The sequence below is a fragment of the Ambystoma mexicanum genome, chromosome 5q (genome assembly GCF_040938575.1).
Source record: "Ambystoma mexicanum isolate Mex_15411 chromosome 5q, UKY_AmexF1_1, whole genome shotgun sequence".
NCBI classification, from domain to species: Eukaryota; Metazoa; Chordata; class Amphibia; order Caudata; family Ambystomatidae; genus Ambystoma; species Ambystoma mexicanum.
The window spans coordinates 1,048,059,972-1,048,348,329 of NC_090933.1; the positions used below are offsets into that span (position 1 = coordinate 1,048,059,972).

General features: G+C 46.1%; 1 protein-coding gene across 1 annotated transcript; it reads left to right on the forward strand.

The window, feature by feature from the left end:
* The first annotated feature begins 48,488 nt into the window (after positions 1–48,488).
* MAL2 (mal, T cell differentiation protein 2) lies at positions 48,489–201,673 on the forward strand. Its single transcript, XM_069621545.1, has 4 exons — positions 48,489–48,854; positions 130,164–130,334; positions 172,322–172,471; positions 200,295–201,673. Exons 1-4 carry the CDS (start codon positions 48,720–48,722, stop codon positions 200,364–200,366), a joined length of 528 nt encoding a protein of 175 aa, XP_069477646.1. The 5' UTR covers positions 48,489–48,719; the 3' UTR covers positions 200,367–201,673.
* The last annotated feature ends 86,685 nt before the right edge of the window (positions 201,674–288,358 follow it).

Genomic DNA, 288,358 nt, shown 5'->3' on the forward strand with positions numbered 1-288,358 from the left:
ATTGTGGTCCCTCCCCTCTCCAATAGTGGCATTAAATTGTACCCCATTTGTTCCCCCTGTGGTCGCGGGGTGAAATCCGTGTACTCCTCCTCTCCCTCTGTGTCAAGTAAATCTGTTGCCATATCTATATTACCGCTGCTTGTCATATCTTCTCCTCCCTCTCCTATTACTTTCTTGGTTCACTGCAGGTGTGAGTGGCCATTCTTCCTGCCTGCGTCCAGGGAGATCTCTGAGCCTGCCGATGTATGGTGTGTGTTCAGGTGTGGGTGTGGGTGTGGGTGGGCGTGTTGGGCGTGTTGGGCGTGTTACTGCGTGTGTTCTTCCTCCTGCCACTTCTCTTACCTGTTCTTCTTATTAATATTGTTTACTTATTTGTTAACCACTGTGAGTATTATTTAAACGTTTGCCTTTGAAACATATAGCAAGTTCACTACATGGGTGGACATTTTTGAACAGCGACTGATCTTACCTTAGGATTTCCGCAGCACGGAAACCTAACGTTATCTCTAAATAATTTAAAGTGAATTTTGAAAATAAGCATTAGTAAGGGTACATTCTTCTGTTTAGATGATGGAGCAGGGCATCATAGTGATGTCAGAGTCATCATGCAATACTGCAGTTTACCCTATCAAAAAAGGGAGGGAGGGTCTTGGCATTTAATTCAGGATATAAATCCAATAAATGATATTGTTGAGGCCGAGTTCCCTTTAGTACCTAACCCAGCTAAATTTCTCTGTAATATACCTGTATAGGCAAAATATTTCACAGTGATTAACTTGAAAAATACTTTTTTTTTTAATCCCATTGCACCGAGACTCGCAAGATCTGACTCAGAGAGCCATTTGCATGGCACCAGTTTTAGGGATTCCCAATTATGCAGAGGAATTGTACCTGTTTTCACACACGAATTGCAGCATTATGACGGCAGTGCTCACACAGAGAACCACATTGGGGTACAAGCCCCTGGCATATTATAGTGGAAATTTGGACCCAGTGATGAGAAGTCATTTCCCTTGCAAACAAAGTTTAGCTGCTGCAGCGTTCGCCATGGAGAAGGTTACAACCATTATAATGGGATGCTCAATGAAATTGTACGTCGAGCACTCGCTATTTGCTATTCTAGAGAAACCGAATGGCACACAGACATCTCAGAGAGCTTCTGCTTATGAAGTGATCATATTGAATCCATCGATTAAGATAGTCCAATGCAAAATAGTGAACCCAGCTATGTTCATAGCAGAGCCAGTCACTGAAGGAGGGCCAATACATGACTTTACAAATTATGAAGAATTATATGATGAAATTCCCAGGGTACAATAAAATGCATTGGCAGAAGGAGAAATTGTCTTTGTTGACGGTTCTTCGGGAATCGATCAAAGCGATGGACAAAGATATACAGGCGCTGCTGTAATGAAACACACAGCAAATGGAGAATTTTGAGTGCTTCTTAGTGCACGATTACCATCTCATTATTCAGCACAGGCTGCAGAATTATTAGCGTTGATACTCGCGATTGAGAATCACGCAGACCAGTAAGTAACGGTGTACAGTGACTGTCTATGTGACGTGCTGGAAAAGGAGGGGCTACCTCCGAGCGGCTGGCACGCCAGTACAACATGCAGCCCTAATGGATAGGCTGATTAGCGCACTACAGCTCCCAGTGGTCATAGCGGTCATGAAATGCACCGCCCACACGAAGGGGCTAGATTTTATCTCATGTGGAAATCAAGAGGCAGACACAGAAGCTAAGCGTATAGCATCCAAGAGTGAGACGATGATGGATGTGGAAGTCACAAATGTAAATGAAAAAATTATTGTGTCACGGAGTGAACCTGAAAGCTACAATAATATGGGACAAACACAGTTAATGGAACTCCAAGAGGAGGCACCAGAGGAGGAGAAAAATCCCTCCGAAAGTTTCTGGCGACAAGACAGCACTGGTAAACCCGTAATGCCTATAGCCCTGTTAAAAATAGCATTGGAGCAGATACACTATCCAGTACATATGACAAAAGAGAATCTAGCGGCAACACCCGCTGAAGACTGGTTCATACCGAACTTAGCAGAGCACGTTACATTTTTTATGGTGAACTGTATAATTTGCCAACAGTTCACAGCTGGGCACACACTAAAAATAATTAGAGGAGTCATCCCAAGGCCCAATGGACCTTTTCAGCACTTGCATGTCGATTATGTTGATATGATTCAAGTATGTAACGGGTAGAGGTATCTAATTGTTGTGGTGTGTCCATTCTCTATAAGGATAGAAGCAGGTCCATGTACACACCAAGACTATACCTGTGCGGCCACATTTCTAGTGAGAGAGGTATTTCCCAGGTGGGGAGTATGTGGAGTCATGAGATCAGATAATGGGATTCACTTTGTAAATTAAGTTTTTGAACAGATTAGCTTGTTGCTTGGTATAAAGAATAAGTTCTCATTGGCATATCACCCACAAGGTAACGGAAAATGTGAGAAGCTCAACGGCTTGTTAAAGGAAAGGATAGCCAAGTTGAAGCTTACTTTAAGAAAGGGATGGTTACATTGCTTTCCTTTGACACTGTATGCACTCAGAAACCAACCCGGTTCTGACCATCATATTACGCCGCACGAAATAGCCACAGGAAGAAGAATTTGCACTTCCCTAACACCCTGAGACAGAGCTAAATGTGATGCCCAGCCAACAAGAGAAATGTTACGGTCTGAAATGCAAAATTATTTGAATTGCATGACATCTTGTCTTACTGTAATTTCAGGCCAGCTGCAGCAAAGACAAAAAGGGTGCAGGGCAGCACGGAACACAGAAGGAGATGCTACTGCAGACACATCTCAGGGACTACGTATTCCATCAATCTTCCCTGGAGACACTGTCCTGGTGAAGAACCACATGAGGAAAGAGTGGGACGAGCCAAGATTTAACGGTCCCTTTACAGTGGAAGACTGCACTCCCTCTGCAGTGAAGCAGCACGGAAGAAGAGCTTGGATCTTTTTGGGTGACATCAAGCCATACATCAGAGAAGGCCCCCTGCCTGCCTCCACCACAAAGAGACTACGGATGATGGGGAAGAACCACAGCATGTGCAGACGCGATCCATGACGAGGAAGAAGGACGCATGACCAGCAGCAAAGCAAAGACAAAGAACTTTTGTGCAAAGTTGTGGCTTTCTTTGAGACATTCCTCTGAGCAACAAAAAAAAAGAGGATAAGGACATAAAAACAAACACTCTGTGCATGCAAGTTGCAGGGTGAAGAAGAAAATTGCACGTGTAAGCCACAACACAGTCTGTTGAATTTGGATTGAGGCACGCTGAAGCCTTAATTAGAAAAGAATTTGCCAAATTTTGATTGAGGACACATAAATTGGAAGAAAATACAGTATCCAGATTCTTTCCACACAGAGACTTTGTTCAGAATCACTTACGGTGTCCCACAGTAGCGACATCACCAAAGATGTGTTAACATATTTCGATCTAGTGCTACGATCGTACCCGTCACTGGTGGGAAGGCTTACCAGTATCACTGACTTTCTTCAAGATCCTGAAAACGAAAAGACTGTTAGGAGGCTGCTCACTGTAATTGCTGAGCAGTTCCTCCTGCTTCCGGAATACAGCGAGGAAAACCCAAATGTCGCAAGCGGAGGATGAAGCAAATAGACTTATTAATGTAATATTCTTTCACCTAATTAAAGACATATTGACATTTCTTCGATATCCTGCAAATACAGAATGTCTAAGTATAATCCTGAACAGAATTATTATTCAAGTTGCTCTTCACGCACACTGAAATTGCAGAAACTGTTCACAGTGAGTGAGGGCCAAACAGTCCCAAACCTCAGCAGGGCAAGACAAATGTCCCTTTCACCAGAAGACAGCAGGCTGGCGAACAACATTTTCTTTCGCCTAATCGAGGATTTTTCAGAACTTGTGGGGAGACCTGGGGTGTTGACGTCCTCACATTCATCGAGACCAAGCTAATTCTATGCAGATGAGCATGCTCTTGCATGGTATTGTGATGCAAGTCAAACTTTCTAACCATCATCATGACTATCTGAGAAGATTTTAAAACTTTCTGCCGAGGGAGAGATCGAGAGAGTAGTGCAAGAGATTTCACTTTTTGTTATACTGAAAGGACACAGCATGTCTTCGGGAATGAAGCAGATCAGAGGCACCGATTGGGAACTCGTATATTTTGAACATGCACAGTAAAGAGACTTGCTGAACTATTGCCTGATTTTGATACTTCCCATAGCCTAGAAATAGAACTGTATCCAGAGATAACAGACAATCCATTGTTCAGACAACGGGGGACAATTGTTTTAGTACCAGCAACTCACAAACAGAACCAGCAGAATCCAGAGATAATATTGTTTAGAAGTTTTATTAAAAGTTAGCATCTTTCAACGGATGATCGAGATGGGGATCCAAAGCAGCAATTTCGTCCTCCCTCAGGAGGAGAGACGTTCATACTTTTTTGGAAGTAAATGCTGTAGATTGACCTACAGGGGTATTATGTACTTATGCATTATATTCATCATTGTTTTACTGTCACTGACGATTAGAACCACATTTTTTATTGGTGCACAAAGCGTTCCAATCCCAGCACACCCACCTAATGATGCACACATGAAGCCCATGAAGGCACCCAGACCTTACATAGTAATTCCAGTCCCTAGAAGATCTGATGGTAGAATGAATGAACTTGAGATGGATGTGATTAGCAATGACACACACACACACACTTATGGTAACAGGCAAATCGAAAAGCCGGAGACAGGGTCGGCAGAGTATGAATGTAAAAAGGTTACTGACAACCACACACGTGCAAACATTGAATGCACACACATCAGGCCTAGTGTCAATAACTACAGCACCACAGGTCAAAGAAGAGGGGAAGGTTGGGCAACCAACAATGAGAAGCTACCCTATAAGTAAAGTGATAAGACAAGTGGGAAAAGATGAACCCTTGAAGAGACAAGGGGAGCTGGAGAGGAAACTAACAGAAATAACATTAATGAACACCCCTGATACGACACTGATGGAGACAAAGACAAGCTCAAAGAAAATCTCACGAGCACAGCTGATAGCAGAATCAATATGGCTGTCATTAGCCAGAGCCAGGAAGAGGCAAGAGGAAATAGAAAGAGTTGCCAGCCTTTCCTCCACTCGACTGGCACAGATGAAGATATGAAGATACCGGCATCATGGATCAGGATACCTGAGAATCCTCCAGCAAGAAGAAGCCATACGGATGCATTCAGGGATGTAGTTGTAGAAAACTACATGAAACATGAAAACCTTAAGAATCAAGAGAAGCATACATGGAGATGACAGTGAACTAAATGATTACTTGACAGCACAGCACATTTGGGAAACAACGCCTGGTACCAACACTTGAAAGAGGTTGGAAGACGAAGTTCAGAGCGGGGTTGCTTTGTTTTTGCACTCCTACCTTACAGCATGGGGAAATCAAATATCTTTGTAGTTGTAAAAATTGATGTCCAGACAGCACACTGTCTATCACACGTAGCAATGTGCAAGACCAGAGGCCAGTTCATGGGAAGTGATGGCTCACTGAAATGGGCAACTGAAGCGACCGATCCGAATGAAGACGATTATGTCCAGGACATAAAGACAAGAAACAATGGAAAGACAAAACACATTGTGATCAGATATGAGAAGCCTGGAATTAAAGGAGTAGAACTCAGAAGAGAAGCAAACCAGAAGTTAATTGTCCAATGAAAAACTCCAGAAGAGGCTCGAAGTTGGAAGAACAGAGGCCAAATGCAGTTTTGGGAAACAGTGCTTTCACCAGACGAACGGGAGAAATAAGTAGTGATTTGCACAGCATGGATGGTCCTTGGAGCCTGCAAAGAAGCAATTGAAAACGCACAAAGGATATGCAAGCCATTGTGGCCAAGGCTTGCAAAGCTGCTGACATGGGTCAAAGACAGAGGAGGACCCCTGCAGATAGTATCACTGGAGAGCTCAAAATTGTGCTTCAGGAATAATGCCACAAGAAAGATGGGAGAGAATCAGAACTGTGGATGAATCTTTGATGCTCCAGGAATGGAGCATGGAACTGCAGTAATTATGGACCATTACTGGGCATGTGGATCCAAAGCATACATCAGACTGCCAAGAAACTGGGAGGTATATGCACAATAGTGAATGGCCACGTTCCAGCATTGGTGATCCCGAAGAGTGACCTGAATATTGATAGTTTCCCAAAAGCAGATGCTCACCTGAGGAAGAAGAGATCTGTGGAAATGCTGACTTGAATGAAGAGAGAATTACTTTTCTGCCAAATCAGAAGAAGCTTTTCATGCAATCCCATATGAAACACAGACTGTTCAGCCTCACTTCATCAGTGTTTATGAAAATCTTCATGCCAAGATTTCAGGTTGGAGCAAATACTAAATGGTTGTAGATAACCAGATGGGTGTTACTGGAAACCATCAACACAACCATAAATGGATTCAATGCAATCAAAGAGGAGTTGAGGGCAATCCGACTGATAAATCTCCAGAACAGATATGTACTTGACATGATCACAGCTATGGATGGAGGTGTTTGTGCAAAAACAAGAGAATCATGATGCACATTTATACCATCTCACGATGAAGAAAATGGAACTCTAACGGAGGCCATAGGTATGCTGATGAAACTACAGAATCAGATGATTGATGAAACTGGCGAGGTTGACAATGACAGCTGGTTTGGATCACTATTCTCATGGGTTCCACAATGGATGGCAGATGCATTTTAGTTCCTAGGAGCCCTGCCAGTGAAGATATTGCTAGGATTATGTGCTATCAAGATAATAATCTCTCAGTGCCAGAAAACTGTGAAAAAAGCCATAGGGATGAAGATCATGATTGATGTCGAGCCAGGATGAAAGCCCAAAGACCTGACTGACGAAGAAATAAGAGAATTTTTTAAAGCAAGCATTCATGCACCAGAAGGCAAAAAGTTTCTATATCCCAGGAGGCATAGAAATTATGTGGGAAGGTGGGTTTACTCCAGCCCAAATGGAGAGTGTCAACTGATGACGTGGAACAAGGATGAACACGTGAGAACAGCAGGAAATTTAAAAGGAGTAATAAAGATATGGACCCCACAGAGACATTTCTTCAGACCATCATGTGTCGACCCAGAAGATGGCGAAAGAATGGACCCAAACAATGAAGTGAAAGTGAATACAGAGGAACCAAAGAAGATGGATCCAAAGAGAAGGTGAAAGTGGTCGATGAATCGCCCAGAAAGAGGAGTTTACAGGAGGTCCCAAGTACAGCCCGTACTCCAACCGTCCATTTTGAAGTTCCAAGAACATTCACACCGAAATATATGATGTATGATGAGCAAATAAACCAGCAGAGAGCTGCAGTGGGGCTCTGCCCAGTACCCATGAGAAGAACAACACCTATTGAAGTACCAATACCAAGGACATCATGGACAGTAAGGTACCCATTGAGAAAACTATATCAACAAATGAAACGAAATGAAGATCGTCTAAGTACAGTCCCTGAAGATGCCAAAAAGGTCTTTATAGAAGACGAATGGTGATGACATGAGTACCCGGACTGACTCACATATAGAAGAAACGAAGACCAGAGAATGACGTAATGTGACGAAACGCCATGAACAAGGGACATCGTGGACCTAAAGCGAAAAGACAATGTCAAATGTAAGAAGCTTAAGCTGTAAGCATGATGAAGATATTCGACCAGTTCACGCTTGTACATATGCTTGGATCCGCAAGAAAGCTAAGAAAATCGTGCGGCTTGCTTTGCTTAGTAGAAAGATAGTGCGGCAAGTGCCACCTATACATATCTACCTCAACCGAAGCATGTTATATAAGTATAATTCCACTTTGCACAAGAAGCAGAATTAACCAAAGGTTACTAAAGGCCACAAGAGGAGAGCTTCATATTTAGCAAAATTGAGAAAAAGCGTCAGAAACGAAACTCAGCAGAGGCAAATCGTGCCAAGAAAGCCAAGGTCTTATCAGTAGAATAGACGAACAGTAGCTACAATTAATTGGAGCTAAGAACAGAATATCCTGCTTCAGAAAGGTAAAGATAAGAAACTGGAGGCAGGTGATGAGTGAAACGAAAGTCAAATACACAAATTACATGAAGAAGAGGCAAATTCACGGTGTCTGAATCACGTGACCAGTCAAGCGAGAAGAAGCAAGACTTTCATACCTACGCATTGCAGTGGGCCAGGCGAAGATAGCAGAACTTTTCCAGACAGGAGATGCAGTCTCGAGGCCAACCACAGTGAAATAATTGACACAAGGCCACTAAAGTGATGATTGACTGTAACAATAATTGGGGGAAAGCCAGGGAGATAAGGGGCACCCTGCACCTGGCCAACCATTCTGCGTGCTGCTAGGCCAAATGGAAAAGTATGAGTGGGGTTGGTGCCAACCCAATCATAGTGGACCAAGTAATCTAGGGCCCTATAGTTAGTAGAACCAATGGGACTTCGTACTTTTAGTGACGTCTACAATAGCCATTTTACAGGAAGGGCTTAGATGCCCCACCTGACCATGTTTATCAAATCTCCTTTCTCTGTTACCATATTCAGATATAGTACCTATATTAAAGTTACCTTTCCTGAACCAATAGAATTGCATGTCAACGTTTAAGCATTAAAACATCAGTGATGACGAGTTTTCAGTATAAATGTTATTTTTTTTACGAAGTTCATTGGAGTTGTGAAGCGAGATGTGGAGTTGTGATATCTGCTGATATTCTTTAGACTCCCCTTTTTTTATACTTGTCACTAAACGGACTACCTTTGCCAAACCATTGAGTTGTCATTGTTGACTTGGTGTTGGAATATTAATCTGCACCCCCATCCATCTCAAGGGTGCTGCTATCTTATCTTAAAGTACTTCAGGGCAAACCCTGACTCTATGGGCCGGTTGGGGGTCCCGGAGTACAAAAGCAAAAAAGATTTCGATTGTTTGCCAGCCCATGACACAGAGAAAGTTATTTGATATAGATAAGATTGAAACTAGGATAGGACAGAGCCCTTGAAACCAAAGGAAGAAAGAGACGCCAGTAGAAGAGAGTGGTCTAGATTGTCGAACACGGCAGATAAGTCCAAGAGAATAAGAGATGAGAGTTTAGAATACCATACATTAAGGAGTGAGTCCAGAACACAAAGAAGAGAAGTTTCCGTGGAGTGAAGAGGGTGAAAGCTGACTGGAATTGTAGGAGAATAGAAGAGCTAGAAACAAAGGTAGAGACTTGGGAATAGACAGATATTGAAGAAGGAGGTGAGGTAAGACCACAAATGGATGTGAAGTTTGGCTACAAATACCATGTTAACAATTTCATAAAATAAGCAAAAAATGTCTGTCGTCTGACAACTGCCTTACCCTTGCCAGGGCCATCATTGGCAGCAAATTGGATCTTTGCAATGCCATTCTCTTGAGCACTTTCACATAAAATGTATCTAGACTTTAACTGATTCAAAACAATCCCCTTTGGGCCGCCTGGGGCTTAAAGCAAACTGACCACATCTCTCAAGCACGACAGGAATGCCCACTGGCTGCCAGTCAAAGCTTGCATCAACTTCAAGATCTTATTGGTAACTAATTGATGTGTCCACAACGTTGCACCAGCCTTCCTCAACCAGCACATCTCCAAAAGATCTAAACCTTGCTGCCTGCGATCGTCCACCATCCTGGCCTTAGCCACACCAAGATACACCCAGTGGTTGAACTTTATAGAAAGAGGTATTGGAGCTATGTTCCCTGCCGGTCTGCCCCGCTCTCCACAAACCCCATCGCTGCATCCCTCCCACACACAATCCAAACCCCCAACAAACACATCTGTTCCAGAACGGTTTCTTTTCAAAATAAAAGTATAGGAACAGTGAAACTTAAAAATAAAAAGTATAGGAGCACCGCTCCTGACCGCTCCCGCCCACTTTGACCACTGGATACACCACAAGGAGAGCAGGGGGAGCAGGCTTTACTGTTACAGCTGGCACTCTGTGGAATGCCCTTCCCCTCTACATCCAAGAAGAACCTCCTTACTTAACCTTTAGAAAAAGACTAAAAACTTGGTTGTTCAACAAATATGACTAAGACTGCTAGCTGGTGCTATAAATGGATCCTCCTTACCCAGCCTACCTCTTCGCATTGCCTGCTTAATTTTTTGTTTGTTTTCTTTCCTACGCCAGCCCCGTGATTCCTCTGGGTCTGGGTGCTGTCAATAAATAAAATAAATAAATAAATAAATACATTAATTAATATGCTCGATTTGTTCTTCAATACAGCTCCAAAAAGACTGTAACTTAGCACAATAAAAGTGCATATGCATGAGGTCTATGGCCGGTGTCTGGCAGAGGTGGCATGAATGTTGTGAATTGGGATAGATTTGATCTAGGTGGGGAGGAGAATAATAATATTGAAACTAACCCTTATCACATGCTACGACATAAATAGTAGCCAGACTCTTTTGCAATTCCATCAAGTTATCAATAGTGAGAAGCAAAATTCCTCAACATTTGGCTTCTAAACCCAGGCCCTATGAGAATAATGCTTCTATGAATTCTACGTATATATTGATAGTGCGCCCTGTCCAACTATCACCCTTATAATCAACAAGTACAATATAGGTTTTTCTAAAGAAATCACTCACTTGCAGATACTTGATAAACATGTTGTTAGAGTGCCAATACTGCCTAGGCAGCTGTGCAAAACAAAGTAATGCCCCTCCTGGAATGTGAAGTTGGCATATCAATTGCATCTGACTATAGGGTCACAGTTCGACCACCCTATCTGAAAAAGTTCCACGGAGTCCAGGATTATCCCATAACAAGGTACAGTAGTCCAATGGTGGTATATGGCAAACTTGACACACCTGTTGTAAAGTGCAATAGTGTATTCTAAGCCTTCGAAGAGAACCCTCTTGAAGCATTTAGGTTGTCGATGTTTGATGGTCCCATATTTGCACTACATTGCATAATAAAAGAATGGCCTTTGACGTCTGACCCTCAAAAAAGGCCCTTAATTTAGTGACCAACAATACTGTGTGAAAATCATGTAATCTCAAGGTATGTCTGATTTGTTGCTGCCATGCCTCTACATTCTGGAATGTTCATACTTAGCCACTGTCCTACACAAACATGTAATGCATAACCTGAGATAGAGCAGAATTCTTTGGTGGCTAAAGTAAGGCTGAGGACTGCTTATGCACAATTTGAGGTGCACACCACTACACCGTCCACATATATTTTGGTGAAAGGCTCCATGAATCGTAGTATTTTTAAATGTTGTCATGTCAGGAACACCATCTACTAGGATCTGTCAAAACGATCAATATACAATGGTCAATAGCCGAGGCTGTAAGGCGAGCAGAAGAAGGTTTCCTCAAAGAACCAACAGTGATCAGCGAAGTTCATCCTTGCCCCACACCACACGCTCATCCATGACCCCAAAGTATTTCCAAATATAAGCTCTTCAAAGCTTACAAGGAAAAACCTGAATTAGTATCGGATTTGGATCCTTTCAATACACATCACGTGCAGTAGTTTGCTGATTGTGGGCAGCAGCACTGACCTACATCATTATCTAAAGGCATACTCTGGATTTATATGGTAGGTCTCTGGAAGACACTGACCTACACATTCACTGCTTCTTTTTCTGGCATGTAAATCACCCGTCCATCATGCATGTGGATGCCAATGTGAGCGTGTGTGGGTAGGTGGAAGATTAAAAAGCCTGTTGAAAATCAAACAAAATGCTATTTTTCAAGTTAAAAGTTGCCCAAGTGGCCCAACAGCAATGACTGCAGAGAGGAATGTTCAAGCACCCTTTCACCTAGAAAGAGGAGTGGTGGTGGTCGATGAATCTCCACAGTCCTAACATGGAATTTGCTGCCTGAGATACTCTTTCCTTTTTAGTTGCCGGCTCATGTGTGTCACTTTGTGGGGGCAACAAACTAAACTTGGGACCAGGGCATTGCCAGGTTCTATCCCAAATCTGGAGGCGTCCAGTATGAAGTGCTATTTAAATCACCAATACATCCTATAATATTTAATATTCTTAGGAAGGCTGTGCACTGCCTGAAGAACCCAATGAAACAATTAACCTTGCAGCCATTGTATTCCTGCCTCAAAAATCTTCAGGCTGTCCCAATCAAGATATATGTTAATGTTATGATGAGTGTTGCGAAAAAATTATGATAACCAAGGCCCCCACAGAGACATTTCTTCAGACCATCATGTGTCGACCCAGAAGATGGCGAAAGAATGGACCCAAACAATGAAGTGAAAGTGAATACAGAGGAACCAAAGAAGATGGATCCAAAGAGAAGGTGAAAGTGGTCGATGAATCGCCCAGAAAGAGGAGTTTACAGGAGGTCCCAAGTACAGCCCGTACTCCAACCGTCCATTTTGAAGTTCCAAGAACATTCACACCGAAATATATGATGTATGATGAGCAAATAAACCAGCAGAGAGCTGCAGTGGGGCTCTGCCCAGTACCCATGAGAAGAACAACACCTATTGAAGTACCAATACCAAGGACATCATGGACAGTAAGGTACCCATTGAGAAAACTATATCAACAAATGAAACGAAATGAAGATCGTCTAAGTACAGTCCCTGAAGATGCCAAAAAGGTCTTTATAGAAGACGAATGGTGATGACATGAGTACCCGGACTGACTCACATATAGAAGAAACGAAGACCAGAGAATGACGTAATGTGACGAAACGCCATGAACAAGGGACATCGTGGACCTAAAGCGAAAAGACAATGTCAAATGTAAGAAGCTTAAGCTGTAAGCATGATGAAGATATTCGACCAGTTCACGCTTGTACATATGCTTGGATCCGCAAGAAAGCTAAGAAAATCGTGCGGCTTGCTTTGCTTAGTAGAAAGATAGTGCGGCAAGTGCCACCTATACATATCTACCTCAACCGAAGCATGTTATATAAGTATAATTCCACTTTGCACAAGAAGCAGAATTAACCAAAGGTTACTAAAGGCCACAAGAGGAGAGCTTCATATTTAGCAAAATTGAGAAAAAGCGTCAGAAACGAAACTCAGCAGAGGCAAATCATGCCAAGAAAGCCAAGGTCTTATCAGTAGAATAGACGAACAGTAGCTACAATTAATTGGAGCTAAGAACAGAATATCCTGCTTCAGAAAGGTAAAGATAAGAAACTGGAGGCAGGTGATGAGTGAAACGAAAGTCAAATACACAAATTACATGAAGAAGAGGCAAATTCACGGTGTCTGAATCACGTGACCAGTCAAGCGAGAAGAAGCAAGACTTTCATACCTACGCATTGCAGTGGGCCAGGCGAAGATAGCAGAACTTTTCCAGACAGGAGATGCAGTCTCGAGGCCAACCACAGTGAAATAATTGACACAAGGCCACTAAAGTGATGATTGACTGTAACAATAATTGGGGGAAAGCCAGGGAGATAAGGGGCACCCTGCACCTGGCCAACCATTCTGCGTGCTGCTAGGCCAAATGGAAAAGTATGAGTGGGGTTGGTGCCAACCCAATCATAGTGGACCAAGTAATCTGGGGCCCTATAGTTAGTAGAACCAATGGGACTTCGTACTTTTAGTGACGTCTACAATAGCCATTTTACAGGAAGGGCTTAGATGCCCCACCTGACCATGTTTATCAAATCTCCTTTCTCTGTTACCATATTCAGATATAGTACCTATATTAAAGTTACCTTTCCTGAACCAATAGAATTGCATGTCAACGTTTAAGCATTAAAACATCAGTGATGACGAGTTTTCAGTATAAATGTTATTTTTTTTACGAAGTTCATTGGAGTTGTGAAGCGAGATGTGGAGTTGTGATATCTGCTGATATTCTTTAGACTCCCCTTTTTTTATACTTGTCACTAAACGGACTACCTTTGCCAAACCATTGAGTTGTCATTGTTGACTTGGTGTTGGAATATTAATCTGCACCCCCATCCATCTCAAGGGTGCTGCTATCTTATCTTAAAGTACTTCAGGGCAAACCCTGACTCTATGGGCCGGTTGGGGGTCCCGGAGTACAAAAGCAAAAAAGATTTCGATTGTTTGCCAGCCCATGACACAGAGAAAGTTATTTGATATAGATAAGATTGAAACTAGGATAGGACAGAGCCCTTGAAACCAAAGGAAGAAAGAGACGCCAGTAGAAGAGAGTGGTCTAGATTGTCGAACACGGCAGATAAGTCCAAGAGAATAAGAGATGAGAGTTTAGAATACCATACATTAAGGAGTGAGTCCAGAACACAAAGAAGAGCAGTTTCCGTGGAGTGAAGAGGGTGAAAGCTGGCTGGAATTGTAGGAGAATAGAAGAGCTAGAAACAAAGGTAGAGACTTGGGAATAGACAGATATTGAAGAAGGAGGTGAGGTAAGACCACAAATGGATGTGAAGTTTGGCTACAAATACCATGTTAACAATTTCATAAAATAAGCAAAAAATGTCTGTCGTCTGACAACTGCCTTACCCTTGCCAGGGCCATCATTGGCAGCAAATTGGATCTTTGCAATGCCATTCTCTTGAGCACTTTCACATAAAATGTATCTAGACTTTAACTGATTCAAAACAATCCCCTTTGGGCCGCCTGGGGCTTAAAGCAAACTGACCACATCTCTCAAGCACGACAGGAATGCCCACTGGCTGCCAGTCAAAGCTTGCATCAACTTCAAGATCTTATTGGTAACTAATTGATGTGTCCACAACGTTGCACCAGCCTTCCTCAACCAGCACATCTCCAAAAGATCTAAACCTTGCTGCCTGCGATCGTCCACCATCCTGGCCTTAGCCACACCAAGATACACCCAGTGGTTGAACTTTATAGAAAGAGGTATTGGAGCTATGTTCCCTGCCGGTCTGCCCCGCTCTCCACAAACCCCATCGCTGCATCCCTCCCACACACAATCCAAACCCCCAACAAACACATCTGTTCCAGAACGGTTTCTTTTCAAAATAAAAGTATAGGAACAGTGAAACTTTAAAATAAAAAGTATAGGAGCACCGCTCCTGACCGCTCCCGCCCACTTTGACCACTGGATACACCACAAGGAGAGCAGGGGGAGCAGGCTTTACTGTTACAGCTGGCACTCTGTGGAATGCCCTTCCCCTCTACATCCAAGAAGAACCTCCTTACTTAACCTTTAGAAAAAGACTAAAAACTTGGTTGTTCAACAAATATGACTAAGACTGCTAGCTGGTGCTATAAATGGATCCTCCTTACCCAGCCTACCTCTTCGCATTGCCTGCTTAATTTTTTGTTTGTTTTCTTTCCTACGCCAGCCCCGTGATTCCTCTGGGTCTGGGTGCTGTCAATAAATAAAATAAATAAATAAATAAATACATTAATTAATATGCTCGATTTGTTCTTCAATACAGCTCCAAAAAGACTGTAACTTAGCACAATAAAAGTGCATATGCATGAGGTCTATGGCCGGTGTCTGGCAGAGGTGGCATGAATGTTGTGAATTGGGATAGATTTGATCTAGGTGGGGAGGAGAATAATAATATTGAAACTAACCCTTATCACATGCTACGACATAAATAGTAGCCAGACTCTTTTGCAATTCCATCAAGTTATCAATAGTGAGAAGCAAAATTCCTCAACATTTGGCTTCTAAACCCAGGCCCTATGAGAATAATGCTTCTATGAATTCTACGTATATATTGATAGTGCGCCCTGTCCAACTATCACCCTTATAATCAACAAGTACAATATAGGTTTTTCTAAAGAAATCACTCACTTGCAGATACTTGATAAACATGTTGTTAGAGTGCCAATACTGCCTAGGCAGCTGTGCAAAACAAAGTAATGCCCCTCCTGGAATGTGAAGTTGGCATATCAATTGCATCTGACTATAGGGTCACAGTTCGACCACCCTATCTGAAAAAGTTCCACGGAGTCCAGGATTATCCCATAACAAGGTACAGTAGTCCAATGGTGGTATATGGCAAACTTGACACACCTGTTGTAAAGTGCAATAGTGTATTCTAAGCCTTCGAAGAGAACCCTCTTGAAGCATTTAGGTTGTCGATGTTTGATGGTCCCATATTTGCACTACATTGCATAATAAAAGAATGGCCTTTGACGTCTGACCCTCAAAAAAGGCCCTTAATTTAGTGACCAACAATACTGTGTGAAAATCATGTAATCTCAAGGTATGTCTGATTTGTTGCTGCCATGCCTCTACATTCTGGAATGTTCATACTTAGCCACTGTCCTACACAAACATGTAATGCATAACCTGAGATAGAGCAGAATTCTTTGGTGGCTAAAGTAAGGCTGAGGACTGCTTATGCACAATTTGAGGTGCACACCACTACACCGTCCACATATATTTTGGTGAAAGGCTCCATGAATCGTAGTATTTTTAAATGTTGTCATGTCAGGAACACCATCTACTAGGATCTGTCAAAACGATCAATATACAATGGTCAATAGCCGAGGCTGTAAGGCGAGCAGAAGAAGGTTTCCTCAAAGAACCAACAGTGATCAGCGAAGTTCATCCTTGCCCCACACCACACGCTCATCCATGACCCCAAAGTATTTCCAAATATAAGCTCTTCAAAGCTTACAAGGAAAAACCTGAATTAGTATCGGATTTGGATCCTTTCAATACACATCACGTGCAGTAGTTTGCTGATTGTGGGCAGCAGCACTGACCTACATCATTATCTAAAGGCATACTCTGGATTTATATGGTAGGTCTCTGGAAGACACTGACCTACACATTCACTGCTTCTTTTTCTGGCATGTAAATCACCCGTCCATCATGCATGTGGATGCCAATGTGAGCGTGTGTGGGTAGGTGGAAGATTAAAAAGCCTGTTGAAAATCAAACAAAATGCTATTTTTCAAGTTAAAAGTTGCCCAAGTGGCCCAACAGCAATGACTGCAGAGAGGAATGTTCAAGCACCCTTTCACCTAGAAAGAGGAGTGGTGGTGGTCGATGAATCTCCACAGTCCTAACATGGAATTTGCTGCCTGAGATACTCTTTCCTTTTTAGTTGCCGGCTCATGTGTGTCACTTTGTGGGGGCAACAAACTAAACTTGGGACCAGGGCATTGCCAGGTTCTATCCCAAATCTGGAGGCGTCCAGTATGAAGTGCTATTTAAATCACCAATACATCCTATAATATTTAATATTCTTAGGAAGGCTGTGCACTGCCTGAAGAACCCAATGAAACAATTAACCTTGCAGCCATTGTATTCCTGCCTCAAAAATCTTCAGGCTGTCCCAATCAAGATATATGTTAATGTTATGATGAGTGTTGCGAAAAAATTATGATAACCAAGGCCATTGAGCATTATGAATTGTGCATTGCCGATTTCGTGACTCCCTGAAAAAGAAGGACGCTGTTTGCTGTTCCTTCTTCATGGATTTTATTTGCATTTTCCTAATGGTGGGTTATACAACCATGCATTACTTTGCCTCCCCCATCCCTGCCCCCTCTTTTTCCATCTCCCTTTTCCCCACCCCTTTTCTTTCTTTTTCCCTTCTTTTCCTCACATTTACTTACCTTTCCATACTACCCATACATAATTATATTCAAGATGGGATGCTGTCAGAATGAAGTTGTGAAATTTTGATTAGTAATTTTGTTATTGTTTTTCTGACTGGCTGATAACCTTTAAAAATATATGATTTGGTTATTGTAGTTTGTGATAATATGCAACGTTAATATTATGACAATATATAATGAAAGGCATCATTAGAAATGCACATTATAAAATTGTAAATAAAAGGGTCAGTTTACAATGTTAGTAACATTGAATAATGCATTTTTAATAGCGGATTTCGCATTTTACTGGTCTTTGTCTGTCTCTCTGTTTACAACACCTTGTCCCACCTTGTCTGCATCCACAGAAAACACTCTGCACGCTCCACCTTTTCCCTCCCTCCTTGCCCCTCTTTCTCTCAAAGCTAAGAACCCCACGTTCCTTGCACCTCATTACAGCACCGACCTACTGCCGCCGTGAGGCTGCTGTGACGCATTCCATGGCATAGCAAAATACAGATATAGTAGTATCATGAAATGCAGAGTAAATCTGGTTGGTAGGTCAGTTGGTGATTAGGCGATTTGTTTCTGGCTAACAGGAGTAAGTTCTACTATTTTATTTTTAAAAAAAAGATAATTTAGATGTTACTTAAGAAGTGAGTTTCTTCATAGGTTGCAGTGAACATTCCAATCAGGCAAAAATGCACATTTGAATTCCCAAGATTGGGGCACTTGTGTGATCTCACTCAAGGTTTCCTTATTTTAATACACCTGGATGTATGTGTCTATTTCGAAGTTTTATGTGCACGTCATCAGGCGTTTGAGGCTGCACATGTCATATTTTGTATTATCAGTGGCGTCGCTAGGGGGGGGGGGTTCTGGAGGGGGGCAGAGCTCCCCCTTTGAAACCCTGTGCCCCCTCTTGTGCCCCCCCACCAAAGACGAGCAGTGACCATGTTCTCCCCCTACTTTTGTCTGTGCCCCCCTACTTTTGTCTTTGGCCCCCTCTGTGCCCCTCCTAAATTTGATTCCTGGCGACGCCACTGCTTGGTATTGTAAAGTGATTTTCGCCCGCATGTGGCTTCAGAGCGCCGAGTGAATATTAGGCAGTGCATGTGTGCACCTAACTTGGTTTCCGGTAAACCGCACTCTGAAACATAGCATAGATTGCATTCATAATTACAACATTAAGAAATAGTCCGAAGTTTGTCCAGCCATTTTAGCAGAGTCTACAGGCAGAAGCTATAGGTTTGGTTGTGAGACTGTGTGAGGCTATGTGACCAGAGTGGGTGAGTGAGTAGCAGCCGCAAATGGGGTGAATGCCATATACTAAGGTGTCAATGCCACGCATAAGATGTTATAACGGAGCATTTGAAGTTGCACTTCACACATTAAGGCGAAAGTAAGTGTCTTTCAAAATGGTTGTGTTCGTGTATTTTTATTTTGAAAAGTAAGACCACCTATTTTCGGGAATTCGTATTTAAAAATTAGATGTTCTAATAACATTCTGAACACATACAGTTTCCATGTAAAAAGTGTTAACAAAACAATATAGTTCGAATCTTGAATATAGTTACCCTTAAAAAAGCAGCTTGCTTGTGTATACCATTGAATTTATACACCTTTGTTTCGTCATCCCATAGTAGTCAAGAAAATGCGCGTGACTGCGAAGCACTAAAAAGTAACGGCGAACGTTGAATTAATCATAACCACCGGCCACAGTTCTCCGCAACGGTCGATTGGTCGTGTTTCAGCGGAACATTCCAAAACAGAAGGGGGGAAAACAATGGGAATATTAGTATTGGTCCCACCTCAAAGGGGCAGTCCTCCCACATATATAGGTCACTTCCATTTGCACAGGGACATATGCAACACCCAGACATGTTCTCTTCTGAATGGGCATCATTAATGAGGTGTAGCATGACACCATAAGCACGGGTAGCTGGTCATACACATCAGGGCGTCATTAATGAGGTGTAGCATGACACCATAAGCACGGGTAGCTGGTCATACACATCAGGGCATCATTAATGAGGTGTAGCATGACACCATATGCACGGGTAATGAGGTGTAGCATGACACCATAAGCACAGGTAGCTGGTCATACACATCAGGGCATCATTAATGAGGTGTAGCATGACACCATAAGCACGGGTGGCTGGTCATACACATCAGACATCATTAATGAGGTGTAGCATGACACCATAAGCACGGGTGGCTGGTCATACACATCAGAGCACGGGTAGCTGGTCACACACGTCAGGGCATCATTAATGAGGTGTAGCATGACGCCATAAGCGCGGGTAGCTGGTCACACACGTCAGGGCATCATTAATGAGGTGTAGCATGACGCCATAAGCGCGGGTAGCTGGTCACCCACGTCAGGGCATCATTAATGAGGTGTAGCATGACGCCATAAGCGCGGGTGGCTGGTCACCCACGTCAGGGCATCATTAATGAGGTGTAGCATGAGGCCATAAGCGCGGGTGGCTGGTCACCCACGTCAGGGCATCATTAATGAGGTGTAGCATGAGGCCATAAGCGCGGGTGGCTGGTCACCCACGTCAGGGCATCATTAATGAGGTGTAGCATGACGCCATAAGCGCGGGTGGCTGGTCACCCACGTCAGGGCATCATTAATGAGGTGTAGCATGACGCCATAAGCGCGGGTGGCTGGTCACCCACGTCAGGGCATCATTAATGAGGTGTAGCATGACGCCATAAGCGCGGGTGGCTGGTCACACACGTCAGGGCATCATTAATGAGGTGTAGCATGACGCCATAAGCGCGGGTGGCTGGTCACACACGTCAGGGCATCATTAATGAGGTGTAGCATGACGCCATAAGCGCGGGTGGCTGGTCACACACGTCAGGGCATCATTAATGAGGTGTAGCATGACGCCATAAGCGCGGGTGGCTGGTCACACACGTCAGGGCATCATTAATGAGGTGTAGCATGACGCCATAAGCACGGGTGGCTGGTCACACACGTCAGGGCATCATTAATGAGGTGTAGCATGACGCCATAAGCACGGGTATCTGGTCACACACGTCAGGGCATCATTAATGAGGTGTAGCATGACGCCATAAGCACGGGTAGCTGGTCACACACGTCAGGGCATCATTAATGAGGTGTAGCATGACGCCATATGCACGGGTAGCTGGTCACACACGTCAGGGCATCATTAATGAGGTGTAGCATGACGCCATATGCACGGGTAGCTGGTCACACACGTCAGGGCATCATTAATGTGGTGTAGCATGACGCCATAAGCACGGGTAGCTGGTCACACACGTCAGGGCATCATTAATGAGGTGTAGCATGACGCCATAAGCACGGGTAGCTGGTCACACACGTCAGGGCATCATTAATGAGGTGTAGCATGACGCCATATGCACCGGTAGCTGGTCACACACGTCAGGGCATCATTAATGAGGTGTAGCATGACGCCCTAAGCACGGGTAGCTGGTCACACACGTCAGGGCATCATTAATGAGGTGTAGCATGACGCCCTAAGCACGGGTAGCTGGTCACACACGTCAGGGCATCATTAATGAGGTGTAGCATGACGCCCTAAGCACGGGTAGCTGGTCACACACGTCAGGGCATCATTAATGAGGTGTAGCATGACGCCCTAAGCACGGGTAGCTGGTCACACACGTCAGGGCATCATTAATGAGGTGTAGCATGACGCCATAAGCACGGGTAGCTGGTCACCCACGTCAGGGCATCATTAATGAGGTGTAGCATGACGCCATAAGCACGGGTAGCTGGTCACCCACGTCAGGGCATCATTAATGAGGTGTAGCATGACGCCATAAGCACGGGTAGCTGGTCACCCACGTCAGGGCATCATTAATGAGGTGTAGCATGACGCCATAAGCACGGGTAGCTGGTCACCCACGTCAGGGCATCATTAATGAGGTGTAGCATGACGCCATAAGCACGGGTAGCTGGTCACCCACGTCAGGGCATCATTAATGAGGTGTAGCATGACGCCATAAGCACGGGTAGCTGGTCACCCACGTCAGGGCATCATTAATGAGGTGTAGCATGACGCCATAAGCACGGGTAGCTGGTCACCCACGTCAGGGCATCATTAATGAGGTGTAGCATGACGCCATAAGCACGGGTAGCTGGTCACCCACGTCAGGGCATCATTAATGAGGTGTAGCATGACGCCATAAGCACGGGTAGCTGGTCACCCACGTCAGGGCATCATTAATGAGGTGTAGCATGACGCCATAAGCACGGGTAGCTGGTCACCCACGTCAGGGCATCATTAATGAGGTGTAGCATGACGCCATAAGCACGGGTAGCTGGTCACCCACGTCAGGGCATCATTAATGAGGTGTAGCATGACGCCATAAGCACGGGTAGCTGGTCACCCACGTCAGGGCATCATTAATGAGGTGTAGCATGACGCCATAAGCACGGGTAGCTGGTCACCCACGTCAGGGCATCATTAATGAGGTGTAGCATGACGCCATAAGCACGGGTAGCTGGTCACCCACGTCAGGGCATCATTAATGAGGTGTAGCATGACGCCATAAGCACGGGTAGCTGGTCACCCACGTCAGGGCATCATTAATGAGGTGTAGCATGACGCCATAAGCACGGGTAGCTGGTCACCCACGTCAGGGCATCATTAATGAGGTGTAGCATGACGCCATAAGCACGGGTAGCTGGTCACCCACGTCAGGGCATCATTAATGAGGTGTAGCATGACGCCATAAGCACGGGTAGCTGGTCACCCACGTCAGGGCATCATTAATGAGGTGTAGCATGACGCCATAAGCACGGGTAGCTGGTCACCCACGTCAGGGCATCATTAATGAGGTGTAGCATGACGCCATAAGCACGGGTAGCTGGTCACCCACGTCAGGGCATCATTAATGAGGTGTAGCATGACGCCATAAGCACGGGTAGCTGGTCACCCACGTCAGGGCATCATTAATGAGGTGTAGCATGACGCCATAAGCACGGGTAGCTGGTCACCCACGTCAGGGCATCATTAATGAGGTGTAGCATGACGCCATAAGCACGGGTAGCTGGTCACCCACGTCAGGGCATCATTAATGAGGTGTAGCATGACGCCATAAGCACGGGTAGCTGGTCACCCACGTCAGGGCATCATTAATGAGGTGTAGCATGACGCCATAAGCACGGGTAGCTGGTCACACACGTCAGGGCATCATTAATGAGGTGTAGCATGACGCCATAAGCACGGGCAGCTGGTCACACACGTCAGGGCATCATTAATGAGGTGTAGCATGACGCCATAAGCACGGGCAGCTGGTCACACACGTCAGGGCATCATTAATGAGGTGTAGCATGACGCCATAAGCACGGGCAGCTGGTCACACACGTCAGGGCATCATTAATGAGGTGTAGCATGACGCCATAAGCACGGGCAGCTGGTCACACACGTCAGGGCATCATTAATGAGGTGTAGCATGACGCCATAAGCACGGGCAGCTGGTCACACACGTCAGGGCATCATTAATGAGGTGTAGCATGACGCCATAAGCACGGGCAGCTGGTCACACACGTCAGGGCATCATTAATGAGGTGTAGCATGACGCCATAAGCACGGGCAGCTGGTCACACACGTCAGGGCATCATTAATGAGGTGTAGCATGACGCCATAAGCACGGGCAGCTGGTCACACACGTCAGGGCATCATTAATGAGGTGTAGCATGACGCCATAAGCACGGGCAGCTGGTCACACACGTCAGGGCATCATTAATGAGGTGTAGCATGACGCCATAAGCACGGGCAGCTGGTCACACACGTCAGGGCATCATTAATGAGGTGTAGCATGACGCCATAAGCACGGGCAGCTGGTCACACACGTCAGGGCATCATTAATGAGGTGTAGCATGACGCCATAAGCACGGGCAGCTGGTCACACACGTCAGGGCATCATTAATGAGGTGTAGCATGACGCCATAAGCACGGGCAGCTGGTCACACACGTCAGGGCATCATTAATGAGGTGTAGCATGACGCCATAAGCACGGGCAGCTGGTCACACACGTCAGGGCATCATTAATGAGGTGTAGCATGACGCCATAAGCACGGGCAGCTGGTCACACACGTCAGGGCATCATTAATGAGGTGTAGCATGACGCCATAAGCACGGGCAGCTGGTCACACACGTCAGGGCATCATTAATGAGGTGTAGCATGACGCCATAAGCACGGGCAGCTGGTCACACACGTCAGGGCATCATTAATGAGGTGTAGCATGACGCCATAAGCACGGGCAGCTGGTCACACACGTCAGGGCATCATTAATGAGGTGTAGCATGACGCCATAAGCACGGGCAGCTGGTCACACACGTCAGGGCATCATTAATGAGGTGTAGCATGACGCCATAAGCACGGGCAGCTGGTCACACACGTCAGGGCATCATTAATGAGGTGTAGCATGACGCCATAAGCACGGGCAGCTGGTCACACACGTCAGGGCATCATTAATGAGGTGTAGCATGACGCCATAAGCACGGGCAGCTGGTCACACACGTCAGGGCATCATTAATGAGGTGTAGCATGACGCCATAAGCACGGGCAGCTGGTCACACACGTCAGGGCATCATTAATGAGGTGTAGCATGACGCCATAAGCACGGGCAGCTGGTCACACACGTCAGGGCATCATTAATGAGGTGTAGCATGACGCCATAAGCACGGGCTGCTGGTCACACACATCAGGGCATCATTAATGAGGTGTAGCATGACGCCATAAGCACGGGCAGCTGGTCACACACATCAGGGCATCATTAATGAGGTGTAGCATGACGCCATAAGCACGGGCAGCTGGTCACACACATCAGGGCATCATTAATGAGGTGTAGCATGACGCCATAAGCACGGGCAGCTGGTCACACACATCAGGGCATCATTAATGAGGTGTAGCATGACACCATAAGCACGGGCAGCTGGTCACACACATCAGGGCATCATTAATGAGGTGTAGCATGACACCATAAGCACGGGCAGCTGGTCACACACATCAGGGCATCATTAATGAGGTGTAGCATGACACCATAAGCACGGGCAGCTGGTCACACACATCAGGGCATCATTAATGAGGTGTAGCATGACACCATAAGCACGGGCAGCTGGTCACACACATCAGGGCATCATTAATGAGGTGTAGCATGACACCATAAGCACGGGCAGCTGGTCACACACATCAGGGCATCATTAATGTGGTGTAGCATGACACCATAAGCACGGGCAGCTGGTCACACACATCAGGGCATCATTAATGAGGTGTAGCATGACACCATAAGCACGGGCAGCTGGTCACACACATCAGGGCATCATTAATGAGGTGTAGCATGACACCATAAGCACGGGTAGCTGGTCACACACATCAGGGCATCATTAATGAGGTGTAGCATGACACCATAAGCACGGGTAGCTGGTCATTCGCACGGGCATCATTAATGAGGTGTAGCATGACACCATATGCACGGGTAGCTGGTCATACACATCAGGGCGTACTCATATCATTTTGGGTGACTTTGCAACACAAAAATGTGTTTATAAAGCTATGAATTAATCATTAAAACTGGCAATTGCTACAGTCAGCAATTCCATCCACAAATGATCGGCCGGCTGAGCCATTATAGAAAAGGAAAGCACATATAAAAGTAGCTATTGGTTGCATAGTTAGACTCGTGTCAAGGAAATGCTCAGAAGATGGGTATCTAGTCTTTGCTTCGAATACCAAAGCATTGAATGCATTACCATAGAAAAAATGCATTGAATGCATTACCATAGTAAAAATGCATTAAAACAGCATTGAATGCATGCATTACCATAGAAAAAATGCATTAAAAAAGCATTGAATGGATTTTTTTCAGTGGTAAAGGGTTTATTTGAATTATAACGGGTTTTTGAGGTTAAAAAGGGGTGCATCCCCCCATTAAAAAAAATTGTAAAAAAATGCATTTGATTCTTTTTTTTCGATGCTTTTTTTCTATGGTAAGGCATTTGATGCAATGCCTATACACCGCTCAGATATGGGTCCTGAGTCCTGCTTTCCCTGAGGCCCAAACTACAGCTCTTTCATGATGCTGAAATATGTCTGGGGTTGTTTGAGTGGGTGTGACCAAGCTGTTAAGGATGGACTGCCCTATTGGTTGTTATAAGTACTTACTTCCATACGTTTATTTTGTCCTGATGTAGTGGCAGAACAGGCTAAAAATCAATGCAATCAATGCAAGGCTGTTCAGAGGATCTGCCACTTTTCATGATGAGTCAAAGATTTCCTTCCATCACTTTTTAGTGCTTATCAATTGCAACACCTACTTATTAAAGTGCCACGAGTTAACTCTGTTTTTGTGTGCACTGCATGGTCAATGGCATTGCTACAAGGTTTAGTTAGGCGTGCTGCCAGTCAAATGATGTAATGACAACAGCCCTGCAATAATCAATTACAGCTTGCCACATGCCTGTGCACATCAAGGGTGAAATTCGACCGGATGTCATGTCAGATTGTGCTCTTATTCTCTACATGACAAACCTTGGACTGCGCTGAGGTGTGTCGACTTCCGTTTAGATTAATTAGTTGCCACATATTTCAAACAAAGTCCCTCCCTGTCCCCAGCTCACATTCCAACCTTTCATCCTTCTGAGGTCATGCCTTTCAGTTGGTATATAAAGTTTTCTACTGTACTATCATCGAGCTTTGAAACATTGTCCGGCACACAACGCACCTCTGGTTGGATACCAGACCCGTTGTTTCGGCGTGTGGCCTTTTCTTGATTTATTTCTGCTTCTCCGTCGCTGATGGGCTTAAAGAGAAACTAACACCACCTCTCCATTCTCGCCATGTAGCAGTAGACAGAAACTGCGCTGCCAGGGCCGGGTGTATGACATATCGGGGGTGTCACGGTTGATCTACCTACATGCTTCGGGCAGATGGAACTGGATGGTGAAGTGGTTATGTTACAGGCCTGCGAATGAGGAGCAGTCGTGGGAGCTAGGATTGAATCCCACCACTTCCAAAGCCTTATTGAATTGGCCTTGTGGTTTTTATTTGATGTTGTTTCTTTAGTCTACCATTGACAAATGGAACCAAAACATATTCTGTTGGCAAAATTGGTTCAATACGTGTGATGTGTGCTGTGGCTCTAATACGCAAGGCTTAGTCTCTCATGCAATCAAAACTCTGTGGGTTAGGCCCCCTCACAACCAAGGCCGCTTTTCAGTCCCCTCCCCTCACAGTTACTACAGAAGTAAAAGGACCAGGCTGCTTGGTTTTCTTACTGTCAGAAGCACCAGCCTAACATGTGAGGTCAAGACTCTCAAGATGAGCCCCACGGCATGCATTATGGGTCAGTGTGTGCTGTGACACGCATGGTGTCACACGAGGGTGTGTTACCATTCATCTATGACAGGGATCAATAATCAGGCCAAGATAGAAATAACAGGGAAGCCGAGTTCTTTATTTTTGGGTATACACATGGTGGAACATAATCAAACAGGAACATAAATGAGAAAACACAAAATTAATTTTCTTCTGACCTGGGGAAACATAAAACTGTATTTAAAGGGGCTCACACAATCTTCTTTCCCCTTCTCCTAAATGGCTTATATCTGTTTGTTCACAAGGTTTACTCACACTTGGATTCAGTTTCAGTTTAAGAGTTCAACACACCGTTCTTCTCTGGTGTTTGTAATAATAATAATGTTTTTCAGGGGTGAGTGCTTAGCTATAGCTTGTGCTATCTTTGCTTTGGATCCTAAAAATAGGTTGGATGGAGTTCCCAATCCCTACTTTTCTAGTCTTCTCAAGGTCCCTCCTCCAGTCTAAATCTGCTTCCTGCTGAGGCAACAGAGTATTCTTCTCACAAGTTCTCACAGGACTGTATTTTAGGAGGGTCTTCATCACCTCCCTGCTTTAGGGTCCTTATTCTTACACTCCTAACCAACGGTCTATGCTTGCTCTTGTAATTCTCATCCTCAGCACCAGGCTATGAACACATTCTTCCTCCCATCACGGGCTTAACTCCTTCAGTTTGAGGTCTTAACCCTAACCCCTGATTTGTGCCAAGGCTGCCCTTTCAAACCTTCCTAATTTGACTAGTTGGTTCTCCCTCGTATCCTCCTGATGTTCCTCAACCTTTTCCGGTTGCATTCTCCTACCAGTTCCTCTCAATGTTCACCTCGTTCTACCTTTTGATAGTCCTCAACCACCACCTCTTCATGTCTTGAAGGAACCTCCTACTGGCTTACCTTCCCATCTAACTGCCACCCTCATCCTCTCTTCAAGCTCCATCCTTCTTTAGGTTCTACCTCTCTCTCAATCCTTCTTAAATACCAATCACCCACACAGCCTGACTTGCTCATTTGGTTTTTATAGGCTTGTAGCCCATCCCTCTAAAGTGGGCTTCTTGTGAGAGTCATCTTTTGAGAGTGATTTGGCTCGGGAGGATAGCTCAGGGGCAACGTGCTCACCTTAGAAGCAAGACGACACGGAGCAACCCAGGTTCGATCCCCGGGTCCACGCTTAGAAACCTCTGGGTATTAAGCGTGTTGCAAATAACCCTCATATCACATCATACCTTTAATGTCACTGTGGGTACGATTTTTAAATGGAAATTATTTTAATCTGATGTTTTATATTATGAGATTTTCTGAGGTCATATTTGATTTACTGAACGAGTTTTAAGTTAGGTGATATAATTGGTTTGTTTTTTTTTAAATTGTGCATTTCTTTGTTTTTTTAGTTGACTTTGGTTAAATGGCTGACGTGTGTATAGGGTCTTTATAAGATTATATGTACGCAATAAAAACATGTAATAAAAAAGTAAATGGATAAGGGGCTGTGATTTGTCAGTTCTATTTAGGTCACTTGTGTTTAATTAAGGCTCCCCAGGGTAGGCCATGCCTTTTGAAGGCTCGTCTGCCATTTTACATTACGCTTTTCTCCTCTGAACGCATTGGTACAGGGGTTCATCCTTCACAGTGGGATTTGTGGAAGGTGGGTATAGGAAAGACTCTGGTTGTTCCTCTACAACTGCAAGATAAATGGCTCTCCAGAGGAGGGTCTGTGGTGTTATGGTGTTCACCGGACTAGCAGATCAAAGCCTTCAGAAAAGTACAAGCTGGTTCTGGTGTCTGCTTGGACTCACAATGCCAGTATGTTAATGCAGCATTACTTGCTCCAGCAGACGTACGGGGCGGCCCGACTGTGGAGTACACCTTGGTTTCAGTGACTGGGCAGATTTGTGGTGCAGTCCTTGTAGGAGAATTCAGAGTGTTTCTGAAATTGATGCACACTTGGGTTGTAGGTTTTGTGACAATTCACAATCTACTTCATATGCCTAATCAGGTACTCTGTAGCAACATGAGAGATAAATGGGGGATATGCTGCATATTTATTTGGCCCACACTACTTTGCTCCTTTAGAGAGGCACTCAGGTTTAGCATTCGCTAAACATGAGAGTGGTCTCTGCTGGAGGACAGGGTAAATGTTGCATCACCGTTATCGTTTATGTTCTGAGGGCAAGAGCTGCATCTCTTCAATGGACACCATTACTTACTGGGCAATGAGTTTCAAAAGGGCCAGAACCTTCATATGTATGCCCCAGTCACTTGTGGCAGGGGTCTTAAGGAGAATAAGGCACAGGTTTGGCTGAGGGACAACCTATTTCGACTTGGGGGGGCGGGGGCTGCATGATATTGTCGCCTGTCCAATGACGTGGACTAAGGGTTGGTGACCAGAATTCCCAGCCCACATCACCCGGGGCCCATTATCCCGCAGCTTGGGGAGGCATTCAGCCTCAATGGTAACCCACCTTGATGTCAGGTTGTGGACTTCAACCCAGCTTGTATGGACTTCATGCAACCAGGGCTGTTTGCAAGTGTTTAGCACTCTGGCCTCTGACTGCGGAAAAGTCATTAGAGCTGTGTCTGAATGCAACCTGCTCCAAATCCTTTTTGAATTAGCCATAATGTTTTATTTTCATTTAAGTATGTTGCATTTGTTTAACTGTTGATGCATGGAACAAAAACATAAACACTGCAACAATCAATCAAAACTCTTTGGGTTCACACCTCACATCCAATGTACCTTTTAAGTTCCCTCACCAAATTCCACTCTCTATTTTGCAGTTTTTGTTGATTTTCTTTTGACATGCGCAAACAGCAAAAAACCCAACTAGGAATAAGTGCAGTGCAATTAGAGCAGAAATCTTCGTGGCTTGGTTCTGTCTTCTAATTTGGGAGCATGAGTTCGTCCTTCCATCTATGAAGTTACCCAGGATGGGAACACATCCAGGAATCAATTAGAGTTCTGAACTCCTTGACATCTAACACCATTTTTCTTTTTACAAAATACTAGTACTAATACGAATGTAAAAAGGCTGAACTGAGACCCAAGGGACTGACCAATCACTGTCCACAAACAGGTTGGGCCACCTCTTTTTTCAACATGCTTAGTACATTATAATGAAGGCTCCCCATCTTCCATTTTTACACATGAGTATAGATGGAAATCAATCTGTTTTATGTCTGTATTTATCTATAAACTTGGAGAAAAGCAGGACCTTTTGATTGGTTCCCTATGCTGCCAATCATACATTGCAGGCCAATGACATTGCATACTGGCAGCATGGAGAGTTTCAAGGGCGTGTGAAAATTAGGATTACATTTTCTCAAATGAAATTGGTAATTGTTGTAATGAAAATGTTGGAATTGGTGTTACAACCAGTGCATAGATAGGAGGAAATGAAGTTAGTATTAAAGATGGACTGTTGTGATAGATGAAGAGTGACTATGGAAGGAATGTTTATGTTGTAATGTTAAAGTTTTTTTTACATTGTTTTTACTTGCAATATACTTTGTTTGTTTGACTTTGAAACCAATAAAACATTTTAAAACAATAAAAATAAATAAGGTTTCTCAAATTGTTGACAACATATATCTTAGGTCAGCAGCAATCCCAGGAGCAACCGTTTTTTGTTATTATAAAAAAAAGGAGCCAGCATTGATGGGGAATTACCCAGCTCTATTTCTCTCCTGTATGGGTGTAGGTGCAGGGTTGTGTGTGGGTGCGGGGGTTGGGTGGGGGTCGAATAATCATTTTATATGCCAAATAAAAAATGTGGACAAATTCTGAAAACATGACCAATAAATAAATATGGATGAATTGTGATGAATCAAATGGAGTCATCCCTGATCTCCCAGCGATGACCTCCCCCCATATGGTCAATGGACGGCAGCCGCTACCTGATCCTCACCCTGGGGGCAGCTATATGAGTGGGGATCACATGGGAGGAGACAACCTCCGGTGAGATGTCATGGTTTCATGGAATGAGACATGCTATCTCTCATTTGCCCTTTAAGAAAATATTTTTTCCATACATCTACACCTCTCCCTGGGGAGAATAGAGAAAACCTTTCCCCAAAGGGTATTAACTAAACTTCCAACTGTGGTCTAAAATGTGGAAACTGCAAGATCACCTTTTCCAGTTCTAATTATTCATCATACAGAACTGATTTACCATTCAGAGTTATTGAAAGTGATTTTCCAAGCCGTTTACATCGACCATCAACAATGGACTCCTTTTACCAGAATCACTCGAATACTGGGACGAGGAAGAGGGAAAGATCAGTGCAGAGCGGAAGACGCCACAAGTCCAACGAGCGCTAAAGACATTTGCTGGAGTTCTGAATTCTACAGTCAAGTCTGGCAGGATAGTGCACCAGACTTGACACTACAGTTTTAAGTTGGAGGTGGAAACTAGGGGAAAGGACTACCCCTTCTAATACTGGTACGAGGGAAACAGCAATGCAAAGCGGAAGATTCCACAAGCCCAATGAGCCCTCTGGACATTTGCCGGAGTTCTGAATTCTACAGTTAGGTTTGGCAGGATAGTGCACAAGACTTGATACTACAGTTTTAAGTTGGAGGAGGAAACAAGGGGAGGGGACTCCTCCCCTTTTTCTGATACTTGGGAACTGTGTCACGTATTGTGTTGTCACATGGTGAATTGAACTTTATAGGGCCATGTCCAGAGAGTGGGAGAAGCCTCCCCCTGGACTAAGACGACATACCAGTTTTTCCTTAGTTAGTTTATGTACATTTGTTCTTTGTAAAACGCTTAAGCGTAAGTGCTATATAATAACACATCATTGTCATTTGGCCTTGGACGTCTGCTTGCATTCACAGTAATTTGATATTATGGGCCTATACACACTGATATTAATGATACATATGGTGATCCATTTTTGTATGAAATGTATATCGCATTAAAGTGATATTGTAACAATATTTTGTGTAGGAACACAATGCTATGTGATGCCACTTCCTGTTTTGTCAAGGAGTAAAAGGTTGTGTTCCATCACTTCCCATGATGTCACTTTGGGGTGGGGTCAAATGACATCACTTCCTGTGATGTCATCAGAGGTCAAGGGTTATGTGGTGTCAGTTCCACTACCCCTGGTAATTTGGTGAAATGACATCTCTGGTGTCATCACTGCTTTATATGGGGAAGCCTTTTCCCAGGAGCGAGGTTGGGGAGGCTGCTACCTGATAGTCCCGCTGGTGGTGGTACTCAGCGAGGGGATCTCATGGGGAGGGAGGACCCCATTGAGAGCGGTGACCACGTAGGAGAATGCAGCATCCCTTTGACCCTTCCACCTTCCCTAAAACCCTTCTCTTACCCCTCCACCAAGTGCCACAATCTATTATTGTGAAACATTTCTAGTAGAGACTACTGAGGAGGAAGACACTCACATGACATCCTATAGCAGTACTGGGACGAGGAAGAGGCAGAGAGTAATGAGGAACAGTGCCAAGAAGCAAGGCATGCAGTCTAGTTTTTCACGTCAGCTGATTTGACAGCTGTAATTTAAAACAGCAGAGGAAATGTAGAGATGGCATTCACTACCTCTCAGCACATACCGGGAGTTTGGCAGGCTACGCAAGGGAGATCCATCCAGAAAAGCAGATGGAGACATAGAAAGAAGCATGTCCGTAAGGGACCCAGAAAGCAGGAGGCCACCCACAGATGAAGACGCTCTCTCTGCGAGAGTGGGAATCACCGGAGCGAAGGAAACACACCGTCAGGCTGCTGGGGTGGTTCACAAGAGACTGGAGAAGGTGCCGGGTAGCTGAGGAAGCCGGAGAAGTTCCGGGGAGAACAAGACGCAACCCGAGAGCAGTCACCAACACCCTGCAGGTACTAGGGTGGTTGAGACTGGGTTGGGGAGGCAATGAGAGCACAAGAGACATTAGGTAAAATAAAGACCAATACACATGAATACTTGCATGGCAGCAATGTGAAGGGTTCTGGGACCAGTTTGGGGAAAACATACCCCAATTTGTGAAAGAATGAAATACAAACATTTCATTTACAATTTGTCTGCAAAGACCTTGGCATGGGAGAAACCAAGGCTGTGGGAGGAAGTGAAATCAGATATAAAGAACTGTGGAGTTGACCAACTAAATGGGGTCTGGAATCCACACAAGGGAAGTGAACCCCGAACACTAGTGGAGAGGAGTACAAAGTTGGTGTACACAACTGACACCCAGAGACCTTAGCAGGAGAGTAAATCAAGGCTGTGGGTGGGAGTGAAGTCAAATGGTGAGAACGAGATTGTGGAGTACCCTACTTGGCAGGAGAGTGGACCAAGGAGGGGGTACTGAGAAAAGGGGTCAAGGACATTCAGCACGGCTTTGGAAAAGGAAGCAAGCCACTCTTCCTCGTATCAGTGCCTGGGAGCTGGGCCTGCTCACATTGGTACTGGGTCCATTAGCAGGGCTTGGGGAAATGTATCCAGCTCGTTCTTCCTTGGCATGGGGCACGTGGGAGTCAGGCAGACCAACTAAAGATAAGGATACATCCTTGACCATTGAAGATACAGAAATCACTTTGTCTGAGCCTGGAAAGGCTCTAGGGAAAGGGAATCGACCTCTAAGTCTTGTGGAACTTTTGTTTGCTTTTCTAAATCTTTTTGGAACTTTTATTTTGAACTGCAAAACTGGGCTGCAGGACATCAGCCAAGAGACATTTCTCTTTTAACCTTTTTTTAAGTGTAGTCTCTGAGGGACAGGTTAGGATTTGGACACAGGACGGCAAACTTTATTTTGGGCATTCTGACACAGACCATTTCATTAGCTTGTTGAGGCCTGTAAGCCTCTCTTAGAGGGAGGGTTAGTTGGTATTACCTCCAACCCACCCATGTTTGTTGTTAATAAATGTTTTTGACAATCAAAATGCTATCCTTGTGTCTGCTTCTGAATCCTAGACCCTCACACTGCTTACAGAAACAAGATAATAATTGTGCCACTTCATCCTGAGGGAAGTGAGATTTATGCTGAAAGAAGCCTGTCATGAAAGAGTTTTGCAGCCACATTTCCAAAGGTAAGAAGTGGTTAGCTTACATGAAATACTGAGTTTCAAGCCACTGAAATAAAGTGTGCAGGAGTGTACTTTAAACTGTGAAGTAATTCTATAACATTTTCTATAGATTTCATGACAGAAGAAAAAGGAATGGAATACATATGCTCACGGAAAGGAAGCAAGCACCCCCTGAACCTCTGCTATCGTCATCTAGATTCCTCCCCCACCACCCTTTGGCCATGATATTCTTTTTTAAACAGAATATAGATTGATATTATATGCAACTATTATTAAATTCCTTGCTTTTTTTGTCTCTGTTTCTGTGAACAACATTGTGGGGAATTATTATATCACTGGCTACAGTGATGAATCGTGGGTTTCTGTCACTTCTCCCCTGGGGGGAGCCTTTCCCTGTGAGGCTAGGGAGGTGAGCCTGCTCCGCACTACCCTCCCTCTGGGCAGAGAGAAGCCGGACCTCAGTGGGAGAGACTCCACCTCTGGGGACAAGGACTCCTGTTCTCATGAGGAACACATTAAGACACATATCATTAACCAACCTTCAAAAACAACCTGTGAAGAAAGACCAGAAGAACAAACTAAAATATGTTGTCATCCAAAAACTCTAATTGTGCCTATGAACGAAAAATGTGTTACTTAGACTAAGTAAACCTCTGAAGAATACCAAGTATGAATCAAACAGAGAAGAAGGACTTTGAGATTGTGCCGGGGAAGTCCAAAGGCAACTTAATAAAAGTTAGAGGTGGACTCATGAAGTAGGAGAGAACCAGCGAGTTTTGAATTGCTTGCAGAGGTACGGTGAAGGAAACCTGGACGCACAGGGTCCAACACTAAAGAGAAGCCCAAGTGCAGCTTCCGACCTGTGGCAATGGAAAAGAGAGAAGATGCGAGAAGCCGAGGGGGATGCAATGCCTCCTGATCTGGAGTGAGAGATAAGTGGTGGCATGCCTTCTAGCACGTCATGGTGGACTGGTGGGCCCATGAACAACGTTAATACCACTTTCTTTGAGGACAACGTGAAGTGAACCGATGGAAGAAAGAACGGGAAAGCTGTATGTGCCACCGCCGAAGTTACAAGAAGCCACCCTGACAAGAGAACAATAAGGGCTTAGACTAGACTAGAATAATCCAGGTAACGAAGAAAGTGAGATACCCAGGAGGGGGACCAAATATTATTATTGGAATGCTCACACTCATCTCACTCGTGGCAAAGTATCAAAAGTAAATGAAGAGAGTGAGAATTGTTATTGGAATGCTCATACTCGAATGTGTTGAGACAAATTATCAAGAGTACATAAAGAGAGTGAGAATCATTATTCGAACACTCATGCTCGTCTCAGTTGACAAAGTATCATGAGTAAATGAAGAGTGAGAATCATTATTTAAACGCTCATACTATTAAGAGTGAATGTAGGACAAGAGAATCAATACTGGAACACTAAACCTTGTCCCAGTGAAGATAAAAAGTGGACATTCAATAAGGGAAGAACCTTGAAATTAAGTAAAGGGAAAGGAATAAACTTGTCCCAAAAAAGAAGAATGGAAAACAGTATTAGAATAAGTCAAAATGTGAACAAGAAGGGGAGAAAGAGTAATCAAGTGAAAGAGACAATTGAAACTTTGAAGAACCCAGTATCAGAACTGTGTGATTTAATAAGAATAGTTACCTAGAACTACCTAAGGATACATTATTGAACTGAACTTGGCGAAGAGCCGACTCAGGGAGAGAAGGGAGTCATTCTCCTGCACATTAGTTGTTATAGCAGTGGTAGGGTCAGGATAGGTTCGTTTGGACAGTGGACTGATCATGTTTCGGACTCTAACTGACATCTGATGAGAACCTAAGTTAGTTTTGTTAGAGCGGGAACACTCAGTATAGGGAAAGCTAGGAGTGTTCACCTTTCCTTTAATAAACATCAACAGTGAGATGAAAGATCGCAGTCAGTGTTCTTCTTCTGACCGGCCACACTACCCTCTTCACAATGTAAATTGCCAGTATTAGTCTATATACAGCAACCTTGAAATGTGTTAACCCATGTATGTGCAGTACTCTCTCAATTAGTTACTGAATACCTATATTAATAACTTCAAGCAATAAACTGTTTTTGACAGATAAAGAAACAAAAAACTATTGTCATCTAAACGGATTTGTCCAGGACCCAATACGTTTGTCAAGTGTAAGAGCCGAGATTTTAGTCCATCATTCCCAGTTCTATAACTTGCAATTCTGGAAGTTTACCATAGTGGTCAATATGAGAATGGTTATGCAGTAAAACTCTAAATCTGACCCTCTACATCAGAAAACTGAGTAAACCTTGAATGGATGTCACACCCAACACCCAACCCCAAAGAATGTACGCCCAAGCTCACGAAATGTAGTGTCTGCAGCCTCGTGAACCCCATAAACATGAATTGCAGCTTTGCAGCTACCCTAGGGGACCTTAGTAGAGAATGTCTTGCACACATGGACATTCCCTTCTCATTCCAGAATCCTACCTTGCTTGACTTGAAAAAGGAAAATAGTTTATTATTAATATTCTTGCAAGGAAGAAGAGAGCCAGTGGACTGTTAAGTGTTCTAAAATTGCTATTGTATAACCTTATATTGTGTGGGGCCCCATATTTTTTTTAGGATTGTGCTACTAAAATACTTTAAATGGACGAGTTCACATGGCAGTAATATGGAGTACAGCATTGGTCAACAATGTGTTAAGTGAACGTTTGGGAATAGTTTACAGGATACTTGTGTAATTGTTTTCTGCAAACGGCAGAAATCAAGATGTTTTAGTCAACAATTTCCTACATACCTCAACATTCACTATGCTGCATAGGGCTGATGGGAGTTGTAGTATTAAACACATAGAGAACCAAAGGTTGCAGGCCCCTGGTGTGCAAAGCAGGGCATGGCCAAAGGCAACTTCAATATCAGGATACTTTTGAATGCAAGTATCTAAAGTTTAAATAGCAAAATACATTGCTGTTTTGGCCGTACAAAACATAGTAAGAAATGTAAAAGAAACAGGGAGATTTCAATGAAATATTGTGAGAACGGACTTGCACACCTGGTATGACCTTGGACGATCAACACAAGGGAATTATTATAGAAAGACCAAGTACCGGCCAATAGATTTTTGATAAAGCCCGTAAAATGTAACAAATTGTTCATAGCCAAAAGATGTTCTTAATTAAAAACTGCAATATAGTAAGTCCAGAGACTTTATTTAGTTTCATTGCTGGAAATAAAGACGAAGAGCGTGGAGTCTATCGGCAGACAATGATACAATAGAAGTGGCCAATGTTGTGGAAATATCAGCTTTATCGGCCACACATGAAAACTATATATGACCAGGGGCCTTTCCGATTTACGATTCAATATTTGAATATGTTTAATTAAATTATGCAGGCGGGAAAGTTGCCATTTTATACGCGCAACTCCTTGATCCGGTCATGATGTTCTGTATTTCATGTGGGAACTCATACTCTTGTTATTCAATGAAATGATGCACTTTAAACAACAAAAATGTTTGTTTGCATAAAAATGACATGACTTTCTGAGCTAGTGATTATTAAAACCTGGTACACTGACTGTAGGGTGGGGCAGACACATTTAACACGAGGAAGATGCGTTGAATTCTATCTTGTTGTTTCTCCATCTACAGGTACCCATCTCAAACGTGCCAGTGCCATGGTCCCACTATCCCTCCTATCGGGACCTATAATAACCACTTGACTGCCTGCCTTCCAAAGGATCCAGCAGTGGTCCTCATATGTCAAGATCCAAGAACAGAGAAAACATCGCACCATCACTTCAGTGTTGCAGATGCAATGAATTTAAAGAGGTTCTCTTCAGTCCGCTTTGTGGAATACAGGCTTTGGTTCTCCACTTTACATGGCACTGGCAGTTCTATGGTTAAAAGCAGAGTGGCCGTAGCTTCACGAAATATAACCGATTAGAATACTTTGACGTTATAACCTCGAAAATGTTTTAAAATGTTAATTCTTTTTATGGATCTGCATGGTTTCGAAATCTAAAACATGGAAAAAGAAGAAAGTTATGTATGCTTTTTGTGATGCATAGACAGCTTTTTGATATCATGTATGTATTCGAACAATGAAAGGTTAATGCAAACCCTTAAGTAATATTATTGTGTTGAGTCCTTCATTATTATACAAATATTATTGAAAATTCCGATTTTCCAGACTACTGTGCAGGAAAGTCATAATTCTATTAAAGACAACGAGGTGAAGTATTATGCTTTGCTCTCTGTATTACCACTCGAGCAGGAGGTCAAACCAACCAGTTTTAAACAGAACAGTTGCTGATAAACACTTCCTGAAAGGACAGACTCTTTACATACAACTTGAATGTCCACACGTGATACTGCCCTCCAATCCGGGCGTGCCTCCTCACATAACTGTCCCTGCATATCCTGTCTCCTCCTCTTTCTGCCGTTGCTTCAAGCTCCGGAAGTGAAGCTTGCCAAGTGCAAACCATTTAACTGTCGCCGCCCAACGTGGCACAACTTTCGAACTGCTTATGTTTCCAACAGGCTCTTCCTCTCACGAACCTGCTGCCTTGATGTCCGTTCCTAAACAAGAAAATACATATTATAGACACTGATATTTCACCTGCGGTGGGCAATTGCATGCATTCTCACTACTCCCTCCCCTATCCATTGGCCTTGTTATTTGCACTTCACGCGCATCGCTCGCCGTGCACATATTGCCCGCTCTAACTGCACAGTGATTGCATGGGCGGGATAATACTTTGCCTCTGTGCCTCTTATTATAACTTTCCTGCGTGTTACCTTTGGAAAATCTGAATTCTTTGTCAAGACACTGTAAGGAACTCGTGGTGGCAACAGTAAAGACAGATGCAAGTGATCACAGATCAGGGGTGTTTATTTAACTTTATAATGGGTGAGATAAAACCAGAATCTAAACCTAAATCTGAAATGGGAGCAAGCTATGACCATCAAATAATAATAAGGCAGTCCTAGTTGCTTATTGTCAAATAAAAAGGGCCCATACTAAAAAATCCTATTGCCAATTCCTTACTGCTAAATTACAAAAAGAGTGTGGGATAAGTTCACCACAAAATAAAGAAGTGTTCCCAAAAATAATAAGTCAGGATGGTATGGCTGGGTCTCCCTTCCCCACGTTTGAAGCACGGGACAAGGAGGGACTCTCGGCACAGCACACACCTTGGCCTCATCAGCACAAGGTTCACAGTTCAAGTTCAATGATGCCAGCACCTTCAGGGGCTAAGTCTGTTTCCTGGAGGTCTCTTGCCTTAGAAGGCCTGCTAGTTCAAAGTAACAAATAAACAAACAAAAGTTCCTTAGGTACTCCTGTACCATGGCGATTGCTCTTTGCCCCTTCGATCTCCCTCCGCAGGGCTCGGATCCTCCTTGCAACTTGGGCCTCCCTCCATCGGGTTAACTACAGCTTTCTTTAACACAGTTCATGTGTTTTTAACACAGTTCATGTATTTCTCATGTTCATCAGAAAGCAGGGTTTTCCTTCTCCTAGCTTTCCCTCGGCATCCATCCGTCGGGTTCACACTTGCCTTATTTCACAGTTCACAATCTTAATGGAAAGCGGGGTTCCCTTCACCTAGCTCTCCTCTGTCCATGGGTCAGAGACTTTAGATTGTATAAAGGATTTGACATAACCCGTATAGGACAACTCTGACGCCTCATGCCACCCTTTTCCTAGGGCTACTGGTTCTTGTAGTTTCAAAGAATAGGTCCCCTTCACAGTCGTTCGAATGAGCGCCCACGTGGCGCCGGACCCCTCTGCACCTGGACCTCAACTGGGCTTTTCGATACAGTTCAACTACATACATAAATTCTTTGTCTTTCGGATTCCTTGCATTAAAAAATATTGTCACTTTCAACCTTGGCTCAACACAATTCGGTTTACTATCAGTTTCCTCCGACTCGGCAGTGCTGAACCCATTGGCTTCTTTGGTCTGTGGAGTCAAGGACAGGACCATGGTAGCCAGCTTGCCTCTCCGCCTGCGTTATCAAAGCGGGAGGCCCTTGTGTGCCAGTGACGCCTGCTGCTTAGCAAGCCAGATGTGGCTCCCAGTCTTATGTTTTTCCTTTTGGAGGCTTTGCAGGTCTGAGGTGAAAAGGGCAAGGGCAATTGGTCCTTGTTTGAAGTGTGCTTTCATGCTCCACCTTTTATCCCTGTGGGGAAGGCAAAGGGCGTCAGGTGTTTGTGATTCTTGTCAATTGCCTGACTCTGTCTGACTAGTGTTTTGCGACATGTCAGCTAAACGGCTCTGGTGTTAGTCCATTGTCTGTTATAGTGTAAGAAAGTGTTTGCGTGGGAAAAGGGGGGTAAAGCTTCTAAATATCCTTCATGGTAGGATGGAGAAAAGGTGTTACAAGGAACGGGATACTGTGTCTCCACCCTTGGTGTCCCACTTCCACTCCCACGAAGACCCCTTGACTAGTTGATCTTCCCCCACTGGTACACCCGCAGGGACTGAATCCAATAGCGATGGCCGTGTCCTGGCCACATGGATGACAGATCTCCAGGAACTAGCAGGCGAGACACCTTTGGGTTTCTCACAACACACAGGCTTGGATTATGCTTGTTCAAAGATTGCTTACCACCAATGAGGCCAACCGATCCACAGGCTTGAAATACATTTTTTGAAGGTCGATTCCTTGGACCGATCTGCAGCCTTCAATATGTCTTGGAGACACGCTCCACTTACAAAGGCTTTTGAGGTTATCGCACTTCGCACTGAATGGGCCCTGAAACTCTCTATGTCAATCCCTGCTTGGAGGATGATCCATTTGATCCACTGGGCCAAGGTGGCCATTGACATCGCTTAGAAAGGCTTTCACAATGTGATAAACAGGACGCTCAATCCCGCTGGCCTAAGCGGATTAGTCCTGGTCTCATACTCTTGAGAATCCTAACAGGGCATAACTTGGGCTGTCTCGTGAAACTCAGGAATGACACTGAAGTAATAGCTGCCTTGGTCCTCTTCCTCATGTGAAACATCACTCCCTCCAGGGAGAAGGACTTGCTGTCCACTTCTAGCACCCCTATGTCTGACACTCTCCTACATGCCACTAAACATTGAACCATGGCTAACTTGGCAGAGAGCTCTTTCCTGGACAGCTCGTGATTGTCTGGACATCTCAGCAAGAATTTCAACATGATATCCACTTCCCACAAACGTGTATACTTCAGCTTGGGAGGTCGAAATGGCCTTTACTCCCTTGAGCAGTCTAGTGACCAGGGCGTGCTCACCTATAGGGATGCCTGCTATCTGCTCTTGCCCCTGCTGAGATAGCTGACCGGAAGGCACTGACAGCCCTGAATGTCTTCCCTTGTGCAGCTACGGCTGCCAAGAAATTAACCACATGAATCACATCCGACGAAGCGGGATGGACGTCTCTAGCCAGACACCAATCGCGCCATCTTGCCCAGGCTGCTCTATCGCACTCGGTCGTTCCAGGCGCCCATGATTCTACGATGAGGCAGTCAGCCTGTCCCGATAGGCCTGGCTTTCTCCATAAACCCCTCAAATCACCTAGGTCACCAATTGAAGGGTCCAATGGGTGGGGAAGCCCCTCTGGATCCTGAAGAATCCCCGGCCAACTGGGTAACAACACTGGATCTTTGCACACAGATCCAGCAGATCAGGGAACCAAGCTCCAAGCTGGTGTTATGAGCACCAGCCTCGCGTGCTGCCTCCTTGTCTGTGCTAGAGTCCTTGCTATCATTGTAAACTGCAGCAAAGTGTAAACTGGCTTCGAGCACAATTCCTGCAGGAACATGTCCATGGTGGCTGCCTTCAGGTCCAACCTCCAACTGAAAATGCGTGTCAGTTGTCGGTTGAGACTGGATGCGAACAGGTCCATCCCACATGGGCCTTTCCAGCTCATCAGACTGCAAAGCCTTCCTTGTCCAACTGCCCGTCGCTGGAATCCCTCAGGTACTGGGAATTCCAATCCGCTACCTGGTTCACCAGCCCGGGCAAGTACTCTGCTGTCACGCTGATCTTCCTGGCTAGACAGAGGTGCCAGAATTCTGTGGCTATTTCTGCTAGCATCATGGACTTTGTTCCGCCCAGCCGATTGATGTACCTTACCGCTGAGATGTTGGCCATCTTCAACAAGATGCAGAAGTGTCCTGCATCAGGCTCTGGATCGTAAAGGACTCTAATAGCAGTTCCAGGCAATTGATATCCGGCGTGGTTTCCGAGGGAGGAACAGCATCCCCGTTGGGATCACCCTGCAGCAGGCTCCCCAGCCCCTGCGGATGGCATCTAAGTCTATCACTAGATCTGGCCAGGAGCCAAAAATGGTCTTCCCATTCCAGGCATCTATGTGCTGCATCCACCAATGCAGCTCTGTTCATGCCTCCTGGCTCAGCGGGACCTTGTGCTCGTAGAAGCGGCCCTGGCGCAGATGCTGGATCTTTAGCCGCTGTAGTGCTCGGTAATGCAGAGGGCTGGGGGAGATTCCCTGGAGGGAGGGCACGAGCCTCCCAATTATTCTGGCCAACTCCCTCAATGACACTTGTCCTTCAGAGAGCATCCCCTTGATTTCCTTCCTGAAGTCCGTGATTTTCTGTAACAGCAGACTCAAGATCGTCTGCACTGAGTCTGCGATGTACCCCAGGAACTCTAGATCCTCTGGGTGGGGGGGTCACATGAGACTTCTCGCAGTTCACCACAAACCCCAGCCGCTCCAGCAGTTGTCACCTCTGCCAACTTTTTGCACAGCAGCTCGGCATCCTGTGGCTTGAGAACTTTGATAAAGCACCATGGCGCTGAGGACAGCCCAAAGGGGAGGCAGGTGAACTGTGATGTCGGACATTCCCATAGGAACTGAAGTAAACGCTGGTACGGCTGGAAAAGATTAAGTGCTCTGAGATTTATGATGGGCCTTATTTTTTCCTTCCTCTGCACCAGGAAGAGATTGCTCATGAAGCCTTCTGCTCCATGGCTGACTTCCCTGATAGCCCCTTTCCTTAAAAGCTTTGCGACTTCCTCTGACACCAGCCTCCTCTCCTGTTCGGAGAAAACCAGTGGTCTGGGCAGTTCCGTCGGCATGGGCTCTGTGTGAAACTCTAGCTGGAAAGCCTGGTCTGTGCCCAGCCCTCAGGCATCTCTGGTGATCACCTGCCATGCCTGCAGGAGAGTGGCTAACCTGACACCACTCTCTGCTGTGGTTTGTGCTCTCACTTGGGTTATTCCTGTGCCCGCTGTTGGCACCTCTCCACCTCTTCCACTGGTGGGAAAGATAGGGTTCAGTCTCCTTGTGTCCTGTGCTCGCCAGGAACCCCTGTAGGAGGACCTTCCTCCTGTGCGGCCGGCGGGGCGCCCTCATCCTCTGCCAGCCCAGATGAAAACCTTAGGGGCAAACACTTTCAGTGACACCGTGCTTTGTCCAGTGCTGCGAAGGTCTGCACAAACTTTGTGACATCCTTGATTAATGCATCTCCAAAGAGGCACCCCTTTGCCGACAGGACCACTTCTGACGCTGCCATGTGCCCTAATTTGAGGTTGATTTTTACTATGCTGCAGCGCCGTCTCTCAGCCACCAAAGCACAGTTTGCATTTCCTATCATGCAGGGCACACTCTGCGCCCATCCTGCCAACACTTGGGGGGTCGATATCGCTAGAGCCATTTGGCCTCCTCGGCCATCTCCATGATTTTAGTCAGTGGCCCAAGGACGTTGTCATGGTCAAGAAGTCAGGGGCACAGTCATGCAGGGATTGCATGCACAGGAGACCTGGCTGGACACTGTACTGGCGCCTATGGCGCCAGGCTCATGGACAAAAGTAAACAAGAACATCCATTTAACAGCAAAAAGCTTTTATTATGGACATAGCACTTCAGATGCATTAACCTTGAACATTCCATCCATTAAGCAGGATGCATTAACCTTGAACATTCCATCCATCAAGCACCCCCATGTGTATTCTTGGGTGTGGCTGCTAATAATGGATTGCCTTTGCACGTGCTCACTCTCTAGAAGTGGCAGGGTGTGGCTGGTAAGCCGAGCCCTAATGGGCGTGTTCACGATCTCCGCTATATAAGCTGCCCCGATCCTAAAGACAGATGCTTCGAGTTATTCTGCACTTGCAAGCAGCTCACCGTCACATAAGGTCAGACTTACCTTTGAAGATCCTGCTTCCTGGACATCCTGCTTCCTGCCAGCATACTTACCAACTGGGGGAAGCTGTTCTTACCTGTACATCTCAAGTATTCATCTTTACACTTTCCGGAACGCCGACATCTTCATCTTGGCACTGCAGCACGACACGCTCCATCGTCGACAGGAGCGCCTGCAAGGAAAAACAGAAGACAATGTTAGACATCGAAAAAAACAGTCAGTTTAATGTTGCGCTTCGCCATACTTCACGCTTTTCCTTAAACCATCACTTAGCTGCTGTCGAACATTGCGGTAGCTTCCATCTTCCATCCGGCAACGTCTCGCATCTCATAGCTACATTGAGGCCGCATTTCCATCTAAGGGAAGAAAACAGAAGAGAGACATTATTGCGGGCATAAATAGGAGCAACATATAAAGACATTAAACAGAATGAACAGCAACGCAAGAGCTCAAGAAAGACTTACCAATCATAAGGAGAAGCATAGTCACAGCTGGACTGGACTAATCCTTATCAGGGATCAGTGAAGGAACTAGATCCCATTCGACGTGCCCCTGCCAGAAGTAGCAGGACAGAGAGCTTATCTTCCATAATTCACAGGTGAGCTTTAGGGGCCGGCGTATGCTCATAGAAACCGTACTTTGGGGTGAAGGATTCGAGAGGTACAACAATCACAGATTGGCGCACACACACACTCTTATCTCCACGCAGGAGCAGTATCACCACTTACCACCGCTCACAGCTTTTCTACTGAGGGAGAGGCCTGAAGGGGGTGATTCAAGTTCAGGGAGGGCTGCAACCGTGCCCCAACGCCTCCGCAGAGACCAGGTGAGCGTAACAGATGTCCAGCAACTTGTCCTGGCATGAGAACCAGAATCTATTGATGCCCTTCTTTATGTCTCTGCGTATTTGGCCATAAAAGCCTGCATGTTAGGGTCAATCACAGGCATATCTGCTCCCCTGTCCAGTAGCTGGGTTCTGGGGCACTGTCCAGAGCTTGCTGCGGGTTTCCTTTGACAATGGCATCTTGAGATGCTTGCTCAGGTAAGTCGCCACCTTTCTGGGCAGCTCCCACTCTGCTGACCTCGGATGTACCAGAAGGTCGGGGTCAAATCCGCTTCCGAGTGTTCTGACTGGCTATCATGCCTTTTACGCTTGCTTTTCACTTTCCTGGGCTCTGAGTTGGACTTTGAAGACATTTCTGCAATGTCCGACTCCTGAACCCCGGAATAGCCAGGAGTGCTGCTGAAATATCACCCATTTGGTCCTCCTCCGGGTCAGTGGGTACGTCCATGTGCGCAGCTCGGTCCCTGGACTCAGGCAGTCTCTTCTTAGAACTGCCATGTTTGCCTTGGCATTTGGGTAGTGGACCCGGCGGGGTCAAGGCACTCTCTGCCCTACGGGTCTTGCACTTCTTGGCACGGTCTTCCCCCGGCTTTCCTTTGATTTTTACTGACTTCTGTGAAGGTGAAAAGCCTTGGAGCCCTACGAAAAGTAGAACCAGTCTTTCAGCAGGGCAGTTTGCCGGTAATAGGCCCAAATTCTGCGCAGAGCGCTGTTTGCAGCATCCTCTGCTGGTCTGCATACAGCCCGTGTGAGCTTGATGGTCCCTCCCATGGGGACTATGATCCAGAAGTGGAGCCTTCGCCATACTCCATCATCTCGCTGCCTGCTTTAAACACTGTAGGCTGCTGCCAGTTGATAAATGTTCAGGTTTCCTGGGCCTGCCCCAGAAACTGGCTGCACACAAAGCTTGTAGCATGTGGCTGTACTTATGAGCTGTGCAGTGCACTTGCTGTAAAGCACTTCTCTGTTATTGCAAGAGTACTGGCTGTAGGTGGGGCCGTGTCTCTGCACAATTCACGGAATACATTGTAACATTCACCTCACGAGCACCAATCGCAGAACGAAGATGCAGGCGACTAGAATTTCGTAATCTCGTTCTGGTGCCGGCCTCCTCGTTCCACGTTGGCGCACAGCTATACGCTGTCAAAGGTAGCACGTGTGCCTTGTAGGACAAAGCCAGTGAGGACTGCTCCTCCGGTTGGATGTTCGCGCTCTTGCTTTCGCTCTCCATGGGAGAGCTGCAACAATGCTGAACTAATGCTCGAGCGTTCGTAAAACAGCAATAAAATAGTAATGAAACACGAAAAGTCACTTATTTTCACAGTTGCTGGAGCAGCAAAGAAAGAGGAGACAGGCTATGCAGGGACAGTTATGTGAGGAGACATGCCCGAATTGGAGGGCAGTATTGCGCAATGACATTCAAGTTATGTGTAAAGACTGTCCTTTCAGGAAGTGTTTATCTACAAACGTTATGTTTAAAATTCGTTGGTTTGATCTCCTGCTCGAGTGTTAATAAAGAGAGAAAAGCCCGATACAAGCCTCTGTGTCTTGACATAGAATTGCGTCTGTGTGGATGTTTGGAGAACGTCTGTCTTGATAAACAGTACTGGAGGGAGTATCTTCCGCTTTTGTGTGAGATACATGGTTACGTAAATCTGTCTGGTTTACGTGTTGGTCCTACAACCGCATGCATCGCAGGCTGGGGCGCACAGTCGTGTTAACATTGCCAGAGCATTCAAAACTTAGCAAGCTCGCATCTCTGATAATTATCACAAGATGCCTGGGGGAACACATGCAGTCCGCATGGAGAAGTGTTATGTTATATTGATTTATACTGTGCACCTCTACCTTTTGCATGGTCTCCAGGCACTCACGTGGCTCTGTAAGAAGAGTGGATGGTGTAGGATAGGGAGGGAAGGGGGATAAGATAGAGGATGTGCTCCTCTATTGAGATTTCCAGAACCAGGAGAAAGTGGAGTCTGTGTGTGTGAGATTTCCGGGTGTGCTTTGATTGTGTGCACTGGGCTTGTGGTGTCCAGGGGGCTAACGTCCAGTGTCTGAGATGTTTCCGGCTGTTTGTTCTTGTGGTGGATGTGTGGTTTGTGTATAGTATGGCTAGCCCTTTGGGGGGGGGGGGGCAAGGGGGAGTTGTGTGGTACATGGAGAGGAGTGGGATTAGGAGGTGGTTAGTAGGTTGAGTGCGGTAGGGATTTAAAGCAGTGGCAAACTTCACAAGGCACAAGTGCATTGAAATGCAAGTGGAACTCCATGGAAAAAAATGTAATAGATCGTGGTGTGGTGCGGGACGGGTGTTATGACAATTGGTGCAACAACAAAAAAAATATATATATTTTAAGCCAGCACAAAATCACTTGTGGATTTTCCTCTAAGGTGGAAGAGCCAGGGTGAGGGGCTACGGGTGAATGGGCTAGAGTTAAATAGCTAGGAGCAAAAGGTAATGAAGGGTAGCGGGTGCAGGATGGTAATTAAAGGACTGGGGGGAAGAGATCGAGGTGAGGTATTTGGGGGGACAGTTTTGGGGTACAATGGGTTGGAGTCAATGACAATCCCTCCCACACTGGTTCTTTTCTTTTTTAATCAACTTGCGGGAAAATAAGTCATAAAAGCTAAACCAACTTCAGTGAGAACCTTTAATAACGTCAACATATCTCAGGGGGGAGTGAACCGAACTCCTTTATAATGGTGCTCGAGGTACAAGTTAGAAAGGAGCATTACTCTTTAAATTAGTTGAGAGCATAACCCGCGCAGATCCTCCTTTTATCACTGCCCCTCCCTCGCGTGCGCTCGCCGAAGCATTAGGAGCGTCTATCGCCTCGCATGGGTTTGCTGGGAGCTTAGACACGCAGTAAGAAAACCTGCACACATGTTAACCCCGATTGCCCTTCTAGAAGCCCAACCTGCCTATCAAGTTCTTCCTGCTAAGCAAACCCAGCCAGCCGTACACGTTTCTGCTCTTACTGGAGGCAGTGGCCTTCGGCAGGCGTGTCCCTTTAGTGATTGTGACTACATCTGCCTAGAAGCGGATAAAACACTACACACGTCTGTTCCATTCCATGAACGGCCCAAACACACAGAGACGGTCCGCGGTTTAAGCTCATAACACACTCGGTACAGCAGCGGTTTGGTTTGGCTTGGCTGCAAACCTGTTGTCTGGTTACCAGGCCACCCCACCCTTGCGCTGGCAACCAACCACCAGCCTTGCCGTTCCAGGTGTGCACAGTTTGCACCACGTGACCCCACTGCTAAATATACGCGCCGCCCTCACCTGGGTGAGTCTTGCGCCAAAGGTGATAGGAGGCACGGCATTCTTTTGGAAATAGGGAGGCCATATTACAAAGAGGCAACAGCGCACTAAAGATCATATCATAGATATAGCCGTAGGAAGGTGTGCTTTCACATGAGTGAAATGCATTATTGCATTTTGAACATGTGAAAGCAATTATTAAAAAAAAAAAATACTTTTCATAGTGAATATGGCACTTTTTTAGGAGCTATCTTTTATAAATAATTGTTCAGAAACGTAGTTAAGTATAAAATAAATAAAAAGAGGACTGTTATTTATGAAGTGCATTGCATCCTTGGAATGCATTCAGAGCCGTATGCTGTGATGGGGAAAGGCTGGGCTTGAAGATGGCTATGCTAGTGTCGAGATGCAGTGACTGTCCGTCCTCTGTGTCGGCAGCCGTGGGCGAAGCGCTGCCGCTTCGCGCTGAACCCGCCCCCGCTCACCTGTTGCTGCCGCTGCTGCAATCTGAGCAAGTGGCAGGCAGGCAGAGCGCAGATAACCGCAGGCAGCACTCATGATGGCTGAATTGGGCGCCCCTCCAGCCCCCATCCCCGCGGCTGCGCTTAATTATGGCACCGTTCCGGTCACCCTGCCGTACGGACCCGATGTGCTCCGGACATACTCGGGAGCCTTCATCTGCCTGGAGCTGGTGAGTCTCTTGGGCAGTCCCGGCACAGGTGCGCCCCGCACGGTGTAGCGCCGTCCCACTGCACAGCAAATGAATGGCCTTCAGCGCCCTGTATAATGGGCCAGGGCTGGTGCGTGTTTCTGTGGCTTTCTCGTAACGGAGCTCAAAAGCTCATCGTCCGTATTCACTATGTTTTGGCGTTTAATTTGAACGTCGCTGCAACAGTAATTGGCGAATGTTATGTTCTCTTATGTAAGGCGTACATAAAAGGGAAGACTGAGTATGCATTATCGTTCTCTATGTTTAGTTCACCCAGTAAAATGGTGGTGTTATTTTGGTGCCTTAACTAAACAGACGTCGCCTGCCTAGTTATCTGGCACGTTTGATGCTCCATTGAGATACTTGTTAAACCAGATGGGCACTCATATGAGGCATGTTGTGAGAGCCGTACTTCTGCACCCCCCCACCCCCCACGATTATTGTGAACAGGGGTTCGTCTTCACTCTCCAAATACGGTTTTGTTGATCCGCTGGGGATAAGGCTATTTTTTTTATTATCGGGCATAGAATCTGTGCATCAATGTCTTTAAGAATGGCATCTTCGCGTTTTTGTTTCCGAACGTGTGTGGCTGGCCAATCGGAGCCTCGCCGTGGACTCCTCTCGGGAGCTGTAGCGGTGCGCGTGTTGTGGCAGCATTCTGTAGGTTTCCTTCTAAGCCCTCTTCCATGCGCGTGTGAAAGTGCAGATCGTGGCACGAGGGGAAACTGTTCTTTTCACGAGAGGAAGCGTGTGCGTGCCAAGTGTGATCTTGCGACAGGTACGCGCCCCTGCACCTGCCTAGACGTGCTTCCCTCGCCTATTTGCGTTGTCGCGCTTTATTGCCTTCACATTTTTGTGCTCGATGAATAGGAGTTGCGCGGCGTTCCTCTCCCTTAAGTCCAACACGCCCTACAGTTGGTCTTATCCACACCCCTGGTGCACAACTACTTCACACATTAGCAGTTGGAATGTGTCCTAACAGTAAGGACTCGCGATGAGGTCAACACCCTGGCCACGTTACCAGTGGGCTTCTCTGGTGCTCAAGTACAGGCAAATGCCTCCGGGCAACCGACCTGCCACGGTTTAAGGTGATCATGACAGACCTTCTCCCCCAACCGTTTTGATGCGCGTCGCATGTACGCCTTTAAGTCTTGGACGTTGTTTGTGTATCGCGTCGTGTTTTGTGCCTTTTTATGTATGCATTGAATGGGTAACGACCCGAAAAGGCTTGTTTAGTAACATCACAACTTGCAATAATTTTGTCGAATTCCTGCGTTCATACCCGAACCAGATGTTTCTTTGAGTTTCCAAACGCACTTACAACTAAGTGTTTTTGAATGCATACGTTTATCTGGAACTAGTGGTGCACTATGCGGGGAAGTACACTGGTTTCCTGACCCGAGCAGACTTCAAGCAGTGTCTCGCCCAGCAATCGCGGATGGGTTCTATGCCAATTTCCTAGGCTGCGGGCATATTTAGTTCTCAAGGTGTTTTGAAAAGTTCTGCTTGCGTTTCCTAATACTGTTCTTCGTTTCATTTGAAAGGCGTGGAGCTCTTCCTGCGCCCACGCCCTGGATTTCAAAATCTTCTCTGCTGAAGTCCTCCGTCAGGTGTTCACTATGTATTTTTCGTAAGGGTTGTGTCGGGGCATGCTAGCATTTCTCACTTGTATACCAGGTAGGGCCGACGGTGTCCGCGTTTTTCTTTTCCGCCATTTGGTAATGGATCTTGTTCTGCTTGGAGCCATGTTTGTCTGGTTTAACCATTAACTAAATGTGCTCGCACAGTTTGACGGTCAATCCTCGGCGTGTGTACACACAGGTAAAATACCTGGCGTGCACTTGCTAGAGGCCTTAAGAGTTGTGGTGCCTGACGGATCGCTGTTGGATGGTCGATTATCAGGAGAGCCAGTTGGCCCCCAGGACTGGTGTGAATGGATGGGAACTTGGCCTTGCCATACAGTAGGGGCCAGGGTTTCATGAGTTGATGACTCTCTTGTAATTGGTGTTTTGGCCCGAGGATTTTGTCATCTGTCCCATGTTCCCCAAACTGTACAAACAAAATTCTCCTCGAAGGGCAACAGTTAAGCAGTGTAAGTCACAGCAGTCGTGGCATTGCTCCGAGATGTCGCTTCTATTTATTTTGACACTTGTATAGCGCACAAAAAACCCATAGGTATCTAGGTGCTTTTAACGTAAGAACACGGTTACAGTAAGTGCTTCAGGTTACAGAGAAGGAAGCGTAAGTGGTGGATTACATCATGGAACGTGCAAAAGGTAAATACAACATACACCAAGTGCAAGAAGTACATGGTGAACACATCCATTGGGCCGGACCCTTGTGTTTCCAGGTGGCAGCAACACCCAAATGCAAAAGTCAATCCATGGGCAAATACATGGTGCCTACCCCATGTTAAGCGCTTCGATGCCTGTGGGCTGTAGTGCGCTCTACAAATCCATAAAATAAATGTTGCAGGGTGGCAGCAGCACACGGATGCAAAGGTTCAGCACTGTGCAAATACATTGTGCCTACCCCATGTTGCACGTCGGGAGTAGCATGCAAATGCAAGAAATTAATTAGGGGGCACTTATTGTCTTGGCAGAGTGGGATGAGGGGAGGGGGGACATCAAAGGGAAGAAAGGGGCAGGGGGGGGCACACACCATGACAGGCGACCTGGGGGGGGCAAGCGTGCATAAAGCGGACAGGGGCCTTTGTTGTGGGCCGGCTCCCGCCTCCTGGTTGCACTGATTGGCCGATAAAGGCCAGGCAGCCAATGGGAGAGGGAGTTGGGGCCAGACCGCGAACAATGCAACAGCAGGATATTTCAGGTCTGCCGTATTGGAAAGGCAGTAAAAATGCTTGCAACTAATGTAGAGAGACGGTGAAGAATGAGAACCCAGGAAATAGGTTGTAATCCAAAATAAATGTTCCTCTGCAATCGTCATGATGCCCAAGTCAAACGCAATTGCATTAATTTGCAATAAAAGGCACAGCGGGTGCGTTGTTTGACACAAAATAGCCATCCTTACCCTGCATGAGATGGTGGGAGCCTGTGCAGGCAGGGTGATGGCCGAGGAAGCGAGAGATCAAGCACAGCAGTGGTGAGAGAGAGAGAAGCAGGCGTGAAGTGTGATTCCTGTGACCACACTACACAATTGCACACCCAACAATCATCTGTAACACTTCGGGAGGGCTGAGGAAAGGGCCACCCCCGCATTGTTTCCCACATCTTGTGCTGTGGAAGCAACTACACAGAAACTTCAACGCAGGGGTAAACTTAACGCTTCAAATGTGGCTCGTCTTTTACCCCTTTTTGGTCCATGTCCATCTGCCCTTCACCGTAATGCCATGTAAGACTGAGTGAGTCGCAGTGTAGTCGAGGTGTCGGGCGGGGGCGGGCAGTAGGAAGGGAGGCCCTGGACAACTGAATGGAATCTATGGGTTTTGAATTTGTGCCACAGCATAGCATCACCTGAAGGAACACCATAATAAAAAGGCATAACAGTTTTAGAATGAATGTTTTTCATGGATCTAAACAATTGTGACCAACCGTGATTTTCAAAGTTAATAATTTGCCCACATGTATTGGGGAAGACATGGTACCAATAGTCACATCATCAAAATCATTCTACCTCTCACCTTAACATGTAACGCATCCCGTCCTAGAACTCCAGCACCAAAACACAGCTTGTACAATTGAATGTACCCCTCCAACCGAAACACATTTCTTCACTACGGTCCTCTATACATCACACCAATTGCAACTAATACCGTGCATCGTCTGGGAGAGATTTTGTCTCCCACTACAGTCCTTGTTTTTCACGCCGAGCTGTGCATTCTTTCAAGTTTACAGAGAAGTCTGATTGAGAAACATGCATCCCTACTACCACAACCATATCTGCTCCCCCGCATCCCAACGGTGTTTACTCTTACTGAATGACTTCATCTGTTGTCTAATCCCGCCTTATTTTTTTTTTTTGTTAAAAAAATAAGTATTCCTACCACAACATTCTTCCTGACTACCCTTAGACGAAGGTCTGGCAACACCTAGACAGGGTCACAATAATCCATCTCGGCCCTGTGGTAAGGGGCGCAGTTAAATAACCATGGACAGACCAACACATCTCTGTGCACTCAACTCGGACACGAAAGACAACTACAGAAACAATTTACGTTAGCGGCTTGTAGTGTAGTTTAATCACTGCTCCACACAACTTCCTAAAAATCTAAAACCTTCAACTCCATAGACTGCCTATCTTTTCAGACCTTCAGGTACCAACATTGCAAATTGGCCCAGCCCCCCTGGATTCTTATGTTCGTCCCCTGACCACCCACCCACCATGCGGACCCGGAAACTCCAAGAACCTGTGAAAACAGCAGAAGTTTTGATGCAAGATTAAGTAACATGTCAGGATGTATAAAGGTTTCTCATTCGCCAGTGGGGCAGTACTCTGGATGGCTTAAGCCACTTCAGTGATTGGCAGCAATGAGGGAGGGAAGGAATGTTGGTTCTCCCACAGGCAGTCAACAGTTCTAGAAGCTCTGCTGCACTGACTGGCTGGTGAGAATATGCATCTGCCTGTCAAATGCAGTGTTGTAGGTCAGAGAGGGCCAGTGCAAGATAGGAAATGGGTGACTGTCAAGGGCCACAATGAGGAGCACAAGGATATTGTCCCTAAAATCATTAAGCTTTTGATCTGGGGAAATTGATAAAATGTCACTTTGAATGAACTGCAGTCCTTAGACACGAGTGGGGATAGTCCCTTACAGTAGTACTACTGTAAGGGACTATTCCCCCTCTTTTTTTTATTTTTTTTTATATTGTCTAAAGCTGCAGTTCATTCACAGTGACATTTAATCAATTTCCCCAGATCAAAAGCTTAATCCAAAGCATTTGACCACATGCTTACCAACGTTTACTTGGTTCAAGTATTTAACTTTTGGTGTTCATGGACAGCAAAAATACTTTCTTATAGTGCAAAATACCAATAAAAAACCCCCAGAAAATACACACACACAACTTATTTATATCAAGCCAAAAGCTACCAACTACCTAATTGCATATTTTATGCGGATTGTGCCGCAATTGCAGTTGTAGACGCTGTGCTAGTTGTGATGGCCATTACTGCTGCTGATCTTTAGTTCCACTCTGCTGATCCCTCGGGTGCGTAGTATTCTCCATTGCACACCACGAGGTTGTCGGGGCAAAGATGGGCGCCACAAAACACTGAGCCACATCTTCATCTCCGGCTGAACGTCCCCTCTATCTGATCCTGGATTGGCTGGTCGGAACCTTTATTAGCTCCGATGCTGGTAGGCATAAGCCAAGGACCACGCTCAAAGGATACTACCTGTCCGCTGCCGCACGCACTGTCAGCCGGAAACTCTGGTTCTGTGACCTCGCCTCACCCTGTGAGTACCAATCCACAGTGCCTGAGCCCCTACTCTTTGTCCCCTCCTCACCTGCCCACTATTGCCTGATCAGAGTCTCTATAAGAAGTATGACTCTTTGCCAGTTCTCTAAATAGTGTACCCACTGTACCTTGTTGCACCCTCCACATCGGAACTGCCTCAGTTCTTGTTTTAACACCAGGCCACTGTGATTGTTTGCCTCAGTTCATGTTAGCACTAGGCCACTGTCATTGATTATCACTGCTGCAGCCTATCCTAGCATTAGCCCATTGTAACTGATTAGCATTAACTCAGCCTCATCACAGTAGCACTAATACCGCAATATGTCGCCTAAACTGCCATGCTCTCATGCCACGCCACCCACACCCTTCCTCCCTGCACTTCTTACAGGTATACCAAACCCACATACTGCGATTGCCATATCAGCTCCCATCTCCGCACCTAGCCGCGCCTGCTTACCCCACTCCCCTCTACCGGAGAATATATAGGCTAGGTACCCGTTCGGCTCACATTTCAGCTACTCGAAAGCAACCTCATCTCTCGCCCTCACCTGCCACCACCTCTATACCAAAACCCCTAGGCACTACCGCCAATAAAAACGTCCCCACTAAAACAAAACTAGGGAACCACTCACCACCCAAATCCAATGCGCACTCATCAATGCACTATTCATGACCTCATCATGGACTTGGATCTAGATGTTTTAGCCATCACAGAGACCTAGTTACATGAAGCTTCCGGACCAGCCATCTGCCAAACCCTACCACCAGGATACATAATCTTCCGCCAAGATGGAATTTCAAACAAAGGAGGAGGTGTCGCCCTTATGCTCAAGGAAACCCTCAATTCCAGACAAATAAAATTAGCTAATGCAGACCATTTTGATGCTTTATCAGTGAAAATGTCCCTCTCACCAAATGACACTATAACACTACATGTAATCTACCACCCTCCAGGCCCCCTTCTCGATTTCCACGCCAACATCACACACCTATACAAGATCCATCTTCCTAGGAGACCTAAATCTCGACTTCAAAGATCCTAAAGGCAAATCCCTCACCAAAGCCCTCCTTGAACTATGCTTTATTCGACTCATACCAAAGGTTGTATATTGGATTGGATAGCTGATCACAATTGTGCTGCTGACATCTGCTCTAACACTCCACTTCCCTGGACAGAGCACCATCTACTACACTTAGTCATACCCTCCCAAATTAGAGGTAAATTGAGCTCCTCTGTTCCTGTTGCTACAGCCAGGTCAAAAAACTATTCTCCAAAGACAGAATTCTGCCTCTCCTTGCAGCCTCAGCTCTAGCACATCCAACCTCAAAAAACCCTACAGAACTAGTAGAGCTCTACAATTCCACCCTACAGAACTAGTAGAGCTCTACAATGCCACTCTTAAAGAGGCAGTAGACGCTGTGACCCCACTTGAGGAAATAAAAGAACGAAGCAATCACCCAAGAACTTCGAGATATGAGCCGCCAAATGGGTAGCACTGACCGTATGGCAATTAAGTCCTTCTGTGTCTCTAAGAGACACTTACCTGGCAATTGCTAAACAATACAAAAAGGCTATTTTTACAGCCAAAGCATCTGCCTACAACATTAGAATTGAGACAGCTCACTCCCAGTCAAATGAGTTGTTTGCTATTTTTAATCACTGGTCATCCACCCCCCCCCCCCCAGCCACCTGTCTACACAAGAGAAAGATGAAAGTGGTGTAATAACATTCAACATGCCGTGTTAGACAAAATCATAACACTCAGAAAACAATCAAGACACAATTCAATAACCTGCCCAAGGACGCGTTACCTAAATCAAAGCCCTCGGCCACCAAGCCACTCTCAGTTGGCTCACATGGCACAAACAAACCTAAACCCTTTGTCTTCAGGGATATAACCATATCTGAAGTCCTAGTGATTATGGAGCACATTATCGCTCTGTAAGGGTGACGTCTGCCCAGCCAGCTCACTTAAAGACTTTGCGGCAGCAGTGGCCTCTTTCATAACCACCTTTTATTAATGCCTCCTTTGCTTCGGGTTTCATCCCACCTTCCCTCAAGGAAGCCTGAGTTCGACCATTGCTTAAAAAAAAAAAGTACCCTTGACCCAGACTCCCCAACAACTACCGACCAATCACTATCATTCCATTCTTGAAAATTCTGGACAAGGGGGCATATCTGTAGGTCCAGTCTTAACTGGAAGAACACAATATTCTCAGTAATGGACAAATCTGGCTTTCGTCCTCATCACGGCACAGTCAGCTCTGCTTGATTTTAAGAATCAGGTACTTGAATCCATGGACAAGGACAAGTCCTCGCTCCTTCTACTCCTCGACCTCTTGGCTGCCTTCAATTTGGTCGACCACAAGATCCTGTTCAAACACCTTGCGGACACCGCACATTTCTACCAAGAAGCCACTACCTGGATTACATACTTCTTGGAGGGCCGAGCCATGAGGATCTTCTCTGATCAGGCATCAGCCACTCCATCCCCATCAGGTTCGGAATCCCACAAGGACCCTGCACATTCCCCCTACTCTCTATAATCTTTCCAATTGACCCCTGTTTAATGACCTCAGAGTTCATCAAAGCTTTTACCAACTATGCTGACGATACACACATTTTTCTCCCGCTATCAGGTGACTATGAGCAAGACCTCAACACTCTCCAGAAGACACATACCCTTGTCCAGGCCTGGATGGCAACTAATGGCCTATGTCTCAACAGAGAAAACAGAAATTCTACTGGTAGGCCGCAAAGAGTCCTTGAATATACTAGACAACAAATACAGTTCCCTCGGCATTGAGAACACAGTATCAGTCTCTGCTGCTGTGAAAACCCTGGGTGTATACTTGGACTCTAAAGTCAACACCATCTCATCTGCTGCTCTCACGACAAAAATCATGAACGCAGTGAAACCTCATCTATCGCCAAAAAACGGCCTCAACATAGCGAGAGCCACCATTGGCGCAAAGCTAGATTACTGCAAGGTTCTACTCCTAGGTACTTCTACCAATAACATTAACAAACTGCAAATCATGCAAAATAATGCTTGTAGAGCGACGGTTAGTATCCTAGTAGAGAACATATCTCCCAGGCTAGAAAAGATGCCCGCTGTCTCCCGGTCAGAGAGCGCATATTGTTCAAGGCCCTCACCATCACTCACAGATGCCTCTGTCTGCCCCCTTTAATACATCAGTTGCCCTCCCGCAGACGAGACCAATACTCTCACCTACTCTAAAGCCGGCGGTACCAGCTTCGAAGTGTTGGCTCCAAAAGCATGGAACGCCCTTCCACTCATACTTGGAAAGGAAAATTCTCTCATGGCGTCATCTAGTCAACTAGACTGAACATGAATGTTGTTCCCCTGTAACCTTGGAACACTCCTACCGTATTGTTGAACTCCCTCAATATTGTTCCTACGAATCTGTTAAGTTGTATCTAAGTGAATGTACTGTAACAATGCCGCAATGCCCCAGGGCCGTTGTGCGCTTTATAAATGGAAATGAATAAAAGAACGCACTTATGCTTTTGTTTTCACATCCTGAATGGGAAAACCCCAAAAAGCTAAATCTCAAACATCTAAAAAAATGTCCTGTTTTTACACAATGTGCCTTTGCCCTTTAAGACCGAAGCAAAATAAGATTGTGTACATGATGCATAGCTTTGTCAAATGACGACCAGAAGCATATTGATTCATCATAAAGGCTCTTCTGTAGGTGCCTAGTCTTAAACCTATTGCGACGTGTTAAATAGTTTAAGGAGATGGCAAGTATTTATATTTTGTATAATACAGCCATGAACCCTCCTTTTTACGTTTTATTTATTATACAAACCGATTTCATTCTAGCAATAAAAGTGAAACCAAATAATTCCCTTCATAAGTAGAAAAGCAATCCCGCTGAATGTTTAAAAGAAGCTTATACCTATCTGCTATGAGAGTTTATCCTTCAGAGCCTTATACCTAGCCGCTGTGAGAGTTCATCCTTCAGAGCCTTATACCTAGCTGCTAAGAGCCTTATACCTAGCTGCTATGAGTTGATCCTTCAGAGCCTCCAGAAATGTCTCGTACCATGCATTTCCTTCCACAAAATGTCTCCAGCGAGAATCTGTCACTCAAGCAGTTATCTAATTTGCTATGTGTTACCGCCACTCATGTTGGATGTTTTACACTTTCTGGACTCTCAGAGCAACATAATTGGCATGCCCTGGTCATTTTTAGCGCATTTTCTTCAGAATCCCCAGATCTCCTGTGTTTCAACAATGTTAATCTTCTCATATAATCACGCCAAATGCTGCTGTTTGGAAACTCTGCAACATTTCTAGATGTCTTTTTTTTCACCATTGGCATGTAGGTAAATAATCCAGCGAATGGCCCTTGGTGGTTAAGTCAGTCATGATTTGTTCCCCACCGAGCTCTAAGGTGTGGGTTGTTTTTATTTTTTAATTTTGTAAAAAAAAGAAAATAATTTCTAATAACCTTAATGGATCACCTTTTTAAAGCAGTTGCACCATGGCAAGCCATCTAGCATAAGTTGTGTATAGGCCAATGGTTCAGTTTGGGGGCACTGCCGAGTGACATAATACAGGACTGGGGTCAGTGTTGGCATATATTGACCGACTGCAGGATTTGATTTCGGCACTAGCAGCCTGAAAGGTGGCAGTGCCAGCATATATTGTTAATATGTCCTATTGTTGGGCACTAGCAGCATGGCAATGTGTTTTACAGGGCAATGCTGACATGTATTATGGAGGCCAGCCTCAATACTTTCTACAGACACAAGGCATGAAAGGAGGACAAACCTGGTTTGGGGATAGCCTGCTTGAAAGTCAGGTAATGTTGGCATATAGTGGGGACAGTGCTGATTTTATTGTGGGGACAGACTGCATCAACACGCATTGCAAAATGTTCCTTTGTACGGTGGGTGTCCTGCCATCTATAAGTGTTTTGTGTGTCCTCTGGAGAGCAGAGTGTAAATTATACATTTGTTACCCATTTTATTTTGGCTGTGAAACGCACAATTTCAACCCATTATTATAAATTTTGTATGGGGAAAACACTTGCCACAAGCTACTGGTTTAGTGCAAGTTCTCTCAGTTGAATTATGGAAAATCAATACCCCTCTATTTTAAAAGCAACTACTGTAGACGAGTGGTTTTGTTGGAGCGGGCGTGGACGCCCATTAAGATCGATAGTTGGATCTTGCTACCTTACCACAAATTGGGAGTACTCCATTTCCCAAATTAAAAAAAATGGGTACTATGGCGAGGCTAACGCCTATTACCATATGCATTTTTTAATGCAAAATAAATTAAATCGATGCCTTGAGTGCCATAACTGCATCTTCTAAATCGGGGTATTATAGTTGTGTATTTTAACCCTCCAGTTTTACTGCAATTTTGGCTTCTGCAGCATGATGCTCTCCAGATGTTTTGGAGTACTGCTTTTAGGATCCCTCACCATGGAGTTGTAATATCCCTACAAAATCCTGGAGATTGCTTTTTTTTGCACAAGAGCAAAGGCACCTTGCCCGGTGCCCCTTGGAGAAAAGGCCATTTATTATTAATGGAGGGACCCAAAACTGAAACGCCACCTAGCGGGGGAATTGCAGAGAAATCCGCTACTCCAGGAGCAGCGGTAGAGCATCTCCAGTTAAAAGTTGCCATTTAATTTTAGTGAAAGGGGAAACAAGATACTTGTATGTTCATATAACCTCTGAAACCAAGAGAAAAACGTATAAGATGATCTAATCAAAGTATCACCAGTTGAATAAATTGACCATTATGCTGACGGGAGGGTATTCACTCATTCTAATACCTCAAAGTTAAACTACTATATCGAATTTTCATGAAGACGCACAGTTTACCGAATGTTGAAGAAAAAAGTTTTGAGGACTGTAATTTTATAACTATTAGTGTGGCAATAAGAAATTGTGAGGATCACTTTAATACTGCAAAAAAGAGGGTGAGAATGAACATGTACACGTTTAATTTAATAAGCTTGGAGAAAATGAGGCAAGCATTTAACAATATTTTATGCATATAGTAACTGCTGAACCCATATGCATGCATTAGTAATGGCCGAACCCCAAACCCTCACCCATAATGATGGGCTCACAACTTGATTCAAGTGTTGGCAATAAAAAGGCCGTAGGATTTTATTGTACAGATATGGGTTATGACAATATCACATATCGTGATGGTATCGTACTTTTGGGCACCAGGTCCTGAGGTTACCCCCTCGGATCCGTGCCGCCGCCTTGTGTCCCACGACTTGTTGTGGGCACCGTATAGTGCCTTGTACTTCTTTTTGTTCTTCTCCCCTTTTGTAGGGTGGGTGGGTTCTGTGGTAAAGAAGCAAGAAGATTTGGAAGACACTGAGTAAACCGTGAACCTGCTGTTTGCTGTGTTTGCTGGGGTCCCCGTTCAGGATCCACAAACAGATTGTGTTTACTCTGAGCATGCTGCTCTCACTTATAGAACCCAGGGAGGCCCTGGGTCTTTGTTGTGTATGTGGTGGGGGCTGCTGTTGTTGCAGCTCCCGGCCGGATAGCCGACTGTCTGACCCCCTGGTGGGGGCAGATCTTTGAACCTGGGCCCTGCCTGATGGTTGTTTCCTTGTGGCGCTTAGCACCTTGCTGTTTGGAGGAAGGGTGCGATGACTGTTCGCACCTTACCCTTCCATGGCTTTTGTGCTGCCGAGACTGTGTGTCTCCGTAGCTGGGAGGAAGGAGAGGAGCAGGCGTGGGGGGTTGGGGCTGCCCCTCTCCAAGCTGCGGATGGTAACAGCAGTTACCCTGCCTCGCTTGTGTGATGCCCATGCAGCATTGCCCATAACTGTTAAAGTTGTTGGCAGGTTAGCGCTTCACCTATGTATCAGGATATATAACCAGTGATGGCATTTTGTAGTCCTTAACATCTGGAGAGCTGAATGTGACATTCACGTTTAAAATTTCCTTTTTGTTTTTTAACGTAAGAAAAAGAAGCCTAGCTGTTGAACGCACAGCTTTGTGCGTCATGCCTTGTTTTTATTTCCGCCTGTGGGATTGGTTGGAAACCTCCTTTGGCAGAAGTGCCAGCACTTCCTGCTCTCTTTCAGTGTCAATTCACAATACTTTGAGTGGCAGAAGTGACATAGCACAATCATTGACTTCCCTCCAGCCTTACATTACAGAGCGTAACTTTTGTCTTTGAACACCCATGAATTTTATTTAATAATCGCCCAAATGAGTCTGTGATGTGTGTCAGCCGATGAGGTTGATTAATCCCTTCTCTGCGTTTATAGAACTATCACGGTCAAATGTCTGATGGTTTTACTAGCTGTAGGACATTATAATCGGAAGACCTCTAATTCGGGGTAATTTTCTATCCACTCTATCAGCAATGCACAATATTTATTTAACAAGGCTCTTTTGAACCTGAGATGTGCCAGTTCCCCAGTAATGAATCCTTGCTGCATCCCACCATTTCGATCAAACACGCAGGGTTGCACAGATGGTCTATTTATGAATGCTTTCACCACCAGCAAACCAATTTTTAATTAAAAATGAATTGTACATCTTTCTATGAAATGTTAGTGAATGTTTCATAAACCAGTTACTGAATTGTCATTGCTACATGTGACTTGAACACTTTTTTTTTTTTTATACCACACATCAAGAAATATGCATGTTTGGTAGATTCCCTTCAATGGGGTTACGATTGTATTACTGTTAAAAGTGTACATTTGTCGTTTTTCAATGCGTAATTTAAAGTAGCCAAATGGGTGACAGTTAAAAATCCTTACTTTGTTTTTTTTCTTTTAGTAGTACAGGGACAATAAACGGGCCCTGCTTTGGTTGACTTCAGTTACATTATTTTTCTAGGCATGTGCAAAGTGAGCTAATATGTGGCTCCCGTTCTGTAGTTGGCTATTGCACAGAAAGGGAATCCAGGATCGGGTATATTTCATTAAATAAAGTTTCCAAAAGCAATTACACTTCTGACATATTTACTAATTTGCCCGGATGAATAGTCAATTGATTCACCCACGCCCCAGTACTTGCAGGCCTTTTTTATTTTTATTTATTTAACTTTATTTACTGTTGCACACAGGTACGTCATACATGGTGTATATACTATTTACACAAGGTATACATTACTTTCAGGTGTCATAGAATATCATTGCATGTCTTTGTCTTCAGTTTTGTCAGCTAGGTATTGTTTGTATCTGGCCCATATATTTCTAGGTCTAGTAGCTGCTTGCAGTAGGTCTATGTATATTTCTTCATTACCGTTTGTCCATATCATGTCTGTCCCAATCCCCCTTTGTAGGGGGGCTTTTGCTTTTCCATTTCAGCAGTATCGCCCTCTTTGCTAGTAATAGACTTGCATTCAGTAATTTCCGCCATGTTCGGTTCATCTTCCCAATAGCCCCCAGTAGACACAGCATCGGAGTCCATTCAATAGGGTGTTCTGCCATATCTTCTAATGCTTTGCAAATTTCTGCCCAGTAGTCTTTCAATTGTATACATGACCAAAACATATGAAAAGTATCACCCTCCTCGCAGCGAGATCTAGGGCATACACTTTCTGATGTGGGATATATGCATTTCAGTTTGGCTGGAGTATAGTGTGTCCTATGAACCTCGCGTTACATGATATGTTTAGTTAAGGCACATACTTGTGTCCCTTAGTTATCACTGATCGGGTGTCCTAGATCTTGCTCCCACTTGACTTTGGTATGTGTCACTGGCGGGCGGGTCTGACTAATGGTTTTATATATTGTGGATGCTGAAATCTTCCCCTTACCTGCTGTGAACATATAACCCAGCCCCAGGTTTATCGCTGGCTCTGCTAGAAATTCAGCCCATATCTTAGCATGGCGGATCTCATACGCATGTATTGCATTTTCTGCTTTGGCATGTCTCCCACTACATCTTTAAGGGTTTCCCATGTCACAAAGCGTTTGTCTTGAAATAATTGCCCCCATTGTACAATTCCCCTAGTGCCCCATTGTGTGGCAATTATTTTTATCCAGGGTGGGAGGCATGTAGTGGGCGCCCCAGATTGGCCTGCTTGGATGATACAGCATGTCTGTGCCGTGTATATCAGCGATTCAGACCCATGCTGTGGTTGTGACCAGTGTAGGATCGATGTTGTTGTATCGTTTGGGGCGAGAGGTCAGGCCATGGAGTAGAATGGTCGATTTCGATATGGGGGGTTCATTTGATGTTCCCTTGGGGTTGAGGAAATCTGTCGCCCATTGGGTGGCGTAGTGTGCTTGTGCTGCCAGAGTTCAAAGTCTGGTGCGGCCAAGCCTCCCTGTGGATATTGGTCGGTGAGTACCCTCATCTCAGTCTAGAGTGTCCGCTCCACGTGAATGCGGTGCATGTGCTTTCTATTTTTGCAAATGCCTTGCCCGGCCAGACCGGAACAGTGCTGAATAAATAGAAAAGTTTTGGGAGGATTATCATTTTTAGGGCAATTCTCGCCATCATTGATATTGGTAGAGTGCTCCAGCATGCCATTTTGGTGCATAGAGCATCAGCGAGGGCGTCGTAATTCAGTCTGCGACCCAGCTGCACCGTTCTGGCGACATTTACCCCCAGATATTTGATATGTACCAGACTCCATATAAGGCCATGAAGGTTGGTTGGTTTAACCGTCGCCTCCGTGAGTGAAAATTTCGGATTTTTTAGCATTTAGCTTCAGGCAGGGGTAGTCCCCAAAAGTTTTGACCGCTGATAAGACTTGCCTAGCGTATGTTCAGGATTTTTTAAATATAGTAAATATTTGTTGATGTACAGTGTGATAATCTCTAGTTAGCCCTGCAGCCGCAATCCATGTGTGCTACATCGGGCCCTGCATATGTCCGCAGGGTGTTCTATCACCAGTGCAAATGGAAGGGGAGACAGTGGGCAGCCTTGACGGGTGCCCCCTAATTGCTCCAGTTGCTCAGATAGTGTGGCGTTGATGCTTATCCTAGCATAGGGGTATGTATAGAGAATCTTGACCGATTTTAATAGTTGGGGCCAAACCCATAGTTTTGTAAGACCCTGAATAGAGACGGCCTGTATACCGTGTCGAATGCCTTTTGCATATCTACTGAGACTGCCACCCCTTGTAATTCTTCTGGTATCGCCGTTCGACTCTTGTGGCAGCGCCTGATATTGGCTGTGGTGGATCTGCCCATTATAAATCCTGCTTGGTCCTCATGGACCATGTAGTGCATTAGTGGGGTTAGCCGGGTAGCCAGGATCTTCGCAAAGATCTTGGCATCAGGGTTTATTAATGATAGCGGCCTGTAAAAACCAGTCTTCGGGGGTTTCCCTGGCTTAAGCAGCAGACTAATGACCGCTTCTCTAGTGGTTTCTGCTAGCTCCCCTTTTTCTAAAGCTTCTGTCCATACGGCATGTAGCTTGGGAACGAGGAGGTGGGTGTATTCTTTGTAGAACTCGGCACTGAGGCCATCGGTACCTAGTGCTTTTCCATTGGGTAGCGCTTTAATGGCTTCAGATATCTCTGCTTCAGTGATCGGAGTCTCAAAGGTCTCCTTAGTGGCGTCTGATGTGTTGTAGGTATTTGGTCTATTTCTGCATCAGTGGCACTACTCTCTGGGGAGTATAGATGTTTGTAGAAGTCGTAAAATGCCCCCTCAATCTCATGTCTGTCCATGGTCACAGTTCCATCGTTACGTGTTATGCATGGAATACTTGTTGGCCCGCGTTGCCCTTGTACCATCCTAGCCAACAGTCTTCCCGAGTGCTCACGCTCCCCATATCGCCGAGCTGCTGCGGGCCTGTCGAAGTAGCGGATCTCTCGATCAGCTGCCTCTGAATTCGTCCAACTTGGTCTGAATGTCTAGCCCCAGGTGTGCAGATGGTGTCTGTGCGTACTGAATCTGTTTGTTGGCAATGTCTGTTTCCCTTCAGGCTAGATCCCTGCGGATGGCCTTCTGAACACTGAATTCAGTTGACATCAAGGTACCTCTGATGCACACTTTGAATGCCTGCCATAATACTGCTTGGCTAATCACTGAGCCTTCATTGATATAAAGTATTCCTGAATGTGTTTGGCCTGCAATGTCTTGTAGACCTGCTCTTGCAGTGCCGCTGGTTTGAACCTCCAGGGGGGTCTGTTCATTTTAATCTCAGGGATTCGCAATGTTATCTGAATAGGTGAGTGGTCTAAATATGTCCTGTGATGAATGAGTGTTGGTAATCCAGCGTAGTGCCTCATGAGAAACAGCCATACGTCTATTCTGGAGTGAATATCATGAACCGTGAATAGAACGTGTACGCCCATTTGGTGTTTAAGGAGCACCATTAGGTCAACCATGTAGGTGATAATCATCTGGGCGGCTTTGGTCAATGCCCGTGGCTGATTGGATGTGCGGTCCAGATGTATGTAAAGGAATGGTGGTTATATCACCTCCACATATCAGATGAGCCATGGGATATTACGCTAGTTTTCCGAACAGTGTTGAGTAGAAACCAGGGTCATCTACATTTGGGCCATATATGTTGAGCAATAACACCTCTGTCTTGGAGGGTGCCGTGCACCATGACATACCTGCCCTCAGGGACACATTCCGTGTCGAGACATGCAAATGGTATGGTTTTATGTATTATGGTTACCACTCCCCTAGCGCAGCTAGAGTACGATGTATAGTAGTGATGTGGTCCCTAATTAGGGGCAAGCTTCTCGGCCTGGTGCTGTAAGAAGTGTTTTCTGCAGAAATACTATCTTACGGCCTAGCCTTGTGATATGCCATAATTTTCCTTCTCTTTATCTGGGATCCCAGCTTAACATTTTATCGTCTTCGCTTGTCTTAACAATCATCTCGTTGTTTGATATGGTGATGCTTAACGTGTTCTCTCAGCTGTTTATGTCTGTTTCGTATCGGTACCGGTGTGCTTTTTGTTATAACTCCCCCTTTCCCCAACAATTTCCCCTGCAAACTTGTCCCGTTGCACTCCCCTCACCCCCATCCCCTTTCCCACTGATAACTTGATATGCACCAGCAACAGGGGGTTCTGCTGCGACATTCCATGGCGCGGTGCGGTGCTTAATTTACTTATCTGTCCCGGCCAGTTCTGCTTAGTTGTTGCTCAAACCAATGTTGAATAGTGGGAGTACACTCATTGCTAATACCAATAATTCAACTTTGAAATGTTGCTACCTATTGATTACCCACGTGGGGGAACCCTTGCCCCCTCATTGTACTCGTCTCGCATTTCAGTCGTGAGCGCTTGACATTTCAGTGTTCTTACTCGTTCATTGGTTGATGAACTGGGAGTGGGATATTGGCTTCAATGAAGCTTGCCGCCTCCTCAGGGAACGTGAAGAAATGGGTCTTGCTTTGTACTGTAGCCATAGCCTGGCCGGGTATAGCATTGGGTAGGGGATGTGGTGTTCTCTCAGTAGCTTCTTAACCCCAGTGAATGAGCGTCGTTCCTGCTGTACTGCCAGCGTGTAATCGGGGAATATGCGGATCGTTTTGGCCTCCCATCTCAGTTCTTGCTTCTCCCTAGCTGCTTTCAGTACCAGGTCTGTCTCGATAGTTCATGTGTGCTATGATGGAACTCGGGTAGGCTCCAGGCTTGGGTCGTGGTGCCAATGATCTGTGTGCACGCTCCACAATGAACTTGGGTGACCAGCTGGGGTCCCCTAATAGGTCTTGTAGTCGTTTCTCAGCCACTTCCATGGGTCCCTTCAAGGCTTCCTCCGGCAGACCAATTATGCGGATGGTATTCAGTCGGGATCTGGCTTCCAAATCTCCACACTTTATTTTGACCATTCCCAGTTCTTTGGCCATTGTTGTCAGTGTTTTTTAATGCTTCCAGTGTGTCCTCTGTGGTGCTGATTCGGTTCTCGTCTTCCGTAATGCGACTTGTGGTTTTGTCTAGTTGTGTCCCTATCAAGCAACATTGGCCGTTATCCCATCCAATTTCTCATTGAGAGAGGTAAACCCTTGTTGCACAGCCGCGAAGACTGCCTGTGGGTCCATTGCGGATATACCTGTGGCTGGTTGTGTTTGCGATGTTGATTCTGTAGACAGTGGTCTCAACTCCCTTCTTTGTCGCTGTTGTATATTTGTCTGTGGCTCCCTTCCTTTTCTTTGGCCCTAGGTTCTTGGGCATCGTCTCTTGGCTGTTCCGTTTCCGGTGTTAGCATGGATTTTTCTGGGCCCAGTGGTACTAGGATGTTATTAAATGTTCCTTGATGTTGTCCTCAGCTCCCTTGTCTGTGATCTGTCCTTGTCTGTGATCTGTCCTTAGGATGTAACTAAGTTATCGGGGAGGGAGTTTGGGGGGGGGCTATGATTGCCCCGGCCAATGAGGTGGGTATGCCTGTTTAGCTCCTGCGGTTGCTGGATCAATTCTGTGGAGGTTGTCTCCTGCGCCTCTGCATGCAGGCCAGTCCCTATGGTATGTCCTACTTGGGAGGCGATGGTTTATGCGTGGAGGGTCTCCCTGCCATAATCATTTGAATCCTTATGACATGTTGCGTGGTGGCAGTTGTGGTATACTTTCGGCCTCTATAGTGCCAGTGTTGATGGCCAGCTGCTGCACACTCTGCCTGGATCGTGGTACCTCTATGTCCGCTGTATCGAGGCGAAGTGAAACACATATTTTCTGTGTCCTCTTTCTTTTCCCCTCCCAGGCTTTGGCAGTGGTCTGTGTCCGGGTGGTGACGGTTGAGGATATCGGGGTTGTGCGCTTTTTATGCTCGCCTCGCACTTTGCCAGCGTGTCACGGCCGTATTGTAGCCCAGTTAATGCTGCGGTTATGTCCAAGCTCTCCACCACAGGCCGGCATGTCCGCAGTCGCTTCCCGGTCCTGCCAGGCTGAGTAAGGAGGGAGCAGTCAACGGGACACCGTGGAAGGACCCAGGGCCGGGCCGGGATAATTGCACCCACTGCCCCTCACCCATACTGTTATCCCAGACACTCCAGGCTGTACAGGCACTGAGGACCGTGTCTTGTCGATGTAGGCTGATGCAGTGGATCTGCAGGCGCTCAACGTTATTCGAAGTGCCCGCTACCATTCCTTATGTTGAGGCAGGCCTCACTGCCCTGCACGCCCTGTTGCCGTTGAGTAGCTTGGTTGGCAGTAGCGCTGTGGATTTTGTCAGAGCGTAGTGTAGGTGTGGTGCCCGGTACACTTATTCTGTGCTATCTGGGCTGTTGCAGTGATCACCACATGCGGTTGTGAAGCATTCAAGTTGTTGGACTATGCTCTTAAAAGTTCTCATGGTGGGTTTATTTTGTTAGCCAGGAGTCTTAGTTATTACTCACGTTGCGCCCCTCCAATGCTACGCGTGTTGCATCATCTGCAACATTGGTCTGTGTGCCTGGGCCAGTGTTCAATCCTAATGAGCTGAGGCAAAAGGGTGGGCGGAGAGCAGTCCCCCGCGTAGCGTGGGATGTTTTGGGGCTGGGCAGTGCCTTCCGACCGCCTCCCCCTCTCCCAACCATTGTACGGATCGCCCGCAGCACAGGAGAGCCGTGGTCCTCTTCTCCACATGGCGGATGATCACAATGGGTCTGCAGGTGCTCTACGTGGGACGCAGCGCCTGCCCCTTGTGTTATGGCCCTGGGTGCAGAGTTCAGTACGCCTCACTGGCGGCTCGCCTGCAGCTGGGCTCCTCCTCCCGTGCCGCAGCGAGAAAGGGCGGGCTGGTCTGGCTGGTTTTACGCAGATGTTTGAGGTGACACAACTTCCAAAATAATAAGCCTCGTACAAAGTCGAAACTTGCACAGTGTATGCATGAATTCTTGATGAGTGCCTCTAGCAGTTTGCGGGCAGAACCGGCCCGTTTTGTCAAATATTTTTTGTCAAATATTTTTAATTCAGTCTAGAATGTCACAGGAGCTCACACAGGAGCAGCCATCTTGCCTTGTGCGCAACAGCGCCCCCACAGGACTGGGGTTTAATATAATTATCTACCCATGGAATTGTATTTCTCCTCACATTTCTTTTGGCTGTCTTGGACATGCAGGCATGCTTGCAGAGACTGGTTAAGTCTCACCTTTTGGTAACGCCTGGGTATCGGTCAGCAAAATGGGTTCGCTTCGCTCCACAACCTGGTTTCTCTCCTCCTGCATTGGGCCTGTTTGCTTACTCTTCCACTGAGGAAGGCCTGAGGTTAAATTTCCTGTATGCCAATTTAACAGTGTTCTGTTAGAAATCCAAAATGGGTTTCAAAAGGACAGCAAGCTTTTCTACTATCCTTCCTATTGTCAATTTCTTTTCTCCATCAATGCCTCAATCAGTGTTTGAGCGAGTCCCCTTCAATCTCTGGGTTTGGACTTTCCCTTTCGAGGTGTGCATCACTTCTCTATTATGATAGGTTAGGCCATGTGATTGAACAGTGTTCCGAAAGTGAAATCCGACTATCCATCCCCTTCATACTCGTTGGGCATATTAATGAAGAGGGAAGTCTCATGGGAGTAACTTCTAAAATGAGTGCCCCCCCCCCCCTCCCATTTGATGTGATGTCCTCTTGGGTATTTCTTCATTAAGCAATTGTGATTTTCTAAAACATTATGTGACTTGCATGTTAAGTTATTAATTACTTTGTCAGGTTGCTCTCACTCTGGTGAGGTAAGTTATGCAATTCTCATCTCTGCATGATGTATGATGTGCGTGTGTGAGAAAGCCTTTTGCTTTTCGTTCTGATATTACATCTCAAAATATCTACCTAACTAACATGAATGCTAGTATATGATTAATGAGCAACATTTCTGCGCAAAAAGATACACATTTGTTTGCATAATTAAACAAATTAAATATTCAACTGAATATTTTTCACCATGAGCTATAACGTTGCTACAACGTTTCTATCAAAAGGTATAAAAGAAAACTTTATGTAAGACCTTTTCTTTCACCTTATTAAACAAAATATTAAGTGGCATCCTGCTTTCCTGGCAGGGACCATATGGTCTCGGCCCAGCTCCGAGCATCAAAGGGGCTATTTATGATCCCTGAAAGGCAGTCATGGCACCAATGTCTGAAGGATCTTTGAAATTAGGCTGCTCAGAGACATTTGGCACAGGTCCCTGCCCCTTGAGTGATTCAGCAACTTGTGGTCACAAATGCCAGATTTCAGGTCTGTGTAAGCATACATTGCATCCTGCTTGCAAGACCTAGTTGATGAGCACTTCTGGTCAAGTTGGGGGGAAGAGCACGGCAGCCCCTCCTATATTCCTTGTATTTTTTGAGAAGTTGATAAGCCCAGTGGCCAATGGAGGTTAACACTTAACTGCCTAGGCCTGTTCTAGAACAAAGCAAACATTTGGTCCTTTGGTGCTCCAGGAAGTGTCCTAAAGTTTTATTCTCAAGCTTCAAAGCCTGAGTTTACTTTTCCATTTGAAAGCCATTCGCTAGCCCTGTTGGAGAAATTACAATTTTCTTTCTAGCGATGTTGCCGTTTCATTCACAGATGTAACGTGCAAATCTATTTTTGTTTTCCACCTTTCCACACTCTAATTGTCAGTTTAAACCAGGGCAACATAATACTTTACACATTTTTTTTAATTAAATCTTTGACTAGACTTTTGATGTAGATGAGCTGCTGACATTTCCTTGCATGTATTACTTTGAAATGCTGTGCACAGATTGCAGTTCATATATTTAATGAAGTTGTCATTTGTTTGCTTTCCATCTTGTATATATGTCCATACTTGTACAGATTCTGGCTACAGCGGAAATTAGTTTTACTAACTGCCAGAATGGTCAGATCCCCTAGTTTTTACTTCTAAAGAGGGTCAGTTTCCATTGTTGACATAAGCCAATTTCAACGTTCCTGGCCTGGATTAGGTCCATATGAAGTATGACAGCAAGGTGTGGGTACCAGTGTTTAAGAATAACCTTTAATGCTGTAGGTTTCACTGGCAATCACATACAAAGTTGGAGGAACACATTGTCGTGGTCGGCAAGGGCCATAAGCTAGATCCGGTTTAGATGCATCTTGGACTGGGTCAATGGACTGATGGTGTTTTATCTGTATCCCAGTGCAGCTTTCATGAAGGCCTGTATGGAACACACCTTGAACCGCCTATTGACACTAGCTGGGTATGCATACGTTTATGCAAGCAGGATGTATCTGGGGGTTCCTGGTTATGTCTGCTACCTTTTGATGTTAATTGAACATATTTCTGGGCTGTCTTACTAGCAATTCATTTTGAGATGCATAGAGAGTACTCTGCCTGGGTCCACTGCATCCAACTAGCTGATCACTCTGCAGCTTTCCCTATAGCTCAGGGAATCTGGCATGGGTGTGCACTGCCTTACCCTCGTTAATGTATACATTAACTCTCTACCCATGGTCCCTGGGATACCCCAAGGATAAGGAGGCGGTACAGTCCTGCATGCCTGTACACAATCCCTGTAGGCCTCAGTAAAAGTATATGTAGAAATTATGGCCACCGGGGACCTGAAGCTAGATGTCAGTGCATTGCTACCATGCCTGAACCATGTAAGTTATTGCAAGTAACAGCGCCTCAATGCCCCTGGGCTGCTTGCGCGCTATATAAATGTAAATAAATAAATATGTAAATAAATTGCATGTCCTCGGCATTGGAAATTCAGGCGGAAGTCTCCCTCTAAGAATGGCAGTGTGTGTATATTGGAATGGGTTAAGAAGTTCGCAAAATAGTCTTTTTCAAGGTAGGTTAACTTTCTTGAATGAGGTCCAATGCAATTTGAAACTGCTGTGCTAGTATTGTGTAATTTCTTTTTACTTGAAGTGAGTTGCACATATTGAAACTCCAACCTGTGAAGATTCCATTGACAAATGTTGCACTGAGTAGATTGCACCCTGTGTATATATTGTATAAAATCTATTGTCGCCCATGGTGCTGAAGTTTGGGGACTTGTTCATGCTAACAGTTTGCATCTCCTTTTGAGAATGATTTGGTTTGTCCAACTATCCCCCTTTGCTCCCATCCACTTGAAATGTGGTATGATTGTTTTCTGAGACCTCATTTCTTTATTTGAGACCATTAACCCTCTGGATGATTTTGCCGGAATGTGATAACTGGTCGTGTGCACATTGTCCATTATTTGATCAAGTATTTCATCACGCTAGGCTTTATATGCATTCAAACTTCAGAATGTAAAACATACAAGCCCTGACAGTGTTTCCTTTCCTGTTTTAATGAGGAAAGAAAGAGTAGAGTTGGTTTTTAACTGAGTTTAATAATCTTCCACTCAAGCCAGTCAAACCTGGTCTGAAGCCTCGTTAGCTGAGATCTGTTTAGTTTAAGATAAATCTTGTTGCATTTAGCTGGCATAACCTACCACCAAATGATGTACCTACTACATTATAATCATGTGCGATGGCATGATTAAGGAAGAGCTGTTTCTCTTTGCTGTTGTGTTCATTTTATACGACATGGAAGCAGGGATGTCATTTCACCAAAATGCCTGGGGTAGCGGAAGTAACATCACATGACCCTTGACATCCCCTATGACATCACATGACGTGATACACCACCCCCAAATGTACATCACCGTAAGTGGCATCTCATAGCATTGACCCTCCAGACACTAAGAAAAATATGGTTACGATATCACTGTAATGTGACTTAAATTCCATACAAGAATGGATCATTGTGTGTCAAGCCCCATGTTGGCACGGGAAGTGTATGAACCCAAATCCCCTCTTTGTGGATCTGCCTTGTTATTTCGACATGACTACAGAGCGAGATCAGATTCTGTGGGGGCGCGGACAGATAGACTGGTATAGGGATCGGGGAAAAGCGAGGGTAGAAGCGGAGAGTGAGAATATTTCACCACGGAACTGATAGTCGATGGCATCCATCGTCATATATACATTCGTCGTTATATAACCCAGACATTTCGCCACACATCAAATATGGAGCACAAATGACTTCGCAAACCAGCATCGTTAAGATCTAAAATGGTGGTCTCATTTTTCCAAAGAGACATCTGTGACAAAGCAGTGGCTGACAGGACCCATAATGGGATTCTTCAAATGCAGTACACGTAAAGCATGCAGATATGGCTTAAATGTAAAACCGTACGTGAACCAAAGAACAAAGGAAACAATATCAATTAAACACCAAACATGTGAGATCCAGTTTTGCAATGTACATTATCCAATGCGGTTGTGAGAGATATTTAGGTGATAGTAAACACATGGCTAAAACATGCATTTTACAACGCATCCATCCGAGCGATAAACACAGATTATATGTACACTTTGGCCAAAGCACTTTCAAAAGACCCTTCGGGGAGACATATCAACACTGCAATACAGTTGGGAACCATCCACGAGGAGGGGACCGAGAATGGAAGTTAAGCCAACGAGAGCCACAGTACATTCTCAACCTTAACACAAAATCTCCAAAAGGACATAACTTGGATGAAGAGATGTACAAGTTTCTAGGGGATTAACAATTCACAATGCCATTGACTTCAGGATTTAGTCATATAGGACATTGTCACAAGAAACAGTTGCATTGTATCAGACTTCCACAGCTGCATGTAGCAACGGCCCCTGATCTCGTCATTTTATGACCTGATTTAGAAACAGTAGCTTGCCGAACATTTTCTAATTTGCTCTACACACAAGGAAAGTCGAGCAACATTCAGAAGACCTCAGTCCAAAAAAGTATGTTTAATGGTGGTGGGTGTTATTTATCACAGGATTTATGAATACATCACACACTTTATAATTTAACTTAACCTCACGTTACCTTTATGTATTCCCCCCCCTTTAAATGATGTGGGAGATAATGAAGTGGATCTTTTATAATGACTGTGCACCCGTGAGGCAGACATCACCACTCAAGGCAACAATACGGCCATATTGCCCAGAACGAAATATGACTGCTGCTAATGCATACTTGCACGTTATTTAATGCGGCCAGTACATATTGCACTGATTTATAAACTGTGATGCGGTGGACAACATTTTGAGGGTAGTGATACCACAACATTGCTGCTGTAGCACAATGGCACCTTATGAAGTATACAAGCACGACAGCACGTTAAAACTATCAAGGCCACTAGAGCGTACACACTTATACAATGCTATTTCCTGCTGGCACCTCATATCCTATACAAGCACGACAGCACGAGTTATGGTTGCTTGGCACCATAACTGGCCAATTTCTGGGATTTTTCGGTTTTACTTGTAACCAAAAGGCCCCTTAACATTTTTTTTTTTCCAGTGAATTTCAGTGCACAGTAATTTCCTACATATTTCTGATATCGTACCTACCCCAGTAGAGCAACCTTTTTGTTCAATCTGCAAGTTTAACCTTAAAACTCTATAAATTCTAGCATCATTTTGAACACTTCTATACACTTTTTGCAAATGTTTAGTTTCCACTGTGTCTGACGTCGTCATTCGGGCAGTGTCACGTACACATGGACTGGCACGCAGCATGATGTGTCTGCGAATGCATCTACAATTCGCGAACTGGTCTGTGCTTCGCAAACAGTGCGTTTTTGACTGATCTAGGAACTTTGAAGCTCAAAATGTACCCTTGCTCATCTCCTCCACCTATTCTTACTCATTATTCACTAACAATCTAGCACGAAGCAGAAATCTGGAAGAATATTAGCAAAACTGCTATTTATCTTAAAAATGGCATCAGCTATTGTCATCCCTCGTCTCCAGGAGCCGCAACCACCGCCACAAGGACCTACAAAGCGCAGTGCTTCTAAAGAGTGAAGATGAGTTACAGGAAGTGCCTCTAGCGCCCAGAGAATCATGGGTGTTGTAGTTTACCACTGTTGGGAGTATATCAAAGGCTAAAGCTACCAAGTGAAATGCAGAGAATGCAACGTTGTATGCAGTTGCAGACTACCTTAAGAGTAGTCCTATGGTGACCACCTCCATGTGCAGCAACACCAATCCAACCACTTCAATGCTCTCAGAAAGGGTGTTCGTTTCTTAGCAAGTAGTAGGCTGTCTTCCTCCTCTTCCTCAACCAATACTGTAACCAGACAGCCTACCCCTGTGGGCTTCAATCCCACCAGCTACCTTGCAAGCGATGAGGCTGTTGATCCATATCTTTAGAAGACAACAGTACTCTGTATATACTGCAACACACCACTCTGCAGGGGGGAGCAATTTTGAAGTGCTCTTGAAGCTGTAAACAAGGAGCATGAGAAGCTCTTCCTACCTTAGATGTAACAAACAAACATCATCTGCCCCTGTCCACCTGCCCCTCTGTTAGTAGTTTTGGCCCTCTTCCCTCATTTCCCTCCCCACCTTACTTTCTGATCTCTACTGCGAAAATTCAAAACACCAAAAGATTCTTTTAGGAACCACTTTTCACAGTTAAACAAAACATAATCTTAGAATCCATCTACTTTACATTTCTCAGCAAAGTAGGTAGACTCAATAAGATTCTCCAACATTGCCATTAGCATGTTGTGTTCTGCTAATGGGCGTAATGGATCATTGTATACTAGAGAAAAAAATAAAACAATTTTCTGTGCCAAATGCTTTTCTGTAGCATACAATAAGGACCATAATCGCTGTACCTTTCCGTGCGATCCACAGTCCCCTTTAAGGCCATGGATTATTAAAAGACCGGATGGTATGTACACATCGCACAGGGGCAGCCCTTCTACCCTTTTGAATGTTATATTTGTAACACTCCCTCAATGCATGCTTTCAAACAGTCCCACATCCATCCAACAATCATGCCCAAAAAACTGTACATATCCTAAAACTTAGCGTCCACACATCAACTGCCACATAACATCTTCTAAAAATCTTTTGCATCTGCATTTCCCTTACTTGTACACTTCTTTTACACAGTAGTCCTATAAATGCACATCTGCATTGTGAGGTGAGAGAAGTGCATAAATAGATGGGGGGCAGTACCGACGGGCAAGTGCTCATGAGAACCCAGGAGGGAAATGACAAGGTGGGATGCAACTGGCTAAATACTGGAGCAGAGGCGTCCCAAGGGTAGGGATGCATCTTAACAGTTACATCCCTCCAACAAAGTTATTTTTTGTCAATAGGTTTTTATAAGTGAAAATGTTTCATGTTTTTACATAACTGTTGTTAATTCCTCTTTTCGTATGTATGAAAGAACTATAAACCTCTAAGAAACATGTTTTTTTGCAACATATACATATGTCTGATATCAGCAGTGCATGCTGGGGATGCAAATCATTTGTTCAATTGCCTATGGCATAAGGCTCAACCATGACTCCAGCCCAGACCAACGAAACCTCCCTTATTCACTGCACCTCCCCTCCCATCCTAGCTCAGTGTCCACTATACCCTAATAATAATGTAACCAATGGCCAGTGCACGTGGCTTGCAGCCATGGCCAGACTCCAAATCCATGTGGTTCGGACATGCCACATTCCCCAAAAAGCAAATCGGAGTACACATTCGCATTTGCTGAGGGCCAGGCCCACTACCCAAACACCAAATATTACTAGTTTTTCTACTTGCCTTCTTTGCTTTGGAAAAATAAACCACAAAACCCATTTCCAAAACATGCTTTCAGGTCCTTGGTAATGCTTGTCGCGCAGGTTTATCTAGTCCACCACTTCAGGCTGTAACCACAAGCAGAATATTTTTTCACATCAAACCTAACGGTTCGGCCATGCCGCATGCTCCAATAAGCAAATTACAGTACACATTGCTCCCTGATGGCGGCCAATGTTATATCACTGTGTTGTGTTCTTAAATTTTCAGACAAAAAATAACCCACGGGTCATATTTGCAAAACCATGCTTTTGAAGTTCTTGCTGACCCTCCTTGTGCATATTTTCTGTAATTAACCTGTACCCACAAACAGATTTTATTTAATTTCCCTTCAAACCTATCCCAATTTTAAAACACTTTAACCCTATTGCTGGCCCCTTAGGCCATGACCCGGACAATCTGGCCATGGCCACAGGCTATACCTCAAGTCACCAAAGGTAGATCACAATGTTTTTTTTTTTATTAGTTTTTTTTTTGTACCTACATTATGACACTTTTTCCAAAAAAATAAAACATGCACACATTTGCAAAACCGTGCTTTCTGGTCCTTGCCAATGCTGCTGCAAATCCACCATATTTAATATTTACTTGTAACCATAATGGCTTTTTTAATTTATTATTTACTGAATTTCTTAGGTTTTTAGGAGTGAACATGTTTCATGTTCACTGTGTAACTTATTAATTCCACTTTTAATATGTGAAAGAACTCTAGACCTCCTTTACAAACATATTATTTGCAACGCATACTGAGGGGATGCAAGTCATGGTTGAATTGCCTAGGGCATGATGCTCGACCCTGACCCAGCCCCACCAAACCACCCTTGTCATCCAGTGCACCTATCCTGCATCCTAGTTCAGTGTCCATGATACCCTCATAATCTGGCTCATTGCCTGCAGCCATGGCCAGTCTCCACAATTCATGGGGCATGGGTTTGGGCCATGCTGCATTCCCCAATAGGCAAATCAGCGTAGACATTTGTCCTTGCCGAGGGACAGGCCCACCGCCCAGGCAGCAAAGTTATATCACAATTATTTGTACTTTTTAAAAAAAAAAATCTTAAAAGAAAACGCAGGTTAGATTTGCAAAACCATGCTTTCAGGTCCTCGCTGATGCTCCTCGCACCAGTTTGCTGTAGTCCCGTCCATCACTTCAGGCTGTAGCAGCAAGTAGAATATTTTTTTCCCCCTTTCAAACCTAGGGCTTTGGCCATGCCGCACGCCCCCTAAAAGCAAATCAGAGTACACATTTGTCCTGGCGCAGGGCCCAGCCCATTGCCCAGGCACCAATGTTATATCGCCATTTTTTTTACTTGTATTTTGACACTTTCAAAAAAAATAAAACACTCCAGATTTGCAAAACCATGCTTTGAGGTCCTTGCTGATGCTCCTCGCAAATGTTTGTTGAAATCCTGCCTGGCACTTCATCATGACACTTTTCAGAAAAAGACACATTTGCAAAACCATGATTTCGGGTCCTTGTCAATGCTGCTTTCACGTGTTTGCTGCAAATCCGTCCACGTTGTGAAAAAGGTTAAAGCATACATACAAAAAGCCACAACATGGCTGTTTCAAAGGTTTTGATGCACCTCATGTTTTTAATTGACCAGTCAACGGGCACCTTGCTCTCCGATTGGTCCAGACGTCTGTGGACTCCAAATTAGGTAATGAGTCCCCGGACTGGACACTGATATCACTAATTGTTTTGACCTACTTTTTGGCCATTTAAAAAAAAAAAAAAAACTACAGGACGTATTTACACCATAATTTGAAAAAGCACACTTTTGGGACCAAGCTGCCACTCCTTGCTCAAGTTTGGTGGAAATTCCATCAAGCGATTTGGGCTGCAGGCGCAATTTCTTTTCATTTGTGTCTGAGGATTTCAAAAATGTTGGGGACCCCCTATAATTTTGCCCCCAACCCCCTGTATTAAACCGCTCCAGTTCCTGAGGTGGCATATACTTTGTGTATATTATTCGTCAAACGGCGCTAAAGTTATAAGCCGCCCAAAAAGTGCTCTTTATTATAAGTTAAGCAACTACAGGGCTGCTATTGCAGGCCCTGTAATCTAATTTATGCATGCAGCTTGGGTATGTTTCCATACTCTGATGCAATTTATCAGTGTTCGGTTGCCCTCTGCTGCCCAAATGGCAAAGTGCACCTCTTGTGTGCCCTTCCACTTCAACAATAGCTATCATATGAACAAACAGAATGAGCACAGTTCTACGCGGACACAATACTCTATCGCAAATATTGGGCATAGTTTCAAGTTACTTCTCACCCTCACTTCTCTTCAAAGGGGCAAGGCGATTCCAGTATCCATTACTGGCTCAATGTTGCGAAACGCTGTAAGAGGGATTGCCTCCTCACGAGCTAAAACAAAGTAGGTGCTGCAATTATGCTACTATGCAATCTTATGCCATCACAGGGACTCTGAGATGGAACAAGTTTGACAATCTACAGCTAAGCACCCTAGAGGCCTGTGTAGTCGGTTGAATTTAGATACTGTTCTTATTCCATGCCAACCTCTCATTCCATCCGATACAAATATGCTTTTCAAAAGAAGACCTTTACCTATAAGTTTACCCTTTTCAATCACCATTAAGAAGTCACAGGGTCCTACGCCTCCTTCCTGGAAGTGATCAGTGTTAATTCCAATATTTAAGAAGGGGGATAGAAGTGACCCTATGAATTACAGCCCCATATTGACCTTTTAAGTTCTGCTAGAACTGCGTATGTTAGGAACGGCCAGTGACTTTGGAATTTAGCTTCAGCATTTTCTTTCTAAATCAAGTTACCTTCAGGGTTACCTCTCCAAGTTGTCATGGAATTCATTAACAGCCAGACGTCCGATAATCATCTCCTTCAGACCCTAGAGCTACATTTTTAAAATGGATTTCATTAGTGCCTTGGGCGAATACTGCTATCTTATCTTCCTGCATCCCTGCAAGTGCTTGCATAACTCGAGAGGAACACACATTTTGTGTTTGAATACCTTACTCCGTTTCAAACTAGTATTTCTTAGTTTCATGTAAACATCCCATTATACAAGGTCTGTAGATTATTTTCAAAACCTGTTATTCCACTTATGAAGAACTTTTGCATTGACATTCTAGTAATGCCTGCTTACCCAAAATCTGAAAAGGAGGGTACCTGCAGTGCCTAGCACACCTTTGAAGGATATGTAGGTACTATAATCGCATCCTCTCTTCTTCCTTGTACTCTTGTGTGGCTTCTGGTGTAAGACTTGATCTTGTGTGACTTTTGGCTGCAAACAGATTTGTTCAAAAAGCAGAGCTGTTGAAGGGCACACGTGTACATAGAAGCACGCCACCATCGACCATCCCTCAGAGTATTACAGACGCGAGCATCGGGCAGTAGAGATCAACCATCTCACAGGACCAAGTCTGCAGAGCTATCTCTCGGCTTTCTCAGATCCCATAAACTGATTCCTGTCACCTCGGACTGTCGCCAGCCCTTAGGTTTTCCAGACCTTGCATGCCTTGTGCAGCAGAGCTGTCCTTCGGCTTACACAGATCTCAAAGACCCAGGCTGAGCACTGCAGAGCCATCTCTTGGGTTACATAGATCGTATGGGTTTAGGTCACAAACTGCAGCGAGTGATCATCCAGTTTCAGATTACCCAGCAGAGCTTTCCCTGAGGTTACAATTCTCAGGTTCTTGCCAGGCAGTGCCATCACTTGGGGTCCCCTTCTTGCCTGACTTGGTGGCAAGAAGTGGAGCCTTCTTGTGGCTCACCAGACCTATGTGGTTCATCAGCACCACTTGCAGGAAAGTCCCAGCAAAAGCTTCAGCCATGCACTTACAAAGGCCACACCATATTTGAACATTCTGTGCTAAGTCCATTTCTCAGGCCATGCCCAGCACTGTTAAGGCCACCCATAGTACTTTGTTGGCCTCTTGGCACAAATGAGTGTGTCACTGTGCTGCTCCTGGTGAACACTGGTGCATACTGTTTAGCCTGCAACCCGCGTTACAGAAATAAGGCTTCTTTAAATGTCACTGTAGGGCTGAAGGCAGCAGAGTGCAACCACACAGGGGCAGAAGGGAGGGCCCAGGCAAGAGGCCTTAAGGTGCCGCATTTCAATCACGCATTGTCTGATTTTATGCACAGTGGGCCAGGGGCCTAAACAGTCGGAGATGACATTTGCCTTCACACCGACAGACCATCAGGCTTCTCTCATGCAGTCTGCTACAAAAGGAGAAATTCGGGACATGCTGCCTATATACTGTGTGTTCCTATGAGGCACCGCATGTAGGCAGCAGCATTTTTATTGGTAGATATCGTGGGATGACCAGGGGTCACAGCTATGTGCAGTAGCACCTGGAGCAGTCCTAGTGCTGAATGGAATTAAGATCTCTGGCCCAAATATCCAGACCGATCTCAAGGAATGTGGCAAAATACTACTTTATTATCCGATCAATAAAGTAGGGAAACCTGGCGAACAGAACTCACACACTCACCAAATTTCCATTACACAAACAGCTTTATACCTCGATGTACGTCAGCTATGATGTCATCCTATGTGGCAAACAGTGAAACCTATCAGGTGGAGGGATTGGTTAAGGGAACATGTACATCTATAGCTTGTATAAATGTTTGTGTCGTTGGCTGCCCCTTATCTGGTAGGCATGCCTTAAACACCCTCCATGTGATACATAGATAATATGATACCAGCAGCGGATAGGCGTCTGCAACAATGTATAATACATCATCACTTAGGCCCTCATGATTGGTTGGCATTCTCTTCCAAACTTGGAGATTCGTCTCGTTGGAAGAATCTAAGCATGAAACCTAAGTCCCGGCGAACGTCGGGGAAACTGCCTTTCTTAGCTATCAACCATCTCATGATTTAGGCCCTAAGCCAAGGCTTCTCCTTTGTAGTTGACCTTGCTTGCCATTTCCTTCATCAGAACTTTATAGCGAGTGTCGGTACATTGCTAGAGCTTCATGAATAGACCCGGTTTTCTGGCCTTGCAACACATGTGAGGAGACAATGATTTTGTCCATTCTCTGCTTTTTATTTAGTGCTCTTTGATTCGATTATATTGGGTGTTATTACAACTCTTGGCTTCTAGTGACTTGGTTGCTTTGTCTTGCATATGCTTTCTTCGTATTTGTCTTCTTCGTTACATCTTCATTTTTTAGACATCTATTTGTTAGATGCACTGAACCTATGTATCTTCTTCCTTTGTCTGACGTCACGTCGGTCCGACTCTGCTTATATTTCTTGTACATACAAGGGTGTCTGCAAGCTCATGTGTACTGCATCAGTTCGAGGGTACTGTCGATATGGTTGTCTGAGCACATAACGCAGCTCATATCTTCGATGTGGTACTGGGACAATACCTGGTTTCATGCACAGTGCTCTCTTGCTGTTCTTTATTTGACTGTGGTAAGGGACGGGCTCTATAGATGACCAGATGACCTGCACGCCAGTCTCTCTACATCCCTCCCACCTGCCGACCCCCTTTATTGTCGAATCCTCGACCACCACCTCCATTCTCATCAACACTGCTACACACTGGCTGAATTAGTACAGGACCAGTCTGCTTTTCCAATCTGAGTTTTCTTTTCCATCTTTCGCATTTATATGTAGGCATATTCGTATGAGAACCTTTTCTGACCTCCATCTTAGGGTTGACCATCTTCCTTCAATTTGTCCTCTTGTCATACATGGTGCTAGATGGCTAAGAAACTTGTGCTTGTGTTGGGGATAAAAACAGTTGTCTCATTGTTAAACATTAGATTTGTATTATAAAGTATTTGGCAAAATGCTATAAGGAAATAAAAACTGCACATTGTACAAAAGGTAGCCACAGCAAAGCTTACAAAAGTATTCATATGCTTTACTGCGTTTTGTGTAACAATGTCTTCTTGCTATCAATGATTCTTTCACCAATTTGAAAAATTATTTCTCAACGTTTTTCTTTTTTATAACTAATCACTATTTGTATAACCAAATGTAATTATGTCGATAATGGGGGCTGTTTTAGGATTTCCAAAAAAGGTGACCATGTCAATGTGTCTCACTAGAGCTGGATATGATCGAAAGATGGAAGTAAAAACCGCATACAAGAATGTGTGCAACATTCTAGGCAACATACTGTTGTGTGCTCTTTCCTTTTTTTAAATGTGGAATAGTTCTGAAACTGCTGCAATGTTTGTTTCCCTTTTTAGACTTGGCAATTTTCGCAAGTTCGAATTGTCTTTATTTCAATGAGTCTTGTAGGCCGTTGGTAGCCGATCGGGTCTGCATTAGAGTAAATTATTCTCTTGCTTCACCGCCAACCGGTGTCGGAGGGGTCAAGATCTCTCCTTTCTACGTCTTTACTTCATTCACATGCAACTAAGCTGGTCTTCCTTCTACAGTGGGGGTGACATCTACTAGGTATGGTCCTTCAAAGCAGGGTTTATTCAAAGTATTGACAAAACCTTTTACAAGTACTTGATCCCTTGGGTACAAACTAGGTGGCTTCAAAAATTCTAAAGGATTGATCGTCTGGCTGTGTTCACTCCTCTGACCCTTCCCTCTGATTTTTGATCTGTTGAGAAATAAACACTAGCGGACCCATTTCTCATCACCTACTGTTTTTGCTACACTATGGGCATCCGTTTCTATTTGAGTGGGAGAAACAAGGGGCACTCTCATATGGTGTCCAGTCACCAACATATGAGGATTCAGGTGGTGATCTGAGCCCGGCTGGTTTCTCAATGCATATTAGACAAGGGATAGGCAATGTAGCCATCCCTCTTTCAAAGTCCTCTCTATCTTGGCTATCCTTTCTTTAAGGAGTACATTTAAACACATACATATACCGTTTTCTTGTGGCTGGTAAGCAGATAAAAGTGTATGCTTTATGTCTAATAGAAGAGTAATCTGTTCAAACATCTAATTTACAAAATGCAACTCTTTATCAGACCACAGGCCTACACATACACCCCATCTAGGAAACCACTCGCGTACGAGGAACTTGGCAGGACTTGTGGCATAAGGGTGTGCATGGACCTGCCTCAATCCATTGGGGAAAAAGGATGCACACTACGACCATGCATCTATAGCCATTGATTGTTTGCAACATTTCCACATATTTTATATCTAGATGCCGTAAAGGACCATTGGGGCGGGGTATTGCTCCTCTCACTGTTCAAGGTATGCCCTGCTCTGAATTTCTGGTAGACCATGCAATTCACAATACACTGTAACATGTTTTAATACATTTTGTGAAAGCTGATCCAACACAACTCTCAATAGGGCTAGAGGCCCAACTCTCTTTCCAGTGCCATCTTGTATCCATATAGCCCCTGTGGGGGATAAACACCATGTCTCTTCCATAAATCCTGTTCTTCCTATGGAGCTCGATCCTGCAGCTCAATCTACTGTACAATGGAGAACACGTGAAAGCCTTCTTGCATAATGCAACTATCTGACATTTCTTTGACACTTTCTACTCAAAATTAGAAATATTTGGGAAGTATGCTGCTCTCATTGCTTCGATGGCTCCGGCTTCAACGCAAGACATCCTGTGTGCCCTCTTAGTATGGGTTGTGCATTTCACCACAGTGATAGCCAATGGGATCTTTAGTACCGTAATAAGTTTATCCAATAGCGGAGCATGTTGTATTGGTGTGCCAACTGCGAGGAGTGAGCCCCTCCTTTTCTACCGTACAATCTTGTGTGTACGGATGACGTCACATAGGCGAGTCAGACTGTCACTTCCTCATATCTCTGAAATGAAGCAATAAGCGCCACTAATTCTACAGCCTTTGCTGAACAATGTGAAGGCAATCTTGCACTTGTCACTGCTTCAAATTCACTGTACTTTTTTACTTCACTACTTCCGATCCCATGTGCCTTTCTCCTGTTGTAGGATTTCTCCCCCTCTTGGAGTGTTTTCTTTAATGTGGGGAATAAGTATACATTCATGTAAATAATCCTTTCTCTTAGTTCTGCTGTGAAAGCTTCTGGATTCACTACTTTACATCTAACCATTTTGATCACTAGACTTGAAATATCGCCTCTTAATTTGACGCCATTTGTGTAGTCGTGTGCTTTAGGTTTTCCAAAATGGAGAATGCAACAAATGACATCATTGAGCACCCCATAGTAATACACACCTTTTTCTGCTCACTGATGAGGCCCAACAAGGCTGAAACACGTGAATGGGGTTGCTGTTGGTACTCTTGTTCAGAAGAGAATTGCCATAGCATTTCGGTGCTGGACTGCACATGTGGGCAGGACAAAGACTGATGGCTACTTCCCGTCTGTGAAAGGTACAGTGAGCAAAAAGCAGATGGCTGCAAATTCTCAAAGTGGTTAATAACCACTGAACAGGTTATCGTGCCGTGTTCTTTCGAGAGAGGGGCGCCTGCTACCTTTTTTGTATAAAACATACTAGTGTGCCTGAATTCTCATCTCTGAACAACTCTTAATCTGTCAAGTCTGTTAGTCTATACCCTTTGTGAAGAGCAATTACTAATCTCCATGCTCTTCCTTCATCTGTCCCATGAACAATCACCCTTTCCTCTCTCACGATCACTTAGGTATTTGTGGTCTGAACAAAATTTCTTCGGGTATCCTCAACAATTTACCTATCAATGCAGGAAGTCATGCCAAACAAATATTTATTCCATTCAAAAAAACTTGTGGGTCTAAGACACCTCGTAATGCTTTTTGACCTGTAAAAATGGTAATGTAAACTCTTCCATTCATATAATGTATTCCTGGAGTGGAACATATTATCCCCTTGTCAGTGAATTATATAGTCGTGTTTGGTTTTGTCATCAAGTTGCGTCCTAGTATGTTAACTGTTGTCTGTCGAATACAATAGTGCCATAGATGCATCATGTTCTCCTATTGAAATTGGTAGGTCATCAGTAAAGAACTAAACTCATAGCCCCAGAGAATCCCTGCGCATACATGGGTACTTTCTCTCGAACACGGGAACGAGTGTGTGTACAAGAAACAAAATGTCTTGAATCCTATCTTTAGCCTGGCCCTTGGTTGTCTCGGGGTGGGTCTGGTGTCACTGATGCACATCGGAGCGATGTGTGGTTTTGTCTATTGTGGATATGAATTCATCCCTGTACCCATGAAAGGGTTTCCTCCTGCCATGGTCACACTCCCTTTCCTGGGTGTAGTTGTCTGTGGTGCTCGGGTATTTGTGTTCCGTTGTGGCATCACTCCTGTTTAATGGTTTTGTGTTTTGGCTTACATGATTACTTTCACAAAGTAATATGAGAAAGCACATAATGTGTGCATTAACACGATATAAAGATGTCAGCAATTAAAATCAACACTACCTAAAAACCGAACCAATGAAATGATACGCCATTCCCCACATAAAACAAGACCTAAGCTATTCTTTGTAGTGGGTTGTAGAAAAGCTGTCCAATTCCTTCTGGAAAAAAAAGTTGATCTGTTGGAACACATGGTTTTATAATCCAATGTCCAAGGCTTTCAATAGTGGAGGAACATTCACAAAAATGACAACCATAGAGATCTTATTTCCAGATGGCAAAGTCCAATGCTCAGTTCTTTCTCTAATGTGGAATTTGTTCAATTTGAAACGTAGGAATACCTGCTTATACTTGTAACAGGGAAAGCATTTGAGATGGATAGATAGGTCACCCCCTCTTCTGGAGAAATCTGGCATATTCACGAAATGATTAGTATAAGGACAAGGACTCGATGGCCATTCTCCATTGTCTTGGAACAGTTTAGATTTCTCCTTTTCTGGTAAGAGTCGCAGGACCCAATTTGTGCCAGCAGGTGACTCCTGGATGACCTAAAAGGGTTGACTGAGGACACAGTGCCATAATCTTGTGTAAATCAACATGCAAGGAATTAGTCGGGTGGGGGGGGTTTAAGAAACATAGATCATCAGTTGTCTCCACAGGTATAGAGGCAAGATTTAGTTTGTGTGGTAAGACTGCATTCGGAACAGAGGATGCTAATCCCAACACATTCTTCCATGAAGCCCTTTGTATCGAAACCAGACACTGACCCAGTTCAACCAAAGCCAAGTCCAACCCACAAAATAAAACTGGCTCTACCTTCCCCAGATAGTATTTAATTACTGGTAGAAGTTAAAAGCCACACTCTTGATGCACTTCATGTGTGACCTTAAGGGCATCAGTTTAACCTTCAGCGACTATTTCCACATTTTGGCAGATGAGATGTTAGGCAAGTTGTAGCCTAGATAATGACCAGAGGCCACCCATTCGATATTACCTGTCCTCGTTGACCAACGCATGGTTTCCCCTATTGGGGAAATACTACCACTTTTGATTCATCACCATTTGCCACCAAGTAGTTTCTCACAGTGAAATCATAAAACATACTAAGCTTCCTCTGGAGGCCCTGTGGTGTACTATCCAAAAGGATGTTGTCTGTGAATGCCAGCCAATGCATGCTAAGAGAGGCCCAATTTCACTGGTATCAGATCATGGATACGCCAAAAGTCCTCAAGGTCACACGAATACATATTAAGTGAGTGGGAGCTCAAGAGTAATAACCCTGCCAGAGTCCAAACCTCATCAAAATAAGCTGTGAGACGGCTCCATCCCTATTGAGTCAGATCCAAAACGTAGAGTTTTGGTGAAGGAGAGCATACGTTGGACAAGTTTTCTAGGAACCTTAATAGCTTATCCCAAAAACGCTCCCTCACTACACAATCTAATGCAGAGGAAAGATCCAGTGAGGCATATAGCACTCCACCCCCCCCTGTGTAGTTTTCACTTTGTGTAGATGTCTAAGCATTGTAGCATTGCGCGAAGTTCCTAATTCCTGTTGAAAGACTGTTGGACTGCTTAGGAAGGTGTGTATATATAAGTCCCTAAAAGCAAGATGGAAAACACTTTGCTGGTGGAATCTGTAAGAGCAATGGGCCTGTAATTCCCAAAATAAGGATTGACTCTGTCCATGAAAGAGGAACCATATGGGTATGATACATTTAATCAAAATAAGGCTTCATGAAAATGGCCCAAGCATCTGGATCCTTTTTCAAACGGAAAGGTGACAATTGGGTCCAGGTGCTCGATAGACTCTATATCGCCCAAACAATGTCCTCTGTATCCTAATTACTCATCCAATATAGGATTTGTCAATGCATCTGGATAACCTGAAGCCATAGAGGTAAGTATGCCACATTTGCTTGAGGAGACCCATATACGTTCTTGAATGAGCTCACCAGTAGAAGCTTGGCCTGGACCTTTTTATTAATGCATGCACAAAATTCACTTTGGATTTTAGAAGGGTCCTCATCATGGCCTGGTTATCCCTAAGATAACTTTTATACATTAACACCTTAACATTTCTATGTCTTAGGGCCTCATGTTTCTTAGATTTCATCAGTAAGATTCAGTCCCCTCAACTGTCTGATTACACGTCAAGTTTTTTCGAATCTTTAATACATGTATCAAAATGATGGGGATGAATAACCTCTCAGACATAGCCATCCTTAGACCCTCCATAATACAAATATCCAATGGCTGTTAACCCAAAGTCAATGGGAATCCCACCCCCAAATTAATCCTCACCCCTTCACAAGTGGCAGGGATAGATGTCTCACCAGTTTGCTTTAGGCCTCCGTGTCCCTACGACACGAAAGACCATTTCTGCTGGGTTCAATAGGAATCTGAATAGTTACTAGTGCCTGTCTACATGACGCAGGCCTAATCACAAAATGTATTAAAATGTTCACTGTTCCCAGCATCATACATACTTATCACTACACCATGAACTGAGAGATGATGTAACCAAGTAGTCCATACAAGAGGTGCTTCTACCCCTATGCCAGGTATAAAGGAATCTCAAAGGCATCCCCTTGTTAGATTGTTGGTACATCGACAGGGAATGCATGTTTTCATTGTAGAACTGCCCCAGTGGGCATTGAAATCCCCCACCCACAATCATAGCATGCTGGTGTCACTCAGTTAACCACAGATCAAAGAACGCATGGATTCCACATAATCACTCCATTGTCGCCTGGGCTAGGATCGCTTGTTACCAGCTCAGAGTGCCACAAGGTTTTTATTGCAGCCCAATCCAGGTCCAATCTTGATTCGCATTCAAACTAATTCAGGTGTTATTGTAGTATGCACGAGAATCCATGCCCTTGGAAATTACTATTTAGGTACATCTCTCCCTGATCCCACACCAAATCAGATACTGTCTGAAAAATATTGTGACACCTCTGATTATTGGCAGTTAAGGAGAGGGACATGTACTCCATATCCCCCAGAATGAAGGGCTCTCAAAGGCGGAATATGAGTGAACAACTCTAACAAGCTTGATCTGTTCAACCTTTTTAGGACCATGTCCCATCCAATGATCCTATGTGACGTGTGCCAGCTGTCCCCTCCCTGATGTTAAATTACCCTTTGCTGCACACCTTAATGCCTGTTCGGGTGTCAGCAAAAGGGTTTCAGATTAATTGTTAAACCCGAAGGGTAACTCATTTCTGTCATTTCCACATCCGTTCCCAGACCATCACTCTAGGATTAGGCAGCGGGGTAGTTAGGGGCGATTGTTAACATTTTTTCTCATAGTCCAAAACAAGGTTATTTTGGACTGCATACCATTACCCAGGGCTTCAAGCTGGTCAGAGGATAAGACTAATCATCTCTCTCCCAGTATGTTCACTCCCGGACCCGATGTCTCTTACCATCCATAGACAAATGGTTGTTCCTTACAATGCCGTTCGCTGCGCCAGTGGGCTGATCAATAATTGGTGTAGTTTTCACTTTGTTCTCATTTCCCTGTATGCATTTTGTCGTAATCCCTGACTGGGAGTCTCCAGAATCTGCCAAAGACATATACACGCCCATTCAAATCAATGATAGAATCAGTCATTGACAAATGATCTACATGTTTCAAGAAGCATTGGCAGAGCGGTGTTTGCACGACAACTGGTTTTTAGTTTTTTTACCCTTATTAGCATTCGTCTTTTCTTATTGGCATGATTAGAGGCATGTGGTGGAATATGTACTTCAGCAATGGTTGGTATAAGGCTCCCCGAATATCGTCATTAGTATCCAAAACAATATTACCCTGGGGAATGGGTTGACCTGATGTCTCGATACACTCAACCAAGGGTGATGGGGAGTCCAAACATTCAATAGTCTGGTTCATTGCACATGCCAATGTATTGTGTAAAATCCAGACTTGGTGCTTGTGCCTATGGACCCATTAGTAACCACTCTCTTTGCAGAAGATGTAAGGGTATGCAAAAGTAGGACCCCAGACTCTCTTGCAAATAGCCCCTGACAATTTCTCATTTAATATCAGTAGTGTTGCAATGTAAGATCTCACAGCACTTGATATCAGTTCCTGCTGGTCATGGAGTGCTGTAGGCTTTTTATTCAGGTTAATGAGAATCTCCCCAAGTGATTTCATCTCTCCTTAGCTACCTCACCTGGTGGATGTCTAGTCCAGAAGTCTACCAGCGGGGATAATAGTATCTCTGGATGCAGAGCCTCCTTAAACGGACAGACACTCTATTGGCTATTCTGGAGGCTAAAATGCCATTCATATGCCCATAGACAGTAGGTGGCTGTCACTAGCTAAGGTGCCTTTACCAAATGGTTTGGGCACTAAATCGTGCCACAGGGATCTCTGGCAACGAGGACCCTGTGGCATGCTTACTTTATCTATCTGGTACATCCCTATATCCCTCAGCAAACCCTATGTACCCCATTCCATAGGGCACTCAAGGGCTCTGAACCTGCTACACAAAGGCCTCCCAGCCTCACTCCCATACAATTGGTAGAAAAAGGTAAAGTAACATTTTCACAGCCTATCAATTCCATATCAGTGATTGGTGAGTTTCTTAGTCAACAGATTCAGAAAAGTCATCTTGAGGATCACTTGAGCTAGTTCCATGGGAGGCCCCTCTGACCGACTTACTTGGCCCACATATATGCCCCCATTGGTAGGTCCATCATTTAAAGGATCCAGATCCTTAAACCTGAACAGAGGGGGTTGACCAGTCCAGATGTATGAGCCGATGAGTGCCGTGTCCACCCCGAACGAGAGGACTGTGGTCCTCTAAGTTTATCCACTTGTTGATTTGGTCTGGAAGTGGGGAGAACAGCATGGAAACGAACCTGTTTGCACATCATAGAATAACTAGTACCAGCTAGCATGGCCCGCAATATTATGGAGCAATGTTGACTTGGCCAGAAATGTTCGTATTGCACAAATCGTTAATTTCCCATCTGCCGTTGTATCATGTTCATTGCAAGATCCCGCTTCCAACCGGTCTCTTTGTCCCAACCCATTATGTCCCTCATTCACAGGTTCACTCTCCCCACAGTGGTCATAGGGTTGATCCAAATATTTGACTTGTGTCCAAGGGGCAATTCAACAAGAGGGCAGCAATGTGGGAGCCAAATGCATCACCAGCCCTGACCTCAAAATACATTGCACCATGCAACTAATAAATATTACAAAATTGACACACAGGACTCTTCTACAAATATGCCTGCATAAAGGGGTCAGAGCATATACCCAATTGACGTATGGTCCTTTTGATGAAATGTCGTAGGCTCCAATAGCTTGCCTACAGATATAAACCTACATAAGCAGTCACTCACCGGGAAACTGATTCAAAGGCAAAGCCTGCAGTCATCTGTTCCCTTTTTGTCTAGGGTTGGCCTTACTGCGGTGGTGTTATCTTGACATTTCCCAGCTTGGCAGACTTCACTTCAAACACAATTCTATGCTTGCCCTGCATGGAGTGAGGCTTAAGAGTTTAAACGGCAGCAGGGCAACCGAGGAGCCACACCTCTTTCCAGTAGGCATCAAAAAGACTCTGCAGGTAATGCTTTCTTCATAATAGAAAGTCCTTCTTCCAAACACTCTGCTCACTTGTCTCCTGTTGTCTGTACTAGTTTATGCATAGGCGCTGGCTGTGATTGCCCTTGTGGTGCCTGTGCTTGCAGCGGAAACTGTTGTATTTGCGTTGCACACGTCTGATACTGCGTGTGATCTTGCGCATAATAGTCTGGTGTTTCTGTACTATACTGTGAAATAGCCTGCAACCCCCCCCAACAACCGACCCCCATGAAGCATGCTAGTCCTGTTGCATGCCTTCTTTACTTCTGCACACAATTCCAGCATTGCTGCGGTTGTCCTCCATTAAATCCTTCTCGCTCCGAGGGTTTTGAAATACGCTACTTCATCCTCCAGGTCCATTCCCTGGACCACATGACCAAAAATGTTAACCCCCCCGCGCCCCTTTATCTACTGGGTTAACTACATTGATTGGCTGTGTAGACTAACTTTTGTGTAATCGCTCCTTCACCACTTGGCAATACTGCTCCTTCTATGGCTAATTTCAAAATAATATTCAGAACTAACGTTGCTTCCTATTCTCTGCTTTTTTTCTTCTCCTTCTCTTGTAACAATCAACAATGATGTACAGAGTGACTGTATTTCTGGCCATGGCTTTGCTTCCATCCCTACTTTTTCATCTTGTCTTTGCACTGGTTTAGGCAAATGCCACAGTTTTATGCCACAGTTGGTAGGGAGGATAGCTCGGGGGCAACGTCCTCGCCTTGGAAGCAAGACGACACTGAGCAACATGGGTTTGATCCTCGGGTCCGCGCTTGGAAACCTCTGGGTATTAAGTATGTTATAAATGTCATATCCCACGGTACCAATAGCTTAAAACACTAATGTTCTTCTCCTGAAATGAATCAACAGTCTTCATTCTCTCCCATTTTCCTTGTCATAATCGTGCCCATGTCTGACGTACCCAGATACTGTACTCTGTCTGCTCTACAATTGTTAAATGATGCTCTGTCGTGCCGCGCTTTGTGCTCTTACACTCGCATATCCTGCTAGTCTCCAAGTCGTTGGCTCTCTCTCCTAGGATAGCTGCTAATAGCCCTTTTTTGTCACCTACTGCTAATGTCATTCCTGCTGTCATTCTCGCTAGCCCATATATCAATTTACTTGCACCTGGAGTCAAACTAGGTAACTTGTATTTTAAATGATCCTTCATTCTGGGCCACATTTGGTCATCATCCCCCCTTTCTCTAATAACTGGAATTGTGTAAATCCTGTTCTACCATTGTATCCACCTATGCTCCTTGTCTTCCAAATGGGGCTTGTTCTGGCTTCTCGTCTTTGTCCTGGTAATTACCTCAATCTACTTGCTTAAGGCGGGGACACATTCCCCTGTCCTTGTGGTAGTTCTAGATATGATCTCGACTCTGGTGTTTTTACTTTTGGTTCTTCTAAATCCAGCCACTTCTACATCTAGATGTATGAAAAGGCCACACATGCCCTCATCTTGCGCACTCTGATTTTCTTCCCTTTCTGCATCTGACATTAGAGCTCAACTGATATGGCAGTTATCCCTTTCCTCATCAAGATCTAGTCTGCTTAAGGACAATCTTCTCTGCTTGTCCATTTCGTCATTTGATCCATCTTTTGGTGCAAATCCTTCATTGCTCCCTCTGGTCTCATACCATCTTTCCTCGTTTGTCTATACAATTCCCCAATCCTTTTCCCTATGCCTTCTGCCTCATCTGCCCATGTTCAAACTCTCAGTATATCGTATAGCTCCCTATGGGGCTGTTGCGACCCTCTCTTCCTCATCGTTCTCTAACTGGTATTACACATCTGTTAATGACTTGTATTTCGTACTCTACTTATTCTCCTTTCCTTTTGTTCTCATCTCCTGCTTTTCATCTTCCTCTCACCTTCTTTGCAACTTTCGTTCTTTCAATCTGATTCTGTCACCTCGCATTTCTTCTCCCCTTCATTTCTCATCTGTTCATATTTTCTTTTTGCTTCCTCTTTCTTTTTCTTCGTCCTTCCTTTCCTGTTCGTATTCTTATTTTCTTTAGCTTCGTTGATACCCTTTGCAGCTAATTTAGTAATGTCTTCCTATTACTATTAACACTCTAGGAATCTTATTTCACTTATTGTTTATTTCTCAAATGTTATCCTCCATTGACGTCAATCTCTTAAGGTCTGATAACCAGCTAGATGATTACTATTGTTTTATGTTTCTTAGTTTAAACAAATCAGTTTTACACTGTCATATTTATAACCCTAAATAAATGTGCACTCTATTTACTATTGTCTTCACTTTCTCTAGTATCTCGTCTCAAGTTTACCCCTTCTTGGCATGTGACATGCATGCTTCATATCGGCTTTGCCTCAGGAATCGCACCAAAAAAAACCTGCTCTGAGTGTAATGCATGCCCTTCTGTCTGCCTCAGACCTGGAGTCAAGGTATCTCTAAAAAAAAGGAATCCTGTTACTATATATTTTACACTTACAATACCTCCCCTTTATTTGCGACGTTTGACGTTCTACTTGCACCCTTTGCTCAGTTAGAGCCCCTCCCTAGTGACACTTCCTAATTGACCAGTTCGCCATCCGTCCGTGGGGCGCCTGCGGGGAACGGACAGGAATTTCTTCAAACGGGTTCTTGCCGACCGTCTCGTTTTCACACATGTATTTTTCTCCACTATCTATGGGAATCTCTGTGATCCTCTGGTTAAAGATGGAAGGCATCAAAAATCCGACTCTGGATCTGAATCTCTGCACCACTACCAAAATGTGCAGTACCACCTGGAGCGTTCCAAGTGCCAAATGGAATTACCCTGTAAGTGATCCCTGGCCCAAATAACCAGGAAGAATCAACAATAGGAGAAAATACTATATATGACATCCTCCTACGTGGCAAACAGTAACTCCTATTGGGTGCTATAGCTTGTGTAAGTTAGTATCATCAATGGCTGCCCCTTATCTGGTAGGCACACCCTATGGACGTCTGCAACAGTATATAGTTAATCACTTAGGCCCTCATGATTGGTTGGCATTCTCTTCCAACCTTGGACATTCTCCAACCCTTTTTTTGACTAAAAACAAAAGTTTTAATAAAAAAAATAAAAAGGCGGAGACCCCCGCCCTAAAGGGTCAAGATTGACTGATATCCACAATTGGAAACTGTTTCATAGCAGGAAATCGGTTATAATTGTATACCAACACCCAGCCAGTCCCTGCATAAATAATTGTATTGTATCATGTGTATAGTGCCTTTCACCATTGTTATGGTCCTAACACGGTGTAGGTTGAATGCCTTTGGGGACCGAAGTCCCAGGTATGGGAAAATGCAAGAAGTACTAGTATGTGTGTGCATAATGGCCAGTCCAAAAATATGAAGGGGAAGCTAAGTCCCTGTTAGCCGACCATGCTGAGCCGGCTTGTGGATAAAGTGGTGAGAGGCCATCTAGAGGGGGTTTGCAAGAACAGGATAGTTGTGTGCAGCTATATATTGAATTTTTGTTGTGAACAGTAGCTACATTGTATGGCAGAGGTGTTCGAAGTGTTTTTAGTGGTGTATGATGGCAGGGGTGTGCAGGTCTGTGGCTGTGCCTTTGGATTAAGTTCCATAAGCATGGAGTGCAACAGGTATAAAAAGCAATGGCTGACTTAATGAGCGCCCCAGTACTCTAGCTACATTCAATGTTCACCTAGAATCTTTGCACTCGCTATATTCTACCCTCACCTAGATACCGTGCACTGTATACATCGTATATTCATCTAAATACATCGAATTGCAACACAATGCCTGCTCCCAAAATACATCTTCATGCAACAGTCTGCATGCCCCAAAAAACATCACAGGCTAGCCTTCAAATTTCTTCTAAATGCAACAATACAACCGCAAATCCAAGAGCACAGTGCAGGACAACATAATGTCATGAGCAGATGGTAGCAATGTAGGAGTGGTAGGGTTTTACCATAGCACCATAATGGCTGTATTCACTGCCCATACCACCTTATCTGGGTGTAGCTTTAGGGTGTCCTGTCAGGCAAACAGTAGATGGGAGCTGCCCAGAGGTGAGCCGCTCTTTGCCTCTGGGCCTTGGGCAAGGCTGCTCTGGGAGGGCCTCTGAAATGCAGCGGTTCCGGTCACGTGGGGGAGGGCACAGAACACTGAACCGAATGGGCCTGTGGGGGAGTGAGGAGGTAGCTTCCAAGTGAATGATATGAATGGTTGAAGGCAGAGGGAAGCAGCCAGAGAAGGCTGCAAGGACACAAGGAAAGGCACATCTGACTGACTTAGCCAGTTGCTAAGCCACACAGCCAGAAACAAAGGACTACTACACAAAGACAGGGAACTCTAGCTGCAGACCGTGCAAACAGATTGGAAGTCAATGTAAAAACACACATCCCTCCAAAGGTCACCAACCATGCCAAAAAACAGATTGGAAGGATCTGTGTATGTGTTTTACTTTGCTTTCCAAAGAGCACAAAGCAAGCCTTTGAGCTCTTACCAGTTGTTGATGTGCAGGATGGCTACAGATTACAATCCGGAAAGACAAGAAATGGGTTATGAAAACCAAAGACAAAACCTTGGGTGGATGGACACAGAATACTACAAGCTTGGCTAATTAGATGGCCGGAATGAGAACCAGGCAGATGTATGGAATGTTGTATGGAATGTTGCAGCTTTCTTTTCAGCTGGCAAAGAACAAATGCTGGCAAATAAAGTGAAAATGGCATTTAGATTGTGGTGTCCCTGATTTTGCCTTTTCTTTGGCATAGAGAGCTGCAAAGGGCTCTGTAGAAATACATTCTTAATGTTATCCAGCTCCGAACAGGGTATAGTTTGCGTTTTAATGAGCTACGTTGTGCCTGAGTTTAACCCCTTAACTGCTATGGGTTTTCCCCTCCCAGTGCCAAGGCCTTTTTTGGTGATTTCGGTATGTAGTCATGCAATGCATTATAACCTTCTTGTTACATGAGATCTTATCAAATTTGGCCCCTTTTTTGGCCTTCTGTGCCTTTGACATAATGTGCTCATGGGCATTGTTCAAATACAGTCTTAACCACACATCTCCTCCCATGTCCTACATAAGGTTTAGTGTATAGGAGCTCATGGTGAACATAATGCATGTTTTGGGTAGGTGGAAATGGTTTCCTTTTTATTTGGCATGAATGCTCAAATTTGATTTTGCCCCCCCCCCCCAAAACAAAGTATTTCAATAGAGATTCAAAAAGTCCTAGATCGCCCCTGTTTAGTCTAGTTACATCGTAGTCTCTGGTAAGGTGTGTGTATATGTATGTATATATATAGTTATGGTTTCAAGTAAAATCTAATGACATCACTGATATCACATATCTGGGCCACCTGTTTTTGTTTGACATATATAGGCCAGGTGGTTTTGCTCAATGGCAGTCGGATGTATCTAGATGTTTACCTTGTCATATGATGTTTAAGTACTTTCCTTAGGGTTTGGTCTCAGCTCATGGTGCACATACATGGGGAAATGAGCTGGCCTCAAACACAATTCATTTGTATACATGAAGATTAACTTTAATGTCAGTAATTTTTTCTGATGCAGTTTCTTTCTTCTTTTCATTAGTTTCCCTGTATGTGCCTCTGATTTGTATGCATTGTGGTTCTTCATATGTATTGTTTGTACCAGCACAAGTGCTGCGAGTCTTGAATTGTTAGCTGGTTATTACATGTTATTACATTACTTAAAACTCTGATACAGTAGCATTCATTATTGTACTATCCAAAATTACAAGATCATAAATGGTGTATTTCTATGGTGCATGCTGCAGCTATTGCCTATGTATGATTAGGTTTCTGTATTAATGACAACACTCCAATACAATGATATTAGATGAGTACATTCTTTAATAGATTAAGTAGTTCATGATAGGTCTCCCGATCACCCCTGAAATCTTGTTACCAACAATATGAACACAACTCCTTGTAGGGACTTTTCATGAAAATGTATTTCACATCTGATATCAGTGTTTTCAATGACATTTGTGATCGTCATCTTTGTCTTAGCAGTGCACGGTGGTGGTATGAGTTATGATTGTTTAGCTTAACATTACTGGCAAATTTCTGGGGGTTTTCGATTTTACTTGAAACCATAACTTCCCTTTAACATTTTTTTTTCTTTGAATTTCAAAGGTTTTTATTAGTGCATCTTAACCATAACGTCCCCTTAAAGTTTTTTTGAGTGAATTTCATGGGTTTTTACCAGTACATGCTATTTTCTACAACTTACTAATATCATACTTACCCAATATAGCAATGTTTGTGTCCAATTTACAAAGTGTCACCTTAAAACTCTGCCATTTTCCAACCTTCTGGAATCATGTTTAACACTTCTATACACTTTTTGCAACTAGCTTTGCATCTGTATACGTCTACGAACATCTGACTTCATAGCGGACCTTCCGGACAGTGCCACATGACCATATGCTGGTGCGCGGAATGACACGTCCGAGAACCCGTCCACACTTCACGATAAGATATCTGCTTCGCTGATAGTTCAGAACTGCATTTTCTACTGATCTAGGAACTTTCAACTTCAAAATTTCCCTTGCACAGCTCCAACACCTATTCCTACTCATTATCCATGAACAATATAGTACACAGTACATACTTTTAGCAAAACTGCTATTTATCTTCTTAAAATGGTGTCAGCTAATGCCATCCCTCCTCCCCAAGAGCCACCACCACTGCTGTAATCAAGGATCATGAGAAACACTGCCCCCTACCTTAGAAATAACACACGTGCAACGTTTTCACTTGTCCACCTACCCCTCCATATTAGCGTTTGGTTCCTCTTCCCTCATTTCCCTCCCAACTTTTGTTCTTGGCTCTCCTGCCAAAAAAAATACATCCAAAAACAACAAAAGACCTATTCCTTTAGGAACCACCTTTCACAAAATAGAACTTTAAAAAAAATGTATAGACTCCTATATTTCTCAGTAAAGTAGATGGACTCAATAAGATTTTCCAACATTTCCATTTTGTTATGCTAATGGAAATATTGTGGTGTTCATCCTCCGTTCCAGGGACTGGAACGGTGGATACCGGCCCAGCAGCCCAAGTTATCAGCCCAAGCGAAGTGAGGGTGGATCTCCCCCCACCCCATTCTAGCCCCTGAAATGGGGGATGAAGGCCATTAGCAGTTTAGCACCCTAGGTGCCCCAAGCGGAAACCGGTGTGCTAAAAGAGGACTTTTCTTCCTACACTGGGACGCCTGTGGCATCCCGGTGTAGGAAGGAAAATCCTTTTCCAATTTGGCCACCATCGAAGGTGAATGAGAGGGTTGCATACAGGGCCCCTCTTCGCTTTCCATGGCAGCCTGCAGAAGGCAAAAAGAGAACCCTATGACCATATTACCACAAGCACATTTTTCTTCCCTTTCAGATCTAGCCTCATTTTGAATAACTTTACCACAAAGCCAGTCCCAGGTGGACATGGCCACTTTAATCCTATGTTTTGTCCCTTGTGGTCATGGCCAGTCCGGATCATGATCTTATTCCATGACCCGGACAATCTGGCCACTGCCCATGGCCACAGGCTACCCCTCAGTCACTAAAGGTATAGCGCTATTTTTTTTTTTGTAGCTACATTATGACACTTGTGAAATAATAAAACACTGGCACACTTGCAAAACCATGCTTGTAGGTTCTTGCCAACGCTCCTTGCGCAAGTTTGCTGGAAAGCCACCCATGTTTTATTTTTTCAAAAGTGTCAACTGTATGCACATACAATCGTCATAACCTAGCCCCCACTTGACAAAATCCATTCAGACTTTACGAAAACATCTATATCTATAATCTTTTTGCAAACCTTTGTGTAGATTTGTCAAATGGCACCACATTTATAAGCCTTTACAATATTTTGGGACCCCACTCTAATTTTGCTCCCTCTTGACAGAATTCCACCAAACTTCACAAAAACATGTATATCTAGATCTATTGTCAGTTTAATGAAGTGTAGATTTGTCAAATGGCACCTCATTCATAAGCTTTTACATTATTTAGGGACCCCCTCTAATTTTGCCTCCTCAGGACAGAATCCCTCAACTTTGCAAACTCGCTCGGAATCGGGTCAGAAATATACATGCAAGATTTCATGCAGTTCTAGTAAGTGGCACCAAAGTTATTAGCCATCCAAGAACTGCATTTCACCAACCCTGTAATGCTGACCTGTTGGCGAACTTTACAGGACTGTTCACAAACATCCGAACTATTCGGACTTTTGCGTCAAACACCCATTTTATATATATATATATATATTTTTTTTTTTTGCTTCTTGCAGCCATATCCCATCCAATCCTCATCACCCCTCACCTCCCCAGAGATTATTTGATAAGTTTGACAAGGGCAATGTTGTGTTTTTTTAATGTTTTTACCGGCGTTTCCAAAAATCTGATGCACTTCACTCTTTGCCATCCAATCACCGAACACGCCGCATGTCCACGGACATAACATAAGCCGATTTAACCAATCGGTGTCCTGTCTGCAGAGCAGACATAGATGTCACTAATTTTTTGTGACCTACGTTTTGGTCGTTTAAAAAAAAGAACTACTGGACTGATTTTCCCAATTTACAAAAGCACGCTTTCAGGACCAAGCCGCTGTTCCTGCCGCAAATTTGGTGAAAATCCGTCCAGCAGTTTGGGCTGCAGGCGTGAGCAAAGTGTTTTTTTTTTTTCATTCAGCCTATGGGAAAAATATTTTTGGGATCCCACCCCTATAACTTTGCCCCCCTGGACCAAACCACACCAAACTTTGCAAAAAAAACTGAGTGGGCCATATACTTTTTTGCAAGTTTGGTGTGTATTGGTCCAGGGGGAGCAAAGCCACCCAAAAAGTGCTGTTCCTATGAGATGAGCAACTTAACCATAACTATATGGCTGCTACCGCAGGCCATGTTTTTTAATACACACACGTTCCTTGGGGACTCCATCTCCAGAGGGCTACACAGGAGTGGAGATACATGACATTTGGATACCTTGCAGTGCATCAGTCTTGCCTTCCTTGGAGTTGATGGCGGAGCAGGCCCATCCACACTAAGCTAACAAGCAAACAAGACTTGATTGCATATAGTGCACAATTCCTGCAAAGTAGACCTGAACTAAAGTAAATCAAATTGAAAAACTGTTAAAGGTTGACAGTGACACTGCTTCTATGCTTTGAATCTGAGAGGAATCTCTATTCCTCCTATTCATGACTCTTCCTGCTACACATGCTCATTGTTTGTAGCTATTGCTCCCTGCCCCCTACCTCAGCTTCTGTGTCTGAGATTAGCCTGTGCCCCCCACCTCCTCTGCAGCTTCAGCATTGCACCCAAGTGTATATCTCTTGGTTGGTGGCTTCCATCCAGTAGGTTGAACCTATTGGTGTATATATAAGCCTATGCTAAGTGTTGTGGTCTACAGCTGTATGGAATTTTGCTGCCCTTTCCACATCATTATTCCTCCGTCATGAATTGTGGGTTAAGTCCAGTGTTGCTCTCATAGGGACACTGTTTAGAAAATACCTTTTGGGCAACTTTGCTTTGATTGAAATCCCTGTATTTGACTGTAGAGACACTCTGCCACTTTTTAACTAACTTTGCTGACCTATTCTGCTTTGCTAATGTTTTCGCACTGCAAGGACTATGTTGGATTCCCGTAATCTGTTCTCCAAATAGGGCAGCTAATTGCAGGGCCACTGGCCTTGGGGGGTTTGGGGGGGGGGGGGTCATCCGAGAGTGGAAAGGCGGGCCTATGGCCACTGACTGTGGAGTGCACCTTTACATGTTAACCACGTTTTTCACCTAAATCCAGTGTGCAATGGAACATTTGCACCTAATCCACTTCATGCTCATTAGCCAGCATCCACTGACTGCAGTTCACAGGCACGCTCTTGTGAGTCAACTGACGCTATGGCTTCATGACCAACTGAGTTAATTACTGCATAAACGGAAATCTGAAGGTCTGATCTAGGAAATACATTTTCTAAATTCTAGTGTAGTCCTGGCATACAAGACTGACCACAGCCTTCTTTCTTTGTGTAGACCGCAGGACTCTCCAGCCAAACGTCTTGACTGTCCTCCACTTCCTAACCTCAATGAGCCAATTAGCAGGTGCCAACATTTTCACCATGCTAGGTATTCTCTCAGGATATCACTAAAATAAGGTGACCAGTGTTTCCAGCACACGAGACTGCCTTCAACACTCTTTTATTTTGGCATTTACAATTTGATCGGGATGCCCTTTGTGCTAGCCTCAGATGCGCTATGTTCCAGAGATCTTTGGACCACTGCTTTGAGCTGTGTGGTGTCAAAAATAGCCTCGAATGCCATTAATAAAGAGGCCAGAATCAGTTATGAAGGCTCACCAAAACAAAGGGCCAGCGCAGAAATGTCGGACATAAGGCCTAGTGAATTCAAATCAAAAGGAAAGAAAGTGGGCCTCAACTTCAAGATGCTAAAATATGCGCAGTGCATTTGATGAAGGGAAGAAAAGACACATGGAAATGTTAGACAAATCCATGGAGAGCAGCACTGTTTCCAGAAACAGCAGTGCACAGTATATTAAATGAAATGCCAGAATTGTTTCAAGCAGCCGCAGTGAAACAAAGCATTTTTACATGTAAAATAAATTAAAAGCATGTCATTTTCTTTTTCCCTCATCTAGAGTAATATACACAGCAAAATGCTTGCCAGCCATGCAAAATGTGAACATGGTTTCTGCTTATCAGAAGCTAATCCACATGGACAATTTCAAACCGCATGTTTTTTTGATGTGTGCATTATGAGATGTCATTTTAATATGCATTTATGTACAAGTTTTTATAGGCTGTTTGCTGCAAGGGACAGGGACCGTGATTTCTTCAGATGTGAAACCAAACTCCAGGGCTTCCCTGGAGATACAGGCCTGGCTGCCTTATATAAAGAATATTATTGCGATCAGAAATGCGGGAAAGAACCGATAAGGTTAGGTCGCTTCGGCAGCAATGGTGACCTGCATAAAAAGTGCATTAGTGGCCGTTAGACCTTGAAGGGGGAAGGGGGAGGCGAAACCTAAACACAGATCCCTCTGCTGATGTCATGTGACTAGAGGAGAGTGTAACTTAAGAAATGGTGGGGGGGCTAATAAATTCATGAGTGATGCACATTGCTTTATTTAAAGGTGACAGTTAACCGTTAACCATGCTAAAACAATTTTGGTGGGATAAAGTTATTAATGAAAATGTGATTGGGGCCTTCCCGTGATCACCAGAGATGCAAAAGCATGCAATCATAATTATTACACCAGTAAAGTGCCACATTTTTCACTGATCTGGTTTCTGAGTAAATGAAGAAAAAAACGATCGCTGCAAAGAAAGGACGATCTGATTCACCTTGAAAGTTGTCAAAAATGCATTCATACATGTGAAGCTTTGGAAATTAAGGGTACTTGCTATATTGAAATATTTTGAATCCAAAAACATGACCGAGCCCATCTGTCAAAGTGCGATGATAAAGCTGTCTCCTCCGACTACTAAGCCAAGCCTGCCCCCTTGCCCCCATTCCGTTGTCCTATCGGCACCCAGGTGGGAGGGGGTATGGATAATCAACCAATCTCTTTTGCGAGAATCATGACCCATTGGTGATGTAATTTGCCCTATAACTCAGCCAGTTTGCTTGAGAACTGGACTTCTTCCAATAATTCCGATAGATGACCTGCTGCTGAAACCTGGAGAAACATCCCAGCAGTGGGGCTGAACTCTTGCAGTGGAGACAGGAAACGCAGAAGCTGCTCCTTGAGGAGAAGAGACCCTTGACTGAAACCCCCCCCGCCCTTGGCTGTCCCAGCAGTGTGCCCTGATGCCCAGTCCAGAACTACCCCAAAAAGCCAGTGTGTAGGCCATATATATTTTTAAGCATTATTTTAGATATTTCCCCATTGAAAAAAAATCCTGTGTAGAGCCTTGGCATATTTATCAAAGTAAATCAATTATTTCCCCCATTGAATTCATGGGATCTGCATTGGTGGCATTCGAAACAATCTTTTCCCAGTTTGTGAGCCAGTATAGTCATAAATAGTGTCCGAAAGACTTGACCCCCAATGCCTTGTTCCACGTGTGTGCGCAGGGTGTAAAAACAAAATTCCCCATTGATCCCCTTAATGTTAAACCTGAGGTGGGAAGCCCAGTAGTGCCTGTGCATATGCAAGGTGCCAAAACTAAAACATAGTACACATTTGCATTTTCTTTCTCGCATTGCAACTGTGATTCCAACCCAAAAACGATTTTCCCATTGTGTACTGACTAATAGCCCATAGCCCTGCCTGTCCTTTTTAGGTGTAGAAAAACGAATTTCCCATTCCTTTCTATTCTGTCCCATTGCAGCTGTGCTATTCAAAACCAATGTTTCCCATTGTGCTCTGCAAAACTAATTTTCCCCTTACCTTTCTGTCTGCCTTATTGTTTCTGTGAGCTAGCCCACAAATCTGATTATTATGTATGTATGTGTGTATATATATATGTGTGTGTATATATATATATATATATATATATATATATATAATATTTTTTTTTTCATTTGTTCCACTGCCTGCCTCCATTGATGGTTGGAGGGTGATGGTTGCTGGAAGCACGCTTACCACATTTATCTGTGTATGGAATTGTTCTTTTGGCTTGGTGGGTGAGTTAAAAGAAATTAAATGTGACAGTATATCTCTATTAGTGCCTTTACAGAAGTGGCTGATGTAATCTATTTGAGATATTTGGCTAAATAAATATATTCTTAATACACACCAGCATGGTTCCTAGGCCATTATGGCACTGGGAATTTGTTGGGGTTGTGTATGAGATTGGTTGGAGGCCTCATCAAAAAGAACCTAAAATCAACAAGAGCGATTCATTGTGGTGGTGGGGAGGGGGGGGGGGCTCCCTGACTTGGGAGTTACCAGGTAATAAACCGCAACAGCCTTAAAATACATTAGGACTTGCAGATATCTGGTGTTTTTTTTTTTCCTAAGGATGTCCAAGGGCAACATGCATATGAAGGAAAGGCAACCATGAACTACTGAAAGTTGCAATAGATGACAAAAATATGAGGAGTAAAACTGCCCACTGCACTTGATGTCTCACACTTTTTTTGAGATCATGATGCACCTCCTATACATTTCAGAGACATCCTTGCATTGGGCACTAGCAATGACACCTTTTTTCAATGAGTTTCACTTGTATTTTCATGCTATTGATTACAAAAAGGGAGATGCTGAAGTTGCTTATGACAATGAAAGTGGGCAGCACTTGGGTGGTGTAGGGGAGGACAGGCCTTAAAGGCCCCCCTCTCCTGCATTCTTCTCCCCAGGTGAGGACCCTGGCTTGCCGAGCGTCCCCCCATGCCACCTGAGCCCAGGTGGAGGAGGGCTTGCCCACCGATGACATTGCCCCCACCTATCCATCATACACTCACACTAATGTTTAGATAGGCCTAGAAGCCTTCTTGCCCAGCAAAGATGGCGCGAGTTCAGCGCGCTGTAGCACGGCCCCCACCTTTGGAGAGCTTTCCAAGTATCCCTGCCGCCGCAGCCCTGGTAGATCCGCTGCGAGCGCGTTCCCATGAGAAAGTCTGGTATGAGCTAACCCGAGATGCTAACACTGTAACATTTTATTGTTCACACTGTAATATTGCACCTCGCATGACCTGGTCCGCGAGGCCGGGGTGACGGGGAAAAAGCTGAAGCATCACTTTCTGAAGAAAGTAGAAAATAATTCAAGTATTGGTATTAACGAACTACCTCTGTTTAAACAGATTTTGTAAACTATGAATCAACCATAAAGATGTAACGTTATATGATGTCACCCCAGGTCTGGACTAATGCTGCTATAACTACGGAGAAAGATGTCGACAGCACGTATAACCTTTATCTGTATAAGTGTTCTCTCAATTTTATGTAGAAACCTGAACTCGTATATGTTTTCTTAAATCACCCCAAGCGGCGAGTATCAATCTCTGTAGGCCATAACCTAGAACTACCTCATGTACTGTAGTGAATATAATGTTAGGCAACGAAATGATTAATGAACTCGAAGTATATATGCATGATATGATAGTTTATAGAAGACAAATGATATAAAAGTTTTGTATTCAGAATCAGGCAACACACGAGGAAGATACCTTTTGTGAATATATGCAAGGCCATTCTCCCTCCCGCCCTACAAAGCCTGCCAAGTAGAAAAAAGCTAAGGCCTGTGCCGTGCTCCCCCACCTCCCCCGGCCAAGCTGGAACTACTCCAGAGAGTCAGAGGCCCCAACACAAGCATCCAAGGCCACCGGCCGCCACCTGTGTTATTTACAGCACGATAATAAACGTACGTTTGAATCCACTGATCTACCAGCACCCTCTCGTAAATCCCACAATCCCCCAGACCACCCCAAGGAGACCCCCGACAATGGGACAAGACACAGAGCCCCCTTCCTAGTAGCTTCTAACGTAGTAATAAAACATGTACCACCCGGCACAAGCCCCCAGAGCCTAGCCCCTCGACCTGAAATACCAGACGTCAGAACACCGGTAAATCCAACAGATGACCACCAGACCCCTCACAAGGTGCATTCCTCCAGTGTTGTATTGATTGAAAGATTTACTGTAGAAGTTAGATATGGGGTTTCAAGTAACTGCAATGTGCATGATCTAGGGTACCTAAGTCAGGGAAGGCATTCATCTTTGTCACAGGCTGCCCCAGCGTACCAACACCGCCCGGATGACCTCGAGCCGGCCTGCCAGGCCCAACCCAACCCACGAGGCTGACCAGTGACGACATCTCACCCGGACCAACCATGCTGCAGCAACACCTATAGTTGGTCGACGCCACCCAATCCCAATTAACTTGTGCCCCCTATAGTGTGTAGGTTCTGATGACGTTTTTTGTATTAGAAATACGCCTGCCTTTGCGATTGTCAGGCAGAGCGCTCTCGGAGGTTGCAGAGTTCTTTGCATGCCATTTTCTTTGGATAAACTCCCACTTATGCTCACCCGCACTCTGTCTTGGCCTTATTCCCATTACGGGAGTGTCTATTATTGTCTCCCATTGCGGGGAGGATCGTGCTAACTTGGGGCGCTTCCACTCAGTGGTGACCCCGATAGCGTGATATTTCCAAATTTATTTTTCCTGAACTCCTTTTAACGACCCCCTTTTGGCACGAGAATCTCCGGTCAGAAAGGGAAACGCACGGTGAGCCGGCTCCAGGAAGCTACCCGCCAACGGCGACCGGTACGCTTAGAAGTGCGCACTCAAACTAGATGGGGTACGGGATCCCGGTTGCAAAATCCCCTTTGAGTACCGCTCGCCGGAGCCGGGGCTGACTGTTGAGCAGAAAGGCAACACCGCCTGGACGGACCCAGTTTCGGAGACTATCGATTCAAGACGGGCACGTGAGTACCGAGTGCGAGCGATCATAAAGGGGGAGGGAGGGGAACTTGTGAATAGGAGAACGTGGGCAGGTAGGGGAGAGAAGTACGGGAGTCTACTAAAGACAGGTCTTAAAACTTTCTTTATCTTTTCTTTGCATATGGCCATTAGGAGTAAGAAGTAAGTGAAGAGGTAAAAGTGACGGAAACCTAGCTCCGAAAGGGGGTGGAAGGCGGCGCCGCATAGTGCTATCTAGACTAGTACTGGGAATATATGAAGAAGTAAAAAATAAGTTATTGGTGTCTGGCAAAGGGAGACACTTAGGATACTGTTAGTGATTGCTACTCTTTCTATTTCTTTTTTCCAGTCCACGGGGCAAGGGGTGAACGTGAAAAGGGTATAAGGTAGACATACTTGTAAAAGAACTATAAGATAGGGAGCACTTTTTTAGGAGTGGGATTAAGTAGTGGCACGTACAGACGTGAACACAGTAAGCTTAGCAGAAAAACAGGGACAGCTGGCCAGGGAGGAAAGGGAGGAAAAACGAAGAGGTGTGAGTGAGAAAGTATTGTGAGGGGTGCGCGCACCGTGCGAGTAGTGGAGACGAACGGGTGACCGCGAGGGGGTGCTAGAGAGTGGTGGCCATAACCAGTAGTTGCTTGGTTGTAAGTGAAATTACATGAGAGTGTATGTGAATGGGAAGGGGATGAGTTGTGGTAAGTAAGAAAGAATTTGTGCAGTGAACAACTTTGGGTGATATCGGTGAGAGGTCCGCTCTTGTCTGTGCCATAAAGAGATAGATAAATATATCTACACCTAACTAAAGGTAAAGAAGGTGGACACGGTTGTTGCTAGTGATTTAGAATATGGGGGCGGAAACTCCCTTGTCGCATATTTGTAAGAGCTTACCGGGGTACGCTGAACGAATAAATAAATATCACGATCAATGGGTAACAGAATTGAAAGGGGAGGGATTGCCCCAGATTTGGCCAGAGGGAGGATCTTTTGACAAAAGCGTTCTTGATATGGTACGAGCATGCATTAGCCTCAAGTATAAGGGAAAACAATGGCAAAACAGGAAGGAGGTATTAGACCTCTGGAGATTGTTTGAGGAAGTACCCCCACCCAAAGATCCGGCACCTACTGTCGATCTGCCGCCCACAACAGACAACCCACTCATGATTCCAAGGGGGGAAAAGGACCAGCTAAATGCAGAACAACCTACGGAGGTGATTAGCTTGTACCCAATATTGAACAAACCAGCCCCCGCAGCAGGATATAGCGACCCTACTTATGTGCCTCCCCCCACAACTGTTACACCACTGAGACCAACAGCCCCCCCGCCATACGAAAGCACTAGAGAGCGCGCCCAGGGAAGCACACAGAGGGTGAATATAGAAAAGCTAACGAGTGACTTAGAGTCGAGGCTTTTTGTGGCAAGGGATGAACTCTCAAGAATAAAAGACATATGTGAGCGTACAGCGTGCGCCCCTACACAATCAGGACGCACGTCTAGAGCGTCAAGTGAAAGTAGACAAATTGAGGAAGGATGGAAAAAGGGGGAAATACTGTTCAGAATTGAGGAAGAGCCGACACGAATAATAGAGGTAGGAGCAGTAGAAGGAAGCACTGGTGATGCATCACGAGATAGAGGGATCAGAGAGGACCTGTTGTGCGATGTCAGAGGAGGGTTAGATGAGAATGATAGGTTGAGTATGGCAGTAGGAGGGGAAAGTGAGGAGATGGACGGTGCATGTTCGCTAGGGACTATAGATGATGAATGGATGGGACGATTAAGAAATCGAGTGGGGAAGATGGCGTCATTGGAGTCAGCAGCGACTAAGGTAGGGGAGGGGGCAACTACAAAAGGGAAGTTACAACTTCCATTGATACACAGAGGGGGGGGAGACCAAACTATATACCGTGGGCCCAGATGGACAAGGCTAATTTAATGAAACTATTGCCCCCGTTGTCAGGAGGGGCGAGCAAGTGGATATATGCATTTGAGAAACATACCGCCGGCATACCGTTGGCAGTAGGTGATGTGAAAAGCCTACTAGTATCCGCAGTAGGAGATCAAGCGGACAGAGTATGGGCTAAGGCTGGTTTCCCAGGCGTGGCGTTGAGTTGTGATCGCCATGACGGGGCTTCCTTCAATACAGTGCGAGCAAGGGTGTGGGACGCACTGCGGGAGACGTTCCCAGATACCCCTGATTTACAGTCAGTAATGCAATGTACAATGAATGACGGGGAGGATGCTATGGATTATATTCTCCGGGTGCAGGAGATGTGGAGAGCGGAAACGGGCACGCCCTGGCATCAGTCAACGTCTCTGTTTTACTTTATCATCAAGAGAGGGCTCCCAAAAGAGGTGCAGAAGGCGCTCGACAAAATAGCAGGGGTTGAGGCGAAGGGGTGGCCGGAGATCCAAAGCATAATAGTGCACCACTGCAAAAGAATTAAAGAAAGAGAGAGGGAAGTAGCACAGAAAAGGTTGGCAGACGAAGCGAAGTTGGTACAGTCAAAGTTAGTGAAGGTTGCAGCCGCGGTAGCCGGACTCCCACTCATGAGGGAGGGAGATGAAGGAGAGGAGGGGCAGATAGCAATACAAGGGAGAATAGCAGCTAATTGGGCCGGACAAGGCCAGCGACAGTGGAACGAGCAAGAGCAGAACGGAGGTCTGGCGCGGCAAGAGTGGGCCCCAAGAGGAGGAAGAGGTGGGTACAGGGGCCGGAGGGGAGGACAAGGGTATGGAGGAATGGGAGGAAATGGGTGGCAGGGTCCCAGAGGCCCACAGGGGAGTTGCTGGAATTGTGGGAGATGGGGGCATTACTCAAGGGAGTGCAGGAGCGGACAAAACAGCGGGTTCCAGGAGACAGAGCAGTACGGTCACCCCCACCCAGGAAGCCCATACGGCCTCCCCATGGGACAATACCAGCAACCAGAAAATGCAGGGCAGAGAAGTAACGCACAACTACACGGACATCAGTACAGAACACAAAACCACCCACAGAATAATGACGATATGCAATACACGCCAGGTAACACTTTCGCCACAGTAGCTAATGGAGCGCCTGCCCCCGCACCTTATAGCGGGGTGTCGGTAGTTTCGGGGAACATTTTTGATCAAGGGGGGGCAATGAGACACCCCGCATAGGACAGCCCACAGAGAACACTTGCGTGTCCAGTACTATCTACGACCCACAATGCATCAGAGGAACCATTGATAGGAGCGCAGATAGGAGACAAGCAATTCATATTCATGGTGGATTCGGGAGCGGAGAAATCATGTATTAGAGAGGGCCGGTTCCCGTTATCTAATAGAACGTTAGAGACGCAGGGGTTCTCTGGGGCTGTAATTGAAGTTCCTTACACAGAAGCATTGGATGTGACAGTGGGGGGTAAAACAGTGAAAGCACCCTTACTGTACTATGAACGCTCTCCCATTAATTTGCTGGGGAGGGATCTCTTAGGCAAACTAAATATGACAATATCATTCACAGAAAGCGGTATCGTATGTTCAACACCAGGCATATATCCCCTCCGCGTACTAGCAGTAATACACGGCCACACGGTCATGCAAGAGATCAGAGGGCTACCAAGAAACGAGGAGATGTTTGTTGAGGGCATGAGAACATTGGCTCTCATAGTACCAGAACTAAAAAGGACGGATTGGAGGATCCCAGCCGAATTCCTTTTCCGCCCCATAGTGAGCCCCGACACTGCTCCCGGGTCAGTGCTATCATTGGATTTACACGCAGTACACGTGTCAGCAAACAGAATATGTGTGATTGGAGTTGATATGGAAGGATGTGAGTGGCGGACAGTACTGTGTACAAATGCAAATATCCCACTGCGGGAGCTATCGGACGAGGAGCTATTTTACGACACTGAAACAGATGGCGAAATAGTGATGGAACTAGCAATGCCATGCGACATTGTAGTTACAGCAAGAAACACTAAAGTTGAATTGATGGCGGTAGTAGGAGCGCCACATACATTTTTTGATGAGGACATGAGGTCAGTACCCACTAACATATGGACAAATGGCCCCCATGATGTGGGGTTATTACATGGGGTTCAGCCTGTGGTAATTAAACTGAAACCGGGAGCAATTCTACCCCGGGTAAAACAATATCCATTGTCACGCGAAGCAGAAGAAGGGATCAGAGAGACAATAGATGCACTACTAGCGCAAGGAATAATAGTGCCCTCAAACTCCCCATGTAACACATGCATTTACCCGATTAAAAAGGCAAAGGGAGGTTCTTGGAGGATGATACAAGATTTACGCCCACTCAATGATGTGATTCAGAAGGAGTTCCCTTTAGTGCCGAACCCGGCGACAATACTATGCAATATTCCAAAACCAGCGTCCCACTTCACGGTCATTGACTTGAAAAATGCATTTTTCTCGATTCCCTTAGCGGAAGAAAGCAGGTACTTAACAGCGTTTACACTAGGGGGGAGGAGGTTCGAACATTGCAGATTACCGCAAGGATATTGCGAGAGCCCAAGCATATTCAACAGGGTACTACATGAAGATTTGGGGAATTTGCCTGTAGAAAGCACAGTGATTCAGTACGTTGATGATTTATTGGTTTGTGCACAAACTGAGGAGGAGTGTAGAAAGGACTCAATAACACTCCTGACACTATTGGCCAATAAAGGGTACAAGGTGGACAAGGGGAAGTTACAATACTGTCTGACAGAGGTCCTATACTTGGGACAGCTGATATCAAAGGATGGTAAGCGAATCATACCAGACAGGGCACAGGCGATTAGAGCAGTTGGGGAGCCCAAAACAGTAAAAGAGATGCAGAAATTTCTGGGTATGTGCAACTACTGCCGTGCATGGATATTGGATTATGCAGCATACACAAGGCCCTTATTACAGGCACTAAAAGAGGCCCAACAGGTAAACAAACACGTAGCATGGACAGAAGAAATGAACACATCATTTAACTCACTGAAAGAACTGATATCAAGCGCTCCAGTGCTTGCGAATCCAGATTATGGGCGCGAATTCTTCTTATTTTCACACTGCAAAGGAACACTGATGACAGCAGTACTGACACAAAAAACATCGTTAGGACACAAGCCACTGGCTTACTATAGTGGCACCCTAGACGCAGTAATGCAAGGCCATTTCGCGTGCGAGCAATCCCTAGCTGCAGCTGCGTTCGCTATTGAGAAAAGTGCCACGATAGTAATGGGCTGTTCTGTGACACTTTTTGTGGAACACTCACTCTTTGCAATATTAGAGATCTAAGAGCACATTGACAACACAACGCGCCACAGCATATGAAATAATATTGTCGAGCGCAAACATCCATATAGTGAGATGTAAAACAGTGAACCCAGCCACATTCATCACAGAGGCATGCACTATAGAAGATATGCAAAACCACAACTGCGCAACGCACACAGGTGACGAAGGTCAGGACCAGGTGGTTTTTGAGAATGCCCTGAACGAGGGAGAGGTGTATTTCGTGGACGGGTCAGCATCAATAGACATGGAGACAGGAGAGAAACATGTGGGTATGGCAGTTGTACGATTAGAGGAAGATGAATACGAGACACTAGTGCAACACCGCCTCCCATCACACTATTCAGCCCAAGCAGCAGAACTAATAGCGCTAATAGAAGCATTGCATGCAGCCAAGGGGTGCGCAGTGACAATATATACAGACTCAGCATACATGACAACAACAGTACATGGCGGGCTGGCACGGTGGGGGCGGAGAGGGTTTCGACGAGCAGATGGAACACCGGTTCAGCATGCCGAATTATTGAAAGAACTGATTGAGGCCCTGCAAGACCCCACGGCAGTAGCCATCGTAAAATGCCAAGCCCACACCACAAATACAGATTTTATATCTTTGGGGAACGCGGCAGCAGACGCCGCTGCCAAAGACGCTTCATATTTGCAGAAAGGTGAAGTAGGAGAGTACATATTGCACCACACAACAAGCCACGAGGTCCCCACAGGATACAACATGATGCCCACACAGGAAATAATAGAGCTGCAAGAGGGAGCTAGTGCAGACGAAAAATTGCTGTGGACTAAGAGGGGATGCAGCAAATCGCCGACTGATTTATTGTGGCGACAAGAAAGTTCAGGAAAAGCGGTGATGCCAGTTACATTGTTAGAAACAGCGTTTCAACAACTACACTTCCCCGCACACAACACAAAACAGCACATAATGGCAGAGATACAAGAAGATTGGTTTGCACCTTGCCTCCAGGAACACATAACAAGGTTGGCATTGGAATGCACAACATGCCAAATTTATAACTCAGGTATGACATTGCGCACACTAAGAGGCACGATACCAAAACCAAATGGCCCATTCAGAGAGCTCCACATTGATTATGTAGATATGGGAGAACGATGTAATGGGGCTCGCTACATGATTGTGGTTGTATGTCCATTTTCGAGGTGGGTGGAGGCAGGTCCCTGTGCATGCCCTGATGCGAAGGGCGCCGCAAAGTTCCTAGTGCGGGAAGTATTCCCGCGCTGGGGAATTTGCGAAGTCATTCGCTCAGACAACGGCACACATTTTGTCAATGAACTATTCAAAGAAGTGACTACGTTATTGGGAATAAAGCACAAATTATGTTCGATTTATCATCCTCAAAGTAATGGCGTAGTGGAAAAGATGAACGGCCTGTTAAAAGGCAGATTGTCAAAATTATGTTTTTCCCTCAAAAAGACCTGGATGTACTGCCTACCTCTGGCCCTGTTCGAATTGCGCAATCAGCCAAGTAAAGACCACCATTTGTCCCCGCATGAGATCGTCACGGGAAGGAGAATGAACACAACACATTCGCCTCTCCGTGAACGTTCTGATGCACACAGAAGCGCAGCGGTATTGGGAGAGGAGTTCACAGAATACTTGAAAAAACTGACAAGGGCAGCGCGCATAATAGCGAAACAACTAGCCCCCCCCTCTACAAGAGAGGAGGGGAATACAACAGAAGTAGTAACACTGCCTGACAAACCATTACAGCTAATGCCCGGCGACTTTATTTATGTCAGAAGTTTTGTGCGAAGGTGGAATGCGCCACGTTTTCATGGCCCTTATGAGGTAGTGTTTTGCACGCCCACGGCAGTCAAGGTGAAGGGCCTAAAATACTGGGTGCATTTGACAGACGTGCGCAGAGCCTATAGCGCCGTGGAAGGTGAGGCGCAGGACGAGGCACAGGCAACTGCGGACAGTGGAGTTGTGCAGAATGAGTGAAGGTGATTTTCTGTATGTGCAGCGATTGACAATGAATGCAACTGATGACATGGCATTTGTATGGAAAAAAAAAAAAAAAAAAGAGAATATATTTTTGCTCTTTTAATTGAATGTTTTTTTTTGGTCTCTCATTTTTTGAAATATCTTTCTTTTGAAGAAGTTTTTTCTATACAAGATACAATGATCTAAAAGTATTGATTGTAAATACCCGTGTCTGTGGAAACAATCCCTTCCCCCACCCACGTCCATGTTTTATGAAAAAGAAAAAAAAAAAAAAAAGAGCTTCCAACGTTGGAAATGTTTACATGTCTGTACTTAATGAACTTTTGTATCTCAAACAGGAATTACCATGGCATCTAATGGGCAGCCTGCAACTAATAGATTTGTTAGAATTAAAGAAATGTTAATAGATTGACAATCCACATTCATATGAATATGTAAGTCTATTTGTGTTATTGTGTTCTTCCTATCAATGTTTTGCCTGGTAACATATTGGTTTATAGCGTTCATCTCTATCGAGATGACCGAGGGGGGAGGGGGGAGTAACGTCACCCGAGCTCCTGGGAGCAATGCAACCACAACTGTAAATTTTAAAGAAGGTGATTTTCTGGTGTGGGATGGATCACACTTTGTATGGGGTTATTACACTGAACCACCAACTGTCGCCCTGTCAGATTCAAGAGGTATACAAACAGAAATGGAAAATAACACAATGTCCACACCTGAACTTTATAACGGCCCCAACACCCTCCCCACCCCATCAGAAGAAAGTGACTTGTTGTTTATTGAGGAAGATGGGAATGTTATAACTATCAAAGAACATAAGGAAACATATCAGAAACTTGACAAGGGGGGTGGGGAGGAGGAAGGGGGGCCCATTTTTTCTTCTATCAAAAACAGCAGACGAAGGAGAAGCAAGGATAGTAGGTGGAGAAGAGAGACAAGCAGGAGGGGGTATGACGAGTACTATGGGTTGGGGTTAGACAAAATGGAAGATCCTCGGCACCCCCACCAAGCAAATAAATGGTATGCTGACATGAGTGCCACAGCCAAACAAACTACAAATGAGAGCTGTTATGTCTGCTCGCTCATTCCCCATGCATCAGGCACACCTAAAGTGTTGTTGCCCAGAGAATTGCCCATTATAGATGCCCAGTGTCTCCTTCATCTCACTCTATGCCGTATAAAAAACACCTTCCAGGCACACGACGTCACTTTCAAGGTTATACAGACTGAAAAAACGTGCTACCCAAAAGCAGCTGGAGTGGTGTGTCTCAAAGAACCATTTTTTGCGATACAAGGGACACTGTTTTCTGAAAACAAATGGAAAGATGAAGAAGTACTGTGCAAAGCGGAAGCACTGAAAGGTGTCCAACCAGCCAAACTGCGATGGATGGAAGAAACATGCACACCAGTATGGAAGGAGCACATTTCCAAACTGACATGGGTAACAGCAATGGAAAAGCCCTTCAAGCTACAAAGTGAGATCAAGAACGAACTATGTTTTAAGGGAGAAGGAAAAGTGACAATAGGGACGAATAAAAACTGCAACAAAACCCTCACCATCCCAGAGATGAGAAAAGGAACAGCCGCATTGATGGACACATACTGGGTATGTGGGAACCAGGCCTACTTGCACCTTCCCCAGGCATGGAGCGGCAGCTGCTCCATGGCCACTCTGCACTCGGCCCTAATGGTAATTCCAGAAAGCCACGTTGACGAAAATAAAAGGATGCCAGGGAACATGCACCAGGGTGTGGTTCCTCCCACCGCAACATCACGCCTCTATGTCCTGTCCTCCGGAGAGAAGGGAGAAGAGCTATCACGGAACAGACGGGCATCCAATTACATATCTCAAGCCTCGTCTGATTTATTGGCACAGATCCCAGACAGGTACCGACTGTTCAGCTCTGTAGAAACATTCTTTGCCTCGCTAATTTCAAGTGTCCAAGCAAGGGCGAATGCAAAATGGCTCCAGATAACACGGTGGGAACTAATTCAGTTAGCCAATGACACTGAAGAAGGGTTTAACATAATAAAAGTAGAACTGCGAGCTCTACGCCTGATGACCATGCAGAACAGGTATGTTCTGGACCTACTGACAGCGATTGACGGAGGTGTTTGCCGAAAAATAGGAAGTGCCTGCTGCACTTTCGTACCTTCTGAAGACGCGGAAAATGGTTCCTTATCCCACGTGATCGAAGCAGTACACAATCTGGGAGAGAAGATGAAGATGGAAGGTGGAGCAGAAGCCAGCACGTGGTTTGACAATATCTTCTCCTGGGTTCCCTCTTGGCTTGGAATAACAATGAAATTTCTGGTACCAACTGTGGTGTTCCTCCTCGTGACGTTCTGCCTGTGCCAGTTGGGCCTCCGGTGTTGTGCAAATGTGGTCCCTAACGGCGCAATGATGATGGTGACAATGGGCAACTCTGGTGGTACAATGAGGGCAACACAAGAAGTATATGTGCAGACAGGAACAGATAACACCCCCCAGTACCGATTAGTACCTATGTACCGTGACAAGGACATAGTAGATAAGCTATGGCATACCACTATCAAGGAGCCCCGAAACGTGGAATTAGAATGGTACACAGAGGTTTGGGTAGATTTGGAGGGAAGTGGTGACTGTATATATTTAACGTGCACACCAGACGAATATGCCAGAAGAGGAGAGAGCTTAAGGGGGGTGTGTAGGGCATGGATGCCCATCAAGGGAACACCTGCATGGGATGACGCGATAGTAGAGGAACAAGAGTGCAGAAGGTTGGACGACCTGAAGAATTCGTTACTTTAGTAACGAAAGGGGGGAAATGTAGGGGAGGACAGGCCTTAAAGGCCCCCCTCTCCTGCATTCTTCTCCCCAGGTGAGGACCCTGGCTTGCCGAGCGTCCCCCCATGCCACCTGAGCCCAGGTGGAGGAGGGCTTGCCCACCGATGACATTGCCCCCACCTATCCATCATACACTCACACTAACGTTTAGATAGGCCTAGAAGCCTTCTTGCCCAGCAAAGATGGCGCGAGTTCAGCGCGCTGTAGCACGGCCCCCACCTTTGGAGAGCTTTCCAAGTATCCCTGCCGCCGCAGCCCTGGTAGATCCGCTGCGAGCGCGTTCCCATGAGAAAGTCTGGTATGAGCTAACCCGAGATGCTAACACTGTAACATTTTATCGTTCACACTGTAATATTGCACCTCGCATGACCTGGTCCGCGAGGCCGGGGTGACGGGGAAAAAGCTGAAGCATCACTTTCTGAAGAAAGTAGAAAATAATTCAAGTATTGGTATTAACGAACTACCTCTGTTTAAACAGATTTTGTAAACTATGAATCAACCATAAAGATGTAACGTTATATGATGTCACCCCAGGTCTGGACTAATGCTGCTATAACTACGGAGAAAGATGTCGACAGCACGTATAACCTTTATCTGTATAAGTGTTCTCTCAATTTTATGTAGAAACCTGAACTCGTATATGTTTTCTTAAATCACCCCAAGCGGCGAGTATCAATCTCTGTAGGCCATAACCTAGAACTACCTCATGTACTGTAGTGAATATAATGTTAGGCAACGAAATGATTAATGAACTCGAAGTATATATGCATGATATGATAGTTTATAGAAGACAAATGATATAAAAGTTTTGTATTCAGAATCAGGCAACACACGAGGAAGATACCTTTTGTGAATATATGCAAGGCCATTCTCCCTCCCGCCCTACAAAGCCTGCCAAGTAGAAAAAAGCTAAGGCCTGTGCCGTGCTCCCCCACCTCCCCCGGCCAAGCTGGAACTACTCCAGAGAGTCAGAGGCCCCAACACAAGCATCCAAGGCCACCGGCCGCCACCTGTGTTATTTACAGCACGATAATAAACGTACGTTTGAATCCACTGATCTACCAGCACCCTCTCGTAAATCCCACAATCCCCCAGACCACCCCAAGGAGACCCCCGACAATGGGACAAGACACAGAGCCCCCTTCCTAGTAGCTTCTAACGTAGTAATAAAACATGTACCACCCGGCACAAGCCCCCAGAGCCTAGCCCCTCGACCTGAAATACCAGACGTCAGAACACCGGTAAATCCAACAGATGACCACCAGACCCCTCACAAGGTGCATTCCTCCAGTGTTGTATTGATTGAAAGATTTACTGTAGAAGTTAGATATGGGGTTTCAAGTAACTGCAATGTGCATGATCTAGGGTACCTAAGTCAGGGAAGGCATTCATCTTTGTCACAGGCTGCCCCAGCGTACCAACACCGCCCGGATGACCTCGAGCCGGCCTGCCAGGCCCAACCCAACCCACGAGGCTGACCAGTGACGACATCTCACCCGGACCAACCATGCTGCAGCAACACCTATAGTTAGTCGACGCCACCCAATCCCAATTAACTTGTGCCCCCTATAGTGTGTAGGTTCTGATGACGTTTTTTGTATTAGAAATACGCCTGCCTTTGCGATTGTCAGGCAGAGCGCTCTCGGAGGTTGCAGAGTTCTTTGCATGCCATTTTCTTTGGATAAACTCCCACTTACGCTCACCCGCACTCTGTCTTGGCCTTATTCCCATTACGGGAGTGTCTATTATTGTCTCCCATTGCGGGGAGGATCGTGCTAACTTGGGGGCGCTTCCACTCAGTGGCCCACTTATCCTCTAAGGCTGCTTGAGAGAGGTCCTGTTACTCCTCACAAAAAGTCAAATTAGAAGAACCAGCAAACAAATGGAGAAGACCCTTCTGCTCACACAGCTTCTTACAAAAGTACAAAATCTTGAAACCAACATAGTGGGCCGAACAAATGAGATTGCTCAGCCAAAGATAAGAAGGCATTACACTTAAATGAAAAACATGCAGCTGTGGGCAACTACAAGTGGACATCCTGGTCCGCTTCCAATAATGTCAGCAAGAACAATTGTCTGAAGCCAATGCTACTATCCAGATGACACGTGAACCATAGACAAGGAATTGGTCTTGTTGAAAAGATTATGTATACGAGTAAACTATGTAAAAGGGAAACCTTCGACTCTGCTGTTCGAGAAAATGTTGTAAACTGCTCAAGTGTAGTAAATGAGAGGACATAATTCTTGTAAGAATTGGTGATTTTGAGGTGTTCAGTATTTAGGTTTTTATCCTTGCAGCAGATCTTGACCTTGAATTAAGTGTATTTATTTTTTATTGATCTGGTGCTCCTACTCCATCCTAGATCCAGGCATGTTTCAGACCTAAGCTGCCAAATCACTTTAGTATGATGTAAACCTTGATGGATAGGACTTCAGGAAGATTAAAGCAGTTGGATCAGAATTCAAGATTTGGGGTTACTTTTGTCAAGTCAGAGAGTCGCCATAGCCACATTCTTACTTTTTTATTGTGCGAGTTTTAGAAGTCCTCCACTTCAGCTTTAACATTTGTATGTTGCACTTGGTAGCACTTATGTCTATCTGTGCAGGGGTGCTCTTTGAGCTGATTGAGTTCTTACCCAATAAGTGTATTAGAGTGGACAGTTGGCAGTAACATATTGTGTTTTTGATGTAGACTATTGACTGCTTTGGTAGCCAAATGCCTGTATGTTCTGTAAATGGAACCAATGCATTTACATACACCCTGCACCCAGGCTGTTTAGGTCTCCTACAAAGGCACCCTTTGTTTAATTTTTTTTAAAATATATTGGATGGGTCTCCGAGACCGCTCGGTCCACATCTGTGTGAATGTGCTGAACCTTATTGAGGTTGGCTGGCCAGTACTAATGGGATAACCACCAAAGCTTTGAATGATGCATGGTTCTAGTTTGGGGTTACCTGTCTGTGTAAAAGAGATCCTGGACCATTAAGAGATTTTATTACTGAAGTTACAGAGCCGATATCCGGTGGCACTGATACTGGTGGACCTCCTGCTCTGCCTATTTATCTATGCTGGAGAATCTTGTCAGATGCTTCTTTCTTCATGGCAGCCTCCCTTGCTGTGCCTCTAGGCCTGCAGTCTCTTTATGGCTTTCTGAAGATACCTTGTTCTCGTGTTGCTTGCTGTTCCCTGGCTAAGGGCCCTCAGCACCCTGGCTGTGCCAGAGTAGCTTACTGCTGCCCCACCAAATATTCTGCTCCATCGTAGGACACTGAGCGTCACACTCCTGTATTTGTCAAGGAACCTTTCTTCTTGCTGACCTGTTGCTGCTGCCATCATTTTGGGTTCTGCTGAAGGTCCCTCTTCATGCTGGAGTCTTTGGTCCTGTCGCAATCTGGGACACCGGAAACTGAATAGGGGCCCTGAACTGCCACTAACATGTCCCAATTATCACACCTGTCATGCAGTTCCTGCCAATGGGTCATACCCACCCCAAACTCCCACCCCAGCCCGTTGCTAATCAGGTTCTTCAGGTACCCTGGGTGCTAAGTAGTCCTTCCCACTCCCCATCCTCGACCATAATGTCTAATGTGTATGTGCTTCAACTCTGGGGACATCCCTTTCCTGACTTCTGGTCATTGAAGCTGGACTTTTCTGATATGGTCCCCCAAGACTCCACAGATTGATGGTTGCTGAAAGAAAGTACTTGCATTTTTCCCTGTAGGTGAACTGCTGGTTTGTCCCATTTAAATTCTATTCTAAGTTTCCATTTGGTCCTTATTTTTAGAATCGTTATTTTTTTTAATTCCTGTGATATTGGTATCTTGTGATTTCGGTATCTTATCAATTTTTAATGCTTTAACATATCCAGTCGCAGTGATTTAAAGTAGATTGTATTATGCTTCTGTAATTTTATTTTTGGATAGTTTATTTTCTATTAGTTCTCTCTACTGGTAGGACTGTGGTTAATTACTAACATGGCTGAAAACAGCAAAGTATTTAATGTGTGCATGTATCGCTACATGACATCTTCAGTTTAAACCTGTGGTTTGTTATTGCATGAAATTGGTACAGCCCCCTCCTAGCAAAGACTGCCCTGTCACCTTACCTTGGAGACTTTGGACTAACTTGGTGAACAAATTGAGCAAACACTATTGGATCAGTCTTTTTAAACCCCTCCCCACAGAGATTTAGAAAACCTCCCTAACACAAGCTAACGATAAGACCTTTGAGAAAGTTTCAACAGATTCTCAACTAAATGACATTTGTATTTATTTTATTTGTATAGCACAAACCAGGCCCGGAGGCTACTGGGCGCGCATCTTGGTACATCAGTTACATAACAGTAGGACATTGCATAATACATTTACTTAGTATAATAACGTAGGAGCACATTGCAGATTGGACAGCTGACACATAAATAACAGCTTACTTTCAGATAAGATACATAGCCAAATCCGTGAAACTAAATGGACAAATACCATGTATGGTTTTCTAACCAGCTCTGGTTGCTCATGGAACGGATTCCTGGAAAGCTGGCTCATGCCACATTTTGAATGAACCAGACCGCAAAAATCCCTAATTTACACAGAGTTCTGTGGTGGGCTAGCAACAGTGGAGGTTTATCAGCAGATAACAATGTGACCTCCGGGTCTCCATGCATGGAGGAGTAAGTGGGATTTTGCCTCCACTTCATTTTGATGCAAAAGCGATGTAGGACCGTGCAGAGACATTGGAAAATTCCATAGCAGGTAGACACGTGAGGCAAGATGGCACTTGTGACCCAATGCCACTGACCGTTGGTGGAAATGGTCTGCTACAAGGAAAGTGGTTGTACCATCAGTGTGGATAGTGTAGGATGGCCGCATGTGTTCCCTAATGAGCTGAATGTTGGACGGTGCTGAGCGGACCGTTGTGAACTTTATTTCCATGGATTGAGTGATATGGAGTCTTGTGAGGAAGGTGGGGGAAGCCAAATCAATGACACTGGATGCTTAGAGATGCCCGCATCGTCAGTTTTGTGTCCTTCACATGGATCCAGAGACGAGGTGTGTTCAGTAAGCTACTGGAAACTCCTTGCACTGATGAGACCCATCAATAGTGACTGCAAAAAAGGCCCAATGTCATAACCGAAGTCCCATCTCTGTAAAAACTTTCCAAAACTCGATCTGAATCCATAGCCACCCAACCCCTTTAACTGGGCAATGCAGAATTCAAATGATTCCCCCCCCCTCCCTTCCCCAAATTTCTGGTATTGCCAAGCAAAATGACTATGTAAAGGCTGTTAACCTTCTACACTGCTACAACCTTAAAGCACATAAAATGATATTTAAAAATAGCCTGCAGGTTTGGCCTCTACCCTTACATACAGATGCAAGACCAGCCCCCAGCAAGGCGAAAGGGATACCAAAAAAATACCAAAAAACACACACACTTCTCGCTGCTTTTAAACGTTGATTAATTTGTATACAAACATGGCTTTTCGTGAATGTGTATATATAACCATACAAAGAAGGGATAATTCATGTTCCGAGGAACAATTTCCTGTTTACAACTCTGCATAGCAAATTTGGCCAACGCGTGTTACACAAAGTGGGGGTTTGGCTTGTATCCAAACCTTTGTGCGATTCTTCCAAGTCAAAGATGCACTTTGTTATGTTGAATCAAATCTAACAAGATGGTTATAGAAAGGAGAACAAATGGTCAAAGTGACTATTTTGAGAGCATCCGAAAACCTCAATGGAAACCAAACTACAGGGAAACCAAGGGAAAGGAAAATACACAAAAGGTGTTACAACTACCAGCTCGAAATATAAACTTGAATAACACAAACATCTGGCTTGAACACTATCAATCTTTTCTCTACAACATTTGGGAATGCTAATATACAACTATTAAACAGAGGTGTGTCTGCGCACTCAGTACATGCCCCAAAGCAGTTGAGCTGCATACAGACCTGTGCCTTTTCTGTCAAATTAAAACTAAGATCTTAAAAGTTGATGCCTATGAAGAATGCCTATAGGCTTCATATGTTTGCACTCCTAAACTTTCAAACTTTTAACATACTAAATCAATCTCCTTTATCAACAATATCCTCATTCTTCATTAAACACCCAAATACCAATCTCAGAAAAAGTGAAGACCTTAGGAGTATATCTTCAACCCTCATTAGGTGTTAAAGCACACACAGCTTACTTAAAGAAAAACTGTCGATACTACTAAGAAAAATTAGACCTTTGTTAGATCAAAAGAATAGCACGACTATCGCTAGGGCTACAATACTATCCAGATTGGATTATGGTAATGCCCTACTACTAGGAGCAAATAGCAACTGCGTGAAGAAATGTCAGGTGATTCAAAATAACGCCATCAGGACCATCACGGGAAAAACTTGGAGGGAACACATCACTGGCGAAAGAAAGGCCCTCCATTGGTTGGCCATGAAAGAAAGAATCATGTTTAAATCTCTTACTATGGTTCACCGCTGCTTATACGGCAATGCACCAGCTTACCTCAAACATTTCAATTGGTATACCCCTACTAGGCGACTCAGATCCTCTAATACAGGACAACTACAAACCTCCACAACTAAAAAACAGCACGGACTTGGAAAAGTCTTTCCGACTCTAAGTATAAAAAAATGGAACGAACTACCCATCACACTGAAGCCCGAGTCCAACTACATTTCCTTCTGGAAAAAATTGAAAACCTTTCTTTTCAACTAAATTCGCGAAACAGGTTAGTCTCTCCTGAGGAAATCGGTCAATTCACTTGTGTCCTGTTCTCACTACTTGTTGTCCTGTCTCTTTATTAGCGCTCTGATGCCCGCGGGTTTCAGCGCTTTATAAACAAAATAAAATATCAATATAATGAGACATATTGGTGGATGTTGAGCAAGGTGCAAGTATGCAGAAAACATCCAGTCACAATCTTGCCTCCTTTACCCAAGAATGAAGCCATAACCAATTTTCTTTTCTTCTTTTTCTTCAATTTGCTGACTTTGAACATTTCCAAACTAGATAACCAGTAGTTAAAAGGATAAATACAAATACTTCACTTAGACTTAATTTAACCATTAAACAAGCAGCTGAAGGAGGGGGAGTGCCAGATATAGTAATTCTAAACATAAGCGTATATGTATCAGAATTAATAATCTGGAGAATATAGATTACACACAACCCTTGTAGTCTACCGACTGAACAAATGGAATGTTTGAGAAGGCCTTAGCAGTAAAAAAAATGGCAAAAAATCTTTGTTCCATTTATTTACTTTTTTACCTAAAATGCACACAACCTAATTACAGCAAGACTGATTAGGAATGAATAGGATCATTGGAATCCATTTCAGTATTTTCTAAATCCTATAGCAAGCAATTTACCCTCACTGTGAGCAACAGTGTGCACATCCTTAACCTACTAGATTAAATTGGCAGCTACTTGGCACCACAGAAGCTCGCGCCTCCTAAACGTATGACTAGGCACTCCACACATAGCTAATCACCTAGGTGAATTGCTGAAACAATTTCCAAAATTGGAGACACTCCTCGTTTTCCTCACACTCCCTCATCCATTTTACACTCTGCCCAATCGACCATAATCTCTACCTCAATCTCCCACTTTAGTCACACTATTACTGAAGTACTGTCCCTACTGATGCAGACTATATCCTCTTGTGCCGCATCAGACCCTCTTGCTCCTCAGCTATTCAAACCTATTGCTCCTCTAGTGGCCTCGCACCTGCCATCTTCTGCTTGCTTTCCATCGGTTTTCAAACCAGCCACGGCCATTCCACTCCTAAAAGGGAATAAAAGCAAGGGGTGAACCAAAATTAGCGGCTAACTTTTCCACCATCTCTCTCCTTCTGCACTACTCTTACATGCTCAAAAGGGTTCTGGTCCATCTTATTAGTCCACAATCTTAGATACCCCCCTACAAGTAGGTTCCCATGCCTGTCACTCGACAGATACTGCTCTTATGAATGTTTTAACCTTAATCGCCTCTAAGCACTCCAACCTGTCCTATTCTAAATCTCCTTGACCTGTCCACTGCCTTTTGACACTGTCAATCACTCTGATCTCCTTCCTACTCCTTTCTAGGGATTGGCAAGCGAGCCCTTGCCTGGATTAAATTCTACCTAGAACCTTGACAATTCTGGGTTCGTGTACCAACTCTTTCCAGGAAAAGAGAAGGTTTTGTCTGCACTCTACTCTGATCTCCATCAAAATTTCCAACGTCGCTCTGCCATTTAAATATTGGATGTCTTAACACTCTGTTAAAATGGAGGGGCTCTTCCCTGGCAAATACTGTCTCAGCTCTTCCTCTGCCTATCCAGTTGCCACTTGACACTACTTTACCAGCTTCAGCTAGAAACCTCAACGTCCTTTGACTCTTCTCACACTTTCTCTACTTTAGTCTCAAACTGCAGCAGTGGCTTGTGTCAACCTCCTAAATATTAGAAAAATCGGGCACCTCGTTCCAACAATGCCAAGCATCTCTTAACCACTCTTGTCTTCTCTAAACTGTACTACTGTGCCAGCACCCTCTTGGGTCTCACCAACTATGCTATGTCCTCCCAACAAGATTAACTTTGCTACCTGCACTGGCTCCGATTCCCGCATGGAACAGGAAACTTGATGGCTATGATCTACCCAGCGGCACCCCTGGCCGTCTAGGACTCTGCCCTCAATGCCTTAGAACATTGCTCTCCTGAGAGGGCTGGCGCATGCAAGGGCCACCTCTGAGCTTCGGTGCCATCGCCCTGGATTGGAGGCTAGTGGCCAATGGCTCTGGCTGAGATATTGCAGAGCTTTGCCTTTCTGAGAGTGCCAGGGCCCCGCACTGTTTCACAGAGCCCTAGCTGTCTTTGCCTGGAACTCTTACCCGGTCCCGCCTGGGCCTTCACCTGCCAGCCTTACTTAGCATCTCCCTCTTAAGCCAGTCTCGACTTGCTCTGGGACCCTGGTCCGAGTGCGGTGAGCTTGTCCGGCTCCTGCACCAAATGTCCATCCCACAGTAAGAGACTTTCCACTGACTATTAAGACCTCATGAAGTGGGAGTTTATGGACCTCGGCCGCAGATAATGCCAGCCGCACCTCAGGCCATCTGCTCTGACCATGGTGACCAGATGGCAGGTCGGACCCAGCTGAAGGACCAGATGGGACTTGGATGGTCTGCCCCAACCAGATGGCCAGGTGGCCATGTGGTTATGCTTACATAAAGGCCACTGTCAAGGGGCTGGGGCTAAAGTCTCCACATCGGCGGCCTTAAGCCGCCATCCACAAGCAGGGCCCTGTCTCTCTTCCCTGACTTAATCAACGCAAGCTTTTGATACACTGACTTGCAATATTTCCCATTAACAAGGAATTCCCAGCCACTATCGCAAACTGGTTCAGTGTTTACTCTTGCCTGTGCGGGAAGGGTAAACTCTAGCTGATCTGGTCAGTGTAGCACACGTGCAGCCACAGACACCTCAGAGCTGTTATTGCTCAGTGCATGTGACTGTACGTCCCTTGTCCCTAGAAGTTTAACGCCAACCATTGGGGGTTGGGGTAACTAATTGGCATTGAGTCTCATTCGTTATTGGAATTTACCACACATAGCTCAACCAACTAAGAACGGCCAAGCACTACCACCCACAGAATCAAGAAAGAGCCATCAATCCTTTCCGTGTCTGGGCTGGGGGAAGTTTCCCATGGTGAGTCAAATTAAGCTGCAGGCTCCACTCCTAGTGCTGCCCTGCCTTACGTTTCAGCTTTGCATCCACATCCCTCACCCCCACTAGAATCGTAAGGGTTCTCCCTACCCAACCCACAGAGGGATCATGCCCCCGAGTCCACACAGCCCCAAGGTGAGAAGCTAATTGCTTGAAACAGCTGGGCCGGCCAAGCAGTCCAGCCCTAGGTGGGACCATGTCTGCCAAACTGATGCTGAGTGCAGGGCGGCAGACTGACAGGATACCCTGACATCCTCGTGCAACTCAGCTGAGGTTCTCTTGTTGGCCAGGCACCATGCTGCCTGGGAGGGGAATAAATAAATGTGCCTATTGGAAGAGTGCCACCATCAGGCCAAGCTCTGTTTGGGCATTGCGTGGGGCACGGCCCTTGGCTGGCTTGGAGAGGTGCAGTGATTTCGTCACAAAGCCCGGGTTGGACAGCAGGAAACAACTGGGGAGAAGAGGAGACCCATCCAGTCTACGGTAGGCCAGAGGAAGGAGACTAAGCTTTCTTGTAATCTGTGTACCCTGGGAGACGGAGGTCTGAGCAAAAATACCCAGCCTACATAAACCCAACTGGAGAAAAACTTCAAATTGGTGGCCATCGTGTCCTTCCAATCATTCCTATAGCCCACAACCAGATGGCCGGGCTCAGAGAGAAGCCATCTGGTAGCGCAGTGCATTCCAATGGGACTGGGTGGAAGGACCCCTGGTGCCCTGGAAAAGGAATGACCGGCTCCCAGGGACTTCAGCTGGGCAGGGGGCTGTCAACCCACATACAAGGTAATCTGCCAAGGGGGAGGGGGCAGCACCCCCAACTGTCCTGGAGCTCTGCCCGTGGAGTGTTATTGCTTTTCACTGCAGTGAGGGACAGGTACCCTACCATGGCACTCCTGTGTTCCTTGCTGGGCAGGCAGATGGTCGACCTACATGCAAAGCAGGTGCCCAAGGGAGCAGGCCAGCACCCCCGGCCATCCTGGAGCTCAGACCGGGATACAATTGAGTTTTTCCAATGGGCTGGCAGGGCCTCATACCTCCTAGCAAAGCCCCCCCTACCCCCTGTCTTTGACACACGGAGGCAACACCCAGGTGGAGTTGGGGGATGAGGGATGGCTGTAAGGCCCTTGGCAGAGTGAGCAATCACTAAACGCATTGGTGCTTTGCAGGGCCGGGCGTGCAGACCTTGCTGCTCGGTAGACCATAGCTGTCCCTTGACAGTCTGTTTTATTCCACACTGCCTGCCTATGCGGGTGAGGAGGTTTTACAAGCCCTGTATTCATTTGGGAGAATTCATGTGAGCCAAATTAGTGGTTCGTACAGCAAAAATTAAAGTTAATATGAGGGTCCGGAGGGACCTTGACACCAAAACCCAAGCTGAGACGCTTATGTAATTGCCACATTGTCTGTGTCGCTATTATTGCAGGTTATTTGGTGTTAGTAAGGTGGTGTTCAAGGCCTCAAACTGAATTGAACGCCTGCATGTATATTCTACTAAATGTTCATTTGCTTGTTTGAAGGACATTTGTAGTGCACGTTTTTATGTTTTAAACACCAGAATATCGTATTTTTCAGAAAGCAAATTAAATTATTCGAATTATTGGACCCTTTGGGCTGACAACGTTGAAGGGCTGATTTGGCATAGAATTCTGGGACTAAGCAATTGCACACCTATTGAGGCTATTAGGCTGGAGAAGGGATTAATTTCTCTCCCCACCCTAATTAACCTAAATGGAGCAAAGATGTATTTTAAAATTATCCCCTCGCATCCAAATTTGTTTTTATCCATATTACGCACCCTGTTGGATAGTGGAAAGAGTATGGTGTTGAATAGATTTAAGATCATGAATGAGCGCTTCTTTGAGAGGTTGTGTTGGACACCTAGGTGGGAACATGGGGGAAGGAGCAATGATGAATTCTCAAAATAACTCTGCTGAGAAGCTCGATTGGGTTAACAGTCATGAGAAGGTTGCAAAAATGAAATCCCTTTACACCTTATCCAAAATGGCCTTTAAATACAAGGAACCCCAAGAATACTTAAAACGGCTCCCTTCTAGGGCAGCACGCCACATTTTCCTGAATATCCGGCTAAACCACCTTGATGTGATGGAAATCGGAGGTACTTGGGTTGGAATCCCTGTACGTGAAAGAGCCTGCAGAATCTCTTTATAGATGAGAAGTTGAATCCGCTAGAAATGCTCTTACTAAATGCCCTGGGATAAGATCTGCCTAAGAGCTTTGCTACTCCAAATTTGTTGACGATTTGGATGATATAGCCAGTGAATCATTTTGGATGCAAATTATGTCCGGTTATAGCCGAAGCAAGATCATAGCTATAATGGAGGTATGGAAATGTGCAGATAAGCTTAAAGTTTGAGGTGATGTTAAATTCTTGGAAGTTTTAAAATCTGCCCTCTTGTTACGGTAGATCTGCTACATTTGGTGACCCGAGATTCTGCCTTGTTTTGTCCTTAGGATTTTATGATACTATTCTGCTTCTCGCTCTTGTGGTCGGTCTCCCCTCTGTTAAATGTTTTAAATCCATTTTGTTGCTCTTAATGAAGATGTATTAATCCCTTCTTTTTATGAGTTGGATGCGATTGTCTAACTAAGCGAATTAATTCTCATGTATTTTTTACAAAAAAAAAATATTTTTCTAAATTGTCAGTTTAAGAGATGCAAATTGTACAAAAAGCTAAATCTCCTGAAATTGACTTTTCATTGAAGCCAATTGATGGCTTCACGAGTCTAGGGCATGTGAATTAATCCACTGTTGAAGAAAATGAAACCAGACCGATTTTCGGATACTACAGGTTTTCCTGGTTATGTGATGGATAACCAAGCATCTGATCCTCCAGCACCCCCTCAGTGCCCTTACAACCCCTCGCCCCCTTAGCAACCCACCATAGGCAAGTGTTCTTCGGTAAGAAGAAAACTATATAATATAGGTCCACATAGGATCTGTGCACTGGCCCTTACTTGATAAATTCAAACTTTCTTGGAATGCAAATGGGTTTACACCTATAAAAAATGCTGAATCGAGTATAATCCTCAGAGAATTGCATACCAATGCAGACATGAGTAATAGAATACCATGAGTAATTGTGACCACTATTTTCTTTGGACTGTATGAAATCTTTCTTATGTAAAAAATGTTTTGATCGCTCTGAAGTTTCCTCATTTGGTTAATCTGCTACGCGCACTGGTATGCAACTGTTGCTTTATTCTTTGGTAATGAGGTTCCTCTGAAATTCATTGTAACTTTGCTTTTTTTAATAGTGCATCTTTAGGCCAATGAAATGTCACCTAGTTATCAGTCAATTTTGGATAACCCCCTGCACAGCTTGGTCTACATGCTCAGTATGTTAAACCATAGTTTCTTATACATTTATTGCATTTCCCCCCTTTCAGATATTTGGAGGACTTGTGTGGATCTTGATAGCAGCATCAAATGTTCCTGTCCCCGTAATGCAGGGTTGGGTGATGTTTGTATCTGTGACGTGTTTTTTCATCTCTGCCTTTTACCTGTCAGCCTTCCTATGCGGCTTTGCCAGCAAATTTAATGCAAACTGGAACTTTATGGTAAGAGAACTGAATTTGTGGCAATTATTTTCTTCAATTTGACAATATTTTGTTTTTGAATTTTGCAGCGTTTCATGCAAAAGAATGTCCTTGGTCTTGTGTTAAAGTAAATGCAGCAATACCATGGCCTCTGGTATGCATGATCTTAGAAGCTGTAGGCGCACTAATCGCATCTTTGTGTTCTGTATTGACTGTAGCTTTCATGTGCCGGCGGCAGACAAAGATTTCTTGGGGTGCATATAGTGTTTTTTTTTTTTATTTTTGACTGGAGGTGTGCTCTGCCCAAGCACATCTCCTGGTCGAGAAATGAAATGGCCCCGCCATTAAAATATTAAGTAACGTAGTCCCTTTTCTATTTTTAAAAAAAAGACCAATGGCCACATCACAAACTGAAATTAACTATGTCCCTTTTCGTATGAAGGCGCCATGCAAAACAAGTTCCACATTTTTAAATGTTTTATTTATCACTGCGTTTGGTAAATGCACAGCCGCCAATCTGCCTTTCCGAGTGCAAATGTAGTTTGGCTGCTGGTTTTAGTACAGCAGTGCATTTTTTTTAATTTTTTATTTTTTTTTATGGGTGGCTTCTGTATGACAAACTCTCTGCATCTTTCTATTTCTTGAGACCCACTGATCTCGTCTTTGCCAGCATTTGTAGAACAACAATCTCCGCTAGTCTAGGCATGTGCAGGTTGCATCCATGCAACCTGCCCGTCCAAATGCTTGAAAGAATGGGGCTTAGTGGCCAGATTTACCCAGTAAACCCCTCTGTGAAGATAAGTACCCTTAATATGCGGTCATAGTTCAGCCTGTACAATGGCAGCTGGGGGTTCATAAGTAATGTTTATGTTGAAGACACAATCCAGGCAAGAATTTAAGATTTATTGTACAGCCGTAGGAGGCTCTCCTGCCACAGTCCTGTATAACAGACACCCCTTTATGGGTGGTTTGCTTTATACCCCTGGTTAGAACCCTCAGCAAAGATGCCATCTCCTAAGTGACAGCAATAACATTCCATGCTGTCTGGCAACTTGCACCTGCAGTAATCTGAAAGATGCAGGCCGTTTAAATAATGCTGCCACAACTATATACAATAGCAACTATGTGCAAACAAACATATGTGTAAAGATGCACCTAACCGTCATATTACGTTGGGTAGTAATCGCACCTGTTATCTGGAATGGAGTGCTATATCAATATAAGCTATTGTGGTGATTGTGAATACAGTGGCCAAAGAAGGTACTTTTAAATCCAACAACCTTTATTCTGTTTTCTTTTAGGGGAACAGTTGCTTGCAGTGTGCATCGTTTGTGCCACCTGTGTATTAACTATGCTATCCATTGTTGGGCTACCTGGAGTTGCATTTGAAAGGGTGTTGGTAAAAGGGTTGTACAGTAGTTTTTATTGCATCGTCCAAGCACAATAAAAAGTTTGCGCTCGCCTTGCTGTTTAGGTACTGTCAGAGCCTAAAAATACAAAGCCACAATTGCAGCCGTCTCGACTTCCAGCCTGTTACTCCTTCATGTGGCTGTCTGGTAATGTGAAGTTTTGGTGTTACCCTTCTACCAATACCAGCTGCAATGTGCTCCCTCCACAGCCCCCCAGGGTCATAAGAATGTCCAAACGACAAGAAAGAAAAGATAAGCTATCGGACAGGGAGACCTATCAAAGAGTTGAGGGTGCTTGGAAAAAGAGAGGCTAAACCGTGAGGCACATGTAGGATCGATGGGAAGGCATAGTGGTGTGCAAGGTCTGAAGCAGTTGCAGAAAAAATATGGACTGGATGGGGCTCAGGGGTGGGATCTGGAATACATCGATAATTAAGCTGCAGGATAATTTGAGAGCCAGGTAGAGTGGATAAGCCCGCTTTTCCTCAAATCTACCCCATTCTTAGCACGGATGCAGACCTAGCAGTTGGAGCACTCTTAGAAGGCTCAGGTCTGAGTTAAAAGCCAGATGTTGGGTTTCATCGGACCTGGTAGAGGTTTGGAATAACACAAAGATATTGGAAGCCTGTTCCAAAGGTGAGGATTGTTTGAGAGCGGGTCCATAAGGGTCCATCTGGTTCTTTTGGATGAACATAAAGGTCTGACAAAATTGTGGGTGGAGATGAAGCAAGCAACTAAGAGCTCATCCTAATGAGTTCCTCCTTTTTGCTTTCATTGGGTCCAGTAGCCGAGGACCTGGTGCTGAGCATCTGAACACAGTGAATGTTTGACAGGTTTTGAATTTCATAAATGTGTAGTGCATCCCCATGTAGATAACTGGTTTGCACACTATGTAACCCAGAGTGTTTCTAGGAAGTTTGTGTACCGATCCAAATTATTTTCTGATGGGGAGACAGTGAGGTGATTGAAGGGCGGGGTGAATGTCACAGTTTGTGGTTTGTCAACTGCTATTATAATGGTCTAGCTGCTGAATTCTGTGGAATGAGTTCCGTTGCTCATCCACTATGGCGTTGCAATAGTCAATTTTTGAGGTAATGGTTACTGGTGTTAGTCGGAAGATTTGAAAGGGTGAGAATATAATTTATGGGGGAGATATTCTAATGCAGAGTTCTAGGTTGAAATGGGCAAAAGAAAGTTTAATTGATATGGTAGTTGGGTGAAAGAATCGTCCAGTTGTTCCAAAACATTATGCTGTTATACTGTGGCATACCCAGTCATGGGGTTTTGGTAAGAGGAACTAGTGGAGAGCGCTTTGGGTGACCATGGGTGAGAAAGTAATTTTCTGACTTGGTCAGCGCAAGCAAGTTGATATTAATTAAAGATTGGATTTGGGTTAGGGTGTACATGTGTGGTTTAGCTGGGATGGGATGTAGGGGGGAATTTTCCTGGATTGCAGATAAAAATGTGAGCATTGTCTTGGATGCAGTCTCCTCAACCAGAGATTGTTCCCAGCGCCCAATGTAGACTTGCGTGAGTGTTAAACTAGGACATTAAGGGACCCACATGGTGACTGATTAGCTGGAGCAGTGTGGGAGCCTTGACAATCTGTTGGAGAGGAAAAGATTGCAACAATTGTATGGATGGAGGTGACACATAGGCTGTGAAAACAGGCAATCGATTAGGATGTGGTAATTCAAGGGCTCAGAAAATTGAGAAGGACCAGGAGCGACATCTGTTGGAGTTGAGACTGCAAAGGCCGTTGACTGATAATATGGCTTTTGCTAAATCATGGTTCCTGCTTAAACCAGATTTCATTGTGTTAAGGATGTGGTGAGCTACGAGTCTGGAGGAGTTTTCGGTGAATGACACAAATGCCTTTGCTAGAGAGGATAGTGGTTTGTAGTTTGTCTGATCTTTTGAGTTGAGGGTTTTAGGACCGACTCTGGTTTGATCCAGAACACTTTGGGTTGTCTGGAAGGTTTGAGAGAAGCCAAGGTTGCAAAGTTGTGAGATGGAAAGAACAAGGATGTGAGTCTTATGGAGCACATTGAACGAAGGTCCCTGAATGGTCACACCAGAGACTACAACCTGCTTGGGAAGAAAGGCCCAAGTCCATCTTGTAGGGATAACTAGTTTAATCTGACATGCAGATGGAAGCAATAGCAAAGGACTCTGCTGCTAAGAACGTTCTGCCAAAAAGAGGTATGAGCAGAAACTTATAAAGGTACACCACATCATAGTGATGCAGCAACATACAGTAAAAACCCAGTGGCTGATTCGATGGACCCTCTACAGGTACCACCTTTATACATATGGGATGGCAGTTTATTGGGCACAGTCCATCAGTCTTCCATCATGTGGGTGCTGCAGGGCTAATCTTCTCTTGTTGAAGGCCAGAAAAGCTTGTTTTTCACTCATACTGTGCATTTGGCAGGCCTTAAGAATGACCCACAGGAGGTTCTGTGCCGCTCTGACCGTCGCACATGCATTTCACTCACTCCCTCTGCACCATCCGGCTCCAAGTTCTCCACCCTCGGTTTGAACTATGATTTATCCCTCCCAGCACCTTGCAATACAAAACACGAGATTTTCGCTTCAACGATACCCTGTCGATCCTCTTTGAACATTTCAGGACTTGTTACTTTGGGTTTTGTGGTCAAAGGGCACCTGGTGTCATGGAATTCGGGGATCTTAGGGTTCAGTCTGTTATATGGGCTATAACTCGAGGTCACTCAAGAATGGGCCGGGTCATGCTTTGGCCAAATTGAGAACATGCACACCAGGCGCTGGTCTCTGATTGTGTCCTTGTAGGGCCCATTCCTCTTGGGTGAAAGACAGATCGAACACTTTCAAGAACAGTGAATAAACAGTGTGGCGGTTGGTGGTGTGAACTGTCCTCATGGAAGCTCAGGTATGACTGATTTCTGTGGATTTGGGCCTAGTGCATGTAATGCTGCATTTACCACGCAAGCCTTCTCCTTTACCTATGATTATTAATATATACGCAAAATAGCGATGCCGCACGTGCCTTGGACCACACCATATGGTTACACTATATTTGGTTATATTGGCATGGGATCGTGCTGGGTGGGAAGGTGACCCTCCCGCCCCCACCCATCCCCCTGGTTCATCAGTGCCTCAAATGCATCTTGCCTTCCTTTAAAGCTCCTAGGACGGGGGCAGCACAAAACAACATCATTTGGATAGGATGATGAGGGCCAACTGAGGCATTGTGACTGTGCTATCCAATTGCAGGGGAAAGGATTTAAATTCCACCTGTACCAAGCAGGTCCTTGCCGTGAATGGTGCATGTGGGTTAACGTTCTTATTTGGAATAAACTCTCCTGCTTTATTTCTCAGTTTCGAGAGAGCTGGGTCTTCTTTGCCCCGTTGATGTTGCCTGACTTAAACAGACAAGAGAAACTGCTGCCAACCTGTAATTTAAATAGTAAATCAATGCCAAGTTCATTTAGGTGCCAGAAAAAACAAGACTAGTAATGATTATTCATTGAACAATGAAAAATAATGTATTTCTTATTCAATAAGACCTCTACAAAGAAGTAGTGCAAAACATTTCAGGCTGCTATTCAAACACTTTCATGTAGATGTATATCTACCGGTATTTAGTAGATGTTTGTACCAAAAATGAAGAGGAATAAAGTACATAACCCATAAGTTGCGCAAAATACCCAGTGGTGGGACAGATGTGAAGACCTAAAGGTGGCCCTCACAAAGGCCCCAAAGTGAAAAAGAAAAAAAGATTCTTTAGTATGTGTGTGTGTGTGTGTGTGTATATATGTGTGTATGTATGTATATATCTATCTTAGAAATTTAAATCACTGTTGAGAAAAAAAAAGTGGTCTAGGTCATACCATTCAAGGTATATTGTAAAACTCCATATCAAATGAAGAAACCTAACTGCCCCACAATTTTTATCAAATGAAGAATCAAACTGCTTCAATTGTGTTGGAAAATACTCTTCTCCAGCATTGGATCTTTCATGGATTCACATGCTTAGAATATTCCCCGTCAGGCTGGGAATCCTCGGTAAGTTATATAGACATTTTCCATAAGAAAAATTCCGACACTTTTGTGTCCTATCTACGTTGTTTTGGGCCGCACACGCCAGCCCCACTAGGACATAGAGGTGTATATATAACCCCGCTCCCTCAGATTTCAACCGTCTTCCAAAGTAGTGGGATTACCTCGCGTATCTGCTATTTGGTTAGGTTGTAATTTCTACTTCTGCGACTGTTTTTTCTTCTCGGAAAAATGTCTGGAAAGACGAAGGGGATGGTCATATGGACTGCATTTACTGTCTTCATCCTCGCCACACAGCGGACACATGTGAAATCTGTCAGGGCTACTCCCAGAAGACCCTCAAACACCGAAAAAGACGCCTTGTGGATTGGCTCAATGACGGGGCGGGTGCGTACCCGGCATCGGAGGTGGGCTCCACGGCCTCAAGGTAAGTCAGAACCCCCGACGAAGGCGCGTTCTGCTGAAAAACGCCCCTCGGAGAAGCATTCGGAGAAACATTTGAAGGCCCCCCTCTTCACACAAGGCGGCGTCTTCTTCCTCCTCGTCTAAAAAGGAGAGAAAAGAACCATCTAAATCCTCCTCAGGAGACCGTCGTAAGTCTACCTTGAGTCGAGAGGCCTTGGCCAGCAAGTCTGCCCCGAAAGTGGCGGGAACACCTCAAGGCCCTGCGCCACTTGCTTCATCGACGCCTGCATCATCGGCGGCGCCTCCCACGGTTCAGACTGCGGCTGTAGGAAACATATCATCGTCGACAGTGGTTCTGTCTATGGGATGGCAACCAGAGGTTTTCGACCCTCCCCCCGCCCCCATTCCGCCTGAGGCTCTGCTGCAACCAGAGGCAGCTTTTTCCATCTCGTTGGCTGACGAGGAACATGGCCCGGTCGCGCACCCAACCGATCTGGGGTTGCAACCAACCAGTGCGGTGACGCTCTTGAGTAGGGGTACCATCCCGATGACCTCGTCAATACTGAACCCCCAGGCAGTTCTGTCCTTGGAGGTGCTAAATACACTACAGAAGCTGTTCGAGCGTTTGGACACACGGATATCTCAGCCCAGAGCCCCGGCACTGCTACAGTCTACGCCACTCGTCGACGAGCAGGGCCTGGCTCCTCGCTCGACGACCAGGATTACTCCCGCTTCCCAAGCTGCAGAAGATCGCCCTCGCCCACAAGAAGAGGGAGAACTACCAGACTCTGATTCAGACCGCAACGGGTCGGGTTCAGACATCTCACTATCCCCCTCAAGGGACCCAACATGGGACTCTGAAGCGGAAATGGAAGCTCCGAGAAGTCCGGCGCAGCCATCACCACCTGACGACGTGGGGGCATTCCATGCCATGAGTAAGGCGTGTGCTGAGTTTGGCCTAGTCCCTGAAGAAGAGAAAAAGGATTGTTTTCTTTTTGATCACATGGGCAAGAGAAGGAAATCCATATTCGCCATCCCTATTTTAGACCATGCCTGGCAAGAGGGTCTGAAGACCATGCATCATCCTTTCTCTGAACCAGCAGTAAAAGGTCGTTTGGAGAAGAAATTCAAGGCTCCGGAATCGACTCCCAAGTGCTTGACGTCTCAACCTTCGCTGGAATCGGTGGTATCTGCGGCGGCGGCGGCTGGAATGGCCAGGTCTCAACATAAATGCACGACCCCGCCGGACTACGAAGCCAGGAGGCAAGACGCTTTTAGCAAGAAGGTGCTGTCGGTCGGCGCGACTACAGTTAAAGCAGCCAACTCCTTGGCGATTATGTCTAGATATGACAGGGAAATGTGGCACCGGCTGGCTCCCATCTTGGAACATTTGCCCGAAGAACATAGAAAGTCCGCCATGTTGCTAGTACGGGAAGGAGAAGAGGCCTCCAACCATGCTATAAACATTGCTGTCGACCTAGCCGAGTCCGGATTTAAGCAAATCAATAATGGCGTAGTACTACGAAGACAAGCCTGGCTCAAGTGCACTACGTTCAGACCAGAGGTGCAATATAAAGTCTTGGATATGCCTTGTGAAGGGGAACAACTGTTCGGTGAAAAAGTTGGAGGCCTTGAAGGGCATGAAAGAGGATACTGACACGGCGTGGTCACTCGGAGCCCTCCAGAGTGGTAGAAATTTTCGTTCCTTTCAGAGGGGCTTCTGGTAAATCCCGGTTTGGGTCATCTAGAGACCGAGGTTTCAACAGACCCTCCTACTCGTCCCAAGGCTACAGACGTGCAGCCCAGTCTTCTCACAGAGGCAGAGATTACCAAACCTCCAGACGGCGGGGTGCCTACCCTTCGTCGACGAAAGATAAACGAGCCAAGAACCAACAATGACATGTTTCAGGACGTCCTGGGGAGCCGAATGTCTCGTCACGTCGACGAGTGGGAGCGCATAACAGACCAATGGGTTTTGAACACGATTCATCTGGGCCACTCTACAGTTCAAGGACAAGCCGCCACACATTCCACCGGTGTTCTCGGCTCAGCCCCACCTGCAAATACTACTGCAGGAGGTGGTGCTTATGCTGCAGAAAGGGACTATAGAACTGGTCCCGGTGGCAGAAAAAGGACAGGGAGTGTACTCCCGTTACTTTGTCGTCAAGAAACCAAATGGAAAATGGCGCCCCATTCTGGATCTACGAGCACTCAACAAACTGCTCAAGAATATAAAATTCAAAATGCTTACGCTCCAGGAGGTGATCCGATCGATACAACCCGGAGATTATTTGTCTTCGCTATACCTTCAGGATGCATACTTCCATATCCCGATGCGTCGACGACACAAGATTTCTGCGGTTCGTCGTCGGACGAACCCACTATCAGTTCAAGGTCCTCCCGTTCGGACTAAAATCGTCCCCCAGGACGTTCACCAAATGTCTGGCTCCAATAGCAGCCTGGTTAAGAAAGGAAGGTCACCATGTGTACCCTTATTTGGACAACTGGCTAGTGAGGGGATTGTCTCCGGAAAGGGCACAAGAAAGCCTAGATGCCACCATGTCCCTCCTACAACGTTTGGGCTTCGCAGTGAACTTCGACAAGTCCTCATTAAAGCCATCAAGGACCTTGGTCTTTTTGGGGGCAGAGTTCCACACAGTCGGGGCTGGTGAGGCCATCCCTCGAAAGGATTCACAAACTGCAACAAAAGGCATCAGAATGGAAGGTCGACACCGGAGTGTCAGTGCGAAGGTACATGTCCCTGCTGGGGACCATGTCGTCCTGCATACCCTTGATCGACAATTGTCGCATCTTCATGAGGCTTCTTCAGGAATTCTTGGCGGATCGATGGGCACAGAGTCAAGGGCGCTGGTCGGGCAAGTTGATCATCAACGGCCAGCTCGTGCAGGCTCTCCAATGGTGGAGAATTTCCATACATCTGATGAAGGGAATGCCCCTGCTGGAACCTGCGTTCCAGAGGACAGTGGTGACGGATGCTTCTCTAACTGGGTGGGAAGCTCATCTGGAGTCCCTACAGGTTCAGGGTCGTTGGTCATCGAAAGAATCCGCCCTTCACATCAATCTGCTAGAGTTGAGGGCGGTGCGTTGGGCCCTGAAATCCTTTCTACCACAGATAAAGGGCTCAGTGGTGAGAATCATGACGGGACAACACGACAACAATTATCTACGAAAGCAGGGAGGAACTCGCTCCAGGATCCTGTCGACGGAAGCCCAGGAGATCTGGCATTGGGCCCTCCAACACGACATACATATGTTAGCGTTCCACTTACCAGGAGTAAAAAATGTGCAAGCAGACGCTCTCAGCAGGGAGATGAATCGTCTACACGAATGGGAACTGAACGACCAACAACTGCACCGTGTCTTCGCAAAATGGGGTCATCCAGCCCTCGCTCTCTTTGCGACGAGAGACCACAAATGCTCACAATACGCGAACAGGTGGCCACAAGAAGACTCGCTAGGGGACGCGTTCTTCCCGTGGACGGGCAAGTTTCTGTATGCCTCCGCCCCCCCCCCAGCCATTTCCTCTCATCCGTCGGACTCTGCAATGGATCCAGATATCCATGTCGGGTGATCCTGGTGGCCCCATATTGGGCCAGACAAGTGTGGTTCTCCTATCTGCTTCACCTTTCAGCGGCAGAACCAATGAGGTTCCAGAAGATCCCCAACCTTCTGTCTCAGGAGAAAGGGGTCATTTGGCATCACGATCCGGACAGCCTCAGTCTGACGGCCTGGCTCCTGATTTCTCTGAGTTTGGCTCGTTAGCGATTCCAGCGGATTGTCGTCGCATTTTGAAAGCTGCAAGGGCACCTTCCACAAACTCTTCATATTCATACAAATGGAAAAGGTTCTGCATATGGTGCGCAGATAACCAGGTTTGGTCCCGCTGAGGATCACACCGGAACAGCTCCTACCATACTTGTTGATCCTGGCTAAAAAAACTGTTTATCTGTTTCATCCATAAAGGTGCATCTGGCTGCCATCTCGAGATTTACTCGGAAGAGACATTCAACTCCATTGTTCAGTGACCGCCTAGTTACTTCCTTAAAGGGTTGTTTCGAACCTTTCCTCCCACGAAGAAGCCCTGGTGAAACCCCCTTTTTGAACCAATGTCGTCGACATTAACATTTTTGTCTTGGAAATTGGCTTTCCTGGTGGCCATTACTTCAGCTCGACGTCTGTCAGAAATACAAGCTTTAGTGATCGACCCTCCGTATTTGAGGTTTTTCAGTAATAAAGTTGTGCTGGCCACTAACCCGCATTTCATACCTAAAGTGCCTTCCATGTTCCATAAATACGCTTCTATAGCATTGCCTACATATTTTCCAACACCATCTTTGGTGGCGGAGAAGACTCTCCATACATTGGACGTGAAAAAAGCTTTAAAATTTTATCTCCATCGCACTCAAAGCTTCAGAGACACGAGACAACTTTTCAAAGTTTATGGTCCTGCGGCTAAGGGTAAGGCTATCTCCAAACGAGGACTATCCAGATGGGTGTCTTCGGCCATTTCTTATTGTCATTCCAAGGCCGGAAAACCGCTAGAAAAGCATCCAAGGGCCCATTCGACGATCTACATTGTCGACTGCGTTGTGGTCCGGAATTCCGCTGGGGGATATCTGCCAGGCGGCTTCCTGGTCGGTACCACACACATTTACCCGGCATTACTGTCTCGCACAGCAACGTGCTGAAGATGCACAGATGGGGCGTGCAGTACTAAGTCACCTGTTCCAATAAGGTAAGCCCCAAGTGGGGGTTACACCCTTCGGCAACTATGCTTTAAAGTGTCGTGTCTTTCACTGTTAACATACTGTAATGTGTTGCCATGGTAAATATGCATTGTGATGTTGGTTTGCATACACGCCTCCAATGCATGAAAGATCCAATGCTGGAGAAGGGAATAGTTTCTTACCTGTAACTCCATTTCTCCAGCATTGGTATCTTTCATGGATTCACATGCGCCCGCCTGCCTCCCCTGAGCATGCAAACCAGAGATCCCCCCATACTACTTTGGGGGCCGAAATCTGAGGGAGCAGCGGGGGCGGGGCTATATATACCTCTACGTCCTAGTGGCGCCGGCGTGCGCGGCCCAAAACAACGTAGATGGGACACAAAAGTGTTGGAATTTTTCATATGGAAAATGTCTATATAACTTACCGAGGATTCCCAGCCTGACGACGGGGAATATTCTAAGCATGTGAATCCATGAAAGATACCAATGCTGGAGAAATGGAGTTACAGGTAAGAAACTATTCCCTTCCTATGGGTCTACCAAGGCAGTCCGGGGTAATTCCTAAACAGGAAAAACAAACTGTCAGTAGATTGCTGGGTGGGTCCAACAGCAGGACCCCACATCCACCCCGTTGGTATCGCGTTTCAGCGACAGTGAGTAAAGCCACCTTCATCAGGGTGTGGTTTCAGGACCCGGGAGTAAAAAAAATCATAAAAATGAATCCAACTTAGTGTTGCGTGTTTGGATCTGGCATCAAGAGGGATGACTCAAGGGTAAATAAAACTTAACTTTAATGGTTTGGGCAAACAGAAATACTGGTTTACCGAGAGAATCTGTGATCCCTTGTTTTCACACATGAGCCATGCATGGGCAAGAGTTCCACCGTAGCTCCTGGGCTCAAACCCGAGTTTGGTAGAGAAGAGTTAGCACTCCCAGCAACATCCCCTGGTGGTTCTAAGGCAAAAGGAACTCTGCGTTCCTAGGCGGGTGTGGGGCTGCAACAGGAAGGGGATTGGTGTAGGTCAAAAAAGAAGAAACAAAGTTCCAATAACCTCCCGTATGACCCGACCAATGAAACCATGGGTAACATGCAGTGAGGAATGGAAGTAAAATACATCTTACCTTGCACTTGCCTAAGAATGTACTGGGAAAAGAGAGTAAACATCTGTCATTCCAACATTCATGAGCGGGCGTTGAACTGTTACGTCTGGGGAGCAGTCTCCAGACATTGCTGCAGTGTCCAACTGCGCACCTATCTTCATGGGTGCACCAGACAACATAGAGGCCACGTAGGTGGAAGAGGGAGAGAAAGTAGGGAAAGTATTGTGAGCGAGAGGATGGATGTGGAACACGTTGAAAACACAATGTGCATGTACCAGAAAAAGAACTACATCTGGTAGGGATCTCGGATGTAGAAATGTAGGAGGTAGTTGCTTGAACTAAATGGCAGTGTGTGCCTTATTACATCGTGCTCGAGGCGAAGTTCTGGAGAAAGGGAAGCCTCTGGTAATGGTGACGGCTATGTAATGAAGTCGAAGTAGGCAGGTTCGGCTGCTGCCGAAATAAGAGGCATGTGCATGGCCCTGGGGCGTGCAGTGGTGTTGCCTGGATACGATTAAAGGGCTCGACAGCCTGGACAATGGGTGTGTCAGGCTGGAACCAATCACTTTGTGGATGAATCATGTCTGTAAAGGCTAGAGTCTAGCTACCAGCCGCTTGCTACGTGACGTCCCTCTGATTTCCAAAAGGAGGAGCTGTGCCTATAGCAGGAAGAGTAATAAATATGGATTCGGGTGCAATCCCCGATTAAAACTCTGTACAGTGACTCAAAAATATACATGTTGCAGGGCAATATTAAAGCATGTATAAAATAGGGGGGTCACGTTGCCTCACAATGGCAAAACTGTGGTGCTCAAGGGACAAATTTACTTTTAGTGAAAACACCATCTGAGGAGAAACTAACAGACAGGCTGCACATTGTTGTATGCAAATGACCTGCATGTCTGGGCATGGACTGGAGAACCGGAGACGAGAGGAAAGATGGGGGTGGGGGGAGGGACCTCCTCAGGGTGATGTGCACCCCGATTGGAAAATTGCTCGGGTCATGTAGAGGGGACACTGAAGGATGTAGTTGCCACGTAAACATTGTCAGAGGAAATGCTGGGCAGAGACTGGGAAGAAGCATTGTAACTGGTCAAGCTTTGTTTCCAGATGCTCAAATATATTATGAACTGTGTGTGATGCATGGTGGGATTTAAGTATATGGTGGGGAGAACTGTTCGTTCAGACCATGGTCAAAGGTGTCTAACCTGTGGACCATCTGCATTCAAGCTCCAACAGATGTCTTTATATGTTGGGCCCAGCCCCCACTTTTTCCTAATACCCACCAAAGGTCATTAGGTGTCGAGCCTGAACGTAATGTTCCACAAGAGGGAGGACAGATTTTTGCATTTGATCCTCTAGCGGTGTTCCGAAATTCTAATGCTGCAGCTGCGCATGGTCTGACACTTAGCATAGCCCGCATGGAAACGCTATACAGTACACAACCTGTTTCGATTTGCAATTTGTGAGGTATTTAAAAGTACAGGTTGTTTGTCCAAATGTGAAGTGCTGGATTTTTCTAGTGAATTGGCACACAGAGCACGATCCACATGGATGATGCCCTGTTATTGTGCAGAGATTACACAGACCAATCGGGGGGGGGGGGGATCCTCTTTGAACAGAGAGTGGACCAAATGCTCCCTAGTGGTGTTGGATCTCCTAAAGGCAAAACGTGACTCTGGTTCTTCTAGTATGTTCAACCTGACCAGAGGCCAATATTTGCAAATAATATTTTTGATTCCAAAGGTGTGAGGGCTATGAGGAAGGACTCATGTCAGCCTATCTTTGGGCTCTGGTCATTGGTGCTCTGCAGGAGAGAGTAATGCATCGCATCCTGTTTTCTGGATTGTGATATCAATTTTTTGGGGTATCCGTGCTCTCGTAGCCTCTCACCGAGGGCTGAGGCATTTTGATAAAAATCCGACAGATGTGCAATTCCACCCTAGTCTTAGAAATTGCCCATATGGGAGGTTCTCCTTTATATGATTGGGGTGATTGCTCATAACCGAGTGTTCTGGTCTGCGGCTTCCGGAAGAGGTTACAGGCAAGTTTGCCCTCATGACTAATCTTGAGATCTAGAAAATGTATAGTTGGATGGTCCTAGTCCATGTTGAAGTGTATGTTTATGTAAGTGTTCAACCAGGTGAAGAATGCCTTCAGGGTGTCTTCGTCGCCCGTCCAGATAAAGTTGACGTCCTCAATATAACGTCTCCTCAGTTTGTTAGATACCAAAGGGTTAAGTTCACTCGAGGTACTTTTTTTTGTTTTTTGTTTTAAGGTGGCCATATATAAAATGGCTAAACTCAGGGCGAAGGTGGCCCCCATGGCTGTTCCTTTTGTTTGTAAATAAGAAATGAAGGAGGGACTCATGATTGTATATCAGTCTCTATAAGATCTTCGTAAACGTGCCAATGGCAGCTGGCTGAGGAATACTCATTTACAAGGACTTAATGGCCATAGTGACTAGGTATTCGGATGTAGGGTCAAATTCAAGATTTTCAAAAATCTGAATGCTGTGTCCCGAATGTAGGAGTCGGTCAAAGTGCTCATCGGTTTCAAAAAGAAATCTACAAACTTTGCCCTGTTGCATGAGGGCATGGGATCGAATTTCTAGTCACAAGACAAACATATGGATGGCTGCTTCAAGAAATGCCAGAGGAAGAATGCTTTTTTTCAGCCATGCAGGAAGCGGGCACGAGGGTGGAGGGGTTAGAGGGGGAGAGAGGGCGGAGTGTGGGAGCTATGCCACGTATGCTTATGAGGAAAGTAGTGAAGCGGCAACCTTTGGTACCATGTGGATCTTGAGTGGGCACCATGGCTCTGAATGATTCCAAGTTAGGGGTGACTGTAGGCTTGTCAGTTGAGGCTCACTACCTCAAATAAGTGCTAGCAATTAAGAGTAGCAAGGGAGCCATAAGTAAGATTGCAATTCTTCCCCATATCCCCCCTAGGTAACGCATGTGAAAAGATGGCCGGTCACAAAATGTACAGGGCCATTTTGCGACCTTTTGAGGATGCTTGTGTCCACAATGTCTGAATTCCCACTGCACATCACTATACACCCACATATATTCGCCCTTACAACTGTGCATGCCATTCAAACACAAATGCAGACGCACACTTTTTACTTGGTTATCTTCTGTCCAGTCCAAATGGGCCAGCACTGCAGCTATAAACTGCACCAAAGGAACCTGTGTAGTGACTTGATGGGATCTGCACTTGGTTGCTGAGAAACCTGTGGGATCTGCACTGATATCGCTGCACCCGGATGTGAAGGTCCTGGAGCACCACTACTTGTACCATAGGCCAGCAGGGCAAGTGAAATGGGTGCATTTATTTTTTCTTTGTGTGTCAGCGGCACATCGGACAAAAGTGGCATTTAATGTGGAACAGGGCAGAGATGGGGGCCGGGGGGCATCATGGGAGCAGTTGAGGGACACAATCGATCAACGCGACTCTCCTCAGAGTGGCATTGTTAGTTCAATTGGAGCAGAATTGTAACTTTCATTGAAGAAAATGCACTTATCTGCAGAGATTTTTGGAAAGCAACTGTATCGGGCAGAGGCATTAAATAGCCAGCATTTGGACATGGAACCCATTCCTTCTTCAGTTTCTGTCCTTAGGTGATTTAACACAGGCAATGGGTAAAGAACACTGCCACATCAGTGGGAGTACTGGGGGATGAATATGTAAGGGCTGCGACCAGTGCATGGAGCAAGAAAGAATAGTGTGCACTATGGAATAAGGAGCACCCATGTTAGTGCAGCGAGCAAGGGGTAATATGTTTATTTTGTATTGTGCATTAGTCATATCAGACTTATTACACACATTATTTGTCACATATCAAAACATTAAATCGATAAAAACAATGTACAATTTAAACCATTCCATAAAAAGATTTGAAAAAAACAGGAGAAATCATTAAAATAAAGCTTTACAATTACAATGGGATTTTGATGAAGTGTAATTCATTTAGAAATTTCAGTAATGCATTTTGTATTTTATTGAATTTATATAGCCCTTTACTTCAAGTGCTTTACATACGAACAAGTAAACCTACAGCAAGCATAAAATGACAATTGAACCACAACCTGATAACAGCATAAAGAACAACTATATTGCAGCGGAGAGGAGGGTGTGGGAGGGGGGAGGTGAGCAAGGGAGTGGTAGGTGTTAGAGGAGGTAAGGATGGGGGAAAGAGCAGGAATGTGAGGGAAGAAGAGCGGAGAAGGTGAGGCAATCAGGCGGGGGAAGGGAGGAAGGGGATCTGAGGTATAGAGAGGATGAGGAAGAGGTAAGGATAAAAGGGAAGGGAGGAGGTAGGGAAGGTGGGGTGTTAGAGAAGACCAAAAGGATGGGTAGGAGGGAGAAGAGCAGATGTGAAGGGGGAGGCTGTTCCCGTGGAAAGGAGCAAGGAGTTGGAAGAAGCGGGAAGGGGCGCAAGGTAGAGGTGGAAGAGGTGAGAGTAGGAAAAGATTATCAGATGGGACGAGGAAGGGGTAAAGAAGGGAGGAGAGGTAAGGGGCGCAAGATCATAGTGATTTGAAAACCAGACAGAGGAACTTGAGTTGGGAGTGGAAAGAGAGCCAACCTAGTGAGGCGAGGGAGGAGGAGATGGAGTCAAGAGGTGAGAAGGCATGGGGAGCGGATGGCAAAGTGGTAGATGATTTTATAACTGAATCACTTTCCCAGGGGAAAGCCGATGCCAGAATGCTTAAGTCTGAAGCCGAGAAGGATCATGGACAAAAGGTAGAGTAGCTGTACAGGATATTAACAGATGACTGTCTTGGATCAGACGCTCACAACAGAGCATTCAGCAGCAGATGGATCTAGGTTTTGCCAGATACATTTCATCTGATTGGTCTTAATTAAGTCTAAAGTGCAATTGTTCAGCCCGCCATGCAGGATTTGGAAAATGCCTGATGTACGGGAGAACGTATCGACTAGTTTTCTCACAAGGTGTGTAGCTTTTTGGATGCTTCAAGCTACAGATAGAAGGCTCTTGTCTGAATCCAGTCTGCCTGCAATAGTGCACGCTTCATCATATCTGGATTTTCTTTTAAGATTTTGTTGGTACAATGGCAGGCAATAAGGATTCTTTCGGCATCCTTGTGTATTGCTGATAAAATTATTGGATGCATAAACCTCATCATAGATAACTACATACAGCAAATCCTGATTTGGTATTAGGATAAGTTTGGAAAAGGTGAGACGGATTAAGACTAAGAGCATGGAGGAGATGGACACTGTCAAGATGAGGACCTTTCAGGAGCCAGGGATGATTCTGATGCAAGGGAGATGACTGTGAATGGAGTATAGAGTATGGATGCTGTTAGAAGGATCAAGGAAGATACAAGAACAAGGAATTGAGCAGGAGTATAGAGTATGTCTGTGGACCAGCAGAGCAGGTGTAAATTTACAAGTAGTAGGAGTTGACTTGGACACATACAGCAAAGTAGACTGATTAGGACAGCAGGAGTCTTGGTTGAAAGTACGGGACTGGATGGTAACAAAGCAGTTGGTGGGGTAAGGATTGAATGGCAAGTGTGCATTGCATTTACATACACACGTTTACAGATGCTGATTTCTGTGTCCGACGGATGTGGATGATGTCTGTCAAAGATGCACAGATTACTCCAAGGCACATCGCCATAGGAAGCGCAAAATGCATCCAATAGAACAGAACACTCTTGATTATGCTCAGGCTGATAACCATCCATGCATGCACTTGCAACAACCCCACACAACCATGGATTACTACACCAAGATATGTGCTCACAAAAGGAGTCCCCCCCCCTCTCATCTGAGCTCAGTGATTGGCTCACACATTGGAGCAGCTATGGAATACGTTATGGTAAAGGTTTTTTATACCACGCACTATCGCCACCTGAATGGTCCTCTGATCTGTAAGGCAAGAGTGATGGGGTGGTGGTTAGTGGGACAGAGCAGGAGAAAGGAGTAAGAGAGCTCTCATGTGTTGTCGGATGCTTCTGTTCAGTTTACACCATTTTCTGAGCTTAGTTGTGTTTTTTTTATTTTTTTTGTTTGTAGCCGTCATATGCTGTTGTGTGAGGCTGTGTGGTTTGTTTTCGTGTGGTGTGGGGAAGTGTGTGTGTGGTTTGTGCTGTAGATATGGTTGTTTGGTTCAGAGTTTGAGGAGTATGCAGAGGGTTGTTTTTTTTTTCTGTTTTTTTTTAGTATGGTTGGCAAGTGACTTCACGATATAGATGTGACGTATGCTAATCTCCACAATTCTATCCCCTTTGAACTGGCCAAAATACAAACTGTCCAATTGACTTAATGCCAAGTATGGCCTCCCTACAGATCGTAGAAGGCAGCCCTCCGAATCTAGCCTCAAGTAGTATAAATGCTGACTTACAAATATAAATAGGCTGAATACTGGGTAGGTTAGAATACCAGGTAATGAGAGAGGTGGGGTAGTTTATGGTAAAGAGTAATGGCTGTAACCCCTATCCAGCCACCACTGGGAGTAGGGGTTAACCACACCGCCGTAAATTCAGCTAGCAACCTTGTTGCTTAGGGACATACTGAATCAATCATTCAAAGTGCATACACATTAATTGGTCTCACAATTTACCTTTTGTGCCCTCCAGCTTTCCTTCCCACCCCCAGGGGGTAACATATGGGACAGAGGCTGACAATACTTACCATCATAGATTTTGATCTTTTCACACCAACTGGATCTATACGCATTTCAGAGGTCATCAGTGGACCCCTGCTGTTCGACCCAACCAAACATTTACCAGTTTAAATACAAGTGATCAACTGAAAAAACATTTTAGAACAGAATTGCATGGTCATTTTTGCGTGTACCTCAAAGCCAACCTCATGCCGGCAGGATTGGTGGTAAGAAACAGGCATTGTTTGTTCCTAGCAGATAAAGAATCTACAACTAATTTCAGCTACAAAGCTACTAAATGTAGCTGGGACCTTCTGGTCTTAACAATCGCCACAGCACAATCACCAGAGTGCACAGGGCGAGTGCTGTGATGCTAGATGCTGGGGAAGAGTCATTCCTCTTGAATGCAACACTTACTAATGCACATGATCCATAAAAATATATTAACAAACCCTTTGACAGTACCATAATGAAGACAAAGAAATTGACTAAGGACATTAGAGAATTTAAATTGGAGGGAACTACTTGGCAACCCTTAATAGACACATCCATGCAATCCAGACTTTTTGACAGAAGGTGGGTGACATTCTCGGACTCTAGCAGTGACTCTGCAATGGATGATAATGCCAGACGCAACCAGCATCCAGGAACTACCTACCCCCACTTCCCCGCCTCCTTTTGTAGGCCGAGGAGTATTTGGAAGAGGCAATTGGGACCACCACCATGGATACAACCATGCGGAACGGGGAGAAGACTAACGAGACAGAGGAGACTCTCATTCCAGTAACCAATGACCCCCAAAGCAGGCCTATTTTAAACCTTGCAGCAACCAAACTGTCCCAACGGATATCGTTATTGTCTAAGGGTCTCAAATTCGTGCCATCTAGACCCACTGATTGGTTTGACACAGAGATGCAAGTGCAGATTCCTTAGGACGATACGTCTACTTAAATATTTTAAGCAACATGCGGACCAGACGAGAGAAATTGACTCTTGACTTAATCTACCCTCATACCACTGGATGATCTGGTTCTGAGGGATATTCTCGCATTCGAAAAGTGCATTTTGAATGATTGTGGCAAACAAACACAAAAAAGTGACTCTCCAACATAATATATCTAAAGAAGAGAGGGAAGCCCTAAACATGCTGAGATCTGATAAGAACCTAATCAACCAGCAGAAAACAGGGGGGAATAGTGATTGACTTCCAAGCAATACCAAAAGATGGTATATGTACTATTGAATGACATGGATAGTTACTTACTACTACAAGGATCCCATGAAAGAATTAAGCATCAACATCTCGGACGGTTTTCTATGGGCTCCAAAGAGGATGGGAAACCGAAAAAGAAGCAGAGTTCCCTAACAGCATACAAGGGTGCACACCCAACTTTTTTGCCTCACCTCAGATTAACAAAGATCCCATAGACCCTCCTGGTAGACCAATTGTATCGGGTTGTGGTTCAATTGTGGAACAATATGTAAATGTGTTACATATTTCAAACCGATAAGTATCCTAATGGAAACCTACCTTAGAAAAAACACACGTCATCCAAATCTTCAAAAAATCAAACTTTGATCCCCAAAAAACAATTTCAAGTTACTATGGATATTAAATCCCTATATACCAGTATCCCACAAGATTGGTTCATTAAATGCACACCGCAACATCTGACCACATAATATACAAACAAGGGTCCCTCACAACATTTTTGTTTTTAACCTACAATTATATGTGCAGACAAAAGGTACGGAAATGGGTGCAGCATTTGTGCCCAGACTGGCTATTTTGTTTATGGCCTGTTTTTGAAACTAACACATTTTAACTGATCTGAACCCCTTTCGGGAAAAACGTCAACTGGAAGAGATACATGGATGTTGTGTCCATCTGAAAGACACATGAGAAAAGCTCAAATCCTTCCTTCTCTGGCTCAGTGGGATCAAAATATCCAGTTCAGATCTTGGATATGTTACAAAAATGTTGCAGCCCCACTGGTGAACCATTACATGGAATATCTACACTCCCTGAATGATTTACCATGGTGGCTTTTGGCCTCAGGAAAAAGTGGACCCAATGTGCAGAGAAGCCTGATGGAGAAAGACCCGATGGATACACAGATTAGATGCATGTAACCATGGTTTGAATGAGGAATTGTTACCCACCACCTAAGCAATGTACCTTCCTGGCAAACCGTGGAGACACAAGGTTTTCCCCAGAATAGCCAACGAGCCCTCGCACTTAGCAGTCGCAACCACAACCAGTGTGATTCCCCCGGCAGGATCCTGAAATGCAGACATTTCTAACATTGGCATCACTGTCACCTTTACAGTAAAGATTGCTGACGAACATGCTGTTTAGAACATTAGCCATACTTGCACCCTCAAAGCACCACATACTTATTTTTTAGCAACACAAGTTGCTAGACATCCCTCTTGTATTTTTCAATTCAATACAACACTAGGTTCCATAGCAACTGGACGCATGCATGCATGATGTGGCCCAATGCTGGCAGCCCCGCCCGGTGTGAACATGGGCCTCTTGACCCACGCCTCGAAAAGGGGGAAAAATGGGTTTCCTTGACCGTGTCGCACACGCGTACCTAACACTCTGCACATACTGATTTAAATCATCCTTGACCACGCTTCCTTTACTGCTGTGGACCTCTAGAAGCCAACATGGATGAGCCGAATGAGATGGCCATTGCGGGTAAGACGACTATACACGAGGCAGAACACCTGATCTCAGTATTTCCACTACTCACCAGGATACACGGCCTCGTGACACGTTCTTATATTCAGATGGACTACTCCCCCACGTGAGCAAGCACCATCGACCGCAGGAAAACACTGCCAGGCTTGGATCAAACCCAGCTTCATACCCTGAGGTGGGGTTAGATGCATAGGGCTATGCCGACTCTTATGAGCATTAGTGTTTTGCACTGTCTCTGTATGCTGCATCCACAAATCTACATAGGTTATGTGGGCTCTCGTTTGGACACCTAACCAACAAAATGGTTACTGTCTAACGTGCAAGCACATACAATGTGGCCAGTGCATCAGAGTCTTATCCACAATTGTCTCCCTCACACTTGATGCATGCTCAGTGTCTGATCCGCCACCCAAATATAGATGTGGATTGGGATTAGGAATATTTACTACATCCGCCCTACATAGGAAATAATCTTACATTGCACTGTTTACATTTTTCTGTGAGATGCCACATACTTTTCAGACCTCTAGGACTCACCTGGGAGACCCATCCAGCATTTCCTTCCTACAACAGTATTGCCTACCGCTCCACCCACTGCCTCCCTTCTGGATGGGGAGGAGAATGTTGGAGATTCCCACTTTACCCATCATTACAGGGTAATTGTTTACTGAAGCTATACAGGCCTTTTCACTGACCTACTGTTGGTTCTGGCATGAGACTAAAACGCACATACTATGTACTTCACAGGGTCAAAGAAGATGCCCTGATGAAGGCGATTCGACGTAGAAGTTTTCTTTCCGTGAAACATGCCTGACCAGGGATTTCATTGAATTACTTGAGAGATCCCTGCAAGAGATCTTGATCTTACGAACACGTTGGCAGACCCCAAACTAGGAAAATTAACTCTAGACTATTGAAGTCTCCATTGTAGGCTGACTGTAACCTAGGAAAATTAACTTTTAGAAAATTGTCTCTAATCTTGGAGACCGACATTTCTTGTAAAGCACAATAAATGGTCCTTCTGTTTGTTTTTATTTCATGAACACAATCTTTTTTTTCCACCCTGTCTTTTCTATCCCACCCTGTGGACACTTTATCTTTAGTAAGGTCCTAGTATTGCTTAGCAATACTGTCCCAATGGTAATTTTAAGAAAGTCTCCCTAAGGAAGTCTGTTTGCCCCATGTTCGTTACACATTAACTGCTGTTTACCAAAAATCTGTTTGCTTTGTCATGTCATTACACACATCAATTGTTGACCAAAAAATACAGAATGGTCCCTTTGAACTAGTTTATTCACTGTATTTGTCATTTTGGATCATGCCAGGAACATTCCATGGGATATCTGGCATGTCTACACGAACCTAATGAAATTTAATTCCTAAAAGAGTAATCTAATAAGGCCCCACAGTGGAACTGATATTTGTATGCATGAGTACCCTTACCCCAGCCACAAGTTGGAGAAGGGGTTAACCCTACCTGCGTAAATGAATGTAACCCCTACTTACACCATGCTTACCTTGTCTGTCGCTGCTCGTTAACGGCTGCAGGCTTCATGGACAAACAGACTTGAGCTGCCTTTTTTTTCTTGGGCCCTTAGCTGGGTTTATAATACCAATAAGGGGCGTGGGTGGGCTGGGAGTGGGAGAGAGCCAGGAAACTGGTATGGAGCCCAAAAACAGAGTTTTAAACTCTGAAACCAAGGCAGAGGGATTCTAAAATATTTGTAAAGCAAGTAGAAGCCTGCTAAAGCACTAGACTCACCTTTGAGGCATATTATGGACAACCCAATAATAAATGCCTAGCAGCAGATTTTTCCCCAAACTGCATGTACATATTTATATCTGACCACGCTAATTGAGCAATATGCCCCGAGCCACGGGGGCATTACCGACTCGGGTAATACCCTGGGGCCCATAGTTACAGGCCACAGTGAAGCGAGGACCTTAACGAAAGCATGGGGCATTACCAGAGTCAGTAATGCACCCGCCGCAAGGGGCATATAGCTATTAGTACCCTGGCCCGCAATATCTGCGTGACCAGGGCACTAAAAGCATTATTTTCTGTCACGGAATGCTGCAGCGTTTCGGGTTGATAAAAGACCAAGAAAATAGCTGCCGGGGAAAGGGAAAACTGAGTAGTTTCCCTTTCCATGGCGGCCATCTGGAGCGGAAGCGCTTGGAACAGAAGTGTTCCCAGCGCGTCCGTTCCCGAAAGAAGACAGAGGGAGGGGGAACAAAAATAAAAAAGGGGGGGGGCGTACCTGGGTCCCCGGCGGGGGACGATGGAAGCCTCCAGCCATGTGGAGGCACGGAGCGGGGATGGGCCCACTCGAGTCTCCACATGGCTGGAGGCTACCCATAGTCCCCCACCGCAGACAAAGGAGCAAGAAGTTAAGTGGGGAGGGCAGGGAGGAGGGAGGAAAGGGGGAAAACCAAAGCCTTACCCGAGTCCCCGGCAGGGAGCGAAGGCAGCCGCTCAGCCATGGGGAGCCCCGCTTCGAGCCTCCTCATTGGCTGAGGGGCTGCCATGCCCCCAGCCGGGGACCATGGCAGTGGAATACTGACCGAGGGATTCCCGGCCGGGTAATGGTTTTCATTCTGATTGCGCCCTCGCCGGGTACTAATGCACATTAAGTGATGCAGATCCAAAACCTTTTCTTCTCCTTGGGTGCAAGACTTGGCTTTTCACAACTTGCCTTGGTATGCTTTTTATAGAGCGGTTTCGCCAAATCTCTTTAACAGAAGAGCTCTTTTGCATTTTAGATGTAAAATGACATATCAAACGGTGACAGTAAATGTGGGAGACCATGATAGCTCATGGCAACTAAATGAGGAAACTCCATGCTTGCCATTCTGCCAAGCTTTGGTTTTCTAATTTCGTGCCTGCAGTTCCAAGCTCCTATTAAAACCTGTATGTTTATTATTCTGGCCTTGTGGCACAATGTGGAATCAATCAAATCTATATCCCAATTCGAAACTTCATGCCTGACTTTTGAGAGGACGAATTATTGGAATTTGAACTTTTCTGTTCGCATAATGGTGAACTGCTCGCCATCGCTTGACAATATCGGTTGACCTATGGAAAGCTGTCTGCCCCCAAACTTGTTCTGGATCTTTCTTTGGTGGCAGCAGATCATCAATTGTTACGGTGAAGGCTGGACTTTGTGTTTAAAAGGACACTGGAGGTAATCTATTTTTCCATCATCAAAGCTGTTCAATTCCTTAAATCAAGCCCCTTCGTCCGAAAGGAGGTTCCTTCATACAACATAATTGATGTTTATTTACCCTGGAAGTTGTGTGCTGTTTTTTCCATCCATCAGGTGGGTGCGAGATGCAGTCTCTTTGTGCTTTTGTTGCATTTTCTTTCTTTAATGTTATCCACCGGGAGACTACAATGTCTGCCTAAAATGGTGTGTGACTTTCAACTGTAAGAAGATTGTTTTTAGTTTTTTCTTTCAACAAAAAACTGGGAATTGGTTTCATAAGTTAAAGAACGAAGAGAGTATGGAGAGTTTTTAGCAGGGAAGAGCACCTCTGCCCTGGTGTAGTTTAACATCCAAGCGCAAAGCCATCCAATATGAAGGGAGGAGAGGCAGTTGGAAATGTTGGAGAGATGAGAGTAGAGTTCAGGAAAAGATTTGGGTGTAATCCAAAAGGAGTTGTTACGAGAGCCCAAATGAGGAATTAGTGCCCCAAGAGCAAAGGTGTAGAGTATGAAGAGGAGCAGACCCAAGACCGAGCCTTGTCGAACACCAATAGTTGGAGGAGTGAGTTGAGAGGCGGTGTTGCTCTAGGAGACAAGGAATTGGTGATGTGCAAGGTAGAATTCAATCCAGGCAAGGGCGTGATTGCTTATCCTAAGAAAAAAGCATAAAGGCAACCAGAGTGATCAACCATGACAAAGGCAGCAGACGTGTGAAGGAGAATTAGTATAGAGGATAGGTTGGCGTTCAGAGGTGATTTAAGTTGGACACATCCATGAGAGCAGTTTCTGTGGAGAGACTGGAGCGGAAACTTGCTTGTAGAGGGTCTCGAATGTTGTGGCTGTCGAGTAAATTGATAAGACAGTTGAACACAGCCCTTTCAAGACCGTGCAGAAGCAAATTTACCTGGTAGGTTTGGTTCAGTACCTTGCTTTCTTATGAGATGGATGGCAATGGCTGTTTTGAAAATCAAGGGAAAGCAAGCAGTCGAAGGACAGGTTGAAGAGTTCAGCGAGACGCAAAGAGACAAAAGTAGCAATAGGCTTGACAAGCTGAGGAGCAAGGGGGTCTGATGGAGCACAAGGGGTTATCCGTCATCGGTAGAGACGGCACTTGTAAGTATTAGTGTGACAATGGGTTATCCGTCATCGGTAGAGATGGCACTTGTAAGTTTTAGTGTGACAATGGGATGTAGAGGCAGTGAGGTATTAAGCTAGATCATTCGCTGTGAGAGTGGAGTTGATGGTCGATAGGAGTACATTTAGAGTGCCCTGTAGTGGGTGGGGATGGTTGGAGTGAGACAATGAGGGTCAGGTAGAATTCCCTTTTCGCTCTCGAGTGGACTGGAGTGTGTTTAGGACAGAGAGGTTGAGTTAGAGGTCCTTTGGCGAGTGGGTACGCCTCCATTTGTGCAGCAGCAGATGCATGTCTGTGCAGAGCGTGTATGAATGGGGTGACCCACGGTTGAGTAGACTGTAAGAAGTACTTCCCCTCACAGTGGGAAGTAAGAGGAGAATTAATCGTTTAGTAAGGATTGGAAGCTGGCAAAGGCAGTGTTGGTGGAAGAGGCCTTGTGTGAAGAGAACTGTAGTTTGGCGAGATAGGGGGTGATGGCAGAAGGTTTACATTTCCTACAGTGATGGTGAAAGTGGTGAGGAAAGGTAAGAGGGTTGAAAGGAGATGGTGGAAACAATCGAGTGTTCAGATATGGATGGTGCTATGGTAGTGTTAAGATCGAAAGAGTTAACCCCCTTTTGGGTAAATGGGTTATGGAGAGCGTGGTCGCTATGAAAAGACAGAAATTCAGATTTCTGAGGTGGTTGGAGAGGGAAGGTTAAAGTCACTTAAGAGAATTGCCCTATGATCGTGAATGAATTATCCAATGGAACCAGGAGGGCGATTGATCGAGTTGTGAACTGAGTGAGGCAGAGCAATAATAGATAGTGAATTCAAGAGGTAGGAGGGGAAGTGGCGTTGGAGATTTGTGATGCACTGAGGTGGGAAGAGAGTAGGTGTCCAGCGCCTCCACCTTTCCAGTCGAGTGTAAATGAAGGATAGTTTGCAGTCATGTAGGACTGCCAGAATAAGTGTCTGATGGTGAAATTAAGTTTTCAGTGATGGCAAGAAGGACTAGAGAAGGAGAACTGGAGTGCAAGTACAGTGGTAAAGGAAGTTGAAGATTAAAAAGGCTGAGAATGATGAGCTTGCTGAGCTGTCTAGGACTGTTTATATTGAGAGAAAATAAACACTATTAATGTTCTAGGCACGTAGTTCCGAAAACACTAGATCACTATTCCCTGGTTCTTTTAAGGGCATGAAGCATTCAAACATTACAATACAGGTGACTTCACAAACCACATCTGGTATTCAACTCTCTCTGGGTCATGAATTTTGTGTTAAAGTTTGATGTTTTTTAGCCCACCTACATTTGTGGGGTTTTTCTTTGAGGGGGGCGGTGGCTCCTGGAAACTCCCAACCTAGTTTGAGGTGGGAGGGCAATCCCAGAGTGTCGGTCTAGAAAAATGGACACCTCTCACGATTGACGGCAAACGTATTTTGGTGGCCGAAGGCCAACCGTCTCATGTACATAACGATAGAAATACAGGTTTCTGAGTTTGACCAATGAGCTGCCATTTTGATGTAACAAGGATCGCCATTTTGTTTTCTAACGATTGCTCATTGCTTTCTGTTCAAACTGCTTCGCAGCACATTTCTGCTTACTCTGCTCAACTGTTAACATTGTTGTCTGAACGTGAAAGGACAAGACCGCAAGGCTAATAAGAGTTTGTTGAAACACAACGTAGGCAGCTCCGGAGAGGAATGCCCGGCTCTCTCCCGAATGTAGCCTTGAATGAGAGCCGCAGGGCATTTAATCATTTCACAGCTGCCAGCCAGTCTCGTTATATGGTAGAATATGTTAGAATAAAGCAGCTTAAAGGCTTGAATTACGGTCCCCCTTTTCCGAGCCCTGTAGAGCGTGTCGGCTCCCAGGACATGAATAGCACCTCATAGATAGCAAGGTCTGGAATGTGACTTTTCCCCCGTATGTAGCTCGCTTACAAGAACAGAAGCACTGTTCTGTTCAACAAAGAAAAGATGTCTCCACACTTTCAAGGTTGCATATTGTTGCTAGAATAGATATTTGAAGGTGTCATATTCGTCGAAATTGTCCATCAAACTGAGTTCAAAGAAACCCAATAAAGGGGGTTGTTAAACATGTCACAGCTGATTGTATGATATGCATTTAGTATATATGTAACTGATGTATGTAATTCGCTCTCTTGCGTCCCTCGAGGTCTAGAGATGCAAGTCGCGTGAGACAGAGTTGGCCAACTGAGACTATTTGTTTTGCAATAAACCCTATCTTTGGGAATACAACCTTGTGTCTGGCGTATCTATCATGTGTGGTGACTTGCCTTGTTTCCATAACTCGAGGGACCCCTAGGGGCCCCTTTCAAGATGGCGCCCAAATAGGCACCCTCCCCCACTTATTCCATTGTGTACATTGTAATTGAGTAAAGGCGGAGAAAGACGAGGACGGGACGATCGAGCCGGGATCAAGAGGTGTTCGGGGTGCCCTGTAGAAGTGATGAGAGATTCCTTTGCAGATCTGCAGACATCTGATCCCTGATCGTATCTGGCCAGAGAACAAGGAGGCGAGGGTCCCGAAACGAGGCAGAAGCCAAGAAACGCAGACACAACGTCATTGGTTGTGTCAGTATACAGACGAATTGTGTCCTGGAGGACAATTTGATTTATCAGGCGAGTCATACCCCGATTCAAAATAACCCTGATATTGTTGAGAGTTGACTTTGCAAAATCAAACGCCCTAGGTAAGGTTGATTAACCAAGGGGAGGTTGAAACATGCCTGGGGTATTGTCCACCCTAGCGGGGTTTTTCTGCTGCGGTAGACAATCTTTGGAAGATGGCCAAATTGCACCACCTGGGGGAACGCCGGCATATGAGATGTATGTGAAGTATGGTGTGGGAGCGATAATATTCTGTGAGACTTGGCATAGGCAAACCAGAAAGCAACAATACCATCAGTGGCTGATAAATGGTAGTTTTGAGATAGAGAGAATAGATAACCTGGAAAAGGTGTTGATAAGAAAGCGCGTCCCACAGCATTTGATATCGTTAAGGACTGGAGAAGGGAAGCAATGCTCCGATTTTAGAAGTAGAGCGAAGCATGCTCGCGGGCATACTTCGAAAGGTGAAGTAGCGGAAGAAAAGGAGGACGAGTGGACTGAGTCTAAGGAGGTCAGGTAGACGTGACCAGTTGAATATAGAAAAAATGTACCCACAATGGGAATTGCACACTGCAGATGAAGTGATGGAAAACCTATTGATCCATACAAAAACAAGGCCCAAGATCAGAAGCGAGGCCAAACACGACATTAACTATTGCTCAAGCCCCTCCCGTAGCTCAAACTTTCCCTCCCGTAGCTCAAGCCCTCCCACAGCCACAGACGACGCACTATTATCCAACCAGGCCCACAGCAAACACTCCCCGTTCCTATTGTCCCATCTGCACCTCCCGCCTTAGATACAGACACTGTACCGTCTGTCCCTCCAGGGGTTGGAGTTGAAACCACGGGGGTGAGAGGCGGGACTGAACAAAGTAGATGCACAAGGGTAACTCGCAGTGTAATCAGCAAAGAAAGGAAGGTGGAATTGCAGCAACAGGCAGAAATGTATATAGACGGGAATGATGGGATGGCAGCATTGGCTTCGATGTATGACTTCCGAAGAAGCAACGAAAGACAGGTAGTGTTGGAATGCATGGGTGAATATTTGGTGGAGAGATGGAAACAGTTTTGGGAAATTACCACCGCAGTGATTTTTAGATTTGAATGCCTTAGCACGCTGTAGAGAAAGAGAGGAAGAAGTAAGGGAACATGTGTATGGACTTTTTGAGCTCAAAAATGAATTGGATAATGATTATGCTGAAATGTTTACTGCACCTGGGTACAGGGGTAAAAATATCTGGAGAGATAGGAAGGAAGTACTAGGGCCACATAATCAACGGCGACAGTTACCATCGCCGGGGCGAAAGGCGATGGTGGACGAACTGTTGTTAAACAGGTGGGGGAAGACTTGAAATAATGCATACTGCAAACAAGGGTGTTACTGCAGCAAGTAGCAGGACATAATAGAGGAAGAGGGAATGCACAAGGGAGGAGTAATTCGAATATGCATGGGGGGCCATTCGGACCAAATCAGTGTGCATACTGTAAGGAGGAAGGACACTGGCGAGCGCAATGTCCACATTTACAGAATAGAAATGGAACTGGCCAGCGAAGACAGCACAGAGGGCACCAAGGAGCGAATGGACCAAATAGGAATAGTATGCAGCAGCACCACAATAATGAAGGTAATCAAGCCCCAAATCAAAGTGCTCCTAATCAGTCAGGGTCAGCAAAACCAACAGTATGTGAATCAGAGTGGGGGAAATAGAGGAAAGAATGGGAACATTTTCAATACGCAGCCAAATACGTATTACAGTAATAGTAGTGACTACACATCGGATGATGTGTTATTTCCCCAATAGGACAGCCCAGGGCAGGGGTCGGAACCAGTGTCTATTCCCGTGAATCAGAGAGGACCCTACATAGAAATGAGTCGGGAATGAGGAGCACCGCTTCCTTGTAGTTGCAGGAGCGTAAAAGTGTTCAATAGACCATCACTTGGTTCCAGATATACCACTGTCGGGGCAAAGGAATGTTCCCGTAGGGTTCGCAGGTACAGCAGTCATAAACTCAGTGTCCCAACCGGTCCCAGTTACCATAGGACCATTCACTGAACGTTGTCCCTTTCTCCGAACAGAAAATTGTGGGGAGAACCTGTTTGGATTAAGCTTGTTGAAAAAGCTAGGTGCGATTACAAGTTGCACGTCAGACAGGGTGTTTTTGACGATTTGGCCACAAGATGCCCCTGTGTCAGAATTCATGTCTGAAACTTTGCCGGGAGAGTTAGTGCCAACCTGTATACGGGTGATGCAGGACAAGATGTAGGATGCTTGAAGATCGAGCCAGTAAGGATCATTTTGAAAGAAGGAGTTACACTGCCGCAAATTCCCCAGTATAAAATTTCAGCTAATGGGGAGAGAGAGGATTGAAGAGTATTGTTTCAGATTTGGTGAAATTAGGGGTAATTGAAGAAATTACAGGCAGTACATGTAACGGCCCGATTCTTCCAGTGTATAAAAAAGGAGGCAATGTAGTACCATATCGTTTCATAATTGATTTGCGCGCGCTAAACAAAGTAGTAGATCCACAATTTCCTTTGGTCCCAGACGTCACTACAATATTGACAATGATACCTGCCTCAGCAGAATACTTTAGTGTAATTGATCTAAAAAATGCTTTCTTTAGCATTCCGGTGGACAAGGACAGTAGATATTTGTTCGCGTTCACATTAGTGGGACGATCATATACATTCACGTGCATTCCACAAGGATATACGGAAAGTCCGAGTATTTACAGTAGAGCATTAAAAAAGCAGGTAGACATGCTAGAATTACCAGTGGGGTGTGTACTATTGAAATACATAGATCTGTTGATCGCTGCTGATACAGAAAAGATTTGTAAAAAGAGCACCATATTACTACTGTCACACCTAGCGGCAGATGGCCATAAAGCTAGTTTGAAGAAGTTTCAATATAATCGAAAGGAGGTAGCTTATTTGGGCTACCTACTTTCGAAAGAAGGAAGAAGGCTAATGCCAGAACGCATAGAAAATATTTCTTGTATGCCTATTCCAAAGACACAGAAAGGAGTCAGAGCCATAATAGGCATGGCTTCTTATTGCCGGCAGTGGATCGGTAATTTTGCGTTAATTGTGAAGCCAATGGTGCTATTAACTAAGAAGGATGCGGTAATACCTTTGCAGTGGAATGAAGAATGTCAGAGCGTTTGATCAACTGAAAACTGCATTATGTTCTGCTCCATTTTTGGGAACACCAAATTATGAAAAAGTTTTTAGATTGTATGTGAGAATGAAGGATGTGCATTGGCTGTTTTGACACAGGAACAAGGTGGAAGAAATGGGCCGTGCGGCTATTTTTCTTCTGCGCTGGACCCTGTAGCGCGCGCACTACCACGATGTTTGCGATCTGTCGCAGCGGCTGCTGCGTCGGTGAAACAAACGGAAGGGATGGTATTGGGGCATACTTTAATTCTGATGGTGCCACATGCCATAGATGTCCTATTAAAAAGGACACAGACGCAACACCTCACCTAGACTGACAAGATATGAAATTATCTTATTCGCGCCCCATATCCAAATTATGAGGTGTAGTGCTTTGAATCCTGCAGAATTAATGCCACTACCCACAGAAGAAATTGGTGACAACGAATCACTACCCCATGATTGCTTAATGGTCACTGAGGAAGAAACAAAGGGGAGAGTTGATTTAAGTGACATCCCACAAAAGGAGCCAGATGGAGTTATTTTGTGACGGCTCTTGTTTTAAACTACCTGATGGCACGTCAACTGCCGCTTACGCTATCGCTACCCTAGAGAGCGTTGTAGAAAGCAAAAGAATCCCCTACAACTCGGCACAAGCCGCAGAAATAATAGCATTGACCAGGGCCTGTAAGATTTCTGAAAATTTGAACGTGAATATATATACTGGTAGTCAGTATGCTTTTGGGGTGGTTCATAACTTTGGTCGGCTCTGGGCTGAGAGGGGTTTCTTGACATCGCATGGGGCCGGAATTTAACCTGGCCCTTTGATTGTACGATTGCTGTCTGCACTCATGTTTCCAAAGCACCTAGCAATAGTGAAATGCAAGGCACATAAAAAGGTAACATGCAAAGTGGGAGAGTGAAACGCATTTGCAGACAGAATTGCGAAACAAACTGCCACTTATTTGAATAATAAAATGATGACAGTCCAGACTGAGGAAGTACCCTGTATGATAGAAGATGGAATTGCCACTGGCAAAGAAATGCAGGCTGAAACCACGGCCGATGAGATACAAGGGTGGGCAGAGGGCTCTGCTGAGTTAATTTAGAGGGTTGTTGGGTGGACAAGGGAACTAAAAACTGGATGTTGCCAAATTCCTATGTAACTGCAATGGTCACAATGGCTCACAGCCCTACCCACATCTGTGCCAAGAAAATAATACAGCACCTATCTACGGTATGGAAGAATGTAAATATAAAGAAGAATGCAGAGAGGTTGGTGCAGAACTGCATTATGTGTTTACAACTCAATGTAGGAAAGGGAACAGTGACTCCAGTTTTGGCCCACCCCTATGCCTTTTTGAGGTAATCCATTTTGATTTCATAGAGATGGAGAGGTGCCAAAACTTGAAGTATGTCTTAGTGGTGATCTGTGCATTCAGCAAGTGGGTGGAGGCATATCCCTTAAAATACTGCACAGCAATGAGTACAGCAAAAGTAATGCTTAAAGAATACTTTTCCCGTTTTGGCTTGCCCCGTGTCATATGGTCAGATAACGGTCCACATTTTGTGGGTGCAGTGGTATTACAGATATGTGCAGGTCTTCAGATTGATAAGAGATTTCATAGTTCAAGTCATCTGAGTTTGGCCGGTCTTGTTGAGAGGCACAACGGAATCCTCAAGTCAAAAATTAGCAAGATATGTGCAGGGAGCAAGTTGAGTTGGGTGGATGCATTACCAATAGCGCTATTGTGCATGCATACGTCTACAGGCTAGAACTGGGCTCTCCCCATATGAGATTGTGATGGGGAGGCCGGCGAATGTTAGGCGCGCACCTCGGCCAAAGCGACTGAGTGAAGTAGAGCATCCTGTACTTAGCACTTATTGTGGCCTTTTAATGCAGAAATTGCGTTTGATTCATCAGCAGGTGCAGGAGGCTCTACCCGTAAGATATACTGGTCCGGGGCACGTGCTGGAGCCAGGAGCCTGGGTGCTGCTTAAAAACTTTGAGAGAAAATTGTCGCTGGCACCCAGGTGGCGCGGCCCTTATCAAGTACTTCTGGCAACGCAGACGGCAATACGGGTGGATGGGAGGAAGGCGTGGATCCATGCCAAACAAATCCCATCTTCACTGAAAGACTTGCCCAATCCAGACGACCGGAAAGAGACAGCAGTCCCAGAAACGAAAAACTGCTGCCAGTCCACCGCCGCTAAATCTGTCCGAGCGAGAAGTGAAAATCGAAAACAAATCCTGAAAAGATTGCCAAAAAGGGGGGAAGGGCAAAGAGTGCCCCAACGTTGCCCAGCAGAACCTACATCACTGTTGGCCGACATGAAATCTGCATTGCATATAACGGTAGACACTAAACGTGTACCCCTTTTGCGCCCACCAGCACTTGCCATTGCGCCAGAGCCAAAGATCGAATCCGCATCACTATCGCGGCGCACACCAGCATCTGCCATTGCGCCACAGGCTGACTCTGAGCCTGGATCTGGAAGTGCACCGGCACTATTCACGGATCACACAATACCAGGAGTGAGTCGATATGATTTGCGGCCTCGAAAGACAGTGATCCACAGTTCTTTGGTGTTTATGCTAACCTCTGGTTCCGCTCAAGGACGGAGAAGGAACTAGAGGTGTAGAGGAGAGAAGCGTGAGAGTTGTGCAAGTCAGACAATTAAAGACCTGCGGCTCCTCGGTGCGATCATAAAAAGTACATGTGTCCTGAACCAGAGCGGACAAGCTGGGCGCACATGGTACAAAGGTAATAGAGAACTGTTCAGAAGTCCTCTGAGCAGTGTGAGAGGATAAGTGATCTTGCCTAGAATAAATAATCAATCCAGGCTGCAAAGGGCTGGCAGACTAAACTGTTGACAATTCCTTTGAACTTATTGACATACGGACAAGTGCGACGAAGAGATATCCACGACGAACTTTGTCAGGAAGGAGGACGATGAGAAAAATGTCGGGACCGGCTTCAGCCTCCTCCACCACTGCTGAGAATGAGCTGGTTATAAAGACTGTAAACATAGGGAAAACGCATGGTAAAAAAAAATGATATGCTGGCTTTGAAAATCGTGTGCTTCATGTGTGTGGTAGCACCAATAACGACAGCCTTTGTGTTTATGGTATGTTGAGTCTATACATCCATTGGGAATGTTCTTACCAATAGTTAATATACCCACTACTGAAAGCCCGGTTCAAGTGATTACTTATACCTTGTCCCCAATGGAAGAGAGACACAGAGAAGGGTATGGGAACAATACGCTATTACTCATCATGAACATGATGCATGCAATTCTAAAGAAAACTAATTGTTGGGTATGCGCCCATTTACCGCAGCATGCGGGGAAAGGAATAGGCTGGTATGTACAACCATTACCTTAAGTTCTGCATGCAGTGCATCTTTAAGTGCAATGTTTTATGGGAAGTGGAATAAGAGTAGTACGGGTCAATTAGATAGAACAAACATGAATGAGTTTGAGGAAATTGAGGCCTGTGGGTTGTTCCATATTCCATAAAGCGCAAGTGATGATCCCAGAACCTACGTCTAAAAGTAAGCGAAAAATAACACGACAAAATAGACCTGATAGATTGTCCCCGCCAGTTAAAACATCTGTGACGTTTCGTGTAAGGACAGACGGGAACAAAGATGCAATCCCCCCTTCTTACACAGTGAATTACAACCCGAGAACTGTCCCTTTTTGTCTAAAAATGAAAGGCTCCTATTCAGTAGGAACATTTTATTGGATGCATGAATATAGCGGTACTAAAATGGGAAATGGAACCAGTATATGTGGGATATCCTGTCTATTTTATACGTGGAAAAAAAGCATATCCTTGGTTGCCCAGAAACTGGGGAGGTACATGTTAAAGTCTACTGTTCCCGGGAGTCTTCCTCTTAGAAACAGCAGACATGGCCAGGCTATCCAGATCTAGAACCCGAAGGAGTAGCAAAGGTGTTTTGATAGCGAAGGACGTAGCAAAATCATTCATACCATTCTTGTCCCAGATAGTGAACTCCTATAACATAAGGCCGCTGTCCAGAATACTAAAGGATACGATAAACACAACAACAGATATACTATAACATGACGTTGGAAGAAAAGGGAATTAGTTTAATGACGCTGCAAAATAGAATGGCTCTCGATGTAATCCTGGGGGAATTTGCAAAATTATGGGATCAGCGTGCTGCGTATTTGTAGATGACTACTCCCCTAAAATATTAAGCAATAAAAAAAATGCATGTCCTAAACTCCGAAATCCCTACTGGAGAAGGGGTCTGGGGAATAGGGTCCTGGTTTTGGGGAATACTGCGTTCTTGGGGATGGAAGTTGATTGCGATATTAGTAGTAGTGTTTGGAATATTCATAACGTGCTGTTGTTGCATACACTGCCTACCGATAGTTTGCACTGAGATAACTGAGGGATGAACTAAGGGAGGTATGCATATGATAACAAAAAGAAAACAAACTTATGGCCGGGGATGACAGACACGAATGCAAACAGTGAAAGAATTAATGTCTATAGATATTAATGATGATGCTTATATTGGCATGCAAAATTCAGACATCTTCAGACTTATCGTCATCAGAGGAGGATAGAATGAATGAGACGTTTGGCATATGGCCAAAAGGAGGGTTTGTCGGTCTAGACAAATGGACACCTCTCACGATTGACGGCAAACGTATTTTGGTGGCCGAAGGCCAACCGTCTCATGTACATAACGATAGAAATGCAGGTTTCCGAGTTTGACCAATGAGCGGCCATTTTGATGTAACAAGGATCGCCATTTTGTTTTCTAACGATTGCTCATTGCTTTCTGTTCAAACTGCTACGCAGCACATTTCTGCTTACTCTGCTCAACTGTTAACATTGTTGTCTGTACGTGAAAGGACAAGGCCACAAGGCCGCGAGGCTAATAAGCGTTTGTTGAAACACAACTTAGGCAGCTCCAGAGAGGAATACCCGGCTCCCTCCCGAATGTAGCCTTGAAGGAGAGCCGCAGGGCATTTAATCATTTCACAGCTGCCAGCCAGTCTCGTTATATGGTAGAATATGTTGGAATAAAGCAGCTAAAGGCTTGAATTATGCTCTTCTTACGGCCCTCCTTTTCCAAGCCCTGTAGAGCGTGTCGGCTCCCAGGACACAAATAGCACCTCATAGATAGCAAGGTCTGGAATGTGACTCTTCCCCCGTATGTAGCTCGCTTACAAGAACAGAAGCACTGTGTTCTGTTCAACAAAGAAAAGATGTCTCCACACTTGCAAGGTTGCATATTGTTGCTAGAATAGATGTTTGAAGGTGTCATATTCGTCGAAATTGTCCATCAAACCGAGTTCAAAGAAACCCAATAAAGGGGGGTGTTAAACATGTCACAGCTGATTGTATGATATGCATTTTGTATCTATGTAACTGTACGTAATTCGCTCTTGCGTCCCTCGAGGTCTAGAGATGCATGTTGCGGGGCGTGAGACTGTGTTGGCCAACTGGGACCATTTGCTTTGCAATAAACCCTAGCTTTGGGAATACAACCTCGTGTCTGGCGTATCTATCGTGTGGTGACTTGCCTTGTTTCCATAACGCGAGAGATCCCTAAGGGCCCCTTTCAAGAGGGGTGCATTATGCCCAAAAAATGGCAAAACACCTGAGCGATGTTGACATGAAAGTCATGGACTCCAAAAATGTCCATGAACCGCAATATTGTTTTGGACAATGTTTGTGTACTGTCAACCAATCTCATTACAAACTTTATGGTTGGCCAATCAATTTCCCTGGAAGTCTGTGAATACGGAAAATCTGCAAACCAAATCGAAATATCATGAATTCATTTTTGTCCAGATTAAAAGCAAATCACTGGACACATTAGCATTAAATTTGCAAAGCATGCTTCTACGTCCAGACTGGCGCTCCTTGTAAAAAAGTGAATGCAAATCTGCTTGTGGCTTGGGCTGTACGTGCTAAGAAATTTCATCCGTTTGATATGGAGATTTAAATGTTGGAACCACAGCTCTACACATTTGTGCCATCCACCTCCTTGATTATATGGTATTTTTTTGGTTGGTAAAATGTTCTGCAAGTTCGTTGAATGGAATAAAAAGATTTAAGCCACTCAATTACCTTTTGGCCATGGAGTACATCAATAACCACACGGTTGCTATTGCTGACCCTGTTATATTTAAAATGTATTCACTTGTCCGGATGTTCTTTTAGTCTGTGTGATGTGCTCTGATGAATCAAGGGTATTTGTTCTTCCTCCCCTAAGAGGAGCCACCACATTTGAGGCTAGAGAGGGGAGCCCACTCAGCCAAACCCTCGCTAGGGATTTGGGCGAGTAGGACCTCATTGGGAGTGACTCCCCTGTAGGGACAAGCACTCCCATTCCAATAAGTAACTCCCTTCCTGGAACACGCTTTCTGCCTACATGGGAGGACTGTTCTGTCCATCATGGAATCACTGAATAGTGACATTTCATTTAACTCTTTGGCTTCACATAATGCTTAACTCTGCTGCAAAACACCCCTTTTTATTTTGGATGATGTACTTTAAGAGGCACTTTGAATCAGAGGGAAGGAAGAATCTCCCACAAAGGTGAGCCTATAACTAAGACCTCCCAGAAAGGCAGAGCCATGCTAGACTGCGAAGACGGCAGTAGCGTGGACAGCAAACGGATGCTCTTACCGAGAAGCCAAGTTCAAGGATGAGACAGAATGGAAAGCAACAGTCTCGTCTGGTGGTGCAACCACAATGAAGCAGTAGTGGGGTCTGGAGCCCGGCAACCAACACTGAGAGCAGTTTGCAGAGAGGAGCCCATATCCCAGAGCACGAGGTTCATTTGCCGCTGAGACGAGCAACCAAAGGGGAAGCAAATGCTTCCGAGGAGAGAACACAAGTGAGCGGTATAAACAATTGACTTGGTTATGGTTGCCTGATGAACCTGAGCAGAGTGTCCACCCCATCACTGGGTCACCGCTACTGCTGAATTGTGGCCACCTTTAACAATATTGAAATGAAATTGCATTGAACCACTGCATTGAAAGTCGCATGCATACTTGCCCTTTTATCAGGATGTTCCTAAATGCTAGAATGGACAGTCTTGGTGTGAGGAAGGCATGGTATCGAGCAGTAGACACAACGTATACAAGTTTCAAAAACCTTTATTTATGAATTTGCTTGGGATGGTAGAATTCCTAAGTGGCCCCAGCTCTAAAATGGGAGTAATCTCTACCATTAAACAATAAGAATACGTCCAATTAGTCTGGTCAAAATAAAAAGGCCTGTACCAAGAAAACCTAAACTTTTCCCTCCTTCTCTAGATAGCAAAATGTGTTTAGGGAATACAAAAAGTAAAATAGTGTGTCCAACGAAATGTCAGAATGGCTTCAGCATAAACTTCCTTCCCCAGGTTCAAACCCACAGTCTAGAGAGTCTCTTAATAATCAAAGGATAGGTGGATGGCACCGTTCTCTGTCTTGCACACTTTGGTTTACTGGTACAGTTCAATAGTGCAATCATTAGGCTTTCTGTTTCTGGTAGTTCATTCATTTCCTGGTCATCAATACTCAATTCATATTCTCTCAATGTCTCACCAGTTCTGCACAGGCTTCCCTCCGTCGGGCTCAAGCCTTTCTTGTTCTGTGTAGGAGGTTCCCTTGCCCATGTTTTATCTTGGGTCACTTTCACCAAGACTTTTGAAACTGCAAGGAATTTACATGGACCTTTGCAGGACCACTTGAACCTCTTCCCATATTCCTTCAATTCACAATCTTTTTTTACTGCACCAATCCCTCTTGGTGATTGTAATTCTTTCACTTACCTCCTAAACAGTTTACCAAAGTTCTTGAAATTTTAATCTTGCCCTCTTGGCTTTTTTTCTTTCCTTTTGATCTTTGCTTGTAATATCCTTCATAAAGTTCCTAACATTTCACAGAGCTGTTCGAATGTGTGACTTCCTATCGCAGGACCACTCTGCTGCTCTGTATTCCTTTCTTAAAACTTGAAGGAAGCAATTGTTTAATCAGCACACACGTAACCTTCAACTTTCAAATCGGCCACATTCACGTCAACTGGACTTTTGTTGGGCTTGATAAATTGTGTTAAAGTAATGACTTCATCTTTTCCTCGCAGTTCAAGGCTGTTACCAACACCACCTCTGCTCCCCCCATCTTTGCCATTCACTCTTACACTTTGAAGGTTTCTTTCCTCCGCTCGCTCAACTCTGCCTGTCGAACACTCTAGACTTCCTGAATATTTGGAAATCTTGCCTGGCTTTCTCTCAATCTTCCCACTCGCTGATCAGTCTGTTGGCCTTCCAACTCGCACAGCCTGTTTCGTCACAGCCTCGGAAGAACTGTTTCGTACTCCGCCACGCTGTGTGTCTATGTGCACCACCTTTATTTTCACAGGGAGCCTTAAGTGGCAGGTGTACATTATTGGAACTCTGTTCCTGACTCTGCCTGGCCTCATTACAGGGACAGGCTCTATTAATGTCAGGGGAGGAAATCATTCTGTCCTCACTCCTCATCTTCTGTCAACACCAGGTTGTGAGGAATTGATGGGAGTTGTAGTTTCCTATGAAATAAACAGGGATGGGGGTTAGATGGGTTGTGGGAAAAGTGGATTCTTTGTCTCCCCATTGGCTTCTTCTCCCCCAGACCCTGAAAACCCTCTACCCAGGGGATCCTTACTCACTTGTCCACCCTCAGGGTCTGGATCAAAAAGCAATAGCCTTTCCCTGGCCACCCGAGTAAGGGATCCATGGGGACTAGATTGTGAACACCCTGTTTTTTCACATTGGCAAGTCTGAAAGTTAAGACTACTCGGACATGTTTTGAACAGTGACCGCAGAATCATTGTATTTTGTGTCCAACAGTTGGCACTCCAGTTTGAAGGTGTTGTCAGAGCTGTGAATTGGTACTCATATTAACTGAAGAGTATCTGCTTTTTAGCAAAGTGTTATAATAAAGTGCTCGTACTGCGATTTTTAGCTAGCTAGGTCCACTTTTACTCAGTTTGAAACTGTTTTGACTCCAATTTTCATAGTCCCCTAAATCTTTTGGAATTTTGACTGTTTGCTGACCTATTTAATGGAAGTCAACTTGAAGGCTGCCACTGAATTTCAATGCAATAGTCTCAGTTGCCCATCTGACTACCTGTGCAGGGCTATTGAGAATCCTTTTTTTCTTTTCCCTGGCGAGTTTGCTCACCCAAAAAAGGTGTTTGGGAGTAGGTTCTGCTGTCGGCTGTAAAAGTTTTTCATGTTTGGCTACGCCACTCTGTAGCGCTTTTATCCCATCTGTAGTGACTTCCTCCCAGAACATGAGCAACACCACCATAATGCATTTTTAAAGTCCTATACACCATTTTCTTTGCAACATGAGCAACTGACATTTTGACCAAACACACATTCTGCCTATATTTGCTTCTTGGAACACTCACAAATTAACCTTGGTATAAAGATTATCTCGTCTCGGACACCTCAATCGACCTCCTTGTTTATGCACCCTTGAAAGTGATTTGACTGGCCAACCTTGAACCCCCCCCACCTTTTAATGGTGCAGCGATAGTGGTTGGAGGGCTGGTCTAAACCATAGTCATGTTCATGCATGTATGGGCGTGTGAGTGTAACTAGGATACCTTCACCTAGTCTAGAGATATACTGGGAAATGGAGAGAGGTGTCCCTGGAGACCTTGGCTTTGCTGTGTATTCCTGATGCTCCTGAAGTGGAAACTCCATCTCTGCACAATGGAATCTTGCTTTAGGCTTTACAAGCTGAATTCTCCTGGCCCTTCCTCCCTATGTGCTCCCCTCAACTGTCACGAACCTTTAATACCAACTGGACCTGAAGTAGGAACCCCCCTGCAAACATCAGCAGCCACAGACACGTTTTGGCTTGTTGGGCCTCATCAGTGTGGTGCAGCTTGGTTCCCTATAGCACAGAGAGCAAGGGACCCATGTCTGGGCCAACCCTCTCAGGGCGACAAACTATAAGAAAGTGATGGTTTGAAGGTTTTGAATAAATCTGTTCACTATAGCCACGAGCTGCCGGCAAATTAAGTACTAAGCTTGGGGGTAGTTTCTCAAGTGGTCCATGGGCTCCTGTTTTCAGGTTCAGACTTTTTTTCCAGCTTTAATCTGTATGAATATTTGTGAAGCCCTACATGTAGAGGGACACCTGGGCAAGTTTGGGTTGATTCTTGAGGGGGAGGTGGGTGCATGTGGCTTAAAGATTTGGTTCTGGCTTTGGTGCTCGGAGGAGGATCTGCATCTTTTATCCCACTTTCCACAGTTTGGGATTTTCTGCTATCCTGAGCCCAAGCGGGCCTGCAGATTGGCACTGTTAAGGGGTACCTCACTGCCATTTCTGTGTCCAAGAGGTCCCTGGAAAGGGGCTTGGTCTTCACAATCCCCACTGTTATGTATTTCTTGAGGGGTTTGTGTAACCAGTTTCCTGACACCAATTTGTTGTCCTGGCGTGGGATTTGATTTTGCTTTTGTATCATATGGGTGCTCAACTTGAACCCCTTAATTCCTTTTCTATTGGGTTGCTCACCCTTGAGGTGATTTTCCTGTTTGCCATTACTTCCACGTGACTGGTGAGTGAGCCTCAGGAGTTTTTTTTTTACCTCCCTATTTGGTTTTCTAGTGATCAGGAAGAGTATTTGGCCCAGCATTTTGGTTTTAAACTTGCTTTTTATGTCCGTGAACACCACTTTTCTTTTTTTAAAAAGAAAATGTTTGTTTAGTGCTCTGGATCTGGATTTTTGGCATATTGTTTGTGATAACCAATATCATTGCAAAAATGTTAATCTGTGTCAAACCTTATTCTTTTCATCAGGATTTTGCTTTCCACTTTTTTGCCTTTGTTTTCTACTTTGGAGCTTTTGTTTTGGAAGCTGCGACTACATCCTTGGCCAGCCTCAGCAGAAAAAACTCCTCTCTCCTTTACCTAAGGGACAACCAAATTGGTCTAAATGTAGCTGCCACTGTAAGTATTTGGGTAATAGCTAGTCTGTGGTAGGAATTTCTGAAATATTGTACACTGTTTAAGATGGCAATTGTTCCTAGTTGGTTAAATGCTTTCAGATACTCTATCCAAAATATCTGTTCGGAGCAATTGTTTACCATTGTTTTAAATGAAAATGGCACCAATGACCACCCCATTCCTTCCTGCATTTTCTACAAATGCCTCATTCATTTTTAGTTACCAGGGCTGGTCAAGGCAACCCTGTGCCTGTCTCCTTCTCCTCCTCCTGGTCTGATAGTTACCAAAGCTGCTAATGACCACTCCTTTTCACAACAGCTGTTTAGGCTAAGGGCCTGAATTACAGTCTCCCTCGATGGAGACAAACAGCCATGTGTTCCACACTCCAGGACAGTCCGCAACCCATGTTCACCCATCCTTTAAAGGGAACCCATATAACCACGCTTGCAACTGCAGTCCTGGAAACCTCATCCATATCCTTCTGCACATCATTACCATCCAAACACACGGATGCATGCTTATCAATCCACACACTGAACATTGTGCAGGTATATCAGACCTCACTCGTCACAAATTGAGCGCACTCTTCAGAATGAAAACATGGCTCACGTTCACCCTCTAACCCCCAACATCAGTGTTTAGCAGGGCTCCCAGTTCTGCACAACTTCACACCTTGCTCTTTCTCGCCACCCATTTCTCCCCAATAGTTTTCTTTTGAAAGCCTTGTATTTCTTTGCCACACACCACTTGACCCTCTACCTCATTCAGAAGATCCACGTTCAGACAAATGTTCTTTGAAGAATTCTTCACTGCCACTTGTACCATCACCATATAACCTGCTTGCCTAATGAGGCCTCTACCTACTAGGCGACAATGCCACCAGGTACATTTCCCTCTGAGTGTTAACATGTCTTTTCCTTGCTTCATATAACCACAAAAACTCCCTTGTGTACGCTAAGCCATTTCACTGGCGCGTAAACTTCCCTTTCGCTAAAGATCGCCGCCTCTTTGTACACCCACTAACTTCCTCCTTGGTGGAATATGCAAGCTAAAAGGCTGGATAAAGTTCCTGTCCCTCATCCGATCACTACCTAATGGAAGCACTTTTTCAAAACCCCATACAAAACAGATGGTTGCCTACATACAAGCGATTGATGTGAGTAATGTTCTCTTAAGGCCCTACCTCTGCGTTATCCTCACACCTGATATTACCACACTATTATCCTGTACTTAATTGCTAAACTGCTTAAACTGAACATTGGCTTGAGTAGCAACCCCTACAATGGCAACATTGTCTGCACATCCCCTCACTCCCTGTGCATTTGGTATTGTCCATTTCTGTTGAACACCTTCCCCTAACTCGCCATAGACTCCTATCTACTTCTTCAATGGCCCCACCTACATGGATGCCCTTCACCATAGACCACCTATCCCTACTTCAATGGCCCCACTTAAATGGATGCCCTTCACCTAGCTCACCATAGACCACCTAGCCTCTACTTCCATGGCCCCACCTACATGGATGCCCGTCGCATAGCTCACCATAGACCACCTAGCCTCTACTTCAATGGCCCCACCTACATGGATGCCCTTCACCTAGTTCACCCTAGACCACCTATCCTCTACTTCTTCTTCAATGGCCCCACCTACATGGATGCCCTTCACATGCTCACCATAGACCACCTATCCTCTACTTCTTCAATGGCCCCACCTACAGGATGACCCCTGTCATCCACTAGATCAGTTGTCTGCCACACGTAGCTCAAGGTTTTTTTTGTTTTTTGGGGGGAACTTTCAATCCTGTGATCCTACATCATTGACTACACTGACTAGAGATGATGATCGCTGTTGTACAAAACATCTGGAGAGCTAAAGATTAGATACTCATGTTCTAGCTCATTCCTCACCTTATACAGCACTGCCTCTTGTGGCCATCTGAACATCAATACTTGCCTCTTGCTCTGAACATGTTTTTATAGCTCTGCATTAAAATTCCAAACCTACCCCTCCCAACAAAATATTCACTGACTCTGCAGGAGGTTTAAAGGATGATTTATATGTAGAACTGCTGAAAACTGGGTTTACAGCTCCTCCTACTTAGAGTACAACAGCAACCTCCTAATGCCTCTATCCAGTTGGCTGACTAGTACATCTGGGCCTACTGTTCTTGCAGACTTTTGATACTTATCCTCTTACTGGGGCACAAACTGTACTAGTTCTCCACATTTCTTGTTGGATAATTACCTCTTCACATGGAGAAATCTATAGCTCCACAGTCTAATTAGTCACCCCATTCTAACAGAACTTCACAGCTTCCCCTTCACTGGGCATCCACTACTCCAAAAAACGAAATTCTCCAGGGCCCACAGAACATGCACAGAAATGCCAACACTCCTGAAAATCCAGAGAGCCACTATAGGCCATGGAAACCAACATGTAGCAAAACACTCAAAACTGCCAGTTCAATTAATGACTGGCCCGCTCCTTCTGTTTGGGTGAGAAGTTAAAACCCTGATGTTGCACCACCAGGTCAAGATTGTGTCGGCTCCTATCCCCAAATGGTGGTTCATGAATGCCCCTTAATCCTATTAAAGCTGTATAGAATGTGTTTAGTTGCCCGATAGGTGACTGTTTCGGTCCTGTTATCCTTCCTCAGTTGTATGCTGCATATGCCTCATATGTCCAAGTAGTTATACCTCATCTGCATACTTCTATTGGTATGTTCAGTGCTCTGTGGCTTTTGGATCCCTTCTCAAAAATGGCCAAATTAAAATGTATTGCCTAGACATTGAGCCAAAATCTTTTTGTAATTTGCCCACTGGTTTAGATATTGCCACATGTTTGATTTTTGTAAAGCCTGGGTACTGGAATGAGCCAGATGGGCAACGATTTTTGTGACACTAGGAGTAGTTTGTATTTTTCAAATACTTTTTGAGCATTTATTTTTTTTCAAACAAAGGCAGTTTTCTACTCCCTAGAAATGGGTGGGATGTCGCAGAGGGAGGCGCTGGTGCAATGCATTATACTTTGCTTGGTTTTGGTTTGGGGACATTTAGGCAGCTGTGTAGGATAACCCTTGGTGTGCTAGAGGTGTTAATCAAATCCGCCTTGATAAGCTGCTCCTGGACTTGCGCAGGATGGTCTTTGTTGGAATATGCAACTGCCTGGAAAGCACCATGTACGCGGCACAGGCACTGTGGAACTGTACGTCATGATCCCTCTGTTATGAGAACCTGCCCCCCACATTGTTTGAGAAATTCACGTTACAGGTGCAGTAAGCTTTAAGGATTTTATTTCTTTATTTCTAGATGGGAGCTTTCTATGAGAGCCGCCGGAAGACCGTCCATGTGGACTTTTGATATTTCCCTTATTTTTTTAACATATACATCCGAGGACTCTGGCGAACCACAAGGACTTGCACTATGAGGAAATGTCCTTAGTCAAATCCTAACAGCTAACTGGCCCTAATACTTAGGAAAACGCAACCAAAAAGAAGTTGGTACGAGCACAGGTAGGACAGTTTTTCTGAAGTCCACCTAATGGCTTAGTAAAACCATTCAACTGAGGCAGTACAAGACCCCACTCTTAGTATGAGGCTGTACCACCTGAGTTCAGGGTAGCTTAGACAGAGCAGCCAGGCTTATCACGGGGGGGGGGGGGGGGGGGGCAATAGAGGGCTGTAGAATAAGTACAAAGAAATTGTAATACAAATGGTCCAAAGATACACTGAAACAATACAATACATAGTTTATTTAAATACAAGTAGGCCCAGATAAATCTTGGGGGGTGAGGGGGGAGAATTAGTACCATCACAGATCATATAAACACATTTTTTAAAAACGCAACCCTATGCTTGATGGTACACATACCAAAGCATATAACCTCATTCAGAACATGCAACAGGAGTTCTAGGGAAGTCAAAACCGATAGTTACTTTTAGTAATAGGGTAGTAGACCCCATCAGTTGTACCGTGGCGCTCAGCAATAAATAAGTCCTATCAACTGGGCAAGATAACTTTCTGATCGAGTTGATCACAGATTCTAGGAACAGTAGAACGCCTATAACTCGGATTCAGCATAACCGTGTAGTTGGGATGGTAAGTAGCTCCTGTAAAAAGTGTATAGCTTTTATCAGCCACTTAAAAGCAAATATAGACTACTGTTTGTGTCTGTCTAAAACGGAGCAAGGAAAGCAAAACCCAGTGTTACACTTTATGAATGACTGTTATTCTAGATGGGTAAAACCTAATGCAGACTTATTCTGGACAGGCCAACAGCAAGTCAGGGTAAGCAAGGCCCAGTTGGCGACACATACATTTATCCTAACGGGAATAGTAAAGTGAAACCAACTACATTAATTTTGGTAAGAGGTGCAACCAAATCGCAGGGGAGTAATATAACCTTACATCTACTTTCTGTTAGAATGGCGACAGTTTCTAAGGAAAGAAAGCTGTTGCATATACTTTTCAGAATGGCAAAACATGGTAAGTAATAACTTTTGTAACTGTTCACTCTGTTACAAAAGGAAGTTGGTTGGTAATTGTAAGTAACTTTTAAACACTTATTCTCTTTTCTAGGAAAAGGCCCAATCATTAGACGTCTTTCCCTTTTTCGCAGTGGCAGAAAGTGGGTCACTAGGGTCTAGTATCCAATAGGCAGGTCAGGATAGGTTCTAACTAACAAAGGTCAGAGTTCTTATGGAAGACCGTTGGAACAAGTAAGTATTTTTCTTTAGTTAGTTGAGGGTTCAGGGGCTTCACAAAAGGCACCATAGGAGGATTTCAGCAGGGTCCTGTGTGCACTGGACGGGAGGCCTCAATCACAGAAAACACCCCAAACTACACAGGAATCACAAGAGACTTAAGGCAAGTAAATACCCAAACCAGCACAGAAGATTTTGCAGCAGTAGGAGTTCAGGATCTGCAGCTAAAAACGTGGTCATTGAATTCATCAAGAAGACGGAAGACATGACACTGGAAGGACTTTTGTACCAAGGCTCATGGGGAAGGCTCTAGGCAAGGTTTTCCTCATGGCTGGAAGCAGCTAAGAGCACCGAAGAAGACGGAATATTGCTGTTTGGATTCTCATCATTTGCAAGAGCCAAGACTCTGGTGAGGGACTTTTTGGACTGGAATCGTACCTCTGGAGAGCCACGGTGCCTACAAAGGTTCGAGATTCCGAATTCAGAAGACCATGCACCGCACAATGGCTTGAGGTCCAAGGGTATCTGGGTACTGCAGTCCCACAAGGTCGCAGCATGGCGTGGGATAGCTCAGAATGCAGGTTTCTTGTGTCTAGTGGGTCTCACCAGGCCCTGGGTCAGTGTTTTTTCGAAATCCACAGATTGATTGGATGGCAGGGCTACAGCAGGCTCTGGTTACACAGCAAGCTCTGTCGCTGGAAATCATTTAAGCCACACATTCTTCATCTTCAGTTTTGGTTCCAGTGGTCGACTACCTCTTCAGCCTCCAGGATCAGACTTTTATGCAGGAACCCAGCCAATCAAACAGGCTTGCAACATTCAAACGTTGGGGTGGTGGGGGGGGGTGCTTAACAATTCTTTCAGGACCATCAGCCTCCCCGTTTCAACTGGAATCTCACACTCCAGCTGGAAGACAAAGGGCTGCAGAGTTTTGGACTCCTCCCTCACTTCCTGCCTTAAGACACTCTGGAGCCTGGGCATTGAGTCCACACGACTCCAGCCGAAGATTTAAATCACACAAAGGAATTTTCCAAATTGGTGGTCGGGGGGAAGGCACAAGAGAGGACAAGTAAAACTCAAATGGCGAAAATAAACAAGACTGGGGCCATTTTGGTAAAATGAGCACCCATGCTGTGCAAACAGCCCACGGTAAAGGTACACTGAATTAATAAAGGTTCACTGCCACCAGCCATTAATGTTAAGTTTGTCATCGTAACATAAATGTTACGAAAGGGGATGCTCTGTATTTCCCCAGCACTCCACATAAGGTGGGGGAGGGCTGCTGGTCTCAGCTAATAAAATGTAAAAGGGATGCAAAGATCCTTTCTACTATTGGTAAATGTAGGTCTCACAAGGTTAGCCAGAGAAAGTTAAAAGCGGAGCCCCTAGGGCAACCCAGCAACAATAGGCACTTAGACACTATGGAGAGTCTTAAAAATGACACCCATAAAAAGTGAACGATTCTGTGAATGTTGAAAAAGGTTCCCACTCAGTGGTATAAAGAAAAAGAATCCACCAGTAAAAGCAAAAAAGTTCCGGGGTTGACACAGGTCAGGAAGATTTATTGTTTTAACGGAAATCTTACCTAACCAGCACTAGCCCTTGTTCGGCTTCTGTCTCGCCCAATCCCTTCGAACTCTTTTCCAGAGGTTTCAGTTTGTCGATGTACCACAAAGCAATTTACAACCTCCCTGCAGGTTCTGTTTGTTCTTCCATATGCTTTGTTTTTCCTCAGGAAAAACTGTTTTCTAAATACAATTTCGGCTTGGTTCTGGGCAATATACTTGTTTTATATTTAAAGACTGGAACCCTCCAGGTTCGTTCTCCCCAGTTCTTTTAATTAAACTTTGTGGTTCTGAGACCCGAAAGTCCTCTGGCCTTCTGTCAGGCTAACCTCATCTAGGTCTCAGTGGTGCGACTGCTTGGTCGGGTTTTCTTGACTCCTGTAACCCTGGTGGCTTCCCCAGCCTCAAAAATTAGTGTTTGTTTCACGGGACATCAGTCTTCTGGCCCTCTGCTTGGCTTGTTGTAGCAGGTCCTTGGTAGGGCATACATCCACTTGGGTTTTCTAGGCTCCCATAGCCCATGTGGCTTGTCCAGCCCCGAATGTTAAAGCCTCTCAGGTTTTCAGGGTTCTCCAAAACCCTCTGGCTCTCCGATCGCCTTGTTTCAACTTGATAGAAGCAGGATAGAAGCAGGACGTCTGGGTTTATCAACCTAGGTGGCTTTCCCAGCCTTGATTATCACTCTTCATACCTCTCCATGTCATTACCTCTTTGAGAGTGCTTACTTCCCTTCTGCTGCTCATCTGGGCAGCTAATGCACTTCTTGTGCAGAGCTCTGGGATCCAGGCTCCCCTCTCCAGTTGGTTACCTAGGCCCACCATTGATTCAATGTGGTTGTCACCAGGTGAGGCGGTTGTGTCTCTTTCCCGACTATCTTCTCAGTCGGTTAGGACACCAGCCTTCCAGCATCGGGCAAGTGATTGGCTCGCTCTCTGTGCCACCACAGGCTACACCATCTACCTTGGCTACACCCCTTCCAGGATGTCTTCTCATCAGAAGCTTGCCTCTGCGTAGGAGTCTCTTCCCTTCTCGATTTAAAAGTTCCTTGTGGTTTTATGTACGACATTGGAACCAAAAGGGGTGTATCCTTCTTTACTGGCATTCGGGCAAGATTCAGCATTACCGGAAACCCAAGAGATTGAAGAAATGTTGCTATTGGGTGAGTCAAAGCCAGAGTTACAAATATCCTATTCCCATGTAGGTTGATGGTGTATTCTGGACTGGGGTTTACTTGCAGGAATAGGAGTTCTTGTTCTCAAGAGGAGTCGCTCCCAGTGAGGTCCCACTTGCCCAGACCCCTAGGGAGGGTGTTCCTTAGAAGCCTCAGAGGGCGGCTCCCCTCTGGGGAGAAGGGACGAATATTCCAGATTTGTCACAGGAGCCACGATCAACCTGTCTGCCCATTTTCTTCAAAGCAATGCCTTGGAAGATTCAGCTACAATGTTGAAATTCTGGTTTGAACATGAATTGTACTTGAAGTGATGAACCAATGCCTGTTCTTACTTTTACCCTGTCATTTTAGGGGCTCCAGTGAAGTCAAATCCTCTTAACTTGCTCTACCAATAGAAGGGGTTACACTGGTCCCTTGAGTAACCACAATGTGCTGATACTGGGGCAAGCCCTGAGGTTCCAGTTGGTCCTTACACCAGCCTCTGCATTGAGGAGAATACACCGGACGTTCTGAGAAACACTTATTGCTGAGAGCCCTTCATTTAGCTGGGACTCCTCCCATGTGGCACAGGTCTGCCAAGCTTGTGGAGAGCTCCAGAGCCTTCTCCAATCACGCATCCAATGCCAACTAAATATTTGACTCCTTGGGAGTCTGTTTTCCCTCAACGACCATCTCGAGAAGCCACTAAAAGGTCTTGCACTAGAGGGTGCATGCTTGGTCATCCTGCACGAGTACGGATGGTGCACAGCTTTCTAGTCATGAAGGAACCTCGCACCATCATAAGCAAGCAAACTGCATTAAAAAGGTGACTGCTCCAAGCACACGTACCTTCATCAGCCCTGTGGAAGGACCCAAGTAAATATCTTTCTAAGATCTCTGCAAATGCATGTCTTTTTTTGCGGCTGGGCTTTTCCTATTGTCCTATCATCGCTTCCAATCTGCTGGACACTCGTATTAGTGATTCAAAGGGGGTGACCTATCGATCCCAGTCACCACCCCGGACAGACCTGGATCGACTCCAAGTATTTACCTGAATTCACCACTTATGTGGCATCCTTGCTGTTCCCCTTTACTGCATGCTTTCAATGTTTAAGCTGCAAGACCAGTTTGGGTCCAGTACATGCACATCTGTCTTTTGCACAGGGCTGGGGCTGCATAAATAGCTCTCTCTGGACCAATCTGCCTACCCTGAAGACGCGCCCACTGCCCCACCTTGCCCACCTTTCAGAATGCTAACCAGCTGGATCATGGCCTGACGCTGCCGGTACCCGCACTGGAGCCATGGTACTTACCTCGGCTGCAGCATCATACTGGGGCAAACGCGACAACGAGGATCCCATTCCGAGATGGCACCCAGGGTTTCTGGATGCTTTCTTGTGGTTCTGTTCTCACTTTCGGCTCCTCGTGCCGTCAGTTGTCATAAAACGGCACCGCTCTGTCTGCCCTGCACCTTATTGCATTTTTCGTGTCCTTGCCCCTTTCTTGCCTTGACGTGCCTGTCCTTCCGCTTCCAATTTCATTTCTCTTATCTCTGCTTTGCCTCATGATTCCTGAATTGCTGATTCCTTTGGAATCTTCAGACTGGATCTTGTCTTCCACCAGTTTTCAGAAGAATGCGGACCTGCTCTTCATTCACCATCTGTTCCATCACTGTAATCCCCTTTGTTTTTTCCCCCTGTTTCATGTGACCGTCTGTTTCATATATATACATACATATATATTATATATATTTTTTTTGTATCCTTGGTATGTCCTTTTTAACGCCCTCCTAAAACTGGCTCTTCACTGGTTCTCACCTTTGTGCTATTGCACAGACACCCTTCATGGAATGCCTCCCCCATTGTAGATGATATTGTATGTGATTTCTGTCGGACATGGACATCCCTGTCCTTGCTCAATCCCTCACTTTGCTAAACCATCCCTCCCTCCCTACCTCCTCCTCTGTCCCGCGTATGCTCGCTCCATCCCTCCTACTGGCTGGCGCACACTCCCAGTCCGCACTCTCGCCAGTACTCATTCGCTCTCCTCCCCTCTGTTGGGTGTCCCGTTTGTAGCATTTCTAAAAGGGTACACCCTTAGCCCAGCAAAAACATAAAATTATAAAAATAGACTTTCACATTGAATGGAGAGGAAACTGACACCCAGTACTTTTGGTGATGCCAATCCAGTCCTGTTTTTTTTCTTTCTATTAATGGGCTTGCTTTTCCCATCCTTAATCCAGGAGTAACGCCCCGGATCGCAAAGAAACTGTAAATGTGTTGGAATAAAGGGTATATTGGCTTGTGTGATATTTACTGTGATCTTTACTGTCCAGATTAAATTTGTTGTTCACCTTTTTGAGCATTACAAAGTTGAAAGAACTAACTTTAAAAAAAAAAATGTTTCCAGGGACATTCAGCATTAAACAAGACGAAGGAATGATTTTGAATGAAGGCTGTTCTCTCTAAACTAAAGCATTATACTTTTGTTGCCTAAATAATTGTAATGAGGGGTTGCAGAATCGGCTCTTCCATTCGCAGGATTTTTAGCCGCTCTGAGTGGTTCTTTTTTAACATCGTCAGATTCGAGCTGATTCCGTGGAAGTATGTAATTCCTAGACGATGCATACCTCGTGGTGTCGGCTGCCATTACCTCCATGGAAGCTTGCTGGATGAATTCCACTTTATAGAATATTTCTTTCTGAAGATGCATCAGGCAATGGTCTTGCAAGTGGCTCAGCACAGCTTGTAATCCGTTGTGATGTTTTTCTGTGTCAATTGAGTACATCGTCCCTGTTGATTACCCTTGGGAGGCCAATTAAGATTTTGCCAATTGTATTCTGGGAAACCTCAGCCACTAATGACGGCACCCCAAAACTGTGAATCTCCTTCTCACCAGGTGTTGAGCAGGGTAGTGATGTAGATTCTAGCTTCTCTGCCACCTTCTTTCTTGTGTGGAAGGGATGCAATGATGCAACACCACCAGTTGTATGGTTTTGTCAATTTGCAGTCATCGCATCACTAAATGCCCCACATTCTTTCAGCCCGTCATCCAGTTCACACGGTTGAATACGGTTGACCAAATGTATTAGCTGGTGCATTTAACTGTGCTTAAGCTCCGTAGTCTCTCTGTGCCCCTTCCTGCCATGATAATCCTGGTGTATTGAATACCAGCCATGTTGCATCTGTATTTTGAATGTGACCAGAAGCAGGATTATTATTTTTTACTTATTAGATATTTGTAATGCGCCTATAAAACAAATGGTGTTTCAAGGCAACACAAGACAAAAATGGGAGGGAGTGGGGGGCGTGGGGGCAAGGGAGAAGGGTGAGTGAGGGGTGCCGGTGTGTGCGAATGCAAAGTGCTAGGGTGGAAAGTGCAGGGTAAGGAGGAGAGGGTGCAAGTGAAAGGGGGGGGATTAGGAGGAGGGAGAAGAGGGCAGAGGGGCTGGACGATTGCTAAGGGGTGGTCAGGAGGGCAAGTGTCGGGGATTGCATGGGGTGAGGGAGATCTAGGAGGGTGGTGTACTGGGGGACTTGGTGCCCTGCAGAATTTTAGAGAACCAGGCAGCCAGTCATTGCTGCAGATGGGGGTGTTGGCAGAGGGGAGGAAGAGAAACTTGGGGTCTTGAGGAGCTTCTGGAACTTGAGGAGGTCTGGCTCAAGCCTTAGAGGGGCAGGCAGACATTCCAGAGGGAGGCTACTGTGGAGGAGAGAGATCTACCCCCCACTCAGCTTAGAGAAGCGTCTGATCTGCAGAGTGTTGCAGCTAGAAGACCGAAGGGCTCTAGTAAGGAGGAATTTAAGGAGAGAGTTGGATGTGGTGGGGTACCTGGCTCCAGAAATTGTTGTGGATGATGCAGAGGGTCTTGAACTTGATCATAGCAGCAACCAGGAGCCAGTGGAGAGATTTTGGGGCTGGTGAGATGCAGTCCCTGGGCTTGAGACCAAGGATAAGTCTTGCAGCCCTATTCTGGATTAGTTGAAAGGGGAGAAAGGATGAAGGAAGATTGAGGAAGAGGCTGTTGCAGTAGTCCGGCCTAGAGAGGACCAGAGCTCTGGAGACATTGGGTTTCTCGGAAGGTTAGGAAAAGGAGAATGCAGCTGATGGTGGTCCTTCTTGGCAAGGTCTACGATGTGAGTAGATGACAGATTTTTTGCCTCCCAAGAAGGTGAGGGAGGGCCCATGGAGGGTGGCCAAAGGGTAGGATAATTATCACAATGAAAAGGATATGTCTTATTGGCATTAACAGAGATCATTGGCAGCACACCATGCCTGAAAAGCAGTCGGGGATGAGCGAAGAGGAGGCATTTGATGGATGCTTGAAGGAGAGCTGGGTGTCTGCATAACAGAGTGAGATCATCAGGTGGGCCAGAGGGGTAAGGTAAATTGTGAAGAGCTACAGCAAGAGGATGGAGTCTTGAGGGATGCCACAGGTGGAGTGTGATGGGGGTCTACAAAAAAGGGGACAGTTGAACCTGGGAAGGGCTGTCGCAGAGGAATGAGGTCAACCTGTCCAGTGCCAGGCCCATGATGCCAAGAGCGTCATGGAGCCTATTTGTGGCATGATTTACCATGTCTAAGGCAGAGGAGAGATCCAAGGATAATAACTGATGGAGAATTGGATTAGAGATTTGAGAGCAAGTCGTCATGGATGTGCCTCTGGCTGCTCTGAAGCCAGACTGGTGGCAGTGGAGACAACCAATAGATTCAGTTTGTTTGATCAGTTGGGAGATGACCAACTTCTCCACTAATTTGCCCAGGAATGGGGTAATGGAGATGGGGCAGTAATTAGCTGGGCCACAGGGGTTGGCAAAGGACTTTTTGAGGAGAGGATGCACATGGGAGTGGTTGAGGGGGTAGCCGGAGGAAGCTAGTGGCAGCGTGATTACAGAAATCTGCCAAGAGTGGTGCAAGGGAGGCAATGATGTCCTTGATAGTTCTGGAGGAGCATCTGCTTGGAGGAGACTTGTACTTATCTCGAGACCTCATTCAGTGCTATGGGCGAGAAAGAGGAGACTAGGAGGGAAGGAGGGGAAGCAATGGAGTCCTCGGATGTGGAGGGAGGGATTGACGCTGGGAGGTAAGTGGAGTGGAGGTCCTGAGTCTTGGTTAAGTGGGAGGCCAGTGAAGTAAAGATGGTCGGGGTTGGCAGGGGAGAAGTGGAGACTGCAGTACGATTGGCGAGTTTCTTGCAGATTTTAAACAGTTTCCCATATTGTTGATATGATTTGATATGGCATTTATAACGTGCCTAAACACAAGTGTTTCAAGAGATGCAGGCTTGGATATGTGCGTGATTATTGCTGGAGAAGTCTGTATTGCCTTTGGAGCAGGTGGCAGGCCAGTTTGTCAGAGGATGAGCCTAATGCCTGCCACTTTGCTCAGCAATTGCGTTTCAGAGAGGCTAGGTCAGAATCATACCAGGTGTTGCGCATGGCGGCAGGCTACATGCAAATCCTCATGACAGGGGGCAAGGATGTCTAGGGTGTTGGTGATAGAGAGGTGAAGATTAGTAAGGGCAGTCGGTGTTGGAGTTAGTGGCAGGAGTGGGAGGGAGTATGTAGGTGGTGACAAATGCAGCCACCAACGATCGCTTCATCGGTTGAATGACTGGCAGTGCAGGCAGAGGCTTAGCCAGGGGACATAAGAGATCCAGGAGAGCATGGTCCGACCAGGAGAGGGGTGTAGTGATAGGGAGACTGGAACAGGGGTCCTGTAGATGGCTGTGAGTCAATGAGCGGGTTGGAGAGACACCAAGCCTGCAGACTAGGAATTAGAAGGAAGAATAGGTCTGGGTTGGAATGATAGTAGCACGGACCCATTCAGGGAAGATCAAGGCCACTCTGCCTTCAGACCGGTTAGGCCTTGGCTTGGAGGGGATCTTGTAGCTGTCTGGGAGGGGTGTCAAAGTACTGACCAAGCTGGCAGTGAACCACTTCTCGTGAGGGAACATCCAGTCTTCAAGAAGGTGTCGGATATCATTAACAGCAGTGCAGAGTTGAGGGTAGCTCGGTGAAGCTGGTTGCCACCTTTTTGAAGGTCTTCTGAGGAGGGGTACAGGGAAGTGGTACAGACGTCGATGAAGGGGCAAGAGGGGTGTCAGACAGGAGTGGCAGGAAAAGGAAGGAGGGAAGGAAGTTGATGAGATGGAAGACGCCCATCAAGAAGGAAGAGATTGGGCTGAGAGCCCTGGGCCCTGACGGTGCCATGCTGATGGATATTAATGATGCACTAAGAAGATGAGAAGGATGCCAAGAGTACTTCCCATCTGGTGCCACCATTAATGGGTGTCTAAGAGAATGGGGAGAGGGCAGAGACCATGTGGGGATTCCATAGGTCTGGAGAAGGAATGACAAACGGGATGTCTGTGACGGGCTGCCTGGAAGAAACATTGACGTAGGTGTCTGTGATGGGCAGGCCTGGATTGGAGACCAGGAGATTAGTCAGAGTCCCACACGTGAAAAGAGCATCCATTAATCTGCTCTTTAGCACGTGACCTCATACGCACAGGTGTATGGGTACTTGTGTTGCCATGTAACCTAAATAACCAGGTTACTCACCCTAGTGACCACCTTACTCCTAGTCCATAGTCCCCTTTCCTCCATAGTTATGGGACATTCCTCCGTCCTGTGAGACGGGACCAGAGCGCTTTGTAAAAGCATCCAAAAATTTCAATTTGTTTTTAGTCCTTCTCTTTCTACGCGGGGCCCGGCACAAGACTGTAACCCTGCCCACCTCGGCTCTGCATCGCCCATCGGCCCTTTTCTATCGCCAGGTCAGAGACCTTTTAGCAATAACAGAGGAACCTTATTAGAGGGGACGGCGGGCGGGCGTATGGAGGAAAGGGGACTATGGACTAGGAGTACGGTGGTCACTACGGTGAGTAACCTGGTTATACTCCTACGTCCCGTCCCCTTTCCTCCATACTTATGGGGAGATTCCCAAGCACTCCTTACAGGAACTATGGGTGGATGGGGGGAAAAAATCCTTACTGAAACAGGTTCTTCAGTACAGCTTGACCAAACTGAGCATCAGCTCTTGAACTCGGGTCTAAACAATGTTTACAAAAAGCCGATAGGGAGTCCCAAGTAGCTGCCTTTGCGATGGTCTCCCAGGGGACATATTTCTGAAAAGCAACTGCCGCTGCCTTGCCCCGCACCAGGTGTGCTTGAATACCTTTAGGAGGCTTCAGCCCTTGAATGGTGCAAGACTCCATAATGCAGGCTGTGATCCATCGGGAGATGGTCGCCTTAGAGACCTGCTTACCTTGTGGATTACCAAAGGTGACGAACGGTTGAAGAGCTCCTAAATTCGGAAGTTTTGTCAAGATGGAACTTGAGAGCCCTTCTAACATCCAGACAGTGTAGAACCATTTCTGCCTCTGAAGCGGGGTTCAGGAAAAAGACAGGCAGGGAAATAGACTGGTTTATATGGAACTCAGAAACCACCTTCGGCAAGAAAGCAGGGTTTGTCCGTAGGACCACCTTATCCTTGTGAAAATCCAAGAAGGGATGTTCCACCGACAAAGCTTGGAGCTCACTCACAAGCCTTGCCGAAGTGGCAGCCACCAAAAAGGACACCCTCCATGACGGGTGCTTGAGGTCCACCGTGGCCATTGGTTCAAAAGGCTTATGGCACAACGCCGTCGGGACCACATTTGGATCCCACGCCGGGTGCGGACTGCGAATCGGAGGATAAAGGTGTGCCAAGCCTGCAAAATGTCTCTTAACCACTGGATTAGACAGAGTAAGAACATTGGTCCGTAGAAAGGTAAGCGGAAACCGCCGAAAGATGACAGAACGTGTCCCTACTCTAAGCAGGATACAAAGGACAATACAGTGTCAATTGTAGCCCGCCTTGGGTCCAACTGCTTGTTTAAACACCAATGACAGAACCAAAGCCATTTGCTTCGGTACTGGGACCTAGTCGAAGGTTTTCTGGCTGCCTGGAAAACATGCGCATTATCCGCAGACCGGCTAAGATGTTCTAAAGACCTGAACTCGGGCACCACGCCGCCAAGCTGAGTGATTGTGGGGAGGGGTGCCACAGTTTTTGTTCCCCCTGGTGAAGATGATCCGGTGTCACCAGTAGCCTGATCGGCAGATACACGGACAGGTGTTGAAGTTCTGAGAACCAAACCCTGGCTGGCCACCACGGGGCTATGAGCAGAAGAGAACTGTTCAGAGGAGGCAGAGGCGGGAAGGTATAAGCCCTCCTATTGTGCCATGGAATTTCAAGAGCATCCTCCAGAGAGGAGGCTCCCAGTCTGTTTCTGGAGGCATGCAGAGGAAGCTTCTTGTTTGCCGCCGTAGCGAAGAGGTTCACTTCCGGAGTGCCCCAGTGCAGGAAAATCCGAGAGGACCTCCACCTTCAGTTCCCACTCATAGCGGACTATATTCCGCCAACTGAGGGAACCTGCTGTGACATTCAGCTGGCCCAGAATGTGTACTGCAAGTAGCCAGACATGATGCTGAACCGCCCACTCCCAAATCTGGATGGACGGCTCCACGAGCGGGGGAGACTTGGTGCCCCCTTGCTTGTTGATGTAAAACATCGACACCACATTGTCCGTGCGAATCCGTACCACCTTGTTGGATACAATCGGTCTGAACCCCTTGAGCGCTAGGAAAATCGCCAGGAGCTCCAGGTGATTTATGTGGAGGAGCTTGTCCTGGGGCGACCAAAGATCCGAGACCTGAAGAAGATCCAACGTTGCACCGCACCCCAGAAGAGAGGAGTCTGTCGTGACCATTAGTAGAGCTGGGTCCAGAAACCCCGCCCCCCACCAACAGGTTGCTGAGAGACCACCAGTCCAGGTCCGCTCTCATGGAAGCCAGAATTGTTATCGATGTGGAGTCCGGATCCACAGCCTGAGGCCAAGAGCTCCGAAGAGCCATCTGAGTCCGCCTCATCTTGAGGCGAACAAAAGGAAGCGCCAAAATGCACGCGGCCATGAGGCCCAGAAACCTCTGCTGACATGCTCTGACTGCGCAAACATCTGACACATGGCCAACAGATCCGCCATTCTGTCCCCGGTCAGGTACACTCTGCAGTCTATTGTATTCCAGCGAAAAGCTAGGAAGATCAAGTCCTGAGAGACCGTCATGGAAGATATCCGCTAGTTCACCGACAGCCCGAGGTGGAACAGGAGCTGGAGGAGAGACTGAAGATTGCAGGCAGCTTTCAGCTGGCAAGGGCTGTGCAGGAGCCAGTCGTCCAAATACAGATGTACATGGATACCATGGATACCCTGCAGACTAAAATAGGCCGTGATCACAGATATCATCTTCGTAAAGACACGTGGTGCCGAACTTAAGCCAAAAGGAAGCACTCGAAACTGGAAATGCTCCTCTCCCACAGAGAAATGGAGTTATCTCCTGTGTGGACCCCAGATCATGATATGCATGTAGGCATCCTGAAGATCCACCACACTGAGCCAATCGCCCATCTGCAGGGAAGACTGCCGGGTGTGATCATCTTGAATTTCTCTTGGGGCAGGAAAAGATTGAACTGGGAAAGGTCTAGGATGGTGCGCAGGCCAGCCTGGTTGGGTTTGGGCACCGTAAACAGCTGGGAGTAGAAGCCCTCCCCTCGCACCCCAAGAGGAACTGGTTCCACAGCTCTGAGGTCCTGCAGTTTCTGCACCTTGGCTTTTGGGGAGAGCGATCCCGACTGCTGTAAAGGAGGGTTGAAGGGTGGGGTAGGGGTAAGCGGAAGCCCGCCCAAGCGACTGACGAGGCCCACCTGTCCTCGGTGATGTCTGCCACTCCTCCCAATGAGACGCAATGCGTCTTCCCACCGGGGTCTCCTGCGAGCGAGGAAAACCCTCATTTAGCAGGCTTTTCAGTGGTGTTGCCACCTGAACCTGAGTGGGAGAAAAACGGAGTTTGTTGCTGCATCCGGCGGTTATTACCCGAAGGAGTATCCACTCTGTGGGATTTCCGGTCTAGGAAGCCCTTGAAGCCAGAGGAGGGCTGGCTTTGCGACAGCGGTATCTTGGTCCTAAAAGGGGTTTTAACCAGGACAGACAAGGACTTGGCTGTCTGGATGCTGTCCTTCGTTTTGGTGAGCCCCACATCCGTTGTGGAATGAAAAAGATCCTTACCCTCAAACGGCAGGTCCAACACCTTGTCCTGCACCTCCTTTGAGAACTTAGTTGCATGCAACAACGCCTGTCGAGAGGTGTTAACACCCAGAAAAAGGCCTGATTTGAAGTGATGAGCCGCGGCCTCAAGCAGATCCTGGGCCAAGACTCTGGCATCAGATAAATACGCCTTAAAGTCTTCCAGCTTCTCGAATGAACTCCGACTGACCTTTTCACATCTTCATATTTGCCCCCGCTAACACCAGTTCCGCATTAGCCTGCCGGAGCTGCAGGGCCGAGTTAGCAAATCTTCCTCCCAAGGGAGTCCAAGAGTTTGTCCTCTTTCCCCAGAACCTGAGTCACTGTCGTAGTGGACGCTGCAGGCCTGGACTGCAAAGTGGCCGCAGCCACCACTGTGGAGGGGGACGGACAAGATGACAGGGCCACCTCTTCTGAAGAATGCAGCCTGTATCGCACGTGAATTTTCTTATTGACAGTCTAGAGTATGGCTTTTCTCAGACCCTGCGGACCTCAGCCAAAACGTCCTTCTGCAAGAACAGGACTGTACGCTCCTAAGGAGACCAGGTGAATGCACCCGAAAGCACACCCTCCTGCGGAGCGGGTGCCTTGGGCACTGGAACATCCAATAGGCACATCATGTCCAGTACCTGGTTGTGAAAAGCTCTAATAGAGTGGGGCTGGTCTTCGCTGTCCTGCTCGCCCTGCGCATCATCCAACAGATCAGGATCCTGCTGAACCATATCAGGCACCTCCATGTCCATGGGGGACAATGGTGGCAAGGGTGGCAAGGTCGGTATAGGCAAGGGCAGCACCGGCGGAACCACTGGTGGAACGGGTGGAGCTGGAGGCGCAGACGGGCATATCTCCCTAAAAAGACCCTCGAAATACACTCTCATGGGGTTGGTACCCATGAGCGTCTGAAATATTCCTAAAAAGGCATCCTCTGGAGACTGTTTTGGAACTGCTGGAGAAGGCCTCTCATGAGGAGGATAATTCTAGGGATGCAGAGGGGAGGGTTGCCACACCAGCCCATCTCCTCCTCCCCCCCCCCCCCACCCCCCCCCGTGTCCCCAAAAATCAAAGGTGCCGAACCCACAGGCAACAAGAGGAAGGACTACATTTTTGGATGCTTTTAAAAGGGCTCTGGTTCCGTCCCACAGGACGGAGGACTGTCCCATGAGTATGGAGGAAATGGGACGGGACGTAGGAGTAAGAGGTACCACAGCCCGGCGGAACAGGCACAAATAACTCCTAGTCCTGCTTGTCTGTACATTCAAGGACATAAACTGGGCTTTTAATCAGAAAAGCACTTCTTTGCCCCAGAGTTTGCTTTCTTTTTTCACATAGCTTGAAAATCTACCTTGTTGGAGGGTACCCGCATGATTACCCCCTTCGACAATACTAAATCTTCGAGCTCCCCCCCCTCCCCCCCACCTCCATCGCAACCTTGGATGACTTATGTGCTAAGGCAAAAAAATGTCTCCCCAGGAATTAATCTAAAGAAGTACAATCTTAACGATTACGTGTTGGTAGAGGCAGAATGCTAAATGTTGTTCTGCTCCAACCTGACAGTATAAATCCAGTATAAATCCAAGCCAGCCAAGTTTCAACTTTCTGCAAGGGCAACTTATTACTTATGCCTTGCTGGTCGCAAGTTATTTTGCCGTGGGGAATGGGGGTGGGAGGGGATCCATTAATATACCATGTCTACAGACAAATAGACAAATGCACTATCTACAATAAGTGTATTAAACAGGAAGGTAAACTTATATCGAAACCTACATAACTGGTTCACTGAGTGAAGATGTCGGTCAAGTGGCAGACTGGGTACAAACAATTTGTTCAGAATTTAGTTTGTGAAATCTCTCAAAGATCTTTGCTATCTAACTAAGCATAACTCAACCACTAAAAAGGCCACATTGACCGAATCATGGAATCAAGGCTCTACGTAGGGCACAGTTCTAATCCTTATGACTGTGCGGCCACACAATTGTTACCATAACTGCTTCACTGGGGGCTCTATTTTTCAGCGGCAAGATAGTTCTTCCACGTTTCTCAGGATCATAATAAAATGCAACTCCTGAGGACCAAAAGATATTAAATCAAATATTAACATCATGTTTAGCACAAAAGGAGTTGAAAATAGTAAGGATGCAAATAGAACACTCAAACAGAATGACAGGCCCATCCCTGATATAGGACCAACTACACACCCCATTCAAGATTTGGGTGAAATAGGTAAAAATAACGAGGCAGAAGACAGCGACTTAGTTAGTCGTATCTAAAAATGCGGAAAAAAAGGGAAAAAAACAGAGTGCTAAAAGCAGCAGAATTAAAAACTGGAAAGGCGTCATCATTAAAATTCCTATGTAACATAGGAAAGGGGTTAACTGGTGAACAAGTAATCGGTGATATTGTTGAAGAGGCAAATAAAGAGGCTTCTAAGGAAGGGGACTCCATTGAAAATGGTCCTCATTATGAAAACGCAGATATAAGACTGAAGGATGCACTTAAGGGGAAAAACCCAGACAAAAATGAAGGAAGACGTGGGCCAAAAAACCACGAAATAACATCCAAGGACTTGGTTAAGGGAAATAAAATCGGGAAATGAAGGAAAACAAATCATTAATCTATCCAAATCCCCTTACAAGTAAAGCCAGTAAGAGCTGTGTATGCTTTAAACCCCCGATACCAGTTCCACCCAAAACACCAATATGACTCCTCACAGTGATGGGAGGGAGAGTATATGGGAAATAAGTGGTGATATGGAAAAAGATGAATATAGATATCCCAAAGGTAGAGAAAGATAAATGTACGAAAGTAGTAATGAAAAACAAAAGGATGGAAACGTAGAAAGTTCAAAAGAAGTGGAAAAAATGACGAAGAAAGTGTTAGGAAATAGTGAGGGAGATATTGAAAGAAAAGAACTGGAGTGAATCACAACCCACTACAGGAACAACAAGTGAAGAACCAAGGAATAAGAGAATAGAAGTAGGTAGAGAGTATGAAGGGGCAAGAGTGAGTATGGAAGAGAGTGAAGAATACCTTAATAATGGTAATCAGTGTAGTTTTTAAGGAACAAATGAATGGGGGTGGGGAAGGTAATTACGAATTGAGACCCTGGGAATTCTGTAAACCCAAATGCACCCGGGCTGATATTACAATATTTGTTCGAGGAAGGATGTCCAGTCTCTCTAAATAGGAGGAAAATCCTGGAACTTTTTGAGGCAATCCCTGAACTAAGACTAATTTACATCCGAAGACATACAACTGGTGGATTTCATACATGGCTGGAGATATGACTACATTAGGTTGGTGATCTACTCTCCACTGGTTAGGAACTTTATAATGAAGGCGGCAGATAGCCTTCACAAATATGGTTATGATGTAGGGATATGGGAAAATGAAAAGGAAGTGATTGAAGAGAAAAATGACCTCCGGTGGAACCAGGATAAATCTGTAAAACAGGATGCAAACCACATAGATAAAAGTGAAAACTTGAAACTAAGGAGAGTGGCAGAGGTCCTTGAAGACTCAATTGCGCAATTGAGCTTTAACCCAACCTCTTTAGGCCTGACAGCATTATAAAGATTTTGAGTTGGAATTCTAGGGGAAATAAACATTTAACGGGTAATAGTGATATTGGTGCGTCCCTTAAATTGTCAGAATTTCTCTTCATACAAGAAACGTGGCTTACAGAGAAGCTCTTGTGGGATGGTTTTGTAACCGCCTCTATCCCGGCTATAAAAGGTCTGTTGGGTAGACCTAAAGGTGGAATAACTACTCTTGTTAAAAAAGCAATTGGTTTGTTAAAGCAAAAAGAAGAGTGTGACATATATGGTGAAATTCTTGGAACAGTATGGTCTAGAATTGTGGGGGATAATAAACCTTTTTCCTGTTGAATGTTTACAGAACCACAGATTCCAATCTCTCTATAATTTTGGCTAAACTTGACACACATCTTGATGAATGGTTTGGCAAATATAGCGATGCAAGTGTAATACTTGCTGGTGACTTTAATGCGAGTTGCAACCTGAATGATGTGGAATTATTGGACTGTTTTCTGACCGACCACCAAAATGTGGAAAAGGGTAAAAGGAAAAAATTGGAAGGTGGTATGTGGTTGAGTTGGGCTTCAGGGTGGGGGCTGCAAAGGTTGGAAAATGAAAAAGCTACATGGGTTGCTAGGGGCGTTAGCTCTGAGATTGATTTTATTTTTCTTTCCGCTAATATCTTTGAAAAAGTAAACTTTCATGTGAAAGAAACCAGTATGAGTGACCATTTGATGCTAATGTTAGAATTAAAATGGCTACCGAATAACCCCAACAGGAGTGATACAAATCTAGGGAATCTAAGGGTGATTTATAGAGGAAACCTTGTGTGCTGGTCTGAAAAAAAAATGAATGATTTCAATATATGTATGCTAACTGAATTTAATACTTGTAAATTAGAAGATAAGATTGAAAGATATTCAGTAAAGGGCTTTCCTGAATACCTGAAAACTGTGTTGGAGGCAAACTCTAATCGTAATAAAAAGCACAAACATGCACACTCTATAGAAAGATATAAGGCAAATTACTGAGTCCTACTTTTTGTATGAACGATGTTGAAAACGATGTTGAAAAAAATCAGGAAGTTAAAGCGGAGGTATACCAACTGGTTAAAACTAGAACGCATTCGTATTACCCAGGTAGATGGGGGAGGGAGATGCTAGAAAGTTTGCAGGGTAAAAACACCAGGGCCTTTTGGGACCTTATAAACTATAAAGAACTGAATTGGAAAAAGATGTCAAATCCCATATCTGAAGATGTTTGGATTAACTATATTGAAAACATGTATACATCTGAAATTGCTTTTGAGTATACGCCACAAATTGAGAAATGGGACTTAGATATTGCCATAGATATTATCGAGGAGAAGATAAAGAAATCTAACCCCTCCAGAGCCCCTGGACCTAACAAGCTAACTAACAATGTCTTGTGGCACTCCTGACATCTATGGGCCAAAATTCTTTACATTCAATTCCAGGATATAATGAAGTCTCAAACCATTCCTGACTCTTGGAAATTATCTTATATGGTGCCAATCTTTAAAAGGCGCTCGAGGGTAGATCCTCAGAATTACCGTAACCTCAGTATTATGGATGCAGATTCCAAAATATGTACCGCCATTATTCTGGAAAGAATCAATGAATGGATTCTAGAGATGAACATACTTGATCCTAGAATAAGAGGATTCCGTAGAAATATGGGTATGCACTGTGGAGGACTCTTGTCTGCAGACACTTGCCTGGAAGTCTTTGGATGCACCAATTAATGTTGCATCCATAGATTTAAGTCAAGCTTTTGATTGTGTAAATAGAAATCTTCTGTGGCCGAGGCTGGATAGTTATGGTATCCCAAAGGGGCTATTAAGCAGCATTATATCACTGCACAATGAATCTAAAACACAGATTAGACTGGATTCAGATGGCCTTCTGTCTAGAGAGTGCTATTGAGAAGGACATTAGACAAGGATGTATTCTTGGACCCACTCTGTACAATCTCTGTTGCAGGAGTAGGAATGGCATTGGATGCTTCAGGTTTGGTTTCTCCTAAGATTGGGAAATTGAAAATTAGTTGGGTGAGCTACGCGGATGATTTTCTGCTTATAGACACTACGCTGGCGGGTCTACAAAGACTCATTACAACTTTGGTAATTAGATTTACCTGAACTGATCTTTAGTTCCATTCCCAACATATGTTATCAAGCTCACAAAAGGAGCTGTAAAATGTGGTAAGTCCAAGTTCGTGTGGAACTGGGATAGCAATAAACTTATGGTTAAAGATAACTTTCGATTCCTGGGGTATCCTGTGGTAGCTAAGTACAGCAAAACCTTTTTGATAAATTATCTCAATTCAAAAGTCAACGGTATGCTAATTCAAATGAAGAGTGGATAATGAGTATGGTAAATTCTCCCTTGAGCCATGCAGAGAATTTTATAAAAGTAAACTACCTACAATTTATGTATGGTACCGAATTCCTGCCAAAAACAATGGAGACAGAATATAAAGCTATCGAAAGCAAAATCTGGAGATCCATACTATTTTTTTTTCTGCCTAAATGTATTCCCATAGAGGCTGTAAGATATGAACTGGGCATACAATCACTTGTTAGTTTCATTCAGTGGAAGAAACTTTGTCTTCTGAATAAAGGTGAACATTCTAAGGAAAACTCTTTATTCCTTGCTCAGAGAGAATGATACCGATGGGTTTATAGCTCAGAATGTGAAGCTCTACTCCAAGAAATAGGTGCTACTATGGAACTATTGGGGAAAAAATCCTAACTTGGTAAAGAAAAGACTCAAGTTGTATGATTGGGAAAAAGCTCGTTTGAAAATTAGTGACACAAAGCTATATACTCAGATACTATCATCAGGGAAAGGAGTAAATGAAATGGAGCAATATCTAAAGAAATTTCCGAGTAAAAAAATGAGTTGGTTTTAAGTACAAGAGCTAGACCACTCCCTAGACAACTCCCTGTTGATATTGTAAAGAGAAGGGAGAGTTGGAAACCTTACGCCATCTCATGTCTGAATGCTGTGAGCTAGCAATTAAAAGGGAAATGTATTTTAAAGATGTTGTCTACAATATATGGTTACTGAGGGATCTTTTATGGATGAAAATGCTACATGGAGAACCAATGTCCTTGAGAATAAGAGTTTAAGCATATATAGAACAGGTGTGTGAAATAGAATAAATTCTATTAAGTTGTGTTAGGATTGTATTAATGAACTAATATTGCAAAATTATGTAATGTACAATTGTGAATTGAAAATTGTAAACTGTAAATGATGTATTCATAAGATTTTAAAGCTATGAATTGTTCTTTTCCTCTTTTAAAAATTTTGTAAAAACTAAAACAAAGATATATATATATATATATATATATATATATATATATATATATATATATATATATATATATATATATATATTCATCACTAGATGTGATGGATAACTCAATGAAAACACTGTCCTATTCTAATTAGTGAACCTTACTATAAAAAAACACCCTTGTGACGCTTCCACCAGTCGAGATACAGGACAGCATTACCAGAAGCAAATCAAAATCTTGTGACTCCTATATAGTTTTTGAGGTAACATCCCTTGCCATTGGACTCGCCCTCAAAGATTCAGATGATGTTTTTCCAGCAGGATGGAACCTAAAGTACTCCTCATGCACACGTATGCATAGGTGGTGCCTCGTGTATTACACATGGTATGGAATCTACAGGAAGATATAATTCATTACGAAGGGAACTGCTTCTGAAGCACATTTTAAGGTGAGTCAAATGGTGTTGCCTACATTGTGTGGAGAAGAGCAGGAAACCTGCCTATAGGGACAAATCGCCCTATGTGGTGTAGGAGCCTTAGTCTCATCTCGTAACACTGCCCTAGATGGTTGGCTTCCCAAGGATTCTATAGGAGATGGGGAGACAGAAAAGCAGCAGCTACTGTATGAGTATTCGGCACCCAGGACAAAACACGGCCAGAAATGGTCAGTAGAGCAATTACTTTCGGCCAAACTCATGGGGAAGTAAGGGGACCAAACATGGTCTAATTCGAGCTGCTTTTCCTAAAGTTATGCGTGGTGGAAAAGAGGGAATGAGAGCTAAATATTCGAATTCACAGATACCTCCGTTTTGCTCCAGACATTGATATCAGTGGCTACTATAAGCAAGTCGCACTACCATAATGTGCACGTTCTTTTACAAATGTCCGTGCCCCTACGTCACTGGTAGTTGTCATGACTGATCACTTTCTTGGGAAATGGCACTTGGCAGATGACTGATCATGCTTGCACTGGAGACACTTCTCCTAAAATCACATGTTGCTGAGAGGGGAAAAGAGGGGGCAAATGCCTGATTTTAAATGGGTCCCAAATATGGCCCAAACATTGAGATTAGTGGCCAATGTATAATGAAATTGCACTGGCCTGATGTGCAAGATCTTTTCTTTGAAAGGACGCTCCAAGTCTGTTGCCTCTGGTTGCGGACACGAGGTAGCAGGACACATAGTACCACAAGCCTTCCTGGTGGTGGTGGAGCTGATACATGTCTTCTGTGTCGTGTTGAGTTGATGCGGGCACCAAATTCGAATGAGGCATCATTCTATGTCGGGGAGAACTGTATAAAATCTCCTGGAAGCTCATGTACACACAGGAGCCTATACTGAGACGGTTGAATAAAATGATGCTGCCCACTTGTATGTGCAAAGGCGGCTGAAGGCCTGAATATGGTGCTGGTTGACAAGACAGCTCAAATGAGTGCTCGGGGTCCGTCAAATTGTTAGTAGGCTGGGGAGAATTGCAGAACTATGCAGGTGCCTAAACAATATTTGAAGGAATACATTGTTTTTATGACTATGCAAAAATCCAAATGTTCGCATAGTATAGGCTCAAAAAGCAACACTTTCGAGGTGCCAAGCATGTGTCAACCTTAATGTAAAGGGCTATCCCTTGTACAGATGAACTAATTGGACAGAGGCACTATAAATGGGTACTCGGATGGCCCGACGTATGTGAGACCAAGATGAAGATGGTCCGTCAGGCCTTGTATAGTACACCAGGAAAGGGGTAACTGACCGTTACCATTCGATCTGGTGGTAAAGATCCTCTGAGCGAGTGGTGCCTCTCCAGTGGCCTCTAAATGGTTGTTGCTGGAATTATTCAATTTACCAGTAATTGGTCACTTCTTCATTGAGGCCTGCTTCTAAGGTGTTGAGGCGTTCTATCCAACGTGCTTCCTTTATTCAGGAGAATTATTTGCTGGTTCGTCACATGTTTGACTGTGTCTAAGACCCACCATAGTAGGTCATCTGCCAAGTGCCATTTCCCAAGAAGGCGAGGGAGTAATAGTGCTGGTATGTTTTTGCATCGGATCCTTGAGCGATGTTCATTGATCCTGTGCTAAGGCCGCATTCCCTTCCATACACTGTTTAGGTGGAGCAGATCCCATCCCTCCTCAAATGCTGACTACCCGCTCCTAAAAGGCAGCTGTCAGAGCCCTGCACCCCCCCTCGGCCCCTCCCCAGAGCCTGGAAATGTACATTCTGATATCCCTCTGAGCCCGAGAAAGGAAAGCATTGGAGTGTTTCCCCCCCCCCCCCCTCACCAACCCCTGTGTTTTGACTGTTTCCCTTCAGGAAGTATAACTTTCATAAATTGGATGTGTTCCTTCATACACATTTCATTTGCATCAGGTCTATGATGTGTTTTGATGGCTTTGTTTTGAGGATGTCGTGCACACCCTCCTTTTTGCTTATGGCAATTTGTCTGACCAGTTGCTAAAGGATTGCCAAGGGTTCCACGTGATAATTCTGGCAACCCCTAATGGACATCCATGTTGTGGACATATTTTCTTTGGGCAGGCATGTTCCCGCCTGTTACTCTTCTAGATGTTTCAATTAAATTAAAGGGGGTTCTACTGCCATGTGTCTTCTCAGTGCTTTGTTCACCAGACCAATGTCTTCTTTCTTTTTTTCCTCCTGTAATTTGTTCTCCTTTATGGCGCGTTTCACAGATTCTTTTCTAGCACTTATCACAAAAAATGTGTAAATCCTACAACACTAGTGCTGTGTTTCTCAAAGTATCTTGGGAGCTGGAGGAATCCCTTTGTGCAACCTCTGATCAAATACTTAATTTGGATCTTTTATGATCGATACCACAACAAACCACTTTCTCTAATTGGTCCACATCGGCTTTGATCTCGTTTCCATGCTTTCTGAAGAATATGCTCATTGCATTTGTTTTGACCGTGGATTGCTCAGTACTTGCTGTCTCGACATGCTACCCCCCACCACACACAGTTTGATGTTTGCACCTCTCCTTTCCGGATAAGGAAATGTGGCTACTGCCTCAACGTACAGGGTGCACATAGCTTTTAGCAAAGAATTCATGGTGGTGGAACTCCCTGCAAATTACGTGCAATTAAAACAAAAAAGACCATGGTAAACAATTTTGCTCCATTTCAGGAAGTCGTGAAATTTACCAGTTGGCAAAATTGACACAGGATGGCTGCTCAGTTATTCAGCCATAGTCTTGAGATGGTATCTGTTTTTATAAGGTAATGATTGCATCCAAGTTCCTACGGCTCCGTTTCTATAATCTAGCAGAAAGCTCAGAACGTTCATAGTAATGCATACTGTTATGGAATATGTCAATATCGGAGGATCAATTACAGGTTAGTAACGTTTCATTGCTTGGTAAAAGAATAATACCGATTTAAAAGAGGCTGATCGTTTTTATTTTTTTTATTTCAGATTTTTGCCTTTGCTGTGACTTTCTGCTATGGGTGCAGTATGGTGCTCGGATTCCGGAGATGGAAAGTATAGCACTAAAGGAACCACAACTTTAAAAAGTTATCGCAGAATGGTTTTTGACAGGAGAAGCACTTCGTAAAATGTAATATCGTGACTAATAACGCGCTTATCCTTCTACAAAATATAAAACGCTGGATGGCAACCAGAAACCTTGTATGCGTGAGTTCAATATGAACTGCAGTTCAAGAAAGTTTAATTTGTTGTTCCAAAAGGAGTATTTATGGAGTTGGGTTATTGTTTCAAGAGGCCTCATTTTAAGGTTAAGGTAGCAGTTGTGTTTTTGGTGCATTTTAATGTGGTACGCCATCCGACAAAAGAAGCGTTCCTTGACTAATTTGTATGTGCATCCTTTAAAGAGCTCTTTGTTAGGCTAAAAACAACGAAACAGTTACGTTCTACAGTAATGTGTATAAAAGTCCTATTAAACTTCCATTTTCTCTATTAAATCAACTGTAGAGTACAAAACAATAAATGTACCATTTAGTTCTAGGAAGCAGAGAGCAGTACTGGTCCAATCTTCGATTTAAAAAAAATAATATATTTATCATTGTTGGCTCCGTCTTCACAGAAGCGCCCCTCCCCGCCCCCGAGTACTGTCTGTGCCAGTGACAAAGATGTTCCTTCCATATATACAGGCCTGGTCCTGGGCCAGATTACTCTGCTTCTTAAGGACTCTACTTTGCCCAATTTATCAAAATAAAACCATGTTTATTTCAGTGCCAATAACCGTGACTGCATAGGAACGCTTTTGTGCAAAGCTTTTTATTGATTTCGTAAAGACCCAAACATTGTTTAATTTGCGATATTATCATGACTTTATTTTTTTATCGATTGTTAAAGGGATATGTTCTTTTTAAATATGTGCACCGTTTTGGTAATACCAAAGTTGATTGGATGTTCTCGCATCACATGTGTATGGTGTTTATATTTTTTAACATGAACAAATACTTGTGTTATACTGCATGTATAACACAAAATGCCGATTTGCTATGGATATAGTAACTGATTTGAAGATGTATTTATAAGCCTTATCACTGTATTACTTTGTTTAGTCATCAACCGAATGTAATCCATGACTTGGACATATCGGTTTGTTGCATTCTCATGCAGCAGTTAATGTCTTCTGGTGGACTGGTTGGAGGCAGGCCATGTATGTGTACTGGTGTTTAATTAGCAAGGGGATTCGTTGGATAGCCGGAATGCCACATTGCACCACCTTTTACCACAGTGTACATATTTATGGTCTTGGTGGCACAATCACATCAGCAAATGTAAATATCAGTTGAATTGCAAAGAAATATAAATGTTTTGGAAACCTGTGGCGTTTACTGTCATCTCTACAATGAATGTGTGATGGGTGTGTTTTTTCTTTTTTTTTTTTTTTCTTTTTTTACGACCATGTTAAATGTTTGCAAAATGTGTTGGCATTAGGGATTGTGGACATAATGGGGATATTCCCAGAGGCGCATAGTGCCTTGTGGTATAAATGCCTGCATGTGATACTTCATTGCAGTTGCACCTGATATTCACTAATAACCGTGTGCCACATGTGTACCTCCAACATGTCGAAGTACAAAGTGCGCTTGGTGTCTGTGCACTGGTTGCAGAAGTATGGCAAACATTAGCTAAAAGGCAATCTTGGTTTCGAAGTTTGTGTGTGAAGTGTGGTAGGTCAGGAGGCGACTGAGTCACTGGTGCCAATTTAGCAATCGGGTCTATTTAAATAAAGGAAAAGGCCCACCTGTCCCTAATAGTATTGCTTTGCCCTACCTAACCCAAATGTAACTAGGTTGCTCGTTGTCGGTGATATTGTCCAGAAGACAAGATGGGTCCAGGAGAATGACTCCCTCCTCCTGCACATGATTGTATAGCCTCAAAGTCTTTCTTGGGATGGCTTTGGTGATTCTTTGAGCAAGTTCCTTAATTCTTCGAAAGTTCCCTCCAGGGCGTCCCCTTTCCTACTACTGGCACAATTCCCAAGCTTTGCAGCCACTGATACTGGTCTTGGCTAGCCTCCAAACCGGTAAATGTGGCTGTTCGGTGTCAATTTATCAAATACTTGCGATCTTCCCCTGTACTGTGGGTTTAGTTTCATACAATTACTGCAGTATCTGTGGACAATTGATCCCTGTGCACTTTTGTGTCTCAGCATTTCATGTATTTTATACCTTGCAACACTGTCTGCTAGATGGCTTCCTTTCTCTTCCCCACATTGAATGGATCTGGGCTTAGTTTGGTCACCCCCTTGCTAACCTATACACCATTCACCTGTACTGAGACGAGTACTCCAGGTCCCTTCATATTCACCCACATGGGTCTCCCGCTATTCCCATTATCTATGTCACACAGGATGGGCATCACTGGTTCTTCCAGCAAGGTCAGGTTTGTCCATCTGATATAACCTGTGTGGACTTCCTCTTATGCCTTCTTTCTTGGGCAACTCCGCAGAGCCATTCCTGGTACCATCTCAGCTGCCTCCAGGCATTCCTCTGTTGTTCAGGCTTGTCCTTCCCAAATACTTCTCCAAATACGTCTCCAGAAGAGGCAGTTTCGCGTTTGCCAAATGCTGCCTCGGTTTGGATTCAAAAAATCTTTCCATTGGTCCTGCCTTTGTTTTTATGAGGAAGTGTTGCCCCCCCCCCATCCCCAATGTAGGCCAACAGTGCTCTCTCATTCCATGGTGTATTCATCATGCTTTGCCCCATCATCTTCATCGAAGTGTATTTTTCTGCCAACCACTGATTACTCTTCATGGTTCACCCATTCTTCAGTCTAAGTGGTTGGTGGAGGATGATTACTGATAACATTACTGTAGCATATAGTGACTGGTTTGGAGGAAGTGTTTTGATTCTTTGATGTTACCTCCTCAGGAGAGGTTATAGAGAGTTCTGGATGGTACGGGAGTCCGTGTCCCACTGTCCACCACACCATGGGGATTGTTGCGTAGCAGCCTCACAGGGAAGGACTCCCCTTGGGGAGAAGTGACAAGATCACATGAATCCTCACATAATTTCATTTAGCTGCTGTCTTTTGTTTTAGTGAGCACTACAGTACCGCTTCCACAAGTTTGAAGATAACACATGAGCTAAATGAGTTTTTTTGCACTTTTCTACACTTGCATCAGAATGACCTTGGTGTAGGAAGTGCAGTGTCTTTGCAGAAGTGTGGGGCATGCACTGGACATGGTTGGTTGGGTATTAACCAACTCTTGCATTTCCCAGTCTACTCTTCCGGTAGTTCTGTTAGGGTCTTGTGCACGCCATACCATTAACATCGTAAGCGGGTGTAATAAAAAAACAGCTTGTTAAATCTTTAGCTACTGCGCACGATTTGGGGCACACCCAATGAAAACTATGACTTGCGCCATTGAATTTCAAAAGCAGGTAAATCGTTTTCTTTCTCCCAGTAAATTATAACAGATCCCTGGGATTGGCAGAGCAACTGCTACCCAATCGGGGAGGCATTAAAGGGTGGCGCCATGTGTGGGCCAGACAAAAGGCCGTCGGAGATGGGACCCGTGCGACTGCTTATGGGCTGCAACCACAGAGTAAGGAGCGTTGTGGCTAGGCAGGCAGTGCTTGCGCTAGCCTGCTCCATGAACAATAGCTGGATAGGTTTTCTTGTGCAGCCTTGCGCAATCCTCCTTGATGAAATGAGGCAATTTCACGTAAGCCGCAGTCCCATTCAATGTTTCCTGTTGACTATGTGCAAGAGTGCTGCCGCATTCAAGCATATGTTGCAGCAAGCCAGTATTTGCACCATTGACAATAGGAGGGATCCCTGAGCAAAGTCATCCATCCTCTGTCAGCAACACTACTGACCTATACAGCACTGCTGTTTTTGCTATAGAGCAAGCTCAAAGGGATTTGGTTATGTTGCTGATGTGGCACTTCAATCCCTCGTCTTAATGCTTTAATAGGGGGTGGGTCCAGATTGCCCAGTTTACCAGTGCTCAATCTGTTCACCTCACAAGGGCAGAGAATTTCTGAATTGTACTAGCTTCACGGCTGAAGCAAGTGCTTATCTAAGTTACCCCACTCCCCGCATCCCCATACATGATGCATCCACGAAAAGCCATGTGGGTGTAGCTTGTCCAGAGGCTTGTTTCCCCCTTGAATTTTTGAGACCACATAAAAAGATTTGCTGCAGTATTAAGTACATGACCCGGCATCTAGTGAGACCTTTGGGGTTTTGAAAGCTTGTGCATTTTGCTATCTCAGCAGAATATTTGTGTTTGGCCCAATGGGAGTATCCACTGTTTCATTCTGCGACATAGTCTTGCATTAATAACGAGAGAAAAACAAGCTACAGCCCTCTGAACGCAAGTTATAAAAGGCTGCACCTTCCTGACATGGCTCTAGTTGAGAACTGCAGTTTAACGCACAGTAAAATTTGGCAACCCTATTCCTTTCAAGGCCATTGAAATTGAGATGCAAAATAAATTGTAACTCTGCTCTATTAATAGCTTCGGGGTGAAGTTGTCACAAAGTTCACAACTAAACTAAGTTTCCCAGCTGATAACCATTTCCAAATATTTGGTTAAAGTCTGGGGTGGCCTGTCTCGGAGCAGTTGAGTTGTTTGTACCCTTCTAAAAAGACGGTTTCAAACTAGGATAGTCGGGAGGTGATTCCCACAAAATACGAGGGAGGCAAAATAAATGTGAACCTGTAAAGCGGCAGCACCGGGCATGCAGTGGCAAGGTGTTGTGGGTAGCTTGGGCAGGGGGATCGGTTTGGGTAGGTTGGCAGAAAGTTTTACTGGCTTTTCTGCTGATATTTTTGAAAGTTTTTTATTTTTAAAAATCACAGGGAAAGCAATGTATTTTTGACACAAAAAAACGTATACAATTTACTATTCATAATCTGTTAGTGTGACTTAGACCAGATACCGCGGCAGATCTGAAAAGAAGGGCTGTGTGGGTTTGGTTGGGAAAACTAACAGAGCTTTGATGTGCTGTTGGTAGCTTCAGTTCGGAATGTGTGCTGCTTGCTTTTAGTTGATGTTTTGTGGTGGTTGTGTGGCTGGCTTAGTTTCTTGTTCGGTGTTGCAGGTATGGTGCGTTTTGTTCTAAGTTTTTGGGTGCGTAAATGGGATATTAGAGCGTTGTTAGTGGGTCAGTGGACCATTGCGTCACGTTTACCGTAGCCAATCTGTTGGTTACCCTTATAAATCCTAACTAAAACACATGGGTTACCTTTGCAATGCATCTTAGAAGAATTTAGGAGGGTAGACAATATTTTGCATTAAGTGCAATACATTGACCAGCTTTGGAGTGCAGCAAGAATGTGCACTGAATTGGACTATGATATGCAGCGACTTCAGTACAGTAGGTATACTTTAGCACCTACCGTGTCAGCTCTGTAATTTACATTCCATTAAAGAACCAAATGTCATACAGAGCGAGGACATGAGTCCTTTGGGGGTGAGAGAATGTGACTTGAAGACCAGATGTTGCAGAGGAAGGCGGAAACATAAACCAGGCACGAGAACAGACAGAATAACTAGGAACTGGATGGTCAAGGAAGTGCTGAATTAAGGATGGATGGATGGATGGGTGACTGGAAAGTGCTGAAGGGTAGTGCAAGAGGAAAATGGGGTGATGCCTTAGCGTATAGTGCTAGGACACGGGTTCTTCAGAAAGAGAGGTTGCATTTAAATAGTGATAGAGTTTGAGTAATACAGAGAGGAAGGGCATTCGTGAGTGGTGCAGTGAGGAGAGGGAGTGTAAACGAGGAGCGCACAGGGATCGAGTGGTGGCAAGGTGGTGAGCGGAGGATGATCTGTGAGGAGGAGAGTAGGGTGGCGCAAGTACATGGATATTTTTGAAGTGGAGGCTGGGTGCTAGGAGTATACGGTGAAGTGTTCGGGCACTAGTTCCTGTAGTATTCTATGCCATACTACTTTCAGTTCCTATTTGCTCGTAAAGAGTTAATTTGTCATCAATGTCTTTGTTGTGAAATGTATTCTTCAAACAAACATGCGCTGCTGTCCCTCTCCCTAAGCACAGGTGGGATAAATTGAGCGAGGGGCTCGGCCATCTGCCACTTTTCCAATGAGACCGATTTGCTCTGAAGCTTGGTTGTCATTGTGGTTCTTGCTATAGGGCAGTGTGCTGAAATTGTGACTGATGTGGTGCAAAGCTCGTGCTAGGATTATTGGCGCACCGTTCTGGAAGCAGTCCTAAAGTGGCAAACCAAATGTACAGCAGGACTGGCCTCAGACACCTAAATCAAGAATGACGGATGATGGCGTTCTGCTTAGAAAGTATTGCTACCAAACCACTTCTTGGGCACCCTCCCTGCAGGTCTCCAGGCGAGCTACCTTCCGGTTTATTGCAAGCAGTCTGCCCTCTTGCGTGAATGCTTTGCTTGGCCAATTACCTTCAAGCAAAGTTTCAAATAATGCTACGTTTTCAGTTCATCATGTAAGCAAACTAATTGCAATTTTAATATTTAATGTGTCCTGACCTTTCATGGTGGCATATACATTACAAAGCCTTGAACTCCTACATAGCATTTTTAACACATTTGTGTGTCATATGCTGTGCGTGCACTACCGTATAGTGTAACAGTACACGGACAACTGTGACCCTGCGAGTCAAGCAAATTGCAAAACAATTAACTTCCTCACGTGAAGCAGTCTGACTCTTAAAATGCCTAAAAATAAATAATTCGAAAACACGACTATGGCCAGACTTCCGGACTTATGGAAATTCTGTCCTAGGTTTACAATTGAAGAGACCATTGAGTAACTGGTAAGTTTGTGAAGGTTACGATGCAACATTCTTGCATGACTACAACCAAGACCATTTTGGGCATTCGGAATCTAGGGGTCATTCCAAAATGGCCATAAAGCACGCTAAGCAGTATAACAATCCAGTGGCCCTCCCCGTCCCCCCACTAGAAGGCACATTCTGTAACTTGTTCTAGCTTCTTGTTGGACTTATTGTCCTTATGAGGAAATTACAATTTCTGGAAATAGTTATTTTAGACGGTTCAATGACTAAATGCATTCAGATTTGATAATGTTATGTTTTTCCTTTCTTAGATGTTTGTGGGTACACAGTGGAGAAATGTTGAGTTAGGTTTACAATACTCTTGGCTTTAAATGGGCCTGGGGCTAGCTGCGGCGAAACCCCTGCACTTAAAACTTGGCGCGAGTCCAAGCCTCCCTTCCTCAGTAACCTGGCACCATTTTTCCTAAGCAGGTACTCGGCCAAGCCTGCATGACCTTACTGGCCATTATCCTGCTGCGCATACTAGCACCTCCCAACTTTCTCCAACTTTGGTCCTTCTGAGGGCGTTCAACGTACAGCACATTGGGACCATACTCGTGATGAAAGGCGCTGTACAAATGATGGAATAGTGTGACTCTAGTGCCTGAAATGGTGCACAGGCAACTAACGCTAGTTTTTAAATTGAACAAGCTGTGAATTTTGTGACCACCTTGGGCAGGAGAGCCAGTGCCTTGCTCTCAAAATTTGAAGCTGTCCAGATTAATATATATAAATTGGGGTTAGGAACTATTTTACTGTTCAGGTGTTATTCACAGATGATATGAGCAGCACAGGCGGTCTGCAATATGTGTTCAGAAGCGTTTCAGGCTTCATTCTTTGTCATCCATATTTGTCAAACATTGGCGATTATTCTTAGGTTTCCAAGATGTTTTAATTTTCATCCAAAGCAGCCTGTAGCTTACATTTGTGCTGTTCGTTCCATTATCATAGGTGATTTCTGAGCTGGCTGAAGATACTTTTGGTGGCTCATTTCAAAATGGTGGTTGTTCCCATTACTCTGACTGGGGCTGCCGCTGTGTGGTGCGTAGGTTACAATGTAGATGTTTCTCAGCACAAACTTCAATGAGTGACGTTTTCTTTCTTATTTTTCCTCCCTGGTTTTTAATTATTAAGGGTGCAGCACATAAATCCCACCTTGGCCTACGTTAATCTCCAAGCACATTCCCCGACTCGCACCAACAGCTAAAAGCATGTTAATGGCCTGTGACTTAACACTTTCTAAAGTTGCCTGTCTTTATCCAGCAAATCCACATTTAATATATTTTGCACATTTACACGTTTTTGATGAATAGTTGTAATAATTGTATATTTGCATTTTATGTATCCTGATTGTTTGATTACCATTTTTAATAATGGATTTTAGAGATAGGAGTACTGGTTTTATTAGGATAGTACAATTTTGTGGTGGTTTCTATGTATTAAATGTTTTCTTTGTGCTAAAGGTTTATAACCAAATGCAAAATAAAAATCCACATATAAAATGACAAATCCTTTAATTAGTGACGTCGTGCCTCCTTGGAGAATATGTGCATACCACCAGCTGCACCTTGGGACTTCATTCTATGGCAACATACTAGATACAGACATGGAGGCAAGGTGAGTAGCTGCAGATTATCACTGGGCCAGTGTATTGGTCTCTGCACAACAGAACAAAAGAAGGCAGCCAGTGACTACTTAAGAACTATTGAGCCTGTCTCTGATAATTCCTTTGCAGAAGGAAAGTGATTTACTCATAGGTTGGATTCTTTATGTACTGAGTGGGAAAGTGATCGATTTTCAAACTAAGCCAGCGACCAATGCTTTTGCAGTATGCATGTACAGTTTGCATGCAAACACGACTACCTGAAACCATGCAGAGTAAACCAAAACACACCTCCCCCCCCCCTCCTCTCCATCCCCTGCACCTTGGCCGCACACCGTTGTTGGGGCTCCCCTTCCATTTCACATCCCACTTAACCACTGCCTACTATCTTTTAAAAGTTGGTCTGTAAATGGGGAAATTCCAAGGTTTTAAAAAAATGAAACATAAAATAAAGCTAACCTTGCTGATGCATTAATCCACCCTGTCTTTTTATTAATGTGTGAGTAGTATTTCTTAGTACATTGCTGTTTGTGCTTCACATGCAAACGTAAGTTGATGGGTGTGAAATGTGGCATATGTTGTGAGGTAGTTACCAAATTACCATCCACTACTATGTGGATGGTAATTTGTTTTTACAATGTATTGTACGCTTTTGATATATGTTGTAAAGCTATGTTTGCATTTCATTTATTTGGGTGGGTGAGTTAAGGTTCCAGCAATATTAGTTGTATTATGGTTGTTTTTTAATGCTAATATTTTAAACCTTAATCTTGGCGTTCCTGAACTTGATGCTAAGTTTAACTTTTTATCGCCATTGATTTTTCTAATTTCTATTAAAAATGTAGTTCACAAACATGTATTTACACATTTTGGTCTCATCTCAGTTTAAGTTAATTTGCTTTTGGTTTTGTCTGATTTCGAAATTATATAGTATTTACTCAGTACAAACTGTGTGTAGGTTGCACTATACAAGACTTAAAAGTTTGTGGAGTTGTTTCTAAGGACATAATCATCTTGTTCTTTATACTCCAAGCTGTAAATGAGCTGCAACTATCCTTCCATGTGTAGTCTATTTTCTTTAAAATCCCGCCTCGGAGTCTCATTTTTCAGTGTATATTGATCTTTTCATCCTGGCACTATGGGAACGTATTAACACGCATGGCGGTAGACGTTTTTGCTAGTTCGTTCCTAATGACACCTTCCGTAACCAGTAAACATTTAGTGTTTGCAATTGCACACGTGTATATTGCAATAATGGGTGTGAAATTTGTGCTATTGTTCAATTATCTTACATATTTCTTTTGTGTGTTATGTTTGTGGAATTGAAAGGGATTGGATCGTCATTGTGTTTATTGTAGATCCACATTTATTTTTTTATTTTTATTTGGTTGCATGTTTTAATGGACTTGCCAATGTCTAAGTTGCTGGGAGACTTGTGTTGCGCCCAGGTTTTCTGAAATCTACCCAGAGTCGGGGTTCTTTTCTGTTCATGGTTTGCCCAGGGCTGAGGCAGGGTGAGTGCTATGGAGCCCATGGAGGGCAAGTGTGTAGCGAGACGGGGCGAGGGAAGGTTAAAAGTGTGAGGAACAAGTGGACCAGCCTCAGTAGACTAGGCAGAGAAAGATGCCCAAAGGCAAGTGATGGTAATGGGGTACTGTGGAAGACTGGTGAGAGGGGGTACCTGGCACCAGTAAGACTCAGAAGGGACCAGGCAGCCAGTCGTAGCAGCAGGGTTGGCTTTAGCGGGGGAGTGGGAGAGGGAAGGAGGAGGAGGAGGAGGAGGAGGAAGAGGAAGAGGAAGAGGAAGGTCTTGAGGATCTCCCGGAAGCTTAAGGAGATCCGGCTCAAGTCTGAGAGGGGCAGGGAGGTCTTTCCAGAGGGAGACTCCTGCCAAGGAAAGGGATTTACCCCCTCCTTCCCCACTCCCTGCTTGCAGATACGTTTGACCTGCAGAGAGTTGGAGCTAGAGGACCAAAGGGCTCTAGCATGGAGTTATTTAGGGAAGGAGTTGCATATCCGGTGTCACAGGTGCCAGAAAGCCTTGTGGATGATGGTGTCTTCAATTTGATCCTTGCAGCCACCGGGAGCCAGTGAAGAGATTGTAGGTCTGGAGAGATGCAGTCCCTAGGCTTGAGGCCAAGGATAAGACTCGCAGTCCTATTCTGGATTAGTTGAAGAGGGTGGAAAGAGGCATATTGAGGAAGAGGCGGTTGCAGAAGCTGTTGCAATAGTCCAGCCTGTAGACATTGAATTTCTGGGCAAAGGTGAGGAAAGGGAGAATGCCTCTGAGGTAGAGCTGAAAGTGGGCCTTCTTGGCAAGGTCTTCGATATGAGCTAAGAAGGAAAGGGAGGGAGGGGGCCCAAGGATGCCAGCCAGCGATTAGGGGGGGGAGAAGGAGTTCCAGTGAGAAGGATCTCTCTTTGTTATTCAGACAGAGATCATTAGCAGCACACCATGCCTGAATAGCAGTTGTACAATCGTGAATGAGAGGGGAGTGGGAGGCGATGGAGGAGGGCAGTAAAAGAAAGCTGCGTCATCGGCATAACTCTGAAAATGAGGAGAAAAGTTGGAGATCACGTGGGCGAGAGGGGCAAGGTAAATGTGAAAAGACACATTGAGAGAATGGAGCCCTGAGGGACGCTGGAGGTAGAGTGAGGTAGGGGAGAGAAAAGGGCCCATTTGAGCTTGGGAGGGCCGATTACAGGAAAGGAGCTCAGAGTATCGGACTATTTCAGAGGGTGGTATGGACTGTGTCTCAATGGAAGAGGACAGATCAAGGAGGACAAATGGAAGGGCAGAATGATTTTGATGTATCTTTTATTTTGTCTGCTCGACCCTACTGCACAAGTACTGTGGGGTACAATATAGCCCCGGAATGTCAGAAATAAAAAGACCAGGCCAGTATTTAAGAGTGAAGCTGACTGGTGTTACCCAGTGGAAAATGTATGCCAGTCCTAAACACTTCCTTTTCTGATTTGAGGCCTAGGACATGAACAGAAACGGGCCTCTTTCAACTTTACCAAACAGGTGCTCAAGTGAAGGAAAATGATCCTGAAAACTTAAAATTGCTCGATGTGTCCAAAGCATGGTATGACATGTGGCTGAAAATATGAAGAGCTACAATTTTACAAAGTGACAGATAGCAGCATGTTGCATTGCCTTCAATACAGCACCATACTGTGATCCAGAAATCTAAAGTGAAGCCAAACACTTTGCAATTGTCATGAATAAAACACTTGCCAACATTTAAATTACTTCATTTAAAAGGTGTGGCCCCCTCTTGTTGTGATAGTCATGTTATTTCAACTGCTAGAAAGACATTACACATGGACAGATTAAAAACTGCAGCAGAACACATGGGAGGAAAAGAAAGGGTTGTGCAATTGGAAGCTAAAAAGGAGGAATAATACCTGATATTTAAGAAATTAAGGACATGGTGCATTCAGCAGGAAGAAAGCGGCATTACTTCATCATATAACCACATGAACAAAGAAGGGCCTGTTTCCTTTGGTATAGATTTGAATACTGCTTCCTTATGTAACTATGGACTGTGTGTGGGGATAGAGTGAACTCATTTATGTTATATAAAGAAAAGACTGGATGTATGAACATTGGGCTTGAATGTAATCTGAAATGCAACAAGTGAAACAGAGTGCCAATGGGAAATGTTATTCCATTAGGAGCAATGCAGGTAACTGGCTGCTTTCCTCCCCTCAGCTGCTGGGTATCTGGAATTGTGATCCCAACCTTTGGGGGCTAGGTTCACCAAGGCCACCGGCCTGTAAATTCAGTAAAATAGAAATGCAAATCTAGAGATTTGAATTTGTGGTGAATTGTTGATAACATAGCCAACTGCCACAACCTTTAAGGCCAGGTTTCCCCATAAAATGTGCAATTGGTTCTGAAAGACCTTTTGAAATCTGAACTCCAGACATTTTGGCGCAGGGCCTACCATGAATGTCTGGTTGTCAATTAGTTGCTGATAACATGCCCTGCGTAGTTAACCTTGCAGTCAAGCTTCACATGAAACTGTACATCAAGCATTGAGCAAGGCTTGGGGCCAAGCTGAAGATGTTAAGATTAACATGGATAAACCAGATGCCTGGTCACATGGTTTCAGGGAAATGGAAACCTACTGAGGCCATGTTATGCCCTTCCATTGATTAAACATTCGATACAGTTTTTCCTTAAGAGGAGCAGCATGTGTCCGATAGAGCTCACCCTGGGTTCAAATTAAACGGGTTGGAAAAAGCCCATTGTGACCTTGTAAAAATGAACTTTTTGTCATGTACATAGTTTGTTATGTGGAAAAGTATGTTTTTTTTGCCATTGATGTACACCTGAGCAATGGGAGAGTTGGCACGGGGGTAGATTGTGAAAATAAGTTCTAAATGTAAAATTGTCCCATTTGTAGCTATTTCGGCGCAGCAGAAAACTGCAAAAATGATTACTCTGATCAAGAAGGGCGTGCCGAAGTAAAATTAGTAGGGCCAGATTTGCTGTCAAATATAGAACCTATATGTAATATATATTCATCATGGGGTTATTTGAAAGACCATGGAAGTTATTGCAGTATGAGATTTTTCAGAACAAAAGATTCAGGAATCCTTGTCAATTTGAAATGATGTATCTATTCCCCCTCCCTCAGCCTACATCATACATATCTCCCAACTTCTAGTCCAATCAGCAACCAGTGAGTGTTCTGGTGGGAGGTGATTGGAACAGTCTAGCCAATCTTGACTGCAGGAATTATGACAAGGTTGATGTGTCGCTAGCCCCAGAAAAGGGCAGGTTTGCATCAGAAAAGGGCTTTGTGTGAATTATTGCAGGAGAGAGCTGCTGCTGGACTCCTGCAAGGAACAACTAGCAGAGAGGCCAAAATCCTTGCATTGGAGACAGTGGCTGAGACATAGAACAGCTAGCTGGGACCCAAGTTGGAGGAGCAAATGGAGTCTGGGTGCAGAAGGAAATCCTTGATTGAAAGCCATTGACCAGACCTGTGCTGCCTTGATGTGCCCTGCTGTTTTCCCTGTCCAAAGCCTCCCATCTAAGTAGACCTCCCAAAGCCATCAATTGTGTGGGGAGTCACCTGTCTTTCTCTTTCATTTTGTCGCTTCAGTGAGGGTAGGAAACTGGATAGGTCCTTTGCACAATTTATTAAATCCATTCAAAGTAAATTCCCCATAGAAAACAACCCTCTGTTGAAATTGCATTGTGTTGGGAGAACCCATTCTTAAACCTTTCCATTAAAATGTGGGGAGGGTGAATGTGGGAACCAGCCCAGCAGAACTGCCCCTACATCATCAACTGCATTTTCAGCAGTTAAATGAAGAATGGCTGTGCTGGCTCTGCTGAGCACTTATTCCCTTGCACCAAAACGGTGTTTTAGAAGTTATCAAAAATAATGGCTGTAATGGCTCTGTTGAGCACATATGGGGCAAGATGAAACATAGAGCACCCTGAGTATTGCTGCAGTTACGCACCAAAAAGAATTCAAAAGCAGCCTGGTGCAGTGTTGCTATGCTGAAAGCTCAAGATTTCTAACTGAAATAGAAAATGTTCTGTGTTTAAAATGACTGTGCACTGATGCTATTTCCATCTTTTCAACATTATACAGTTTGATTGATGATAGCCACATTCATGCCCATCTATCTTCTGGTTGTACATCAGCAAAGGAGGGCCAGTCCTCCCTGAATGGCATGTGTGTCAAGTAAAAACTGTGAAATAGCAGAGAAATTCACTCCATACCGTACGTGCAAGCGTTTACTCCTGCAACATTCCTCACAAGAAGCTCTCTCCCCTTGTTTATGTCGGTTTCAAAGAACCCTTGTTTTTAACAGATTCCTGTATGTACAAATTGACCAGAGCTGTGGAAATGTTTAGAATAAAGGTGCGAGGAAAAATCAAATTTGTAAATGACCAGGGAAAGTAAAAATGAACCCGTGTTGTACTGCTCTGCAAAGCAGTGAGTGGAAATTGTTCCAGCTCAATGGAAATAATACTGCGACATGCCCTGAAATAAAACTACATATGTTGGGGGGGGGAAAGCTACCAAAAATATAAATAAATTGTACTCTGTGTACTGTATTTTCCCCCCACAAAAAGAACTTTCACATCATGTCTAGGCTCTGAACATTTCTGCCAAAACTGTTGTTGCAAGGCCGGCACTTCTAAAATATTCCAGCCCCATGGGAAAGTAAGTTCCTTAACAACATGAATGACCCTGAGGTGTGAGATGTGGTGACTTCGTCAGACGAAGAGGCATTGCTGCAGCATGAGACCATGGACTGCCCTGGCACAGAGGTGTGAAATCCTCTGACACTCCTCCTATGCTTCAAACTGCCTAGGATCAAAGGGGAGTCACAGCAACTCCAGGTGCCAATTGATCAGGGAAGGACATTTGCTTGTGGTGTTGGAAAGACTGCCCATATTTGGAAACAAAACCAGCCCATTTGATTTCAAAGTCTGTGCATATCGTGACATTTATTTCAGTAATCTAAAGAAACAGTAATGTGAAATTATGACAGTTTTAAATGTTGTTTTTGTGCCATTAAAATAACACATTGTAAGTTTTCCTGACATGTTGTGGATGCAAATGTCAGTAAAATGTCATTTCTGGGGAAAGCGCACATGGTTCGGTTTTGAAAATGTATTAAAAAGTTGCATTTTGTGTCATAACTGATTTTGGCAAAAGTAACTTTGGTAGAACAAAGCACATTGTAAAAAAACACCCACACTAAAACTGAGTCACTTCCTTCAGTCCAGTCTGCTTACAGGGAGGCGGCAACAGTTCTAGGCTGACCTATCCAATTTGGAGGTATGTCTAGCTTAGTTCTGCCCACATAGTAAAAATCCTGTCATCCTGTCTATATAAGGTGGAGACCTACAGTCAGGACATTCAAAAAATCCAACTCAACATCCAGAGATCCAACTTTCACCCTGCAAGATTCCAGATTCCAGAGCAAGTCCAGAACCTCTAACCCACGCTGAACCCCTAATCCAGAATTAAACCCTTCAAAAATCCCAATAATTCAGAGAAAAAGGGGAGATGGCTGTTGAACCCTTTTGGGATTATCCTGCTTTGCCCAGCTGATGCGCCCCACTGCCCAAGAGACCAGACCCCGGTTGCCACGCTGTGTCCCTAGAGGAGAGCCCAGCTGTTAAGGCAGTGACCAGACCCCTGTACCGCTGTCCAAAGACATGCTGGCTGTCCAAACAACCCAATTCAAGGCTCTTTGTAAGTATTTCCCTTCCCCTGTAACCAAAAAACTGCATCCCTTGCTTTTTTACCTTGTATTATGTCCAATCCCATAGAAATCCTATGAACCCCCTAGTAAAATCCTTAAAATTGTCAGAATCCTCTGTGTATCCTGCCCTTAGGAAAATCCATAGTAATCTCCATGTGTTGGCAACATTCTTTCCAAATCATTTCAGTCTGCTATATAAGTCCTTAGTACTATTTGGAATAAATTAATTCCCAAATAAAGAGACACATTGCACAAAGGTGTTTAAAATTGCAAATTAAACTTTGTTACGGATAGCGTTCCTCTTTTCTAGCCACTAAAATATAATCTCAGGAAAACTTGTCATTTTCCTTTTTAAATCAATTTTCCCTGTGCAACTGCTTTCATTTTAAAAAACAGATTTCTTTTTTTATTTTCTTTTTTATTTTCCTTTCCCTTTAACAATTCACTTCTGTCATCCAACCAGAATCAACCTTTCACTTTCATATCATACCTGCTATGTGCCTGAGTACCTTAGCATTAAAACAGATTTCCGATTATCTCTGTTTAGCTCATTTTCCAAGCCGTTTTGCTATTTTCAACCCGTAAAAGTTAAGAAATTGCAATCCTGCCACATGTGAATTTGAGGCTCTGTTTTTACTCCCAAAGTCGATTTTTCTAAACTGTATGCCCGTTGTGTAGTATTATGCCTTTTTAACCTATCAGTTTTCATGCTTCTTTGATATAGCCACACAAATTCTTGCCTTATTCATTCATTGTAAAGTAACCAGTCAGTAATTCTGTGTGCCGTTTTGCTCATTTTTCAAGGGAGCTCAATCTGATTTTTGACTCCCATTCAGGGATGGTAGGTCAGATTTTCAATCTGATTTTTGCATAGTATACCTGACTCCTTGTTGCTCCTCTCCGCCCACACATAATGTGGTTAACAGGGGTTTGAGGGAGTGTTGCAGGGGGGAATACTTAAGTGTGGTGCCATTTAAAAGCACTACCCAAACGTAATTTTGCTTTTTCAATTGTACATTGTGTATCTTAGCCTAGAAGGTTAAACTAAGTGTATTCTGTCTTTTTACAGTGTCATTATCACCACACTGGTGATTGCTGCCCTATATTGAATGTGTTTGATTTTTATTAAAAATAATGAAATATTCTATCATTACACACCGGCCTGGTTCATGGTCCATTGCGACACGGGGTGTACGTTAAGTGGGGTGTGAGACTCGTTGGCTGCCTTCTCAAAGCTGAATCAAAATCCATACATTTTTAAAAGCATTTTCTTTGTGTGCTGCCTCCCTGGCCAGTATAAAGAGTCCTGGTCTGGAGCGTGACACCTCTTTAAAATCCCTAAGAGTAGATACTTAGCACATTGGATTAAATTAAATCCATTAATTCCCACATAGACAGTCACGGGTGGAGTGTTGTTGGAATTTGAAACGAATAGCTAATTCCCAGTGTGTTAGAGCTGGTATAGCCCACAAAGATCTGGTTGATTGTTTCTGAAATCCTTGACTTCCACATAGAAAGGGGTGGTGGTGTCCATAATCCCAAAAGCAATTAATTCACAAAACACCACCTTTCAAGTCAGTGTGGAGGGTGCAAAACCAAAATTCTTCATTTCTTTTAAATCAGAATTCCAAAGTATTGCATCTCGTCCGCCTGTGTACAAAAATGAAATTTTCCTTTTTGGTTCCCGTTTTCTCTGACCCCAAGTTATCAAGTACTGCCTTTTATTTTCAAGTATGTTGAAAAATGATTTGCATTTGAGTTGTTTTGCCAACCTTGCCTTTTAAATATGAAGCCCAAAATGATTTTCCATTGAATTCCTTTCCCAATCAGCGCCATTTTAAATTGACAACAAAATGATTTTTCCATTGTGCTCAAACGCCTTGCACCTTACCTTTCAATCAAAGGGGTCATAATTGAGGACTGGATGGTGGGGGGAGTTGCTGAGAGAAAAGTATTGTTTCAAATTATTTCCGTGGATTTTGTGCTGTATTGTGAATGTTTTTTCACCGTTTAAACCGACTTTTAATCTGTAAGTTGTGATGGCATGTTTCAAAATTTCATCTGTGGTGTTTGCAGAATAGAGTTATGGTTGCGATATTGGGTGTTGCCACAGCATTGGTGGATGATGTTAGTCTGTTTGTCAAACCTTGAATTAATAACTATATCTTCTTACTACACACTGGCCTGGTTCCCAGTCCATTTGTGACAGAATATTTGTATGGGTTGGGTGTAGGACGGGTTGAAGATCTCACCAAAGTGAACTTGAGTGCTTTAATGTGCCACATTGCTTGTGGGGCGAGGGGACTCCCTGAGTTGAGTGTGACCACATAATAAACCTCAATGACTCTGGGGGCTTATGCCAGATTGGTAAAGAGTCTACACTCATTCCAGTGCAATAGCAGCAGACAATTCATTTGGGTGTACTTGCATTGCAGTGGATGGACAGTTTTGTTGCATTGTGACGGTGCCATTCAGACCTGTACCCTGGGTTGCAGGGTGGTGTATAGATAAAATATTGTTGATTTTGAGTTGTCATTGTGATTTGAAACTAAGCTGGAGCAGGGTTGACATGTTTGCCCTTGCATAGAGAGTATATCAGGTGCAGAACACATTTCAGAATGAGCACCGTAGAAATCAGTATGACAAGGAATCCCCGCCTATCCAAATTGTTTATTTAAGGTGAATGGGTAGAACAAGAGCATGACATGTGGCAGGCTAGAATGATACAGGAGGTGACCACTGCAAATGTTATGTGGCAGGATAATGGGCTGTTACATCAGGCCCTGAGCAACATTTACATGACACAGACTAGCGGAGATGAGAAAACTAAAATGGCTTAGCTCACAGCACATATGTACTTCCATATGATGATCATGGAAGAAAGATACCAGGATAATGTAGCCTCTGTGCAAAACCATTCTGATCTTTTGAATCAAGCCCAGAGGAGAGTTGAAACAATTAGAAGAAAAAGCACAACAGAGGCAAAATTCAGAGTCAAATTTTGAAAATATTATTCAGCAGCTAAAATGTGAGGCAAAGACGCACCAGTAAGTGAATGCAGAGTGAGACCGTCAATTTTCTGCACTGCAAGGGGAGTATCAGGAATGTGTTGAAACCCTGAGGGCAAGTCAACACAAATTGAGTGATCAGGCTGTTCATAATTTAGAGCCTGCTTAGAGAACGTCTTCGCATTTCAAGCACAGATTAAACAACTGAATGCTGAAAAACATCCAGTTGGTCATTAGGGATGTCAATTCTCAGGGTGAATTTGATGATGCACCAAGATCTGAACAGTTTGAAATAGGAGACCGCAGTTTAGGGAAGGAAATAGCAAATTGAGTAAAAAAATAGTGCCCTGTTTCAGGAAGTGCATCAATTAAGGATGGACATGGAGAAAAGTAAGTTATGTTGTCAGGAACTGCCTGACATGAGGCTAGAAAATGAAAAGTTAAGGGAACATGTGAGGCAAGCAGAGGTTGACCTAGAGAAGGCAACCCAGGCCAAAACTGCACACTGGGAGGAGATTAGTCTCCTGAAAAAGATGTCTGAATATGGACAGACAATACAAGCCTTGCAGAAGGGGAAATTAGTCCCATTGTGAGGAGAACCAGGGACTCGGAGACCAGAGTGTTGGCACAAAATAAAGTGTTAGAAGATACTCTAGCACTGGTGTCAGATTTGAAAACTCGGGCCTCTATATATCACCAAGAGAGAGGGGCTGAGAAAACAAATGTAAGAGGTTGGAAAAGGAAATAGCCAAATACAAACAGGCTTTTAGCGAAAAGCACCCTCCGATCACAGTGTGATGACCACTGTACTAGGGACCTCGAGCCAACTCGCCACCTTATATGTGCAGCTAACTTTGTACCTGCCAGTTATTTCAAGAACAGGGACACATGATGCAGCTGGACTCAACCAGGCCTACTCCAACTGAGCCAGAAGGCCAGACCCTATCAGATATTGATAAATATTCATCTCTATCCAGATTTAAAAATATGCGTGCATGTACTTCTGACCAGCAGGGCCCCTATGATGAAAAGATCAGGGAGTTAGACTGGTAGAAATTGAAGTTACAAAGGGACCACCTGGTCTGCTTTTCAGACAGAAGAACCAGAGTCCAGGCCTCAAAAGAGTATTTTAAAAACCTTCACACATTCAGGGAGGTTAGGGATTTCCCCACTTTACCCGGAAAGAGGAATGAGGAAGATGAGTACTCCCCTGTGCGAATAGGGGAGTATAAGGGAAGTGACCCTGAGAGCCCACAGCACCACAGTGGAGAGGAGACCAGACTCCATCATTCTGGAAGGGATTCCCAGTCTCATAGGGATACAGGGCACCTAGAGGACGGGCAGTGGACCACCAATATCAGCAGCTCTTGAGTCGGGGCGTGTGGACTCTGGTGCAGTGGAAAGAAAGTCTGCCAAACAGAAGGGGGGTCTTTTGAAAGATCCAATTTGGCATATAAAGGCCATGAAGAGCTTTATGACTTCCCACCATAAGAATGCCAAATACTCATCATGGGAGCATGTAGAGCTTTATGATCAAATTATGACTTCATTTGGTATTAAGAATTCCATGGAGTTTGTGAAATTGATATTTTCCCCTGAATACTCCAGCTTCTTTGCTGGGCTGGAGGACCAATATCACCAAAAATGTTCCACCTACAAGGTGGCAATCTTAAAGCACTTCTTCATTCACAGGAACCCTCAGGAGGCCCACAAGGTGGCCTACAACCTGCAGTGTGGGGAAGACCAAGCGCCTAGTGAGTTTGTGCACGAGCTGAAACGAGCATTTGAGCAGACCTCTAGGAGGGTGAAGACAAATGGGCAGGAGTTCATCAAAACTTACTTCCATGCGCTCCCGAAATACATTATGACCCAACTAGTAAGGGACTCCCATGAGAGTAGGACCCTGGATTGCATGATGGAACAGGCCACCCGGATTTATGAAGTCCAAAAGCCCTCCGAAAACAAAAACACTAAAAATCCCAAAACACACCTGCTGCTGCAAAGGTAGCAGAGATGGAAAATTCGCCCATATTGGACTTGGAAACAGGGGGCCCTAAAAATACTCCTCCCACTAAGACCAACAAGCAGAATCGGGCAGAGGAGAGAACCTCGGATCCAACCCATTGAGTGGGAGCCAGACATGGTATCAGACCAATGCTCCATCTGGCCCTGCCACCTATGTCGGTCCAAGATACAAGGGTATCCGACCCATCCTGGGGTATGTGTGGACTCCACCAAGAACAAGGGGAAGTGCAATTGGGTAAGCACTGCCCCAGGAAACCTCCCTCAAAACTGCCCACAGAAATTACATCTGGAGGGAAGAAGTACTCCACCCCCCAATCTGTTTCTTTCCCAGATGCCTTTCAAACCGCAATTTCCAGAAAGATCCTCCTCGCTTTCAGGACAATAGATTCCCAATTCAGTGAGAAGGGACACCTACGGTGGAGGGTTATCGGCTATACTTCCAATACTCAAGCTACTCTGGGAGAAGGGACAGTTACCCTTTCAGGGAGCAGAAAAGGTATGAATCCAGACCCCCCTACCAACCAGAAAGCGTGTCTCAACTGGAGTGACAAGTCCAACACTTAACACAAGATCGGTGTAGCATGATCAGGGCTCACCAGAGCCTTCAACTGGAAATTGCTGCCCAGAACAACTCGACACCCCGGTCTGGTGTCCCGGAGCAATGACGGGAAGAAACATCTGATGACCAACAGATTTCAGTGGACTGAACTGTCTCCAGGAAAACGGGGACAGCAAAGAATTGAGGGTGGGAGGAGAGGGGATTTCCCCAACCTATTCGTTGCTGGGTGCAAAATCTTCTTTATGGATTTCCAGACTCCGACACAGAAAACTGTCCAAGATCACACTGTCGGAGTTGAATATAAAAAATGAACGGCCAAGCTGGCACAAAATGCACATTTCCTTTGTCCCCTCAAAGAGAGGGAAGGTTTTATTCCTCCATCAAGGTACAGGGTCAGTGTGCATTATCGGCGCTGGTGGATACTGGATCCCATGCCACCCTCCTGTGCAAAAAAGGCCTTTGACCAACTAAATTCAGGAACTGGGGAGAGTCACTAAATTCCCCTTACACCTCTTTCTGTACAACTCCAAAACTTCAATGGGAATAATATTTCCATTGAAAGGACTGCCGATCTGGATATTAAAATTGGCAGACACCGGGTGAAACACCTGGCGATAATCGGCACACCTTGTCTACTGGGTAATAACCGCCAAAGGAGGTTATCACCCCTGATTGAGTGCGTGAACAAGGTACTCTGGACTCGGTGCTTTGCCTTAATTTGATTGGCGGGTTAGTCCAACTATGCGAGCTTGAATGGCACATGCCACATGATTGAAAAATGGTCCGACAATATAGAATTCCATTTTAGGAACAATCAAGTTTCAGACATCACTGTCATCTCTGTAGGAGGACAAACTGGTGATGGGAACGCTTCTCCATTTTTGCCAATTAACCTCACTCCCAGTTTTAAGTGGCATTCCACACTGGATGGAAATACTCTGGATTCTTGTAGCAATCCACCATTGAAAGAAAACCCAAACCCATGATAAAAGATGATGAAAAACCAGCTCAAAGTTTGACCGACATCCAGATAAATGGTGAACAGATGTTTTCCCCCCCATTCAGGTAAATGTGTAGGAGCCTGTTCTTGCCAGAGTATGCATGAATAACGTATGAAGCATCATCAGCGAAGCATTATTCCAGAAACTCCCAAAAGATCAGACCATTCTCACATTTAAGTTCATTGATAAGTGGGCAATGTGCCTGGAAACTCCAAATTTCAAACCTGTCCTGCCTAGCAGGTGTATGCTAAAAATGTCTATTGACAACAAAAGTATAGAACATAATTGTTGGGTTGTGAGAGATGTCCCTCCACCTCTTACCTGGGCAGTGATGTTCCCAATCGATTTGCAGTTAATTTGGACCTAATTAATCACAAGACCTGGTTCCGAATTAAGGGGTTACCCCCCCCCCCCCCCTGGGCTTTGACAACACTGAGAAAGCATTTTGGTCAGCTCAATTGCTGCTGTAACTGGTTGATGTTTAATTAAGAGAAGAGGTTACCATCCAAGGACAGCTGTAGCAATTTACAGTTCCCCTAAAGATTAAGCGAAGACAAAACCTCAGAAACCAGGTGCCTATATAAATCTGAATTATCCCCTTCAATACAGCAAGGCTTTTATTTACATCAAACGCCCTAGTTGACCTATAACATGACACCATTTGAACATTGGTGGATAACAGCGACCCTATAAGTATCACTTTGGGCACAGACCCCTTTATTTGAATGGTGGTTGATGTCCAACATGACTCTATTGATTTAGGTAATGAGATCATTGGACCAATTCCAAATGACTGCTACAAGTTAAACAACAATGGCCCTACAGATATAATTTTCACCAGGCAAGGGGGGAATTTCTTGGTGTACTCTTTAGCCCTTATGGTATGGCAGAGATGACCTGTGACATCAGGATGGATGAGGTGGTATCCAATTCAATAGTGACTACAGCTTGGAACCACCCATGCAGGCCAACATCATAACAAGATATCTCTCCACCCCACTGGAGGATACTGATGAAATTGCGAACCCCAAGACCTTTCCAGGCTTTAAGTAGATGGTCGAAGAACAAATCACTCTCGCTAATGCCTGTGAGACAGAGGAGCAAGAGCAGAAGCTGAAACGGGTGTTTTTGGCTTTTCAGTATGTATTTGCAGTGGCCTATGATTGTGTATGCACATGGATGCATTCAACCACCATCCCTACAGACCCGAGATGGCTCCAGTATTTGTGAAGCAATAATGGTTGCCTCTCCCATCCATGGAGTCACTCACAGAGATTATTAAAAATGAAGAATCCCATGGGCTAATTGGTCCGATCTACAGTATTTTTAACAACCTGGTACTAGGGATACTCAAACCCAATGGCTAATGAGACTTTGCGCAGACCTAAAGGAGTTAAATCCTTTGTCAACATGTCAAGATGGCCACTGCCCTACATTTATCAGGGACTGGGCCAGATCCAGGGGTCAAAGGTGTATACCGCCATTGACCTCAGCAACGGTTACTGGATAGTACGCCTGAGTAGGGAAGACCAGTACAAGCTTGCCTTAACCTTCCTGTGGCAGCAATACACATGGACTTGAACCCCCTTTGGATACATAAACTCTGTCAACAAATTGAATATCTTCCTACATAAGGCCATGTCAGACTTGGGCGAAAGGGGAAACCTGTCCTATGTAGACGATATCTTAATTAAGAGCTCAACTGTGGAGGAGCTTCTAGCTGAAATGCGCTATGTTCTGACCCAGTTACAGAAAGCCAGAGCAAAACTGTCCTTTCAGAAGGCAAAGTGGTGTGTAAGACCTGACGGTCTCAATCCCCAGGTGACAAAGGTGGAAGCATTATTGAAATTGAAAGACGCTACTACTCTGTGAGAACTATGAAGCCTTCTTGTACTCGGTAATTATAGTAGAAAGTTAATTGAAGACTACACAGAGGTCATTTGACCTTTGGTCCATTTTATTAAAGGCCGGGGTTAAATGGCAGTGGTGTCCATAACAATCAGTCAGTAAAACTAAAGATAAGCCTTTTCCAAGCTCCTTGTTTAGCTTAACCCATAAAAAACAAATAATTATTCTTGGAGACAGGGTTCTCGGCTACTTGCTTACGGCAGTATTATACCAAAAGCATGTCAAGGTCAACAAAGTAATCACGTACGCGAGCAAGTCCTTGTCCTCTGTGGAGGAAAAATGAAATGATTGCCAAAATTGACTCATGGCATCGGTGTGGGCATTGAAGAATTACTGCGCCTTGATCCAGGGGTAGCACATCATTGTCGAGACGCCTCACCAGCCCTTGCAATATCTCCAAAGTGACCGAATATGAACAGGGAATTGGGAGTCATTCCAGAATTACTTCCGGGATTCTGTCCATGCAAGGCTTTCCTGTGGAGATCAGATATGGCCAAAACAAGAAGAGTCCCCTAGCGCAAGGTTTGGCTGACTTGCATGACTGTGCTCAAGAAAATGGTCTTTAGACTTTCGTCCTCAAGACAGAAGATAATATGTGTGGGGTGGTAAGATACACATCCAAAGTCTATGAGGAAGACACGTGTGCGGGGATACCGACGGTTTATGTGGATCGGTGCTCTGACCATGTTGAAAATCACAGGGAAAAGGAACTACTGGATGACATTGGGCATGCCTGGATAAATGATGCCCCTGAACCCTCTGCTGGGTACAAAATGGATCCCTGAAGTAGTCAGATGGCAGTGTTTATGGCAGTACATCAAGCCATCCTCCCTGCCGTGCAACACCAACTCAAAGAACTGGTCATAATCATGGATTCCGATTCTGTCTTGAATGGATTCGTGGACCACCTGATTAATTGGAAAAATCGAGGCATGCTGTTTGGTAATAAACTGCTGAAGCACAGGAAATGAATCCAATCAATTGAGGATCTGGTCGCCACTAACTAGATGACCACCTATTAGAAAAGTTCAGAGTCACTCCAAAATAGGGGGACCAGACAAAACTGGTAATGACTTGTCAATCCCTGTTGGGGGAAATCCAGGTAGCTGCTGTCACCAGGTCCCAAACACATGCTCTCTCAACTGCCCAGTGGAGTAGTGAAAGCCCAGATGCAAACTTGATTACTGTGCAAAATGAGGACCCAATCATTCGGAAATGTTATCAACATATTGAAGACCCCATGAATTTTCCTCTGACAGAATATGATTAAATTAGGAAGTAGGATCTCGAAGTGTTGAGGAATTTTTCCAAAATGTTCTGAATCCAAATGGTCTGTTGGTATGGAGATCCATATCTGGATGTGACCAGTGGGTGGTATCTACCTCATTCCAAAGCCCGATATTAATTCACGCCTGTGACGTGGCCACTGCCAGTCATAGGGGGTTTCTTACTACATTAGAAATCTTGCGAGAAGTCACATACTGGCAACACATGGGTGGGCCACGACCTCGAGCTATACTCAAAGGGGTGTCTTGTGTATGCGCAGTTCCATCTGAGTTCCCTCACACACAGATCTCCCCTACAGGAATAACCCTGCCTTGGTCGGATTTGCCAGCCAATTTCATTGGCCCAGTGATTTGCTCCTCTAGAGGAAACAAGTACATGTTGACTATGACATGCTTGTTTACCAAGTGGATGGAATGTCTCCTGGCCCCAAATTGCAAGGCAGAGACAGCTGCCGCACTAATGATCAATCACATATTCTCTCATTTCGGCCTTCCGCAACGGATTGAGTCAGACCGAGGAAGTCATTTTACCAGTGAGGTCATGACAAAGATGTGGGAGATACTAGGGGTAAAGAGAGCCACATTGCCTACCACCTAGCCTCAAGTGGGGGAGTTGAGAGGTACAATAAAACAATTGTGGGCATCTTGAAGAAGTTTTTTGGCGGACTCTGGGCCTAGGTGAGACATCCAATTAGTGCTTGTTCTGAAAGCCATTAGATCTACACCATCTTCTGTAACAAAAATAACTCCATTTGAGATCATGACAGGATGAAAAATGGTGCTTCCTCAGCATCTGCTCTACAGAACTCAACAGTAGACTCAACAGTAGACCCTGATCAACGCGTCCACCACCCATGCTTTCATACATTTTCAATGGACTCATCTTCAGCATGCTTTTGCAGCGAAATTTAGAAAAGTTGGCAGAGGGGATGAAAACCACTATGACTTAAAGACCACCAAGAGTATGAAGTAGGAGAAAGGGGATACCTGTACATTTTACAAAGGAACCAGACCAAAGAGCAGACGTTCCTCCCATCTTGGTGTGATGCTTTTCAAATTGTCGCTAAAATCTCACCTGTCACCTACAAGATCTGCATCACCAAAGGAGAACAGACGGAAGATAAATGGGTCCCTATCAATCAGTTGAAGAGCTGTCACCAAAGACGGACTTAGTGACTGATTGAAGAACCCGGTGAGGGTAGAGCACAGGTACCATCTGAAGAATAAAAGTAGAGAATGGAAACCGGATGATGAAAATCACACACTTGCAGGGAGAAAAACAATGTATGCTTATAAGGAATGTACGATAAAGTAGGTCATGTTGTGAGTTGTATATACCAAGTGAAAAGTTGTGTAACTTATTTTGTTAATTCATACGTCGATAATACCGGGGAAATTAGTACTGTATAACATATTTAACGTCTCTTTTATCCTTGGCAGATTAAATAACTCCTTGCCTCTACAGGCTGGCGGTGGAGCTACTGGAAAGGGTGGGGTCCAGGACCATAAGCCCAAAATGCAAAAAGAGTAGCGTGCAGACCAGTGCACCACTCCCTCAGGACAGGGAAAAGAGCAGACATGCTCCGATGAGAACATTCATGGAATGAATCAAAGCCAAAAGGAAACCAAAATCCCACTCTCCTTGCTCTTTTATCTGAGTCACCTGAATCAAAGAGCAAAGGGGGGGGGGATTTGTGGAGCACAATATAACCCCTGAATGTCAGAAATAAAAATAAAATACCAGGCCAGTATTTAAGAGTGAAGTTGACTGGTGATACCCATTGGAAAATACAGGCCAGTCCCAAGACTCTTCTTTTTCTGACTTAAGGCCTAGGACATGAACAGAACTCGGCCTCTTTCAACTTTACTAAAATGAACAGGTGCTCGAGTGAAGGAAAATGTGCCTGAAAACTTAAAATTGCTTGATGTGCTAAATGCATGGCAAAAGACATATATGTAGCTGAAAATGCCATTTTCATAAAATATGAAAAACTACAGTTTTACTTAAAGTGACAGATAGCAGCATGTTACATTGACTTCAATGCAGCACAATACTGTGATCCATCAATCTAAAGTGAGGCCAAGCACTTTGCATTTGTCACAGATAAAAACACTTACTTGTCAACATTTAAATGACTTCATTTAAAAGGAGAGGCCTACTTGAAATAACATGAGTATCGAAATGCTCCAACTGTTATATTAAAGAAAGACATTACACATGGACAGATTAAAAACTGCGACAGAACACATGGGAGGAAAAGAAAGGGTTGTGCAATTGGAAACATAAAGGAGGACAGATACCTGACATTTAAGAAATTAAATGAGGGACCGAGTGCATTCATCAGAAAGAAAGACATTACTTCCATCACATAAAATGACAACATGAACAAAGAAGGGCCTCCTTCCTTTGGTATAGATTTCAATACTGCTTCCTTATGTAACTATGGGCTGTCTGTGGGGATAGAGTGAACTCATTTCTGTTAATTGTATATAAAGAAAAGACTGGATATATGAACATCAGGCCTAAATGTAATCTGAAATGCAACATGTGAAACATACAGTACCAATAGGAAATGTTATTCCTTTAGAACCATGCAGGTAACTGGCCGTGGTTTTCCTCCACTGATCTGCTCTGTATCTGGATTTGTGACCCCCAACCTTTGGGGACTGGGTTCACCAAGGCCACTGGCCTGTAGGTTCAGTAAAATAGAAAGAAATAGAAAGCTAGAGATCATATTTGTGGTGAATTGTTGGTAACACTGGCAACACACACAACATTTAAGGTCAGGTTGCCCATAAAGTGCAATTAGTGCTGAACATAGGCACTTAAATTGAACACCAGACCTTTTGGGGCTGGGCCTAACGAGAAGAATTTCTGGTTGTCAGTCGCTGATAATGTCCTGCTGAAGTAACCTTTGGGTCAAGCTTCACATAAATCTGTACATTAAGCAAGGCTTTGGGGCCAAGCAGAAGAATGTGTTAAGATAAACATGGATATACCAGATGGCTGGTCACATGGTTTCAGGGAAATAGAAAACTACTGAGGCCATGTTATGCCCTGCCATTGCTTAAACATTAAATACAGTTTTTTCTTAAAAGGAGCAGCGTGTGTCTGATAGAGCCCACCCCAGGTTCAAATTAAATAGGAGAAAAAGCCCATTGTGACCCTGTCCAAAGTGAAATTTGTGTGATGTACATAGTTTATGTGGAAACGTATGATTTTTGCCATTTACGTTACCCTGAGCAATGGGAGAGTTGGCATGGGGGTAGATCGTGAAAATAAGGTCTAAATGGGAAATAGTCCCTAATTCTTAGCTATTTTGGCACAGCAGAAAACTGTGAAAAATGGTAACTGCTCAGTAAGGGAGTGGCGAAGTAAAATTAGTATGGCCGGATTCAACGTAAAATATAGAACATATATATATTCAGTTAAAAAAACTTTGTTAAAGGGACGTTACAGTTAAGTTGCGCTACTTAAAACCAATCAAATTCAGTAAAAAAACTTTGTTAAAGGGACGTTATGGTTCAAAGTAAAACCGAAAAAAAACCTGAAATTCGGCAGTTATGGTAAGATAAGCAACCATACCTGGCGCCACCGTGCACTGCTAACCCTAACACCCAGGCATCAGGGGTTTCCCGGTTTTACTTTGAACCATAATGTCACTTTAACAAAGTTTTTTTACTGAATTTGATAGGTTTTTAGTAGCACAACTTAACCATAACGTCCCTTTTTAACAAAGTTTTTTTCATTGAATTTCATAGGTTTTTATTAGCGCAACTTAACCATAACGTCCCTTACTTTATATACATGTAACATAGAACATACTGAACCCCTAGCTAGTGATTTTGATGTCCGCGGACTACCGCCATGTCTACGGACATATCAAAAATCTGAGCGTGGTGAATGTAAATTTAAATAGTGTGCCCCATTTCCCCTTTGAGGTTGGCTCTGAAAAGAGCCGTTTTTCTAGGGGTTTTTTTGCAGATGCTTGACAGACACCTGTTATTTTGTATTTTTATTTTTATTTTTCTTACTTTACTCCTGAAATCTTCACATAACCTTCTCCAAAGCAACCCTTACATTCCAAAACAGATTGGCATTTCCCATAAAAGATAAGGAAATGCCATCTTCTTTAAAATAAACAGCATTACTGGAATCAATATTCTCATTATTACAGATGAACATACCCGCTCTAAGCTTGAAGGCACACAAAGTACTTTGGCATTTGGAAGGATGTTCATTACTGCTTGAACCAAGTGTTCCAAATCTGCCAACAAAGTAGGGGCACTGACATAGCCCAAATGGAAAGCACCATAGTGCAAAACTACCACATGGGGACTGTTCATCCTGCCCATATCTTCACAAACTTGTACAATTCCCTGTACATTGCAATCGGGCACAGTGCTCCACACCACCTCCACTCCTTTAACATCAAAATTCTTTGCAACATGCCTGCATTGAGCATACTGTTGTAAACCATGCACAAACATATCTCCAAGCACCAACACCCTGACTTTCTCCACTTCTGCCATCTTCACTACACACAGTCTCTTTGAACACAAATCCACAACCTCAACATCTGATTGGCTGATCCATACAGTCTTCTTTCCATGCTGGATTTGCTGGAAAACCCCGGATGTAAGCACGCCCTGTCCGCGGACCGCGTAACTCTTAGACCGCCCTTCTACCATTTCCACTTCACTCTCTGTGCCATTCCCTCATTGGATACAGCTAAGCAGGCACACAATACGGAGAACGTCCTCAGAACACCCCCATTTTGTTTATTTTCGAACATTTCAGGACACCGCGAGTGTTCTTAGAACACTTTCAGCTTGACAACGAACAATACAGACAACGTCTTAAGGACACCCCCTGCGAACATTCCAGGACCCCACGAGTCTTCTTAGAACACTTTCAACTTGACACCGAATCCATTCCGTTTATTTACGAACATTTCAGAACAGCCGTGTTGTCCGCAGAAAAATCGAACACAACAAAAGAGTCAAGCACATAAAAAAAAACAGAACATTGAACCTATCTCATACTCCCCCACCCTCCCCAAACACACTTACACACCAACACACTCCACTAAATACAATTATTAATCCAAGTTTCACCGCGCTGTCCGTGGTCGTCGGCGAATGCAAGATGGCGGGCGCCACAAAAAATCTGACGCGCTCCACGCCATCCAATCAGCGAACATGTTGGATGTTCGCGGACATCACGCAAGCCGCCCGGCCAATTAGGACACTGTCCGCGGAGCGAACCGGGAAGTCCGTCCGCGAAGCGAACAGAGATATCACTAATTTTTTTGCCTTACATTTTGGTCATTTTAAAAAAAACTACTGGACGGATTTACACCAAATTTGCAAAAGCACGCTTTCGGGACTAACCCCCCCGCTCCTGCCGCAAATTTGGTGTAAATCCGTCCAGCGGTTTGGGCTGTAGGCGTGCGCAAAGTTTTTTTCCCATTATGTCTATGGGAAAAAAAACAAAGTTTTGAGACTTCCCCCTATAACTTTGCCCCCCCTGGAGCACACCTCTCCAAACTTTGCAAAGGAATTCAGAGTGGGCCATATACTTTTCTTTGCAAGTTTGGTGACGATTCGTCCAGAGGGAGCGAAGTTAAAGCCACCAAAAAAGTGCTCTTCCTATGGAAACACCAACTTAACCATAACTACATGGACGTTACTGCGTCCATGTAATAATCTCTCTCAATGGGGTTATTTGAAAGACCAAGGGAGTTACTGCAGTGTGAGCAGAACAAAAGATGCACACATCCTTGTCAATTTGAAATGATGTATGTATTCCTCTCCCTCAGCCTATATCCTACATATCTCCCAACTTCTAGTCCTATCTGCAGCCAGTAGGCATTCTGGTTGACGGTGAAGGAAACATGCTACCCAATCCTGACCTTGGGAATTATAACATGGTTGATGTGTCACTAGCCCTAGAAAAGGGCTTTTTGTGAATTATTCATCTATCAGAAATCGCAATAACATGAATAAAGAGACTCTTAGCACCTGTGCCACTACCCTGAACAATAAAATCAGTAATATAGGTAACCTAGAAGACCTCTCATCTAACCTGGCGAGCTCTCTTTGTGCTGCCACTGAGACGTACACCCAAGTTAAGATAAAAACTCAATCTAAACATCAGAGAAATGCCTGGTTAAATAATGAGCTTAAGGAACTTAAAAAAAAAAAATCAAACTGTTTTCTGCGTGGCGCCAACTCAGAGAGCCATCCAACTTGACAGCTTATAAAACTTCTGCGGCTAACACAAGCAGTGATCTCAGCTAAAATGGAGTCATTGAATGCCAGAATAGTTTACTCTGAATCCAATAGCAAGAAACTATTTAAAATTCGAAAGGAGCATTTGCACATTCAGGGCCCCATGCAAGACCCCATTCTCAAAAATGAGACTAGGTGCATAGAAATTCAGCAAGCTATGCTTAATAAACTAGACAAAATTAAAGAGGTAACAGAGGAGAAAAAAACTTACTCTAAATAAACAAGAGCTGGAAGATAATGTATATCCCTCTGCCAATAAAAAATAAGGTGCAAAAAATATTTAACTTCTCGTACATCACGGAAGAAGAGCTGGCCAAAACCATTGCTCAACTTTAAAGCACGAGATCTAAGGGGGACCCCTGTTCCGCTATCATGATTAAGAAAGGGATCATATTCACAAATTATGTGGATGACATGCAATGCGTTATCCCCATCACAGGCATGCATTGCGAGGTCAAAACCTATATTAAAGTGTACCTCAGAATACAAAACTGGATGGTGGCAAATGGCCTTGCCATCAATAGTTCATAAACAGAACTCCTGCTTGTTGGCTCAGATGCCAAATTAGAAAAACCAGGCCCGTTCTACAATAGCTTCATTATAGACAGCTGCAATATTGAAGTCAAGAGCAAGGTAAAGACTGTGGGTATTCTTCTGGACAAAAACTTGGATATGAACGCCTCCAGGTCATACAAAATGGGGCTGTGAGGGTTGTTAAGGGCCTCCATAGGAGAGAGCATGTATCAGAAGCAAGAAGAAATGTTCACTGGCTCCCTATAGAGGCCAGGGCATACTTTAGGCTATTACTCCTAACCCATAAATGCCTGAAGGCCCACATTCACACAATTCGCAGTAATACCAATAAAGCACAAAAGGGAGCCTTTAGTATAGTGTCCCAACTGGCCTGGAATGCACTTATGCCAGCATTGATAATCATATCCTTGACAGCGGATTTCAAGAAAAAACTGAAGACTGCTCTTCTTTTAGTCCCACTTAATTAGATTCCTTCCTTTGTCCCTTGCTCTCTCTAGGTGTTCTTCTATGTGTCTCTGTTCTATATGTGCATCAGCACCCATAAGCCTTTGGGTACCAGGTGCACTTTACAAATGTAATAACATAACAATTGCAGGGTCAGGCTACAAATTGCCCCCATGCCAGCTTAACATTGGTGTTTCCTGGGAGCGGTTGTCTCCCCTGTGGGTTGTCCATCCGCAAGCCCAGGCTGCACCTCTGGCTGTGCTGTGTTAAAGATGTCACCTACGGGGAGGAGTGGGGATCCTGCCAGGGCTCCCCGGAACTGACGCTGTGCTTGGGGGTGGTTGACACACATGGGAGATGGATGCCCAAGGCCAAGGCCAGGGACATCACCCCAACTATCCTGGAGCTCTGGCTGGCCTGCGTAACAGCTTCTCCCTCCAGGAAAGGATGGGAACCCTGCCGAGGCTCCCTAGGACTGCCGCTGAGCTTAGGGGTGGTTGACCTACATGGTAAACAGATTTCCAAGGCCTGGGACCTCACCGCCAACCATCCTGGAGTTATGGCTGGGCTGTGTTACAGCTTTTCCCTTGGTGGAGGTATTGGAACACTGCCGGGTCTCCCTGGTGGGGAAAAGATGCAACACAGGCCAGCGAGAACTCCAGGACGGCTGGAGGTGATGTCCCTGGCCGTGGGCATCCATTTCCCATGGGGTGTACCGTCCCCAAGCACAGCGGCAGCACCAGGGAGCCCCTGGCAGTTTTATTGGGACACCTGTTGGATTGCGGGAAGGTAAGACATGTGTTGTTGACAGCGTGTTTCGATGGGTTGGCGGGGGGAAATATCTGAAAATTGGGTTTTTTGGCCATATTTTGCCGGGGATTGTGGGTAATAAATTCTGGCGCGATTCGCACAATTCAGACCTCTGTGGATTCCCACGGGTGTCATCTTTTCAGAAATGCATGGGGTTCCCTGTTTTACTTGAATGCTTCGACACCCTACACCCAAATCTGTAGGTTGTCCACAAGAGCAAATTCCCGCAAAATCTGCTCTGTCGAAACACTTGGGGTTACCAGTGGTTTCGCCTTTTCCCTTCGCACCCAGGTAGATGCACCCACATGTGAGGTACCATTTTTGTCGGGATGCCTTTGGGAATGCAGGAAGGTAGGACATTTGTTGTGTGCTTGGTTTTCATGACATTTTCATACATTTGCTGCTGCACTTTGTCACCCAACCCTTTCATTTCCCAAATGTGACCTACTATAGGCACTATGCACTTTTGTAACCTGCACAAGTCACCTACCCTTTAGATCTGCCAGTGCTCTTTAAAAAAAATGTATGCTTGCCATATTTGTTTTCCTTATTTACACATGCTATGTACGTCTGTTTAGTCTGCATAAAAAACCTGTGTACCATGGCTCCGTTTTTGGCTTGTGGTATTGCTTGTTTTGTGAAACATTACGTAAAACGTGTGATTTCCTAACTGGAAGAGTCGGGGGAATATAGCGGGGCATTGCTTTTCTCAAAATTCATGGAAGCCATTGCCTTACCGGGCCAACCATGTTCACCACATACCTTTTTTTATTATCTGTCATTTTTCCAATTTTTCCCCAAACTATGGAAATGTTCCCTGCTTAGTTGTTGCCTGATCTGTGCAAATCACCCCTTCCTAAACTTGGAATTTTTTCTACTTTTCAGAAATGTATGCCTTTCTGTCTTCCCATTCAGCTTTCCACCCTCGTCTTCTATTTTGTCCACGCATATCCTATTGGGGGAAAAAAAGGGCAAAATTGCCTACCTCTTACAAAACGGATGGTAACCATATAAAAATGTTTTTTTTTTTTTCCACTCAACCTGTTCTTGAAAGCCTGTAAAATGGTGAATTCAGCACAGCAAAGCATTTGTTCCTAGCTCTTACAAGGAAAAAAACCACAGGTTTCTTTGAACATCATTTTATTGGCATTTTCTTACAAAAAACAAAATGTTCTCCCTTTTTTAGTTATTTTCTCTCACCCCCAGTCAGAAAACTAGGATTTCTTGGTGGTGTTATGACCGCCTACATGTGGGAAGAAAATGGGCCAAACTTTGCCGAGATATCATCTAACAAAAAAGTTACAAGGCATTGAATGGCGACATACCAAAATCACCAAAGAAAATGGTCTCGCCACTGGGGGGGAAAACCTGTTGGCAGTTAAGAGGTTAAAGTAACTAAATGAATTCCCATATAGAAAATCACAGGTTGTGTTGTTAGAATTCAAAAATAACAATAGCTCATGCCCAGTGTGTTAGAGCTTGTATAGCCCATAAAGACCTGCTTGACTGTTTCTGAAATCCTTGATTTACACATAAAAATGGGGTGGTGGGGGTGTCCATAGTCCCAAAAGGAATTCATCCACAAAACACCACCTTTCAATTCAGTGTGGAGGGTGCAAAAACGAAATTCTTCATTCTTTTTAAATCAGAATTACAAAGTATTGACTCTCATCTGTCTGTGTGTACAAAAATGAAATTTCCCTTTTGGTTCCCATTTTTCTCTGACCCCAAGTTATCAAGTCCAACCTTTTTATTTTCAAGTGTGTTAAACGATTTTCATTTGAGTTCCTTTTTCCCAACCTTGCCTTTTAAATAACAAGCCCAAAATGAGTATTCCATTGTGCTAACACTGCTTGCACCTTGCCTTACAATCAGAGGGGTCATAGGCTTGGAGGAGGGGTTGCTGGGAGAAAAGTATTATTTCCAATAAAGTCATTTCTGTGGATTTTGTATTGTATTGCAAATGTTTTTCACTGGTTAAACCGAAATTCAATCTGATGTAAATTGCGATTGCATGTTTCAAAATTTCATCTGTGTTTGAAGAATAGACCTTTGGTTTCAATTTGGGTGTTGCCATAGCATTGGTGGCGGATGTTAGTCTGTTTGTCAAACCTTGATTCAACAAATTGATAAATAAATATTCTTACTACACACCAGCCTGATTCCTAGTTCATTGGCGACACAGGGTATTTGTTGGGGTTGGGTGCTAGACGGGTTGGAGGCCTCACCAAAGTGAACTTGAATAAACAGTGCTTTGTGCGCCACCTTGCTTGGGGGCAGGGGGAAGGAACTCCCCGAGTTGAGTGTGACAGCATAATAAACCACGACAGTACGGTAGCTCTAATGCACGTTTTGTGTGGCACATCTTTTTGTATGTCATGTGGCATATTTTTCTTTTGGGTTTGTCCCTCCAATCCTTCTGCAGATGGAAGATTAGGGCTTTTCTGTGCAGGATTGTGGATGCATCTGTGCATTTTGAGGTTTTTCTAAATGGTGCGTCCTTCTGTGCATGGATCGAAAGATCAATACATTGTTTTGGCTTAAAATCAATATTTCTATTTTTGCACAATCTGAGTCTCGTTGCATGAAGTAGTTCAGCCTACATTGTAGGTATGGGCCAAAAATATCAAATATAAGTGAACACCTTTCAGATCCGAAAGATAGTGTATTTCTTTTTTAGCTGCTACGGATTGCCCTTGCAAGAAACAGTTTAGGCGTGAAAAGGTTGACGAAACTTTGACAAATCTTATTTGCTCTACATCCTATATTATTTACCCTTTCTGTAATGGCTTGGCAGGCTGAAGAATGATGGTCTGGAGAGTTGCCCAGAGCTATGCTAGAGGTCAGAATGAATTCTAAACATCCCAGCCATAGTCTTATGTCAGTCATGCCAGATCAAGCAGAAGAAGAGTGTGCATTCTGGTTGGGATTCTGTAAATTTGCATTGTGTTGGGTGTCTTTAATCCCAAAGCTTTCTGATGGAGCATTATTTGTTCACCACAGAAGCTAAATGAATGTGTTTTAGGTATGATTACGGTTAGCCTGTGGAGTATGTGACAAGATCTCCTGCCTATGGGTGTGTACGTAGAAGAGTGACCATTGCGGCTGGTTGCCATCAACTGTTCTGTGATTCAGGGCTCAGGGTTGTGTGAGAGGATAACCCAGTCCTACCCAACCGACAACTGTGACTGTAGGCAGGGTCTAGTCCCATTTGCCACATCAAGACGTCTGGACATTTAGCAACGCCCAGAATTTGCTGATAAATGATTTAAATACCAACTTCTTGTGCTCTTTAAATCTGGAACAGCAATTGGAAAATGTTTGTTCTTTTTCAGTGAGGTGTAATTCACAGCTGGCAATAGTGCTGCTTCCTGGAATTTTGACGAGACTGCTTATCTGTCAAGCTGTTGAAATTCCAAAATGGTGAACTGGCTTTTTGATCCCGCAATTGGCGCTCCTGCAATTGGCCAGTTCTGCATAAGTAAAGCAAATCGGCCACAAGTGCAAACCACCACAGGAAGCCTGGCCCAGTGTTGTTGAAATACTTCAATTTCTATTATTGTCTTTGGTGACATAATAGAAATTGACAATGTAACATCCCCCCATTTATACAATTAAACCCCTCAATTCAGTGCAAGTAACAGGGATGTATTCAAAAATCGAAATGTATTGAAAGGAATAATGCAACTTCAAGGTGATGTGTTGAATGTCCAACTGATCAGGGTATGAAAGCCTTGGCTTGGTTGATTTTTATTAAGTAATACAATTATGCAGGTAATTCCATATCTGAAAGGGAAATCTGTTCATCAGATTGTCCTGTCATATGCTCCATGCCCAAAACAGTGTGTTCTTCTGCTTTGCTGCACCAGTATCCTGATTTGCAACACCTGCTCTCACAGTGGCACAACGCAGGTTCAGAGGTCACTGGTGCCTTGTTGACAGCTGTAATGACATCTTGAAATGTGCACCCGTTCCAAAAAACCCATCCGTTATGTGTCTACCATCTGGTGGCACAAAAGGCTTTAACCATAAGCCATACCAGAGTTGGAGCATGGTGGATGGTATTCTCATAATTATTGCAGCCACGTCCAGTTAGATTTTGCAATTGTCAGCCCTGTGGGCCCAATTTGCCTGTGGAAGGATTGTGTATTCCATCCAGACAAGGCCCACTATGTCCATTGACGGGACTGTAGTCCTGGGCAATTGCTTCTCTTTTTTTCCTCTGTAAGGCCTGGTAACACCCCGCACCCCTCACCAAAAAACCTCTCCGCTGACAGCCACTCCACAGGATGCTGACCTGGGAACAGAAACCAAGAGGCACACCCATTCAGAGAGCCAGGCTGCATTTCTAAAGGCCTTTGATCCTATTAAGAAGATGGGGTAGTGTTAGGGTAGCCAGAGAGGGATCTGTACAGTTTTGGGAGGGTTCTGCAATCTTGATTATCCCAGTCTTTCTCTTTCCTGTCCCCTCCACTTGTTTTAGGAGCAGGGATCTGACCCCTAAAGCAGGTTCGCATTAATCCAATCACCAGCGGACCTATGCCTATAAAAGTGGTCTCTACCTATTCTTTGAAGCATCTTTGGATCATCACTTATTTCACTAGACCCTGCTGAGAGCAGTACTTTATAAAGTTCTCCAGTTGTGAGGTGAAGGCAGGTGTTCTAAGGCAGAGACCAGGTCAGTTTCCTAACCATCACCAGGGACAATCGATTGGTGATGCACTTCTGAAACAGGACCTGCCTCTCTGCCATCCACAGTGGTACCCAGGACTTCACCATGTCGGAGCACCACTGCAGTTGAGTGCCAGCCTACCCTGTGTTTTGGAGCACGAGAAAAGGATTCCTCTTGTCCCGAGCCCCTGGATGGGGAATTGTAGCACCCTGAGAGCCAAGGCATCCGGGATGCTAGTGATGTATGCCATTGAACTGCTTAGAGTGTGTTTCAAGAACTGTTAAACACATCTGAACATGCAGGAGCCGCCATTGCTGCAATTTGCGCTCTCCTGATCTTCGCACAGTTCAAGCAGTCTGCTTTGCCACTTCCGAACCACCAAGAACTGCAGAGAAAGTATTATTGACATGGAAACATTTTTGGCTCTAGAGACTAGTTAGGTCACAACCCTTTTTGCTCACAAGTATATATCCTTGCCAGGGACAGTATTTCTTTTGCTTGCCTTTCATACCTAATTCATTACCCACAGTGCTGCATCTGCTATCTTTGCTTATTCTGTGTTCTTTCCTCAGGGGTGGGTTTTGTGTAGTGTTTTTCTAGTTCGGTATTATTGTACATGGTGTATCTAATTAAAGTCTAAATATTTTTAGAGAACCTTGATTGGACATTCAGTTATTGTTCTGTTATACTTCGCTGTTTGGGTTGCTACTAAACCACATTCTCACCCCTCTTGAGAGTAAAGCCTTCGCTCGACCCACGTTACCCCAAGAAATGAAGGTATATCTCTTGACTGCGTCTGTTTGAACTTTATGATTGTGCCAGCTTTTGGTTTGTAGAGGTGTGAGGACTGAGTGGGCATTTTAGCCTCTACTCCTTGCACTCCTGCAGAGCAGAAGTCAATTCATCACAGTTGCTTTCCAGCTTTTCAGAGTGGAGTGGAGATCACTGAATGTCTATACCAAATCCAATACTCAAAAAATGGAACCAAATTACCTTCTTATATGAATCTTGCTATTTGTCTTCCAAGGCATTCACTCTTCATTTAAACAGTCCACATGTAAATATTGTAACACAAATACTAGACATTCTAAACATCTCTACCCTCCATTGGCTTCACTCTAAATACCAGCAAGTGCTTCACAGCTAACATTTCCACATAAGATAAGTGTGTTTAGAACATTTGATTTTTCTCCAGTACAACGACAAGGATGGTATTGGAGAAAAAAAAAACACTTGAATCAATAAAATGTATTCCTATATATTGTGGTGGGTTGTGAATCTGTAGATCCTATGTATGTAAGCAATTTCCAGTTTGACTCAATGTGGGTTTGAATTCCTGATAATACTGTCAGAGGTCTGTTCACTCTACTCTGAACCCCCATGCATATTGTGTCCTCGAAACATGTGGGTGCAGTTTGCACTGAACATGTGTCTTTCGCGAACGTGTGTCTTAATTGCAGTCTGTGTGTGTGTGTGTGTGTGTGTACTGTGAACACAGCTATACGTGTGCCTTTAAATCCACTTGTGTGTTTTCAAGCGTCTGCGCATTCTTCAATGTATATAGGCCTGGACCCCCTTAATTGATCTGTGTGTGGATTTCAACCTGCCTATATTTTTGGACTCAAGATATACTAAATCCCTGGTATTACATGCAATGTTAAAAATCCTCGTTTTCTTTTCACCTTACTGGAGTCTACTTGTTCATTGAAATGGGGGAAATATAAGGGTTTGCACTTCCTGCAAGTCTTACAATTTAAAACTGAGGGGGTTCTGGGAGTCTCTCTACCGGCACAAACACAGTCCATTGACCTGTTCTTGGGTGGATGACCCCCGGGAGAGTCTCTACCAAGACTTTAGCTCACTGTCCCTTTCACAGAGAAGACATTTCCCTGCATATCAGACGTTGTCCTGCCCAGGGGCAGTCTAGCGCTGAAATGCTAGGCAATTCTCCTCTGAACAAGAGTACCAACAGCAACCCCATAAACGTGTTTCAGCCTTGTTCATTCTTTCAATTGTTTGTCGTGCAAATATATGGTCTACAACTATGGCTTTCCGCGGCTACATTAAATATATGATATACTCCGAGGCTCTGGTATGTTGCACCGAAACATGACCCAAAGGATTCTACAAAATTGAACTAATATTTCAAATAGTATTTAACTTTACAAAGGCAATTCCACATGAAATTGGCACCAAAATGTAATTCTCTGTTTAGATTTCATCTTTCAATGTAAAGTGAATAGGGCTTTAAAGGACATCTCACTTTGCAACCAATACAGATAAGGGAACACAGTCCATTGAAATGTTAACACTGTGTCCCTGTTTTCAAATTGCATTCCCCGCAATTCCCTTTCCCTCACAGATTTTACTCTGGTTAATCTATCAGGATAATGTGGGGTTCTATGTCTTTTTTCCACTTTTTGAACGCCGCACATAAAGGCAGATTATTTAGGTCGATTTTGTGCTGCCCTTTTTTATTTGGGGATAATCTGTCCCTCGCTCTCCCTCGCTCCCCTCGCTCTCTTTGCCCTTCAAATACATTTGTCTCTCTCACACACAAACACACATGGCTCACATGATATGACTTGACCCCAAGTCTACAAATATAGTACCTTTTCAATTTTTATTTTCTGACTGTTACTGAAGAAAACTATGTGGCTTAGATATGTCAGTAAAGGAAAAAAGGGAGAGCCAGCATGTGATATCATCAGTGATGTCATCAATGATATTTGTGATGTCATCTTTGATGTCCTGGGTGTTAGTGTTAGCAGTGCACGGTGCGCGAGTTATGGTTGCTTATCATAATTTCAGGGGTTTTTCGGTTTTACTTTGAACCATAATGTCACTTTAACAAAGTTTTTCACTGAATTTCATAGGTTTTTAGTAGCGCAACTTAACCATAACGTCCCTTTAACAATGTTTTTTTACTGAATTTCATGTTTTTAGAAGCACAACTTAACCATAATATCCCTGACTTTATATTCATGTAACAGGGAACATACTGAACCCCTAGCTAGTGATTTCGATGTCCGCGGACTCCCGCCATGTCCGTGAACATATCGAAAATCTGAGCGTGGTGAATGTAAATTTAAATAGTGTGCCACATTTCCCCTTTGAGGTTGGCTCTGAAAAGAGCCGTTTTTTTAGGGGTTTTTTTTGCAGATGCTTGACAGACACCTGTTATTTTGTATTTTTTTTCTTACTTTACTCTTAAAATCTTCACATAACTTTCTCCAAAGCAACCCTTACATTCCAAAACAGAATGGCATTTCCCATAAAAGATAAGGAAATGCCATCTTCTTTAAAATAAACAGCATTACTGGAATCAATATTCTCATTATTACAGAAGAACATACCAGCTCTAAGCATGAAGGCACACATGCCTCGGTTGATTACACACCTAGCATTGTTTTGCTGAGCAAAAAAAAATGAACTTTTGTCCCATATTGCCCTAGGTACTAATCCAGAAAAAATTACTTTGGCATTTGGAAGGATGTTCATTACTGCTTGAACCAAGTGTTCCAAATCTGCCAACAAAGTAGGGGCACTGACATAGCCCAAATGGAAAGCCCCATAGTGCAAAACTACCACAAGGGGACTGTTGATCCTGCCCATATCTTCGCAAACTTGTACAATTCCCTGTACATTGCAATCAGGCACAGTGCTCCACACCACCTCCACCCCTTAAAATCAAAATTCTTTGCAACATGTCTGCATTGAGCATACTGTTGTAAACCATGCACAAACATATCTCTGAGCACCAACACCCTGACTTTCTCCACTTCTGCCATCTTCACTACACAGTCTCTTTGAACACAAATCCACAACCTCAACATCTGATTGGCTGATCCCTACAGTCTTCTTTCCATGCTGGATCTGCTGGAAAACCCGGATTTAGCACGCCCTGTCCGCAGACCGCATAACTCTTAGACAGCCCTTCTACCATTTCCACTTCATTCTCTGTGCCATTCCCTCATTGGATACAGCTAAGCAGGCACACAATACAGAGAACATCTTCAGAACACCCCCATTTTGTTTATTTTCGAACATTTAAGGACACCGCTAGTGTTCTTAGAACACATTCAAATTGCCAGCGAACAATACGGACAACGTCCTCAGAACACCCCCATTTTCTTTATGTACAAACATTTCAGGACACCGCGAGTGTTCTTCGAACACTTTCAGCTTGACAACGAACAATACAGACAATGTCTTCAGGACACCCCCTGCGAACATTCCAGGACCCCACGAGTCTTCTTAGAACACTTTCAACTTGACACCGAATCCATTCTGTTTATTTACGACAACATTTCAGAACAGCCATGTTGTCCGCAGATAAATCAAACACAACAAAAGCGTCTAGCACATAAAAAAAACAGAACATTGAACCTATCTCATACGCCCCACTCTTACACACCAACACACTCCACTAAATACAATTTTTAATCCAAGTTTCACCGCGCTGTCAGTGGTCGTCCGCGAATGCCAGATGGCGGGCGCCACAGAAAATCTGATGCGCTCCACGTACCACGCCGTCCGATCAGCAAACACGTCGCATGTCCGCGGACATCACGCAAGCCGCTTAGCCAATCAGGGCACTGTCTGCAGAGCGAACCGGGATGTCCGTCCGCGGAGCGAACAGATATCACTAAATGTTTTGCCTTACATTTTTGTCATTTTAAAAAAAACTGCTGGACGGATTTAAACCAAATTTGCAAAAGCACGCTTTCGGGACCAAGCCCCCGCTCCTGCCCAAAATTTGGTGTAAATCCGTCCAGCGGTTAGGGCTGTAGGCGTGCGCAAAGTTTTTTCCCATTATGTCTATGGGAAAAAACAAAAGTTTGGGACCATCCCTATAACTTTGCCCCCCTGGACCAAACCTCTCCAAACTTTGCAAAAAAATTCAGAGTGGGCCATATACTGTTTTTGCAAGGTTTGGTGAGGATTCTTCCAGACGGAGCGAAGTTATAAGCCACCCAAAAAATGCTCTTCCTATGGAAACACCAACTTAACTATAACTACATGGACGCTGCCACGTCCATGTAATATATATTCAGTGAAAAAACTTGGTTAAAGGGACTTTATGGTTCAGTTGCGCTACTGAAAACCAATTCAGTGCAAAAACTTTTTAACGGGACATTATAGTTACTTTGCACTAATAACTACCTATCCATATTATGGTTACAAGTAAAACCGAAAACCCCCAGAAATTCGGCAGTTATGGTAAGTTAAACCACGATAACTCGCGCCACCACCATGCACTGCTACGACTAACGCCCATGATATCAAAGATGACATTACAAATGGCTTATAGCTTTGCTGCCACTCGATGAAACTGCATGACATTTTTGAATTTTATTCTAGACCTGATTCTAATTTTGGAAAGTGTGGAGCTGTTTTGTCAAGAGGGAACACAATTAGAAGGGGGGGGTCCCCAAAACATTTTAAAGGCTTATAAATGTAGTGCCATTTGACGAATCTGCACAAACGTTTGCATAATGATTTTGCATCTACATATACATGTTTTTGCCCAGTTTGGTAGGATTCTGTCAAGAGGGGGCAAAATTAGAGGGGGGTCCCAAAATATTGTAAAGGTTTATAAATGTGGTGCCTTTTGACGAATCCACACAAACGTTGGCAAAAAGATTTTAGATGTAGATATACATGCATTTCTAAAGTTTGGTGGTATGTTGTCAAGAGGGGGCTACATTAGAGGGTGGTCTCAACATTTTTAGATGGCTTATAACTTTGTTGCCGTTTGACGAATGTGGACAAAGGTTTTCAGAAAGATGATAGTCCCAACCTTGAATGTTTGTGTAAAGTCTGAATGAATATTGTCAAGTGACGGCTCAGTTATATGACTATTGTATGTACATACATTTTGACACTTAAAATAAAACATGGGTGGATCACATTTATGATGTCATCTTTCATGTTCTGGGTGTTAGTCTTAGCAGTGCACAGTGGTGGCGCAAATTATGGTTGCTTAGTTTACCATAACTGCCGAATGTCTGAGGTTTACTTGTAACCATAATGTCCCTTTAGCAAAGTTTTTTTCATTGAATTTCATAGGTTTTTATTAGTGCATCTTAACCATAACGTCCCTTTAACAAAGTTTTTTCAGAAAACATATATATATATATATATATATATATATATTCAATGAAAAAACTTGGTTAAAGGGACGTTATGGTTACAAGAAAAAACTGAAAACCCCCAGAAATTCATGGTAAACTAAACAACCATAACTCACGCCACCACCGTGGACTACTAAGACTAACACCCAGGACATGAAAGATGACATCACAAATGTTATTGATGACATCACGTGTGAAATAAATTGTGATAATGTCCCTGCAACGGGATGTGTTTATAATGTTTGTAACAAGATGTCAGGGGTGATCGGGAGACCTATCATAAAATACTTAAACTATTAAAGAATTTACTCTCCTAAATAACATTGTATTGGAGTGTTGTTAATACAGGAACCTAATCATACATAAACACAGGCAATGGCTGCAGCATGCACCATAGAAGTGCAATATCTATAATCTTGTAATTTTGGATAGTATAATAATGGATGCTACCTTATCAGAGTTTTGAGTAATGTTAAACATGTAATGACAAGCTAACAATTCGAGACTTACTATACACTTGTGCTAGTACAAACAATACATACAAATCAGAGGCACATACAGGGAAACTAAAGTAAGGAAGAAGGAAACGGCATCACCAGAAAATGTTGATAACATTAAAGTTTATATTCATGTATACAAATGAATTGTGTGTTTGAGGCCTGCTTATTGCCCCATGTATGTGCACCATGAGCTGAAACCAAACCCTCAGGAAAAGTACTTAACCTTGTGATATTTTCTTTAACGTCTAGATATATAGCACCTTTTGAAATTTAACATTCTTTTTAATATTCTTACTGTCGGTGAACAAGTCTTAGTGCACGGTAGTGGCACAAGTTATATTTGCTTAGCTTACCATAAGTGGTGAATTTCTGAGGTTTTTTGGTTTTATTTGTAACCATAACGTCCCTTTAACAAAGTGTTTTCACTGAGAATACATATATTCTCGAAGCCCGTCTGTGCTAAGGACGGTAAGGATGGCCTCATACATTACTCTAGAAAGCACCTACTCATGCTAGACCCCATGGATACTCCATTCCCACATGGCTGGAGTAACATTGTCTGTTCGGTTGGCACCCCACCCTCTACTAGAAACAACTAGAGGGAAATCCGGTATATCTATAGGTTTCAAGGGAGCAAACCTGACATATCCTATATGAAAACAAAAAAGGCTCCCACACCTAGAATAGGTATGGATACACAGTTTACTGGGTCATTTGGAATTATCACACTATAGAACAATTTAGGACATTGGCAAAAATAAGTTAATGGAAAATGCAACCTGACTTCATTACTAGTTCTGTTAAAATGAAATTTTAATTAAAAAGCATACAGTGCTAAAAACATGTACATAAAAACTAACACATAGAAACTATAACACAGTGACTAGTGCTTCCAAAACAAGTGTGAAGTGCTAGTCACCAAATGGCTAGTAAAGTGTAAAATCCGCAATTGAGTTGTATCTCTCTCTTAGGTACATAAAGGACTCCAAGTGTACATATAGACATATAAACCGACAGCTTCAAGTAAATTCAGCCTTCAACTTTTAGTAAACAAAAAACCACACAAGGTACATAAATTGAGACCTTCATTGTTGAGTGTCTCTAACCATGATGCCTTAGTCAGGGCGTACCTAAAGTGCACGAGAGGAGTTCTAATCCTAATTCAAATACTTCACATTAGTATCTGTAATACCCCACCCTCTACACCTAGTTTGACCTCAGAGGATAGTGTAACTGGCCACTCACTGTTGCTATTTAATACCCGCTCCGTACCTGCTCATGCAGATGAAATTTATCATCTTTAGCAGACCACCTGCCGGCTCTACTGTGCGGTACTGAGACATGGCTCCAAGTCACCTCGGCAACGGCCTTGGTGCAAGCCATCCCCTCTGACTATCGACTTACTCACACTAATCGCACCCCCGCCCCCAGATTGGAGGTGGGATTGCTGCGATCTTTAGATCTGAGCTTGTCATTTCACAACTCAGTTGCTCTTATCAGCTAGCAATGGAGGCCATGCTTTTTAGGTGGGTTGTATCTCCTGTCTACAGCTATCACATTTTGTATTTTTATTTGTATTTTTTGTATTTTATTTGTCCCCCTGGTCCTTATGGGAACTTTCTTGAACTCTTTGCTGATTTTTTTAACTGACCTTCAAATGTGCCATGCCCATCTGGTTCAATTTGAGATTGAAATATCCAAGTACAATCTTCCTAGACCCCCTTGTCTGTCCTTTCTTTGACAGCCTGTTAGATTTATATGAACATGTGGAAGGCCCCACCCATAATCTAGGCAATACTTTCGATATTTCGATCTGAGCTGGAAGCTGCAGGCGTTCCGCTGGACGGCCCCAACAAAATCTGGCTCCGCTCTTGGCGGGACGACGATGGACAAGGCAAGTCAGTCGCAGCCAAGTGCAAGGTGGAACCTGTTACCTCTCTTGCCTTTCTTTCTCAGGTACTGTTAGTGGCAGCAGATGCTACTGCACCTCTGCGCCTTAGTCAGCCTCACCTCGCAGACTCCCCTCCGATCCATGGTTCTTTGACATGTTGAAAACCGCTCAGCTTAAACTTAGGCAGGCAGAGCGTAAATGGCGCAGAACTTACGATCCCAATCTCAAAATACAATATAAGGCCTATTCCGTCACCTACTCGCTAGTCATTGCTACCGCCACAAAACAATTTTTTACAAGGCAAATCGAATCTGCCCTATGTCAGCCCAAAGCCCTTTTTTCTGCTGTTAAGTCTCTCACATCCACTGCTACATTGATTCCCACTGTCCTTCCCAGTCAAAAACTTTGCGATGCGCTGTCGCAGTATTTTGTGGCAAAAATAGAGACCATACGGACTAATATCTCGCTGGCGATTAGGCCGACCACCGACGCCAATCATCCACCTGAATCTCAGAGCATGGTGGCCATTCTTAAGTTAAAATCATGCGCTCCATCGGATGCAGTTCCTTTATCGATTAAGAAGATCTCTCCCGATCTCCTGGTGGAAATTACAGCTGCCATTAACCACTCATCCCACCGGAGCTCAAATCTGCTTTGGTTATCCCTCTTTTAAAAAAGCCATCACTGGATCCTTCTGTCCTACCCAACTTTCACCCCATCTCTGATTCCCTTTCTCACTAAACTTTTGGAGTCCCTGGTTTCCCCTTTACCGTCCACATATCTTGAGTCCTCTTCTCTTCTCTTCTGGACCCTGTTCAGTCAGGTTTCAGGCCTGGAAGGGGCACTGAGTGTTCTGGTGTCTGTACAGGACGATGTGGGGTTGGTGCCCTTATTTTGCTCTATCTGTCTGCAGCATTTGACACCGGGGACCACCCCATCCTGTTGTCCTGTCTTGCTCAGATAAGAATATCTGGGCAAGTATTAGCCTGGTTCTCTTTGTTTCTTTCCGATCATACTCCGACTCTCTATGCGCCGCTTTCAGTCAGCCCCCTGCAATTTGACCTGCGGGGTGCAACAGGGCTCTTCCTTGTCTCAGATTCTTTTTAACATATACATCTGGGCCCTTGTGTGTCTCATCCATTCCTTCGGCGTCAGGTGATACTCTTAGGCCGACGACACCCAGATCCTAATCCATTTAGAACTTGATCAGGCTGGGGTGTCGTCGGGCCTTCGGAGGTGCCTGGCGGCCGTGGGGGAGTGGAGGAACCACAATTGGCTTAAATTAAATGGAGACAAGACCAAGGTTCTGGTGGTAAGCTGTCCCTCTAACCCCTCACTCTGCGTGTCCTCCTTTTGGCCCTCTTCCCTTGTTCCTCTTCCTGCTCCAGCACTGAAGGTTAAAAACCTAGGTGTGGTGCTCTCGGCGTCCCTTTCCATGGACGCCAAGTTACCTCTGTGTGACAATCGGAGCATTTTCAGCTCATACTTCTGAAAAAAGCTCTCCTGATGATTCCTGCCACTCTTCGTCCTCCGGTTGTGGCTGCTATGATGCTCAGTCGGCTTGATTACTGCAACTCTCTCTATTTGGCCCAACCCAAGGGGCTGATTCTGTGGCTCCAGCATCTTCAAAATCTAGCTGCAAGGGTTGCCACAGTTAATCCATATGGAGCTCACATCTCTCCCGTTCTACGCGCCCTGCACTGGCTCTCAGTGGCCCAGCGGGTAAAGTTCAAAGTGTTATGCATTGTTCACCGGGCATTACATGGCCTGGGTGCGGAATATATACGCTCTAAGTACACATGTTACTATCCTAAACGCTCTCTGGCTTCTGCCTCTTCCAAACTTTTATGTGTTCCTTCATTCTGCCGTGCGCGGATTGGGGGCTGTCCTTTCGCCATCTCTGCGGCCCAATTATGGAATGAGCTCCCGGTATCCATAAAAGTATTATCTAACCATCTGTCATTTAGAGAGGCTGTCTGTTCTAGCTCTGTGTGGTGTGGCACTGTCTGTCACGCTTATTTTTTTTTTACAGGGCTGCTACTAGTTATGGTTAACTTGCTCAACCCATAGGAAGAGTACTTTTGGGGCAGCTGATAACTTTATCCCCCTACCCCCAACCCCCTGGACCAATCCTCATGAACCTTTGCCCAAAAAGTATATGGCCCATCACATTGATCCTTAAAGTCTGTGGTGAGGTTTCATCAAGGGGGGGCAAAGTTATAGGGGGGGTTCCCAAAATGTGTGTTTCTTTCCCCATAGATGCAATGGACAAAAAACATGATCATGTCTACAGCCCAAAACACTGGATGGATTTTCCCCAAATTCGCAGCAGGAGTAGGTGTTGAGTCTATAAATCCACATCTGTTCTTTTTTGAACAGCATATTGTGGTAGTTGCCGACTCTAAAGGACACACTGCGGATCAGTTTAAGTGGACTATCATTGAGAAAGTCACACCGCCCCACAGAGGCGGCAACTACCACAATATGCTGTTAAAAAAAGAACAGATGTGGATTTATAGACTCAACACCTACTCTGAAGGCTTGTATGAACAAATCCAATGGCACAAACTAGCAGTACTGTCCTGAATCTACACTCCTTACAGTACCACAAATGTCCTTTTTGTTCACCATTGACCCTTCTGGTCTTTCTGTGCCTTTTTCATGATTTCACGTGTTGTTCATGATTCCCCCATGTTTATCCTTACTTATACCATCCTTTAATTGACTCCTTTCATTTTTTCTAACCAATTGGATACTTGATCAATTGATCAATCAATAATTATTTTTTAATTATTTTTTGGTCCTCTGCCCTCCATCTCTTCCGTCGCCATGTTGCACCCTTTCCCCTTCACCCAATCTCTCTCCCAAGGGCCCAGGTCCCTTGACAGAGTCCTGCAATTGTGCCTGACCTCTCCCAGCTCGAGCGCGCTCTCCTGCTCTTTCGAGAGGCGCTCAGGCTTCTTTTTCCAGTTGTCTCCAAACGAGTGAGGCGTCTCCATGGAGTCAGCTGTGTCATCACGACGCTAGCGCAAGCGTGTTTTTTCTGCTTTTTATAGGCGATTGGGCTTTTTCTCGCCAGAATCGTCAGTCCGGAGCTGTACAGCCTGATACAGCACACGGACAACACGGAGTCGAGCAGCAGCCCCCTTGCAGGTACGGCCCACACACAGGCAGCACCGATTATTTTCTTTTCAGCCTCTGCCTTGATTTTTGCAGCCCATCATACCATCTATATGTGGTTTGCTCTTCCCACAGGTATGCCCGACCTGTGAGCCATTTTGCCGCTTCTCCCACCTCAATTTGGTGCCTTGAGCCACCCCAGTTTGCCTCCTTTATAGGATGCTGGCCCAGAGGTATGTTCTTCCAGTTTTTTCCAGCTCTCCACCCTGGCACACTGTTTGCACCTGATTGGGGGTTTGCCACATAGAGGCTCACAGCATTTGCCCTGATCGCACACCTTCCATTCACTTGTGTGCATGCCGCCCTCCACCCCTTGATAGTGCCCACCAGTCACTTTCAGAGACCTTTACATGCACTCCTCCCCTCCCCCTTTCCCTTTGGCGGTGAGACCTCTCACATGTGCTCAGGCACCATCACCTCTCCTGGAATAATTGACCTAGTTTTTGCTCCAACGTGATCACCCCTATGCATGAAGAGCTCCATCCCCACGCTTGCCTTCATTTATTGTTGCCAATTTCCCTCAATTGCTCTCCCCTTCATTGTTTGCTCTTCTCTCTCCCCCCCCCTCCCTCCTGTCTCCCACAGGAGACTCCAGCAATTTTCTATTCTGTTCAGCAATCTCCTGAACTTTGGCAACCCAGCTTGCATCTCTAATTACGGTCCTGATGAAGATGGCTCGAATTTCCTACGCCATTGAAACCAGTCGACCCCTTTCGGTCATTTAGGGCTCTCATGACCCACTTCTGATCTCTCCAACACCAACAGAGAGACTTGTCTGAATAACTTTTGCTGTAGCACACTCATCACCACCGAGTGAGCTGAAATACTTTTACAGGAGCCAATTTTTAGCCCTGCAGCCTTCTGGCTGCGTTTTACTGCGTTACCCACCAGTCGTTTCTCCAGCTGTACTGTTTGTACACCCCAACCACAGTGCCCTATGGGCACTATTAAAGTTGTACACTTTGGAAGGAACACAAACAGTTGACCTGCCCCGCAGGTTGTACCCACATTCAAAATCTAATCCACAGCTTTGTTGAACATTGCTCAACCTTCTGGAGAATACCACATTTTTTAGACTTTTTTCATGTTTGGACGACCCTTGTCTGCCTACAGACACTGCCACTAGCATAGAAGGTTGCGGGACAGTACTCTCCTCTATATCTTTTAAGTAGATAGGCACCCCTGCCAGGGCTAGGGTGTTCTTCCTTAGGGTAAGGTACGCCGAGCCGGGTGGCCCTTTCTTTTTCTGTGTTTGAGTGTGAGCACTCCAATTGATCCAGTTGTTAGTATACTTAAGATGCACCTTGAATACCTACCTTCCTGAAAAACCGTTGTTGTTGTGCTACCATATTTTTTGAAATGCCCGCCATGTTGGATTCGTGGATATCCGCGAATGGATAATTCGTGGATTGTCCACAAACATTGCGATTAAAAACACATTAAAAAACACAACTTTACACTTGCCAAACTAATGAAACAATCTCTGGAGATGTGAGGGGTGATGAGGCTGCGTGGGATATGGCCTTAAAAAGCTAAAAAACAGGAGTTTTTGTTTGCTGATGTCCGTGGCACTCCTGAGATGTTCGCGAACATCTGAAATGTTCGGGGTCATCTATGCTTACTTGTGCATTACAGGATTGATGAAAATCAGTTTTTGGATGGCTTCTAACTTTGGCACCACTCAATGAAACAGCATGAAATGTTGGACTTTCATTCTAGACCCGACTCTGAATGGTTCTGTAGAGTGGGGTGCTGTTTTGTCTAGAAGACAATTAGAGGGGGTCCCAAAATATTTTAAAGGCTTATAAATGTGTTGCCATTTGACAAATCTGCACATCAGTTTGCAAAAAGATTGCAGACCTAGATGAATGTTTATGCAAATTTTTTGTCAAGAGGGGGCAAAATCAGACTGGGTGGAGTGGTCTCAACATTTTTAGATGGCGTCTAACTTTGTTGCCATTTGAAGTTTTCAGAAAGATAATAGACCCAACCTTCAATGTGTGTGCAAAGTCTGAATGGATTTGATCAAGTGGGGGCTGAGTTATGACTATTGTATCTACGTACAATTTTGACACTTTTGAAAAAATAAAACATGGGTGGATTTGCAGCAAACTCTTGTAAGGAGCATTGGCAAGGACCTGAAATACCTTTGGTGACTGAGGTATAGCCTGTGGCCATTGGCAGTGGCCATATTGTCTGGGACATGGTTGAGAAATGTGTACTGTAATTTGGTTATTGGGGCATGCGGCATGGCCAAAGCGGTAGGTTTGAATAACAAAAAATATTCTGCTTGCGGTTACAGCCTGAAGTGGTGGACTAGATTACAACAAATGTACGCAATGAGGATTAGCAAGGACCTGAAAGCATGTTTTTGGAAAAAGTCTAGTGGTTTATATTTGAAAAGTGTAATAAGGTAAGTAGAAAACTATTGATAAACATTTGGTGTGTGGGTAATGGGCCTGGTCCATGGCAAACGCAAATGTGTACTCTGATTTGCCTATTGGGGAATGCGGCATGGCCAAAGACTATGCCCAATGGATTTGGAGGCCGGCAATGGCTGCATGCCATGAGCACTGGTAATTGGTTAAATTATTAGGGTATAGTGGACACTGAGCTAGGATGCAGGGTAGGTGCAGTGAATAATAGGGGTGGTTTGATTTGGCTGGGGCCATGGTGGAGCTTTATGCCGTAGGCAACTGAATGATGATTTACATCCCCAGCATGCGCTGTTGATAACAACAGAAATAAGTATGTGTTGCAAAACAATCTTTTTTAAAGGAGGTTTATATCTTTCGTATATATGAAAATAGGAATTATTAATAACTTACATACAGTGATATAACACCATGAAACACCATGAAACATTTTGACTTAAAAAAAAAAACTATTAAATTGACAACACAAAACCTTTGTTAAAGGGATGTTATGGTTAAGATGTATCCCACCCTTGGGACTCCTCTGCTCCAGTAGTGAACCATTGGTGTCCCACCTTGGCATTTCCCTCTCATGAGCACTTGCCCTTCTATTTATGCACTTCTCTCACTGCACAATGCATATGTGCATTTATAGGAGCATTGTGTACAATGTTTTTGTATGCAATGGAAATGAAGATGCAAAAGATTTGTAGAAGATTAAGTGGCAGTTGGTGCATGGAAGCTTTGTGTGGTCATAGAGTTATATGTACAGTTTTTGGAAGTGATTGGTGGATGGATGTGTGACTGATTGAAAGCAGGCATTGAGAGAGTGTTACAAATGTAAAATTAAAGAGTCGAAGGGCTGCCCAGTGCGATGGTGTGCACCTGCCATTTGGGTCTTTTAATGATCCAGGGCCTGGAAAGGGGACTGTGGAGACTGTGGATAGTTAAAGGTTCATCGATTATGTTTCTTATTGTATGCTAGATAAAGTATTTGGGAGAGAAAATTGTTTCTGTCCTTTCATATTTTTCTCTAGTATGCAATTGTCCATTAGCACCGTGGGCGGGGTAGCCAGCCAATGAGTTGGCTAGGAACACGGGCCTATACCACCGGTACAAGCCCTTGTTCCAAGCCGCCTCATGGCTGGCTCTCCCTGCCTCCATCTAATCCCCCCACCCCATTTTCTTTTCCACCCATCACACCCCCCACTTACCATATTTCGGCAGTGACGGGTGCTGCTGCTGCATTCGCTCCTTCTTTGTCTCCTGCAGGCAACCATGGACAGGGAAGAGGGGCTCTGTATTTCTTTATTGAGAAATGTAAAGTAAATGGAGTATATAAGGTTATTTTTGTTATAATTTTTTTTGTAACTGTGAAGGGTTCCTACTGGATCCTTTCTTTTTGTTTTTCAGGATAGGTAAGAAAGTAAGATGGGGAGGGAAATGATGGAAGAGGTACCAACTACTAATATGGAGGGGCAGGTGGACGGGGGAAGATGATGTTTGTGTGTTACATCTAAGGTAGGGGGCAGTGTTTCTCATGCTCCTTGATTGCAACTACAAAATCACTTCGAAATTGCTCCCCCCTGCAGAGTGGTGTGTTGCAGTATATACAGAGTACTGTTGTCTTCGTAAGATATGGATCAACAGACCCATATCCATATCCAAGGTAGCTGGATTTTGTGTCCCACAGACGTAGACTGTGTGGTTACGGTTCTGGTTGAGGGAGATGAGGTGGAGGAAGACAACCTACTACTTGCTAAGAAAGGAACAACTTTTCTGAGAGCATTGCGGTGGTTGAATTTGGTGTGGTGGTGCATGCAAGTGGTCCCATAGGAGTACTGTCCAGGTAGTCCACGCCCAAGTACAACGTTGCACTGACTGCATTTTACTTTGGTAGCTTTATCCTTTGGTACATTTCCCAACAGTGGTAAAGAACTGCCACACCCATGATTCTCTCTGGGTGCTAGAGGTAAGCATTTCCTCTACCTCATCTTTTTGGTCTTCTTCATTGTCTTTGGAAATACTGCGCTTTTCTGTTGTGTAGGTTCTCTAGCTTGTGGTATTCGTGGCTCTTGGGGAGGGGGGAGGATGATAGCTGATGCCATTTTTAAGATGCTTTGCAGTTTTGCTAATATTCTCCAAGTATGTGCTTGGTGCTAGATTGTTAATGGATAATGAGTAAGAATAGGTGTAGGAGCTGTGCAAGGATACATTTTGAGCTTCAAAGTTCCTAGATCAGCAGCAAATGCAGTTCTCAACCATTTGCGAAGCATGGACCAGATTGCGGACACGTCATCATACCGTGTGTGACACTGCCTGACAAATCTGTGATGTCAGGCATTCGCGGATGTCGACTAACACAAAAAGTTGCAGAAAGTGTATAGAAGTGTTAAAAATTATGCCAGAAGGTGGAGAATGGCAGAGTTTTAAGGTGAAACTTTATAAATTGGACAACAATGTTGCTATATTGGGGTAAGTCTGATATTAGTAAGTTGTAGGAAATTAAGGGTGCACTGGTAAAAACCTATGAAATTTACTGAAAAGACTTTGTTAAAGGGGTTTTATGGAAATTCAGAAATTCACCAATTATGGGAAGCTCAGCAACCATAACTCGCACTGCTAAGATAACACCCAGGACATCAAAGATGACATATAAATGTCATTGATAACATCACATATTAAATTAATTTTGATGAAAGTCCCTACAAGGGGTTGTGTTTATAGTGTTGGTAACATGTCTGGGGTGATTGGTAGACCTACCATGAACTACTTAATCTATTAATGAATGTAGTCATCTAAACAAAATATAATATCGGAGTGTTGTTGTTAATATAGGAACCTAATCATACATACACGTAGGCAAAGGGCGCAGCATGCACCATAGAAGTACAACATGTTTAATCTGGTCATTTTGGATAGTAAAATAATAAATGCTACCTTATCAGAATTTTGAGTAATGTTAAACATGGAACCAATAGCTAATAATTCAAGACTTATTGCATACTTGTGTTACTACAAACAATTACTACTTACTTTTGTTAGTACAAGCAATACATCTGAAGAACTACAATGCATACAAACCAGAGGCACACACAGGGAAAATAAAGTAAGGAAGAAAGAAAACACATTACCAGAAAAATGTTCATAATATCAAAGTTCATTATCATGCACACAACTGAATCGTGTGTTTGAGCCTGCTTATTGCCCCATATATGTGCACATGAGTTGAGACCAAACCTTATGTAAAGTTCTTTAACAACACAGGACAAGGTTAACGTCTATCTATATATATATATATATATATATATATATATATATATATAATCACCTTTCGAATTTTAAAATTCTCACTGTCTGTGGACAAAAACAAGTGGCCCACATAGGTGATGTCGTCGGTGATATCCTGGATGTTTGTCTTAGTAGTCCATGGTTGTGGTGCGAGTTATGGTTGCTTAGCTTACCATAACTAGTGAATTCTGAATTTTTTGGTTTTACTTGTAACCATAACGTCCCTTTAACAAAGTTGATTTCATTGAACATATATATATATTACATGGCCACAGTAGTTGCCATGTAGTTATGGTTAAGTTGCTGTTTCCATAGGAAGAGCACTTTTTTGGGCGGCTTATAACTTTGCTCTCCCTGGACGAATCCTCACCAAACTTTGCAAAATAAGTATTTGGGTCACTCTGAATTTTTTTGCAAAGTTTGGTGAGGATTTGTCCAGGGGGGGCAAAGTTATAGGGGGGTCCCAAAACTTTTTTTTTCCCATAGACTGAATGGGAAAAAAGATTTGCTCGCGTCTACAGCCCAAACCGCTGGACAGATTTTTTCTCCAAATTTGGACCAGGAGCAGCGGCTTAGTCCCGAAAGCGTGCTTTTGCAAATTTGGTGAAAATCCGTCCAGTAGTTTTTTTTAAAATTACCAAAAAGTAGGTAAAAAAAAATGAGTGATATCTGTGTTCGGTCCCTGGACAGACTTCCCTGTTCGCTCCGCAGACAGGATGGTGATTGGGCCAGCAGCTTGACATCTGACGTGCTCTCTCATTGGTTGCGGTGAAAGCGTGCAGTGCGTCTGGCTTCAGAGACGCCCGCCATCTTTCTTTCCCGCATGAGAGGCTTTGTCAGGTCAGCAGGAGCGTGTCTGTCTCTTGTTCCTCCCACCCCCGCTCATGCCCGTGTCTGCCCCACCCCCCGCTCATGCTCCGTGTTGTGGGATGTTTTTACCCATGCATCCAAGCCCTACCATAAAACTGTACAGCAGTACTGGCATGGGAAACATCATGATGGCCAGAACTCCCCAGTGAGTGCACAGGGAAAACATGAATAGGCTGCCACCCATTTTTGCCTATGTTGTGAGCACAGGAGGGCACTGCCTAAAACCACCATTGGGCTACACACACAGTAGCCTGAAACCATTGGAAATGGCAATGCTGATTGCCAAAAAGCAACTCAGAACTGTGGGGAATTCATTTTCTTAATCCCAAAAATGGTTGCAATACCGGTACTCACCACTATCAGCCTGCATTTTAAAACCACCAGACTTTTGTGTAAAACTGAACAGAGGAACCCAAACCAGACCAAGGAAAGACTTGCTAAGAGGTGGATACAATGTAAAACTATATTCTGAAATGACTTGAAGGAAGTCATTATTTAATGTATAGGTAAAAATTGTAAGTTTGATTTAAACTGGGAACTAAAGTGACATTTAGCTGAATTCTGCCTGACAACTACTCCCGACAGGAGAAACCTGCTCAGCCACTCTTCCCAGGCCTGGCTGCATCCTGCTGGCCCCACCAAAAGGAGGTCACATGGCCCTGTTGATTGAAAGGCGAGTGGCAGCTGGGGACTACAGGGAACTGAACAATGGGCCTTCTTTGGCTCAGGCAAATGTTATATTGGGGGGGCCGTAAAGTGGCTTCCTCGGGGAGAAACTGGGAGGGGCGGTGCCTCTGCTAGCAGCTGAGCTTGGGGGAAGTGGATAAACCAGTTATTCCACCCTGTGATGTGGGAAGCCACACCCCTTTTTGACCAGAGCATGATTTTAAAAAGATAGATAACGCATAGTGCGGACTGGTCAAAATTATATAATTAATACCATTATTCTTGTGATTTTTCTGTGCACGTTTTAAGAGGTGTTAGGACCCTGTGGTGTATTCTGGGGGGTTGCTAGTGGAAAATAGGGTCTTACTTCAAATGTCTGCATGTTATAAATCTGACACTTCATCAATTAATGTCCATACTCCTTGCGCACATGTGTGTAATTTTGGGTAAATGTCCGATATTGCAAAACCAGTCAAAAAGCGCAAAATGTTGTCATTTTTTAATGCAAGCCCCCAGGAAGATCAGAGGCGGACAAGCATGGACCATAAGGAATATATAATGTGTACATGTAATTTCAACAAATTGTGTATCTGGTAAATATATATTTGAATCAAATATAGATTTGTGGGCAAATTGACAAGGGGAGGGTCCTCTGACTCATAAACAGACCTCATCATGATGACAATCCATTTCCTTCCCCCAAACATGGGAGAGGGGAGAATTGGGCCAATGACAAGTAGAGAGGGGCAGGCTCAGTTATGCCATGCACACACCCACTTCCAAAACACATAAAAAGAGACTGCTGGGACAGGTAGAGACATTCAATTCCATTTTCTGCGGGACGCTCTGCCGGGAGACTCCAGACTTCACATCCATCAATCTTCAGAGACTAGAAATTTACTTCAGAACTTAAAGCAAGGGCCTAAACCCACAAACTGAGAACTCTTCTCAGCAGGCCTCAGCATCCTTAAAATCATTTGCAAACTATTCCACAGCCGGGCGAGCTGTCTGAATTCTTTTGCCAAGAACTTTTGCCAGTACCCAGAAAGCAGTGTTACATCCAGAATCCACTTGATCCGGACCGGAAAGCAGACCAGACCCATATCGCTGTGAGCAGAACCAGAGATCCGGATCGCTGTGAGCAGAACCGGTGCCTGATTGACCCGCCGAGCAAAGAGAACCGCCGCTGGACGTGTTGACCAGATCCGTGACGAGGCCCATTCATTTCAAAATGAGGAGTGAGTATCCTCCAGAATTGTGCAGAACCCAATCTCTTAGTTAAAATAATGTAATCCAAACTATTTTAACCTAATTAGAACAGCCTCCTAGAAATCGTGTCATCTGTCATTTGTAAAGCTGCACAACTGTCACCTGTCAATTCTGCAGCTGCAAGCTGTCACCTGTCACTTTGAGTTTTACTTTAAATCTGAAAATCTACCTTTATTAAATTGTCTGTATCTCCGGAACAGTTTGTCCTAGGACCGTGGTTTAACTTTCAAGCTGTGATTCTAGGCTTTCCAACGAACCTAGAACCGACTTCATATACTTTTTCCGCAATCGTGATTTACGCACTCGCGAAATTTACCGCGATTTGCGATTTTGGCTCAATTTCTCCACTTGTCAAAATAGCAGCTCCATTCTTTCCTTTGTTAAAATCCGTTTGCAACCTGGTAATAACTCATAGAGCATTGCTAAAGTGAGCCTGAACTAATACCAACAAGCATCTCTCACTCACCCTCAATCTCTAGAGGGAATTAAAATCAGTTAGCACATTTTCCCATCCATTGCCATCACATTTAAACGCATTTTGGGCCTGTGTTTCCAAACCTCCACCTGTTTTCCTCTGAGCTTGCTGGAGGGGAACTGCATTTCGTATTGCATTTTGTTGGGATTCTTGAAGACTGTGTGCTCTCCTTCCATTTCTTACATTGCATAGGGGGGGGAGTGAATTGTCAAGGAAAAGTGATTACATTGTCTTTTGTTGAAGCCATATCAAGTTATCTTCTGTACTGCATTTCATTCATCATTGTGTTTCCTTGAGCCATATAAAGCATTCTTTCCCACCTTATTCTTCTGTTCCTATTCATAAGTTACCTCTTGCTGATTACTGCTCATATTCACAAGTGTAATATCCATTATCAATTTATTTATAGAAGTGTGATATATATATATATATATTGTTTAAATTTTCAAATAAACGTTTTAATTTGCAAAACAAACTTACTTCTTGGCTCAGTGGGGTCAGGGGGATTCTAAGAGGGGGGTGTTATACAAGGGTTGCCATCCAGAGAACTGAACTGGACATAAAAATACATCAATAAGGGTTTTCCTCAGCATCCCAGACTAGGCATTGACTTAGCTGTAGTGTTGATTGAATATCGCTTACAGTGTGTCCTTCCTGTCCCCCCCCCAACCCGCTCATGCTCCGTGTGTCCCCTGTTCCTCCAGCCCCCCGCTCACGCCATCGCACACGGTGGCCAGCGGAGGGCCGAGGAGCGGGATCTGCCGCACAAACTCATGTCCGTGTGGCATGTCCGTGTTTTTGTTAGTCCACCCCAGCCCCCGCTCATGCCCCATGTGTCTCTATCCCTTCCACCCACCCCCGCTCATGCCCCGTGTGTCTCTCTCCCTCCACCCACCCCCGCTCATGCCCCGTGTGTCTCTCCCCTACCCCCACCCCCGCTCATGCCCCGTGTATCTCTATCCCTACCGCCCACTCCCCGCACATGCCCCGTGTATCTCTATCCCTCCCGCCCACCCCCCGCTCATGCCCCATGTGTCTCTCTCCCTCCCACACACCCCCGCTCATGCCCCGTGTGTCTCTCCCCCTCTCCCCACCCCCGCTCATGCCCAGTGTCTCTCCGTCCCCCCACCCCCGCTCTTGCCCCGTGTGTCTCTATCCCTCCCACCCCCCGCTCATGCCCCGTGTCTCTCCCTACCCCCACCCCCTGCTCATGCCCCTATCCCTCCCACCCACCCCCTGCTCATGCCCCGTGTGTCTCTATCCCTCCCACCCACCCCCTGCTCATGCCCCGTGTGTCTCTATCCCTCCCACCCACCCCCCGCTCATGCCCCGTGTGTCTCTATCCCCACCCCCGCTCATGGCCCGTGTGTCTATCCCTCCCTCCCACCCCCCGCTCATGGCCCGTGTGTCTCTTCCTCCCCCCAACCCCTACTCATGCCCCGTGTGTCTCTCCCCTCCCACCCACCCCCCACTCATGCCCCGTGTGTCTCTCCCCTCCCACCCACCCCCCACTCATGCCCCGTGTGTCTTTAGCCCTCCCACACCCCCCCACTCATGCCCCGTGTTTGTTTAGCCCTCACACCCACCCCCCACTCATGCCCCGTGTGTCTTTAGCCCTCCCACCCCCCGCTCTGCCCCGTGTGTGTCTCTCCCTCCCCCCTACCCCCTGCTCATGCCCCATGTGTCTCTCCCCTCACCCCCTACTCATGCCCCGTGTGTCTCTAGCCCTCCCACCCACCCCCCGCTCATGCCCCGTGTGTCTCTAGCCCTCCCACCCACCCCCCGCTCATGCCCCGTGTGTCTCTATCCCTCCCACCCACCCCCCGCTCATGCCCCGTGTGTCTCTCTCCCTCCCCCCACCCCCGCTCATGCCCTGTGTCTCTCCCCTACCCCCACCCCCGCTCATGCCCCGTGTATCTCTATCCCTCCCGCCCACCCCCCGCTCATGCCCCGTGTATCTCTATCCCTCCCGCCCACCCCCCGCTCATGCCCCGTGTGTCTCTCTCCCTCCCACCCACCCCCCGCTCATGCCCCGTGTGTCTCTCCCCCACCCCCCACCCCCGCTCATGCCCCGTGTGTGTCTCTCTGTCCCCCCCACCCGCGCTCATGCCCCGTGTGTCTCTATCCCTCCCGCCCACCCCCGCTCATGCCCCGTGTGTCTCTATCCCTCCCGCCCACCCCCCGCTCATGCCCTGTGTGTGTCTCTCCCTCCCCCCCACCCCCTGCTCATGCCCCTATCCCTCCACCCACCCCCGCTCATGCCCCGTGTCTCTCTCTCCCTCCCCCCACCCCCGCTCATGCCCCGTGTGTCTCTCGAACCTCCCCCCCCACCCCAGCTCATGCCCGTGTGTGTCTCTCCCTCCCCTCACCCCCGCTCATGCCCCGTGTGTCTCTAGCCCTCCCACCCACCCCCCGCTCATGCCCCGTGTGTCTCTAGCCCTCCCACCCACCACTCATGCCCCTAGCCCTCCTACCCACCCCCGCTCACGCCCCATTTGTCTCTTCCCTACCACCCACCCCCCCGCTCATGCCCAGTGTGTGTCTATCCGTCCCACCCACCCCCCGCTCATGCCCTGTGTCTCTATCCCTCCCTCCCACCCCCTGCTCATGCCCCGTGTGTCTCTAACTCCCCCCCACCCCCTGCTCATGCCCCGTGTGTCTCTCCCTCCCCCCCACCCCCTGCTCATGCCCCGTGTGTCTCTCCCTCCCCCCACCCCCTGCTCACGCCCGTGTGTCTCTCCCCTCACCCCCTACTCATGCCCCGTGTGTCTCTAGCCCTCCCACCCACACCCCGCTCATCCCCCTAGCCCTCCCACCCATCCCCCGCTCATGCCCCGTTTGTCTCTCCCCTCCCCCCATCCCCCGCTCATGCCCCATTTGTCTCTCCCCTCCGCCCCACCCCCCGCTCATGCCCCGTGTGTCTCTATCGCTCCCGCCCACCCCCCGCTCATGCCCCATGTGTCTCTATCCCTCCCACCTTCCCCCCGCTCATGCCCCGTGTGTCTCTATCCCTCCCGCCCACCCTCCGCTCATGCCCCGTGTGTCTCTATCCCTCCCGCCCACCGCTCATGCCCCGTGTGTGTCTCTCCCCTCACCCCCTACTCATGCCCCGTGTGTCTCTAAACCTTCCAACCAACCCCTGCTCATGCCCTGTGTCTCTCTCCCTCCCCCCACCCCCGCTCATGCCCCGTGTGTCTCTAGCCCTCCCACCCACCCCCCGCTCATGCCCCGTGTGTCTCTAGCCCTCCCACCCATCCCCCGCTCATGCCCCGTGTGTCTCTAGCCCAAGCTCATGCCCCGTGTGTCTCTCTCCCTCCCCCCCACCCCCGCTCATGCCCGTGTGTCTCTCCCTCCCCTCCACCCCCGCTCATGCCCTTTGTGTCTCTATCCCTCCCGCCCTCCCCCCGCTCATGCCCCGTGTGTCTCTATCCCGCCCACCCCCCGCTCATGCCCCATGTGTGTCTCTCCCTCCCCCCCACCCCCTGCTCATGCCCAGTGTGTCTCTCCCCCCACCCCCTGATCATGCCCCGTGTCTCTCCCCTCACCCCCTACTCATGCCCTGTGTGTCTCTATCCCTCCCACCCACCTCCCGCTCATGCCCCGTGTCTCTATCCCTCCCACCCACCCCCCGCTCATGCCCCGTGTCTCTATCCCTTCCTCCCACCCACCCCCCGCTCATGCCCAGTTTCTCTATCCCTCCCTCCCACCCACCCCCGCTCATGCCCCGTGTGACTCTCCCACCACCCCCGCTCATGCCCCGTGTGCTCTATACCACCCGCCCACCCCCCGCTCATGCCCCGTGTGTGTCTCTCCCTCCCCCACACCCCCTGCTCATGCCCCATGTGTGTCTCTCCCTACCCCACACCCCCATGCCCCGTGTTTCTCGACCTCCCACCCGCCCCTCGCTCATGCCCCTATCCCTCCATCCCACCCACCCCCCGCTCATGCCCGTGTCTCTATCCCTCCCACCCACCGCCGCTCATGCCCCGTGTGTCTCTACACCTCCCGCCCACCCCCCGCTCATGCCCTGTGTGTGTCTCTATCCCTCCCACCCACCCCCCGCTCATGCCCCGTGTGTCTCTCCCGTCACCCCCTACTCATGCCCCGTGTGTCTCTAGAACTCCCACCCACCCCGGCTCATGCCCCTAGCCCTCCCACCCACCCCCCGCTCATGCCCCGTGTGTCGCTATCCCACCCAACCCCCACTCATGCCCCGTGTGTCTCTCTCCCTCCCCTCCACCCCCCGCTCATGCCCCGTGTGTCTCTATCCCTCCCACCCACCCCCCGCTCATGCCCCGTGTGTCTCTATCCCTCCCACCCACCCCCCGCTCATGCCCCGTGTGTCTCTATCCCTCCCACCCACCCCCCGCTCATGCCCCGTGTCTCTAGCCCTCCCACCCACCACTCATGCCCCTAGCACTCCTACCCACCCCCGCTCACGCCCCATTTGTCTCTCCCCTACCACCCACCCCCCGCTCATGCCCAGTGTGTCTCTATCCGTCCCACCCACCCCCCGCTCATGCCCTGTGTCTCTATCCCTCCTCCCACCCCCTGCTCATGCCCCGTGTGTCTCTCCCTCCCCCCACCCCCTGCTCATGCCCCGTGTGTCTCTCCCTCCCCCCACCCCCTGCTCATGCCCCGTGTGTCTCTCCCTCCCCCCGACCCCCTGCTCACGCCCCGTGTGTCTCTCCCCTCACCCCCTACTCATGCCCCGTGTGTCTCTAGCCCTCCCACCCACACCCCGCTCATCCCCCTAGCCCTCCCACCCATCCCCCGCTCATGCCCCGTTTGTCTCTCCCCTCCCTCCATCCCCCGCTCATGCCCCGTTTCTCTCCCCTCCGCCCCACCCCCCGCTCATGCCCCGTGTGTCTCTATCGCTCCCGCCCACCCCCCGCTCATGCCCCATGTGTCTCTATCCCTCCCACCTTCCCCCCGCTCATGCCCCGTGTGTCTCTATCCCTCCCGCCCACCCTCCGCTCATGCCCCGTGTGTCTCTATCCCTCCCGCCCACCCTCCGCTCATGCCCCGTGTGTCTCTATCCCTCCCGCCCACCCTCCGCTCATGCCCCGTGTGTGTCTCTCCCCTCACCCCCTACTCATGCCCCGTGTGTCTCTAAACCTTCCAACCAACCCCTGCTCATGCCTTGTGTCTCTCTCCTTCCCCCCACCCCCGCTCATGCCCCGTGTGTCTCTAGCCCTCCCACCCACCCCCCGCTCATGCCCCGTGTGTCTCTAGCCTCCCACCCATCCCCCGCTCATGCCCCGTGTGTCTCTAGCCCAAGCTCATGCCCCGTGTGTCTCTCGCCCTCCCACCCACCCCCCGCTCATGCCCCGTGTCTCTCTCCCTCCCCCCACCCCCGCTCATGCCCCGTGTGTCTCTCTCCCTCCCCCCCACCCCCGCTCATGCCCGTGTGTCTCTCCCTCCCCTCCACCCCCGCTCATGCCCTGTGTGTCTCTATCCCTCCCGCCCTCCCCCCGCTCATGCCCCGTGTGTCTCTATCCCGCCCACCCCCCGCTCATGCCCCATGTGTGTCTCTCCCTCCCCCCCACCCCCTGCTCATGCCCAGTGTGTCTCTCCCCCCACCCCCTGATCATGCCCCGTGTCTCTCCCCTCACCCCCTACTCATGCCCCGTGTGTCTCTATCCCTCCCACCCACCTCCCGCTCATGCCCCGTGTCTCTATCCCTCCCACCCACCCCCCGCTCATGCCCCGTGTCTCTATCCCTCCCACCCACCCCCCGCTCATGCCCCGTGTCTCTATCCCTTCCTCCCACCCACCCCCCGCTCATGCCCCGTTTCTCTATCCCTCCCTCCCACCCACCCCCGCTCATGCCCCGTGTGACTCTCTCACCAATCACCGCTCATGCCCCGTGTGTCTATACCACCCGCCCACCCCCGCTCATGCCCCGTGTGTGTCTCTCCCTCCCCCACACTCCCTGCTCATGCTCCATGTGTGTCTCTCCCTACCCCCCACCCCCATGCCCCGTGTGTCTCGACCTCCCACCCGCCCCTCGCTCATGCCCCTATCCCTCCATCCCACCCACCCCCCGCTCATGCCCGTGTGTCTCTACACCTCCCACCCACCCCCCGCTCATGCCCTGTGTGTCTCTATCCCTCCCACCCACCCCCCGCTCATGCCCCGTGTGTCTCTCCCGTCACCCCCTACTCATGCCCCGTGTGTCTCTAGAACTCCCACCCACCCCGGCTCATGCCCCTAGCCCTCCCACCCACCCCCCGCTCATGCCCCTAGCTCTCCCACCCACCCCCCGCTCATGCCCCGTGTGTCGCTATCCCACCCAACCCCCACCACTCATGCCCCGTGTGTCTCTCTCCCTCCCCTCCACCCCCCGCTCATGCCCCGTGTCTCTATCCCTCCCACCCACCCCCCGCTCATGCCCCGTGTGTCTCTATCCCTCCCTCCCACCCACCCCCCGCTCATGCCCCGTGTGTCTCTATCCCTCCCACCCACCCCCTGCTCACGCCCCGTGTGTCTCTATCCCTCCCACCCACCCCCTGCTCACGCCCCGTGTGTCTCTATCCCTCCCACCCACCCCCTGCTCACGCCCCGTGTGTCTCTATCCCTCCCACCCACCCCCTGCTCATGCCCCGTGTGTCTCTCCCTCCCCTCCACCCCTGCTCATGCCCTGTGTGTCTCTATCCCTCCCGCCCACCCCCCGCTCATGCCCCGTGTGTCTCTATCCCGACCTCCCACCCACCCCCCACTCATGCCCCGTGTCTCTATCCCTCCCACCTACCCCGGGTCATGCCCTTAGCCCTCCCACCCCCCGCTCATGCCCCGTGTGTCGCTATCCCACCCAACCCCCACTCATGCCCCGTGTGTCTCTCTCCCTCCCCTCCACCCCCCGCTCATGCCCCGTGTGTTTCTATCCCTCCCACCCACCCCCCGCTCATGCCCCGTGTGTCTCTATCCCTCCCTCCCACCCACCCCCCGCTCACGCCCCGTGTGTCTCTCCCTCCCCCACCCCCTGCTCATGCCCCGTGTGTCTCTCCCTCCCCCACCCCCTGCTCATGCCCCATGTGTCTCTCCCTACCCCCCACCCCCATGCCCCGTGTGTCACTAGCCCTCCCACACACCCCTCGCTCATGCCCCTAGCCCTCCATCCCACCCACCCCCCGCTCATGCCCGTGTGTCTCTACACCTCCCACCCACCCCCCGCTCATGCCCCATGTGTCTCTACACCTCCCACCCACCCCCCGCTCATGCCCCGTGTGTGTCTCTATCCCTCCCACCCACCCCCCGCTCATGCCTCGTGTCTCTCTCCTTCCCCCCACCCCCCGCTCATGCCCCGTGTGTCTCTCTCCCTCCCCCCCACCCCCCGCTCATGCCTCGTGTCTCTCTCCCTCCCCCACCCCCTGCCCCATGTGTGTCTCTCCCTACCCCCCACCCCCATGCCCCGTGTCTCTAGCCCTCCCACCCACCCCTCACTCATGCCCCTAGCCCTCCATCCCACCCACCCCCCGCTCATGCCCCGTGTGTCTCTACACCTCCCACCCACCCCCCGCTCATGCCCCGTGTGTCTCTACACCTCCCACCCACCCCCCGCTCATGCCCTGTGTGTGTCTCTATCCCTCCCACCCACCCCCCGCTCATGCCCCGTGTGTCTCTATCCCTCCCACCCACCCCCCGCTCATGCCCGTGTCTCTCCCGTCACCACCTATTCATGCCCCGTGTGTCTCTAGAACTCCCACCCACCCTGGCTCATGCCCCTAGCCCTCCCACCCACCCGCCGCTCATGCCCCGTGTGTCGCTATCCCTCCCACCCACCCCTCGCTCATGCCCCGTGTGTCTCTCTCCCTCCCCCCCACCCCGCTCATGCCTCGTGTCTCTCTCCTTCCCCCACCCCCCGCTCATGCCCCGTGTGTCTCTCTCCCCCCCCACCCCCGCTCATGCCCCGTGTGTGTCTCTCCCCTCACCCATGACCAGTGTCTCTAGCCCTCCCACCCACCCCCGCTCATGCTCCTATCCCTCCCACCCAGCCCCCGCTCATGCCCTGTGTGTCTCTCTCTCTCTCTCTCCCACCCACCCCCCGCTCATGTCCCGTGTGTCTCTATCCCTCCCACCCACCCCCGCTCACGCCCCGTGTGTCTATCCATCCCTTACCACCCACCCCCCGCTCATGCCCCGTGTGTCTCTCCCCCCACCCCCGCTCAAGCCCCGTGTGTCTCTATCCCTCCTGCCCACCCCCCGCTCATGCCCCGTGTCTCTCCCTCCCCCACCCCCTGCTCATGCCCCGTGTGTCTCTCCCCTCACCCCCTACTCATACCCTGTGTGTCTCTCCCCTCCCACCCACCCCCGCTCATGCCCCGTGTGTCTCTCCCCTCCCACCCACCCCCGCTCATGCCCCATGTCTCTCCCCTCCCACCCACCCCCCGCGTGTCTTTCCCTCCCACGCACCCCCGCTCATGCCCCCTGTGTCTCTATCCCACCCACCCCCCGCTCATGCCCCGTGGGTCTCTATCCCTCCCACCCACTCCCTGCTCATGCCCCGTGTGTCTCTTTCCCTCTCTCCCACCCCCCGCTCATGACCCGTGTGTCTCTATATCTCCCGCCCACCCCCGGCTCATGCCCCGTGTGTGTCTCTCCCCTCACCCCCGGCTCATGCCCCGTGTGTGTCTCTCCCCTCACCCCCAACTCATGCCCTGTGTGTCTCTAGCCCTCCCACCCACCCCCCGCTCACACCCCGTGTGTCTCTAGCCCTCCCACCCACCCTCTGCTCATGCCCCTAGCCCTCCCACCCACCCTCCGCTCATGCCCCTAGCCCTCCCACCCACCCTCTGCTCATGCCCCTAGCCCTCCCACCCACCCTCTGCTCATGCCCCTAGCCCTCCCACCCACCCCCCGCTCATGCCCCTAGCCCTCCCACCCACCCCCCGCTCGCACCCCGTGTGTCTCTAGCCCTCCCACCCACCCTCTGCTCATGCCCCTAGCCCTCCCACCCACCCTCCGCTCATGCCCCTAGCCCTCCCACCCACCCTCTGCTCATGCCCCTAGCCCTCCCCCCACCCCTGCTCATGCCCCGTGTGTCTCTCCCCTCACCCCCTACTCATACCCTGTGTGTCTCTCCCCTCCCACCCACCCCCGCTCATGCCCCGTGTGTCTCTCCCCTCCCACCCACCCCCGCTCATGCCCCATGTCTCTCCCCTCCCACCCACCCCCCGCGTGTCTTTCCCTCCCACGCACCCCCGCTCATGCCCCCTGTGTCTCTATCCCACCCACCCCCCGCTCATGCCCCGTGGGTCTCTATCCCTCCCACCCACTCCCTGCTCATGCCCCGTGTGTCTCTTTCCCTCTCTCCCACCCCCCGCTCATGACCCGTGTGTCTCTTTCCCTCCCGCCCACCCCCGGCTCATGCCCCGTGTGTGTCTCTCCCCTCACCCCCGGCTCATGCCCCGTGTGTGTCTCTCCCCTCACCCCCAACTCATGCCCTGTGTGTCTCTAGCCCTCCCACCCACCCCCCGCTCACACCCCGTGTGTCTCTAGCCCTCCCACCCACCCTCTGCTCATGCCCCTAGCCCTCCCACCCACCCTCCGCTCATGCCCCTAGCCCTCCCACCCACCCTCCGCTCATGCCCCTAGCCCTCCCACCCACCCTCCGCTCATGCCCCTAGCCCTCCCACCCACCCCCCGCTCATGCCCCTAGCCCTCCCACCCACCCCCCGCTCATGCCCCGTTTGTCTCTCATATCCCACCCACCCCTCGTTCATGCCCCGTGTGTCTCTATCCCTCCGACCCACCCCCGCTCATGCCCCGTGTATCTCTATCTCTCCCACCCATCCCCCGCTCAAGCCCCGTGTGTCTCTATCCCTCCCGCCCACCCCCCGCTCACGCCCCGTGTGTGTCTCCCTATCGCCCACCCCCCGCTCATGCCCCGTGTGTGTCTCTCCCTCCCCCCACCCCCGCTCATGCCCCGTGTGTCTCTCCCTCCCCCCACCCCCGCTCATGCCCCGTGTGTGTCTCTCCCTCCCCTCCACCCCCGGTCACGCCCCGTGTGTCTATCCCTACCGCCCACCCCCCTCTCATGCCCTGTGTGTGTCTCTCCCTCCCCCACCCCCTGCTCACGCCCCGTGTGTCTCTCCCCTCACCCCCTACTCATGACCAGTGTGTCTCTAGCCCTCCCACCCACCCCCCGCTCATGCCCCTATCCCTCCCACCCAGCCCCCACTCATGCCCCTATCCCTCCCACCCAGCCCCCACTCATGCCCCGTGTGTCTCTATCCATCCCACCCACCCCACGCTCATGCCCTGTGTCTCTATCCCTCCACCCACCCCATCTCACACCCCGTGTCTCTATCCCTCCCTCCCACCCACCCCGCTCATGCCCCTAGCCCTCCCACCCACCCCCGCTCATGCCCCTAGCCCTCCCACCCACCCCCGCTCATGCCCCTAGCCCTCCCACCCACCCCCGCATATGCCCCGTGTCTATCCCTCCCACCCACCCCCTGCTCACGCCCCGTGTGTCTATCCCTCCCACCCACCCCCTGCTCACGCCCCGTGTGTCTATCCCCCCCACCCACCCCCTGCTCACGCCCCGTGTGTCTATCCCTCCCACCCACCCCCTGCTCACGGCCCGTGTGTCTATCCCTCCCACCCACCCCCTGCTCACGCCCCGTGTGTCTATCCCTCCCACCCACCCCCTGCTCACGCCCCGTGTCTATCCGTCCCACCCACCCCCTGCTCACGCCCCGTGTGTCTATCCCTCCCACCCACCCCCTGCTCACGCCCCGTGTGTCTATCCCTCCCACCCACCCCCTGCTCATGCCCCGTGTGTCTATCCCTCCCACCCACCCCCTGCTCATGCCCCGTGTGTCTATCCCTCCCACCCACCCCCTGCTCACGCCCCGTGTGTCTATCCCTCCCACCCACCCCCTGCTCACGCCCCGTGTGTGTCTATCCCTCCCACCCACCCCCCGCTCATGCCCCGTGTGTCTATCCCTCCCACCCACCCCCCGCTCATGCCCCGTGTGTCTATCCCTCCCACCCACCCCCCGCTCATGCCCCGTGTGTCTATCCCTCCCACCCACCCCCCGCTCATGCCCCGTGTGTCTATCCCTCCCACCCACCCCCCGCTCATGCCCCGTGTGTCTATCCCTCCCTCCCACCCACCCCCCGCTCATGCCCCGTGTGTCTATCCCTCCCACCCACCCCCCGCTCATGCCCCGTGTGTCTCTATCCCTCCCACCCACCCCCGCTCATGCCCCGTGTGTCTCTATCCCTCCCACCCACCCCCCGCTCATGCCCCGTGTGTCTCGCCCTCCCCCCACCCCTTGCTCATGCCCCGTGTGTTTCTCCCCTCACCCCCTACTCATGCCCCGTGTGTCTCTAGCCCTCCCACCCACACCCCGCTCATGCCCCGTGAACTCCCACCCATCCCCCGCTCATGCCCCGTTTGTCTCTCCCCTCCCCCTCCCCCCTGCTCATGCCTCTTGTGTCTCTCTCCCTCCCACCACCCCCTGCTCATGCCTCGTGTGTCTCTCTCCCTCCCCCCACTCCCGCTCATGCCCCGTGTGTCTCTAGCCCTCCCGCCCACCCCTGCTCATGCCCCATGAATCGCTATCCCTCCCGCCCACCCCCTGCTCATGCCCCGTGTGTCCCTATCCCTCCCGCCCACCCCCTGCTCATGCCCCGTGTGTCCCTATCCCTCCCGCCCACCCCCTGCTCATGCCCCGTGTGTCTCTATCCCTCCCGCCCACACCCTGCTCATGCCCCGTGTGTCTCTATCCCTCCCACCCACCCCCCGCTCATGCCCCGTGTATCTCTATCCCTCCCGCCCACCCCCCGCTCATGCCCCGTGTGTGTCTCTCCCCTCACCCCCTACTCATGCCCCGTGTGTCTCTAGCACTCCCACCCACCCCCGTTCATGCCCCTAGCCCTCCCACCCACCCCCCGCTCACGCCCCTATCCCTCCCACCCACCCCCCGCTCACGCCCCTATCCCTCCCACCCACCCCCCGCTCACGCCCCGTGTGTCTGTCTCCTCCCACCCTGCCCCCGCTCACGCCCCGTGTGTCTCTATCCCTCTCACCCAGCCCCCGCTCATGCCCCGTGTGTCTCTATTACTCCCACCCGCCCCCCGTTCATGCCCCGTGTGTTTCTATCCCTCCCGCCCACCCCCCGCTCCCTCCCCGTGTGTCTCTATCCCTCCCGCCCACCCCCCGCTCACGCCCCGTGTGTCTCTGTCCCTCCCCCACCCCCGCTCATGCCACGTGTGTCTCTCCCTCCCCCCCCACCCCCGCCCCGTGTGTCTCTCCCTCCCCCCACCCCCGCTCATGCTTCGTGTGTCTCTATCCCTACCGCCCACCCCCCGCTCATGCCCCGTGTGTGTCTCTCCCTCCTCCCAACCCCCTGCCCGGTGTCTCTCCCCTCACCCCCTACTCATGTCCCGTGTGTCTCTAGCCCTCCCACCCACCCCCCGCTCATGCCCCTATCCCTCCCACCCACCCCCCGCTCATGGCCCTATCCCTCCCACCCACCCCCCGCTCATGCCCCTATCCCTCCCATCCACCCCCCGCTCATGCCCCTATCCCTCCCATCCACCCCCCGCTCATGCCCCTATCCCTCCCACCCCCCGCTCATGCCCCTATCCCTCCCACCCACCCCCCGCTCATGCCCCTATCCCTCCCACCCACCCCCCGCTCATGCCCCTATCCCTCCCACCCACCCCCCGCTCATGCCCCTATCCCTCCCACCCACCCCCCGCTCATGCCCCTATCCCTCCCACCCACCCCCCGCTCATGCCCCTATCCCTCCCACCCACACCCCGCTCAAGCCCCTATCCCTCCCACCCACCCCCCGCTCAAGCCCCGTATGTCTCTATCCCTCCCACCCATTCCCCGCTCATGCCCCGTGTGTCTCTATCCCTCCCACCCATTCCCCGCTCATGCCCCGTGTGTCTCTATCCCTCCCACCCATTCCCCGCTCATGCCCCGTGTGTCTCTATCCCTCCCACCCATTCCCCGCTCATGCCCCGTGTGTCTCTATCCCTCCCACCACCCGCTCATGCCCCATGTGTCTCTATCCCTCCCACCACCCGCTCATGCCCCATGTGTCTCTATCCCTCCCACCACCCGCTCATGCCCCATGTGTCTCTATCCCTCCCACCACCCGCTCATGCCCCATGTGTCTCTCCCTCCCCCCACCCCCTGCTCATGCCCCGTGTGTCTCTATCCCTCCCACCCATTCCCCGCTCATGCCCCGTGTGTCTCTATCCCTCCCACCCATTCCCCGCTCATGCCCCGTGTGTCTCTATCCCTCCCACCCATTCCCCGCTCATGCCCCGTGTGTCTCTATCCCTCCCACCACCCGCTCATGCCCCATGTGTCTCTATCCCTCCCACCACCCGCTCATGCCCCATGTGTCTCTATCCCTCCCACCCACCCCCTGCTCACGCCCCGTGTGTCTATCCCTCCCACCCACCCCCTGCTCACGCCCCGTGTGTCTATCCCTCCCACCCACCCCCTGCTCACGCCCCGTGTCTATCCGTCCCACCCACCCCCTGCTCACGCCCCGTGTGTCTATCCCTCCCACCCACCCCCTGCTCACGCCCCGTGTGTCTATCCCTCCCACCCACCCCCTGCTCATGCCCCGTGTGTCTATCCCTCCCACCCACCCCCTGCTCATGCCCCGTGTGTCTATCCCTCCCACCCACCCCCTGCTCACGCCCCGTGTGTCTATCCCTCCCACCCACCCCCTGCTCACGCCCCGTGTGTGTCTATCCCTCCCACCCACCCCCCGCTCATGCCCCGTGTGTCTATCCCTCCCACCCACCCCCCGCTCATGCCCCGTGTGTCTATCCCTCCCACCCACCCCCCGCTCATGCCCCGTGTGTCTATCCCTCCCACCCACCCCCCGCTCATGCCCCGTGTGTCTATCCCTCCCACCCACCCCCCGCTCATGCCCCGTGTGTCTATCCCTCCCACCCACCCCCCGCTCATGCCCCGTGTGTCTATCCCTCCCACCCACCCCCCGCTCATGCCCCGTGTGTCTCTATCCCTCCCACCCACCCCCGCTCATGCCCCGTGTGTCTCTATCCCTCCCACCCACCCCCCGCTCATGCCCCGTGTGTCTCGCCCTCCCCCCACCCCTTGCTCATGCCCCGTGTGTTTCTCCCCTCACCCCCTACTCATGCCCCGTGTGTCTCTAGCCCTCCCACCCACACCCCGCTCATGCCCCGTGAACTCCCACCCATCCCCCGCTCATGCCCCGTTTGTCTCTCCCCTCCCCCTCCCCCCTGCTCATGCCTCTTGTGTCTCTCTCCCTCCCACCACCCCCTGCTCATGCCTCGTGTGTCTCTCTCCCTCCCCCCACTCCCGCTCATGCCCCGTGTGTCTCTAGCCCTCCCGCCCACCCCTGCTCATGCCCCATGAATCGCTATCCCTCCCGCCCACCCCCTGCTCATGCCCCGTGTGTCCCTATCCCTCCCGCCCACCCCCTGCTCATGCCCCGTGTGTCCCTATCCCTCCCGCCCACCCCCTGCTCATGCCCCGTGTGTCTCTATCCCTCCCGCCCACACCCTGCTCATGCCCCGTGTGTCTCTATCCCTCCCACCCACCCCCCGCTCATGCCCCGTGTATCTCTATCCCTCCCGCCCACCCCCCGCTCATGCCCCGTGTGTGTCTCTCCCCTCACCCCCTACTCATGCCCCGTGTGTCTCTAGCACTCCCACCCACCCCCGTTCATGCCCCTAGCCCTCCCACCCACCCCCCGCTCACGCCCCTATCCCTCCCACCCACCCCCCGCTCACGCCCCTATCCCTCCCACCCACCCCCCGCTCACGCCCCGTGTGTCTGTCTCCTCCCACCCTGCCCCCGCTCACGCCCCGTGTGTCTCTATCCCTCTCACCCAGCCCCCGCTCATGCCCCGTGTGTCTCTATTACTCCCACCCGCCCCCCGTTCATGCCCCGTGTGTTTCTATCCCTCCCGCCCACCCCCCGCTCCCTCCCCGTGTGTCTCTATCCCTCCCGCCCACCCCCCGCTCACGCCCCGTGTGTCTCTGTCCCTCCCCCACCCCCGCTCATGCCACGTGTGTCTCTCCCTCCCCCCCCACCCCCGCCCCGTGTGTCTCTCCCTCCCCCCACCCCCGCTCATGCTTCGTGTGTCTCTATCCCTACCGCCCACCCCCCGCTCATGCCCCGTGTGTGTCTCTCCCTCCTCCCAACCCCCTGCCCGGTGTCTCTCCCCTCACCCCCTACTCATGTCCCGTGTGTCTCTAGCCCTCCCACCCACCCCCCGCTCATGCCCCTATCCCTCCCACCCACCCCCCGCTCATGGCCCTATCCCTCCCACCCACCCCCCGCTCATGCCCCTATCCCTCCCATCCACCCCCGCTCATGCCCCTATCCCTCCCATCCACCCCCCGCTCATGCCCCTATCCCTCCCACCCCCCGCTCATGCCCCTATCCCTCCCACCCACCCCCCGCTCATGCCCCTATCCCTCCCACCCACCCCCCGCTCATGCCCCTATCCCTCCCACCCACCCCCCGCTCATGCCCCTATCCCTCCCACCCACACCCCGCTCAAGCCCCTATCCCTCCCACCCACCCCCCGCTCAAGCCCCGTATGTCTCTATCCCTCCCACCCATTCCCCGCTCATGCCCCGTGTGTCTCTATCCCTCCCACCCATTCCCCGCTCATGCCCCGTGTGTCTCTATCCCTCCCACCCATTCCCCGCTCATGCCCCGTGTGTCTCTATCCCTCCCACCCATTCCCCGCTCATGCCCCGTGTGTCTCTATCCCTCCCACCACCCGCTCATGCCCCATGTGTCTCTATCCCTCCCACCACCCGCTCATGCCCCATGTGTCTCTATCCCTCCCACCACCCGCTCATGCCCCATGTGTCTCTCCCTCCCCCCACCCCCTGCTCATGCCCCGTGTGTCTCTCCCCTCACCCCCTACTCATGCCCCGTGTGTCTCTAGCCCTCCCACCCCGCTCATGCTTCGTGTCTCTCCCCCCCCACCCACCCCCCGCTCATGCCCCGTGTGTCTCTCCCCCACCCACCCCCCACTCATGCCCCGTGTGTCGTACTCTCCCACCCGCCCCCCACTCATGCCCCGTGTGTGTCTATCCCTCCCACCCACCCCTCGCTCATGCCCCGTGTGTCTCTATCCCTCCCACCCACCTCTCGCTCATGCCCCGTGTGTCTCTATCCCTCCCACCCACCCCCGCTCATGCCCCGTGTGTCTCTATCCCTCCCACCCACCCCCCGCTCATGCCCCGTGTGTCTCTCTCCCTCCTACCCACCACCCGCTCATGCCCCATGTGTCTCTCTCCCTCCCACCCCCCACTCAAGCCCCGTGTCTCTATCCCTCCCACCCACCGCTCATGCCCCGTGTGTGTCTCTCCCTCCCCCCCGCTCATGCCCCGTGTGTGTCTCTCCCTCCCCCCACCCCCGCTCATGCCCCGTGTGTGTCTCTCCCCCCCCCTCCACCACCGCTCACGCCCTGTGTGTCTCTATCCCTCCCGCCCCCCCCCGCTCATGCCCTGTGTCTCTATCCCTCCCGCCCACCCCCCGTTCATGCCCTGTGTCTGTCTCTCCCTCCCCCCACCCCCTGCTCATGTCCCGTGTGTCTCTCCCCTCACCCCCTACTCATGCCCCGTGTGTGTCTATCCCTCCCACCCACCCCCGTTCATGCCCCGTGTGTGTCTATAACTCCCACCCACCCCCGTTCATGCCCCGTGTGTGTCTATAACTCACACCCACCCCCCCGCTCATGCCCTGTGTCTCTATTTCTCCCACCCACCCCCCGCTCATGCCCGTGTGTCTCTATCCCTCCCACCCACCCCCCGCTCATGCCCCGTGTGTCTCTATCACTCCCATCCACCCCCGCTAATGCCCCGTGTGACTCTCCCCCCCCACCCCCGCTCATGTCCCGTGTGTCTCTATCCCACCCGCCCACCCCCTGCTCATGCCCCATGTGTGTCTCTCCCTACCCCCCACCCCCATGCCCCGTGTGTCTCTAGTCCTCCCACCCACCCCTCGCTCATGCCCCTAGCCCTCCCTCCCACCCACCCCCCGCTCATGCCCCGTGTCTCTATCCCTCCCACCCACCCCCCGCTCATGCCCGTGTGTCTCTATCCCTCCCACCCACCCCCCGCTCATGCCCGTGTGTCTCTATCCCTCCCTCCCACCCCCCGCTCATGCCCCGTGTGTCTCTATCCCTCCCTCCCACCCCCAGCTCATGCCCCGTGTGACTCTCCCCACACCCCCGCTCATGTCCCGTGTGTCTCTAGCCCTCCCACCCACCCCCCGCTCATGCCCTGTGTGTCTCTAGCCCTCCCACCCACCCCCCGCTCATGCCCCGTGTGTCTCTATCCCTCCCCCCTCCCCCCGCTTATGCCCCATGTGTGTCTCTCCCTCCCCACCACCCCTGCTCATGCCCCGTGTGTCAATTCTTCCCCCATCCCCGCTCATGCCCCGTGTGTCTCTCTCCCTCCCGCCCACCCCCCGCTCACGCCCCGTGTGTCTCTATCCCTCCCGCCCCCCGCTCATGCCCGTGTGTCTCTATCCCTCCCACCCACCCCCCGCTCATGCCCCGTGTGTCTCTAGCCCTCCCACCCACCCCCCGCTCATGCCCTGTGTGTCTCTATCCCTCCCGCCCACCCCCTGCTCACGCCCTGTGTCTCTATCCCTCCCGCCCACCCCCCGCTCACGCCCCATGTGTCTCTGTCCCTCCCCCACTCATGCCCCGTGTGTGTCTCTCCCTCCCCCCCACGCCCCGTGTGTCTCTCCCTCCCCCCCGCTCATGCTTCGTGTGTCTCTATCCCTCCCTCCCACCCACCCCCCGCTCATGCCCCGTGTGTCTCTATCCCTCCCACCCCCCGCTCATGCCCCGTGTGTCTCTATCCCTCCCTCCCACCCACCCCCCGCTCATGCCCCGTGTCTCTATCCCTCCCTCCCACCCACCCCCCGCTCATGCCCTGTGTGACTCTCCCCCCACCCCCGCTCATGCCCCGTGTGTCTCTATCCCACCCGCCCACCCCCCGCTCACACCCAGTGTGTCTCTCCCTCCCCCACCCCCTGCTCATGCCCCATGTGTGTCTCTCCCTACCCCCATGCCCCGTGTGTCTCTAGCCCTCCCACCCCTCGCTCATGCCCCTAGCCCTCCATCCCACCCACCCCCCGCTCATGCCCCGCGTGTCTCTACACCTCCCACCCACCCCCGCTCATGCCCCGTGTGACTCTCCCCCCACCCCCGCTCATGCCCCGTGTGTCTCTATCCCACCCGCCCCCCGCTCACACCGTGTGTCTCTCCCTCCCCCACCCCCTGCTCATGCCCCATGTGTGTCTCTCCCTACCCCCATGCCCCGTGTGTCTCTAGCCCTCCCACCCCTCGCTCATGCCCCTAGCCCTCCATCCCACCCACCCCCCGCTCATGCCCCGCGTGTCTCTACACCTCCCACCCACCCCCCGCTCATGCCCCGTGTGTGTCTCTATCCCTCCCACCCACCCCCCGCTCATGCCCCGTGTGTCTCTCCCGTCACCCCCTACTCATGCCCCGTGTGTCTCTAGAACTCCCACCCACCCCGGCTCATGCCCCTAGCCCTCCCACCCACCCCCCGCTCACGCCCCGTGTGTCGCTATCCCTCCCACCCACCCCCTGCTCATGCCCCGTGTGTCTCTCTCCCTCCCCCCCACCCCCGCTCATGCCCCGTGTGTCAATCCCTCCCCCATCCCCGCTCATGCCCCGTGTCTCTAGCCCTCCCTCCCACCCACCCCCCGCTCACACCCCATGTGTCTCTGTCCCTCCCCCACCCCCACTGATGCCCCGTGTGTGTCTCTCCCTCCCCCCCACCCCCGCCCACGCCCCGTGTCTCTCCCTCCCCCCCACCCCCGCTCATGCTTCGTGTGTCTCTATCCCTCCCACCCACCCCCCGCTCATGCCCCGTGTGTCTATCCCTCCCTCCCACCCACCCCCCGCTCATGCCCCGTGTGACTCTCCCCCCACCCCCGCTCATGCCCCGTGTGTCTCTATCCCACCCGCCCACCCCCCGCTCACACCCAGTGTGTCTCTCCCTCCCCCACCCCCTGCTCATGCCCCATGTGTGTCTCTCCCTACCCCCATGCCCCGTGTGTCTCTAGCCCTCCCACCCCTCGCTCATGCCCCTAGCCCTCCATCCCACCCACCCCCCGCTCATGCCCCGCGTGTCTCTACACCTCCCACCCACCCCCCGCTCATGCCCCGTGTGACTCTCCCCCCACCCCCGCTCATGCCCCGTGGGTCTCTATCCCACCCGCCCACCCCCCGCTCACACCCAGTGTGTGTCTCTCCCTCCCCCACCCCCTGCTCATGCCCCATGTGTGTCTCTCCCTACCCCCATGCCCCGTGTGTCTCTAGCCCTCCCACCCCTCGCTCATGCCCCTAGCCCTCCATCCCATCCACCCCCCGCTCATGCCCCGCGTGTCTCTACACCTCCCACCCACCCCCCGCTCATGCCCCGTGTGTGTCTCTATCCTTCCCACCCACCCCCCGCCCATGACCCGTGTGTCTCTCCCGTCACACCCTACTCATGCCCCGTGTGTCTCTAGAACTCCCACCCACCCCAGCTCATGCCCCTAGCCCTCCCACCCACCCCCCGCTCACGCCCCGTGTGTCGCTATCCCTCCCACCCACCCCCCGCTCATGCCCCGTGTGTCTCTCTCCCTCCCACCCCCGCTCATGCCCCGTGTGTGTCTCTCCCTCCCCCCACCCCCGCTCATGCCCCGTGTTTCAATCCCTCCCCCATCCCCGCTCATGCCCTGTGTGTCTCTAGCCCTCCCACCCACCCCCCACTCATGCCCCGTGTGTCTCTAGCCCTCCCACCCACCCCCCGCTCACACCCTGTGTCTCTAGCCCTCCAACCCACCACCCGCTCATGCCCCGTGTATCTCTAGCCCAGTGGTCTTCAAACTTTTTTGGCCAGGGCCCCCCTGAGCAAAATTTGGGCAGGTCGGGACCCCCCAGAAATGCCAAATGGACAGTATATATTGCGCGCCGTCACCTGCTCCCATCAAAGTCGCTGGGCTCCCTCATCCCACTCCTACCCAGTCGCTGGTCTCTCCCCACCCCATCACACACCCAGGGCTCTCCCCACTCTGCTCCCATCACTATCCCATGGTTCCCGCCCATTGTGCTCCCACCATAGTCCCTCGGTTCCCCCATCCCGTTCCCAACACAGTCTGAGGGCCAGTGGCGGCTGGTGAATCTTTTTTAAGTGGAGGGGCATTAAGGGGAGGTTCGGGGGGGTTTCCCCCTGTGAATTTTTTTTTTTAAATAATAGGTTAAAATGTTGCATTGTAGAGCATACTTTTAACAAAAAATGGGTAAATAGCCAAACAGTTTGCAATTGTTGCTGGGAGTCCAGGGGGCAGGCATTGATATTTTATTTCTATCGCGCTCGTACACAAGTGTTTCAGAGCGTGACAAGGCAAGGGAGGGGAACAGAGGAGAATAAAACAGCGATCTTACTAGGCCCAGTGACATTGAGAACGCGCAAGTGTGAGGGGAAAAGTGCATGGAAGGGGGGAGAAATGGAAAGTGAGAAGCAGAGGAGAAACAGATAAATAACAATAAATAAATAATAAAGGCAACAAACAGTGGTAGTGCAGCCAGCAATTTGCAAGTGCTACGTTTAAGGCAGCAGACAGGGTAGATCTGATAAGTGCAGGAAGAAAGATGGTTCTCCTCAAGTTTTAGAGTGGCAGGGCGCTGTTCCAGAGGGAGGCCCCAGCCGAAGACGGAGATCTACCCCCAGCTCGTTTCTTTGATAAACGACTGACCCTGAGGGAGTTGGAGGTAGAGGAGTGAAGAGCTCGAGAGGGGAGGTATTTGCGGAGGAATAGCTGAAGGTATTTTGGACCGAGGCCCCAGAAAGCCTTGTGGACAAGGCAGAGGGTTTTGAATGATAGATGTCCGGTAAAAAGATACCATCCCTGTCCCCTGGGCCCCACTGGTCCTAACACAATGAACATGATTATGTGTATATGCAAGGCGCTGCACATTCATACAGCAATCACTCTATCATTCACATGAGCATCCATCACCATACACTCACTCATAACGCATCCATACACATGTTTAAATAAAAACAATGAACATAAACGTACCTTCTGCATTGGCCTGTGTGTGGGTGCTGCTCCAGCTGCTCTGTCCGTATGTGCGAGGAGGCGCAGGAGCTCCCCCTCGGACATACAGACATGCAGTGCCCCAGCCAGCATTTCCAATGAGCTATGCAATGCTGGCGAAGCAAAACGCCCCAGCACTTGCATGGCTCAGTGAGCATGTGCGGCTGGGGAACTAAACTGAACTGTCAAAGGGAAACAGTGTTTCCCTTTGACAGTTCAGCCAGCCCAGGAGCACTCCATTAGCTGGATAAAGCAGCTGAGGGAGTGCTCACTGTTTCACTGGCCTGGCTCCTTAGCTCCTCCATAATGGGTGAGGGGCCACTATGCAGTTAGTAATGTTGACCATTGTTGTCGAATATATCACAATTTACTTACATTTTAACACAAAGCACCCCTTTGGGTACTATTGAAACAGTGGGCTTCATAACTACTCTGGCGGTAGCTGTGCCGGTAAAACCGGCACGGCTGCCACTGGAGTTGCATCCGGGTCTGGCACCCGCGAATGGGCAATTACTAGGTCATGCCGAGTTAGGCGGACATGATAATTGCCCTTTCGAAGGTGCCGGTAGATCCCCATTCGAGCCCCATATGGCTCAAATGGGAAGGGGGAGCTCGGATGCACCGGCACCGTTAATAACGGTGCCGGTGCATCCGACGAGCTGAGGTCAGACCTGGCGGGGGCTGTCAAGCACCCACGAGCACAACTCTTACTATGGCGGAACGGTAGCAACGGTGCCGGTAGCTTACCAGCACCGTTGTTACTGGTCCGCCATAGTAGTAATGAGGCCCAGTCTGTGACTAAAGGAATGAATATCCATTTACAACTGTGGGCCACTTTTTCATTGTTGCCTGAGACCGTTTCATGCTTCAGACCGCCCATGTGGGCCACCCCTGCCCATTTCTTCCAATCTAAAAAAAAAAAAAAAAAATCTTTTTTCATGCTGAGCTCTCAGGGCCCCCCTGGGATGCACCCGCGGACCCCTAGGGGGTCGCGACCCACAGTTTGAATACCACTGCTGTAGCCCAAGCTCATGCCCCGTGTATCTCTCGCCCTCCCACCCACCCCCGCTCATGCCCCGTGTATCTCTCGCCCTCCCACCCACCCCCGCTCATGCCCCGTGTGTCTCTAACCCTCCCACCCACCCCCGCTCATGCCCTGTGTCTCCCTGCTGTTGCCCCCCACCCCCCTCTCATGCCCTGTGTCTCTCTCCTGTTACCCCCACCCCCTCTCATGCCCCGTGTGTCTCTCCTGTTGCCCCCCACCCCCCGATCATGCCCCGTGTCTCCATGCTGTTTCCCCCAGCCCCCGCTCATGCCCCGTGTCTCTCTCCTGTTACCCCCACCCCCCTCTCATGCCCCGTGTCTCCCTCGTGTTCCCCCCACCCCCCACTCATGCCCTGTTGTGTTCTCTTTATACACCCCACCTTCCCTTTCCATGGTGGCCATCTTGGTAAAAGACTTTCCTTCCTGCACCGGGACGCCACAGGCGTCCCGGTTTGGGAAGAAAAATCTTTTTTTTTACCACCTGGGGTTCCCACTTTCAGGACCTAAGATGCTAGTGGTCTTCATCTATTGAAAAGGATGTTATGATGACGTTGCACTAATAACCTATGAAATGCAGTAAAATAAAATTGTGTTACAGGGATGTTATGGTTACGTTGCACTAATAACCTATGAAATTCAATGAAAAAACTTTGTTAAAGGGACATTATGGTTAAGTTGCGCTACTAAAAACCTATGAAATTCAGTGAAAAAACTTTGTTAAAGGGACGTTATGGTTCCAAGTAAAACCGAAAAAACCCTTGAAATTCGCCAGTTATGGTAAGATAAGCAACCATAACTCGCGCCACCACCGTGCACTGCTAAGACTAACACCCAGGACATCAAAGATGACCTCACAAATGTCATTGATGACATCACTGATGACATCACATGTGTATGTACTTTTCATGAAATATGTGTACAAGGGATTCTTATTAAAATGTTGCGAAACAAGTGTCAAAGATCATTGCGATAAATATCATACCCTAATTAGTGCATTGAACGATGCATTGATATAAATAGCATTCTATTATGGGGTTCTATCTAGTATACTAAGCTACTCATACAGAAACATAACATTGTGTGCAGCGTACAAGATGAAGGTATAATATTCGTAATGTTAATATGTTGAATAATAAAATGATCATTATTTTCTTAATAGATTTTTGTGTGTGAAATATGTAATAAGTAGCTAATAAAACACATGTATTATAATTGCATTACTATGGACAAAACACAAAGACACAAGAACACATACCAATATGGGTATATACAGGGAAAGTGAAGTTAGCAAAAAAGCACAAGTAGTAGCAGAAACAATTCATAATTTAACTGATTATTTTCATGCAAATAAATGATTGCTCTGTTTCAAAGCTGCTATTTACCCTAGGTAGATGTATCACTTGATGTGATTGGACCCTAAGGAAAGTAGTGTGAGTACAATGTATACAAATATGACCATATACAGGGAAGGTACAGCCAGAAAAAAAAACAGAACTATCAGAAAGTGCTCATAAGTCTATTGATTATCTTTATGCACAAAAAGGATTGCTGTCTTTCAAGCTTGTGTCTTCCCGTATGTATATTTTTCATATGATGTGACTGGACTCTAAGGGAATTACTGTAAGAACCTACTTGAAGGATACGTCTACAAATAAAATAACATTTTTAGTTTCTGACTGTTACTGAAGAAAACCATGTGGCCTAGATATGTCAGCAAAAGAAAAAAGAGTGAGCCAGACATGTGATGTCATCAGTGATGTCATCAATGACATTTGTGATGTCATCTTTGATGTCCTGGGTGTTAGTCTTAGCAGTGCACGGTGGTGGCGCGAGTTATGGTTGCTTAGCTTACCATAACTGGCGAATTTCAAGGGTTTTTCGGTTTTACTTGGAACCATAACGTCCCTTTGACAAAGTTTTTTCACACAATATATATATATATATATAGATATATATATATCTGTGTTGTCTCCAAGTCATTAAATCTGCAAGATAAATAACATTCCTATTTTCAGATTATGTACTTTCGGGTGTACATTTAGACACTTTGATTGCATGGCAATAACCTTTGAAGCATGTATGTGGTTTTGTCATATTCAAAACATGGTATCCTATATTTCTTATTACATATTCTGGTAGCAGTAAAACATATCTACAAACTATCCAATTATTGTATAAATCGGAAGTTACATGGCAATGAAGTACTGTATTTAGTGATTAAAACTTTGGTCTAAGATGTTCTTTCATGATAATAGGAATTAGTAAAAGTTTTGCAAATGCACACGAGAAAACCTAAGTACTACGTTGTGTATGCTATGTATATCCGGTTAAGGTGTTTTGGACATGAATTCCATACAATCCCATATAAGTCTGTTCAGTGCAGAGGTCTTTTTCTGTGCATGTAGAGTTCGGTAACCTTTCCATTGACCCAATGCAGTTTTCATGATATGCTTGGTATTTTGACAAATGATGACAACCCGTTTCTAATCGAAAGAGAGATCCCATTACAGACATCTGCCAATGTGCTTGTTTAATCTTTGGAACCAGCCCAAACTAGACAAAAGAGAAACGGTGTGTTTGATCATGTGCATTCCAGGACTGAGTTAGGCCTTTGTGTCAAGCCTGAGAATTTAACCTGAGAAGGCTTCATTTCTCCATTTTGACAATTTCCAACTCTGCGTGCAGAAATGTAGTTTCAGTTCTGTTCTTACATTTCAGATTCTCTTGGTTAAAATGTAACCTATGTAGTCTTTATCAGTGAAAGTATACATTAATGTTTCCCATAATAGAGCTTAGACATTTTAACAGTGTGTGTCACGCTCTAAAATATATAAAGACAGTCCCTGAAATATAGGAAGTTTTCTATATCAGAAGTGTAATTTATATTTCCTGTGTTTGATGCTCAGGAAATCACACATGGCTGTGGCAGACTTTACCCATGTTAATATGTGTACTCCAAATCACATATGGGCACTAATTAGGAAATATGCTTTCACTGGAAGTAGACTTTCTATGGGTTGCTGTAGTCCTCTGGATGTAAATACAGTCCAATAGTGTTTATTTCGGAGAATAAACCAAATTCCATAAAAGGACAAAACACAAATATAGATACTACAACATTAAAATCGTGACCTACAAAATACATTTTCCAAAAATTAAGGAGTTTTTATTAATAAACTAACAAACTGCTTTGTGTGACAAAGGCAGACACGTACTGTGTTTTTGTCACTTCGTAATGATTAACATTTTGTTCCATAAATAAAGTGCACGGTCAATATAGAGATAAATAGCATTTGCCTGGTTAATCCCTAGGTTTCTTAAAAGGGGAATTAAGTACCTACTTGCAGCAGCGTAAAATGGACAGAATAATACGTGTATCAAGTCTTTGTTTGGAATGTGGATACAAAGACATTTGCCATTATTCCCAGGCCTGGGTCCCATACCAATTGGATGTGGCTAGACAGTGTGTTCATTTTCTGTTTCATGCTCTGTGCCTTGATTTGATTGACCAGTCCAAATAGTTATTAACGATCCATATCTCCTAAATGGCGAAGATAAAATATCACTGTAGGTTTAGCAGACTGGACTTTTCCTCTCTCCTTCTCACTAGCCATTAATTGATTTTCTATCTCCCTGTTCTACTTTCACACCTGTCTGCAGAAGTGTGTTTCCCGAATCCCGAGGGAATATATAGAATTAACAATTCCCTTTTAGTGTAAACCTCCAGGAGCAGCTTGAATAGGTGTCAGAAGATGGCATAGGTTGAGCCAGCGGTTGTGTTAATTTTAGTTTTTTGTTTAGCCCAATATAAAAGAGGGCTAAGGGCAGTCAGGTCTGTTATGTAACTGAGGGTTAGTTCTTGGTGAAGTGGGAACGCTGGTAAACTCTGGAACAAACCCATTATTGTGCGAAGAAACTTTTTTTTCTTTATTTCTATCAACGTGATGTTGCAATGGCCCAAAGGGCTGTACCATTGGTGCCATTCGCAACTGAATTTGCTTTGTAAATCCGAACTGCACAAATCCCAGGAATTCCAGCAATTTTTCTGCCATAGGTCGGTCATAAGGACACGATTCAGCCAAGCCATTTTAGTCGTGATGTGCAATGCGAGCAGATGAGTTTAGGTCCTGTGGGATCTTAGGCCCAATAGATTGGGGGTGGGCGGATTGTTTCTGTTGAATTCTGAGCTTTGACCTGATTTGTCAGAGTAGCTGAAAGGAAATGTGTAATCTGCTTCCTTGGATTTACATGTGAAAGTGATTGCAATCAAAAGTTATTTTCACAATTTTTACATTTTGGGCGTGTGCAGATTTCTTTGCACTTTTTAGTGGTGTCCTATTTCAATATGGCAGCAAGCAGAAATCCTTAAGTGGCATACTCTATGAAAAGCCCCTCTCTTGGTTGAGGGCCATTTGGATTGACTGACCTGTAAATCAAACTAAACAGCAAAGAACCTGGAACATTCCGGTAAGAACCAGGGCAAGAAACCATGGCCTGAGTGATGCTGTTTGGAACTACCATTCGCACATCTGAGTTCTAACTCAGCCAGCTCTTTGTTAGATCCCTTCTTTTGGACGTGTTGTGCCTCAAGTCTTTGTGGAGCTCAATCATTATGGTGACAGGTGAATGATTCTGACAAGGGAGCCCATGCGTATAGCATGCGGAGGCTGTTGAAAGGCTGCCGAGTCTCTTCACAAACAAGTCTCTTGTTTCACACCGTGCAAGAGCATGGGAGTATAGGAAAATCGGGTATGCTCCTCCAGTTTGTTTATTTCAAGGATCTTCTACATATCCAAATGCACTGTATTTTAAGAATGGAGAAATTGAGGGGGGACGCTGTTTTCTGTCCTTGGGAGCCCTTTCACTCATCCCAATACTTCATGTAAATATCTGCTTCAAGAACACGCTTCGTCAAAGTACTTGTTTACCATTAAAATGTGAACTCCTGTCTCCTGCTGTGATCAGGTACTGCACGTAATTCCAATCCCATCCAAAGTATTGTGACCATTAATCGAAATGTGTTCTACGTTGCCACCTTGTTGGGGAGGTCTGTGAGGGTCCCCATCATTATGAGGGATTCATGTTGTTTGCACCGTATTGATGATGGGGGGTATGGCAGCAAACTGGGCACAATGTTGCAAATCAATACGTATTGAATGGAGTAAATTATGGATGGGATAGGTTACTTTTAGTGTTACAGTTGTTTTAGAATGTATACATATCAGGTCTTCACGCACGCAGAAAGATGCAATGTTAAAACTGCAAATGCAGCATGAACACAATCCACACAAAGGGGTGCTTTTAAAAAAACATGGTAGTTGGGACTCTTGCAAAATGCAAGTTTCATTTTTAAACTGAGTTTCTCACCAGCAGGTAAAATTGCCAGTGCACAATCTTGTCCATGGGTGGTGACGTTTTCACCCCCACAGTGGCATGATGTTGCACATGTAGGGTATGCCTGAGTGATGTGATTTGGTGACGTTTTTGTGATTGTCACTGTCGCTGAAGATATAAGTTGGCCAACATGTCTGTGTGTGTGCACGCATGTCTCCTTCATCAGCCACACACATACTATGGGTTTCTGGTTGCACATACTCAACTTGCTGCTTAGAGACAGTCTCCTTGGGATGTTCCTGTGCAAATGCTTCTGGTGGGAGCTGATGCAGTACCACAATCTCATGTCTGGAATTCCATTTGCACCACTGTCATGTCAGCCGTGCATGCTGTCTCCTGCCATGCGTCTGTCCAGTGGCCACTCCATGCTCAGGGGTGGATTGAGCCTACTGGTTACCCTGGTGATGTAATGGTTGGAACAAGACATGCACCGACCGTTGCCAGCCGGTATCGCTGTGCTGCACTCCTACCGGGAACTAGTCCCAAGTAGTAATTCTGCCTTGCAGGAATATTTGTTCGACAAGGCTCAGTTTTCAACAGTCTTCAGAGTGGTATGATTGGCTTGATCTAATGTTCAAGTAGTCAACTGGGTACATTCGTCCCTGTCTAGCTGTGAGTCTACAAACAAGAATAAATCCGGCTGAGAGCAAACAGGTGTGAGACAGACCAGATTGTCGTTACATCATATCATAAACAGATTTGATTCAAACAGATTTAATTTACACCACACCAATGCCTTAGAAGTGTGTGAAAAAACTAATTAAATTCAGATTTAGTTCATACAAGTCAATTTATAATTAAAAAACGAAGGACAGCATTTCAAGTGAGCTAAAAGAATGCTCTAAAACAAACCGTGTACGGTAAAGAACAAAAGTAAAGTACACTTTATCTCAGTATAACATGATAAAGCAATTCATATACAAGACAGTTGTCAAATTTGTATTTCCCTGCTTCTGAGCCATTACATTCACTCTGCTCAGAAGTTTTTCTAAAGACACTCCTATTAAGTAATCAGTGCCAAAGTGTTTCAGATTATCGGAAATCCATCTTCAGGGCAGGACATGTTTTAGTTCATCAAAATTCGGTAGGGATTCATACAAAGTATAAGGATACACTCATTAGATTTATATAGAGTTTGGAGGAACTCGATAAGTAACTCTCCTAAATGGAGATAGACTGACCTGCTTTCCTTGGTAAGCAGAGAAAATTCATGGCCACCAGTGTGTTATAAGTGACATAGCAAAACAGTTTGTAAGTATTAGATCATGGGTGCAGAATCAAACTCTAGAGTGCTGTTAATATAATTCATCATGACTCACCCGGTCAAAAGACCCAAATGTCTCGCCGGGTGCAATGGCTGTATCGGGCTGTGGCTCCAACAATGAGCAACTGGAGGCGTGGAGAAAAAAAGAGAGGGGGGTGATATTAAATCATACGCTCCCAAGCCAGAAGGCTGTAATTAGCGTTAGCTTTGGAGTGGGCTGTTAGCCACTGTTTTCGAATCAGTGCTAGTTACACAATTCAACGATCGTGATCAGTAATTGCCTGCATTTACTTGTAATTTACTTGGAAGGAAATTGCCCGCGG

What these genes read in the sequence shown, in the direction of transcription:
- MAL2 (XM_069621545.1), top strand. Translation starts at nt 48,720, where the DNA reads ATGATGGCTGAATTGGGCGCCCCTCCAGCCCCCATCCCCGCGGCTGCG. An exon ending in CCTTCATCTGCCTGGAGCTG is followed by an intron (nt 48,855 to 130,163) that starts GTGAGTCTCTTG and finishes CCCCCCTTTCAG; the next exon opens with ATATTTGGAGGACTTGTGTG. An exon ending in ATGCAAACTGGAACTTTATG is followed by an intron (nt 130,335 to 172,321) that starts GTAAGAGAACTG and finishes TCTTTTCATCAG; the next exon opens with GATTTTGCTTTCCACTTTTT.